Source organism: Polypterus senegalus, chromosome 2 (genome assembly GCF_016835505.1).
Source record: "Polypterus senegalus isolate Bchr_013 chromosome 2, ASM1683550v1, whole genome shotgun sequence".
In the NCBI taxonomy this organism is placed as follows: Eukaryota; Metazoa; Chordata; class Cladistia; order Polypteriformes; family Polypteridae; genus Polypterus; species Polypterus senegalus.
The window spans coordinates 300,489,215-300,777,572 of record NC_053155.1 but is presented as its reverse complement, the minus strand read 5'-3'; the positions used below and the strand labels follow the sequence as shown (position 1 = coordinate 300,777,572).

Here is a 288,358-nt window from a genome sequence, read left to right as displayed (position 1 = left end):
GTACATGGTTCAATCATTTCTCATTTGTGCAAATGCTATTGTCAAGACACAGTTCATGTAGAGAGAAAGAAACGATATTCACTCATGGGCAGTTATACGTTGCATTGTCACGATGTAATTTCAAACATGGAATCAAAATTCATTGCAATATTGACAAAAAGGTAAAAGCAAAACGAGATCAAATATATGGACATGGGTGATATGAAAGTATGTAGATATTGTTTGGCTTTAAAAATTAAGTCGGAGACTTGTGGATTGTTTAATTCACGTTGCCATCAGGGAAAAGTAGCGTTTCTTCCCAATGAAGAAGCCTATCCACGAGAATCAAAAGTTTTGTTGTTTGGTGAAAGTGAAATCCACATACGCGAATGGCAGAGATGCGAAGTTGCAGCTGCGTATCGCAGGCAGGGGGGTTGGTGAGCGAAGCGAGCAGTATAATTATATGATATATATAATTCACTAAGGCAAGACAACCATGGAAAGCACACCGGAAGAGGCGTGGATTCACTAAGCTGCCGACAAATGAGACACCTATGGCGCTCGCAGGAAAGAGCCACGCCCACCAACTCCAAGACCATTGGATACGATGACACCTCGCAGGGCCATACCCACCAACTCGGACGCGACGACACAGAAAAAATGGCGTCATTTATATTCGTCTGTCGTAGAGGCCACTTGCAGTGCAGGTCAGGTTAATGTCATGTGCATGTCATGCACCTCCGAGCTACGTTGACTGTTCGTAGAGGCATGTTTCTCGCGGAGGTGAATCGCCATATGCAGCGTGTGAAACGGTTTTCGAGGGGTATCCCATGGGATCCTTAAAACAATCCTTTACAACTGAGGTTGAAGCACAATGAAGTAAGCAGTCTTTAAAAAGCGAGTTTTCGGTTACGACGCGCGATCGCGTGCACCATAGCAAACTGTTTTACACGCTACATACAGCTATTTGCTTCCACGACAAACATGCGTCTTCTTAGATGCTCCTGCAGGAACACGGAAGACGTTTTCCTGCCCACCAATGCTCCTTTTTCACCAGCTGTTGTCTACCCTCGCTCTCTACGCATTCACACTGCCTGCCCATTTGCCCGGACGCAAAAACTCACCGACCACCCAGTTAGTCCCTTTCGTCTGTGGTAAGAGTCCGCATGCACGTCTGAGCCACGTGGCGTTTGTTATGCCGCGGGTTCACTATTGTGTTGTATTTTGTTCTCTCCAGAGTTCCATCTTTTCATTCACTTACTGTTGTATTCTCACACCAACCTGTTTTAGACATCCGTGTCTTTCCAGAAGTGTTTAGCATTCAATAAATAAATATGCATGACATTGACCGTGTGTCTACCCGGTGCAGAGAGGCGTGGGTAAGCCGTTGAACCCCATTCGGGCTGCAAGCCGTGGAATTCCCACTAAATGTGACTCATACGCTCCCACTCATTACGTCCCTACCCTTTGTGCACACCCCCTCCTACCGTGGTCGGGTATCTTGGTGGATTATATATTGAAAAGCAGCCAAAACCGAGGGGTATCCCATGGGGTCCTTAAAACATTCCTTTACAACTGAGGTTAAAACAGAATGAAGTAAGCAGTCTTTAAAAAAAAGAGTTTTCGGTTACAACGCACGCCTGCGTGCACCATAGCAAACTGTTTTACACGCTACATGCAGCAATTCGCTTCAGCAACAAACATGCGTCTTTTTAGATGCTCCTGCACTTTATACACACCGCCCTGCCACCTCGCTACTACCGTGATCGGGTGTCTTGGTGGATTATATATAGAAAGGCAGCCAAAACCGCACAGAGCAATGAAAAGTCTAGAGTTCCATTTTTTTCATTCTCATTCTGTTGTATCCTCAAACCCTCCCTTTTTAGACAACTGTGTCTTTCCAGAAGTGTTCAACCATCATTAAATAATTATGTGGCGTTTGTTATGCCGCGGGTTCACTATTTTGTTGTATTTTGATCTCTCCAAAGTTCCATCTTTTCATTCGCTTACTGTTGTATTCTCACACCAACCCGTTTTAGACAACCGTGTCTTTCCAGAAGTGTTTAGCATTCAATAAATAGTTATGCATGACATTGAGCGTGTGTCGACCCGGCGTGGGTAAGCCGTTGAACCCCATTCAGGCTGCAAACTAAGTCCCACTAAGTGCGACTCATATGCTTCCACTGGTTGCGTCCCAACCTTTTGTACACACCCCCCTCCCACCTCGCTACTACCGTGGTCGGGTGTCTTGGTGGAATATATATAGAATAGCAGCCAAAACCGCACAGAGCAATGAAAAGTCTACGTCAGTCACAGGTACATCTGGACTGTGTAAAGACGGCGACTCAAGTGGTGAGTTGGAGGTGGGCACATGAGCGGGCAGTGCATACTGAATAAGAAATCAGCAGACTAGCATGATGGACGGAGCTCAATGGACGTCATTCTCCTTTTCTCCCGTTCCACACTCCGCGCCGTGCACCCCCATCCCTCCGTCTGGCAGGAGAAGGCGCGAGGACGGTGCGCCAGTTTTCAGTCACTTCAGACGATTGTGTGTTGGTTCGTTCCGTGCATTGTTACAATGTTGCTTTTCTTGATGATTTATTACATTACCGATTTTTCAAATGTTAATTTTCTCCCTCCCTTTAAAAATCATTAAAAAACCGGCCTGATTATGCGGCGTATGGTACACCGCGGGTTGGCTAGTTATATGATATTTATCTCCACATTCACTTTTTGAACAAAATATGAAGAGATGCATGTTCAATACTTAATACACTGAGGCACATGCAAAGCCACACTTGCTCAAATAGGGTCAATTTTAGCAGTGATAGTCATCTTAACAGCAGACACTCAAAAAATTGAGTCTCAGAGAACACCCATGACAACAGAGGGAAACCATGCAAAAGCCAAACAAAGAATTCCAGCAAGGAATAGAGGTCCAAGAACTATGAGGGCTCCAGTGGTACCTGCGAAATTTCCCAATTATGTTATATTGTTGTCTTAATAAATGTCAGTAAGCACAAGTCAACACTAGTTTTCTGTCCTGTGTACACAGTTCAATGAACGTCTTACAAAAATAAATGTAAAAATTCACAAAGAAATAAATAAATAAAGCTTATCCATAACATACAACATACAGTTGTGGTCAGAAATTTTCATACACTCATCATGAACATGAATGTAATGATAATTGTGGGCTTTCAATGATTCCTTAAAACTGCTCCTTTTCTGGGGTGGAATGATTGTACAACATACATCTATAATAATAAAAGGCAAAGCCCTCACTGACTGACTGACTGACTCACTCACTCACTGACTTATCACTAATTCTCCAACTTCCCATGTAGGTAGAAGGCTGTAATTTGGCAGGCTTATTCCTTACAGCTTACTTACAAAAGTTAAACAGGTTTCATTTTGAAATGCTACACGTAATGGTCATAATGGTCAACAACGTCCGCCATGTTAAACTTTCTTATTTATGGCCCCATCTTCTTGAAATTTGGTAGGCGGCTTCCCTGAACTAACCGAAACCAATGCACGTACTTGTTTCGGTGGTATGATGCCACTGTCGGCCACCATATTGAACTTTTCAACAGTCTTTGTTACTTATGGGTCCATCTTCAAGAAATTTGGTACACGGGTTGCCAACGCTAACTGAATCCTACTTACGTACATATATACGTCCATAGCCTGCACCTCGGTCACCGTGTGAGGTGGCATTGGGTCCCCCATCCCAACGCCTCCCACATTGTTGGCTGCCTGCCTATATAAGACCGTCCGTCGCTCCAGTCTCTACATTCCCTTCCTTGCTTTGCCACAGGATTCACGTCTCCTTGCTGATAACTACAGCCTTTTTGTCTCCTTCCCAGCAACCGTGTCCTCCTCTACTCTGGCCCCTGAGTGGTGCTCGCTGGCTCCCTTTATTGTTCACCCGGAAGTGCTCCAGGTACTTGATCCCTGATTTCCGGCTGCACTTCGGAGTATGACAAATTGGTTGCCCACACGGCCTCGGGAGTCCCAAATACAGCGCCCCTGGCGGTATCTGCGGGACCCAACAAGGCTGCACCCAACTCCAATTCCCAGGATGCCCTGCGGGAACCTGACGCACTGTTCCACCCCAGGGAGGCGGCCAACTAGCGTTCAGGGGGAGGTATTGCAATGTCCATGGCTGCTCCCCCTGAATATAGTGTGTAGGGGCATCCCAGCTGGGTAATGACGCCAAGCGCCTGTCACAACATACAGGCTCAAATATATACATACACCCCAACTAATATTTGGTTGAATGTCACTTAGCAAGTTGCACCTTGACTAGATGCTTTTGGTAGCCATGAACATGCTTCTGGCATAATTTACACTGGATATTTGACCTCTCTTCTTGGCAGAATTGGTGGAGTTCCTTTAAATTTGTTAATTTCCTGTCACGGCTTTTAAGCACAGTCCACAAATTTTCATTACGTTTGAGGTCTGTGCTTTAGGAAGGCCATTCCAAAAGCTTAATGTTAGCCTGCTTTGTCCATTTCGCAGGCTGTTTTATTGTATGTGTGGGATCATTGTCCTGTTGGAACACCCAATTGTGTCCAAGTTGCAACAGTCTAGCTGTTGATTTCAGGTGATGTTAAAGAATTTGGATGTAGTCCTCCTTCTTCATTATTTCATCTGCTTTGTGCAATGTACCAGTACCACTGGCAGCAAAACAGCCTTGGAGTATGATGCTTCCTCTATCATGATTCACAGCTGGCACAAAGTTATTGGGATTGAAAGCCTTCCCTTTATTCAACCAAACATACATCTTGTCATTATGGCCAGACCATAAAACATTCCTCCAGAAGGCTTTTTGCTTGTCTATGTGGAGAGCTACGAATTTCACTCGAGCTTGAAGGTGTTGATTTTGAAGAAGAGGCTTCTATCTTCGAAGGCACCCTCTCGGTCCATGGCATTGTAAAACTTGCTTGACTGTAGACCAATTCATAGCAGGCATGGGCCTTGGTAGTTCCTAGGTTGTCCCTGAACATCCCAACCAATTTCCTCTCAGCTGATGGTGACATTTTGGGATTTCTTCCAGACCTTGGCAAAGTGGGGACATCTCCCAGTAACTTGTACTTGTGTACAGTTGTTTGAATTGATGATCTTGGAATCTGCAGTTGTTTAGAAATGGCCCCAAGAGACATTCCTAACTTGTGTAAATCTGCAATTCTCTTTGTTGGATCTTCATTGAGCTCCATGGACTTCCCCATTGTTTAGAGTGTTGGTCAATCTAATGAGTACTGTCAAACAAACCCTTTCTATGCTGGCACAGAGTAGCTACCAGCTTTAGTCAGTTATGATCACTAATGAGAATTTAATAGGCCTTGACTCTGTCAAGTTAAAACCTTCAGTACCACTTATTTAAAAATGTAAGTGGGTGCAATCATATATTTGAACCTGTATGTTGTAAGAAAGAAAGAAAGACAAACCGAGAAAAGGTTTGGGGATCCACCCTGTATATTGTAAAAACAATTGCTTAAATTAAAAACAAAAAACGGAAGAATAGTGTCTGGTGTAGAGTCCAAAATGGGACTGACTACCAAAGTGAGGTGTTTCGGTTTTATAGGCCAGGCAAGTCAAACTCACTACCATTGGTGGGCCGCTTCGACTGCCATACGTGTGTCAGCGGGCTGCACTGTAACAAATACTATTATACAAAGTTACTGTAGCTTTCTTTCCAATACTGAAAACTTTAAAAAATGTAACACTTAAAGTTTAAAGAAAAGCAATTTATTTCTATGCACTCTCCGTACAACAGTGTACAATTAGAGTCAGCCCCTTAGCTAAGTCCTTATATTATTATATTATATTCATTATATTATACTCATTGCTTATATAGGAGTCTTACAGTGTGAGATTTATTTCTTTTGTCCCGACACTTGGCATCTCTTGTTAGTAACCAGTTCGTCAATATCAGGCTTGAAATCTTGTGCAGCTGCAACTTTTATGAGGGATGAAAGGTGCTCGACAGTAAGTCTTGAGCAATGTGGGGTTTTGGTAGCTTTCATTAACAAAAACAATTGCTAACAAAGGTAAGTGCTTCCAAACATAGACAGATGCCAACTGATGGATCTGCACATACGAGGGTGGCAGGTAAGCATACAAGCCAGGCACACCAACTTCGTTGTATTTTGTCATCAGAATAGAATCTGACTGCAGTTCATTCAACTCCATTTGGATATTCTCAGTCGCATTCTCAACGTTGTAAGAGTATGGTGACGTAAACACCACAAAGTCCTGTTTGTGTGAACTGAAATCGCGAAAACGCTCACTGAATTCATTGCTTAGTAAAACAAGTTGGAAAGCAAATCCTCCAAAAATCTAATTTTACTTTACTAAGTTTACTTCAGAGTTTATATTGTCAAATAAGCCGATATGCAAAAAGCCCCCTGACCTACACTAATTATACAAACTCAAAATCACAAAAATCTGTTAATAAACAACTCACCAACTTCTCGCGTCCACTTCAGATCTTCAGCTGTAGTCTGCACTAACTGTTCGTTACAATACTAGCACAAAATTACATAACACTAGAGCAAAAAAACGTGAAAATATGTGAGCTATTATGATGGTCAGTTCTGCCCAGTGACAAGTCTCGGCAGCCCAGCCAGTAGTGTAGCCCAGTGGTCCACAACCTTTTTGACACCAAGGACCGCTTTATTAGAAGCAAATTTTTCCAGGGACCGGTGGGTTGTTGGAGGTTGGAGTTTGTGGGGTGATTATGGGCGGGTTCGTAGGGCAGTTTTATACACAATTTACATTACATTTCTATTATTATTAAGTTATAATTTAGTAATAGAAACTGTACAGCTTACCATAATGCAGAATCGGTGAGAGCCCTGGGCTTGTTTTCCTGCAACCAGATGATCCCATCTGGGGACGATGGAAGACAGTGACACGCGAAGTGTGTTGCTTATGTTCAGTCTACTCCGTAATCTCGTTTTGGTTGCTGTCACTGCAGAAAACATGCATCACAAAGATTGGATGTTGGAAATGGAATCAGCTTCAATAGCTTCTTTCGCGTTATTTTAATCTTCTCCTGTCTACAAGTTATGCTGACGAGAATTTTTCTCAGCATTTCCTTGCGATAATACACTTTCAGGGTGCGAATGATTCCCAAATCCAATGGCTGAAGCACTGCCATGCAATTGGGTGAGAAGAATTCAACGTGAACATTATCTAAATGCAGAAGCATGTTGTGGTCATCACAGTTATCAATCAGAAGCCAAATCATCCTTTTCTTCTTCTTCACATTGTGAGGTTTCTGAACTCTTTTGGGATCTGGGATTCCAACCCCCGCGCCCCACCCCCCACCCCTCAACGGGAACGACATGCTGTTTTTTTAGAGTCATTAACCATGTATGTAGTACAATCATTCCACCCCAGAAAAGGAACAGTTCAAAGAAATCATTGAATGCCCACAATTGCCATCGCATATAACCATGATGAGTGTATGGAAACTTCTGACCACAACTGTATATATGCGATATTTGAATTGTCTTGATTGACAGTTCAACAACCTTATGATTTGTGGGTAGAAGCTGTCCCTCAATCTACTGTTGTGAGTGCCACTAGCCTTGTACCATTTTTCAAAATGGAGAAGTAAGAAAAGTGTTTGTGGGATGTCTGAGGTCTGTAATTATATTGTTGTCTTTCTAAGGCAGCGTGTGTTGTATATGTCTTGAAGAAAGGGCAACTGGTGCCGGTAGTATTCTGTGTTGCCTTCACTGCCCTACATTGTTGAGCATACCAGAATGTGACACTTGTAGTGAGGATGGACTTCACTGTGCACCTTTAGAAGTTTATGAGACGAGCCAGGTGTCCTCAGAAGACCTATGTGCCTTTTTGACAAGAGTCTGAATGTGTTGTACTCACCTCAGTTTGTCAGATATAGTTACTCCAAGGACTTTTAAAGCTGACCATTCTTTTAGTAGCATCTCCTCTGATTTAGATGGAAGTGCAGTCTGTCCTCTGTTTTTTGAAGTCAACAATCAGTTCTTTGGTTTTGCTGACATTAGCCATGAGGTTGTTGTCCTGGCACCAGTGTGTCGGCAGATAAACATCTCAGTAACCTGTCTGATCATTCTTGGTGATCGGGCCTGTAAAGATGGAGATGGGAGCTACTGCATGTCTTGCTACATAGTTGAAGTGAACAAGAAGTACAGAAGTGGGCTTAGCATACTACTTTGTGGAGTGCCTGTGCTGAGGGTCAGTGTGTAGGATATGATACTGCCAGTCACACATTCTGAGGTCTGTTGGTTAGGATGTCTAAAATCCAGTAGCAGAAGGTGTCACTAGGTGCTAAATTGAGGATTTTGGTGGTCAGCTATGATGGTAAAACAATTTTAAATCCTGAGCTGTACTCTATGAACAGGACTCTTGCATAACAGTTTTTATTATGTAGATGTTTCAGGATGGTATGAAGTGCAAGGGATATGGCATTCTCTGTGGACAGACTGTGACGAATTGCAAACTGCAGATGATCATGACTGTCTGAAATATGAAGTTCAGTGCATTCCAGCACCAGGCTGTCAAAGTTATTAAACTAGTCACATAGCAATAGACTATAAAACACATTTAGAATGTATTAGAATTATAATTAATGGTAAGTAAATCTTTAATCCAGTTAAACACCTTATAAAACACTCTGATCCATTTTTAAACTCTTTATTTATTTCAAAGTTTCAGGGGGTCGGTGCCTATCTGAACACCACTTGGATGGGGTGCAAGTTCATTGTAGGGCAAACTTTCACATGCAAACTGTCACTCATTCAGTCAGTCGCACCAAGGCAGATGTAGAGATGCCAATTAATTTAATGGTATGCAGGCAGAAGAGCCATGGAGTGTATGATCACCTTCCACACAGGCTGCTTATAAAAGGTAATTCTAAAATGTTATTGAGATCGGGTGCCATTTTGTAGTGGCACTTTGGCAACAGTGATTACAAGACCATACATTCTATGGCTGCCTCTTCCCTGCAGTTTTAATTTTGTGAATTAGTGGTATCATTCCTAGTGCTCTTTTTGCTTCATCAAAGGTTTCCTGCATCAGCTGTTTGCTGCTGATAAGAATCCTGCTTTTCTTCTTGTGTTTATCTGAGGAAGTTCCTGTTAGATGTGTGTGTGTGTGTATGTATGTGTGTGTCTTTTGTTCCCTGGATCCTCTGGTGTCAGGATACTGGATTAGAAAACAAGAGAAACAGCTCTGTATGTGTTTTTAATTGCTTTGGTTGGAAATTTTCATTAACCACATGTGTGTTGATTTGTAGGATGTGTTGGGTGTAACTCAAATTTAAAATAAGCCAGTGCTTCTTTCATTAAATATGGTTTTATGGAATTATATTAAAAGCATTCATATGCTAATAGGTGTGGCCATGGTGTTGGGCTGCCTTGAATTGCTGCTTAAACATGGTACAGTTGAAACTTTTTTCTAAAACCAAATGGTGACAAAGACTGCTTGTCACTGTAAAGATGAACCTTAACCACCTTTGAGATCCGTCAGACCCGTTCAGTTAATTGTGATTATTAACTTGTTTACAGTTCAAAAGGAAGTGAGCCATCTGACTTAGTTATTCTTAGGAGCACTTTAAAACATTTATTAGTTTGAATTTTTAACAAGTTAATATTCTTTTTGTTTGTTTGTTTCCTAATTCATAAAGTAGAATATTAAAAATGAACTCTGCCTTCAGAAGTAACAGGCAGGCATTAACTGCTGTAAAACTGAGGGCATCACCAAACCCTGAGCTTTTAAACTCCACAGATCATCACAGCTAATCTGGGATCAAGTGCAGCAGGTGTTACTGAACAGCTGTTGGCCTCATAATACTGAAACGTTTTTCAAACTTTATCAGATTCAGTTGCAGCCAGTCAGCTTTAAAGTAATTACTGTTGAGAAGACTGAACAAAACACTATTATGTTAGTATTCTTCGAATTCCAAGTTGCACGATTAATCCTGGAATAATTAAATTAAGTAGAATACATCTCCATTTTTTAAAATTTGAAAATTCTAAATTGAACTGAAGGTTTCGGATCTCTCCATCCAGTTATCTGTTATTCCAGACAATACTGTATGTTTTGAGCTTGAAGCATAGCCATGTTAAGCATCAAGCACATATCAGGTTCATGTTCTGAAGCTGTTGACTGGAGAGAGAGGGAAAGAGAGAGAGAGAGATAGAACTTTATTCATCCCCAGGGGAATATGGGTTTTTGCAGATGCTCTTTAAATAAATACATACCTACAAATATATATATATATACTGTGTGTGTATATATATATATATATATATATATATATATATATATATATATATACACACACATACATATACTCTTTGCAGTTCTGCCGCTCGTTTGTGGGAATGCGGATGTACAATTTAGAAAGATTGTTATTTTCATGGGAATTGTTACATATGCATAATAGAACTAACTATTTTACATTACAGCGAGTAATTAACCATATTAAAAAACAGTAAAACAATCATTTGAAAGTAAATTATGTTTCATGTTATGTTAGAGTTATTTGTTGCGTAATGCAATTTCATTCTGTTTGGCTTTGAAATTAACGCAAAAGCTTTTTAAACTTACAGTTTTACTGTAAAACTTCAGTAAAAACAATTTTTTGAATGACATTTTCGTCAATATCACATTGAATTTTGATTCTATGTTTGGACTTTCGTCGTGACAACGCAAAGTATAACTGCCCGTGATTGAATTTTGTTTCTTTCTCTCTATTAAATAAAATGACTTTTTCGGATGTTTGGCTCTGAGATTTATAAATTGTCATTGCAAAAGCTATTCTAATGGAAACTGTTAACATTTTAATATGAATGGCTTATCAAGATCTTCTTTGTTGTCTAATGTTATCCCCTGAAGCTGTACTACATTACCTTTCTTAGATAATTCCTTCTTTCTACAGTAATTTATGGAGAGGAAGACCGGACGATGTTAACGGTTGTAGATATTCTTCGGGATATTGTAAGTTGATGTTTTCATCTTCTGCACGATCACCACCAACTGTTTCAGCATAGTCTATTGATATGCATTTAACCAATTTGCCATGTAACTGATAGACATTTTTGGCGTTAATACATTTGACTTCATCATTTCTCGGTGCTAGGATTGCCCGTGTACTCATTTTTACTGTTGATAACCCTTCCTGATGAAATTCTTCAATAAGATTTGAACATAATACGTCTTCTTTAATTGGAAACTTAAAGTGAGGAAAACGTTAAAATTTATAAGAGCTGAGAGAGCAAGAACTGTGTCTGTCTAAAGCATTCACACGGATGAGAGGTGAGAGTACCTTGTACATGGTTGAATATGGTTGAGAGGAGGGTGTGACTTGAAAAAATCTCATGACCAAGTTCTCGTCTAGCGGGACTTGAAAAAATCTCTTCAAAAAAATCTTGTCTCATCGCAGGATTTTTTTATATAATAGCAGCATTTTATATATAACAGCATTGTTCATAGTGGCACTCAATTTTGTTGTAATCCTTTCCTTTGCTATGACCTCTAGGTGGCCAGAGTGTGTCCCATAACTGAGCCTGTCCTTTTAATAAGCTTATTGATTCGGTGGCCTCTTCAAATGATTTTACCAGTCTTTCAAAAGTCTGCATGATGTGAGATGTAAGTGCCACTGGTCTGTAGTCATTAGATGAAGAGGCACCTGTATTCTTTGGAGCAGGAACAATGTAGAATGTTTTCCACAGCAGCTGCACTTTCTGGAGCCTTAGGAAAGGACGGAACAGGTGGCAGAGGACACCACAAAGTTGGTGAGCACAGGCCTTTAGAACTTCAGGACTGGCTCCATCTGGTCAAGCAGCTTTTCCTATGTGTAGCTTCCACCATTGTCTCCTTACTTGGTCTAAATAATAATAATTCTTTACATTTATATAGCAATTTTCTCACTACTTCAATGCATTTCACATAGTGAGTGGGAAGCAACTTCAACCACCACTAATGTGTAGCATCCATTTGGGTGATGCAATGGCAGCCATTTTTGTGCCAGTTCACTCACCACACATTAGCTATTAGTTGGTGAAGTGATCAGAAAAATAGACAATTAGAGACAAGGGATTATTAGAGAGGCCAGAATGACCAGGCCATGGAGGACAGTTTAGCCTGCTCATTGGGATACACCCTACTCTTTACCAAGGATGCTCAGAAATCTTTTATGACCACAGAGAGTCAGGACCTTGATTTTAATTCTCTTTTGAAGGACGGCACCATTTTTACAGCACAGTGTCCTCATCACTGCACTGGATCTATTGGAATCCACATATAGACAACAGGGTAAGCGTCCCCTGCTGGCTTCACCAACATAATATAAGGATAATAATGAAAATATACTCACAAGTTTGAAAATTGTGTTGAACAGATGGAACAAGTACTTTGAGAGGTTAATGAATGAAGAGAATGAGACAGAGAGAAAGTTGGATGATGCAGAGATAGTGAAGTAGGAAGTTCAATGGATTAGCAAGGAGGAAGTAAGGACAGCTATGAAGAGGATGAAGAATGGAAAGGCTTTTGGTCCAGATGACATTCCTGTGGAAGCATGGAGGTGTTTAGGAGAGATGGTAGTGGCTTTTTTAACCAGATTGTTTAATGGAATCTTGGAAAGTGAGAGGATGCCTGAGGAGTGGAGAAGAAGTGTACTGGTACTGATTTCTAAGAATAAGGGTGATGTGCAGAACTATACTAACTACAGAGGGATAAAATTGATCAGCCACTGCATTAAGTTATAGAAAAGAGTAGTGGAAGCTAAGTTAAGAAGGAAAGTGATGATTAGTGAGCAGAAGTATGATTTCATACAAGGAAAAAACAGAATAGATGCAGTGTTTGCTCAGAGGGTGTTGATGGAGAAGTATAGAGATGGTCAAAAGTAGTTGCATTGTGTCATTGTGGACTTGGAGAAAGCATACAACAGGGTGCCTAGAGAGGAGTTTTGGTATTGTATTGAGGAAGCTGAGAGTGGCAGAGAGGTATGTAAGACTAGTACAGGATACGTACGAAGGAAGTGAGACAGTGGTAAGGTCTGCGGTAGGATAGACAGATGTGTTTAAGGTGGAGGTGGGATTACATTAGGGATCGGCTCTGAGCTCTTTCTTATTTGCAATGGTGATGAACAGGTTGGTAGAGGAGATTAGACAGGAGTCCCCATGGATTATGATGTTTGCTGATGACATTGTGTTCTGTAATGAGAGCAGAGAACAGGTTGAGGAGACCCTGGAGAGGTGGAGATATGCTTTAGAGACGAGAGGAATGAAGGTCTTTATGAATGTGTGTGAATGAGAGGCAGGTCAGAGGAATGGTGAGGATGAAGGTAGTAGAGCTGGTGAAGGTGGATGAGTTTAAATACTTGGGATCAACAGTACAGAGTAACGGGGAGTTTGGAAGAGACATGAGGAAGGGAGTGCAGGCAGGGTGGAATGGGTGGAGAAGAGTGTCAGGAGTAATTTGTGACGGACGGGTACCAGCAAGAGTGAAAGGGAAGGTCTACAAGATGGTAGTGAGACCAGCTATGTTTTATGGGTGGGAGACGTTAGCGCTGACCAATAAACAGGATACAGAGTTGGAGGTGGCAGAGTTAAAGATGTTAAGGTTTGCATTGGGTGTGACAAGGATGGACAGGATTAGAAATTAATACATTAGAGGATCTGCTCAGGTTGGATGCTTGGGAGACAAAGAAGACAAAGACAAGATTGCTTTGGTTTGGACTTGTGCAGAGGAGATTAGGTGTTTCCCTAATGTGCTATCCAGGCTGTTCTGCAGAAGCACAAACAAACAAGCAAGGCTGAGGACCAGAAACACAGTGGCCAACAACAGAAACTAATTGCAGCAAATGAAAAATGCATCAAGCTCACTTCCCTTTGAAATTCTGAATATCTGTAGCACTGCTGTTGGTGCAGACCTGGCACAATCCACTGGGACCTTTCTTCTACCATAGAAGGTGTGAGGTTGAATTATACAGTATATCTATGTAATGTGTAATAACAGAAGTTATTTGACAGCAAACAAATCCAATTACAGTAGAACCTCTGGGCACAAACTTTTCTGAACACGTACAAATTGGGTTATGATCAAAAAGTTTGCCAAAATTTCACATCTGTTCACAACTACACCCTCTGGTGGCAAACAAAAACTCTGGTGGCCAGTTTCCCTTCTGGTTCGTGAGCGCCAATGATTTCCCATTCTCCATTTCCCATTTTCTTTTGTTTGCGTATACAGGACCTAACAAAGACGACACACATGTTCACTCTCTCCCTGTACATCGTTCTTGGTTCATTCGCTGTAAACTCTTTGTGCTCTATTTCGTGGAGCTGGACTCTCCCTCAAAACTGTAACCTCCTCTCCACCCAACTTCCTCCTCACATCCTTCACGCCAGAACTCGACTCATCCAAGGTTAGTTTTCTTGGTTGTTTAGGGTTAGATTTTTTATAAATTAAGGATTTTTCAGACTTTAATTTTTTCCTTGTGCTTAAAACTCATGCAGAAATGTTTACAGCGAACAGTTCATAAGGATCTTGTACGAACAGTTCATAAGGGTCTAGGGCGAACTTGGTCTAACACAAACTCTTGCAATGTTAGTTTTCTCTGTTGTTCAAGGTTTTCTCAGTGTTATTCAATGTTTTTACATTTAGTTTGCTATTACACTGTGCATTCTATGGTATAATGAACTATTTTTGTTCTTATAAATATTAAAAAAAAATTTACATACAGTTTGTACAGTCTGGTATTTACGTTCGGATCGCGACCAAATTGAGTCGTGCCCAGAGTTTTGGAATGAATTATGGCCGTGACCAGAGGTACAGCTGTACAAGAACACAAGATTTGGAAATTAAGGGGACAATGTGTTTTATGCTTCTTTGGCAAGAATGCTGAAAGGTCTAATATATTATAATAATCTAATAATAATAACAACATTTGTTAGCACATTTTCACAAACAACATGTAGCTCAAAGTGCTGTTAAAGATATTAAAGACTAAAATGAAATGAAATGAGAATAAAACCGTATGTGCTTACTGAGTACAGATCAACAAGAAACAGTTAAAGTAAACTCCTTAATTATGGATTATATTGTTAAGTTATTATTTTTAAGTCTCTAATGATTATGCTATGATTGAATGGCCAGAGAGGACAAAAAATGAAAACTCCTCTGGCAAGATGTTGGGAGTTACAAAAACCAAAAGACCACCCAGACAACACTGGGCATTTTACCAAAGAAATGTGCCTAAGTAGTTCCATATTGTTTTTATGCTTCATCCTATAAGAATCAATGCAGTGGATCTTGTCGATAGTTGATGTGTCCACTTTCTAACATCACAGTTGGCTGCAGAGACATGCAGGTTGCAAAAACACCACCACAAAAAAGGAAAAACAGAACAAGAATAGTAGGGGTTAATAATGATTGCAAGCCTGTAACTTATAAAATTTGTAATCCACCGTAATAACACGATAAATGTCTGTGTGACTGTCTGGTTGTTGTGTCACTATCATTCCAACAGATGGCACATCACAAACATCAAAACTGCTTTTATGAATCCCATATAAAATGGCATGTAACAGACATATGAATTGCATTGTGCACTGCAAATGTTAAAGCTGAGGTCTATGTTGATCACTTAGATTTCAACCCATCTTAGGCTGGTAGTACAGCTAGTACATATACAGTGGCATGGAAAAGTGTGGGCACCCTTGCTTAAAATGTATATTACTGTGAATAGTTAAGTGAGCAAAACAAGAACTGATAAACTAGCTATGACTTGATCAATTAAATTCTTTACATTTGCTCTTGGCTAGTTTTGATCGCTACTAAACTTTTGACTTCATTGAGGTATTAGCTTTTGAACCTCAGTACCAGTTCCAAAACATTACGAAACAGCAGATAACTCACTTCTTTTCTCACAGCTGCTTAATTTCCCCAGCCCACAAAGATGCATGTCTCCCTGTTCTGATGCACAATAATGCCACTCTCCACTCCACTGAACTTATCAAATCATTTTTTCTTGGAGTCTCCAATGTTTTTATAAATATATTTGTAGAAAAAGTGGGTGGGGTTGGTTCAGGTTCCCTAAGAGTTCCGATTGTGCTAATAAACGATGGAGTTTGAGGTGCTTGAAAAGCACCATTTACTTCTGGTATGAAAATTAACCAAATGCTGGTGCCATAACATTTTAAAAATTGTTTTCTTGGTACATTTTCAATACTGATATACCATGCAATCCCACTATTGACACACTAAAAACCATTATCCATAGCCTGTGTCTCGCTGGAAAAACTAATCATATACTTAATGAGCAGTGATATTCCTTTCTTTGCATACATACATTTTTTCATTTTATTTATAAGGCACTTTACATTTGTAGTAAATCTCAAAGTGCTACATTAAAAAAAATTAATAAAGACAGAACAAGGTAAAAACTGAGATAAAACAACAATAATTAGTGTCATTCCTATTTTTAAAACAGCCCACAATCTGCTGTGTTCTCAGGTACTCTGATAGGGCATTCCAGAGCCATGGGGCAGCCACTGCAAAGGCTCGGTCACCCATTGTACGAAGTTTGGTCACAGAGGGGTGAAGGCGGTAGGCATTTGCAAAATGGAGGTTTCTTGTAGTGGATTATAATATAAGGAGTTCCTTAAGATATTGCGGAGCATTTTCATGAATACACTGATGAGTGAGCAAACATAGTTTGTACTCAATACGGAGGTGAATAGGGAGCCAATGAAGTGAATGAGAAGTTGGTGAAATATGTTCATATTCCCGCACCCTCATCAGGATCCTTGCAGCACTATTTTGAATTTTTTTGAGTTTTTGAGGGCTCTTGTTGGGTATCCTGATGAGGAGTGTATTACAATAGTCCAGCCTGGAGGAGACAAAAGCATGAACCAGCTTTTTGGCATCACAAAGGGAGAGGCAAGGACGGAGTTTGGCTATATTTTGGAGATGAAGGAATGCAATTTTACAGAGGTGATGGACATGTGTATCAAATGACAGATGGGAGTCTAATTTGACATATAATAAATAGCACTCATGGGTAAATGTCTAAAGGTAATTGTTACACTTTAATGTATTTTGTGATTATTACTAGTCTAGTCCATTTATCTAAGGCATCCAAATTGATAACTACCTGCTTGAAACTTTGTTCTTACCGCTATTCAATTTTCGTTTCACTCATGTGATAGAGGTTCAATCTTTTTAGGGAAATGTGAAATGCGGGGGGAAAAAAAAAGAAAGAATGCCTTTCTCATGTCCACAGGTTTCTATGTACAGATTTGGCAGTGATAAACATTTGTCATCATGAGCTGATGAATTTGCAGAGGTCCTGCACCATAACCAATTTGTAATCAGCATGTCAGCATGTACTATATTAGGAGACATCTGTGTGATGAATTATTTTATCAATTTCCCAGATTTTAGGATAGGTATCTGTACACATATAGGATTTACAGTACTTTCAGAATTAATTTGAACAGTCAAACAATAAAACAAACAAATATGAGTAACAATTCTGAATTGAATCACTTTCAACTGCAGTTTGAATGTTGCTTTAATAGCCTGGGGCAACATATAGACTCAAATGCAGCTAATATGGACTTTTGAAGCCATTTTTACCGTTGCATCATTTCTCAAGCATTACCCTCAACTTTAATATTGAGGGGCAGTTGCCTGTATGCCCCCCCAACAGACGGCTCCTATGCTTGGTGTGTGTTATATTTACTGTACTGTAAGTAGTCGGATGCTTTACTCCCAAAAGTTACTGCAGTGGGTTGAACTGTTTAGCTCATCTTTATTTTATTATCTTAGTTAAGACTACACAGCTCATCCTGGGTATTGCAGAAATTGGAATAACAAGGACCATATTTTGTCTGGGTTTAGTTACTAAGAGATTTTAACAGTGCTCACACAAATAAACTGAATTGCTTAAACATGTTCTTAAAAACTGTCATTTTGATTTTTTATGGTAAAATATTTTTTTTCTTTAGGCCTTTGAAGATCTTAGCAAGCTTATGGAGAAGGTAAGTCTGGTATTTTCTTAAAGGTTTCCAGCTTTCTGTAATGGAGCTGTGGAAACAAAATAGAACTCATTTTATTTACTGTACATCTTCACTTGCAAAAAAAGTAATTTATGTAACTCAAATTTCTAGGCAAAAGAAATGGTGGAATTATCGAAGTCAATAGCGAACAAAATCAAGGACAAGCAAGGTGACATCACAGAAGATGAGGCAAGTCTAGAAGGCATTCAGTGAAAAACATTTTGACTTTTGTTTAAGTGTATTTGTGTTTATTAAAAATCTCTTTGTCATACATGTACTGTTTGAGCAGATATTGACTGGCATAAGGGTGTTTTGTGTAAACAGTACAAATTGATTTAAAATAACATGAGATGAGAAGTTTGAGTCTATACTCTAAGTAATGAGTAAATCTGGGATTTTTAAATGCACTCTGTGTCTCAGTAACATTCAGTTCCATACAAAAGTTTGGACATGCCTGGCCAAATTGCTTATTATGTAGACATTTGAAGTAAAAAATAATAAATGTAACAAACAACATCATTTTAAAAATGCCATTGTTCTAGTTTAATATACGGTTGTGATTTATATGATGGAGTGAAAAAAATAAAAGTAAATACACTGTACAGCATTTAGAAAAGTTTGGGCACTCAACTATTTCAGCATTTAGTATTAACCCCTTTGTCAAAAATAACTTCTTGTTTTTGGAAATTTTTCCCTATTCTTCCTTTCTGAGCACTTCCAGCTCTCCGATATTCTCAGTGTGTCTGCCATGCTCAGCATGTTTAAGATCTACCTGCAGATTTTCAAATGATTTCATGTCTGGGGACTGCAAAGGCCATTCCAAAACCTTCACCTGGTGTTTCTTGAGGAATTTCATAGTTAATTTTGAAGTGTTTCTTGTTGTTGAAACCATCCATTTTTCAGCTTCAGTTTCCTCACTGACTGTCTGAAATTCTCCTGGAGGATTTGTTAATATTTAATGGAATCCGATCTTCTCTGTACACACAGTGTTTCTCTGCCACTAGGTGCCACACAACCTCAAAGTATATTAGATCCACCCTTGCACTTAATAGTTGGTAAGGTGTTCTTTTCCTCAAATGCTGATCCTTTTTGTCTCCAAACAGACCTTTTGTGGCTGTGTTTTAACATCGTCTGTAAATGGCATTGGTTCCAAAATGGTGTTTTGCATACTTATTTTTTTGTGATGAGATCACAAGTAAGGTTCTTTCCTGATGGCCCTTCCCTATGTAAGTAACGCTGCATATCAGAGCGGTGCACTGTAATAAGAATGTAAGTTTAATGTCACTGTGCTCTGTACAAAAATTATTTTATAAATCCACTCACATGTATAGGCCAGGCCAAAGTAAGCACACAGGGGCTCTCAGCATTTATAACTGCTTGGCAAGCATTTGAAGAGAGAAGGTACAACTACGAAAATGGGCATTGTACTATGTTAGAGTATGTTAGGGGTGAAATTGAATCCTCTCCTTTCCTTGTTTGGAACCTAAGTAAGGGCCTGCACATGGAGAAGACAGTATATAAAGATTTGGACAGCAGCCAAATACTTCAAAGCCGAAGGATGGATGGGTGATATCGTTGTCCGTCCTGAAAAGCCTTCCAACGCAGCGACAGAAAATGGCAGACTGTATAGATCAAGATTCCACCTTGGTATTGTAATGCTATGTGGCTTCCAATGCCGTATAAATCGTCAGTAAAGAAAGCTAAGTTATTTTCTCGTATGTGATTTTTACTGCCGTATCAATATGGTAGGGATATCGCCTTTTAATATCATATCTATATAGTTTTTGGTTACTTAAAACACCGCAATTACAAAAGAACTTATTCCAAATAGGGAGATTGTGACCCCTATCGGAAACATGCACCACCACTCCTTTTGCAACTAAGGGTGTACACACACTAGCAATTTGTTTTGCACATAAGCATGTTTGTCCATATGTAACCCTCCAAACTGTAGTTGATTTGACTAGTGTGATCACTCCGTGCAGGACCAACCGTACCATGCATTGGCCCTCTTGGAAGAGGTGGGCCCGAGAACAGTTCGGGAACAGTGTGATTGCTGAACATGTCGTAGAATGGAACACAGACATGATGTCAATGATGCAACGTCATTTCATTCGCTACCATTTGAGTTAAAAACAGCTTTTTATTCTCACCTTACAGGTGAACGTGAATTGTAATTGGCAAGAAAAGCTACAAATTCCTCCCTTAATATTATTGGTCTCCATAAAAATGTTCTCAACACGAATAACAGCAAAACACTGCACTGCACACTCAGTAAATCTGTAAGAGGCTAGAGTGTTATCGTTCCTACATGACTCCAAAAAAGAAAAAACACCACAAAATAAGCAAATCCATTTTGACATGCATGCTGCCACTCTGTGTTTCTTGGTTTGGCTTTACACAAAGTTGCATGCTGATGACGAAAGCATGCCTGGGCCTAGAACATTAAAGCGCAGTATGAGTACAGGCCTGCAGGGGAGTGGGGAGACAATCATGCCAAGTGTGTGAGTACACCCTAAACCAGCCTGAAGGTCACTTGCAGTCATATAGTAGTTTTGCTTTGCCTCTCTGCACATTATATGAGCTGTTCTACAGTATCTGTCAGTTTTCATGGTCTCTCAGATCTCCACAGTTCCTCTAAACTGACATTTCTTAATGACATTTCAGACTGTGGATATTGCTAGGTGGAAGCTCTTTGATGTTTTTATGGCCTTCCCCTGCTTTGAAGTCAGTTGCTTAGAAGAGTCCATGGTAGTTGAATGATGCACAATGTTTGAAGTGTCAAAGAGTTCATTAAGCTCTGGAACTGACATCATCTGATAATTCTTAATAATAATTCTTGACCAGAGTAGCACAGACTAACCGCCTAATAGGATCTGAGAATTTGCAACTGAAAGGGTGGCCAAACTTTTGCAAATACCACATTGACTCTTTTATTTATTTTTTTTTAATTTTTGAAGTTTATCAAATAAATAGTAACCTTACATTAACTTTTTCTTCAAAGTGCACATTTAGCTTGCTTGCTGTCCAATTTGTGTTCATAATTTTTTTTACTTCAAATGTCAACTACATATGTAATTTTGACAAGAATGTCCAAACCTTGGCATGGAACTGTATAAAATGGAAATTTACACCAAGAAAATGAATCCTAGCGCAGAGTGTAAAATATTTGCACAACACATCATACCTTAGAAGCAGCATTCTGCATTATGCTATGCAAGCAAATTAAAATGTTTCAGCAAGATGCTGGCATGATCTATTGGGTCATGTAAAAAATCGAAAATATTGCACAAGATGTAGATTGAGGACTTTAAACATAATTGTGAGTTTTGAATTAATGGAACTCCACTCCTTTATTTTCTGAGCGTGCCTATTTCGTTGCAGGATTTGGAGGCACTGGAGGTTTCTTCTGTAAGATCTGGTGGTGTTCAATGCATGAACAATTTATCACAGGACACACTTGCATGCACCTACTTGCACATGTGAACCCAGTGCCAATTTAGATTCCCCTCAGCCTTACCTGTACCTTTTCCAGTGTGCAAATGAATTGAATATGTTTTCTGTAATAGTTTTTACTGTTTTCTTTCCATTCACAGACAATTCGGTTCAAGTCATACCTTTTAAGCATGGGTATTGCTAACCCAGTCACTAGAGAGACGCATGGCTCCGGAACTCATTACCATTTGCAATTAGCCAAGCAACTGGCACAGATTTTACAGACTCCTCTTGAGGTAAGACAGTATAGAAAGAGAACATGTGACATTGTAACATAATAGAAAGACATTCTGTTATTTTGTTTTTTTATAACTTAATTCAAGCTCTGCATCCAGCACTATATAACATATATTTAATGACTTTTTAAAATCAAACATACCTTTAGTGACTCTATAAAAGTGTTTAAGTCAGAGCTGGGTGTTACAGTATGGCTTGAGCGGTGTGAGAAAAGCAGTGCTGTAATTGGTTTAAAATTTACAATTTCAGTTTCATCTTTCAATGTAGAACTAACAAATCTATAGTAGAGCTGTCAAATTAAGATTTGAACATTCGTTTAAAATAAGGATAGATTTGAAAGCAATGTAAATATTCTATGTATTGCTTATATATGTGCATTTTTACATTTATACGTATGAGTCTTACACAGTTGCCTAAATTAAGCAGATGAAAATCACAGAATTCAAATTACAAAAATAGGGTTCTGTGCCTACACGCAGTAACATGATCAAGAAAAAAGAAGAATGGGGTGCTTTTCAACCTGCCTTTCTGTACTTAGACAATAATATTTCTTGTGATTTCTTAAACATGTAAAACACTTTTCCACCAAAAAAGAAAACACATCTGGAGGTTATAGATTAACTATGTGGGATCGAACCTGACTTGATAGTTAGCAGCGCAGGACGTCAGTTTTGTGCTGTGGGTAGTAGATAGCGGTCAATGAATCACATACAGAAGTAAACAGAATTCAGTTTCTCTTTTTTCCTTTTACAGTTACAAAACATATAATACAGATCTTAATATTTATTTTCCATTACACTTTTGTTTTAGGTATTTTGTGTCATACCAGCCGCATCCTAAAGCCAATCAACAACAATTTAGATAATGTACACATGCGTAACATTCAGGTGCATTCGCCGACTAAGTTAACTGATATGAAAGTTGGATCATTTCACATTTTTTATTTGCTTCATCCAAGAGTCAGTTATTACATTTTTGTTTATTAAATAGTTTTGTAACAATGAGTCTTCTTCAAAACTTGTAGTGATAATAGAATGTGTGTTAGCAGACAACATTAAATATGTGCTTTTTAATGCACTTTTCAGTGGAGGTATAAACAGAGCACAAAGAGTCTTGTGGTGGTTCAGTGGCTTTCATACACAGCAGATTGCAATTCAAGTGATGTGAGAATGGCATCGACTAATGTGTGTAAGTGGCAGAAAGTGTGACTAATTATTGTTTAATTTTCCTAAACATAACATTTTTGAAATTGCATCAAATTAGTAGTATATGAAAAATATCTAGTAATACAAAATGACCAATACTACCTTAAATCAGTATCAATATTAGCTAACCTATGAAAGTAGAAAAGGAACTGAAATAAGTTCCTCATCTAGTCCTTAATATTATTTAAAACACAGTAATTCATTATCATCAATTATATAAATAAGTAAAACCTTGGAAAGGAACTGATTTATTGTATAAGAGGAGTACAAATAGAACAGTATGAGCAAGAAGAGCAAGGGCTCACTGCAATTGTTCATGTATATCTCAGACTGAAGGATCAGAGGCTTAAGCCACTGAAGTCTCCCACCTCACGACCCATTGTCTATTTCTGAACCTGTCTTATGTTTATATCAGTTAGGCTACCTGCACCTTTCCTGTGTTATAAATTAGTTCAAACGCCATTTAGCTTCAGGTTGATAACATTAGTTCTTTATAGTCATAATCGTCGGATATAATTGTTCAATCAATTCTGTCTTCTATATCTTCTATAATAATAAAAGGCAAAGCCCTCACTCACTCACTCACTCACTCACTCACTCACTCACTCACTCACTCACTCACTCACTCACTCACTCACTCACTCACTCATCACTAATTCTCCAACTTCCCAAGTAGGTAGAAGGCTGAAATTTGGCAGGCTTATTCCTTACAGCTTACTTACAAAAGTTAAGCAGGTTTCATTTTGAAATTCTACACGTAACGGTCAATAACGGTCGACAAAGCCCGCGATGTTGAATTTTCTTATTTATACCCCCATCTTCACGAAATTTGGTAGGTGACTTCCCTGCGCTAACTGAAACTGATGTACGTACTTATTTCGATGGTATGACGCCACTGTCAGCAGCCATATTGACCTTTCCAACGACACTAATTCTCCAACTTCCCGTGTAGGTAGAAGGCTGAAATTTGGCAGGCTCATTCCTTACAGCTTACTTACAAAAGTTAAGCAGGTTTCATTTTGAAATTCTATGCGTAACAGTCATAACAGTTGACAATGTTTGCCATGTTGAACTTTCTTATTTATGGCCCCATCTTCACGAAATTTGGTAGGTGGTTTCCCTGCGCTAACCGATACCAATGTACGTACTTATTTCGGTGGTATGATGCCACTGTCGGCCGCCACATTGAACTTTTCAACGGTCTTTGTTACTTATGGGCCCATCTTCAAGAAAATTGGTACGCAGGTTCCCAACGCTAACTAAATCCCACTTACGTACATATATACGTCCATAGCCTGCAGCTCGGTCACCGTGTGAGGCGCCGTTGGGTCCCCCATCCTCACGCCTCCCACGTTGTTGGGTGCCTGCCTATATAAGGCAGTCCGTCCGCTCCGGTCTCTACATTCCCTTCCTTGCTTCGCCACGGGATTCACGTCTCCCTGCTGATAACTGCAGCCTTTTTATTTAATCCACGGCTTCTCCGCTGTTTTATTGTTCGTTTATTATGATTATAGTTATTGTGTAGGTATTTTAGACTTACTTTACATTGTTCAGGTACCCATTTCCTTTATCGTTCCAACCGTAATCCAATTAACATGTCTATCGAGGTGATCACCATCGATCAAAGAACTGTCACTTACCGAGTGGTTTCCATGCCCGGAGATGGCGCCTGCCTTTTCTATTCTCTTTGTTACATATTGTACGGTCATATCAGGCACACTCTTAATATCCGGAGGAACATTGTGTCTTATGTATTGAATGACTGGGACCGGTTCAAGGTGTGGACTGATGATGGTACAGGAGATAATTATACTACACAGGAGCACTATAAGAATGAAATGCTTAAGCCCTTCACCTATGGTTCTGCATGTGAGTTGATGGCTGCTGCTGAATTGTTCGGTTGTCACTTTCAAGTGTACCAAAATGGCCAAATATTTTATACCTTTGGACAACCGCCAATGCCTCTTAAACATCTTAGATTCACAGGTGACGATTTGAGTAGTGGACACTTTGATGTTTATGAATGTTTAAACTCTCAAAAGCTGGATGTGAAGTTATCGATGAAACCGGTTGTATGCTTACAATGCTTGACAGAAGCCGAATGTCACTTCAACACAACAAGTCCTGCAAATACTAACGTAATTAAAACAAACCATGAAACTCAAACCGATTATGATAGCAGTAATCCAAGCTGTGAGATTTGAAACAAGATTACTGTTCACATGGTCAACTGTACGTTGCATGCTCAAGAGTAAGCTCAGCGCACAGCTTGGTCATATTACAACTGGAGGGCCGTACTGACAATGTGGTATAGAAAGAGATCCTTAACAAATAATTATTGGTATATTTTCCCTCAGTATAAAAAGTTTTAATTTTCTTCTTAATAAAAATTTTAAGGCAGTACTTTGCCGCTCCGAAGCGCGCGTATTTTGCTAGTGTTATATATAATTGCTTGGATAGCATACGGGCTTGGGCAGATTTGTGGCAGATGAAATTTAATGTCAGTAAATGTAAAGTATTACACAAAGGATGCAAAAATTAAGTTTAAATACACAATGGGTGGTTGGAAAATTGAGAGTACACCTTATGAGAAGGATTTAGGAGTCATAGTGGACTCTAAGCTATTGATTTCCTGACAGTCTTCAGAAACCATTAAGAAGGCTAACAGAATGAACAGGTTATATAGCACCTTGATATGTGGAGTACAAGTCCAAGGAGGTTATGCTCAACCTTTATAATGCACTGGTGAGGCCTCATCTGGAGTACTGTGTGCAGTTATGGTCTCCAGGCTACAAAAAGGACATAACAGTGCTAGAAAAGGTCCTGAGAAGAGCGACTAGTCTGATTCCAGGGCTACAGTGGTTGAATTATGAGGAAAGATTAAAAGAACTGAGACTTTACAGTTTAAAAAAAAGAAGATTAAGAGGTGACATGATTGAAGTGTTTAAAATTATGAAGGCAATTAGTCCAGTGGATTGAGACTGTTATTTTAAAATGAGTTCATCAAGAACATGTGGACACAGTTGGAAACTTGTTAAGGATAAATTTTGCACAAACATTAAGAAGTTTTTCTTTACACAAATAATGAGAGACACTTGGAATAAGCTACCAAGTAGTGTGGTGGACAGTAAGACTTTAGGTTTAGGGATTTTCAAAACTCGACTTGATGTTTTTTTAGATGTTGTTTTGGATAGGACTGGCGCGCTTTGTTGGGCTGAATGGCCTGTTCTTGTCTAGAGTGTTCTAATGCTTTCCCCTTCCGATTATTTCCAGAGAAGTGACTTTTTCTGTACTGTATTAATTAACTTACCTAAAGCAGCAGGAGGAGGCGCTGCCTTATGAACAGTTACCAAGCATTTGTGTTCAACCTGGCATTTGACTCATTTGCATTGGATTGGTGGCTGTTGGACAAGTAAAAGAGGAAAATATGCAAAATAGTTCAAGCAACCATTTTGAAATTGAAGTAAAAGAGTAAACTTAACTCCTAATTGAAGTTGCACAGAAACTTTCTCTGTTTTAAGGTTGACGAGTTCATAAGGTTGTCAATGCTTTTCAATGGGAAATTTTGAAATGTTAAAACATTGAACGAAAATTGAACAGTTTCAACAAATTTCATTGAAGAATAAGTGTGCTGCATCTCAGCAAAATTGTTCCACAGGGGCCGAGTTGTTTCATGATGATGGACAGACAGATCAACATGGACTTTCACAATAGGTGCTTTGCACATTATATGCGAACGCACCTAACTACAATAAAATGTATTTATATAGCATATTTTCACACAGTGGATGTACTGTAGCTCAAGGTCCTTTACAAGATGACAAAAAAAAAAAAAAATTTGGACGCGAGTGTCAGTAGGTTTTGCTCCCTAGTAAACAAGTTACCCAAACTATTGTATAAAATTTCAGTAATTATTTACCACTCTGATGCTGATCTTTCTGATCATAAAATAGGTCATTACAATAGCAATTGACGAAAAGATTTCATAATTAATTGCAGAATTATGGTATTTGCATAATTCTTTTTTTTTTTATTTTATTGATTTTATTGAAATCACAAAACATTCCATACAAATAGATCAATTTTACAAGAATAGGATTGAAAACAAATCAACCTCCACCCCTGAGAAAGAGAGCATGGGCAGCAGAATAAAACTTAAACCTAGTAAAAATAAGTAAATAGATAAATTGATAAGTGAATAAAGATAAATGGAGAAGAAAAAGGAAAAAAAGCAATAGGGAGAGAATCTGCTTCCTCCGTGCATTAAAAGCTTATTCTAAAATGTTATTGATTAGATCCTGCCAGGGTTTGAAAATCTCTGCACAGACCCTGTAAGTGAGAATCTGATTTTTTCCAATTTCATATAGTATATAACATCAACTACCACTGACTTAAAAGGGGAGAGTTAGTATTCTTCCAGTTTAGCAAGATAAGTCTGTTCCAGTAGTGTAGTAAAGGCAATTAGTTTGTTTGTCCTTCTCCACTTTAAGCCCATCTGGAAGAACACCAAACACAGCTGTTAATGGGTAGGAGGGATTGTTACACCAAGGGTGTCTGAAAGGCATTTAAAAATTTTTGTCCAGGATGATGTAAATTTGGTGCAGGCCCAAAACATGTGACCCAGTGAAGCTGGAACTTGATTGCAGCGTTCACAGGTTGGAAATATTTTGGACAATTTTAAGCGAGACAGTTGTGCTCGATATATAATTGTGAGTTGAATAATTGTATGCTTTGCACATACGGAGCTCGAGTGAATTCTCTGCATTGCTACCTTCCACTCCTTTTCTGAGATAATGAGTGAGAGATCCTTTTCCCATTGTCCTCTTGGATCTTTGAAAGGAAAGGACTGTAAAATGGTTTTATATATTTCAGAGATGCTGTCTTAAGTCATTGAAACTGAACAATATTTTTTCTAGCATAGAGGGAGGTGGGAGATGAGGAAAATTGGGCAGGTTCTGTTTAACAAAGTTTCTTAATGGAGTCTTTATTTTGTTTTTAAGTCTCTAAAGGTAAGTTGAATGGTATGGTCAGATGACTAGAGAGGATATAAAAAAAACAGATAAGTTGAAGCAAAAAAAAAGAAACACAAAATCTGTAGGAGTTCCCAGGCTAAAAGACTGACCAGCCCTCACTGAGCATGCCATGGTCCATGAGGGTGTCAGAAAGACAAGACTCTCCTGTGAGCTCTTAAGCTTCATCTTCTCATCATATTAGGTGGCTGCAGCATATTCGGACCAAAGGATAGTGGTGCAGTGTCACCACAGAGTACCGGATAAAAATAAAACACGATCATGTCCAGTCTATAAAACTGCAAATAGATTTAAATTTACTGATAAAAACTGTTTTCCTCCCTCCCTTAGTATGAAGTACTAGTATCAGCCATGCTAGTTAATTTAAGTGATCAAGTAAAAGCCAGAATAAAGAGGTGTGTTTTTATAGTTATTTTGAAGTGTTCAATCATACTGGCCTGGCATATTTCTAATGGCAAAGTATTCCCAATTTTTGGTGCGTAGAAACATAAAGCTGGCTCTCCACCTCTTTTATGCTTTACTCTCAGAATACTGGGCAAACTGGTTTTAGTGGATTTAAGGTTACAATTACGAGTTTAGGGGGACAAGCAGTCCAAGGTATAAGAAGGTGCTAGATTGTTTAAAACCTTACTTAGTGTACAATTAAAAGCATATTAAGCACAACTTTTAGGTGGAGGTGATGTCAAACTTAGCAATTGCTGGATTTCAAATCTTACTGAAGAATTTCATCACGAAGGGTTATCAACAGAAAAAATGAGTACATTGGCAATCCTAGCACAGAGAAACTATGACGTCAAACGAATTAATGGCAAAAATGTCAGTCGGTTACACGGCCAATTGGTTAAATGTGTATCAATAGACTATGCTGAAACAGTTGGTTGTGATCGTGCAGAAGATGAAAACAACTTACAATATCACAAAGAGCATCTACAGCTGTGAACACTGTTTGGTCTTCCACCGCACAAATCACTGTAGAAAGAAGGATGTATCCAAGAAAGGTAATGTAGAACATCTTCAGGGGATAACATCATACATCAAAGAAGATCTTGATATGCCATTTGTATTAAAACTAACATTTTCTCATTAGAATAGCTTTTTGAAACATTTGAAAAAGTAGTTTTATGTAATAGAGAGAAAGAAACGAAATTCAATCACGGGCAGTTATACATTGTGTTGGCACAATGATATGTAGCAATTCCCATGAAAATAAAAATCTGTTTAAATTGTACATCCTCATCCCCATATGTGAGCGACAGAACCGCAAAGAGGCTAGCACATAGTTAGTTCATAGTTGCTGAAACACAAAAAAAGTTTAGAAATACTTGATGAGCAAATGATTGCTAGGTTGTCTCACATTTGACCTAACAATAAATATATGTGTTAAACTCGCAAGTCGTCGGAGTTGCAAATTATTGAAAAATCTTTCATTTTAAAATGTGTTTGGCTTTCTTCTGTACTCCTCTGCTAAAATATAACAACATTTTAAACTACTAGGGCTTATTATGCTGGGATGTCAAGCAGGAATTTGTAAGACCTAAGGGGTTCACCATGGAAAATTTTGAAAAGCATTTGTTTATTAATATGCCTCACACAAATCAGAAGTGAGTATCCCAAAAGTGTAAGGAATGTTGTATAGAGCTAGTGAGTCCATTTTAAGGCATGCTTACTCATAACGGTCCAATTTACAATTAATGCAGTGTGAATGTGTGTTTTATCTGTAATATATGGAAAAAATCATATGATCAGAAAGAATTTGTGAACAGCATACAGAAATTGACAAGACATAATAATAATAATAATACAGGTCCTTATAAGCTGTGAGGCAGCAATTTAGACCACTGGGCCAACATAATGCACTGTACATAGTTGTATAAAATATTATTTATAGCAGTAACAATAATAATGTATTGTTATGGTATACCTCAGTACAGGAAATGTCTCACGACTAGTGATTAAGCTATTGTATATAAGCTTCTAATCAGCCAAGAATTCACTAAAAAACCATTTCACAGACACAGTTTCTCTGATCTATGATCTAAAACATAACAATGACAGCCTCTGGATTATACTTGTCAGCACAGTAGCTTTTGGAAGTAAAATATTTAAGTAGGATGTAAACCTCAGCATGAAAATATGACCTTCCTTACTCAGTACTTGACACTAAGCAACAACAGGAAGTTTCTAATCTTCTAAGTTTGGAGCCTGCTGCCCGTGAGTGTTACTGAATTAACTGCACCACGTGTTTTAACGGCAAAAAATGCAAACTGATTTCAAAGAGTTTGATGAGCCGAGTGTATGCATTTCCCGTGAACTCCAAAAGAATTTTTAATGACTAAATTTGGTTTAATTATTTGTTTCCAATCAGGAAAGAGGAGGCATGATGGCTCTGACAGAAGTGTATTGCCTTGTCAATCGGGCTCGTGGAATGGAGGTGAGGAAACATTATATTCCTTGTTCATTTTGAATAAGTATTCTAAGATGAAGTTAAATTTAAGTTATTGTTGAATAATATAAAAAAGAAAAGCAGCCCTAAATCTTATTCTGTAAATATCACTCAGGGATTGACTTTGTTTATGATTCAGATAAGGGGCAGCAAACACATTTTTGGTGCCATTTCTGTTGAGGTAAGACAGGTTTGTGAGAATTTTGGTTTATAGATGGATAGATACATAGATAGAAAATGTATTCATTTAAAAGGAAATTACAGTGTTACAGTAGGAGACATAAAAAGGTACAAATATACATAAAACAAGAATTATAATCTTAAATATGTTAATAAGGTACAAATAAATATATAGCAGAAATTATCTGTAGGTATTTAACGAAGAGTTGGTAATTCACTAAATGTAAAGTGAGGTTAGAATTGCTCATATTTACAGTATCAGCTACAATTTGATAGTGCAGGACCTCAGTCATTGGCACAGTATCCTGCACATACCATCATTGTCTGCTAGACCAGCTCAGTACACATGGAACAAGGCCACCTCGGCTGTGTGGTGACTCATGATGGCTGATGCCTAAAGGTACAAACCACCTCACGTAGCACTCCTTGCTGCAATACAGTTGTCTCAGTCTATTACTGATGGTGAGAGTCATTGTCCAGAATAGTAAACAGCTTCCCGAGTGCCCTTTGTTCTACCACTTCCTGCAGCGAGTGCTGCCTGACTCCCAAGACTGAACCAGCCTTTTTAATCAGTTTGTTTTGTCTGCTGCCATGCTGCCATCACCTGCGGTAATGCAATTTTCCCAGAACACTGCCACAGAGAAAATTACACTGCCCATTACAAACTGGTTGAAAACATGAAAAAGTGGCCTTCATATAGCAAATGACCTAAACCTGCTCAGGAAATAGGGGCAACTCTGACCCCTCTTGTGTACAGCCTCCGTGTTGGTACTCCACTCAAGCTTGTCATTCAGATGCACTCTAATTTACCCACAGTTTAGGTGCTCTGGACAGGTGGAAGAAATACAGAGTGAGTCCAGAAAAGTACCGGTAGATAGGTGTCTCTGCGGCTAAGGATCTGCACTGGTATCTGGAAGGTTGCTGGTTCAAATCCTGCTAATGCCAGATAGGATTCCGATCTATTTGGACTTTTGAGCAGTGTCCTTAACCTGAAAATTGCTCCATTGGTGCTGTACAATGGCTGACCCTGTGCTCTGACCTTACCCCCACCATAAAGTCATGTGAAAAGAGAGTCAAAATTGAAAATCAACAGATCTAAGTAATAGGATGCTAGTCTGGTTGCCCCCTCTAACCTCTTAGCAAGTTTAAACAAAACAAGCACACGAGGGCACAAACAAACAGATTAAAAGCAGCCTTCTTAGCAGCAAAAGCTATGGGCTCGTGAGAGCGGATCAGGATCGCGGAACTCCTTACTCTGTCAAGTTCAGGTCCAACTGAGACGTCTCAGTATGGGGACATTATATATTTATTGGTATTCAACTGGAAGGGCGGAGTCAGTTGACCTTAAGAAGCATTTTCTTAATGCTGTGGGGTAGAAAAGAGATTATAATGTTGGCGACAGTGCCCTTTCCTCACCCCGGTGGGGTGTTGCTTACCTTACAACAACAACAACATTTATTTATATAGTGCATTTTCATACAAAAAATGTAGCTCAAAGTGCTTTTCATGATGAAGAATGAGAAAAAAAGACAAAATAAATAATTAAAATTAGGGAACACTAATTAACATAGAATAAAAGTAAGGTCCGATGGCCAAGGAGGACAGAAAAAACAAAAAAAAACTCCAGATGGCTGGAGAAAAAAATAAAATTTGCAGGGGTTCTACCTAACATAAATTACCAATCAATCCTCATTGTATTCAGGGTTCTCATGGAAGAACTTGATGATGACGGTCATGTGGACTTCTGGCCTTTAATCCATCAATTTAGGGACATCACAGTGCGAAAACCGTAAAAAGAACAGAAGAGAAAGTAGGGGTTAGTATGGATTTTGGAGCCACCATGAAAAATAATGATAATTAATTGAATATATAGAGCATCAGGATTAAACTAAGATGAAGCTATGAGAAAGCCATGTTAAAGTAATGAGTTTTTAGCAGTTTTTAAAGTGCTCCACTGTATTAGCCTGACGAATTCCTATTGGCAGGCTATTCCAGATTTTAGGTGCATAACAGCAGAAGGCTGTCTCACCACTTCTTTTAAGTTTAGCTCTCAAAATAATAAGCAGACACTCATTTGAAGATCTAAGGTTACAATTTGGAGTGTAAGACATTCCGAAATATAAGATGGAGCGAGATTATTTAAGGCTTTGTAAACCATAATCAGTATTTTAAAGTCAATTCTAAATGACACGGGTAACCAATGTAGTGACATCAAAACTGGAGAAATGTGCTTGGATTTTCTTTTCCTAGTTAAGATTCTAGCAGCTCCATTCTGCACTCGTTGCAGTCGATTTATGTCTTTTTTTGGGTGGTCCTGTGAGGAGTGCGTTACAGTAAACTAATCAAATGAAAACAAAAGTGTGAACTAATTTCTCAGCATCTTGCAATGTTATAAGAGGTCAAACTTTTGTTATATTTCTTAATTGAAAAAAAAAACGCTGCCCTAGTAATCTGATTAATATCTGATTTAAAATTCAGGTCAGAGCCAATAGTTACCCCTATATTCTTTAACTCTGTCTTGACTTTTAATCCTTATGCATCAAGTTTATTTCTAATAACCTTATTATATCCATTATTGCCAATCACTAAAATTTCTGTTTTCTCCTTATTTAGACTAATTACTAGTCATCCATTCTGAAACAGAAGTAAGACATTCTATCAGTGAATCACGAGTGTCAGGGTCGTCAGGTGCTATTGATAAATACAGTTGTGTGACACCTTAGATGAGCCAGGAAAGGTGCTCCTATGATGTGCATGTGTGACAGTCCCCGCCATCTCTGCATCTTCATCATCATTGAATACTGGAAGTAGGGTGGGTTTGAATTTCCTGAAGTCTACAATATTTTCCTTTGTCTTATTGAGTTGAGCTGCAGGTGATTCAGTTTGCACCACTGAACAAAGTCCTTCACTACTGTCCAGTATTTATTCCCCTGCCCACCATCAATACACCCGACTATGCCTGTGTCATTAGAATATTTCTAGAAACTCCAGTTCAGTATTGTACCTAAACTCTGAAGTGCACCAGGTAAACAGGAAAGAAACCAGTACAAGTACCATGGAACATCTGTGCTACTCATACCATCTCCGATATGTAATACTTAAGCCACACAAACATTTAGGCAGCCCATTTTCCAGGATACTGATAGCATCAGCCCTCATCGACTGGAGCTTTTCCACAAACAGTTTAGACTGTATGGTGCTGGATGCGCTAGTGAAGTCTAAAAAAGAATATCCTCACCCTACTACCCCATTTCTCCAGATGGGGGTATGGCTCTGTTCAGCAGAAAGATGACAGCACCTTCTAGTGCATCTAGTGCTGTTCTGAACTGGAGCTGCAAGTGAACCAAATGTTTCTAAAGTCTTCATAACGCAATATATGAAGTCAGAGCCACCACCCCATAGTCATTTAAGACTGGTCAAAGTTTAACCACCATTATGCTTAAAGCTAAATGTTTTGTTAAAGGTAGAAGGTGTAAATGATTTCATATTAATTTTAATCCACTGCCATTATGTGGCAAGTATATAAAATTATGATCTACTTATATTCCAGGTTTAATTTTCTTATTCTGCATGACTTTTTGCTGCAGTAACTACCATATCAACTCATGCAGCTGTCAGTCAACTTTTGTGCCAGCTTGCTAACAGGTGTCTTCAGACAGAGCTGCTTAATGTGAAAATGCAGGTTTGAGTTACTGAAGCAAGTGATCACTGCAAGAGTTGTAATCAAAACCTTGTTGGTTTTAAATACAGCTTTGCAGTGAGACCCATTTACTAAAGGAAGATCAGTGACTGATAAATCACAGATTAGCAGTTCAACTGTAGTTAATAAGAATTAGCACCCTGTTGACCCACTTCCGGTGTTTTCTCATATTTTTTTTTATAAGAGGTACAAGAATTATCTTTTTTGTGCCTGATACTGAAATGGGCACTGAGAGCATTTTAAGAACCCAGTGATTTCACGCCTTTTCAAGTACCAGCTTCACTTCAGGCTGCATGTTTTTTTTCCGTTTTCTAATGTGCAAAGGTGCCTCTTTTTTGTGTTTTAATTTATTCAGTAAAGGCTGTACTTTATCATACTTATTTTTGGAATGCTAGATTAAAAACTGTGAATACCATTCTCTGCTTTTACTTTAGGACAGTTATAATTTTCAACTTGATGACCTTTTTAGACAGTGGTTCCTAAACTTTTTATTTCTCGTGACCCAATTTGGCCTATTGCTTGGCTTTGCGCCTCATAACTGGCCAATCATCAAGCCGCTTCGTATAACTTAGTTATTTGGGGGTTTCCTTTTGGAGAATCACTTTGCCCTTGTAAAGTCGCTACTGATCGTTGTCCGGGGTAATTGGCCCTTGGCCAATTACCAGGGCTTGGAGGGGTGGTCCCCCTTGGAGAATCACCTTGGCATGTAGTCCAGGGGGGGTTTGTTTCAGCCCTACAAGTAGCGACCCATCGCAGGGCTTTCTGCAAACCATTCGTGACCTATAGTTTAAGAAACACTGTTTTTAGGTGTTAATCATTTTAGGTTTTAGTGTCTTCTTACACTAGCAAACTAAATTTCATATTGTCTGATCTAGGACAGATTAAGTTGTGTGCAACCCACTCTACAACAAAACAATTTGTGTAGTAGGCAGGATCTGAACTATACAGAGGTGAACTCTATGGCCTGTTGGTGATCCACAAAAGATTTTGGGGACTGAGTGAGAGCAAGCTCAGCTGACATCACTAGGAATCACTCCATTTGTGTTTAGAAGCTGTCCCTGCTTCCAGGAGTGCAGGAGTTCCCCTATTGCGTAAAGGAGCTGATTCTGGGGTGTCTTTGAAATCCTGATCTTAACAGTACTCTCTCTTTTTCTTCCTATATAAGTAATGTTTCTCGGATTGCCTTCTTTCATCTCCGAAACATTTCTAGACTTCGTCCTGTTCTTACCCAACACAGTACTGAAGTATTAGTTAATGCCGTAGTCACCTCACGTATAGATTACTGTAATGCTATTCTATCTGGCATCGCACAAAAACTTATCCATTGCTTAAAACTTATTCAAAATTCTGCTGATAGGATAATAACCTGTTCTAAATCCACTGAACATATTATACCTATTCTCTCTCAACTTCACTGGCTCCCTGTTAACTACAGAATACAATACTAAATACCGCTCTTAACATTTAAGATCTCCACAACCTCACTGATCTCCTACAGACTTACACTCCTCTCGCTCACTCAGATCCTCATCTGCAGCTCTACTTTCTGTACCACACATCAAACTCTGTGCTATGGGAGCTCGAGCGTCCTCTCGTAGTGCTCCTCAACTCGAGAATTCTCTTCTCTCTCATATTCGTCAGCTTGATTCAATAACACATTTTAAAACTGCCCTCAAAACTTATCTTTTCAAATTGGCATACCAATTCTGAATTTTGAACTGTTACTTTACTGTATTTTATCTTTGTTTGTTTGCTAATTATTGCTTTTTAATTTATCATTTTTTTTTGTTTTTATTTTACTAATGTTGTTTAATTTCATTGTAAGGTGACCTTGAGTGCTAAGAAAGGCGCCTATTAAATAAAATGTATTATTATTATTATTATTATGTTGTGGGTATGCAGCTGCCAACTAGTATTTACCATTAGTGCAAATGTCTCAAAAGAGACTAGCCATAGTGTGTGTGACCACTCCATGACAAAATACTAGATTTGTACTCTGGAGTAGCCAGACAAAATAAACTGTATGAATTTGACATGTGGTAGGAATCTGGAATAGTTGGGTAAAATTCATATAGACATGGGGAGTGTTGCGATTTTCCTGGCCCACAGAAACTCAAAATGGCATTAAGCCTCAAATCAAAAGTCAGAGTTGTACTCCTACTCACAAATTCAATCCTGCAAATAATGGTGAGAAGAGGAGGGAAGGAAATTGTTGCCTGTATTTTGATTAATAAATGTAACTTTTTATTCGGTTTACAAGAATATTTCACTTGTGAGAATGCTGCCTTACATGCTGTAGTGTGGATGAACAGAAAGCAGCTTAAGCCAAAAATAAGGTGTTCCCTTGATTTTTAACTGCATTCCTGATTATTTCTGTTTTAGAACCTTGCTGCACTGCAGCACTGACATTTATCCTGTTTTAACCTGATACCTTAGTAATTAGATTGTTGGTTTAACCTTATGAAACATTGGCTAAGGACTGAGATACCACTAAATTCAATGCAACATACTTTTGTATCTCATTTAGAGAGTCATGGGTTTAAATTGGAGATCAAAGTGACCTGGATAATTGGATGTGACTTTGATCCATCTTGGAACTGGTATAAACAACTTGGGAGTTAAGCTACTACCACCAGCTGCTGGTGATGTCTTCTTCATGTTACTTTTACAGGAGGATACATTTCTTACTTGAGAATGTCTTCTGAGAATCCATTTTTCTTGAGTAATTGTTTTCGCGTAAAAACATAGTACAGTTTGTTTGCAGAGCTGCCCAGTCATGCAATATTATTCTATAGAGAAGGTAAAATTAATTTAAAAAGATAGGAATGAGATAATGTGTCTTAATTGTATCCATTACACACCTGGAAATTCCAGCAGTAAGAATACCAAATTTAATATGCAGGTAATAATGAGTTAATTTACTAAATGTTATTTTGCCTCTTTTTTTATCAGTTTCTTTGTATTGCTGTTCTATTTGTTTGATATATTTGCCTAAAACACCTTAGAAAGTCAGGATATGTTACAATTGTTTATTTTTAATTAATCTGAACACACTGAATCATGGGTATAGTTTGAACTGGAATCCTTACTGTTTAAAGTTAAGTGCCCCTAGCCACCAAACCACTCCACACCACACTATCTGCCGGTTTAATAATTTGTGTTGACTTTATTTTAGCTCCTTTCACCTGAAGATCTCGTCAATGCCTGCAAGTTGTTTGAAAACTTAAAGCTACCACTAAGGTAACCAGTGTTTCCAATAGTTGATTAAAACAGTCATTTGCTTAATGCATTGGTGTGGCAAGAATTCTTAGAGGACTGCCCATCCTGCATCCTGTTTTGATGAAAGCTTTTGCATTCCATTTCCTTTGCTATTAATCAAAAAAGGAAAAAATAGAGAATTGGCATTATAGTTTTATTTTAATAGTGTGGTTAATAGGAAAGTTTTGTAGTACTTCAAATTAAATCTGAGTTTTGAATGTTTTGAAAGATTTGTTCTGTATAACCCTTTTATGGTAACTTAACTACAATGCAAGTAAAAAAAGTGTTCACCCCCCCTTGGACATTTTATGAATTTTTGAATCTCAATGGACTTAATTTGTCTTTTTGGACACTGATTGAAAGAAAAAAATAATATCAAAGTGATCTAAATAAATTACAAATATAAAACACGCAATAACTGATCACATAAGTGTTCACCCCCTTTAACAGGACACGTCTACAGTAAATCATCTCTGGTGCAGCCAATTTGTCTTTGAAGTCACATGATTAGTTTAGTGGACATCACCTATCTGCGGTTTTAAATTGGCTGTAGTCTAAACAGACTTGAAGGTGGAAGTGCCAACCTCTGGTGAGTCAGTATGGTGGGATAGCCTACACAGTAAAGACAAAAGAGCACCAAGTAAATTCCAGTGATTTCCATCTCTGCTTTTTGAAGATGATGATGTACTCTTGGCTTCGTAGGGTGACGACCTCAGGTGTGCACTGGGACACTTTGTGGCTAAGTGAGAAACGGTCAAGACAAGGATCAGCACCTCCAAGCTTGAGGTCATGGTTCTCAGCTGGAAAAGGGCTCAGGTTTTGGAGGAGATGCTACCTGCAGCGAAGGAAGAAGGGGACAAGTTTGGAGCGATGTTAGCAGTTATGTGGATGTTGTACTGGTCTGTCGTTGTGAAGAGAGAGCGCTGAGCTTTCGATTTACCGGTCAATCTACATTCCTACCGTCACCAATGGCCTTGAGTTTTATGTAGTGACCGTAAGAACTAGATTGTTGATCAAACAACGGTAATGAGTTTCCTTTGCAGGATATCTAGACTCACCCTTAGAGACAGAGTGAGGAGCTTAAAGTAGAGCTGGTGCTCCTCCACATCGAAAGGAGCCAGTTGAGTGTTTCAGGCCTGTGATTAGGATGCTTCATAATGGAGGTGTTTCAGGCCTGTCTAAATGGGAGAACACATTAGAGCAGATGAAGGACAAATTGGAGAGATTATATTGTCTCAGTGCTTGCCACTGGGACAAGCAGTAAATAATGGATGGTTGGACGTTTTGACTTGCGGTGCTACCCTTGCAACAAAAAATATGCTTTTTAATTAAAAACTGTAACAATTTTTATAGACCGATATCCCACCTATTTTTAAGGTTGAGAATATTTGACAGTGGTGTTATGGTGGTTCAACTACAGTCGCACAATGAACAAGAAATGATTACTTCAGCAGTTGATAACGTAAGTTATTTATGATTTTTTTCTAATTTATTCAAATTGCACACCTCACATTAAAGGAATTGTGAAAATAGTTTATGTATATTTGAGACTACAAGCCCTTTATTTTAATTTCACAATTTTTATAAGGCATTTTTTCCTAGAATATGTCAAAAAAAAACTTTTGGCTAATTCAAAACAAACTGTTTTTGAATATGAAACTAAAGTTCCTTTCTTTAAGAAAATATGTAAATATCTCAATTCAATGTCATGTCTTTATATGTCTCATGGTGAGCACCACTTACAGGCGTATTTGGATTCCACTCAAGTAAAGTGAAGTATGCCGGTGGTGATCTTCAGTCACAGAAAGTTGCTACAAGTTCTTATAATTTTGTTAATGAAGTACGCAACTGTTATACTTTCTGAAAACTCACGTTTTCCTCACACTCTAAAATCCACAAATGCATGCCCGTATTTGTCTTTAACGTTAAACCAAAACTACCCTTTTATTTTAGCATTAACAATGTTTTACACATAATGCCTTGTGAAGAAAATCCTACAGTGGTTAATACTTTTAAAGCCAGGTGTTAGGTTCACCCCTTTCAATCCAAAGATTAGTAAAGTCGACATTCACAGCTTTGTGAACTGACGCTGCTATCTAACTTAATTAATGGAGTCGGTCACTCCAGGAATGCCACTGTGCAACTAATAAAGCACATCAGCAACCACTAGTGTTGTGAAGGTAAGGAGAGTTTTTAATGTTCTTATGCCAATATCATTGCTACGTATCTCGGATTTGCCTCCGTATGAAGCACTGAAATCGTCATTTTTTTATGTGGTATACACACACATTCTTACATTTGTTTTTCTAGATTAAGGGATCCAGGGTGTGGTCAAGTAAAAACAATGATAAAGCACTTAAGTATTATTATGCTGCATTTACCAGGCAATTATCTTGGTAATAGTAGTTCTAACTGAATTCAATTCATTTCGTTCCAACTATGCATGCAGGTGTCAGATAAGGGGTCTCTTACAGCGGAGGAACTTGCAAAACTTCTTGGCATCTCTGTCCTGTTGTCAAAAGAAAGGTATGTGAAACACTTTGATTTAACTCAATGGTTTACCGCTCATGAGTATTGATTACAAAAGAAAGCACCTGTTTTTTTGATGAGCATAAACTCTTTCAAATATATAAGAATGGATTTGAATTTCTAATTCGGATTTACATCAATATAATTGAGAAAGGACAACACAGTTATAGACCTTTTAAAGGTGTGGATGGCAACACTGATAACAAAATAGTACATACTGTATATACTCGCGTAACCCAAAAAATCAATCACATAAGCAGACCTGATTTATACGTCCATTTAAAAATGTGACTCTTAATTATTTTTTTTTTTTACATCTTCTTGCTTCTCTTTAATCTCAGATCAGTTTCACAGACACATCGAATTTTGTTGCAGCAACACAGTTACCAGTTTCTTTCACCACTTCAACGATTTTTAATTTAAAACTAGCTTCATATTTTCTTCTGATCAAATGCTTCATCGTAGATAAGGGATGCTCTTATGATAAAGGTGTATTTAGGGTAGGAGAAACAAAAAACACAAATTAGTGCAAATGTCGCTTCGGAATACTTCAGGTATTACCGTGTGGTCACGTAGTCACAATACATAGAAAAAAAAGGCAGTGTGCTCCATGGTTACTCTCTCAGGTGGGTGTTAGTATATCATAACTTCTTGGACCAATAGCATGTGTTTTCTGCATTATACGACCAACATTATAAAATACCAGAAATTATACGGTTATATCAAGCCCTGACTTATCCGCGGAGAACTTAAACACGAGTACAGGGTAGTCCAGATCTAATTATGCAGATCCAGAACATCTGGATGACTTTGATTTATGCAGGGACGATTCCAGTTTGGTGCGAAGACGATTCTTCATGTTGTCAGTTCGCACACTTCTCGATGGTCCAGGATTTTTCGGGTTATTTTCTATATAATAAACTTAATAAGTTATAACGTAATGAAAACTGCATAATTATATATACACAGTATATATATATATATATATATATATATATATATGTATATATGTATATATATATATATATATATATATATATATATATATATATATATATATATATGGTAACTGCTTTTATTTTTTCTTTGTTTAGCAATTTATATCTCACAAAGCTAACCTGTCAGCGACGCTGCACATATTATTACAATTTATCATTGTAGCTAGGCAATTAATGTGAGAAAATTCCAATTCACGTCGCAAAAAACTTGTACAGCACCTTCACTCAGTCCAAAAAGTGTGTCAGTAATAATAATAATTAATTACATTTATATAGTGCTTTACACAGACAGAGGGAAACCGATTCAACCACCACCAGTGTGTAGCACCCAAATGGATGATGCAACAGCAGCCATTGTTGCACCAATACCCAACCACACATTAGCTATTAGGTGGTGAACGGGTGAGAGATAGTCAGCCAATTAGAAACAGGGGATAATTAAGGGTTCAGAATGGACAAGGCCATAGTGGGCAATTTAGCCAGGACATCGAGATACTCCGCTATCCCTTTCGAAAAATGGCCAGGGATCTTTGATTACAACAGAGAGTAAGAACCTCAGTTTTACATCCCATCCAAAGGACGCTGCCATATTTACAGTACAGTGTCCCCATTGCTGAACTGGAGCATTGGGATCCACACTCAGACCACAGGGTAAGCATCCCCTGCTGGCCTCACCAACACCTCGCCCAGCAGCAACTTTAGCTTTTCCTAGATGGTCTCCAATCCAAGTACAAGCTGGGAAAGAACTCGCTTAGCTTCAGGTGGAGGACCTGTTCTGAAATGCAGGTGGCATGGCTGTGGCATCTTAGTTTACTGTATGTTCTTATAGTATGGCCTTAGAATAAAGTTAAATTAAAATGAATTCAAGATGTTAATAAAAGCTGTTTAAACGTTTTAACAGTTTAATGATGAATGCAGCTTAGGTAAAAAAAGAAAACCGTGCATAAGCCTTAGCCCCTTTCTCTGTACTCCCAATCATAATGCACTATAGAATACATAAGAAATTTGACAAATGAGAGAAAACTATTCAGTCCATCAAGCCTGTTTGTGTAGCTAACAACTAAGCTGTCCCAATATCTCATACATGGTCTTCATAAAGATTGTCAAGGCTTCTGCTTCAACTCCATGTCTCAGTAATGTGTTCCAGAGTCCCACAACTCCTTGCATAAAGAATTGCTTCCTTACTTCAGTTTTAAATGCACTTCTCCATAATTTCCACTGATTCCACTGAATATGTGATTCACCCTTAAGCAAAAACAATGGTGCTGAATCTGCTTTATCAATGATTTTGAGGATTTCAAATACCTGGATTAGATCCTCATGCAGTCTCTTGTGCTCAAGACAAAGCAGGTTTAATTCACCAAGTCTATCAGAGTAGGACATGCCCTTAAGTCCTAAGATGCACTTGATAAGTACATAACAAAACTCAACCACATACAGTTCCAAGTTCAATTAAACAGTGATTTATTAACATGGATGTTTTGTAAGGCTTTAACCCGCAAACACTGATCAAATTATCTTCCATCTCCTTCCCATCCACCTCTTCTTCCATTGTCTCACTCCTTCCCAACTCTGGCAACCTAATTCAGTGAAACGGCTTCCATTTATCTTGAACCCAGAAGTGCTTCTGGGATTGAGACGTTAACCTGCGAAAGCACTTCCAGGTCATATTGAAGAAACAAGCTCCCTTTCCATAGTGGCCTCTGAAAGCACCAAAGGACCCCTATAGGTCTGTCCCTCCAGACTCTAACTTCCAAGTTAGTGTTTGAGTTTTGAGCCTGTCAGAGGCACACTGCCATCTCTCATGCTGAAGGATGAATCATCCACAAAAATCCATTTCTCCCAATTCCTTTTGTTACTCATCCCTAATACCAAAAGGGGCTCCGCTCGGCCGGGCTGCGTCTCCACTCCAGTGGTCCTTCCATTACATCAACCATTCATCAACCATACAGTGGGTACGGAAAGTATTCAGACCCCCTTCAATTTTTCACTCTTTGTTATATTGCAGCCATTTGTTAAAATCATTTAAATTAATTTTTCCCTCATTAATGTACACACAGCACCCCATATTGACAGACAAAAAAAAGAATTTTTGAAATTGTTGCAGATTTATTAAAAAAGAAAAACTGAAATATCACATGGTCCTAAGTATTCAGACCCTATGCTCAGTATTTAGTAGAAGCACCCTTTTGAGCTAATACAGCCATGAGTCTTCTTGGGAAAGATGCAACAAGTTTTTCACACCTGGATTTGGGGATCCTCTGCCATTCCTCCTTGCAGATCCTCTCCAGTTCTTTCAGGTTGGATGGTAAACGTTGGTGGACAGCCATTTTTAGGTCTCTCCAGAGATGCTCAATTGGGTTTAAGTCAGGGCTCTGGCTGGGCCATTCAAGAACAGTCACAGAGTTGTTGTGAAGCCACTCCTTCTTTATTTTAGCTGTGTCTTAGGGTCATTGTCTTGTTGGAAGGTAAACCTTCGGCCCAGTCTGAGGTCCTTAGCACTCTGGAGAAGGGTTTTGTTCAGGATATCCCTGTACTTGGCCGCATTCATCTTTCCCTCGATTGCAACCAGTTGTCCTGTCCCTGCAGCTGAAAAACCCCCCCACAGCATGATGCTGCCACCGCCATGCTTCACTGTGGGGACTGTATTGGACAAGTGATGAGCAGTGCCTGGTAGTCTCCACACATACCGCTTAGAATTAAGGCCAAAAAGTTATATCTTGGTCTCATCAGACCAGAGAATCTTATTTCTCACCATCTCAGAGTCCTTCAGGTGTCTTTTAGCAAACTCCATGCGGGCTGTCATGTGTCTTGCCTCTCCTCAGTGTGTGGAGACAACCGAAAAAATTATTTTTTTTGTCTGTCAATATGGGGTGCTGTGTGTACATTAATGAGGAAAAAAATTAATTTAAATGATTTTAGCAAATGGCTGCAATATACCAAAGAGTGAAAAATTGAAGGGGGTCTGAATACTTTCCGTACCCACTGTGTATGTATATATATATATATATATATATATATATATATATATATATATATATATATATATATATATATATATATAACACTGACATCTGTGAAGTTAATAGCTTGTTAAAAATGCAATTGAGAAGCACCAACGCTTGGCAGCAGCATCTTTTCAAATTAATTTATAAATACTTTCAAAACTGTATTGGAACAAGCCAGAGAGCAAATCTTAACACTATTAATAAAAAGCATTAATAATTCTAAAATATAATTGTAAAAAAGTAACCGAGAGAGAGTGCTTCTGTAAAGGCTTCTGCATGGTGTGACATATCTTCTGAATTTAAATGTTCAGTATATTTAAACTTCATTTTGTGATTTGTTTAATTGGTGGGTAAAAAATCCATTATATATTGCCACAAACTGGATGGACCAAAGATCAAAAGTTGGGGTACCACCCAAGTAGACCCCATGTAATGCTGGTCAAAGTGAAAGTGAAAAATAACAAAAAAAAAACACCATTGCTATTGTGTTTGTGTTGAGTACAGGACCTGCTGTATGCCTTTCTTGCTGCTGGTCCCATGATGAACAGTCACTTCCATTGAGTGGATCATTTAATTAGCGCTCACCCTGTAATGGGTGGGGCCACCAGAAGTGCTTGGGAGGTGTGGTCAGGTGTCCTCCTGGTTCTGCACTTAACAGTTGCGGATGGATTAAAAAATGAGGTTAGCAAAAGCATCCTCTCTCCTCCTGGGGTGGAAGTTCTTACCTGTCAGGGGCCTTAAAGGTTGTCCCATAAGCACACATGAATGACAACATATAATATCTCTGTGTAGGACAGTATTATAAATGCCTTTTTTTGACCAAGATCTAAAACACAGAATTTTAGTTAACCAAGTTATCAGTATCATGTAGTCTCGAGTGACTGTGATTGACCGAATCCATCAGAGGAGTTAAGAAAACAACTTGCACATTTTCTGTTTCACTGGCAAAGGTTTAACATTCTAGCGACATCCAGAACCACAAATCATTGTGAGTGCAAGGAAATATACAAATAATAATGTTTTGGGGAAGTTGATTAATTTGATGGTTCCATGACCATGAACTAGATTACATGAGCTCAGAAAATTCAGGCTTGGACCTCAACATAGCAAATTTACATTGAAAATCAATCACTAATATATTGTTACTTTCAACATTTCAAAAATATTAAACAGCAGGTAATGTCCATAAATTCTTCAATACTGTAAAGGAAAAGAAAACCTCAGGCTGTTGCTGTTGTTTACAAGGATTATTTCAGCCACGGCAAAGAGATGGTGGGAGTTTGTAAGTTATGTTAGACAGATTTTCATGTTCAGTGGATCTGTGTGGGCAGGGGGGAGACGGCATAAGATGGACATTCAGGGGATATAAAACAAAGTGGTTTGGAGTATCAACAGGACTCACTGAACAAACGTCACGATTGGGGACATTTCTGATACATTCTTATTTTTGTGTGCTTCTCTGTTTTTAGGTTGCTTCTTGCAGAAAAGATGGGGAACCTTTGCAGGGATGATTCAGTAGAGGGCCTTCGGTTTTATCCCAACTTGTTTTGACACAGAAGCAAAAAACTTTTTTTTTTCTTCTCATTTTTTCTTTTTTTTTCCTGCTGAGCTTTATGGAAACAGAAATCTCAAAAACCCCTGACTCTGAACTGTGATGTACTTCTTGGCTTCAAGTGTCTGTGGTCACATATTGCTAGAAATCGTACCAGCCGAGTATAACAAACACACCTTATTCCAGCTTCAGATATTGTCTTTAACTCTAACTTTAAACGTAATTTAATTATGGTGCTTATGTTGAGAAAATGGAAGCACTGTGGATTAAAATCATTGACTGCTGGAATATCGATAGCTACTGTACTTAATAAATTTAGTGAAAAGCGTCCTTCCTTAACCGTAACGAATACTTCAATGATGTGTCACACTGACAAAAAAAAAAAAAAAAAAATACAAAAGTGCAAGACTGTTAAAGGATGTGCGTCTTCTCCCTCAAGTCTTTTGGGAATGAAGAATTTGTTATAAAGTTATATATTGATAAAAGAATTTTGGAATAAATATTGTTATGTTGAAATTCTCAAAAATGTCACACTCTGTTTCTTCTTATAGATTCCTCCTATATAGAAGTATAACCACTGGGACTTTTGGCACCTTAAAGATTTAATGAGATTAAAATATTTGTGCAGTTCCTAAAAAAAAAAAAAAAAACCCACATATATATATATATATATATATATATATATATATATATATATATATATATATATATATATATATATATATATATATATAGTATAATACACTACCATGGCTGTTTGCTTGTCTGTCCAGGATTGGATTTTAAATCACCTGTCGCTCGCAAACCGTTTGAAATATTGACCTGAAATTTGGTACACATATACTACGTGATGTCTACTATCTGCTTTCGGGGTGATGATTGACCTCTAAGGTTATTCCATTTCCTTAGCGTGTGTTCAGCCCGCTATATATATATATATATATATATATATATATATATATATATATATATATATATATATATATATATATATATATATAAAATATACAGTGATCCCTCGCTATATTGCGCCTCGACTTTCGCAGCTTTACTCCATCGCGGATTTTAAATGTAAGCATATCTAAATATATATCATGGATTTTTTGCTGGTTCGCGGATTTCTGCGGACAGTGTGTCTTTTAATCTATGCTACATGCTTCCTCAGTTGGTTTGCCCAGTTGATTTCATACAAGGGACGCTATTCGCGGATGGCTTAGAAGCTACCCAATCAGAGCACGTATTACATATTAACTAAAACTCCTCAATGATAAACGATGTGCTTCCCACATGGTGCTTTGATTGTTTGCTTTTCTTTGTCTCTCTCACTCTCTCTGCCTGACGGAGGGGGTGTGAGCAGAGGGGCTGTTTGCACAGAGGCTGTTTGTCTAGGGGATACGGACACTCCTCTAAAAAAATGGCGCTTTATTGCGGTGCTTCTGCATACTTAAAAGCACGTATTGATTTTTTGATTGTTTGCTTTTCTCTCGCGCTCTCTCTCTCTGACATTATCTGCTCCTGACGGCACTCCTTTGAAGAGGAAGATATATTTGCATTCTTTTAATTGTGAGAAAGAGCTGTCATCTCTGTCTTGTCATGGAGCACAGTTTAAACCTTTGACTAAAGAATGTTATTTCATGTCTAAATGGCTCTAATAATGTTAACAGTGTGGGAGAGTTTATAAGGGCTTAAAATATATAAAAATAACCATACAAACACAAACATATGGTTTCTACTTCGCGGATTTTCATCTATCACGGGGGGTTCTGCAACGCAACCCCCGCGATCGAGGAGGGATTACTTTGTGTGTGTGTGTCTGTATATATATATATATATATATATATATATATATATATATATATATATATATATATACACACACAGTGCCCTCCATGTTTGGGATAAACACACATTTTATCTTCTGCTCCACAGTTTAAAATTACAAATCAATTAATTTAGATGTGATTAAAGTGCACATGGCAGACTTTCATTTAGGAGGATTTGCAAACATTTAGTTCACAACATTTAGAAATGACAACAATTTGTCTACATGGTTCCCCCATTTCAGCGCACCATAATGTTTGTAACAATTGGGTATCACAGGTGTTTGTGATTACTCAGGTGTGTTTCAAGGTCTTGTAAGATACCTTGGCTTGTTTCTACCCTTTGGAGTCTGTAGTTGCCATTGCTCAACATTAGGACAAGAGCTGTGTCAATTAAAATCAAAGAAACCATTATGAGGCAGAAAAACAAGAATGAAACCGAGACATCAGTAAAACCTTAGGATGACTTAAATCAACTGTCTGGAATATCATGAATAAGAAAAAACACACTGGTGTCCTCAGGAATCGAAACAGGATTGGTAGGCCAAGGAAGACCTCCACTGCTAATGACAGAAAACTCCTCACTATGGTCAATGAAAAAGCCTCAAACGCCTGTCCAACAGATCAGAAACAGTCTTCAGGAGGCCGATGTGTGTGTCAGAGATGACTATCAGCGGAAGACTTCATGAACAGAAACACAGAGGACACACTGCAAGATGAACACCACTAGTTAGCCATAAAACAGGATGGCCAGATTCCAGTTTGTGCAATAGGACTTAAAAGAGCCTGCTGAATTCTGGGAAAAGGTCTTGTGGACAGACGAGATAAAAATGAACCTGCTGTATAAGAGTGATGACAAGTACAAAGTGTGGATATGAAAATGAAGTGCCCGAGATCCAATGCAGACCACCTTATCTGTTAAACATGGTGGCGGGGGTGTTATGTTTTGGGTATATATGGCTGCCACAGGTCCTGGCACACTTCTCTTCATTGATGATGGAGTTACTGATGTCAGCGGCACAATGAATTTTCAGGTGTGTAGAAACATCTGATCTGCTCAAGTTCCAGTAAATGCCTCCAAACTCATTGGATGACACTTCATCCTACAACAAGATGATGATCCAAACATACTGCTGAGGCAACACATGAGTTTCTCAAAGGTAAATAAATGGAAAATTCTTGAATAGCCAAGGGAGTCACCTGATTTTAAATCCAATTGCACAGGGTTAGGGTTAGGGGTTTTGGGGACAAACCTTAGAAACAAGCAGGAGCTGAAGATGGCTGCATTTGAGGGTTGGCTGAGTATCACCAGATGTGATGTGTGTGTGTGTGTGTATATACTATGAGTGTGTATAGCTCTACACACACACACACACACAAACACATATAACACATACAGTGGAACCTCGGTTCACGACCATAATTCGTTCCAAAACTCTGGTCATAAACCGATTTGGTCGTGAACCGAAGTAATTTCCCCCATAGGATTGTATGTAAATATAATCAATCCGTTCCAGACCGTACGAACTGTATGTAAATATATTTTTTTAAAGATTTTTAAGCACAGATATAGTTAATAATACCATAGAATGCACAGCGTAATAGTAAACTAAATGTAAAAACATTGAATAACACTGAGAAAACCTTGAACAACAGAGAAAACTAACACTGCAAGAGTTCGCGCTATAGCGCTACGAACCGCTCGCTAAAAACACTTTTTTAATGAGTTTTAAGCACAGGAAAAAAAATGAACATTTGAAAAATCCGTAATTTAATAAACAACCAAGAAAAGCAACATTGCAACAATGCACGCTACGAATCGATCGCTGTAAACAGAAGTGAAGTGGAGGTTAAAATCCAATAGAAAAATGTCTTCATTAAATACGAGGTTAAAACAATGCAGGAAGCAGTCTCTTTAAAAACAAGCCAGGTACATTCTTTAACTGTTTTCTCAGCCTTATGCATCCAGCCATCTCTCTCTCTCTCTCTTGCTCATATATATATACATATACACACACACACACACACACACACCAGGGGGTCCCCCTGCTTACTTCGCTCACCAGCCACTTCGCGTCTCTGCCGCTCACATTGTGAAGAGGGAGGCTGAACGCATCCCAAGGATATGCAGTCGCTCCTCCGAAACCCCGTCTTAAATGGTGATACAATGGGGAAACAAATACAGTTTTTTTTTTTTTAAACTTCCTCTTTGATCATTCAGCTGCTGGCTTGCTGCTGTGCCGCATGATCTTCATCTCGTATGGCACTTCGCACATATAAAAGCCTGTACAGCAGCTGTCCTAATCTTTGTCTTGTCTGGTTAAATCTCTTGGCACAAAGTCTCGTCTTGCAGGACATGAGTTCTTGATATTTTAGTTTATTATTTAAAAACGGAATAAGAATCTGAAAATCTAACAACATCACATGAAAGTTCAATAAATTCTGAAAAGAATGATACCAAATATATATATGTTTTATGTTGGACAAGTTGGACATGTATTGGACAAGTGATGAGCAGTGCCTGGTTGTCTCCACACATACCACTAAGAATTAAGGCCAAAATGTTCTATCTTGGTGCTCATCAGACCAGAGAATCTTATTTCTTACCATCTCAGAGTCCTTCAGGTGTCTTTTAGCAAACTCCATGCGGGCTGTCATGTGTCTTGCCTCTCCTCAGTGTGTGGAGACAACCAGGCACTGCTCATCACTTGTCCAATACAGTCCCCACAGTGAAGCATGGTCGGTGGCAGCATCATGCTGTGGGGGTGTTTTTCAGCTGCAGGGACAGGATGACTGGTTGCAATCGAGGGAAAGATGAATACTTACCCTCAAATACTTAGGACCATGTGATATTTCAGTTTTTGTTTTTTAATAAATCTGCAACAATTTCAAAATTCTTTTTTTTGTCTGTCAATATAGGGTGCTGTGTGTACATTAATGAGGAAAAAAATTAATTTAAATGATTTTAGCAAATGGCTGCAATATAACAAGGAGTGAAAAATTGAAGGGGAACTGAATACTTTCTGTACCCACTGTGTGTGTGTGTGTGTGTGTATATATATATATATATATATATATATATATATATATATATATATATATATATATATATATATATATAGATATATATATATATATATATATATATATATATATATATATATAGATATAGATATAGATATAGATATATAGATATAGATATAGATATAGATATATATAGATATATATATAGAGAGAGAGAGACGGGCAAGTCACATCATACTTAAAACCTTTGCAAGCAAGTCCCGTAATACACATGCAGAGCAGGTTATAGATAATGGAAGTAGGAAAATTTTCAAAAAAATGAGAGTAAAGATCGCATTACCACAAACAAACGGAAAATATTACTTGGTGAAATAATGGAACGGCGAAAAGAGATAGAATAGTGTTTGAGGATGTCTGGGGGAGAAGAGAGACAAAATGCAGATCACGCGTCACAGCAGAAGCAGCAATCCAGCAGCTGATCGAGCAAAGAGGAGGTAAAAAAAACAACTGTTATTTGTTTATCATTGTATCACCATTTAAGAGGGGGTTTTGGAGGAGTGACCGCATCTCCTTGGGGTACATTCAGCACCCCTCTTCACAACGGCGTGTAGTGCTGGGGTCGTTGGTGGGGGGGATTGGGGGGTGGTGTTAGGCGAGCGAAGTGCAGATCACGCACCAAGCTGTGCGATGATCATTTAAAAGCTTGTACAGCAGCTGTCCTTTTGTCTCACTGCTTTGTCTCCCAGGACATTAAAGTGTCTCCTAGAAATTGTTTGTAATTAGGGTGCGAGACTTCAAAGTGTCTTCCCGAGATGATCACGTCTCGACCCAAAAATTTTTTATATAATAGATATATATTTTTATATAAATACATACATAGAGGGAGATAGTTAACTATGATATTTGTCTTAGATGGGTATTTTATGTCTTCTAGATAGAAAAGAGCGTTTTTTTGGTTTTCAAAGGCTCTTTGTGCAAAAAGCGACGCATCACAGTAAGATATTAGATTTTCCTGAAAGAAAGAAACCAACAAACAACAAAGTGATGCAGCACTTTACCTCCATTTAAAAAATTTGAGATCTTGATGCTCACACTTTGGCAAGCCATTTTAACATTTATTTAGCCTTTTTTGGATGTGAAAGTTCACAAGGCAAATTTGATATGAAACAAGGTGATTAAATGCTAAAAGGCTTTCCTTAGCATACAGGCCAATGCTTGATTAAGGCACTTATGATAAATGACTTTATATGTTGTTTGAACCAAAGTGATGAACTGAAGTAGAAACAGCTGTGTGGTGGCAATAATGCAGAGCATGGGAGAAGCAGACTGAAGAAGGTGAGGCTGTGGTAGATTTGATGGTTTAACCTTCAGATCTTGAGGTGTGGGACAAGACGCAGGGTGCTTATCCTTCATCGTCAACGACTCTCCCAAGCAGATGGGGGTTTCCCGGTGAGCCGTCCAGCCCTTCTACAGAAGCACAAACACTCAAGTAAGGTTGAAGACGGAGACACATAGTTTGACCACTGAGGGCAGCAAATGAGAAATTTGGCAGGCTTGCTTCCTTTTTGAAATTGGAGGATGTCCAGCAGCACTATCAGCTAAGAACTGGCAGAGACCTTTGGGACCCTTGTACACCTCTTTACAATCCAGAAAAGTCTAATTAAAAGTGGTGTTCATGGAAGAGTTATGACCAAAGAGCCATTTGTGCGCTGTGGAAGTAAAGCCAAACAATTGACAAGTGCTGAGGTGCAGGAAAATGGTAGCAGGTTTTCTGGCCAGATGAGTCAAAAGGTGTTTACCTACCACAGGAACTTTGTTTTCGGTAACCGATAAGTTGCTGAATGAAGTAAACCCTGGGCCACTTATGGTCCGTGGCCACTTGTGTATGTTATGTTCCCACTGCACAACAGGAACTATCCAGACCTTGTTGATTTTCTCTTTTCTATGAGCACTGGTAAAATGTTTTGTGGACCTGAGAAGACCAGCATTCCTGAGACCTCCATCTTTATTTTCAGATATTGTATGATGGACGCAGTTTGCTGTTCCTGTTTTGGCTCATTTTGTATCTCATTATTATTTGGCAGCTAATTACTGAAAAAGAAACCGTTAAGGGGTCTGAATCTTCAAGAACTGGTCAAATAAAATTAATTCAAAAGAAGTAAATCAGCAGCAAAAACAGGTCACTAATTAAGAAAAGGGTTAGAATGAAAACCTGCAGCCACTGCGGCCTTCCAGGACCAAAGTTGGGGACCCCTGTGATAGACAAATAGACAGACAGATATGAAAGGCACTATATAATAGATAGATAGACAGATAGATATCCATCCATCCATCCATCCATTTTCTAACCCGCTGAATCCGAACACAAGGTCACGAGGGTCTGCTGGAGCCAATCCCAGCCAACACAGGGCACAAGACAGGAACCAATCCTGGGCAGGGTGCCAACCCACTGCAGGACACACACAAACACCCCAAGCACACACTAGGGCCAATTCAGAATCGCCAATTCACCTAACCTGCATGTCTTTGGATTGTGGGAGGAAACCGGAGCGCCCGGAGGAAACCCACGCAGACACGGGGAGAACATGCAAACTCCACGAGGGAGGACCCGGGAAGCGAACCCGGGTCTCCTAACTGCGAGTCAGCAGCACTACCACTGCGCCACCGTGCTGCCACAGATAGATATGTAAGGTGCTATATAATAGATAGATGGATAGATATGTAAGGTACTATATAATAGATATGAAAGGCACTATATAATAAATAGATAGACAGACAGAAAGATATGTAAGGCACTATATAATAGATACTGTATGTAAGGTACTATACAATAGATATGTAAGGTACTATATAATAGATAGATAGACAGATAGATATGTGAGGTACTATATAATAGATATGAAATGCACTATATAATAGATAGATAGATAGAAATGTATTTGTCCCCAGGGGGAAATTTGCTCCTCAGACATTTCCCATTTTCAAATCTCAGTAAACAATGGCATACAAATTCTCTTGGAGAACATGCAGCCACCCCAGCATGGCAGTGGATCAGTTACCCAGGGCCGGGAGGTAGCAGCACTTTCTGAGGTGCCATCATGCCACTTTAATGTGACTCCATATGAAACTCAAATTATATTTTGAATGATCTCATGTATTACTCAGCATGCTAGTAATAAATTTAGTGGGATGTTTTTTTCATTCCAATGTTGCTCAACAGATGTCTGTGTCTGCAAGTAGTTTAGTTGTGGCAGACATTAAAACATTAAAATAAAAACACATTTACGTGTTATGCCAGAAATATTCATTGTCTTTTTTAAATTAAATTTATAACATATTCAGTGCAACTGTTTGGAGAGCTTTACATTTCCAAATGGCTGGTTAAAAGAGAAATATGGAGCAGTATGTTTAAAAAATGAGTGTCCAAACCGTCAGACCTAAAATCATGAGTGCGCTTTGAACACCCTTGAGATTCCATGTTAATTAGCCATTTTCAAAAAGACCCCTGAAACAAGCACGAGCTGAAGATGGCTGCATTAGAGGCTTGCAGAGCATCACCAGAGATGGTCCTCAGCACTCGGTGATGTCTATGAATCGCAGACTTCAAGCAGTCTTTGCCTACAAGGGACATGTGACAAAGTCCTAAATGTGACAGCTTTAATAGACCTTCCATTGCTGTGTCCCCTGAAATGGGGGGTCTGTGTAGATGAAGGTTTGTCACTTCTACATGCTGTGACTGAAATGTTAGCAGATACCCTTAAATGAAAGTCTGCAGTGTGCAGTTTAATCACATCTGGATTGTTTGATTTGTAGTTTTAAACTGTGGAGCAGAGTTATTTGTATTATTTGTCTTATTGTGCTTGTTATATCAATTTTGTTTCTCTGTGTTTAGATTTGCTGTCTGATGTCCCTTGTGTTTTGTCGATGGTTTCCTGTGAGGCAGGGCCACCTGTCTATCACCGTTGAGTTTGGTGGGGCAGTACATCGACTTTTTATAGTCTATCAATTTATTTTCAAATATGATACAGGATTTAACTGTACTGTTTATACAGAGCTACTTTAATGCATTAAAATACAGAATTTGTTTCTGTGAAATGGATTCTGTAAAGCTGTGCCAACGTGTTCTCTCAATTAAGAAGGTTCTCAATGCAGAATGGGATGTGCCCAGTGCCAGTGTTAGCTTATTTTGTGCCCTAGGCCAAACTTATTGGTGTGCCAACCGACTGTTTCGTAGCTAACTAATGTGGCTGGGTGCCCCGCTTATGATCTGCTTCCTAGGCACATGCCTAATTAACTTTAATGGTGGCACCGGTCCTAGACATGCCTAAACATGGCTCTGTCTCTAATTCATAAATGTCATGGGTTTGGATTCCCAAAAAACGTGTAAGTCTTAAAAGCGCTTCCAAAAATACCCGCTAGAGGGGGAAATCCCATCAAAAACCCTGGCTAGATACAAAATTGGCCTTGTAGATTTTTTTTATAAAATAAAAGATTTATTCTTCACAAAATAATGCTCTTCAATAACAATGAAGCTCTGTGGAGCACAAAGGCCATAGTATTTGACCAAAACATTAAGATAATGCAATACAACCAAAATTCCCAATATGAAATTCCAAGATTAGTTGAAGTACAGAGCAAAATTTCAAAAATCCTGTCAATCATTAAGCACATTAAATTCACAAAAACCTCAAGAACTGACCACTCCTGAGAGCATCTGAGTATGAACTGTGGAAGGCTGTCTGGGTTTATATGGTGGGGGCAGTTCCAGCTGGTGATTGGCAGGTGGCCCCGCCTCTTTGGGAACCACCCGTTAAACGCATGGAACATAACCGGGACTGCTTACATACATAAAACAATATCCACCTATTAACTACATGTGGCTGTTTAAGACTGAAGAATTTATTTTTGTGTTATAATTGAAATCTTTGTATATTCTCATAATGGTGGTCATATTTGTGTTGTTATATTTGGAGGACACTAATACAAGCATCAGTTTGGCTGAAAGATATCACCTGTGTGAAACAATAACCTGCTTCACTAGCCGTTGTTGCTTACATACTGTGGGCACCAGGGGGCGCTCCAGCTCCCCAAATACCCAACACAAACATGGATATAGACACAAATGAAAAGGCCCATAGAATCTTTTATTGTGGGAAACTCTTTGAATCAAGTGTTTTCCACCACAGCCACAAGTACAACAAGTACAGTAGAACACAATAACTCATTCCTCCCTTCTCTCTCTCAATCCCTCTTCCACTGCCTCCTCCAATTACCCTTGCAAGCTTTGCCCACCTTCCACACGACTCTGGCTCTTCCATCTGAAGTAGGCAGCTACTTTTATCTTCCACCCAGGATTACTTCCAATCTTCTGTACGTGTGGTCCGAAAGCACCTCAGGGTGAGACAGAAACACCCATGAAGTAGGGCTCCCTGGTCCCTGCAGCAGCCCTTGGTGCCACATACACAGAACCCAACAGCTCTGAGTCGAAGAACTCAATGCCCCATAATGGGAATCTGAGGCGCCGCTGCAACCCAGTGGGGCTGCCACCTACTGCCCGGGGGGAGATAATGGCCTGTGCATGCTCATCCTTCCATCTCATTGGGGTCCAGGCCAGGTAAATCTGCTGGCCATCCCTTAAGTCATAAGTCGTACTTTCAATTTTCAGACCTCCCATTGTGTATTGAAACCTCACAGTTTTACTTCTTTACATTTACTGACATTAAGCTTCATCTGCCACAAATCTGCCCAAGCCTGTATGCTGTCCAAGTCCCACTGTGATGATTCAACAGATTTGAGATTATCTGACAATCTTGGTATCATCTACAAACTTGTCCAGCTTGTTATTTATATTCCTGTCTAAATCATTTATAGATATTAAAAATAGCAGCGGCCCCAGCACTGACCCCTACCTGACACCACTCTGTTAAGGTTCCTCACACCATCACCCTCTGCTTCCTGTGTCTGTGCCAATTCTGCACCCATCTACACGCATCACCCTGAACTGCCACTCCTTGTAGTTTGTTGCTCAACCTCTCATTGGCACCTTATCAAATGCTTTCTGAAAGTCCAGATTATGATAAATAGCATCATAAGCTTCACTTTTACTTTCTCGTCTACAAAGCATAGAGAAACTATTGTAATTGTCCAAAGATTTAATGTCGAGATTTTGATGAACCTCGACGTTTTAGACCTCCCTCACTTTCTTGTATATGAAATAGAGGGAAAGTACTGGAATCCTCCAAAAATTCGATGTGATTTTGATCTCAACGTTTTAGGGCTCATTTACAGTATACTTCACACTCAGAACAGGTACGCACACACAGCATGGCTGCCATGCGCTCCCAGCGTTCATTTGACAGGTCCTCTGAGCAGGTCCACAGAAATTAACATGACGTGTGCGCAAGTTGCATTACCAGCAAAAACTTGGGGGGCTGCGTGATAAAAGTCGGAATGTGACGTCAGAGTCTCTGTCTACTATCTACATGTGACAGAAAGCAGCTTTGTAGATGCTCCGGGATCGATGTGCGCGCTTCGATGTTTGATGAATGGTTCCTGCCTTGCACCCTGTGTTGGCTGGGATTGGCTCCAGCCGGCCCCCCGTGCCCTGTGCTAGGATACAGCAGATTGGAAAATGACTGATTGACTGACTGAATGGTTTGATGTGGTGAAGCAAAATGTCGACATACAGATGCATTAGTTTTACTTTTATATTGAAGCGTCGCATATTCCCAATCGTAATGACACGATACATTTTAAAAGACTCACATACCATCTTCTGCGCCGTCTTTTTTTTGTTTTTTTCACAACAGCATCAGAATGTATTGCAGAGTATTTGAGCCACAGAGAAAAAATTAGAGACACAATGAAAAAGTCTGTTTTGTGATTAAAGTGGAAATTTCGGCTTTAATCACAAAATGTACACATGTACATGTACACACCCCCGTGACCCTGTAGTAGGATATAATGGGCTGGATAATGGATAGATGGGTTCTTTAATGTACATCTCTCTATTATAAAAAAAAATCTTGGAAGGAGACGATACGTGATTTTCTCAGAGACACTTTAATGTCCCGCGAGGCTGCTGCACAGGCTTTTAAATGATCGTCGCGCAGCGTGACCAGCAGAACACGCAGCAGCAGCAGCAAGCCAGCAGCTGATCCGACCGCATCTCCTTAGTGTGCGTTCAGCCCCACCCCCTTCACAACGTGAAGTGGCTGGCGCATAGCGTGCCCCCGGGGGGGCGGGTGGTCGAGGGCAGAGGGGGTGGTCGAGTGAAGCCCCCTAGTGATATAAAAATATAGTGATTGTCGTGCGGTTTACTCCTCAAATATCCATCCCCATATATGAGTACACGAGAAAGTCGAGGGGAGACCAGTCCCGATTTTTTGAACTGCTAGAGTGCGCTAAAGTCATTTCCATCAAGCTTGTCAAAATCAAGGTTTCAATTATGTGATTCATTTGGAGCGACAACTTATGGATTTTTTTTTCTAGAATATTCTCCACCACAATCACCCCTCTGGGGTTTCAGTGGATTGTCACCGAACTGCACCTGAAACTTAGAGAACCAGCTTGTGTGGAGTCAGTATGGTGGACTAACCAACATAATGAGGGCAAAAGAAAACTCCAAGAGAAACAGTGATTGAAAAGCGCAAGTCGGGAAATGGAGATAAGACAGCCTCCAAGTCACTAAACATCCAGTTCAATCAGTCCTGAAGAAATGGAAAGAGTATGGCACAGCCTGGAAATCTGCTCCACTAAAACTGAGTGATCGTGTAAGAAGATGAGTGAAGGAGGACATCAAGAGACCTCAGAGAACTCAGGAGGAGTTACACGTTACAGTCGCTCAGACTGGACAGAATAAGCAGACAACAATGCTTTATGGGAGAAAAACCACGCAGGACATCTCGGCAGAAGGCACATGGGAGACTCTGAAGTCAGCTGCGAGAAAGTTCTGTGGTGTGATGAGACCAAAATGGAGTTCCTTGGTCATTGGAGTGAACCCCGTGTCACACTGCACGTTATCACTGTGAAGCAGGGTGGTGGCAGCATCAGGCCGTGGGGATGCTGCAGTGTCCTGCAGTGGCCGAGTCAGAGCGCATATCTCAGTCCAATTGGGAATTTCAACAGTTTGGCAAAGAAGGAGGGGCAGAAATGTCAGGGTGCAGAAATACAAAGCTGATCACAATAGACCTGAGCACGCAGACTGAAGGCCGTCATGGCTGCCAAAACTGCATCCACTAAATCCAGACCTGAAGGGGGTGAATACTTAAAGGATCCATTACTTTGTGTTTTCGATTTGTCATTAATTTAGACCACTTTCCACAGATCACTTTTCACTTTGATATTAAAGACCACAGTGTCAAAAAAAGCCAAATTAAATACGCTGTGATCAAATGTGTAACAATAAAGGGGGCAAATACTTTTATAGGCTCTATATACTGTGTGTAGTCATAATTAACAGTTACATTAACGCGTGGTCCTAGTCTTTCTAGAGTAGGTCCATACAAACTCTTCAGGTATTAATTTAACACTAGTGCACACCTCACTTTAGATGTTGGCTGGGAAGGTGGCACAGTGGTTAGGGCTGATGCTGCCCACATTTGAATGCTTTACCTGAGTGTACACTGCATGTTTTCCCAATTCGTGCAGCCATTTGATCACGGTGTCTCATCCAGTCTTTGCATCAAATTAACTGGCAGTTCCAGATTGGCATCTGCAAAGACTGCACCCCGACCCTGGCGCTCTTCTGCCTTGATACTGCTAGCAAATGCAGCTTTGAGGATTTTATGTTAAAACTCTAAAAACGTTAATAAGTAGAGGATGACCATCATAGTCAAATTGAAATGATCCGTCTTTTCTTCTATTTTCTGGTTCCGATCTCCCCCTGCAAAATTCAACTCAGGATCGAAGTCCGCAATGGACGGACGCTGTTTAATGGATTTTGTAAATGCAGCTAAATTATTATTAGCATTTCTGCGTAAGTGTAACTATTGTACAAAAACATAAATAAGAGTGGAATCAATTAACACTAAACGAAGTAGAAGCACAGCGCTACACAACTGCGAAGGGTTTGGCGCGGCAGGAAAAGGAAAGGGGCGGGGCGGAGGTGTGCTGTGCTGCGCTGTGCTGCGCTGCGCTGCCCCCCGCGCCCGTCAGGCGGCGCTTCTCCGGAGACTCTGAGGTGAGACGAGGCGGCTTCGCAGATCTGCTGACATTCTTGCGTTGTCAAGTCACCCAAGTGAGAGAAAGAACTGCGTCGGAGCCCGCGCATCGGAGTTCGGCCGTCACCGCCGCTCGCCGAGCCGCAGTAAGTAGCACGACACACGAGGGAGGGAGAGAGGAAGGCAGGGGACCACCGAAGCGGACTGTCAGAAAGTGACACAGGCTTGTAGTCAGTCTTTCTCCAGCGCCGCTTCATTAAGTCCGGAGAAAGCCTCCGTGTTTGTTACTTTAACCCTAATTTAACAAGGCAGGATACTCACAAGATTTCCGAGAAGATGCCAGTCGTTAAACCGCTCGCATCTCAGTGTCCCGTCTGACGGCCGGGCTGACGAGTAGACTGGCAGGACATCGACGGGCGGGACAGGGCACCGCAGTCGAGGGGCGAGGGAGCTTCGTGTTCGCGCTTACCTGCTTATATGGTGCCTTTCATATTGAGCAATACATTATGTAGCATACCAACTTTCTTTCTTTCCCTCTTCCCTGTTTTTCTTGCTTTCTTTATATATTTTTTTCTTTCTCATATGGTGTCTTTCATACTGAGCTATATATTTTAGTTTCTTTCTTTCGTTCTTTCGTTCTTGAAATAACAGTAATCGGGATGAATGTAAGATTGGAAATCGGTCATCGGACAGGCCAAGCTGACCTTTTATAAATTAAGAAAAGAAAAAGTTAAATCAAGTAGGCAATGTGACATGATGGGGATATTTCATGGACTTGTAAAAGCCAGAGTCTACTTAGAATATAAAGTCTACAAAATTACTTTAAATCAGAATTCTTTTGTGAAAGGATGGTGTGTTAATAAGGCAGTCGATAAACTTCAGGATTAATAATTGATGTTTCTTATTTAAAATGTGAATTATTTGTGTTTCTTTTCCTTGGGGTGAGTGTTGTTTTTTACTTATGATTATGTCAATTATTTATTGACAATTGATTAATAAAGTCCAATTCAAAACTCAAAACATTCTTTCTTTCTTATATGATGCTTTTCATACTAATAATACAAATAATTCAAATGAAAATCTTATGCCTTTCATACTGAGCTTTACAGTTTGGTCTCCCTTTCTTTCTTATATAGTGCCTTTCATACTAATAATACAAATAATTTAAGTGAAAATCTTATATGGTGCCTTTCATACTGAGATATATAATTTAGTTTTCTTTCTTTCTTTCTTTCTTTCTTTCTTATATGGTGCCTTTAATACTGAGCTATATAGTTTAGTTTTCTTTCTTTCTTATATAGTGCCTTTCATATTAATAATACAAATAATTTAAGTGAAAATCTTATATGGTGCCTTTCAAACTGAGCTATATAGTTTATTAGTTTTCTTTCTTTCTTTCTTTCTTTCTTTCTTATATGGTGCCTTTCATACTGAGCTATATAGTTTAGTTTTCTTTCTTTCTTATATGGTGCCTTTCATATTAATAATACAAATAATTTAAGTGAAAATCTTATATGGTGCCTTTCAAACTGAGCTATATAGTTTATTAGTTTTCTTTCTTTCTTTCTTTTATGGTGCCTTTCATAGTGAGCAGTGATGTGACACACACATATAAAAAGTGTAAATTGCAGTAAACGAGTGCCCCCTCGCCTTTTCGGAGGGTCCGGACACGGCAGACTGGCTTTGCTCTGTTCAAATCTGAGTGATTGCTGCCCAAGTCCCCTAATCATTCATGTGTTGTGTTTGCTAATTCATTTTTACTTTAAACAAGGTGCATTTTTAATGTTTTTATTTCCCTTATTCTCTTTTTTTTTTTGGTTGACAGTTTTTTGAGTACCCATCGGTTTTTGTTCGGTTTGCTTTTTCTCCCGTCAGACAAATAACTTTTTGGATCCTCTTCAGAAAATGATGTCACCAAATGTCGAGATGTCACCGTGCCAGATCTTGTTTATTAAGTTGGATCTGCATCATGTAATAAAATGCAGTGCAGATTCGATTTGCATTTTGATTTTTCTTGTTTCCCATCAGCCACTGACCAGAGCACACAGGCCCGGCCCGGCCCGGCTCAGACTGTTCATTTTTATCAGGTATAATTAACAAATTAAAACAAGTGCTCTCCTCCCATGCAGACGACCCCCTTGTCCTGCCTTGTGTGGGGGGGTGCAGTTTGTTTGCCAGGCCACTGAAGACACACACGCCGCCCGCGCACACAGAGCCCTTTTCATAACCACTGAAGACGGTTTGGTGACATACAATGACTTGACTTTTCTCTGACGTGGTACAAATGCATGGCGTACCCCAAAACTCTCTTTTAATATCTTTACAAAAACCGGCAAACCCCCAATAATGCTAATTAACTAAACTTATGAAATTGAGATATTTTTGCCAAGGAAGATAACTGAAAAACTTCACAAAGATTCCCAGAAGAATCCCAAATGGCCGCCGTCTTTGGTAAATGCTGAAAAAAAAAAACAAATGAAGCTGATGAGCGGGAGGTCATAGCAACGGGCCGTGGGGACGTATTGTGGGGACGGTGACGCTGCGCCAGTCAGCTTCATGTGCTTTGTTTAAACATAAACGGAGTGCGTTATTATGACATCCAACAGAGTGACGTCCACTGTGTTAGAAAAGAGATACGTAAACTGTGGGTGCTTGTTTCATTTAAACCAACTTCAGCTTGCTGGGTTTGACAGACGTTTAAAGTTTAAAAACGTGTGCAGTTTGAGTTCAGTCAGTCTAATGTAATCGGGGAATTGCTGTACAGCACTTCTGTGATTTGGTGCAGATAATTAAAATAATGAAATTCGTTTATGTTGCTTCTAAATAAATTATATGTCTAGCTCAGGGAATTTAATTCAGTTGTACTGGACAAGAATATGCTTCTTCCTCTTCATCTTGTCCCACTTCAACGTGGGGTTGTTGTGCCTCATCAACCTTCTCCAAACTGCTTGGTCCTGCACCTCATCTCCAGTCAAGGCCTTCTTCTTCATAGGCATGGAAGTGTCTGTCTGTCTGTCTGTCTGTCTGTCCAGTGACAGTGAGAGGTGGAGTCGGGGTCAGGGCTCCGCCTCCGAGGAAACAGAAAACTCGCTTAGCTGCTAATAACACAAATGAGGCGAGCACATCGGCAAAACAAAACCTCAGACGAAAGACAAAGCCGCTTAGCCGCTAACATCGGCAACACGGTATCTCCCGCCACTAATACACAAACGAGGTCAGCACGTCAGCAAAAGGAAACCTCCGAAGAAAGACAGTCGCTTAGCTGCTAATGCACAAGTGATTCGAACACGTCTGCAAAACGAAACCTCTGAGGAGCAAGACGCCCAGAATGGTTCCTTTCAATTACCTGACATCTATATGTTTCAATTTTTTAATTACAATTTCAATAGTTTCTAGGACCCTGGGCTTTTTACAGCATGGGCTTACACATCTAGTATGTATATATCTATCTGTATCTTCTTCTTCATCTGTTCCCACTTCTACGTGGTGTTGATGTTCCTGATCAGCCTTCTCCACACCGCTCAGTCCTGCACCCTCCTCCTTGTCCTTCAGATCTTCTTTTAATTTATCCATTCCCCTTTGCTTTGGTCCTCCCTCACTTTCTCCTTCCTGTACTTCCATGCCTGTCACTCTTTTGCCCACATATTCCTTGTCTCTCCTCGTCACACGTCCAGTCTCCTTTCCGGTACTTTCTTAGCCATCTCTCCCACATTTTGTTGTACCTCTGATTGCCTCGTTTCTTATTCTATCCTTTTTTGTGACTCCACACATCCATTTCAACATTCTCATGTCTGCCACATCCAACTTCTTCTCCTGCTGTGCCCCCTTTACTGTCCATGTCTCAGCTCCTAACATCGTTGCCGGTCTTACACTGTCATAAAAACCTGACCTTTAACCTTTGCCTAAATTCTTTGATCACACAATACCCTGATGCCTTTTCTCCCATTATGTATTTTTATCCCCTCTTTTCACTAGCTCTTCCTGTAGGCTACCCTCTCAATCCTAATCTTCATTGAACCTCAGACATTCTGTCTTCTTCTTCCTGTTTATCTTCAGCCCTCTATCTTCCAAAGGTGTTCTTCATTCTTCCAACATCCTCTGCACTCCCTCTTTCCTGGCGTTACACAACACAATGTCGTCATCAAAGAGTAGACACGAGGGGGACTGGATTTTTATCCCATAACTCAACACCTCCATTACCACATCAAAGAGGCAGGGGTGTCAAGGAGACCCCTGGTAGCTTGTTGAAAACCCAAATCTGTGGACCACAAATGGCATCTCCAGTGGTCAGGGTGGGGGGGCGTGGGGACTGGGGTTCACAGACATCTCTGTATTATTACAGGAGAGTGCAGCCATGGTGGTATTTGACAATAGTATGAGGAGGACTCAAGGCTGATTCATTCAACATTGATTTACAAATCACAACGCTGTAGTCACATCAAAGCCTAACATTATAAGTGCCTCGTCATGAAATGGACTTAGTCAAGTGGCTTCATTGTCTTACCATCCATCCATCCATTATCCAACCCGCTATATCTTATCTACAGGATCACGGGGTCTGCTGGAGCCAATCCCAGCCAACACAGGGCGCAAGGCAGGAAACAAACCACGGGCAGAGTGCCAGCCCACCGCAGGGCTACCATCCATACACCGTATTGCAACATACAGTGGCAAAAAATAACGTTTATCAGGACTGCAGTGCAACATCTACATAAGCACAGGACGAGTTCAAAACAGGTAAAGAACTATACTATACTATACTATACTATACTATACTATACTATACAGCACTGTATTATACCATACTACACTATACTATGATATGCTATATTATACAGCGCTGTATTATACCATACTACACTATACTGTACTATACTATGATATACTATACAGCGCTGTATTATACCATACTACTCTAAACTGTATTATACTATGATATACTATACTATTCTGTACTACACTGTAGTATACCATACTATCCTATGCTGTACTATACTATGCCATACTATACTATGCTATATTATATTACACTGTACTACAGTATACCATACTATATTGTACTGTACTAGACTGTGCTATACTATACTATGCCATAATATAGTATACTATACTATTCTGTACTATACTGTACCATGCCATACTATGCCATACTATACTATGCTGTACTATATCATACTATACTGCACTATGCTATACTATACTATACTATACTATACAAATAAATAAGTAATTGAATAGATGGCAATAGTTTGAAATAGTAATACATTCATTAATAATAACAACTAATAGTAAAAGACAACAGTAGTAACAAGTGTAACAAATGTACTGCATCTAAATATGCTGCCGGTTGCAGCACAGAGTTCAGAGTCTGGACAGCCAAGGGGTAGACGCTGTTAAAGAAGCTGACAGAACTCATTCAGAACCTTCTGTTGGATGGAAATGGGATAAAGAGACCATGAAGAAACAGTAAAAGGTACTAATGCCACCCTCAGTTGTTGTCTTTCTACCATTTTATGAACAGTGGCTCAGAAATCCCTAAAGAATCAACATTTCATTCTGTTTCAATGTGGCTTATCTTTATTGCAGTTAGTACCGATTAGTGTTAACTATGCTGTACTCGCTGGTGACCTTGTTCTTCAAATTTTTTCCTGGAAATTTACTGTGCGGTGAACATCTTTTTCTGGGAACCCCATGATGCTTTGTGAGGCTACCCTGACGTCACAGAGCTGTCACAGCCACTCACTGAACTTTCACATGTGCACACTGTAAGATTGCTGCCCGACCTGATTAGCGCTGCCTGGTGTCACGACCCGCTCTCTACTCAAGCTGGATTTTCACCCTGCAGGTTTAAAAAAAAAACTTGCAGTATTTTCATTTGATGGGTACATAAGCTGACCATACTGAGAATACTAGGAGTACTGCCACCAGATATATAACACTGATCCCTGTGTACTGGCTCCGTGCCACATGGCTAATTATGCATGCTTGTTTAGCCATGTGCTGCAGCTACCAGTCAAGCTTTAAAGTAGCCCACCTCTCCACCTCCCCAAGTCAGAAAACACAAGACCCTGTGAAATAATAATAATCACGGCACATTTATTAGTGTTTACAAGGGGTTTCCATTGTCTTGATGAAAAGTGCAAAGCATCTACACAGATAGATGAGACACAAAAAAAGATGTGCCAGCTGTGCCTGGAATGAGTCAGGCCCATGCCACTACTTCGTGGCATAGCCAATGTGTGCCCCAAGACGGGATCTTTTATAATATACTGTATATATATAGTTTTTTTTTACACTTATTGCTAGTTTGTGGCCGTTAGTTATATTTGTGGTTATTCCCCTGTCTACATCTTTTGTTGTTCGAGGCACTGCTTCACAGCTCAACCATGACGATTGCAGTTTCTGATCTTGTTGGTTGAAGATGTCGGATAACACCACTAGGTTATCACAGGGGATGGCTAATGAGATGACACCATGTAATGTGACAGAGCATTTGATTGCAATGTTAGAAATTTCACATTTGTGCTTTTATTGTGTTTATTTACACAAATGTAACTATATATATATATATATACTGTGTGTATATATATATATATATATATATATATATATATATATATATATACTGTGCATATAGCTAGCCAGCCATTTTCCAAACTACTATATCCTAACTACAGGGTCACGGGGGTCGCATGGCGCAAAGCAGGAACAAACCCTGGGCAGGGTGCCAGCCCACCGCAGGGCACACACACACACACCCACACAACAAGCACACACTAGGGACAATTTAGGATCGGCAATGCACCTAACCTGCATGTCTTTGGACTGTGGGAGGAAACCCACGCAGATACGGGGAGAACATGCAAACCGGGAAGCAAACCCAGGACATGTGTGTGTGTGTGTGTATATATATATATATATATATATATATATATATATATATAGTGGTGGACGCCCCCTTGACACTGGATCTGGGGGAGCAGCCATGGAATGCACACTACATCCCCCGAAACACTTGGTGGCAGCCCCTGGGTTGCATCGGGGCCACAATAGTGGAACACCGGAGCTCATCCCTGTTGGGCTCCGTGGCCACCACCAGGGGGAGCTGTGCGGGTTAGTGAGCCCATGTGGGCTGGAATGCAGCCTGAATTAGGTTAATTATCACCTGAAGCACTTCTGGGTGGGCTATAAAAAGAGCCTGTGACCACTACTCAGCACGCCACAGTCGGAACGAGGAGGATGAAGCTGCCTGGGAGGAGTAGTGGAAGAAGAAGAGTGTGTTTTTGGGTGTTTTTTGCTTAGTGTGGTTATGGGACTGTGTAAGGCCTGTGGGACGCAGGGAAGATGTGCTCCACGGTTGAAATATATACATATGTATATGTATATAAATCTAAAATGTTAAGGGTTTTGTCTGTCATACAATTACTTGAGAATCACTGGGGCCAGGACCTTGATCTTGGTCTGATCTTAATTGAAAGCTTCTGATGTGAGGCATACTGGTGAAGCAAAAAATGTGGCTAGCGATGATCTCCATGAAGTTATGGGGGTTCATGTTTTTCCTGTGGCAAACTGCATAGGTAAACTGATTGAGAAGGTGACATGGCATTAAGAAAAAGAAGAGCATCAACATCTGCTGAGCGTGAAGCAAATTGCAGAAGCTGATTATGCCATAGGAAGAAGAAGAGCGACATCTCTGACACCCGCTGTGAATTAAGCACATTCGGCATGGCAATCTGCTGCTACTCACAAACTACTGGATCTGGACCTTTGATCTTGATAGGACTACAGGCACATATGTTTTTAGTGAATACATAATTTGAGGATTTGCTATTTCAAGACCAGTGAGGTGGCACCATAGTTTATGTCCTAGACTTACATTCTGTGACTGGTCATTGCTTGTGTGTTCCTCCCATGAGGTCCACATGAGGTTTTTCTCCAGATTTTCTCCCACGTTCCTAGTGACATGTATGTCGAGATAACTGGGGACTCCAAATTGGTTTATTGACTGGACTGGCATGCTGTCTGCGATGGGCCCTGCCTTACATCTAATTTAGCAGGACTGGCTTCAGCCCTCCACAGGCTTAGGAAAGGGATGGACTGTTGTGTCATGGAGACAACACGACCTCCAGTTTTATTTTAGTCCATATGCAGATTTTGTTTGTTTGAAACGCTGGTCACCAAATGCTGGATCGGAAAATGGACGTATGTTTTCTTGTTCTGTTTGTTAACAATTAAAACAAGATGACTAAAAATAATTCCAAAATATCATAATTTAAGAAACCTGCTTCTCCTACAAGCACAATGAAACAATCGAGTGCCTTATTCCTGGAGAATTGTGGCAAAGTCCACTTCCTCCAGGATGAGAATCGGACATATTGTGTTACAGAAATAACAGAGCCAAGGGGAAGCCAAAGACTGGCATGACATCACAGTCGGGGTGTAGTGACTTGAAACAATGGGACTGGCTGGGCGTATCTTATGAACTGAACATGCAAAGCGTAGAATTAAAACCAAATATTGGCACAGTTTGTATGTGAGGACTGGAAACACAGCCCACCGCCCCTCTCCCATTATACGTATTTACTCAAATTAAAAGCGTGTTTGGCCGACAGATGATTATGTGCATAGACCTTTGTGCTGCTGCATTTTAATTCAGTGTTTCTGCTACATCAGGCCTGCCATGGGAAATCTGGGCCTTGGGCACCCAGCACTGCCATGGGAGATGCCAGCTGCCCACAGCCCTAAACTGGATAAGCTGAGTAGAAAATGGAGGAATCTTAAAAGGGCCTTCTTTAAGGGCTTCAACAGTTCAGGGTCCCCCAGCATAACTGCTAGTCATCAAAAAACAGTCTTTATGTTATATAGCGCCTTTCTGTACTGCGTGGCACCCCCAGTTCTGAGGTACAGTTCTCATGGCTACCTACAATTTTGGTACTTGTACTGGTCTTATACTGGTCTTGTAGGGGGCTTATACTGATCCTCGTCCTGTAGTGGTCTTGCACTGGTTTTATACTGGTCTTGTTCTGGGCATATACTGGTCTTGTAGTGAGCTTATACTGATACTGGTCTTGTAGTGGTCTTACACTGGTTTTATTCTGGTCTTGTTCTGGGCTTATACTGGTCTTGTAGTGGTCTTGCACTGGTTTCATACTGGTCTTGTAGTGAGCTTATACTGATACTGGTCTTGTAGTGGTCTTGCACTGGTTTCATACTGGTCTTGTAATGAGCTTATTCTGATACTGGTCTTGTAGTGGTCTTGCACTGGTTTTATACTGATCTCATAGTGGTCTTGTACTGAGCTTATACTGGTCTTGTAGGGCTTATACTAATACTGGTCTTGTAGTGGTCTTGTCATGGGCTTATACTGGTCTTGTATAATATATTTTGGTCTTATGCTGGTCTTGTAATGGTCTTGTATAATATACTGTTTATTGGTCTTGCACTGGTCTTAAACTAGACTTGTAGTGGTCTTGTACTAAGCTTATACTGGTCTCGTATAATATATTTTGGCCTTGTACTTGTACTGGTCTTATACTGGCTTTGTAGTGGGTTTGTTCTGGGTTTATGCTGGTCTTGTAAAATATATTTTGGTCTTGTACTGCTCAAGTAGTGCATAGTTTCTTAGGGTTGCTGGCTTTTGGGTTGCGTACGATTTTCCGAAGTGTGTCACGATGGTTTGCTGCGAGGATTTGCAGCAGCTGATGTTGGTCGGCTATGACAGTCGTTGACGATTCTCCAAGGGGCACAACCCGCTTCCCAGTCTGATAGTCAATCTGATTGGCAGAGCAGCGCTGTGGAGGTCTGCCAGCTCCGAAATTTCAATCGCATATTTTAATGGAGAATAGGAATAACGAGGTTTCTGATACAGTGGATCACAACAAAGAATTTACGACGTCAATGCAAAAAATCTCCCGTTGAATGTCAGGTCATCAAGTTGTATGCCAACAACAGGCGAAACACATGCATTTTTAGCTATAATATCGTTAAATTAATAAAGTTTTTGATAGAATGGCACACATTGGTAACCAACTTGGAAAAACAGCAAACGATATCAAAAATATCCATGAAAAGATCTCATGTTACTTGTGTTGCATAATCCACGTGTCAGTTGTGGCTTAGTCACGCCTTTGATTGGTAGATTTTTATGGAGTCTTCCACAAAGGCAAAATGGTGTGAGGACTCCAAAAGCTGTTACTTAAGCAGGCCAAGGTCTTCACTGGTCTGTGCGGCAGAGCCTCACCTTAACCCATCTAGGCCCCAAATCCCACCTGCTGGGTTCAGCTGTAGCAGGTTCAAACATGGGGGGGGGCTAACAACACAACTAGAAATATACAAACATATAACAATAACTCCACAAGAGAAGGGATGACCGTAAACCTTTGGCTTGTATAAACAGAACATCTTTATAAATCTAGGATTTATTTAATGAAAATAGAAAAATACAAAGAACGTGGCAAAAAGAGGCACAGAAGTTACCTAAAAGGCAATCCTAAATAAACGAGTCTCCAAAATATAATCAAATAAACAGAATCCTTAAAGCAAAGCTCAATAAATTGAGAAACACAATACTCACTCGCCTCCACAATAAACGAATGATCTCCCACACCCAAGCCTCCTCTGCTTACTTATACAGCCAACATGAAGGGAGGAGTCATGGTATCAGGGTGGCCCCGCCCCCTGGAGCGCCAAGGAGCAGCAGAATATTTAAAGAGAAAAACAGAATTAGAGAATTACAAATGAAACCAATAGAAATAGCAAAAAGAAATGAAAATAATACCTGAACATTAAGAAAAACAATACAACAGGGGTGTCCAACTCTGGTCCTGGTGGGCCGCAGTGGCTGCAGGTTTTCATTCTAACCCTTTTCCTAATCAATTTTCACTGCTAATTAACTCCTTTTCCCTTCATTTTACTTGTTTTTAAGGATTCAGCCCTCTGAATTGATTCGTTTCTTCATTAAATGGCAGCCAAACAGAAATGAGACGTGAAACGCGCCAACAGATGACCAGCTAAACTGGAATGTCAAACTCCAGCCAATTTCACTCCAACCAGTTTCTTAATGAGAAGCCAATTCTTGCTGTTAATTAAAGCCGTTATTGAATGTCAGGACTTGTTGCTGCTCTCGTTCTGCCACTGCTGATTTTCTGGTTTTTTAAGACCACCGTCAAGATGTTTTGGTGACCTGATCAGACCAACATGACCGAGACCTTCACCTTTCTTTATTTTTAGATTAGCTGGTCATGTGGCAGCTTGTTTGGTGTCTCGTTGTTGTTTGGCTGCTCATTAAAGAAAACGAAACAACTACTGTAAGGGGTCAGAGTCACGTCAATTAAAACTGAGGCAAAACAAGTGAATCAGCAGCAAAAACAGCAGCTTACTAATTAAGAAGATGGTTAGAATGAAAACCTCCAGCCACTGCGCCCCACCAAGACTGGAGTTGGATACCCCTACAATAGAACATAAGCATAAATTCAGGGTGGTACATAACACAAATAAAATGTGCCAACATTTAAGTGCCGACTTGCTGTCGTATTGCATGCGAATGCAAGGCAGAGTGTCGAGTAGAGGCCTTCCACTGGCCTTCAGTGAGGAATTGTGAATTTCCTGAGCCCAGCCAGTGAATCGGCCCAAACTGTGCGTTAACCACCTCTGTTCTGTACACTTTATTTTGACAGGCTTCCAAGCGGCCATTGTGTCGGTTAACAATTCATCTGTTGTAACATGCTGTGCGTTCATCTGAGCCGACTACTCCGCTGCCAGGACCATCCCGGAGGAGCCGCGGTGCCTTTAAGGACATGACGTGTGACGGCACCTCCAGACGTGTCAGTCGGAATGCAGCAGACCTTCCTGGATGTCAGATCAGCACTGCTGCGGGTGATCCTCTACGGCTGTGGTGAGTTGGGAAAGACGGGGGGCACAGCTGGAGCAGTTTGAGCAGAAACAGACTTGTGGCTTCACATCAGAGATTTCCCTTGCAGGGTTAGGGCAGGAGCACAGCAGGGAGAAGTGAGGCGACTTCTTTAATTTATCTTTGTAAGCCGACAGCCCAGTGTGGTTTGTTTTACTCGCCTATCATGGAGGAGAGCTACACAACATCAACGTCAACCACAACAACAATGACATCAACAACATCGTCAACAACTGCAGCACATTTTCATGCAAAGGATGTAGCTCAAAGTGCTTTACAAGGTGACAAAGAAATGGATAAACAGGAGAATTAAAACATTACATACCAAAAAAATGAGACCAGAATAAATGAGTACATATTTTGTGACCCGACATTTGCGCGATAGACATATGCGCGCCGACAAAATAGCACCGATTAAAACGTGCCGTCAAAATCATCCCGACAAAATCGAGAAAGTTTCATTAAATATGAATTACTAGTTTAAAGCACATATACTGTAATAATGTTTATTTTAGAAGTCAATATTATGAGACGCGGCATGCCATCAGCACGGCACGCAGATAGTCCTTAAGATCACGCCCTGCATATGTAGGAAGAATTGCAGCAAGGGCGTCCCACTCTCTTGGCCTCTCTCGCGATTTTGTCAGGGCGCATTTGTCCGTCTCGGTTTTGTCGGGGCGCATATGTCTATCGCGCTTTTGTCGGTGAACCACATATTTACATAGCGTGGACTGGCAAGTATTAGAAAAAAAAATAGATTCCTTTTTTTGTTTTCAAGTGTCTAAAGATATGTTTGAAGGACACATGGCTGGAGAGTGCAGTGGGCTTGGGCCCTGCGTGAGGTTTGTTTCCTGCCTTGCAGCCTGTGTTGGCTGGGATTGGCTCCAGCAGACCCCTGTGACCCTGTAGTTAGGATATAGCGGGTTGGATAATGGATGGATGGATGGATGGCCGGAGAGGATGAAAAGGAAAAAGAAACTGTAGATAAGCAGGAGAAATAAAAAAAAAAATCTACAGGGGTTTCCTGGTCAAAAGACCACCCAGGCCCGCGGGTATGCTACAGTTGAGGAATATGTCACAACTGGAGGATACTCTTGGGGCATATAAGGCCAGGGGGGACGTGGTGTGTGGCACCACCATAGACTACCAGAAAAAAGAAAATGCACAGCAGTAGTGATAAGAGAGCCACCTATAAAACACTTTTAGATTAGATTAGACAGAATTTGATTTGGGTTTTTTCAGAACCTCTTTAAATAAATAAATAAATAAATATGTAAACAGGTAGATAAATAAGTAAGTAAATACACACACATATACACTCTGGTCTGGACACACACCAGAATGACTATAAAGCAAGAAAAATAAACAGAAAGAAAACTTCAAACTTGGCAGTCCCAGTCCCTGTCCCAGTGAGGCTCTATACAGGTGTATTGCTGCTGGTTTAGAAGCCCCCATGTTGCATTTCTTGACACACTTCTGCTGAATGATTCATTGGCTGAAAGTCCTCAGTGTTGTTGTGTCACAGAGAGGATGTGCAGCATTGTTCATAATGGCACTCAGTTTTGTTTTAATTCTCTCCTTTGCTACGACCTGCGGGGAGTCCTGAGTGTGTACCGTAACTGAGGCTGTACTTTTAGTTAGCTTGTTGATTCGCTGGGCCTCTCTTGAAGTTTTGTTACCAGCGCACCACAGAACAGAAAATCCCACTGGCCATCCCAGAGTTGGAGAAGATGTGAAGGTATGTCACTACCACTAAATGCAGTCTTCTAAGGATGAAGAGCTTGCTGTGCCCTTTCTTCTATAGTTCCTCTGTGTTCTGAGATCAGTCCAACCTGTCACTGATGTGGACCCCCAAGTACTTGTAAGAGTGGACCACCTTTACATCCACTCATTGAATTAATGACCAGACATAAGCGCTTTGGTCCGGTGAAGGTCAATCACCAGTTCCTTGGTTTTACAGATGTTCAGATGAATACAATTCTCTTTGCACCACTAAACAAACTTCTCTACCAGACTCTTCTATATCTGTCTCATCATCTCACGTGATGACAAAGAAGCCATTTCCTTCTTGTACTTGTTTTCATGATATTAGTAACTCAAGTTCTCATCATCATGTAAAGCGCTTTGAGTTACATCATTTGTATGAAAATGTGCTATAGAAATAAATGTTGTTGTTGTTAAGTGGCCAAGAGAAGGCCAGATTAGAGAAGTGAGTTTTCAGCAGTTCTGTGAAGTATTAAATTGTATTGCCGTTATCCCTAATGGTAAAGTATCCCAGATTTTTGTTGCTACCTTGCCAGTTTTTTTTTATGCTTCACTCTCAGAATAGAACATTTGAACACTCTGGATGAGAACAGACCATTCAGCCCAACAAAGCTCCCCGGTCCTATCCACTTATTTCTTCTAAAATAACATCAAGTCGAGTTTTGAAAGTCGCTAACGTCTTACTGTCTACCACACTACTTGGTAGCTTATTCCAAGAGTCTAATGGCGCTTTTCCACTGCATAGTACGGCACGACACGGTTCAGTTCAGCTCACTTTTGGGGGGTTTTCCACTGGGAACAGTACCTGGTACCTGGTCGTTTTTTTAGTACCACCTCAGCCGAGGTTCCAAGCGTGCCGAACCATTACCAAAACGTGACGTGTAAACTCTGCTGGTCACTGGTTGGCCGGAGAAAATCGTCATTACTGTGTCACTGAACTTGCGACACGAGACACAACAGACCCGCTAGATTTTTAGCATAGCCAGCGAAGGTTCGGACGCACCATTTTGTTTTAACCAAAAATGGCTGTTTCGTGGTCTATTGAGGAAGTACAGACGTTCCTCTCGTTGGTAGCCGAGGAGCGGATCCAGCGAGAGCTGGATGGGGCGATGCGGAATGAAAAAGTTTTTCAGGAGGTCACTAAGCTCTTGGGCGCACACGGCTCCATTGTTGTGTTTGTTTGTGGCGCGTTTACGATGATGTCACGGCAGTAGAGGCGGCGCAACTATAACGACACGTGAATAATCCCGCCCACTCTAAGGCGGTGCTAAACTGCAGTCGAAACGCAAACCGAGCCGAACCAAGGTGAGCTGTACTGAACCGTGCTGTGCCGTACTATGCAGTGGAAAAGCGCCATATTGTTCTTTGTGTAAAGAAAAACTTCCTAATGTTTGTGCAAAATTTCCCCTTAACAAATTTCCAACTGTGTCCCCGTGTTCTTGATGAACTTATTTTAAAATCACAGTCTCGATCCACTGGACTAATTCCCTTCATAATTAAAAAAAAAAACCAACTCAATCATGTCTTTTCTTAGCTCTTTTAGGGCGGATGTCGACTTTTGTCGACAGGATGGGTTGAGGGCGCATGTCGACTAATGTCGACATCCAGGGATAGAGGGCGATAATCAGATGTTAATGGTGACAAATCTCACTGTCACTCACAGGCATTCCCTCTGTGCTTGGAGGAATGCTAGACTCGTTGACTTGGCAACTAATCCTAGCGTGTGCGCGAGTTGCAAAATGTAAACAATGGCAAGATGGCATCGCCATGTGACAAGGGAGCGAAGTGAGTGCAGGAAAGAAAACACTCGGCAGACAATGTTTTGCGTATTATTGCGGAGTCGGACTCCTGTTTTATTGACAGTGATCAGGAGATCGAGCAAGAGAGTGAGAAGCCGGCATCAGCTGATCAAACACCAGCCGATGCCGCGCCAGCGGATCTGCTGCCAGTTGAGCGCTTTGCGCAGCCGATGCATCTACGGCAAGGTTTGCGTGGGATAAATATGAGGTGAAAAGAGGTGACAATACGGTTTTCATGCGGGCAGAAAACTTGGTGGCAGTGGAATGGCACGATGGCAAAAGGGTGACTTGTCTCTTAACAGTACACACTAACAATATATGTGAGAAAGTGCAGCAACAGACAATTGAAAAGTAGGCACCAAAGCAACACGTATTGTAAGCAGTGCAATGTGGCAATGACTGAAATTGGCTGCTTTGAGCGAGATCAGACTGCGCAGGACTTTGCTGTGTAAAATGTATGTGATATGTACGTGAAATCATAGAGTATGCAGGCTCATACAACATGCAAGACAGTAACATTTGTCAAAAGTAAATATTTTTTGTTGATTTGATATGTTAAACAATTGCTTTGTGTTTTTTTTTAAAAAATGTTAGTTTTTGGAAAAATATTCAGCCCTGGGAGATAAGAAACAAACAAAAAAAAAAATTAGCCCTAAAAGAGTTAATTTCGTGAATCATGTTTGAATTTAACCAAGGTGTACCCCATTGGGTCACAAAAAAACTTACATGGAAAAATGTGGGTCACAATTCCAAAACGGTTGAGAAATGCTTGTGACGATGCGGGTTCGCTCCACGCTCCCATCCATCTATCCGGGAGCCCTTGAACCCTGCACCGTCAGTAATGTTACCGATGAGCTAGGCAGTGAGGCACAACAAAGCAAGGGGATGGTGCAAAAGTGGAAAGTGCTTTAATTAAAAACAATCAACAAAAACAAAGTGTTCAAATACAAACCGGATTCCAAAAAAGTTGGGACACTAAACAAATTGTGAATAAAAACTGAATGCAATGATGTGGAGATGGCAAATGTCAATATTTTATTTGTAATAGAATGTATGACAGATCAAACGTTTAATCCGAGTAAATGTATCATTTTAAAGGAAAAATATGTTGATTCAAAATTTCACGGTGTCAACAAATCCCAAAAAAGTTGGGACAAGTAGCAATAAGAGGCTGGAAAAAGTCAATTTGAGCATAACAAAGAGCTGGAAGACCAATAAACACTAATTAGGTCAATTGGCAACATGATTGGGTATAAAAGAGCTTCTCAGAGTGGCAGTGTCTCTCAGAGGCCAAGATGGGTAAAGGATCACCAATTCCCACAATGTTGCGCAGAAAGATAGTGGAGCAATATCAGAAAGGTGTTACCCAGCGAAAAATTGCAAAGACTTTGCATCTATCATCATCAACTGTGCATAACATCATCCGAAGATTCAGAGAATCTGGAACAATCTCTGTGCGTAAGGGTCAAGGCCGTAAAACCATACTGGATGCCCGTGATCTCCGGGCCCTTAAACGACACTGCACCACAAACAGGAATGCTACTGTAAAGGAAATCACAGAATGGGCTCAGGAATACTTCCAGAAACCATTGTCAGTGAACACAATCCACCGTGCCATCCGCCGTTGCCAGCTGAAACTCTACAGTGCAAAGAAGAAGCCATTTCTAAGCAAGATCCACAAGCTCAGGCGTTGTCACTGGGCCAGGGATCATTTAAAATGGAGTGTGGCAAAATGGAAGACTGTTCTGTGGTCAGACGAGTCACGATTCAAGTTCTTTTGGAAATCTGGGACGCCATGTCATCCGGACCAAAGAGGACAAGGACAACCCAAGTTGTTATCAACGCTCAGTTCAGAAGCCTGCATCTCTGATGGTATGGGGTTGCATGAGTGCGTATGGCATGGGCAGCTTGCATGTCTGGAAAGGCCCCATCAATGCAGAAAAATATATTCAGGTTCTAGAACAACATATGCTCCCATCCAGACGTCATCTCTTTCAGGGAAGACCCTGCATTTTTCAACAAGATAACGCCAGACCACATTCTGCATCAATCACAACATCATGGCTGCGTAGGAGAAGGATCCGGGTACTGAAATGGCCAGTCTGCAGTCCAGATCTTTCACCTATAGAGAACATTTGGCGCATCATAAAGAGGAAGGTGCGACAAAGAAGGCCCAAGACGATTGAACAGTTAGAGGCCTGTATTAGACAAGAATGGGAGAGCATTCCTATTTCTAAACTTGAGAAACTGGTCTCCTCGGTCCCCAGACGTCTGTTGAGCGTTTTAAGAAGAAGGGGAGATGCCACACAGTGGTCAAAATGGCCTTGTCCCAACTTTTTTGGGATTTGTTGACACCATGAAATTCTGAATCAACATATTTTTCCCTTAAAATGATACATTTTCTCAGTTTAAACTTTTGTTCCGTGATTTATGTTCTATTCTGAATAAAATATTAGAAGTTGGCACCTCCACATCATTGCATTCAGTTTTTATTCACGATTTGTATAGTGTGCCAGCTTTTTTGGAATTCGGTTTGTAAATAAGTGCAGTGCTTCAAAAGTCATGAAGTAAATAATCCATTAAAACAGAAGTGAAGTGGAGGTTAAAAATAATAAATCCTTTAAAATGACGAGGTTAAAACAATGGCATGAAGCGGTCTCCTTTACAATATCCAAAGCACGGTGTCTTCATGCTGTCTTTTCTACTTGGTGGCTCCCCTGCTTCTCCCATAGGGCTTCACAACAGGAGAGTCGCCTACCTGCAGGAACAGCTGCCTTTCACTCCGATCCCTGGCTACGCCGGGCTCCAGACCGGACCAAGACTTGGGTTATTTCCCCAGCGGCCAAGGCGCTCACGCTGGGGCTAAACCAGCCCAAAGTCTCCTCGACTCCCGCTATCTTCCATGGCCAGTCGTCGTCCTTGCCGGTCACTCCAGCTCCTTGATCGCTCAGCTGGAGCGACCGCTTCCTTCAGCCCCACCTATTGTCGGCCTAACACTCTTTCTCGGGGCTCTCCTTCCAGTTGCCTCTGCTACATCGAGCCTGCACTTGCTCGCGCGTTCGCTCTCCTTCTCCCTCACACCGGCTCTCTCTCCTCGCTGCTTCTTGCCTCCTTCTGCAACCTCCCGTTCTTTCCTGTTGTCTTTCTTTTTTTTTTCTTCCCCTTTAGCCGACTCGTGCTTCTTATTTATGAAGAGGAGGCGGTAGTCGTGGCAATCAGCAGCTCCTGGGAACAATTACGGATGCGGACCGTTTCTCATCTGTGCACTTGGGTGAGAAACGCCCACATCACAAACTCCCCAGGAAGTGCTTCGGCCTCACACCACCTCGCCCCCTCGCTAAGCCACAAGTGTGGTGAGTATTTATTTAAAAGTGGCCTTTTTGATGGGAGCTGTGGACCCGCTATGCCACAATGCTGTATCACAGTTTCTCTTGATTGCTTAGACACGCTTCTTGAAATTAAACTTCATTTCCAAACTCTAAACACAATATTGTAATTGCACACTCAACTCCCCAAAGTTCAGTTCTTTTAATCTTTCTTCATAATTTATCCTCTGTAACCCCTGAATCAGCCTAGTCGCTCTTCTCTGGACCTTTTCTAGTGCTGTTATGTCCTTTTAGTAGCCTGGAGACCCAAACTGCACCCAGTACTCCAGATGAAGCCTCACCAGTGTGTTATAAAGCTTCAGCATCACCTCCTTGGACTTGTGCTCCACACATCAGGGTGCTATATATAACCTGACATTCATCTTGCACTTATGAAACAAGTGAACTGTGATGATGAAGAAAGAAAAGATATGAATAAGAATGAGGACGAGAGAAGGGAATGACAGTTGAGATTGTAGTGTGAGGGAACCGCGGGACCAGTTTGAAATGTCAAAATTAAATGAACTGATGGGGCGAGTGAATACGATTGGGGTATGTTGTATACTAAAAGCAGTTTCAGTGGCCATGGTTAATAGCTGATGATGTGCTCGCCATTCCGGTGTACATCCATCCATCTATTATCCAACCCACTATATCCTAACTACAGGGTCACGGGGGTCTGCTGGAGCCAATCCCAGCCAACACAGGGCGCAAGGCAGGAAACAAACCCCGGGCAGGGTGCCAGCCCACCACAGGGCACAGACACACACACACCAAGCACAATTTAGGATCGCCAATCCACCTAACCTGCATGTCTTTGGACTGTGGGAGGAAACCCACGCAGACACGGGGAGAACATACAAACTCCACGCAGGGAGGACCCAGGAAGTGAACCCAGGTCTCCGAACTGCGAGGCAACAGCGCTACCCCTTAGCCACCGTGCCACCCCTTCAGGTGTACATTGAATCAAAATCTGGTAGAGGTCATGTCATGTCAATTTTCTAATCTGTTCTTATACGACCTGTTGCGAGGGGGAGCTGGAGCCTATGACATAGGGCACAAGACAAGAAAAAAACCCTGGATAAGGTGCAAGTCCATTGCAGGGCGAACACTCACATCTTCACACACATACCCTCACACACACACACACACACGCTATGGTCAATTTAGTGTCACCAATTCACATAACTTGCATGTCTTTGGACTTTGGGAGGAAACCCACGCAAACACGAGTAGAACATTCAAACATGCAAGGAGGAACCGGAAGGCAAACCCTGGTCTCCTTACTACAAAGAAGCGGCACTAACACTTCGCCACCATGCCACCCTGCAGAAGAGGTGCAAGGAAGATGCTTCATCAGGTTTAAGGTGCTTTGGTGACTCTCATCACACTATATGAAAGGGCCAGCATAAATTTCAATCTACTGGTAGTGTGGAGGACATGTTTGGACCACTGAGAACTGTAAGAGTACCAGAAAATATCAAAATGTTGAGGAGAGACGTAGTCATGCAGCACGATGCCAGTCAGCAGAATTAAATATTTAGAAGGGGGTCATTCTGGCCCCCTAATTATCCCCTGTCTCTAATTGGCTAACTATCGCCTAACCCCTTCACCACCTAACAGCTAATGTGTGGTGAGCATTACTGAAGCCTGAAGTGACTCCCCATTCACTTTAAAGAGTGAGAACAGTGCTATATCGATATGAAGAATTATTATTTCTCTCTATTATAAAAAAAATCTTGGAAGGAGATGAGACGTGATTTTCTCAGAGAGACACTTGTACGTCCCGCGAGAAAGAGATTTAACCAGGCCCAGGCCGGAAATAAAGGACAAAGATTAGATGACAAAGTAGAACATCATAAAGAATATCAAAAATGTTGGCGCGATACACATGCAGAGCAGGTTAGAGATAATGGAAGTACTAAAATTCGAAAGTCTCAAATAAAGGATAGGAAAGATTGTATTAGTGCAAACAAATGGAAATTATTACTCGGTGAAATGACGGAAGAGCGAAAAGAGATCAAATATATTGTTCAGATTTAAACCTCAAGTCAGAGACTTGTAGATTGTCTAATTCGTTTTGCCAGTGAGAATTAAAAGATTCCAAAAACACTAACACAGTATGAAGTCCTGTGAGACGGGGACTTTTAACATGAGATTCTTTCAAGTCACGCCCTACTTACAACTGTTTTCAAACAACACCACGGACATCTAACCTCAGTCGTGTGAATGCTTTTGTCAGATACACTTCCTGCGCTCTCAGCTCTCTATAAATTTTATCAGGACAATAATTTTATACGTTCTAGATGACACGTCGACGACAAAGCGAAGAAAGAGCATGGACCAACATTTGAGAAAGTCATTTTATTTATTAGAGAGAAAGAAACGATATTCACTCACAGGCATTTATACGTTGCGTTGTCACGATGTAAGTCCAAACATGGAATCAAAATTCACTGTGATCTTGAAGAAAAGTTAATTCCAAATGTTGTTTTTACTATTGTTTTAAAGTAAAAGTGAAAACAATACATATGTAACAATTCCCATGAAAATAGCGATCTCCTTCAAATGTATATCCGGTTAACCAAACCCAGGGGTGGGCAAGCCCCCTAGTTTATTATTTTATACGACAGGTTGGTTGGCCTGCCATCCCGACTCACCACAAGTCGGCCCTTTCACAATGAGGTGCATTTATACTACAGTCCATTGACCAACACAGACAGACTCGCAGTTCCCACACCATCAGGTAGACCCCCAGACATCGAGGCTTTATCTGTAGCCTCTGTGCTGTCAGCACATAAACCAAAAGTACCGTTTTTTAAAGTAATCTTCCTTAAGGCTTCGTCTTTAAGCCCCTCAAGTATTCTCAACAACTATGGAAAAACCTTGTATGTCTCATCTTGAGAAAATGATGTCGCCCCCCTATAATTAACAATTTCTAGATTTCATTTTTCCTGAGCTTCACGTACACAATATTGTTTTTACACGAATCAACAACACCTGCCATTTAAATCACACAGTTGCGGCATTTAAATCACGTGATCGTAATCTGACGTTTTTATTGGTAGGCGGTCTTTTCTCATCGGTCAGTGGTGTTGCCAGGTTTTTATCTTGCAGTTTGTATAATCCTGTGTACCTTGTAGCTTCTTCCATCATGCTATGACCGGAATGAAGACATATTTGGCCATCGCCACCACCTTATAACATCAGGAGTAACTCCAAAAACTAAAAAACTCAATTTTGAAAATAATAACAGTGATTTGGTTTTTCCTTTGCACGTGAGTATTGTTCCGCTGATCTGATTGCTGTCCTGTAGCCAGCACTATTTTAGATGTGTCAAATCTTTCTCTGAATCTTTCTGATTCTCTTCTGGCCATCTTGACTGTAACTACACGGCACAACAGATAAGAAAGGCAGTAAAGCCAGCATTAGCTCACCTTCGCTTTAGGCCATGTCTGCTTCTTTCGCTCTTCTCCAGTCAGAGGTTAAGATGTTTCCTTTGACCCTCTGAACCCAGATTAGCCCCCTTAAATCCTTCAAGTATTCCGCTTTGCAGGCTAATTGGCTTCATGAAGTTAAACATCTGACTGCTACAGCATTTGCTGATTTGGCTGTCACTCTTCACTTCCCCTGCAGCACATGTACTGTTGCTAGCGCCTATAAAATGTCTTCACCCCCTTGGAAGTTCTCACATTTTATTGTTATACAAGATTGAATTCCAGCAGACTGAATCTGGAATTTCTGACAACGATCAACAGAAAAAGTTTCTTTAATGTCGAAGTGAAAACAGATTTCTCCAAAGTGGTCAAAATTAATGAAAGAAATAAGCAAGAAAGTTTATCTGTCCCGATGTTCATCACAATGCAATTACCAAATGAGAAGAAGAGCAAATATTGAAAAGCTAAAAAAATATAAATGTCTCAGAATGATTAAAAAAATTAAGGAAAACTCTTAAACGGTAACTTCTAATTTAACTTGGAAACAAAATTCTATAGCGAGGTTGTGAGAAATGTGGCAGCACTGTCACGTCATCCACACGTGATTGAGGCCACTATTCTAACCAGAATCGGAAAGGGAGAGGATGTTTTCATTCCACATATAGCTCTGATTTCACGTATAACTCCCCTTTTGAATTCAAGCGACTTCAATTTCCAGTACGTCTTGCATTTGCGACGTCCAAACATACTGTAAAGCACAAGGACCATCACTTAAAGTTACTGGAGTTTACCTCAAAGAACTGCGCTGTTCACACGGCCAGCTACTGTATATGTCGCCTGTTCCAGAGTAGGATCAGAAAAGAATTTATACATTCTTGCTCCTAATGGCGAAACGAGAACGTTGTGTGTGAAAAGGCACTCTTAATCTGTTATTCATTAATAATGGCAGTTTGATATTTGAACAATATTCAAATAATAAATGAATTGCCAAATAATACATGGAAACTGTTTCAGCTTTTTCCTGACAGCTGGGCATCCCTGCTAGTTAGAATATAAAGCACAAAATAATCGACCGTATAAGTATTCAAGTCAGTGTTTACTAGATGCCCCTTTAGGATCTTTTCTACTTCTGCGCCGAGCCTACGCCATTGCTATGCATGTAGCCTACACCATCGAAAAGCATCCATCGCACCGCCTGAACCTGAACACTAGTTGGCGGTTTTTGTCACATGCAAGGAAAGCGAATGACCCGTTAAAATTTAGGCAGACTCACCGCTCTTCTTGCTACACATTTTCTTCAATAGACGAATGCGTTTGTCCCTCACATTTTTCCACTTTTTCATACTTTGGACCCGAGCACAAACAGGCCGGCACAGAATGTTCCAAAACGCATGAGTTTTACTTCTGTTATCCACAATGCACACACAATACAGTGCCAAACCCACCCTCAGGTCAGTCTCTATTTCTTTGGACTTTCTTCTGCCGCCTCTACTCCTCCTGTCACAATCTCCGTCCTCTTCCACCCGACTCCGGCTCCTTGAATGGAGTGAGGCGGCCTCTTTTATAGTTCACCCGGATGTGCTTCAGGTGCTTCCTGATGATCTTCCTGGCAGCACTTCCTGGTTTGGCAGAAGTGCTGCCTTCCAGGGCTCCTGGTGGTGGCCACGGGCCCCAACAGGGATGAGCTTCCAAGCCCTCATGCAGACCAGGACAGCTGCCCTCTTATGGCCCAGGGGAGGTACGTCCCTCTCCCGGTCCTTCCAGGCGTCCACAATACATTCACCGACTTCCTCTCGCTCCAAATTGGGCATAATCTGATTGTCTTTGACACTGTAATTTGTTGAGGAATCAAACCAATGTATTTATTTTCTAACATCTCCGACAAGTCTTTTCTCAATCTGCTTCATCTTTTCTTCAGAGTAGCAGAAGATGTACTGAAACGCATTCTAGGACATACATAGTTACCAAAACTGGCCTATCAGAGTCGTATGGGTCAGTGTCGGGTCAACATTGAGGTGACATGTAGTTTTAATGAAGGTGTGGGTCAGGCTATACTGTTGCTACTATGTGGGTTACACGGGCTTTACGCGTAGCTACAGCTTAGGCTTGATGCAGAAATATAAATCCGCATTTAACAGCCATGACATGTCTCGAGTCTGTGTCCACAGGTCTCTCTTTGCACAGCTCCACACTGCAATGGTGGTGCAGTGGTAGCCCTGTTACCTCACAATAAGGGTTCATGTCCCAGGTCCTCCCTGTGTGGAGTTTGCATGTTCTTTCAGTGTCTGCATGAGTTTCCTTTGGATGCTCTGATTTCCTCCCACAATCCATGAAGGTTAGGCAGTATGGCCCTAGTATGTGTTTTTGATGTGTGTGTGTGTATGTTCACCCTGCGATGCACTGGTGCCCTGTCCAGGGTTTGTTCCTGCCTTGCACCCTATACTGACTGGGACAGGCTCCAACAGACCCCTGCAACAGTGTTTAGGACTAAGCGGGTTAGAAAAGGTTTGATATTTTCTCCATAAACTGCTCAAGTTCTGTCAGGTTGCATGTTAAATGAGAGTGAACGGGACTTGTCAAGTCCATCCACAAATTCTCTGACACGGCCACTCCAGGACGTTCACATTGTTGTTTTGAAGCCATTCTTGTGGAGTTTTAGCTTTATGCTTCAGGTTGTTGTCTTACTTCTCCCAAGTTGCAGGTTCCTTCCATAGGACATTAGGTTTTCCTCCCGGATTTCCTTGTAATGTGCTGCATTCATTTCACCCTCACAAGTGTTCCAGGGCCTGCTGCAGAAAAGCATCTCCACAGCCTGATACTGCCCCCAGCATGTGTCACGTTGGAGATGGTGCTTTTGATAATGTGCCGTGTTCAAACATGACATTTTCATTTGTCGGGCAAAAAAAGTCAGTTTAGCTCTCATCCGATCATAGAATTTTCTTTCAGCTGATTTCAGAGTCTGCCAAGTGCCTTCTAATGAGACGTCCTCTGCCTTTTTCCCTTTCCCATCTCTCCCTATCATAAAGCTATGACTGGTGAAGCACCTGCCCAACCGTTGTTGTCTCGGTGGCATCTCTCACTGGTCGTCTTCTTGAACGATTTGGTTTTCCTTTCAGTACATTGGCTTTGGTTGATAAATAGGATTTTCTTGGTGGACGACTTTTGGGAGTTTTTTCTTGTCTTCTTAGCAAGTCAGATCTGGGGGACTGTCGAAAATGATGCCTGTTAAAGCCCATTGAGGCATTCCTTGTGTGATTTTGGGCTATACAAGAAATACATTGTTGCTGTTGACTTTGGCAATCAGGGTTAAGTACTCTGGTTAGAAAAACACATTTTTTATACTCTGATTACCGTATATACTCACGTATAAGTTGGGTTTTGAAACCCGAGAAAATTTATCATAAAATCAGGCCCCGATTTATACGCTCGTTCAAAAATGCGACACTTAATTTTTTTTTTTAGTCTTGCCTCCTCCAATCTCGCATCAGTTTCTCAGACACATCGAATTTTGTTGCAGCAGCACAGTTACCAGTTTCTTTCGCCAATTCAATGACGTTTAATTTATAACTAACTTCATATTTTCTTCTGCTCGAACGCTCCATCGTAGATAAGGGGTGCTCTTACGATAAAGGTGTATGAGGGTGTGAGAAACAAAAAACACGAAACAGTGCAAACATCACATAGATCGGGTATTACCGTGTGGTCATGTAGGCACAATAGAGAGAGAGAGAGGGAGAGGTTAGGAGCACACGCTGATACAGCGCATTGCCGCACTCACATAGAAAATAAAGGCCATGTGCTCCGTGGATCCTCTCTCAGGTGTACGTCAGCATATCATAATCTCTTGGACCAATAGTATGAGTTTTCCTCATTCAACTTATATGACCGACATTATAAAATATCAGAAATTATACGATAAAATCAAGTCCCGACTTATCCGCAGGAGAACTTGTCCACAAGTATATACGGTAGTTTATCTTTTGTTTTGGAGTTTATTTCTCAGTCTTTGGGAATAATGCATCTTTTTTGTTTTGCTTCTGAATTAAGCACAAATCTCCCAATCACCTTCATAAAACACCATACCGATGGGCTGTCAGTGTGGGAAAGAAGATGGGCAAAAAGAAAACAGGCAGCACATGTTCACAGTGTGAATGTCCTGACTGTTTTGTATTTTATTTGACTGGCGTAACACAGTGAACACTTAACTGCACCTGCAAGCACTTCATAAATGCTTCTGCACTCTTCAAGTCCATTATTCGGGATACATGGCTGACGGGGAGTCTTCTTAATGATCATAAACGAGATCATCTCACAGAGCTGAAGAAAGTGAGGCAGACACTGTTGTTTCTAATCCCAGCTGAGGTGCGACGAGCAGCCGACAGAGTGACATGCAGGTGGTGAATGAGAGCACGTGAAGTCACATGGCCAGAGCTGTGCAAAATCAGGGCAATAGCAATGGCTTTGAAGGGTGGCCAAGGAAGGAGACTGCAGACAGTCTCAGCCCAGCGACACTCGGAACACCCGAGTTGATATTGTACGTATTTGTATTTTCGCTACATTAAATCCACCTCCGGTAACAAAGTTTCTTATAATGAACTAAAATTGCAGAACGCATCTACTTCATTAATTGTGGTATTACTGCATACTGTATATTTAGACAACTTGTGTTAATTTATTCATTCATTTATAGGTTTAACTCCTGTGTTATTATCTGACATGCCACATTCATCCCATGAAGAATACCTTTACTGACACTGGAGTGGAGTCACTCTGTACATGGAACGATATGACTGACTTACAGACGGTGGTAACACTTCTTAAACACACTTCGTCAATTACAGAAGTACGTGATTAGTTTCACATCTCATGTCCTTGCTAGTTATTGATAAACAGGACCCTTGGAGTCAGGATTCTCCTAAACTAGATTATACTGCTTCTCTTATCAGTGCTTAACCTTGTGCTAAAGTAACAGCGGGACTGGGTCACAAATCAGAAGGCGTTAATTAAAATGCTTTCTAAGAGTGCTAAAGGCAAAAGCTAACACTTAACAAAGGCAGAAGTCATTCAATATAATCAGTGTATAATCAATTTGTGAGTATCATATTTGTCAATAATAATCAACTCTAACACACATTTTATACACATCAAGTGTGAAAACCGTCTCTGTAAGTAACAGTCAAAGGCCATTTGAAATCATTGTCCATTCATCGATCGCACTTTATCATCTTTTATTCATTCATTCAGCTTCTGCACATGCTTTTTGTTGGCATAGTTTCATTAAAACCTCTTATTCTTTACTTAATAGTTCTCCAACCGCACTGTTTGCATTCCCCCGTATTAATGAACTCTTATGCTGTCGCCCACTTAACTGCTTTACTTCCGGGTTACTAAGAACAGTTCAATCTAAAATAACTAAATAAAAGAATTGCTTATCAGAGAGGAAGGAAACCCAGAAGGTCTTTATAAAACACACACACACTCACACACACATAGAGGACTACATTACAACAATAACATCAACATTTATTTATTTAGCACATTTTCATAAAAATAATGTAGCTCAAAGTGCTTTACATGATAAAGAAAAGAGAAATAAAAGACAAAGTAAGAATTAGAATAAGACAGCACTAATTAACATAGAATAAGAGTAAGATCCCATGGCCAGGGAGGACAGAAAAAACAAAAAAAACTCCAGACGACTGGAGAGAAAAAATAAAATCTGCAGGAGTTCAGAGGCCACGAGACCACCCAGCCCTCTCTGGGCATTACCACTCAGGTCACGACTTTGGACCCCTTTGGACTTTACAGAGGAAATCAGAATATCTATTCTGCAGTGCTTTCCATCCTAATGATAGCCATTATCTGTGAACTCTTTTATTTATTACATATTTCTGAAATTTTGTGTTCCCCCGGTAATTTGTAATTTTTGTTTTTTTTAGCCTTTGCAGAAATCCATGTACGAAGCACACAGCATGTTGCTCTAAGCAACCACAGCATCTTTGTGGACTTCTTGTCAGCAAGCAACAAGTCATCCATCAGGCGAACTGTCATCCTAGTGGACGTCGATCTGCATAAAACAATAGGCCTCAAACCTGTGCCAATGAACCAATCGGAGGGGACTGTGGAATTTGACTGCTCCTTCTTCCGGTATGCGGGAAGTTTTCAGTTTCGTCTGCAAGAAGAGGATAATGCAGAGGATTATAATAATACTGACCGAACTCAGAGTGGTGGTCCATGGTTGAGCGAGGTACTACACGTGCGCTGGCCCAATTTTCACATTGGGGTGGAGAGGACCAGCAACAGCACTTGGAGGTCATTTCGCATCAGGATTTCTTCTGAAGAATCTTTTTGTCCGGGTTCTGTTACCTCATCGAAAGTTTATCTGGAGGTCGCTTTTCTGGAATACAATCAAGTGAGGTCAATTGAATTTGACAAGGTCAAGCAAATGGTAAAGAAGGAGATTGCACTGTTGATGTCACAGTGGGTGGAGCTCAGTTGTGCATATTCTATGACGGATGGTGATTTTATTAAAGTATCCCTTCGATCCAATTTTTCCGATGTGGAGATTAAATCTTCAGGACACCTGTCTCTTTCTCAGATTTTTGGGTACAAGCTGGTAGCTGATGAGAGCTCCTTGAAAAACTGTGAGACATCCTTGAAAGTCCACCTGATCCCACCTCCATGTGCATCCACTCATGGGAAAATAATACTCGTACAAGATGGCTTTGGCACCGCCGATATCCAGAGGTTTCTCGAAGAGGGCGAGACAAAGGTCAATTTCAACTGCTCACTTTTTAAGTTCGGAAAAAATAATTACTGTTTTCAGTTTGTTTCAGAATGGAGTAACTCGCCTCGAGGCTCTCAGCACTGCAGTGTTATATCACGACTCATAGGTTTGTCTTGGTTTTTAATTTACTTTGCTTTTATTACTGTTTTCTACTTAATAAACACTTTACACGCAGTATTAAAATTAAATGGTGCTCCTAGGAAAGATAGATTAACATTTTATTAAAATACTAGCTGTGCTAGTCATCTGAGATAGGTGGAAATCTAAGTAATCAACGTAGACCTCAGTGATAAAGTTGGCAGTGTACCATGCAATTCATATGTCATTTGGTATGGGATTTGTAAAGGTTAATGTTTGTGATGCAACAACAACATTTATTTATATAGCACATTTTCATACAAACAGTAGCTCAAAGTGCTTTACATATTAAAGAATAGAAAAATGAAAGACACAATTATAAAACAAAATAAATCAACATTAATTAACATGAATAAGAGTAAGGTTCAATGGCCAGGGGACAGAAAAACAAAAACTCCAGACGGCTGGAGAAAAATAAAATCTGTAGTGTTTCCAGTCCATGAGACCTCCCAGTCCCCTCTGGGCATTCTACCTAACATAAATGAAACAGTCCTCTTTGGATTTAGGGTTCTCATGGAAGGGCTTTATGATGCTGATGGTCACGTAGAGTTCTGCCTTTAAATCCATCCATCATTGTTGGAGCATCATGAAGCTTTGAGTAGGTGGAGGTGGCAGGCCACCACCACAAAGAAACCGGAAAAAGAAACAGAAAAGAGAGTAGGGGTCAGTACGATTTTAGAGCCACCATGAATAGTTATTATGATGAATTGAACATACAGAGTATCAGGATTAAGTTAAAATGAAGTTATAAAAGGCCATGTTAAAGTAATGTGTTTTCAGCAGTGTTTTAAAGTGCTCTACTGTATCAGCCTGGCGAATTCCTATTGGCAGGCTATTCCAGATTTTAGGTGCATAACAGCAGAAGGCCGCCTCACCACTTCTTTTAAGTTTTGTTCTTGGAATTCTAAGGAGACACTCATTTGAGGATCTGAGGTTACGATTTGGAATATAAGGTGTCAGACATTCCGATATATAAGATGGGCGAGATTATTTAAGGCTTTATAAACCATAAGCAGAATTTTAAAGTCAATCCTGAATGACACAGGTAACCAGTGTAGTGACATCAAAACTGGAGAAATGTGTTCGATTTTCTTTTCCTAGTTAGGATTCTAGCAGCTGCATTCTGCACTAGTTGCAAACGATTTATATCTTTTTGGGTAGTCCTGAGAGGAGTGCGTTACAGTAATCTAGTCGACTGAAAACAAACGCGTGAATTAATTTCTCAGCATCTTTCAGTGATATAAGAGGTCTAACTTAAAAAATGCTGTCCTAATGATCTGATTAATATGTGATTTAAAATTCAGATTACAGTCAACTGTTACCCCTAAGCTTTTTACCTCCGTCTTGACTTTTAATCCTAGTGTATCCAGTTTATTTCTAATAGCCTCATTGTATCCATTATTGCTGATCACTAAAATTTCAGTTTTCTTTATTTAACTTGAGAAAATTACTATTCATCCATTCTGAGATACAAGTCAGACATTGTGTTAGTGAATCAATAGAATCAGGGTCATCAGGTGCTATTGATAAGTACAGCTGTGTGTCATCAGCATAGCTGTGGTAGCTCACGTTGTGCCCTGAGATAATCTGACCTAACGGAAGCATGTAGATTGAGAATAACAGCGACCCAGGATAGAGCCTTGTGGAACACCATATTGGATATCATGTGTCTTCGAGTTGTAATTCCCACAACTAACAAAGAATTTTCTCCCTGTCAGGTAGGATTCAAACCAATTTAAGACACTGCCAGAGAGGCCCACCCATTGACTAAGGCGATTTCTAAGAATGTTGTGATCAATGGTGTCAAATGCAGCACTCAGATCTAAGAGGATGAGAACAGATAAATGGCCTCTGTCTGCATTTCACCGCAAATCATTTACTACTTTAACAAGTGCAGTTTCTGTGCTGTGATTTGTTCTAAAACCGACTGAAATTTATCAAGAATAGCATGTTTATTTAGGTGGTCATTTAACTGCATAATGACTGCCTTCTCTAGAACTTTACTTAAGAAGGCAGGTTAGAGATGGGTCTAAAATTTTCAAGAGCTGAGGGTCAAGATTATGTTTCTTAAGTAGGGGTTTAACTACAGCAGTCTTAAGACAGTCTGGGAAGACCCCAGTATCTAGTGACGAATTTACTATGTCAGAACATTATCAATTAGCACGCCTGATACTTCTTTGAAAAACCTTGTTGGTATCGGGTCAAGGACGAGGTGGAGGGTTTTAATTGAGAGATTATTTTTGTAAATCAGGTAAATCTATCCTAGTGAAAGAGTTTAATTTGTTTATAACAGGATGCTGGGGTTTAGGAGGATCCTTAGTGTTGGGGAGATATACTATGTTATTTCTAATATCATTAATTTTTGATTGAAAATACAGCGACAGCCTCACAGGTTTCACTGGAAGCACTTAGGAGGCATTCCTTTGAGCTACCTGGGTTTAGTAGGCGATCAATTGTTGAAAATAAGACTCTGGGATTACTAGCATTGTTATTTATAATCTTAGAGAAATAGCAGCGTCTCTCAAGACGGACAGTGTTATTGTATTCTGTTATTTTGACTTTTAATATTTCATGGTGGATAGTAAGTTTAGTCTTCCTCCATTGACGCTCAGCTCTACGGCATGTTCTCTTTAAATCAGACACTCTTTGGGTCTTCCATGGTATAACAATGCTAGAAGATTTTTTCACTGTCTTTTCAGGTGCAACTATGTCAACAGCAGCTCTCACTTTAGAATTAAATCTTTCCACCTTACTATTTACATTATCCTCGCTATTATAGCTGGCACTATAAACGGACTGATTGCTTAAAATGTTTGTAAGTTTTAAAGCTGCTGCCGAGTCAAAGAAGCGTTTTTTAACAATATGCTTCTCATGAGTGTTTTTTATCATTATTTCTATATTAAAAGTAGAAGAAAATGGTCTGATTGACCAATATCAATGATCTGTTTTATATCAACTTTCAGTCCTTTAGTAATCACTAAGTCTAATGTATGACCTGCTTTATGTGTAGGCTGATTTATGAGTTGTCTCAAATCAAAAGAATCCAGGAGGTTCATAAATTCTTTTACTTTTAGATCACACTGATTATCTATATGAAAATTAAAGTCGCCAACTATTAGGAGTGTGTCATAGTTAGTAATTAAAATTGACATTAAGTCAGAGAATTCCTCAAAAAAGACGCGTTATATTTAGGAGGTCTATACACGGATAGTACTAGAACTTGAGAATCTCCATGAATAACAACGGCGAGATACTCAAAGGACTTGAACTTACCAAAACTGACATCTTTACATTTTAATCGTCTCGAGTAAATGTTAGCCAATCCGCCCCTTTTCCTGGCGGTTTGCATGAGTAAAACTGTAATCCGGAGGCAGATTCGATTAAAACTGCGCGCATCTGAATTCAAGCCATGTTTCATTTAGTGCAATAAGATCTATTTTTATCACTAATAAGATCGTTGATAAAAACGTTTTGTTAGTTAAAGCTCTAACATTTAATAGTGCCATATTTAATGTTTCGAGGTGCAGAGATGAGTACTATGTGCTTATTGATATTTGGAATAGGAACTAAATTATTTTATTAGCCGCTCTGTGTGTATTTTTGTTTAATCTGTGATCTGTTTTATAGTTTTAATACATTGTTCCTCTAAAATAGTAATTTTAATTAGATTATTGGAGTTTATGCCGTATTTCCTAGATTTTCTACGTGCATTGAGATTGCTTATTACAGTATTAATGTGTGCACTTTAACGGAAGACTCTATTAAACACTCATCATGTCCTAGCACAACAGTATCATTTCGGAAGGGGTTAAGAGCAGAGATAGATAGTCAAGATAAACGAATTACCTTCGATATGTTTTCGGAGAGGACCTGGGCGCGGCCTTTCCAAAAATAGATTCCAATTGTTGATGAAACCGACATCCTTCTTCTTGCAGAAACCCTGTAGCCAGTTGTTCAACCCTAGCAGACGACTGTAGTACTCGTTGGATAGTCTGACGAGAGGCAGTGGACCCGAAACGAAGATTTTTGCCGATGGGGTCCTCTCCTTCGTGTCTTTAATCAAAGCTGCGAAGTCAGCCTTCAGGATTTCTGATTGTCGGTGCCTTATATCGTTTACGCCGGCATGCAAAACGATTGCTCCAACTGCCCTCTCCTTGTGTTTCTCGTAGACTGCTGGCACACGTCTCATCACATCTCGGACATGAGCACCGGGAAAACAAGAAACAAACGATTTTGCATTAGGGCATGTGACATTAAGGTTTCTAACGATAGAATCACCTACCACTAATATATCACCAGGGGCTGAAGGCGAACTGGGGACGTGGAGAGGGTCAAACCGGTTCTTAGATAGGATGCTTGCCTGTGCCGATGGAGGTGCTCTGACCTTGAACCCCCGCCAGCATAGCTGAAATCCACCGAGGTCATCAGCGATGTCGCTCTTACGAGACGCGGGGGTGAGGTCGGCACAATGCGGGGTTGATGTTTCGCCGGTTACAGATGGCGAGGACGGTTTATCCAGCAGCCGGGCCTTCAGATCTCTAAGGTATCTCCGTCGGGACAGGAGTTTCTGAATCTGTTCGTCGAGTGCCTGGAGTTCTTCAACTACGAGTTCAATGCAAGTTACCCCACCGTCGGCCATTTTCTGCTTCTGCTTCGTGCCCTAGGAGGAATGAGAGAGAGAGAGGTTAACTGCCATCTGCCAATCCTCCTAGCTTCAGTTTGCATCCATCTGTTGGAATGACAAATGCAAAGCATGTCAGTTATATGCCATTTGGTGTGGGATTGGTAAAAGTGGTGTTAATGTTTGTGATGCGTCACCTGTTGGAATTGCAAATGCAACGCATATGTTAGAACATTAGAACAATCTAGATGAGAACAGGCCTTAATTCTTCTAAAAAAAATATCAAGTCGAGTTTTGAAAGTCCCTAAAGTCTTACTGTCTACCACACTACTTGGTATCTTATTCCAAGTGACTATGGTTCTCTGTGTAAAGAAAAACTTTCTAATGTTTGTGCGAAATTTACCATTAACAAGTTTCCAACTGTGTCCCCGTGTTCTTGATGATCTCATTTTAAAGTCACAGTCTTGATCCACTGGACTAATTCTCTTCATAATTTTAAACACTTCAGTCTTGTCTCCTCTTAATCTTCTTTTACGTAAACTGAGAAGGCTCTGCTCTTTTCATCTTTCCTCCTAATTCCTCTCATTTAGGCGCGGACTCTTCTCTGGACTTTTCCTTGTGCTGCTATGTCCTTTTGTAGCCTGGAGACCAAAACTGCACACAGAACTCAAGATGAGGCCTCACTGGTGTATTATAAAGCTTCAGCATCACCTCCTGTGACTTGTACTCCACACATCAAGGCGCTATATAACCTGATGTTCTGTTAGTCTTCTTAATGGGTTCTGAACACTGTCTGGCAGTTGATGGTCTCAAGTCCACTACAACTCCTAAATCCTTCTCTTAAGCTGTAATTTTGATTTTCCAACCACCCATTTTGTATTTAAACCTAATATTTTTACTTCCTATGTGTAATACTCTACATTTACTGACATTAAGCTTCATCTGCCACAAATCTGCCCAAGCCTGTATGCTATCCAAGTCCTCGGTGAAGATTTAAAAGATTCCAGATTATCTGCCAATCCACCTGTATTGGTATCATCTGCAAACTTAACCAGCTTGTTACTTACATTCTTAACTAAATCATTTATATATATTAAAAATAGCAGCGGCCCCAGCACTGACCCCTGCTGGTCACCACTCTTAACGTCAGCCAATTCTGATGAGGCTCCTCGCACCATCACCCTCTGCTTCCTGTGTCTGAGCCAGTTCTGCACCCATCTACACATAACACCCTGAACTGCCACTTCTTTTAACTTGATGCCCAACCTCTCATGTGGCACCTTATCAAATGCTTTCTGAAAGTCCAGATAAATAATATCATAAGCTCCACTTTGATCGTATGCTTTTGCTGCCTCCTCATAGAATTCCCATATGTTAGTACAACATGATTTCCCTCTTCTGAACCCATGCTGACTGTTCAGATAAACTCCTGTCCTTGCCATATGTTGCTCAATCTTATCCTTAATAATTTTTTTCATTAATTTACCTGTGATGCATGTTAAGCTTACTGGCCTATAGTCCTTCGTAATCTGCACCCACCACACAACAAACCACCTGAATTGAGACCGAGTGCAGCCGTGCATTGGGTGACACCTCATAATCACATTGGAACAGTGTGAGGTGACTTCCTAAAACATATGCATCAAAGGTTTATATCTGTACTCACTAGCCTCCTTAAGAACTCGAAGGTAAATATTTTCTGGTCCTGGAGATTTGTTCGACTTCAGCCTATTTCTTCTGAGCAGCACTTCTCTCTCTACAATTTCCAAATCCTTCAGAACCCCCTTTGTAGTCCTGTTTACCTCTGGGGGGTTAATCCACTTGCTCATTTGTGAAAACCTTTGAACAATGCAAGTTTAGGGCATCCACTATTTCACTGTCTGTATCTTTTAATTCCCCTTTACTATTCCTGATGCACTTCACTTCCTCCTTGACTGTTCTTCCATCCATCCATCCATTATCCAACCCACTATATCCTAACTACAGGGTCACATGGTCTGCTGGAGCCAATCCCAGCCAACACAGGGCACAAGGCAGGAAACAAACCCCAGGCAGGGCGCCAGCCCACCGGAGCCTTGACCGTTCTTTTACTACTAAAATACTGAAAGACTCTCTTGGGGTCTTCTTCTGCCTTATCTGCTATATTCCTCTCCAGCTGTCTTTTAGCCTCCCTGATATCCTTCTTAACGCTTGCCCTCATGGTCCTCATACACAATACACTTCCCATTAGAGTTATTAGCCTTTTATGACTTGTCTGTTTTTTCCTTTACAGATTCTTTTTTAACTCTTTATTGTGTTTTTAAATTTCCTATTAATTCCAAATGTAGGTATGTATCTGTCCTGCATTACATGTAAAACATTTTTAAACCTGTTCCACTGCTCCTCGACTGTCTCCACACTTAAAAGCTTATCCCAGTGTATTCTCCTTAGACTTTGCCACATCTGTTCAAAATTTGCCCTACCAAAGTTCAACTTACAAAATACAGAGAATTGTATTACATTATGGTCACTTGACTCTAGTGGTTCAATCACCTCTACACCCTCAATTCTATCCTGATTATTACAGAATACTAAATCCAGATAGGCTTCACCCCGTGTTGGTGCTTTAACATGCTGTGTTAAAAAACAGTCGCTGATTACTTCTAAAAACTCCTGCTCTTGTGCTCCGCCATTTGTAAGGCTATCCCAGTTAATATTTGGATAATTAAAGTCCCCCATAACTATAATATCTCCCTGTAAACTTGCCTTTTTGATATTACTAAAAAGATTTGTGTTGAAATTCTTGTCTGCATTGGGTGGTCTATAACACACTTCTAAAATAAGACCTCTTTCCCTAATGCTTTTCAGGTGAAGCCATGCGTCCTCACTAAGATGGGGCTCATCATCCAACTGAAGATAACTTACATTTAACTTCTATTTGACATAAACAGCAACCCCACCTCCTTTTCTGTTCTGTCTGTCCTTCCTAAAAATGTGTATCCCTCTATGTTACACTCATCCCCATCTTTAGCCAGGTTTCCGTTATTGCTATAATATCATAATTATGCTCCTCTACATACAACTCCAACTCACTTGCCTTATTTTTGATACTTCTAGCATTAAGGCTAGCTATTTTTACATTTAAATGTTAGCTTAGAGTTTACATTGCTACACTTTTTTTATTTTTACACCATTGTTTGTTCTTCCATTTATAGATTTAAACCTGGCTTGTCCTAAACTCCCTGCCCCACATTCCCTAGTTTAAACAATCCTCGATTGTCCTACACATACGCCTCCCCAATACATTGGTGCCCCTCCATTTCAGATGTAACCCGTCACGACAGAACAGGTCCCATCTGTTCCAAAAGGTGTCCCAATGCCCCATAAACCTATACCCTTCTGTCCAGCACCAAGATTTGAGCCATGCGTTAAGCCTTCTAATCTCCTCAATCTTACCTGGACTGACGCGTGGCACAGGCAGAATTTCAGAGAAGACTACCTTGTCAGTTCTGCTCCTCAGCCTGGCACCAGACTCTCTGAATTTGGATCACAGAACTGACAGACTACCCTTATGTATGTCATTTGCTCCAACACGGACAATGACAACTGGATCCACCCCGGCTCTGGCCAGGAGCCCATCCACCCTTCCAGGGAAGTCTCCCCACCTGCACACACAGAAGGCAACACACCGTGCTAGACTCTATGTCTCTGGAGCAAACCTGTGCTTCAGTCCCCCTAATGATCAAGTCCCCAACTATCACTACCTCTCTCTTTCTGGGAAATGGTTTTGGGGTGGCTCGTTGCGGCTCTTCATCCCTGTCCACCTCCTCAAAATCATCAAAGACATCATCCAGCACCACAAGGACCTGAAAGTGGTTTGACACTTTCAGTTCTGGGGTTGATGCCCCTGGACAGTGTGCACTCATTATCTTGCACCTTGTGACTGTGACCTATCTATCTGTACATGTCTGGTCTGGAATCATCTTCTGTGCCACCTTAGGGGGGGTGCACACTATCTCACTAAAAGACACTTGGGCCAGGCGTGCCAATTCTCTACTACAGTGCAGGCCAGCCAACTCCTCTTCCAGTTCAGCAACCCTGAGCTCAAGGTGCTGGATTAGCTGGCATCTCCTGCAGATGTGGCCCTCAAAAATGACTGGCTTCTCCAAGCTGTCATCTAAAAAATCCAACAGGACTTACGGTACACTGGCCTCATTATTAAAATTTGATTTAGGATTACTAAAACTGCCTGAGCTTTTTCTTTTTTTAAATTGAAATGAATTAAAACTAAACTTTAAACTAAACTTTAACTAAAAAAAAAATAAGCCCATGAAATTAGATTAAGGACTGCGACAGAAATTTTACACCTGCTGGCCCCTTAGGCTCCAGTAATATTCTCCATCTCAACTGCCTGCTATTTGTCCTTCTATGAGGTTAACTTTACTTTTCTCTGTCTGTTCTCCTAACTTTGCGCTCCTTTTACTTATAAGTTCTCCACTCGCACTGTTTGTATGCCCCCATATTAATGAACCCTTATGCTGTCGCCCACTTAACTGCTCTACTTCCAGATTACTGCAAACAGTTCAATCTAAAATAAATAAATAAATAAAACTTGCTTGTCAGAGAAGAATTGTGGAAATGTTGGCGGCATCAATCCCGCGGAAGATTTCTTGGTCCTCAACAACCCTCTGTTGTATCTCCTGTAAGCACATCATGTTGTTGGCTAGAACCAACAACAACAACATTTATTTATATAGCACATTTTCATACAAAAGAAATGTAGCTCAAAGTGCTTTACAAAATGAAGAATAGAAAATTAGATAAAAAATAAAAATAAGTCAACATTAATTAACATGGAATAACTAAAGTCCGATGGCCAGGGTGGACAGAAAAAACAAACAAAAAAAAAAACTCCAGACGGCGGGAGAAAAAAAAAAATAAAATCTGTAGGGATTCCAGACCACGAGACTGCCCAGTCCCCTCTGGGCAATCTACCTAACATAAATCAAACAATCCTCTTTGTATTTAGGGTTCTCATGGAGGGACTTGATGATGATGGTCACGTAGACTTCTGGCTTTCAGTCCATCAAATATTTTATATATATATATATATATATATATATATTTTTTTTTAAAACATATTGATCATCATTGGGTTCTTCTGCCTCCTTTTGTCTCTCGGAACTGTAAAACAAAATACTGCAAGTACTAAGCGTACATTTTACAATATGAACATACAGTAACTATATGAAATGGTGCGGTAATTCAATGCATTTCAGACAGCTTACCCTCCAATAGAGCCAACGGTACGTGTAGGTGTTGTACGTAAACAGTGTACAGTGCTCCAAAGTTATATTAGAGAGCATTATATACATGACCTACCCGTTTTCCTCTCTGAAGGTGGGTATTATAGAAGTTACTGTGAAGCGGCTCAGCTTTGGTTGCGCTCTTTGATGACCTTCTGCCATCAACATCGCATGTACAAGGACACAGTCAACAAGAGTGGCACGAATCTCATTTGACACCATTTGTCTCTTTGCTCTTATTCTTCCTCGCCCTCTTCCACCTCCCCTCCTGTGTCCTCTTTCTCTTTCTTCCTGTGGTGGTCGGTCCATTGCTCCAAAACAAGTGAACTGACCTACGGCCCTTTTATTGCTCTCTCTTAATGCTATGACTCGTGTGTGAATTTTGACTCCTAGTGTTTGCACCTGGGGAATTGTATGCTAAATTGTGTGCTGACTTGAGTTCATGACATCGAAAGCCAGTACTTTCTAAAATTGTGAAACCAATGATACATGAAGGGATGTGTGTGTCAAGTTTTGCACAAAAAGAGAAATGAATCTGAATCATGTGTCGAGGTGGGGGAATAGTGTTTATAGTTTCGGGAAATGAGATTGTAGTTTGGTAGAGAGTGGTACGGCTTGGGATTTTTAGTTAATATGTTTAGTAAAAGTGTGTAAGCGAACAAGAAAAACTGTAAAACATCTTGTGATGAGTAGGGTGACTCACATGAAATTCAGTTTTCGGTAAAAGTTAGATTTTGTGAAACTACGGTGTTTCGCAGACCCGTGAAATTTGCCAATAAAAAATAAAAAGGTGTTTACATCCTGTCTGAGAACTTACACACTGGGTGATACCCAAAGTCCATCCTATTAGCCAGTCATCAGGTGTGAAGTGGATATGGCCACTCCCCCTTTCAGGCGATGTCACTTGACGTCTTCTGATTAGCTGTTGGGAGAGATTATGTGTTAGGCTAGGAGAGTGTGTTGTGTGTTGTGCTGTGCTGTGTTTTTCAGTGTTTATTGTCTGTGACCTGTTGGGTGCATTCTAAACCTCAGACAGAATCAACCACTGATTTTTAGTGATAATAATAATACAGTGAAACCTTGGATTGCGAGTAACTTGCTCTGTGAGTGTTTCGCAAGACGAGCTAAAATTGTTTAATAAATTTTAACTTGATAAATGAGCGAGGTCTTGCAATACGAGTAGTACGTATACACTTTGTCCGCCGAGCATCACGTGGGGATTGTGGGTAATCGTCTCCCTTTCTCGGTCTCAGTCGGCGTGCCTCACTCATATAGTCAACATCCGTACGAGCGTATACTGTTTACTATAGCATTGTGACCACGTGTGTGTCTGCCTGGACTTGTGAGTCCCTGTCATGCACCCCAAAACACGAAGCTGAGCCTCAGTACTTTAGCAAAACCAGCGTTTATTCAGCTTGAAACATGAACAGCACGGTTATTTATTGTAGCGGGATCTACCGCTCTCCTATAAACAGACACAGCAATCAGGCAGGGTCATGGCCAGGTTCATGGTCAAGTAATCCTGTGCCCTGCATTTATAATGTTCCTTGTATCACCCATCGATGGCAGGTGCTTATAGCTTGATGGCAATCTTTTCTGATTCTCTTTTATGGCGAACTGCTACAGCGCTGGGAGCCTGCGGTTGCTTCGGGACGCTCTTCCACGTGTCATCCTGTTGGGGGGGAATCCCAAAAGAGTTTAGAAACCTTACAGTGCGTAAAGCATTTTTTTTAATTTTGTGTCCAAGTGTAGTGACTCTTCAGGTAAAAGCAACTGTCATTGGGTAGGTTTCCTTGTTAAAGTCGCAAAAAAAGAAGAAGATTCCAGTGAGCGAACAGGTAGCAGGGATTCCGATAGTCAGAGTGAAAGTCGTCCTGCACAATAACCGTCCTCCTCTTCCTCCTCCTCTCCTCTCTCTCGTCTCCCTCACAGGTTAATTTCTCTTATGTATTTTTACTTTATATTTTGTGCTAATCATTTTTATATAAATATTTTTGGGTTGTAGGACGAATCATCTGAGTTTCCTTTATTTCTCATGAGGAAATTTGCTTTGATATACGAGTGCTTTGGATTACAAGCACGTTTCCAGAACGAATTACGCTCGCAAACCAAGGCACCACTGTAATAACACATTTTATTCATATAGTAATGGTTGTTTCTGATGGTTGTCACTTTCAGAGCTGCTCAAACATCACTAAGCAGTCCATGAGTGCAATTCCATTATGAAGAGAGGCCACAAAATAAAAAAAAAAGTTATGGTTTACCCGAGACCACTGGCGCTAGCAACAACAACATTTATTTATGTAGCACATTTTCATGCAAATAATGTAGCACAAAGTGCTTTATATGATGAAGAAAAGAGAAATAAAAGACAAAGTAAGAATAAAAATAAGACAAAACTAATTAACATAGAATAAGAGTAAGGTCCGATGGCCAGGGAGGACAGAAAAAAACAAAAAAACTCCAGATGGCTGGAGAGAAAAAATAAAATCTGCAGGGGTTCTGAGGCCACGGGACCACCCAGCCCCCTCTGGGCATTCTACCTAACATAAACGAAATAGTCCACTTTGTATTTAGGGTTCTCATGGAAGAACTTGATGATGACGGTCATGTAGACTTCTGGCTTTTAATCCATCAATGTAGGAACATCACAGTGCTTTGAGTAGGGGTCAGTATGGATTTTAGAGCCACCATGAATAGTTATGATAATACATTGAATATACAGAGTATCAGGATTAAATTAAGGTGAAGTTATGAGAAGGCCATATTAAACTAACAAGGAACCCAAGCAGTTACTCAAATCCAAGATGATGGAGGCGAGCATGCAAGGAGAAGAAGTGACTGTATGGCCAGTTCTTCAACAATCTGGATGGCCTAAAAGTTGACAATGACCTGACACTTGCATTGCTTCAAAATGCAGGTCTCAAGGTGGAAACCGCAAGCCTCATCACAGGCCAGGCCTTGAACACCCGGTTCCACCAGAAGTTTATCATAGGCACCCCAATCAACAGCAGATGCCGTCTGTGTGGTTGAGGAGACCATCAGCCATATAGTGTCTGCAGGCCGTGTACTAGCCCCAAAGGAATACCTTCAACGTCAAAAAAAGGTCGATATGTTACTGCCCTGGTCTGTGTGTCAATTGCTGGGTGTTCTGATGGTGGACAAGTGATACGAGCATATGCCAGACAAGGTTGTTGACACCACAGACTGGGTCATCATGTGGGACAAGACCATTCCTGCAGACTGTTTCGTCACCACCAACAGGCTGGACATCCTTTTCCACGAAAAGAAGAACAAGTTGTGTGTTTTCATTGATGGGACGATCCCAGATGACAACAACATCCTGAGCAAGGAGGCAGAGAAGATTGTGAGAAGTATAAAAACCTTGAGATCAAAGTCAGATGCAGGCAGAACACAAGGACAAGAGTGGCTCCAGTAGTCATAGGCGCACTGGGAACCATCGAGAGAAGGGTTCCAAGAGCAGCTGGACAAAATCCTGTGTAGAGTCAGCTTGATAAGATCCATAAGATCACTCTCCTCAGCACGGCCCGCGTTCTTAGATGAGTCCTCAGCTGAATAGAACGCTGAGTTTAAAGCCTGAGAGGTCTGGTTGACCTCTGGTGAATGCACCAGATATCTTACTATCTTAATTAGGTACTTTGAGGCAAATGCACAATTAAAAATATATGAATCTGAAAGGGTGCAATAGCGCTGCTACCTTGCAGTAAGGAGACCAGGTTTCACATCCAGAATCCTACTTGCTTTGAGTTGCATGTTCTCCCCGTGTCTGTCTGGGTTTCATCTGGGTGCTCCGGTTTCCACCCACAGTCCAAAGACATGCAGTTTAGGTGGATTGGTGACGCCAAATTGACCCTGTTGAGTGTGTATATATATATGTGTGTGTGTGTGTGTGTGATGGACTGGTTCAGTGTTCAGGGTTTTCTCCTGCCTTGTGCCCTGTGTTTGCTGGGATATGCTCAAGCTACCCTGTGACCCTGCTCAGGATGATGTGGATTAGAAAATGGATGGATCAATGAATCATCTTCTTCTTTCAAATGTAAGAATGATAGAACACCATTATATAAAAATTATCTAGCATTTCCACACACATTCCGGTGCAGCCTGGACACATCATCAGTGATGTTATTTGTGGTCATTGGGTGTTTCCGTTGTTTTGAACACCACACAACCTCGCCAGGGTGACCCAACCAGAGCTGATCAATCTTCAGCTTGTGTCTAGGTAGCCTGCATGATCCAAGGATCCCCACCTCTTAATCCAAAGCCATTGTGGTGCCTTCTCTGCAGCTTCCATGATGTTCTTGATGGCCTTCCTATTATGCAACATTGTAATCCCAAGGATCTTGAGGGTCCAGTATAGGGACTGGCCTGTAAAACCTATGGCATCGAGCCCTCCCTCCACAACTCCGACACTTGCCCAGCAGCCCTTCATATTTGGCCTTCTTCCTCTCAAAGTCCTGTTTCATATGATCTTCCAAGGGAACAGTTCATTCTAGCAGGACCACTTGTTTTGTTGACTCAAACCACAGTACCAAATCTGGCCCGAGTTTGGTTACCACTATGTTGCTTGGAAATTTAAGATGGCTCCCTAGGTCAGCCTTCAGCTGCCAGTCCCATGCCAATTTGAGCAGCCCACTTCAGGTGTTCTGTTGTGGCTGTGACTTCTCCTCCGCCTTGTTTCACTGGGACTTGCTTCTTACTGTATATATTTATATTGTAAGAAGTACAAGAAAACAAAGATGAAGAGCTGGAGGGAGCACCTCAAAGGCGAACTCCATATAATTGGATGGAAAAAGTTAAAAAATCAACAAAAGAACAATGGTGTCCTTTCAGACTAGTGTCTAGAAACCAACTGACTTAAAGATGGCGGGACTGCCCCTTAAGAGGAAGTCAGACTGGTAGGAGCGGGGCCAGGAGACGGTAACCCAGAAGTGATGTCACTGAGACTGGCGGTTATTCCATTTGTAGGAGAGAAAGGAGGAGAAGTGTTAGGCAACAGTGCCAACCCTTGTCTCGGGGTGGAACTATTAGATAAGCGTTCAAGTTGTCTCTTAAGCACATGTGTGTGAGAATACATCTAAAAGAGAATGCCAGCCTGCTCCCCATACATCCTAAATCCTTTCATCAAGCTGGACCAAATTTTGCAGAGTTGCTCTCTAGGCCCATACAGACCTAGAACCTAAAACTTTGACCCTTGGTGTCCCAGTGTGTTTTTTTTCAGATTGCTACAGTTTGCACACCAGTGCCACCTATAGACTGAGAGCAAGTGAAACATCCAAAAAGACTGTAATCAGTACCCTTTAATGTGCTGGCGTCCCATCCAGGGCTGATTTCAACCTTCATTTTCTCTCAATGTGACCAAAGTGCACTCATACGGAAGGCTCAGGGAAATGGCTGGGTAGGTGGGACACTAAAACATGAAGAACATTTTAAAAGGCAGGATCATATAAATAAGTTTATTCAGCATGTAGCAGATTCTTCACATTCAATTATATTACACACGTCATGAACGTGCAGATCCAGGACAGTCAGTTTTCTGAAAGCCAGTACAGTGTGTGTGTTTTGAGATGCACGTCTTTCCCAGCAGCCCTTTGCTATCAACACACACACATACTGAACCAATTCAGAGCCGCCAGCCCAGTCTGAACGCCTTTCAGGTTTGGTCAGCTCTGCAGCCTCGTCTCTCCTGATTTCTGGACTCTAATCTTGACTCGCACTTGCACTCTGTGAACTTTCTTTGCTTTCTCCCCTCTTTCAAAAGCAGCTCCTTAACCTGACTGGTGACTTTACACCAAACTCTTTGTGAATGCGTGTGTGTGTGTGTGTGTTCAGCAATACCTGCTGTCCTTCACATAGGATTGTATAAAGCAAGTGAATAAAATAAACGACTGAGTTAATGACGCCACAAGATGCTTCATTAAATCAGTGACCGACACCCCGGCTTGTGTGTAATAATTATAAACCATTGTACTGATCTGAACACTTCCCTGATGAGTCGCTTAACACAGACGTGATGACGAAATGAAGCACAAAGTCATACATATGACGTAGCTAGCTGTACCCCGTGGCTTCGCCCACATTGTAATGAAACAGGAAAAACTTTAAAAATCACTAGACGCTGGCACTGTATCTGATCGTGTTCAGCTCTGACGGGAGAGAAAAGCACATGGCTGTGATATCTCTGGTAATCAGTAGCTACCCTCTAAAACACACGGAGCCCTGATCTCTCCCTCTCCAAAACATCAAACGTTACTCCTTTACAATCTGTAGATGATAATGTCTGTTGAACAAACAGGTGTCGCTAGCTAAGCGGAGGCAGGGTGCACTCCAACACGTGGCAAGACGTAGACCGACTCGAACAGAGGCTGGCGAGTGAATGAGGAAGGCAGCTCTCAGCCCACAGCCACTCTGTTGGATTTGCATAAGTACATCAGAACCACAGGTGAACTCTGGTACTTAGCACGATAAGAGAGGCAGAGGTTAGGAGCGCGCACTGATACAGCGCATTGCTGCACCCACCACACAACAAACCACCTCAGGATCCAGATTAGGACCCGAGTGCGGTCATGCAACAAATTGACACCTCAGCCACAACACTAGTTCAGATGGAGTGGAACGGTGTGAGGTTATTTTATGGTAGCTGGAGTGCCAATTCTGCCACCAACCCCCAGGATTTTCCCTGCAGGGTAGAAGACCTACATGCAGGGATGGATGCAGATTAATGTCATACCCAGGCGCGATGGGAGAAGTCACAAAATCAACCGGAAAGTTCAAGCAAATTATAGAAAACAAGTAATTCTCTCGTGAAAAGCGGACAGACATACAGTCAGAATGTGCTTGGACCACGAAATTTCAAAAATCGTTTCTTAGTGAGCACCTACAGGCCAAGGGTAACCTTCATTCCAAAATTTCAAGTCCCAAGTCCTCATGGTTTGGTAGATTTCGTGATGAGTGAGTCAGTGGTATTTGACTTTTATATATATGGACTAGCAAAATACCCGCGCTTTGCAGCGGCGAAGTACCTCCTTAAAATTTTTATTAAGAAGAAAATTAAACCATTTTAAACTGAGGGAAAATATACCAATAATTATTTGTTAAGGATCTCTTTGTATACCATGTTGTCAGTTCGGCCCTCCGGTTGTAACATGACCAAGCTATAGCTGTGCGCTGAGCTTACTCTTGAGCATGCAACTTACAGTTGGCCATGTGAACAGTAATCTTGTCTCAAATCTCACAGCTTCGATTGCTGCTGTCATAATCGGTTTGAGTTTCATGGTTCGTTTCAATTACGACAGTATTTGTAGGACTCGTGTTGAAGTGACATTCAGCATCTGTCAAGTGTTGTATACAACCGGTTTCATTGATAACTTCACATCCAGCTTTTGAGAGTTTAAACATTCATAAACATCAAAGTGTCCACTACTGAAATCGTCATCTGTGAATCTAAGATGTTTAAGAGGCATTGGCGGTTGTCCAAAGGTGTAAAATATGTGGCCATTTCGGCACACTTGAAAGCGACAACCGAACAATTCTTTTTATTTATTTATTTTTTTTTATTAATTTTATTACAATCCATACAAAGCAATCAAGTTTTTACAAAAAGAAGAATTGAGTTAAGAACAGATCGATCCCCACCCCTGAGAGAGAGAGCAAGCCAAATGGCGTGAAATTTAAGGCTTGTAAAAATACCTAAATTAATAAATTCTCTGTGCTTTATAAACTTATTTTAAAATATTACTGATTAGATCCTGCCATGTTTTGAAAAAAGTCTGTACGGATCCTCTAACTGAGTATTTGATTTTTCCAATTTCAAATAATATAACACATCAGTTTCCCACTGACTTAAAAGAGGAGAGTTTGGGTTCTTCCAGTTTATCAGAATGAGTCTGCGTGCCAACAGTGTAGTAAATGCAATCACAATTTGTTTGTCCTTCTCCACTTTAAGCCCCTCTGGAAGAACCCCAAACACAGCTGTTAATGGGTTAGGAGGGATTGTGAGTCCAAGGCTGTCTGAGAGGTAATTAAAAATTTTTGTCCAGAATAATGTTAATTTGGTGCAGGCCCAGAACATGTGACCCAGTGAGGCTGGAACTTGGTTGCAACGTTCGCAGGTTGGATCATGCCCTGGAAACATTTTGGAGAGTTTTAGTCGAGACAGATGTGCTCGATATATAATTTTGAGTTGTATAATTGTATGCTTTGCGCATATGGAGCTTGAATGAATTCTCTCCATTGCTACTTTCCACTCCTTTTCTGATATATTAATTGAGAGATCTTTTTCCCAGTGCCCTCTTTGAAAGGATCTTTGAAAGGGAGGGATTGTAAAAGGATTTTATATATTGTAGAGATGGAGTTTAAGTCCTAGAGATTGAGCAATATTTTTTCCAGCGTGGATGAGGGTGCAAGATGAGGAAAATATGGAAGGTTCTGTTTAACAAAGTTCCTGATTTGAAGATAGTGAAAGAAATTTGTAGCTGGAATGTTACATTTGGAATGTAATTGTTCATAGGATGCAAAGACGTTGTCTATATAAAGATCTCTAAGCAAGTTCATTCCAAATTTTTTCCAGATATTAAAAATTGCATATGTTTGTGAGGGTTGAAAGAGGTGGTTCTTTTGCAGGGGTGCCACAGATAGAAGCTTCTCCGTCTTAAAATGCTTTCTACATTGGTTCCAGATTCTAAGTGAGTGGAGCACAATTAGGTTATTAGTGTATTGCTGATAACGTGTGTTTATTGGAGCGCAGAGCAGGGAATACAAAGAAGTACTGCAGGATTTTACTTCTATTGTGGTCCAAGCCTGTATATGTTCTTCTATTTGTGTCCAGGTTCTTATCGCCTGTATATTTGCCGCCCAGTAATAAAACTGGAAGTTAGGTAGAGCCATGCCACCTTCTGCCTTTTGTCTTTGTAGGGTCGCTCTTTTGATGCGTGGATGTTTAGAATTCCAAATAAATGAGGTTATTGTTGAATCTAATTGCTTAAAGAACGATTTATTAATGTATATTGGGATGTTTTGAAATAAAAAACGGAGCTTAGGAAGAATATTCATCTTAACAGTGTTAATTCTTCCAGCTAGTGTGAGATGAAGGGTTGACCATCTATGCAAGTCTTGTTTAATTTTTTCCATGCAGACGGCGAAATTTTGTTGATATAAAGCTTTATGTTTACTTGTGATGTTTACAGCTTGGATTGCTGCTGTTATAATCGGTTTGAGTTTCATGGTTTGTTTCAATTACGACAGTATTTGCAGGATTTGTTGTATTGAAGTGACATTCGGCATCTGTCAAGTGTTGTAAATATACAACCAGTTTCAGCGATAAAATCAAATCCAGCTTTTGAGAGTTTAAACATTCATAAACATCAAAGTGTCCACCACTGAAATCGTCACCTGTGAATCTAAGATGTTTAAGAGGCATTGGCGGTTGTCGAAAGGTGTAAAATATTTGGCCATTTCGGTACACTTGAAAGCGACAACTGAACAATTCAGCGGCAGCCATCAACTCACATGCAGAACCATAGGTGAAGGGCTTAAGCATTTCACTCTTCTAGTGCTCCTGTGTAGTCTAATTATCTCCTGTACCGTCATCAGTCCACTTCTTGAACCTGTCCCAGTCATTCAATACATAAGACACAATGTTCCTCCGGATATGAAGAGTGAGCCTGATATGGCCATGCAATATGTAACACAGAGAATGGAAAAGGCAGGTGCCATCTCCGGGCATGGAAACCACTCGGTAAGTGACAGCTCTTTGATCGATGGTGATCACCTCGATAGACATGTTAATGGGGGTACGGTGGGAATTATAAAGGAAATGGGTACCTGAACAATGTAAAGTAAGTCTAAAATACCTACAGAATAACTATAATCGTAATAAATGAACAATAAAACAGCGGAGAAGCCGTGGATTAAATAAAAAGGCTGTAGTTATCAGCAGGGAGACGTGAATCTCATGGCGAAGCAAGGAAGGGAATGTAGAGACCGGAGCGACGGATGGCCTTATATAAGCAGGCAGCCAACAACGTGGGAGGCGTGGGGATGGGGGACCCAACGCCGCCTCACACGGTGACCGAGCTGCAGGCTATGGGCGTATATATATGTACGTAAGTAGGATTCAGTTAGCGTTGGGAACCCGCGTATCAAATTTCTTGAAGATGGGCCCATAAGTAACAAAGACCGTTGAAAAGTTCAATATGGCGGCCGACAGTGGCATCATACCACTGAAATAAGTACGCATACATTGGTTTGGTTAGTGCAGGGAAGCCGCCTACCAAATTTCGTGAAGATGGGGCCATAAATAAGAAAGTTCAACATGGCGGACATTGTCGACCGTTATGACCGTTATGCGTAGAATTTCGAAATGAAACCCGCTTGATTTTTGTAAGTAAGCTGTAAGGAATAATCCTGCCAAATTTCAGCCTTCGACCTACACGGGAAGTTGGAGAATTAGTGATGCGTCAGTGAGTCAGTCAGTGAGGGCTTTGCCTTTTATTAGTACAGATAGATTACATAAAGTAAAAAGAATAAAATACAATTAAAATAAAATATGTAAAGTCATGACCTTTACGCGCGGCATAATTAACTAACCCTGAACCGCACTTTTCTCATTTTTCAGTATCAATGTACCTCGTATGTAAGAGTCTTTATGTCGTTCAGTACGAATAGTATGATCTTGTACGTACGAGAAAGTTTCATATATTTCTAAGATATTATGTCGTATGTACAAGATAGGAAGCTCCCATAATTTTCTTCACCTGCCAGTTTCGGGGGTCCATAGTTTAGGGCTTCCATAATTCTCAATTTGCTTTCTTATGGTTATTTTCTAATTTTTCGAGCAAAAATTTTTTTTTCTATTCTTAAGACTTGAATTTTTGGGTTAACATTCCTATTTTCTGACAATCGGTTGGCAGTTCCTATGGTACTGACCTCTGCTTGTTTTCTGACCGTTTTCAAATGTTCACTCCTTTGCTTTGAGCCAGTACAGTTATGATCCATCTGAAGAGAAAAATGTCCGCATCCCATGGACGTTTCTTTTTCTGTTACTTTCTGTGAGTCTTTATATTGTGTTCATAGGAATTACGCGAATGCTTTAAAATCAATTACATTTTTTTTTTTTTTTTTTGCTCGGCTTCTCCTGAGTCACTGGTATGAGGACCTCGATATCCGATGTATCGATTGACTCGACTTGATGTCTTGTTATGCAGAATGTTGAGTTTTTAGCCCCCCCAGCCCATTTATCGACCCTCCGAAAAAGCCTAATTTTAGGCCATTTTTGGACCATATTTTGTGCAGTAATTTACACCCTTATGATAAAGAGTAAACCAACAGGTGTCTTCAGCAAAAATCTTCAGAAGAACTCCAGGGCTTCACCCAGTAATGGGGGATCAAAGTTACTCCGTTTTACAAAACTTAAAAAAAAAAAAAATGTAATATAGGCTTGTGGAGTTGCTATTTTATGATTTTGCATGGTTGATGCTCATGAATATGATAAACTTATTGATATTTGATTCTTTACTGGTGTTCCTAGCCCACTAAGGGACACTCCCAGAACGCTAAAAATGACAGATAACAAAATTAAACTTGTAAAGGAATCGTATTAGGTTTTATCAGGGGTCTCTAACACGTCGAGCTACCGGTAGCTCACAACCCCTTTCCAAGACGCTCGTCAAAGGGTTAATGAATCCTACATCAATTTAAAAACTTGATTAGTCAAATTAAGGTGGGCGATCTTTCCAAAAAATCATATCACGATCCTTTTAACACAAAATCACGATCCACAATCTGAATTGCAATCAGAAGGTTGTTGGTTCGAATTCCATAAACACCAAAAGTGACTCCACTTCATTGGGCCCTTAACCTACAATTTCTCTGTCCTGGATATGATGCTAATCTGCATACAGGCCCTCCAACCTGCAGGGAAAATCCTGGGGGTTGGTGGCAGAATTGTCACTCCAGCCACCATAAAAAACCTCACACCGTTCCACTCCATCTGAACTAGTGTGGTGCTGGGGTATCACCCGACGCATGGCTGCACTCGGGTCCTAATCTGGGGTCCTGAGTTGGTTTATCATGTGGTGGGAGTGGCAATGCGCTGTACCAGTGTGTCCTCCTAACCTCTTCTCTTTCTCTCTAGCCCTCTATAAACCTCTATCAGATGGTGAAAATGATAAATGTCTATCACAAGCGAGAATATATAGACTTTAAACATTTAAATTGAAGCACACATTTTAATATTTCAAATATCTGAGGCAACTATTCTTTATTATGTACATCTGCTTCTTGGAGTAAATCATTACACATCTTATGAACACCCCCTGGGTGGCTTATTCTAAAACAGACTTTTTAAAAATATTTTTTACTAATGGGTTACCCAGTGGAATAAACTGCAGGTGCACTAAGGAAATTCCACAGGGGAAAAAGTTTTGGAAACCCCTTTGTGCGGCTTAGTAACTTTGACTACCTGTGCCAAGTCCCAGAAATGCCTCCTGGGGGTGCTGCTGTAGTTAAACACCGGAATGCTGGGATGAAACATAGATAGATAGATATGTAAGGCACAATATAATAGATAGATAGATATGTAAGGCACTATATAATAGATAGATAGATAGATAGATATATAAGGTACTATATAATAGATAGATAGATAGATATGTAAGGCACTATATAATACATAGATAGATATGTAAGGCACTATATAATAGATAGATAGATAGATATGTAAGGCACTATATAATACATAGATATGTAAGGCACTATATAATAGATAGATAGATATGTAAGGCACTATATAATAGATAGATAGATAGATATGTGAGTTACTGTATAATAGATAGATAGATAGATAGATAGATAGATAGCCGTGGAGCAAGTGTAAATTATTCCGGCGAGCAGGTGAGTGCCCTCCAGTGTGGTGGTCTGGTGCCCTATGGATGACCTGAGAATATGTGCTGGAAAAACTGATTTAGAAAACGGACGGATGGAGAGTTAAATGTTCTCTTACTTTTTCAACTCTGCAGACATTTGGACCCCTTGGCAATCTTGGAGTTCTTGCAGTGTGACTTGTGGAGATGGCAAAAGAGAAAGGCATCGGATGTGTGTGTCTGTGTCTTCAGGGAAATCAGACTGTCCTGGTGCATCACAGGAAACCTCCATATGTTCGCTCGAGGATTGCAGAGGTACAAATAATAAATGTTTTAAGATGTAAAGTGGGCTTCATTATCCCTACTTGTGTGTTGAATTAGAATGCTGGGAGGGCGATCTGTAAGGCCACTGTGCAAAAACAATTAGGACATTAAATAAATGTTTCATTACAAAATGTAAAAACCCCAATCAATGAGTCTTTAAACTATAAAGTGCCCTTCACAGTGGACAGCATCACTAAGCACTTTACAAAGCAAACAAAAATAACTCCACAGTTGCGCTTAGTCAGTAACAATGGAAGTCTGAACTCCCAGACTGTCGCCATTACGTTCATTACAGACGTCACGTAGCCAGCATTTGAGTTGAAAGGCAGGAAAAAGAGATGCAGAACGGCAGTAAAAGGAAACAGGCCCTGAAATGGACCCGGAAATGGTGTGCCTTCCCTTATCTCCCTCTCATTTCCACCAACACTTCTTTCAGGTTGTTGCTTTAAAGAATCCACGTAACACTCAAGGGATGTGTAACTGGGATGGCTTTTTCACGACCAGTGACTTGTCACTTCTGTTCCGGACTGTATCCTCTGCATAGGCAGCGGTATTAGCCATTGCTGCAGTCACCGAGTCATCTTTCAGCAAATCAGCACTCTACTTCATTTTGCATTTTTACGTGTCTTATCTGTACAACATGATTTGCTGCCATCTTCATGTACATTTATTTGCTTAGCAGACTCTTGTATTCAAAGCGACGTACAAAACAGGTAAACTATAACAAGTTCATCAATCGGGGGACTGTTGGGAACAAGTGTAATAGGACAAGGGGGCAAAACTGATCATCACAAGCAAAGAGTTCAGCGCAAAATACAAGCGAGTTACAAGCCCCAGCTTTCCAAAACCTACTAGCTAATATCAGACAGACATTCAACATACAAGAGGGTCTTTAAACACTTCTTAAACACATTGAGGGAGTTTTGAATGGAGATGGGCAGCTCGTTCCACCAGTGAGCAGCCACACATGAAAAGAGCCTAGATTGAGATGGCATCTCCAAACCATATTCATTAGCAAATGAGTGGTTGTGAAGGAGCATAGGCCCCCATAAGTGCCTCCACATGTAGGTGAAGCTAGTGTAACGTTCTGAAGAGAGGAATGACATGTGCCCATCGGCTGGATGAACACCAGACATGCCACTACATTTTGAATCATCTGCAGTGTCTTGGTGACAAATGCCAGCACTCCTGCCAGCAGAGAATCGCAGTAGTCCAGCCGTGACAAGGCCAGAGCCTGGACCAGGAGTCATGCTCCATACTCTGTCAGATAAGGTCTGATCTTGTGGGTGCTATGCAGAGTGAATTTGCAAGACTGAGACCATAGCAACATGGACCTTGAAAGGATATCTGGTCATCAAGGTTGCATACCAACCTGGCAGGTGTTCGTGATAATGAACCAAGATAATGGAGGTAGGGTGCTGAACAGATGGATAAGCTGGGAGAACAAGAAGGTCCATCTTTACAGGATTGAGCTGGGGATGGTGTTCCTTTATAGAGAGATAGATAAAACTTTACATGTCCCCAGAGGTAAATTTGTTTTTGTGTCTTTGTGATGTTTCTTCAATATCAGTGAGACATCTGGAGATTCTAGCTGATATCACAAGGTCCTATGGAGGGGACGAAAGGTATAGCTGTGTACCATCACAATGTCAAAATAGCTGCGTATCATCAAAACGACAAACATCAGAGAAGGGGGTTGTCCACTTGATGACCTCAATGACGTAGTCCAGCCGTGACAAGACCAGAGCCTGGACCAGGAGTCATGCTGCATACTCTGTCAGATGAGGTCTGATCTTGTGGGTGCTATACAGAGTGGATTTGCAAGACTGAGACCATAGCAACATGGACCTTGAAGGATGTCTGGTCATCAAGGTTGCATACCAACCTGGCAGGTTTTAGTGATAATGAACCAAGCTGAACAGAGATGGGGTGCTGAATAGACAGATGAGCTGGGATAACAAGAAGGTCCATCTTTGCAAGGGTGAGCTGGAGATGGTATTTATCGATTTTGGTGAGACCTGTAGAAATTCTAGCTGATACTGTGTGGTCATCTGACAGGTGTAGCTGAGTATCATCAAAACGAAAACCTTAAGGAAAAGGGTTGCCCACCTGATGACCTCAATGATGCATCTACACTCGCTGTCACCACTCCAAGCCTACTGCCAACATGGACAGGGACTGAAACCTCAAGTCCTATTAGCTCTATGGTGGTGACGGCGTCATGTATTGTACACCATGTGGCCTACTTGTATTTATCTTGTTGTGTGCATGGAAATAGAAACTTCTTGCAACTGTGTTGCCAACCAATAAAGTTCCAAGTTTTCATTTTCTACATGTTTCTGGCACAAAAGCCAAATAATGAAGTTGATACCAAGTATGAGTGGTGGTACTGGCCTGGTAAGAGAATGAACAAGTGGTATCAGTGTGTCCATACTTTTATGTATTCATGTTTTTCTTTCTCCTTTTCCAACAAAGCCATACAGACCACATCCTTGGTCCCGATTATGCCTGAGACGACGAACACAAGCAGTATCGTGACAGTGGCTGGCATCTCCATCTGCCTGTTTATAATTATCTTCACGGTTCTTGTCACCGTTTGGAGAAAGGTTTGCCAAGCACACAAGTGCAGCTCAGCTATGAAGCACAACTCAAGGCATCTGTCCACCTTCAGGAAGAATTCGGATGAGGTCAATATCTACCGGCAGAACCAGCAACGTGAAAGTTTTTGTGAAAGCAGTGTGGTAGGTGCCGATGCTGCTGAAAATAATGATATGGATGCTTCGGTTTACCAAGTGAACCAGCAGCTTCATCCAGAACATGGTGTTGTAGCCACTGAAGACCCTCTGCCAAGTGCCCAAAAGATTATTCCACCCATTTTTGGGTACCGCCTTGCACATCAGCAGCTAAAAGAAATGAAGAAGAAAGGCCTGAAGGAGGCAACCCAGATATATCACGTCTCCCAGAATCACCTCAGCGATACCGTTTTAGATACCTCCGTAGTGACCTCCACAGATAAAGAAAGTGAAGAAGATACCAGTCAGAACAAATTCCGCCTCATATCCCCTTTTGTGGACACCACTGTGGCACAGCCTACCCTGCCAGCAGCCAGAAGTAATCCCAAAGCTGGATTTATCTTCCCTCAAACCAACCAAGGTTTTCCAGCTCATTACGGTGCATCACGAAGCAACCATAAATACACAGAGGATTGGGTGGAAATGATTGACTGTGGGTATCTTAGAAACCCTCAGTGCAAGAGAACTTTCAGTTTCCATGAAACGAAGCAGCCTAAGCCCTTCAGAGAAAGAAGCATGTCGAGCTGTACGACGCGACAGCTGTCCAGCTACAACGCTAGAAACAGGACCCTAGATCCTACAAGGGGAAGAGGTGTAGTCCGTCCCAAATCACGGTTAGAAGATTCGATGACTGAGAGGAACGTGCCTTGGGACTGTACCGTATCACCTCCTGGGTTGCCTGCTTATTACGGGAAGGGCAGTCATCTGGACACAGGATTCAATAAAACAGACCTCTTCAACGAGCGCCAGACTGGAGTTTGGCCGACAGACTCAGAAAAAATGGAGGCCAATAAAAACCGAAGGGGATCTTCACCTCTTCATCGGAATATCTTGGCTAGGAAGATGAAAGAACCTAAATGTTCTGCTACATATAGCGCCCAGACAAATGTTGCCATGAGTCCCTCACAGTACAGGAAGAGCAAATGCAAGAGCCTGCCGTTAGATCCGGAATGTACATTATACGGTAGATCGCATTTTGGCCTCACCGAGTCAGAGCTTAGCATGATCGACTTGTCTGAGTACTTTGGAACCAGAGCTGAGAAGGACAAAATACCGACACCTGGAACTGCCAAACCCATGCAATAAAAATGAGAGATGCCAGAAAGTGAAGCAAAACTATAATATTTGGAGAAATCCGAGATATAAAAATGAATTTTCAAGATTTAAATTGCGATGTACTGAAACCTAACATGAACCATCAATAGCAAACTGTGAGAACGGCTGAGAATATCTGTATATAATATAAGGCATGTTTTAATATGTGATCGCTCAGTACATAAAGTCCTAACATTTTATACTATTTCTGTGTCTCTGACTTTGCTACCCTTTGTTTGTCGTGTAGCCTAAGCTTCAGTTATGACCACCTCCTTTCCACCCCTGTCTTTGGTGGTCCCAATGCCTCCTTGAGCCGGCAAAGTAGAGTGGTGGAGTTGGACTGAAAACAGCAAAGCACACCCCTGACTCCTTGCATTTTGGAAAACATCACATACTGCTACACCATATGGCCACAAAAGTATGTGGACAGGCCTCCAAACGACTGACCTCAGGCTTTTCATTGTTCACAGGTACATAAGATGAGCACACAGCCAAGCAATCTCCTTAGACAGACATTATCAGCTCACACTGAAGAGCTCAATGACTCTTGAATGTGGCACTGTCATAGGATGACACCATTACCACACGTCTGTATGTGAGGCTGGACCAGGAGTTGTGTGCATACTCTTGTCAGAGATGGTCTGATCTTGTGGATATTGTACTGAGTGAATCTGCCAGACTGAGAGACTGTAGCAACAGGGTCGGTGAAAGACATCTAGTTATCAATCACCACCCCAAGGTTACGTACCAACCTGGCAGGTGTTTGTGATAATAAAGCAAGATGAATGGAGGTAGGGGGCTGAACAGCTGGGAGAAGAAGAAGGTCCATCTTTGCAAGTTTGAGCTGGGGATAGTGTTCATAGATAGATAGATAGATAGAACTTAACGTGTCCTCAGGGGTAAATTTGGTTTTGTGTCTTTGTGATGTTTCTTCAACAATATCAGTGAGACATCTGGAGATTCTAGCTGATACCACAAAGTCCTGTGGAGGGGACGAATGGTATAGCTGTGTACCATCACAATGTCAAAATAGCTGCATATCATCAAAACGACAAACATCAGAGAAGGGGGTTGTCCACTTGATGACCTCAATGACGTAGTCCAACTGTGACAAGACCAGAGCCTGGACCAGGAGTCATGCTGTATACTCTGTCAGATGAGGTCTGATCTTGTGGGTGCAATACAGAGTGGATTTGCTGGGGATGGTGTTCCTTTATAGATAGATAGATAGATAGATAGAACTTTACTTGTCCCCAGGAGTAAATTTGTTTTTGTGTCTTTGTGATGTTTCTTCATCAATATCCTGTGGAGGGGACGAAAGGTATAGCTGTGTACCATCACAATGTCAAAATAGCCGCGTATCATCAAAACGACAAACATCAGAGAAGGGGGTTGTCCACTTGATGGCCTCAATAATGTACCTACCCTCGCTGTCACCACTCCAACTGCCAAAATCGACAGGGACTGAAACATCAAGTCCTATTAGCTCTGTTGTTGTGATGGCGTCATGTATTGTACATTTTCTACTTGTATTTACTTTGTTATGTGTATGGATGGAACATCAAGAGAAATTAATTGCACCTATGTTGCTGGGCAATAAAACCCAAAATTAAGTTCTCATTTCCTACCCATTTTTGGCACGAAAGCCATATAATGAAGTTGATACCATGTATGAGGGGTGGCACTGGTCAGGTAAGAATGAACAAGTCTTATTTCTTTCCCTTCCTTTATATCACACTCTCAATGACCGAGTTCAGGTGTTTCATTGTTAACGGGTGCATAAAATCAGCAATTAGCCCAGCAATCTCCTTAGACAAATATTATCAGGCCATACTGAAGAGCTCGATGACTTTAAACGTGACACTGTTGAAGAACAGCTCAGCTATGAAGTGTTAGACCATGCAGAATCACAGACCAGGGCCTGGGAAATGTTGAACCACCTGGCACATACAAGTTGTCTTTCCACTGTGGCATCTCTCACAACAGAGCCCCAGAAGAAACATCTGCACTAGAACTGTGTATCGGGAGCTTCATGAGATGGGCTTCCATAGATGAAACCGTTATGAGGTACAAAAAGAGGACATCTTATGGAAAATGTGCCTTTATTTACATTCATCTTATATATCTATCTGTCTTTCAATATATATATGGTTGAATAGTATTACTGTCAAATAATGCAAAGAGTAAGTGACACGTGTTTCGCCCTAATTCTGGTCTCATCAGCTGTACACACTCACTGCACCCCCTCTCAGGGAATTGAACCTTAGACATCAGCATAAGAGGCGAAGCGCCACGGCGTGTAGTTCGTTTATTTGACAGTATGTAGATCGGGGTAATTACATTCATAATCACAATCTGATTGTATGGGTGGTTACCTACCAGGTAACGCTTGTGGTTGGTAAGCAAGTTGGCAAACATCTGCCATGGTGCCCTCTTCAGTTGTGAGAAGCAGATCACAGATATATATATATATATATATATATATATATATATATATATACATATATATATGTGTGTATATAGTGCCTTTCATATCTATCTATTATATAGTGCCTTACATACAGTATCCATCTATCTATCATATAGTGCCTTACATATCTACAGTGGTGTGAAAAACTATTTGCCCCCTTCCTGATTTCTTATTCTTTTGCATGTTTGTCACACAAAATGTTTCTGATCATCAAACACATTTAACCATTAGTCAAATATAACACAAGTAAACACAAAATGCAGTTTTTAAATGATGGTTTTATTATTTAGGAAAAAAAATCCAAACCTACATGGCCCTGTGTGAAAAAGTAATTGCCCCCTTGTTAAAAAATAACCACAGTGAGAGCCATTATCCACAAATGGCAAAAACATGGAACAGTGGTGAACCTTCCCAGGAGTGGCCGGCCGACCAAAATTACCCCAAGAGCGTAGAGACGACTCATCCGAGAGGTCACAAAAGACCCCAGGACAACGTCTAAAGAACTGCAGGCCTCACTTGCCTCAATTAAGGTCAGTGTTCACGACTCCACCATAAGAAAGAGACTGGGCAAAAACGGCCTGCATGGCAGATTTCCAAGATGAAAACCACTGTTAAGCAAAAAGAACATTAGGGCTCGTCTCAATTTTGCTAAGAAACATCTCAATGATTGCCAAGACTTTTGGGAAAATACCTTGTGGACTGATGAGACAAAAGTTGAACTTTTTGGAAGGCAAATGTCTCGTTACATCTGGCGTAAAAGGAACACAGCATTTTAGAAAAAGAACATCATACCAACAGTATAATATGGTGGTGGTAGTGTGATGGTCTGGGGTTGTTTTGCTGCTTCAGGACCTGGAAGGCTTGCTGTGATAGATGGAACTATGAATTCTACTGCCTACCAAAAAATCCTGAAGGAGAATGTCTGGCCATCTGTTCGTCAACTCAAGCTGAAGCGATCTTGGGTGCTGCAACAGGACAACGACCCAAAACACACCATCAAATCCACCTCTGAATGGCTGAAGAAAAACAAAATGAAGACTTTGGAGTGGCCTAGTCAAAGTCCTGACCTGAATCCAATTGAGATGCTATGGCATGACCTTAAAAAGGCGGTTCATGCTAGAAAACCCTCAAATAAAGCTGAATTACAACAATTCTGCAAAGATGAGTGGGCCAAAATTCCTCCAGAGCGCTGTAAAAGACTCATTGCAAGTTATCGCAAACGCTTGATTGCAGTTATTGCTGCTAAGGGTGGCCCAACCAGTTATTAGGTTCAGGGGGCAATTACTTTTTCACACAGGGCCATGTAGGTTTGGATTTTTTCTCCCTAAATAATAAAAACCATCATTTAAAAACTGCATTTTGTGTTTACTTGTGTTATATGTGACTAATGGTTAAATGTGTTTGATGATCAGAAACATTTTGTGTGACAAACATGCAAAAGAATACAAAATCAGGAAGGGGGCAAATAGTTTTTCACACCACTGTATTATATAGTGCCTTACATATCTATCTATCTGTTCTATTGTATAGTGCCTTATCTATCTATCTATCTATCTATCTACCATATAGTACCTTACATATCTGTATCTATTATATAGTGCCTTACATATCTATCTATCTATCTATCTATTATATAGTGATAGTGTTTATCTATTATATATCTATAAATATCTTCGATTGCACTTTCATATCATGTCTATCAATTTATTACATAGTGTTTTATATATCTATCAATCCATTACATAGTACCTTATATATCTATTATATAGTGCCTTTTATATCTATCTACCTATTATATAGTGTCTTACATATCTATCTATCTATCTATCTATCAATCATATTGTGCCTATCTATCTATCTATCTATCTATCTATCTATCTATCTATCTATCATACAGTGCCCATCACATCTATCATTTATATAGTGCCTCTCATAGAGTCACTCGATCAACTTCCTTTTTTCTGTTTATACCACAGTTTAAACCAACAAATAGTACTTTTTTCTTTGCCTCCACTTGGTATTCCCTGAAATTCTTCTATTTTCCCCCATGCCTTTTCCCAGAACGCTGAGCTTAAGGGGCTGTTTATACTGATTTGCATGTGCACGTGCGTTACTTTTCACGCTGACCAGGATTTATGAGGCGGAAGAACGTAGAAGCTGGCATTTGCACAGATTTATGCATCTGGATTTTTTTTTATGCATACGCACATTTCTGCTTTTGTCCTTAAGCCATGTTTTAGTGTGAATTCTATGCACACTGCTATGCATGAAGCCCCAGAACTTGCAAGATTTAATTTACTTTAATTGTTGTAGAACATGTATAGTTTGGAAGCTATTAGTTGTTCCCCAAAGAAGGCCAATTTGTATATTCTAATATTTCCTTTCTTCAGTTTTTGCTCACCTAAACTTCAAATTTAAACCTCTGGCAGTTTACTGCTGACCGTTTCACCATTTTAGGTCATTCATTGCTTTTCAACTGATTAAATCTGAAGAAAAACTGGAAAAAAGTTCCCTTTGACCAGGAGTGTAGATGGATATGTAAGACAGTATAAGATAGATAGATAGAATCACTATATAATAGATAGATACTTTATGTAAGGTACTAAATAGATAGATATGCTATATAATAGACAACAAGGTTAATAGATAGAACTAAATATAAGGCACAATAAAGATGGAATACTACAACACATAGATATATGAGGCACTATATAATGCAGAGATAGATTTGCATTTCAATCACTCCTCTGTCCCAGTTCAGCGCGTGACCACCTACTTCAACGGACCTTTTTGAGTGTCTGCTGCCCTCTGGTGATCATAGTAAGTAACTCCATTATAAATACTTAATTTACATGCAATTCTCAGACCCTCTTAATCCAAATGAAGACTTACAGTCAAGTCAAATCAAGTGCAGTTTCCTGCCAAATGCAATCGGTGCCTTGAAATGTGTTCTTGCATGATTCCTCAGAACAGTTTACAAAAATACAGCAAATAAATAAATAGCTTGAAACACATGCTGTATATAGAGTAGTTATATTCCACATACTATACATTTTGTGATTTGTAAGTATTATACAGTATATCTAAACACACTGATTGCTATGTTAAATTATCTGAGTTCCTATCATTGCTCAGCATCCTGATGGTCTGAGTGTAGAAGCTGCCACTGAATGTGCTGGTGAGCGAGGAACGCAGCAGTGCATGATGGGTGAGGTGTTCAGTACTCCAGTGTGCCTTTCTAAGGCAGTGAGTGTTGTGTGTCCTGAAGAGAAGGCAGATGAGTGTTGCTAATATTCTAAGCCATCTTCACCACCCTCTGCAGTGCTTTATGTTCTTGAGCTGAGCAGGCGCCTTACCAGGATGTGATAAAGATGGTGAGGATGGACTCCACTGTGCACCAGTAGAGCTCCTGAGCACAGATGGAGACATGTTGGCTGTGCTGAGATGTTTCCTAGAGGTGCGGGTGCGCCATTTTTACAGGAGACAAAATGTGTTGAGCCCATCTCAGTTCATCAGTGATAGTGAATCCAAGAAATTTAAAGCTGCTCACTTTTTGAACAGCACCCCCTCCGATGTGGATGTCAGCGTGGTCTACCTTGGCTTTGCGAGGTCTCTGACGAGCTCCTTGGTTCTGCTGACATTAAGGGTGAGATCGTTGTTCTGGCACCAGTCAGTCAGCAGGTGGACCTTTTCTTCGTTCTTCGTGAGCTGTCTCATCACTGTTGGTGATCAGGCCAATAACGGTGGGGATGTCATCAGCAAACTTAATGCTGTAAATGGAGCCATGTCTGGCCACACAACAACAACAACATTTATTTATATACAGTAGCACATTTTCATACAAACAGTAGCTCAACGTGCTTTACATAATAAAGTATAGAAAAATAAAAGACACAATAAGAAAATAAAATAAGTCAACATTAATTAACATAGAATAAGAGTAAGGTCCAATGGCCAGGGGGGACAGAAAAAACAAAACAAAACTCCAGACGGCTGGAGAAACAAAAATAAAATCTGTAGGGATTCCAGACCATGAGACCTCCCAGTCCCCTCTGGGCATTCTACCTCACATAAATGAAACAGTCCTCTTTGGATTTAGGGTTCTGACGGAAGGACTTGATGATGAAACACAATCATGAGTGAACAAGAAGGGGGCTCAGTGCAGTAGTCTGTGGAGTTTGTGTGTTTATTGTCAGCATGGAGGTTGTGATGCTGCTATTCTGCACATGCTGAAGTCCAATGGTTAACAAGTCCAAAATCCAGTGGCAGAGGGGGGTGCTTGAGTACTAAACAGGGACGTGCGGTCAGGGGAGGCGCCTCACCTGTCATCATGAAAAGGAAAACAACTAATAACCAGTCAGTCAGTCAGTCAGTCATTATCCAACCCGCTATATCCTAACACAGGGTCTGCTGGAGCCAACCCCAGCCAGCACAGGGCGTAAGGCAGGAACAAATCCCTGGGGAGGGCGCCAGCCCACTGCTGACAACTAATAATGATAACATAAAATAAATGTGTCCATTGGACTGTGTCCATTTCTGTATGAAAAATCACTGAATTGGCGCATTTCCTGATCAAATACAGAGGAGAAACACGAGGCACGGTAGCAACGAGCCTCACTTCACCTCACCTCGCACTGCTCTCTCCCTCACATACGGGGTTGATGCATGCAATTGTCGCGTGCCTGTTGCTGTCTCTCTGTATGTCGCCAGTATCATGTTTGCAGACACGTTTATTATACACTCTGACTTTCCACTGTCTGGCTAATATCTTTAATGAATGTGTGTGAAATATTTAGTCTTGCTGATCGGACATAAAACCGCAGTGAAAATGTACAAGGTGAGGCAGACAGTACCGTCTCGTCCTGAAGGGGGGCGCATGTGAGCCCAACAGGTGCTTGTTGCTGCTGCTCTTCTACGCAGAGGCGCCAATAAGTCAGCGACATCAGAAAGTCAAGTGCACTGCAGCGGTCCGTTTATTTTTATTTTTTGTTCCGAGTGCCTGCCAAAATGGAAGATTAAGATTTTTAAAACTAGAGGAAAATAAGGAGGACTTTTACAAGACAGTGACGGAGATTTTCATGGAGAAGGAGAGGCGCATGCACTTCATTTATAAATAAAGGTAAGACAATAAACGGTTTTCAGTTTTACAAACAGTTTACAGATACAATTCAGTTTTACAGACTGAGAAAAAAAACAATCCAATATTTACAGTAAAAACTAAATTCATCCATCCATCCATCCATTATCCAACCCGCTATATCCTAACTACAGGGACACGGAGGTCTGCTGGATCCAATCCCAGCCAGCACAGGGCGCAAGGCAGGAAACAAACCCTGGACAGGGTGCCAGCCCACCGCAGGGCACACACACACCAAGCACACACCAGGGACAATTTAGGATCGCCAATGCACCTAACCTGGATGTCTTTGGAGCGTGGGAGGAAACCCACGCAGATATGGGAAGAACATGCAAACGCCATGCAGGGAGGACCTGGGAAGTGAACCTCAGGTCTCCTAACTGAGAGGCAGCAGCGCTACCCACTGTGCCAACCTAAAAACTAAATTTTGACCTTAAATAAAATATTAATGTTTTTTGTGTTATCCTTTTGTTGATCAGTCTGTATTAAAATTGATTAAAGCATCAGAATTAAAAGCTTTTAAAAACAACTAAATATTTCAATTAAGGTCAAAATTGTAATCGTTTTTTTTTGTACACCACTCAATACTTTCATTTGTATTGAATGAGTATGAATTGTGGAATTGCAACGGCAAATTTAAAACACATGGAGGGTGAGGAGCAAATGCGCTGTCTCTCGCCGCTATAAATGTAACGTTCCTTCTTAGCCAAATATGTGCCTTACATGTGTGTGTCTGTGTGTGCGTGTGTCTGTGTGTGTGTGTGTGTAAAGCAGGGGTCCTCAATTACGGTCCTGGAGGGCCGCAGTGGCTGCAGGTTTTTGCCCCAACCCAATTGCTTAATAAGAAGCACTTATTGCTCAAGTAACACTTCTGCTTCACTTTAGTTTTCTCGCTCGTTAAGATTTTGAATCCTTATCACTTATTTTAGTCTTAAACAGCTGTAGTCTCGGTTTTAATGGCTCCTTATTAGCAATTAAATGAAAATGACAAAAGAAAGCAGCATTTCTCCATTTAGCTTGTTACTATTTACACCCCTGTGTATTTATCATGCACTATTGGGTTTAATTAAATACTTGGAAGGGAAGTGAAGAGAAAAAAGTGAAGGACTGAGAATAACTCATCTGTTTTAGACTTCAAATCATTTGGATGAGATCCTTAGAAAGGGGAAGAAAATCTAAGATATGACAACGACTTGACATTGCAGAGTTAAAGCAACTAACTAAATGCCATTTGATGTGGGATTTTTAAAAGGAGTGTTAATGTCTCTGATTGGCATGACAGACACATAGCATTCAGTCACACACACACAGACACACATTCGTATTTTTCCTGACTTCTCTCCAGCAACAGCTATTAAACGCGCAGCCTTCTACAACATTAAACAGCGGTTACGGCAAGCCAGCGTCAAATACAGCCTCTTGTATCCGGCAAAACTGAAAGTGGAAGGGCAAGGTCATTTCTATGTCTTCGCTAGCAAGGAAGAAGCAGAGAAAGAATTAAGAAAGCTGATCCCGGGACTATTCTGATACATAATAGTGAGTCATGGCGGTAAATGATAAAGCTAGGATTAATAATCTACTGTCTGATCTATTCGTTTTAAAATACGAGTTTTTTTTATCAGCATATATTCTCATATATTCTCATTATTACTTAGTATTACTAGGGCGCTATCTGTTTATGTTTGATTGTGCTTAATTACTTTTCTTTTTTTTTTTTTCTTTTTTCTAATTACTTCATCTCTACCCTAAACGAGACTGTTCAATATCATACCCTTGGTTTATTGTTATTGCTATTACTGCATTAAGACTTGTTATGCTTATTTTGGACATATCTTTAACACCATCACCCGGGTTTATTATCTGGGTGTATCATCTTAATGCACTAAAATTGCTGAAGACTATACAGTATATATATATTAAGTGCAAAATTCTTTTTTTTTTTTTCTTTTAAAGACTATATTGGTAACAGATATCTCTATCTTTTAACCTAAAGCGCCACTGCATGGGGCTTGATGTGCTTTGGACGTGCTCTGTCTCTGGGTATGTCAGAGGACTGGGACTGCGTGAAGTGGGTTTTAGCCTCACCTGGGGAGGCAAAAGGGAGGGTGGGGGTTAAGGGGAAGAGAAAGAGAGCAGGCTTGATCTATACCTAATCTATCATCTCAATCTTTATAATTATAACTATCAACGTAATAATAAGCTGCATGGCAACAACTCTTGGGGAAATAGGAAATTAAGACCTAAACTATTTCACTTCCAGTTAAGACTATAAAATGACATCAAAAACTCAGAATCAGTGTCTCCATGATGGGACAGTTAACCGTAAGCTGGAATGTTAAAGGCCTGAATCACGAATTAAAGAGAAAGAAAGTACTTTCTCACCTAACAGGTCTAAATGCTAAAATAGTATTTTTACAGGAAACCCACTTACTAAGTAAGGATCAGTTCCGGCTGCAAAAGACTGGACTGGCCAAATGTTCCATTCTAGTTTTACAAAGAAAACTAGAGGGTGGGAATTCTCATACATAGAACAGTACCATTTGTAGCATCAGATGTAGTATTGGATCCTGAAGGGAGATATGTGATGGTCATGGGAGACTTATCTAACTGTAAAATGATTTTGATAAATGTTTATGCACCTAATGTTGATGATAAGGAATTTATACAAAATTTATTTGCATCCATTCCCAATCTGAACACTCATAAAGTTATAATGGCTGGGGACTTTAATTGTGTTCTAAATCCACTTTTAGATAAGACTTCCTCCACAGGGGGAACGGCAACTAACACCGCAAAGATAATTACAAAGTTTATAACTGATCACAACTTATCAGATCCCTGGAGGTTTTTAAACCCAAATTCAAGAACATATTCTTTCTACTCACCAGTACATCATTGCTACTCAAGGATTGATTACTTCTTTATAGACAATAACTTCTTGCCTAAGATTAAATCTTGTAAATACGATGCTATTGTTATTTCAGACCATGCACCTATGATCTTGGAGCTGAAATTACTAAGCCCCATACACTCACCCGCAGATGGCCTCAACCGCTTCTATTAGCTGACGAGAATTGTACTGAATTTATATCCAAACAAATCAAATTCTTTCTAGAGACAAATACATCCCCGAGATCTCTGCAGGAATACTCTGGGAAACTCTTAAGGCCTTCTTAAGAGGACAGATTATCTCATATCTTTCCCACAGAAATAAATCCGAAGCCAAGAAAGTAGCAGAGATAAAAGCGAAATTACTAAAATAGATGAAGAACATGCCAGACTACCAAGCGAGACTCTACATAGGAGGAGGCAGGCTCTACATTCAGAATTAAACCTCTTGACAACTAAAGAAACTGAACAACTAATTTACAAATCCAGACATCATTATTATGAACATGGAGAAAGCTAATAAGCTTTTAGCTCAACAAATTCACAAGCAAGAAGTGCATAGCGCAATCTCGGTAATCACTAACACGAACGGAGATAAAATCATGAACACAAAAATATAATGCACACTTTCAGAGACTACTATAAATCCCTATATACTACTGAGTTTAAAGAAGACAATATACAATCTAATGCATTTCTGGATACATTACAGATACCACAAATAGACGCTTTTAGTGTGGAGGAACTTGATAAACCTCTGGCATTATCAGAATTACTAGATGCTATAAAGTCACTCCAAGGTGGAAAAGCAGCAGGCCCTGATGGCTACCCTGCAGAGTTTTACAAGAAATTCTCCGCTCAGCTAGCTCCCTCCTATTAGCAACATTTACAGAAGCCAGAGATAACCAATCTCTTCCACAAACCTTTGCCAAGCACTAATCACTGTCTTTCCAAAACAAAATAAGGACTTATTACAATGTGCATCATACAGACCAATTTCACTTCTGAATAACGACGTTAAAATACTCTCTAAAATCATAGCTAGAAGGATGGAGAAAGTGCTCCCCTCGTAATATCACAAGACCAAACTGGATTTATTAGGGGCCGACACTTATCTTCAAATCTTGACGCCTGTTTAATGTAATATACTCACCAACTAAATCAAACACCCCAGAAATATTATTATCATTGGATGCAGAAAAAGCATTCGACATGATTGAATGGAAATACCTTTTACTACATTGGAGAAGTTTGGGTTTGGCCCGAACATTTGTGCATGGATTAAATTACTGTATACTAACCCAGAAGCTTCAGTTTGCATCAATAACATTTGCTCAGACTACTTTAAACTAGAGCGTGGCACAAGACAAGGATGCCCTTGTCACCACTGCTGTTTGCAATTGCCATTGAACCACTGGCAATACATTGTCGAAATACTGATCAGATAAAGGGGATTAGCAGAGAAGGACTGGAACAGAAAATCTCATTATATGCAGATGACATGGTACTGTATATATCGGACCCAGAAAATTCTGTGCCTGCAGTCTTAGCAGCACTCACAGAATTTCAAAAGATCTCTGGTCTCAGAATTAATCTGAATAAAAGTGTACTCTTTCCAGTGAATTCTCAAGCATATAATATTAGATTAGACACCCTACCTTTTATCATTGCAGAACAGTTTAAATACCTAGGGGTAAACATCACAAGTAAACATAAAGCTCTTTATCAACAAAATTTACGTCTGCATGGAAAAAATTAAACAAGACTTGCATAGATGGTCAACCCTTCATCTCACACTAGCTGGAAGAATTAACACTGTTAAGATGAATATTCTTCCTAAGCTCCTTTTTATTTCAAAACATCCAATATACATTAATAAATCATTCTTTAAGCAATTAGATTCAACAATAACCTCATTTATTTGGAATTCAAAACATCCACGCATCAAAAGAGCGACCCTACAAAGACAAAAGGCAGAAGGCGGCATGGCTCTACCTAACTTCCAGTTTTATTACTGGGCAGCAAATATACAGGCGATAAGAACCTGGACACAAATAGAAGAACATACACAGGCTTGGACCACAATAGAAGTAAAATCCTGCAGTACTTCTTTGTATTCCTTGCTCTGTGCTCCAATAAACACGTTATCGGCAATACACTAATAACCCAATTGTGCTCCACTCACTTAGAATCTGGAACCAATGTAGAAAGCATTTTAAGACGGAGAAGCTTCTATCTGTGGCACCCTGCAAAGAACCACCTCTTTCAACCTTCACAAACATATGCAGTTTTAATATCTGGAAAAATTTGGAATTAACTTGCTTAGAGATCTTTATATAGATAACGTCTTTGCATCCTATGAACAATTACATTCCAAATTTAACATTCCAGCTACACATTTCTTTCACTATCTTCAAATCAGGAACTTTGTTAAACAGAACCTTCCAGATTTTCCTCATCTTGCACCCTCATCCATGCTGGAAAAAATATTGCTCAATTTCAAGGACTTAGACTCCATCTCTACAATATATAAAATCATTTTACAATCCCTTCCTTTCAAAGATCCAAGAGGACACTGGGAAAAATCTCTCAATTAATATATCAGAAAAGGAGTGGAAAGTAGCAATGCAGAGAATTCACTCGAGCTCCATATGCAAAGCATACAATTATACAACTCAAAATTATATATCGAGCACATCTGTCTCGACTAAAACTCTCAAAATGTTTCCAGGGCATGATCCAACCTGCGAGCGTTGCAACCAAGCCCCAGCCTCACTGGGTCACATGTTCTGGGCCTGCACCAAATTAACATTATTCTGGACAAAATTTTTAATTACCTCTCAGACAGCCTTGGACTCACAATCCCTCCTAACCCATTAACAGCTGTGTTTGGGGTTCTTCCAGAGGGCTTAAAGTGGAGAAAGACAAACAAATTGTGATTGCATTCACTACACTGTTGGCACGCAGACTTATTCTGATAAACTGGAAGAACCCAAACTCTCCTCTTTAAGTCAGTGGGAAACTGATGTGTTATATTATTTGAAATTGGAAAAAATCAAATACTCAGTTAGAGGATCTGTACAGACTTTTTTCAAAACATGGCAGGATCTAATCAGTAATATTTTAAAATAAGTTCATAAAGCACAGAGAATTTATTAATTTAGGTATTTTACAAGCCTTAAATTTTACACGTTTGGCTTGCTCTCTCTCTCAGGGTGGGGATCGATCTGTTCTTAACTCATTTTTTTTTTGTAAAAACTTGATTGCTTTGTATGGATTGTAATAAAATTAATAAAAATAAATTAAAAAAATGTCAAGGAAACCTTCTCCTGGTCTTTTCTGTTACTCCCAATCATCTATGGAAACATCACATGACACTTGACAGGCTGAATAATGTCCTTGTAAAAATACTATGTACCATAGTTTTTTTAGTTTATTTTATTTCCTCACGTTTATTAAATTGGGCTTAATGGCTAGTCTGTCTGTTTCGATTTTATTGTGCATTTGTGAACTTAAGATGCCTTATTTCCCTTTTTCTTTTTTATTGGATATTGTAGCCCTTTACATTCCCCCATTCCTTATGCTTCTTGTTGCCTTCCAGCCCTGGTTTGGATGACAAAACACACAGACATATGGCTCTTCATACGGTTTAAAATGTTATGCTGACTATTTGCCTTTGATAATAGGACATTTCCGCCCTCTTGTGGTAGTCCTATGACATTATGCCCAAACTGCGGCATGGATGTTGAATGGACGGACACATCGCTTTATATATATATTGAACATTCCTAGTTTTCCTACTCTCTCTCTGCACATTTAGCATTTGTTTGTTCAGAGGGTGATGCGCTTGCTGCTTCCCGAGCAGCTCTTCTTTTCTCCACTCTAGCCGCCCGCTTCTTCTCTTCCTTCGTCGGCATCTTTTCGCGTTAAAATTGATTAAGTCAGTGTTTGTGTTGCAATTACTTAGTACGTTTTCTTTAATTTTTTACTTAAGCTGGCACTTAAGTCTTTAATCTGCCTCAAGAATTATTTAAGATATGAAGGGCTAGGGAAAGTGACGGTGAAGGCGGGAGGTAATGAGAACATTGATCGAAGGTGGGAGGTAATGAGAACGATGACCGTACGCATGCGCCGCATGGCTGATTCTACAATAAAATAAAATAAAAATAAAAAGAGGAATAACCTTGGAGGTCAATCATCACCCAGAAAGCGGATAGTAGATGTCACGTAGTATATGTGTCCCAAATTTCAAGGCAATAGTTCAAACAGTTTGCGAGCGACAGGTGATTTAAAATTCAGACAAACGAACAGCCACGGTAGCGTATTATGTATAAAGAAGATAAATATATATAAAAAAATGCTTTTTGAAGAGATAATTTCAAGTCCTACAAGACGAGACTTTGGCCATGAGATTTATTTCAAGTCACGCCCTCCTCTCAACCATATTCAACCACGCACACGGTCCTCTCACCTCTCATTCGTGTGAATGCTTTTGTCAGACACAGTTCCTGCTGTCCCAGCTGTTAAAAACTTTAATGTTTTCTTCACTTTAAGTTCCCAATTAAAGAAGACGTATTATATGCAAGTCTTATTGAAGAATTTCTTCACAAAGGGTTATCAACAGAAAAAATGAGTACACTGGCTATCCAACACCAAGAAACGAGGAAGTCAAACAATTTAATGAGAAAATGTTGATCAGTTACATGGCAAATTGGTTAAATGTGTATCAATAGACTAGGCTGAAACAGTTGGTGGTGATCCTGCAGAACATGAAAACATCAACTTACAATATCACAAAAAATATCTACAAGCGTTAACACCATCCTGTCTCCCTCTGCATGAATTACTGTAGAAAGAAGGATGTATCCAAGAAAGGTAATGTAGTACACCTCCAGGGGGATAACATTAGACAACAAAGGAGATCGTAATATACGCCATTCATAATAAAACATTAACGGTTTTCCATTAGAATAGCTTTTGGAAAGACAATTAACAAATCTCAGAGCCAAACATTTGAAAAAGTCATTTTATTTAATAGAGAGAAAGAAACGAAATTCAATCACGGGCAGTTATACGTTGTGTTGTCAATCGTATAACGCAACGAATAATTCTAACGTAACATGAAACATAATTTAGTTTCAGATTATTATGTTTTACTATTTGTTAATATGGCTAATTACTCGCTGTAAAATATAGTTCTATTATGTATATGTAACAATTCTTATGTAAATAACAATCTGTTTAAATTGTACATTGTACATCCCCATACGTGAGCGGCACAAACACAAAGTGGCTAGCGCAGGGGTCCTCAATCCCAGTCCTGGAGAGCCGCAGTGGCTGCAGGTTTTTGTTCTGACCTGGTTGCTTAATTAGAAAGCAATTCTTGCCAATAAAGCACTAACAAGCTATGAAATTAAATTAACCCTGCTCTGTCAGGTCATTCTCATATCCTAGATTTTTTTTCCCTTTCTATCATGCAAATGATTTGAAGGCTAAAATGGACGAGTAATTCTCAGTCCTTCACTTTTTTCTCTTCATTTTTCTTCCAAGTATTTAATTAAACCCAATAGTGCAGATAAATACACACAGGTGTAAATGTAAATAAGCTGAATGGAGAAATGCTGCTCTCTCTTGTCATTTGCATGTTGTTGATAATAAGGAGCAATTAAAATAGCTGTTTAAGACAAAATTAAGCAATAAGGGCTCAAAATCACTAAAGTGAAGCAGAAGTGTTTTTATTAAGCAACTGGGTTGGAGCAAAAACCTGCAGCCACTGTGGCTCTCCAGGACCGTGATTGAGGACCCCTGGGCTAGCGTGTAGCACCAGCCTGGGGGCAAGCAGGGGGCAAAGCCTCCTAGTATATATATATATATATAGGTATATATAGATATAGATATATATATTTAAATGTATATATACAGTACACACACACAAAGTATATACTATATATAAATACTGTACGTATTACTATATTATTAATGTTAATACATTCTTGTTTATCATGGAGACTGGTTGAACATGTATGTAAGAATAAAAATATTTACTATTTCTTGCCATATGTGTGCTCTGTACATATGACGATATGATGGCTACTGCTACTACTACTACTACTACTAAATTTATGGCGCACACTATTTGATTATATTGCCTTGGCTTTGTTACTTTTTCTGGTTTATAAACAGTAAAGCTGTTGACCGTGCCATTTTAGCTACTCTGCATCCCAAAAAGACAGCACTCTCTGAACTTCTCACAGCTTCTTTCTATTTACCAGAATCTCAGCAAATGTTATTTACAACAGCCTCCCATTACCACTTCCAAGATCATCCAAAAATGCCTGTTGTCGGACTTTGATGCTCGAGGATTTAAGGGAATACCACCAGCCATGCCACGTGAACCAGATAAGGCCATTATCATTCTTTCCTGTGTACGATCCTCTCCTGTAGTATTTCCCATTGAGATTTGCTGCATGGCACCTACAGAAAAATGGAAAATAAAAATATGTGATGAACTGTATACCAGCTATTAGTGTCATAAACAAGGGCTTTACGTGACACTGCACCAGTCTTCCAACTTGTGGCTCTACGGTTGAAGCAATGAACTCTCACAGCCCTGCTTGCTCACTATATTAGTCATTTTCCTTCTCTGTGTTTGTTTGTTTATCAGAATCATGGATTATAAAACATCTGAGCAAAAAATGGCAATCATATTACCAAAGGTGCCATCATAATAAAGTTCAAAGTTAAGAAACAGCTGTGCTTGTTGCCTTCTGAATAAAACTCAGGAAAAAATGCAGACATTTAGCTATTTGTCCAAAAAAAGGAGACGTTCTGTTATGTAGGTTATCTTATATTATAAATTAAATTATAGATTTAGGTGTGCTCAATCTATTTCTGATATGAGAATTTCTCTCCCACAAACCATTTTCGTGAGATATCATATTGGGTGAAAAAATGTCATTTTGGAAAAAAATCTGATATGATTTCACGCTCATAATATTATTTAAACTGTATTTTAAGGGGAAGAATGGCAGTCTTCATCATTCTTAATGTCAGTTGAGGTGGAAACAACCAAAAATCAAGTATTTGATACTCATATTTGTGCTCTTAATTGGTACTTTTTCCTCTCTTTTCATTCCTTTTGTTCAGAAATTTCTATTTAGTAGGTTAGAGAGACGTCTTTTTATTGTCCAGAAGAGAGAACATTTTTGTTTAAATGGTTTTTACAGGAATATGCAAGGTCAAGTTGATCCATCCATTATCTTAACCAGATAACTTAGCAAACTAAACCCTGCCTTTCACTCCCGCGGTTCACTAGCACCTCAGCTGTCTGACAGTGATGGCTGGTTTATTTTTAAAGTCGTGCTTTTGTGTCAGTGAAATACGTTACCTGCTTTCACAAACAACCCCAACAATTTTTCTTACATTTGTGGGGAATTCACCACTGTAACAGAGCAAAAGTTAGTTACACCCTTTGGGTTGCAGAGTTTGTAAAGTTTGGGCTCCTATATTTTAAAAATGTTTTTTTAATTTTTTTTATAAACCTTCATCTTTCAAGAACTGGACATGATAAAGCAATTTTTACAGGGAGTGAATATATATATATATATATATATATATATATATATATATCTTCATATCTTATATACTACGCATGGAAGTGTGTGTGTCTGTCTGTCCGGCCTGGAAGTGCGAGACTACAGCATGAAGCTCAAAGAAAGCGACTCTGTTTCAAAGTGAAACTCGCTTAGCCACTGATACACAAGTGAGGCGAGCACATTGGTAAAACGAAACCTCCGAGGAGAGAGAAAGTCGCTTAGCCACTGATAGACAACAAAGGCGAGCGTGTCGGCAAAATGAAACCACTGAGGAAAGAGAACCTCGCTTAGCCACTAATGTACAACTGATATGATTGATTGACTGAAGTGCCAGAATCCACAATTATATATACGGTATATGCTGAAAAAAAATTAAAGGAACACTTTGAAAACACATCAGATCTCAAAGGGAAAAACAATTCTTGCTGGATATCTCTACTGAAATGGACTGGTATGGTAATGTGTTAGGAACGAAAGGATGCCACATCATTTTATAGAAATGAAAACAATCAACCTACAGAGGGCTGAATTCAAAGACACCCTGAAAATCAAAGTGAAAACATGATGTGGCAGGCGAGTCCATTTTGTTGAAATCTCATTGCATCAACTCCAAATTGTACTCAGTAGTTTGTATGGCCTCCACAAGCTTGTGTGCATGACTGACAACATGTGTGTGGGATGGAGCATGTTCCTAATGAGATGACGGATGGTGTCCTGGGGGATCTCCTCCCAGATCTGGACCAGGGCATCACTGAGCTCCTGGACAGTCTGAAGTCTAAGCTGGCTGCGTCAGATAGATTGTCACATAATCATATAATGTCACACCCAGAGGCATTTTATTGGATTGAGGTCAGGTAAGCCTGGGGGCCAGTCAATGGTATAATGTTTTCATCCTGTAGGAACTGCCGGCATACTCTCGCCACATGAGGCTGGGCATTGTCGTGCACCAGGAGGAACCCAGGACCCACTGCACCAGCATTGGGTCTGACAATGGGTCCAAGGATTTCATCCTGATACCTAATGGCAGTCAAGGTGCCGTTGTCTTGCCTGCAGAGTTCTGTGGGTCCCTCCATGGATATGCCTCTCCTGACCATCGCTGACCCATCAACAAAATGGTCATGCTGAACAATGTTACCGGCAGCATAACGTTATCCACGGCTTCTCTAGACCCTTTCACGTCTGCCACATGTGCTCAAGGTGGACCTGCTCTCACCTGTGAGACGCACAGGGTGCCAGTGGTAGACCTGCCAATTCTGGTATTCTGTGGCAAATGCCAATCGAACTGCACGGTGCTGGGCAGTGAGCACAGGGCCCACTAGATAAAGATAAAGGGTCCAGGCCTGTGGAGGTAAACTCAGAAAAATAACAGTATATATATTCACACAAACAAAATACCTGTTAAACCACCATCCGCCTTTGTTTTCCTTGGCGCAGTTGCCATGTAGATATCGATCATGATCTTGATCTGCTGTGCTAAACTGCATGCCATTGTGGGAAACTGACCACTGCTCTTCAACATTGCCACCACCTGAAAGGGCATCACCCGCGGTTCCACTGTAGATTCCAAACTGCAGTCTATAGTTATCCTGTAATAAACATATAGATAAAAGACATAACTCTTTGGGGACATCAGAATAATAACAAGTTAGACAATGTGTGCACTGATTTGAAAGCATCTCACATTTTTTTATTTAGTTCATTCAAGAGCCAGTTAACACAGTTTTGTTTATTTCATATTTTTGTAGGCGCCCTGCCCGGGGTTTGTTCCTGCCTTGCACCCTATGTTGGCTGGACCCTGTAGTTAGGATATAGCGGGTTGGATAATGGATGGATGGATATTAAAAACTAATAGCGATAATAGAATGCAATTACACATGTTAGTAAACAACATTAAATATGTGCGTTTTACAGCAATTTACAATGACATTAAAAACATGAGCACAAAGAGGTCTGCAGTGGCTCAATGGCTTTCATGCAAAGATGTGAAAATACAATCGACTGATGAGTGTTAGTGGTGGAGGGTCTATGACTAACTCTTATTCAATTTTCTTAAACAAGACGTTTTTGAAAGGATACCCAGTAGAGTAGTATTCAGTAATTAGTAATGAAAAATATCAATTAATGCAATGAATCATGAATACTAGCCTAAAATCAGTATCATGGCTCAGTATCAGGAGAAAAGCAACTGAATTTAAGAGTCAGTTTTCCATCTGGCTATTAATGCTAATTAAAACACAGTAATTTGTTTAAATTATATTAATAAGTAAAAGGTGGGAAAGAAATTGATTTATTATATAACATGAATACAAAAGATTATGATTATCTTAAAGGTTTTTATTCTGGTCTAAAGATACAAGGAAGCAAAATGATCTCTTCCAGTGCGTTAGTCTGTTTTACATTATACCGCTAAAGTGTAATCCTGCCCTGCTATTAGAGGCCGGTGTGGTCTTTGTTGCATGCCCAGTGGATCCCATTTACCCACACATAAACTGCATTTCCATTTCTAAACCTCTCCTATGTTTATATCGTTTATGCCAGCTGTGTTTTCATATGTAATCAATTAGTTCAAACATCATTTAGCTGCAGGTTGATAATGCCAGTTCTTTTCAGTAATAATCCAGATATAACATTAGTTCAATCAATTCAGTCACATATGTGCTTACATATTTGATTTCCCCTTCCATTATTTTATAAAGAAGTGATGTCTACTGGGAAACACTTTTTAACAAAGGTGCTGTGTGTTGGAACAACTCGCCAACAAGATGATGAAACTCTAAAATGGTGGAGTAATGCTCTTAAAATTAAACAACAAAAAATGAATATCTTTCTCAAAGCAAAGAATTAATCAAAGCACACATTAGAACTTTAGGACAATTTTGATGAGAACAGGCCATTCAACTCAACAAACCTTACCAGTCCTATCCACTTAATTCTTCTAAATGAACATAAATTTTAGTTTTGAAAGACCCTAAAGTCTTACTGTCTAACACACTATTTGGTCACTTATTCCATGTGTTTGTGGTTCTCTGTGTAAAGAAAAACTTCCTAATGTTTGCGTGAAATTTCCCCTTAACAGGTTTCCAACTGTGTCCCCGTGTTCTTGATGAACTCATTTTAAAATAACAGTCTCGATCCACTGGACTAATTCCCTTCATAATGTTGAACACTTCAATCATGTCTCCTCCTCTTGTTTAACCTGAACAGGCTTAACTCTTTCAGTCTGTTCTCATAATTCATCCCCTGTAGCCCCTGAATCAGCCCAGCTGCTCTTCCCAGGACCTACTCTTATGCTGCTATGTTCTTTTTGTAGCCTGGAGACCACAACTGCACCCAGTACCCCAGATGAGGTCTCACCAGTGTGTTATAAAACTTCAGCAGTACCTCCTATGACTTGTACTCCACACATCAAGGCGCTATATAACCTGACATTGTGTTTGCCTTCTTAATGGTTTCTGAACACTGACTGGCAGTTGATAGCGTGGAGTCCACTGTGACTCCTAAATCCTTCTTATACTGTAAAGTGTAGTTTCAGTATTCAGACCTCCCATTGTGTATTCATACCTAACATTTTTACTTCCTACGTGTAATACTTTTCATTTACTTACATTAAATTTCACATTAGGGAAAGTTACTTGAAAAGAAAAAGCTTTAAGAACATTCAAGACAAGCAAACAGAAACAACAGGTCTAAGAAAAAAAGCTCAGCTTTGTGAGTGAGATGTCTGAGGTTTACTGTGGCTTATATAAAGTCATACTAATCACATCATGACTTCCAGGAAACCAAGAGTAGCGTCCTGACATTGGACAGAAAACAGAGGCATCCTGAAAAATCCAAGAAGGCATCTTCGGAAAAGCAAAATATGATGATAAAAAAAGTAATAATAAACCTTACAACAAATTTGTGTAGGCCCATTAGCTACAAAGACTTTCTTAGCTTCTCAATGGAAATCTGATGCTTCTGACTTCTTTGTATCTTGGCAAGCCTCATTTTTTAATCTTACTTTCCTAGAACTGGTGGTGATCAATGGGTCATCCGCTTCATAGGCTGCAAAATGGTGTGATCTTGGGGAAATTCTGCAGAGAGTGCATGTCAACATCCATTAAAAATTGGTTCCGACGTGTACTTGTTTAATTTCTGTATGAATAAAAAAAATCTGTGCGAATATCTATATTTCTGGAGTGAAGGATGCTGGCCAAATGAGAGTCTATGTAAGTTCTTGATCATTTGGCAAACAGGTGACCTAAGGGGGCCATTTAATTGGTTGCTTTCAGATTTTTCCAGGGATGCAGCTCTGTGTGCCATGGACATTTCCACATTTATTGGCATTTAATGGATGAAACGATACAAACTGCAACAAATTTCTGTCACTTTTTAACTCAGGTCGATTAATCACTAGTTTTAATGAATCAACATGCAACTTAAGTGTTATCTTTGTCACTAGAATGCCATTTAAAATGCACATTACAAAACTATGCAACCATGTTTTTTAAAAGAGTTGATGAATTAAAGTATTTCCTAAATATGAAGAGTACTGAAAACTTCATTCAAGCATTTGTTTCTAGTTGAACTGACTACTGAAATGTGTTCTTCACAGGTTCATCAAATTATACTTAATGCAGTTTTCAGTACATTCAAAATTCTGTGGCAAGAACCATTACAAGAACTAGAAAGTACAACCACATAACCTCTGTTCTGAAGTGTAGTTTAGATACTGCAAAAATGCATCTATCACTCTTTTACTCTTATGTAGCAAGACCTTCAGTACAGGAAAGGTGCTATGTAAATAAATGCATTATTATTATTATTACTATTACTTTAACACAGACTTGTTTGGGTCGTCATAACACTTACAGAGCATCAGTAAAGTGTTTATTCATCTCTGCAATGTGACCAACTAACAAAACCACATTGGAGTGGTCTGAGGTGGCTTAGCTGAGGCATTTCTCTTGATATTACATATTTAGTATAAGAACTGTGAATCCTTCTTATTAACAAGTATTTTATCATCACGTCAATATGCCATGCTGTACAGACGTGAATAAATGATCTACTGTCGTTTTACAACTGATATAAAGACAAAAAGTAGTTCTATTACATAACAGTAAATGAGTAATGCATGCATTTTTGTAGTACCTAAACCAAAATGTTACCCAAGTCTTTACAATGGCTCCAGTTAAGCTTAGGGCTGATGTCAAAATTCTCCTTTTAACTTATAAAGCCTTAAAATGGCCACGTCCCTCCTAATTTTCTGAACTTATTATTACTTAACAAACCAGAGTGCACATTAAGATCTTAAGATGCTGGCCTACTAAAGATTCCAAGCGTTAATAAAACAGAATTTTGAGGTCAAGTTTTTCGGAATCTGAATCAGGATCAGAATCACTTTTATTCAGTACTTAATGTACAGGAATTTGACTTAGCAGATTTGGAGCTGCCTATAACAGAACACAACATCACATACAAATAGCATAAATAGCATACGTTAAAAAGAAAAACTTTACACAAGTTTGCAGAATAGTACAATTATAAAGGAGATGGGGTGGCACGGTGGTACAGTGAGTAACGCTGCTGCCTCGCAGTTAGGAGACCTGGGTTTGCTGCCCGGGTCCTCCCTTTTGGGAGTTTGCATGTTCTCCCCATGTCTGCGTGTGTTTCCTCCGGGTGCTCCAGTTTCCTCCCACAGTCCAAAGATATGCATTGGCGATCCTAAATTGTCCCTAGTGTTTGCTTGGTGTGTGGGTGTGTGTGTGTGTCCTGTGGTGGGCTGGTGCCCTGCCCAGGGTTTGTTTCCTCCTCCTGTGTTGGCTGGGATTGGCTCCAGCAGACCCTTGTGACCCTGTAGCTAATATATAGCGGGTTGGATAATGGATGGATGTTTGGATAAAGGAGATGTGCCAATGAATGTGTGAGTGTTTAGTATGAATACACACACACACACATACATGTACACATTCTGAACACACACACACGTTTATGAATATACAAAGATGTCAGGCTAGGTTACTAGTTTGATAGGGCTATGGCTCTGGGAAATAAACTATTGAGGTGTCTGTTAGTTTTAGTTTTATTTGATGTGAAGCGTTTACCAGAAGGTAAGAGTTTACGGAATAAGTGATGAGCAGGGTGAGATGAGTCAGTGGTGATCCGTGATTGTATACAGGTCTGCAACAGATGGAAGGGTACGGCCAATTATTTTCTCAGCAGACCTCACAACACACTGTAATTTATTTTTGGAGTGTGTTGTTGCTGAAGCAAACCAGACAACAATGGAGAATGTGATTACACTTTCAATTGTGGCTTTGTAAAATTGAACTAGGATTGGCTGGGAAATATTTCATTTCTTCAGTTGGCATAAGAAGTCCAATCGCTACTGTGCCTTTTTAGTGATGTAGGTAGTGTTAAGGTCCCAGCTGAGAGTGTTTGAGATAGTTGTCCCCAAAAAAATTTGAAGGATTCCACCCATAAATTGTGAAACGATCTGCTGTCAAAAATGTTTTGAGTATCGGTTTTGTTGTTTCTGAGGCCAATTAATCTAGAGGTTTTATTTTCTTTATTGGGTGTGACTGCTTTACTGCCAAACAGTTCTCCTGCCCAAGTAAAAGACACCTGAGATACTGAAAGCCTTGAAAACAACGGATATAAAGTCATCACATGAGTCAGCACAGACACTAGTGTGAATAGATAGATAGATAGATAGATAGATAGATAGATAGAGGGTGGTCCAGATCTAATTATGTAATTTCCATTAAGTTATAACTTATTAAGTTTATTACTCCGAGCCTATATCCAACTGAATGGAGGACAATTGGGACATTACATAGAAAATCAGTGAATTAATTCAATGTAAGTCCATTTTCGTTTATTACAAGATATTTCGAACAATTCTTTTGTCTTGTATTGTTTTCCTGCATTGCATTAAAAGTTGCATAGATCTGGACAACCCTATAGATGGATGCTTTTTACAGAAGCACTTTAAATAAACAGATAAATATATGCTGTATATACACACACTATAGTTTGAGCACACAAGAGAATAACTAATAAGGAAGAATATTCAAAAGAAAAGAAAAATGTCTGCCTTGGCAGTCCCAGATCCAGTAAAGTTTTAAGCAGGCATACTGTGTTGCTGTTGGGATAAAGGACCCCCTGTTGTGTTTCTTGACGCACTTCTGCTGACGGATTCATTATCTGAAGGTCCTCAGTGTTGTTGTGTAAAAAGCATCCATCTATCTATCTATCTATCTATCTATCTATCTATCTATCTATCTATCTATCTATCTATCTATCTATCTATCTATCTATCTATCTATCTATCAGTGATGTCACACCAATTTGTTTTTTGAGATGGGTGCTGCCATTTTAGGACCCCCATTACCTGGATGTGGCTCCTGGTTGCTAAGGTGCGTGGGTGTCACAACACACAACATTTTCAATACCGTCACATTAATTCCCTTTCCATTTGTGATTGTATATAACCTAAAACTTTTAGTGTCTGCGACTATAGTGAATTCTGACTTTATAAACCTTAGTAATTCTTTTTTGAGTTTGATTTTGGTTATAGTCAGGCTTTGATAAAAGTTGAATTGACTTTCCAGTTTTGGTTTGCCAGTTATGTTTATTTTTATGACCCTTTTGGACAAATTTTTCACAATTTTGTTTTCTTAAAAATTATTTTTACTGCTTGATAATGCAAATCAGTTGTTAATTTTTTTATGTTTTCCTTTTGCAGCTCTGCCTGTGTCAGACTATCAGATGTCATCTTATTTAAGAATGAGGGGATACAGAAATCCTCCATTTGTCCATCCATCCATCCATTTTCTAACCCGCTGAATCTGAATACAGGGTCACGGGGGTCTGCTGGAGCCAATCCCAGCCAACACAGGACACAAGGCAGGAATCAATCCTGGGCAGGGTGCCAACCCACCGCAGGACACACACAAACACACCCACACACCAAGCACACACTAGGGCCAATTTAGAATCGCCAATGCACCTAACCTGCATGTCTTTGGATTGTGGGAGGAAACCCACGCAGACACGGGCAGGACATGCAAACTCCACGCAGGTCCTCCATTTGTACTTTATATAAAAATAAAGCAAATACTCTCTCCATCTAAGAGTTAGAAGTTATTTTGTTTAGCACCTCTGTTATTAATTCATTATTTCCTTGACATCAATTTCTAGTTATGCTCACTATAATAGAGTTTGTCTGATTTGATCTGCACTTCCCTATCTTATGATTATATTTTCATTGTTTGGACTTTTATCTCTGTCCTTTGTAAAATAAAAATATAAATTAAAACAATGTCAGCAGTTATCTCATTCTTGTTCAACACAGTGAATGAGTGTGCCCAGTAATGGACTGATGCCTTCTCCCGGGCTTGACGCCTGATGCTGGCATATGGAGTGTTCCTTGTGACCCTGAGCTGTATAAGAGAGCTATGAAATGGGCAGTTAATTGATCATGTGATCCAAATTCAAGCTTTCGGTAGGAAAAAATTCACATTGATTAAAGTGCAAACAATAAATTTAATGTCAACATATCATATGATGGGGCAGCACTGCTGCCTTGTAGTAAGGAGACCAGGGTTAACGTCCAGGGTCCTTCCTGTGTGCAGTTTGCATGCTCTCCCCGTGTCTGAATGGGTTTTCTCCGGGTGCTCCGGTTTCCTCCCACCATCCAAGGACATGCACCCTGGATGAATTGGCAACATTATATTGACCCTGCTGTGCGTTTGGCATATGTTCGCCCTGTCATGGACTGGCACCCTGTCCAGTGTTTGTCTGCCTTGTATCCTATGCTAGATTAGATGGGAGAAGCTCCAAGGGGTCAGGATTATGTGGGTTAGAAAATGACATGACACATATCAAGTGATTCCAAATGGTGGTTGGATTTTCTTCTGTTCTCTACCATTGCAACATTTTACAATGACTGTCTCATAAAAAACACCCATAGTTCATGGATAAGAGCAGTTTTAATGGCGTTCTATACTTAACAACAGTCTCAGTTGAAGTTTTATTTGACTGCTACTGCAAAAACTCGCACACAAAATGACTCAGCAGTTTTCCCACATACAATTGTGTGTGAGTAGGCCAAAAAAGCCTAACTGTCAAACAGCAACCAAAAACAAAAACTAAATCATTGTTCATTTCCCTTCTGAAAATGGCCTAAACATTAGGGGCTTGGGCTGCTTTGAAATGACTGCACCTTATTCTGATTTCAACACTACTGTGATCTAAGGAGAGTCAGTCGGCTCAGAGGTAAACACACACTTACCTTTTCATCTGCCACTTTCACATTTTCATAGATGGCATAAGCAGTTTTCTCTTTCCAGTCTGTAAGGTCTATCTGCATCAGGTTGCCATCTAAAATAAAAGAGAAGATACATTCAGTATACTGTACTGTTCGGTGAAAACGATGCCCTCTTCAAGTTTGAGCAGACGTGCCTAGGGTTAAATAAGTAGTCCTCTTGAGTATGGCCTGCAAATACCGTCAACACTAAAGGCAGAAACCATAAACATATATCAGCCAAGATCATTCACAAAATAACAACAGCAACCTGATATGCAGATGTTTTGGAAAGAGTCCTGCTTTGTGTAATCTACTGAGCTTAAATGTTAAAAACATCTTTAAAGAAAGAATAACAATAACAAAGACATGACATTGAAATTGAACAGCTTACCATACATTTTATTTTGCATCTCTCTGGTAGTTTAAGTAGTTCAAGGTAAGGAATACGTAGAATATGTATTTAATATACTCCACAAAATGTCTGCTGTCTGTGACATGGCTGCTATCATCTTCTTATACGATACGCTACCATGGCTGCTTGTTTGTCTGTCCAGGATTTTAAATCACCTGTCGCTCACAAGCCGTTTGACCTATTGACCTGAAATTTGGTACACATATACTACGTGACCTTTATGTCCACTTTCAGGGTGAAGACTGACCTCCAAGGTAATTTCTCTTTTTATTTTTACTTTATTTTATTGTAGAATCAACTCTCGGCAGTGGCCAGCAGGGTGGCCGCACAGGCGCCATTCTCATCCCTACCACCTTCACAGTCACTTCCCCTGCCTCTTCATATCTTAAATCATTCTTGAGGCAGATTGAAGACTTAAGTGCCAGCTTAAGTGAAACATTAAGGAAAACGTACTAAGTAATTGCAACACAAACACTGACTTAATCCGTTTTAACGTGAAAAGATGCCAACGAAAGAAGAGAAGAAGCGGGCGGCTAGAGTAGAGAAAAGAAGAGCTGCTCAGGAAGCAGCAAGCGCATCAACCTCTGAGCAAACGAAAGATAAATGTACAGAGAAAGAGGATGAAAATGATGAATGCTCAAGTCAAGTGTATTTACTGCATGTTATCGTTTAGTACGCTGTTACTATAAAACATGAGATAAAACATGTCAGCAGTATGTATGAGACAGCATTGTGTCACATCTCCTTTCTTATATTTGTGTCAGATTCTGCTTGTTCTTCAGGTATTTTGGGTGTTATACAATATTTATGCTTTTCCATAGTATAGGTTCATAAAAAGTCAATTTTGTTCAAATATTTGCTAGTCTATTGATACACATTTAACCAATTTGCCATGTAACTGATCAACATTTTTGCATTTAATTGTTCGACTTCCTCGTTTCTTGGTGCTGGATAGCCAGTGTACTCATTTTTTCTGTTGATAACCGTTTGTGATGAAATTCTTCAATAAGACTTGCATATAATACGTCTTCTTTAATTGGGAACTTAAAGTTTTTAACAGCTGGGAGAGCAGGAACTGTGTCTGACAAAAGCATTCACACGAATGAGAGGTGAGAGGACCGTGTGCGTGGTTGAATATGGTTGAGAGGAGGGCGTGACTTGAAAATAATCTCATGGCCAAAGTCTCGTCTTGTAGGACTTGAAATTATCTCTTCAAAAAACATTTTTTAATATATATTTATCTTCTTTATACATAATACGCTGTTCGTTTGTCTGTCCAGAATTTTAAATCACCTGTCGCTCACAAACTGTTTGAATTATTGCCTTGAAATTTGGTACACATATACTACGTGACATCTACTATCCGCTTTCTGGGTGATGATTGACCTTCAAGGTTATTCCTCTTTTTATTTTTATTTTATTTTATTGTAGAATCAGCCATGCGGTGCATGCGTACGGTCATCGTTCTCATTACCTCCCTCCTTTGGTCAGCGTTCTCATTACCTCCCACCTTCACCGTCACTTTCCCTAGCTCTTCATATCTTAAATCATTCTTGAGGCAGATTGAAGACTTAAGTGCCAGCTTAAGTGAAACATTAAGGAAAACGTACTAAGTAATTGCAACACAAACACTGACTTAATCCGTTTTAACGTGAAAAGATGCCAACGAAAGAAGAGAAGAAGCGGGCGGCTAGAGTAGAGAAAAGAAGAGCTGCTCAGGAAGCAGCAAGCGCATCAACCTCTGAGCAAACGAAAGATAAATGTACAGAGAAAGAGGATGAAAATGATGAATGCTCAAGTCAAGTGTATTCACTGCATGTTATCGTTTAGTACGCTGTTACTATAAAACACGAGATAAAACATGTCAGCAGTATGTATGAGACAGCATTGTGTCACATCTCCTTTCTTATATTTGTGTCAGATTCTGCTTGTTCTTCAGGTATTTTGGGTGTTATACAATATTTATGCTTTTCCATAGTATAGGTTCATAAAAAGTCAATTTTGTTCAAATATTTGCTTTTGTTTTTCTTTTTTTTCAGATTAGTTAAGAAGCACACCTCCACAATTGCCTGGTGTTCTTTCCACATGCATCATCTTGTGACATAAAGCTATTTTATAGCAGCACAGGAGTTAAACCAGATGGTAACCAGATGTCCAATATTGTTTCCAATTCACCGTAGATGTCCTGACTTACCAAAACCTTTCTCTTGTACTTGCAATGTGAGTTACATAACCACAAGGGGGAGTCTGTGAACCAGTCCTGAACCTTGAATGAACGCAATGAGTGAAACGTATCCAAAAGGAGCAACTTACAATATTAATAACATAATAACACAAAGAAGAGAAAAAATGTTGGAAGATAAAACGGAGAAGACAAATCAACAAACAGAATAGAAAACAAGCGTTGTTGTCAGAAGTTGAAGTATAAAAATGAGTCACTGGTCCAGTGGTTGCTTAATTAACTAACACAGTGAATTAGTTTGACTGATTGATCCAAAGTTAGGATGCTAACTGCTGTGTGCCAATATTTTATATTTAAATTTACATTTACGGACGTGGAAAAATCTATTGGTACCCTGACAGCCCTTAAATCTCATATCAATCTAAAGGCACTCCTCATCTTTCCTATGTGATCAATCTTAATGGTGGTTAATGCTGACTCGTTCTCCGTTCCATATACAAGCACAGAATCTGTGAATGGGCCCACTCTTTCCTTTAAAATTATTCTTAAAAAACATACACTGTGGACTCTTTCTCAAATACGTCTGCCCAAAAAGGATTGGATTAAGATAAATTACACCTCAAATGCCATTTGATATAGAAAACTGAACTGTAATTATTTAAACAGGTAGGAATCAAGCCACCAGACATTCAACAACGAAATGGGCAAAAGTAAACAAGTGGAGGTTTTTAACAGGTTTTATTCTTTGGTCAAGAAGCAAAGAGTCCTTCCTTTCTTATGTAAATGTTCAGATGGGTAACTAGGGAGACCACATTGGACAGTACGTGGAAGAAGGTGATGGTCAAGGTTTGATGCTCATCAGAAAATCTTTGACTGTTCTGTCTGGGTCTTGTGTTCTTGAGGTGTGGTGGCACAGTGGTTAGCACTGCTGCCTCACAGCTCAGGTCACATGTCAGGCCACAATACTCAGTCCAGCATAACTGTCAGATGCTTACTTAGCAGTCAAAGTCCAATGCTCCATTATAATCCACTCAAAACTAATTCAGTTCCTCCTTCCCCTTTCACTTCAATACATTTTGTGGAGTTCGGGTAAGTTCCCAAACATTTCCGTGATTTCACTAAACTCACAGGAAAACAAACTCTGCACAGTTTGCTTATCGGTAGTCTTCACAGCAGCTTCCTGGTCACCCATTCCCCTAAACTAGCAACACTGCATACTGTGCCCTTTAATGGCTGTGCAGAGGATACTAGGGCTCTTGTCTGTCCTCTCTGACGTCATTCTTAATTGGACATGTTAGACATAGAATTTCCAGCTGGAGGGTAAGCTCTGTTACCTGATGGCAAGCATATCTTATGGCCTTTAGACAGTTCTCTATGGACTTTCTCTCTATAGAAAGCATAAGACCTCCACCATCTGGCCTCTAATGTCCTGCAGGAATCTTCTCACTCTTAGACTACTGCCACTGCCCATTTCTTTTCTTGCCCACAATACATGCCAAGGTGCACTGCTCACTACAGTAGTACCTCCTGCCTTTCTTGGTACTTCTTGTCATGGGTGGACACCCTTCATGTGAATCTTTTATGTGTGAGGCACCCGGCCGGGGCAGGAGCCCGGCAGGGGCGCCCAGGAGGACCAGAGGAGGGCTTGTACCTCCTCCAGACCGCGAGGGGTGTCCATCCTGGTTACGCTGGTGGCCTCGGGTAGAGGGCATGGAAGCCCAGCCCTGTAGGGGCCCGTGGTCACCGCCAGGCGGCGCCCCACTTCCAGACCATCATCTGCCACATCCGGCCGAGGCAGGAGCCCAGCCGGGACGCCCAGGAGGACCGGAGGAGGGCCTGTACCTCCACCAGACCACGAGGGGGTGTCCACCCTGGTTATGTTGGTGGCCTCGGATAAGGGGCATGGAAGCCCAGCCCTGTAGGGGCCCGTGGCCACCGCCAGGCGGCGCCCCGCTGCCTGAACAGCCCTGGAGCCCAGCACTTCCGCCACACCAGATGGAGGAGGAGTGCCGGGAAGCAGCTGGAGCCCATCCGGGTTCCCATAAAAGGGGCCGCCTCCCTCCAGTCATTGGCGAGAGTCGGGAGGAAGGAAGACGGAGCTGGAGTGAGGACTGGAGGCGGCCAGGAGAGAAAGACAAAAGGACTGTGTGGCCTGGACTTTGGGGGATCGGTGCAGGAGGCACTGGGGTTGGTAGTGCACAAAGTTTGTAAATATTGTATATAATAAAGGGTGTGTGGTGAAACTATGTTGTCCATCTGCCTGTGTCCGGGCCAGCGTTCACAGTGTTAACTTCCCTCTGCCTTGTGCTACCTTTGTAGTTTACTTGTCTCTGCCATCAATTTGCCAACTGGTCAGCCCATTATGCAAAGTGGCAACAGAATAAAAGAATAACTCACTATAATGAGAATAATTATGACTAAAGGATGTGAGTTGCAATACATTACACATGGACAGATCTAAATGCCGAATCACCAAAGCCATAGCTTACCATTCAGGAGGAGTGAGTGAATGTATTCATTTCCAAGCCAATATTCATCATTCTTCTTTTTAAAATGACCAAACCCATTTTTATAATCACTCCAGCTCCTGAAAAATAAGAAAATAATAAAAAAAATAATTGTATATTAAAAGCCCCTTAATATGTCTTTTAATTGTGACAGCTCCAAGTGTAATTTGATTTATTTGAAGAAGACATCAAGGGACAAGTAATGCCCTTTGTGGCAGATATTGATAGCACTGAGCCTCTCTTGCCCTCTATCTTCCCACTGTTTGCTTAAACTGAAAATTGTACAAACATACATGTGAAAAAGTAAATATACCCTTTCAAGAATTTGCTTTTAAATACAGTGGAACCTTGGATTGCGAGCATAATTCATTCCGGAAACAAGCTTGTAATCCAAAGCACTTGTATATCAAAGCAAATTTACCAATAAGAAATAATGGAAACTCGGATGATTCATCGATCCATCCATTATCCAACCCGCTATATCCTAACACAGGGTCACGGGGGTCTGCTGGAGCCAGTCCCAGCCAACACAGGGTGCAAGGCAGGAACAAATCCCCAGGCAGGGCGCCAGCCCACCACAGGGCATACGCACACACACACTAAGCACAATTTAGGATCGCCAATACACCTATCCTGCATGTCTTTGGACTGTGGGAGGAAACCCACGCAGACAACATGCAAACTCCACGCAGGGTGGACCCAGGAAGTGAACCCAGGTCTCCTGACTGCGAGGCACCAGCGCTACCACTGCGCCACCGTGCCACCCTAGACGATTCATTCCGCAACCCAAAACTATTCATATAAAAATGATTAATACAAAATATAAAGTAAAAATAAAAGAATCATGGCTGGTGTGAGGGAGACGAGAGAGAGGAGGAGGAGGGTTATTGTGCAGGACAACTTTCACTCTGACTAACAGAATCCCTGCTACCTGTTGTCTCACTGGAATCTTCTTCTTTTGTGACTTTACCTATCCAATGACATTTGCTTTTGCCTGAAGAGTCACTACACTTGGACACAAAATAAAAATAATGTTTTACGCACTGTAAGGTTTCTAAGCTCTTTTGGGATTCCACTCAACGGGACGACACGCGGAAGAGCGTCCCGAAGCAACCGCAGGCTCCCAGCGCTGTAGCAGTTCGCCGTAACAGCAAATCCGAAAAGTGGCAAATCTAAATAAAATGAAGACACATTTGCAATAAAAAATTTACCTATCAAATTTCACTTTTCCGTTAGTCCGTCTCTGAATAACTGTCCAACCGGTGCCATCTGACATGTCACAATACACAAGGAAAGGTTCGGCTATGCTCTGTGGCTTGATTCGATAGAATCCACTGGAAACCTTCCTCCTGTTATAGATCATTGAACAATCTGCATAAGGAGAAATACATATGGTGTACTTAACAAATAACATTTTTTAAAATAAATAATCCTGCCCATATCAAAGTTTCAGTGTGACTAAAAGATGAAGTGTCACCTTGAAGCAAGCTAACATCATTAGTTAGTGCGAAGGGGCTTGTAGTCAATGGCTGAAGAACATATCCTTGCCCTATTGGGTTAAGATAGCAGTAGAGAACTTTAAATGTAATTTGTGTAAAAGTTGCGTGAATTAGTCAAATGAAGCCCTAAGACACATAATTTAAAAATAACCAATCATTCAGTAGGTGATCTATATTAAATTTAAAGGTAACTGTGATAAGTACTCACAGGCAAGATTTTTAGGAACAAAAGGCTTGTCAAAAACAACAGGAATGTTTGAATACATACATTAAGGACTTAATAGTCTTAGGCTGTGTCCACAATGTCATGTTTTGTTTAAGAAATGCAGACATTAGTCTCCAATTTCACCTTTCATTCACATTACACTGGCATTTTTTTCCTCACAAAAATGGAGCCCTTTGAAAAGTTTCTCTGAAGCCGAATATTTCTGAAAACACCAGCTTGGAGTTGTAATGTAATGTTAATTTCACTTTAACCTAGAAGTACAGTACAGGCCAAAAGTTTGGACACACCTCCTCATTCAATGTGTTTTCTTTATTTTCATGACCATTTACAGCACTCCATCACTCTCCTTCTTGGTCAAATAGCCCTTACACAGCCTTGAGGTGTGTTTGGGGTCATTGTCCTGTTGAAAAATAAATGATCGTCCAAGTAACCTGACTTCTGCACAACACAACTGCGGTCCCAACCCCATTGATAAAGCAAGAAATTCCACTAAATAACCCTGATAAGGCACACCTGTGAAGTGAAAACCATTTCAGGTGACTACCTGTTGAAGCTCATCGAGAGAATGCCAGGAGTGTGCAAACAGTAATCAGAGCAAAGGGTGGCTATTTTGAAGAAACTAGAATATAAAACATGTTTTCAGTTATTTCACCTTTTTTTGTTAAGTACGTAACTCCACATGTGTTCATTCATAGTTTTGATGCCTTCAGTGAGAATCTACCAATGTAAATGGTCATGAAAATAAAGAAAACACATTGAAAGAGGAGGTGTGTCCAAACTTTTGGCCTGTACTGTACTTGGTAGTCACGAGGACGGAAGCCCCAAAGTACTTCCGGGCTGACTGAAAGATTTAGAATTCTCCAGTTGACCCGGAAGTGCTGGCAAGTCACATCGGAGGAAGAACAGAAGCACTTCCAGGTCAAGGACTATTTAAAGGACTGCTGGAAACCTGCAAAGGGGCGCCAGAGTTGGGAGGAGGAGAACAACGCTTGTTGGGAGGTGTGGAGGAGAGCGTTGTGATTATTTTAATTGATTTATTTGTGTTTACTGTGGCCGTGGTGCTTGGAGGCACTGAAAAGGAGGAGAAAATAATTAAAGATCTTCTTGGGGCTTTTAACCTGTGTCCAGTGCATCTGTCTGTTGGGTTTAAAGGGGCAACAGCGCCACCTAGCATCTTACAACAGACTCTAATCACAATCTGATTTGTTTGTACTTATTATGTGGCCTGTCCTTAACTTGATCCTACTTATTAAAACGTCTCATTCTCTGATTGATCATCCAGCCACATTCTCACATAGCGGATATACAGGAATTACTTTCCATGTTGCTTGTTGTGTTGCATCTAAATTGCATTTTATAGAATTTGTACGCTGCATATGCAGTGTATGCAGAAGGCAAATTATTTACTGTTTGCTACCATTCTGTGTGACCAGTAATGTTACCATCTCTTCAAGGATTTTTTTAGTTGATGATGCAAATGCCCACTACAGACAAATAGCTATATCATGTGTTTATGGTCATTTTAGTGTGAACAGAAACACTTTCGTAAATAATGTGAAGATACTAATGTAGATGGAGACTGCTTTTTTTTACCGTATATACTCACGTATAAGTCGGGTTTTGAAACCTGAAAAATCGATCATAAAAATCAGGCTTGAGTTATATTCAAAAATACAACACTTAATTTTTTTTTTTGAACATCTTCTTGCCTCCTCCAATCTCAGATCAGTTTCTCAGACGCATCGAATTTTGATGTAGCAGTGCAGTTACCAATTTCTTTCGCCACTTCAACGACGTTTAATTTAAAACCATCTTCATATTTTCTTCTGATTGAACGTTCCATCGTAGATAAGGGATGCTCTTACAATAAAGGTGTATGAGGGTGTGAGGTACAAAAAACACAAATCAGTGCAAACATGGCTTCGGAATAGTTCAGGTATTACCGTGTGGTCACATAGGCACAATAGAGAGACAGAGAGAGAGGTTAGGAGCACACGCTGATAAAGCACATTGCCGCATCCACATAGAAAAACAAGGCAGTGTGCTCCGTGGTTACTCTCTCAGGTGGGCGTTAGCATATCATAATCTCTTGGACCAAGAGTGTGAGTTTTCCACATTCAACTTATACAACCGACATTTTAAAATACCAGAAATTATACGGTAAAATCAAGTCTCGACTTATCCACGGGAGAACTTATCGTCAAGTATATACGGTAAATGAAAACATAATAGTGTGGATGTTGCCTTAATGTAATTCTATGCAAAGTTCCTCTCAGGTCCATTATTTCCTTAATGGAATAGTTGACAATAAAATGTCCCCATTATGAAGTGTCTGATCTAATGTGTCAGTAAGTGACAAATTTCAATACTTACCATGATCATAAACTATTAGGTTCCCACTGGTCGATGGAAATGAAGACTTGTACTGAGAATTTTCCTTCTTGAGGTTTTTGGAGTAAACGAGACTGTTCTCCCAGTTGTAGCTACTGTCTTTCAGATCTTTCAACTGCCACTGACCCAAAGCATACTGGTTCTCCAGGTTTCTAATGACATTCCGGAGTTCAGAGACTTCTAACCAACAAGATTCATTCTCCTGTGGGGAAGATATTTTTGTATGAGACATAAATCCAGTTGAAAGATTCGCAAAGACACATCTAATATTGACTGAACTGTGAATCTACATTGATTATTTTTAAAAGTGCATTCACTCAGTTTAAGGAAGCAATTGGTGCATCTCAGAATTTCATCCTGAAAGCATTCTCGATGTTTTTATCTTGCTTTTCTAGGTACAGATTAGCACACATACAGTATCATGTTGTCATTTTCGGTCACTGGTTCAAATGCCAGTTGCTGTGAGAATTAAATTTGTTTTTAATTTGTTATTGCTAACTCTTTCCCTCTATCTTTTGCTTCCTGATGTCCATAACAGAAGAACTAGAAAAGAAAGGACAGAGCAGGCTCTTTTGCTTAGGAGACTGTATTCCTTTAATGTGGGAAGTGATATCTCAACTCTGTGATGGCCAGTGCAATTTTCTACACTGTAGTGAGCTAGGCTGGTAATATCACTTCAAGAGAGACCCACAGGATGATCAAATTAATGAAAAGGGCAGGCTCACTTATGGGACACACTCTGGACCCCCTGAAGGTAGTAGCTGAAGAGAGAATGAAAACAAAACTGAAAGCCATTATGAACAATGCTGCACATCCTCTCCCTGACATACTAACACTGAGAACCTTCAGCCAATGCATTATTCCAATAGACTCTAGCTGTAGACCCCCAGAGCTCCACTCCATTGAGGAGGTCCTCACTTTATATCATGTGTCACTAATAACGCTTAGTTACACTATGGTTAAGATAAGGAAAGGGTGAGGGTTATCTGACTCAAGTCTAGTAAACCAAGTGACAAAAACCTGCAGTCTAATTAGCTGTCCAGCGGAGCTACTAAATCGTGGAGCTGCGGAGGTCTGCAGCTGGACTCATCTCAACTATTCAGCAAAAGTGTGTTATGAAAAACCAACAGGAATATGGCCATATAATGTCTCACTTGGACTGAGACTGTCAAGACAGAAGTTTTCTTTCTTTTTAATTTACTTCCTTTTTAGTCATTCTGGTGTGTGTGTGTATGTGTAAATATATATTTATTATGTATGTATGTGTGAATGTATTTATTTAAAGAGCTTCTGTAGAAAGCCAGATTTCGCCTGGGGAACAAATAAAGTTCTCCCTATCTGCCTATGATTGTACCTGGTCTATATTATGCAGATCTGCATTATGAATGCATTGTAACATGTTTGCCTTTATTTGCCGAAGGACTTGTCTTTTTGTTATAGCTGATCGAGGTGAGTTGATATTTAGACATACAAGCCACCCTGGAAATATTAGGGGTGTGCAAATCATTTTGAACCTCAACTTTGAAGGGTTATTCTGTGGCACTGATTCTATAAGTAGCCAAAAATGACCCTCTTTGTACAAAAACAGGTGAATTACAAGTGCCTAGCATTTGTGATTTATAGTGTATGCATCATGCCCAAGTAACAAGTCAACATGGATGCTGAAAACTGCACAATTAAACTTCATGCAATTATTGAATTGCTAGTCTTAGATAACGATATGGCTTTGGACATTCATTCTTGCCAGCCAACAAGCATCAGGCCAAGCAGCTTCGTATGTCGATGATAGCATAATATTTGATTTTGCAATTTTTCGTCATCATTCTCTCCTTGGATCTGTGTGGCTCTTCCTCTGGGTACTGTTGTTGTGTTATGTTATTTGCAGATTTTAAACTGGGCTCATGTGGATTTGTATATGAGACCCTGTGATGGGCTGACCCGTGTTATACATACGTTCTGCTGGGAATGGCCCTAGCAACCACGATCCTGAATTAGATTAAATAGGAATGAACAACGTATGTGTATGTGTTATTTATTATCAGATTTCTACACAAAAATAGAGTTGATCTGAAGGAAAAATGCAGGTGAAACTAATAAAAAACAAAAAGAAATTTCAAAGAAGCCACTTACTGGTAGCCTGTGTAGGGTCTGAACCTGAGGCACAAACAGGATGAGAAGAATCAATGCCTTGTCAGCCATGATATGCCGCCCTAAAAGATAAATCCATTTCACAGTAAACTGGATGGCCATTCGAGGTAAATATTGCAAATAAGTAATCTTAATTGTTTTAAGATAGGTAAATTTAGCTTTATATTCAGTTAAACATGTCATATTCCACATCATTGAAATAAAGTAAATATAGTTAAAACAATACAGCATCCAAACATCAATGAATTAATTACTTAGTAAGTAGTTTGTAGAAACAACAAAATGTCTAATGTCATGTTTCATGGAGAATGAACATAACAATGTTTCTGATAGGAACAGACCCCCATAATGACTAGATAGATAGATAGATAAAAAGAACAATATTAAATTAAAGAGTGATAAGAAATCAGGTATAACAGACAATAACTTTGAATAATTTTGAATAATGTTAACATTTACGCCCCAAGGTGGAATTGAAGAGACGCATAGTGTGGGGTCTCCTCAGTCTGTCAGTGGAGCAGGACGGTGACAGCAGTCTGTCGCTGAAGCTGCTCCTCTGTCTGGAGATGATCCTGTTCAGTGGATGCAGTGGATTCTCCATGATTGACAGGAGCCTGCTCAGTGCCCGTCGCTCTGCCATGGATGTCAAACTGTCCAGCTCTGTGCCTACAATACACCCTGCCTACCTCACCAGCTTGTCCAGGCGTGAGGCGTCCCTCTTCTTTATGCTGCCTCCCCAGCATACCACCGTGTAGAAGAGGGTGCTCACCACAACCGTCTGATAGTACATCTGCAGCATCTTATTGCAGATGTTGAAAGACGCCAGCCTTCTAAGGAAGTAGAGCATCAGTATTGGCAGTCCAGTCCAATTTATCATCCAGCTGCACTTCCAAGTATTTATAGGTGTGGACCCTCTGCACACAGAATCGTTGTGTGTTCACCCTGCGTTGGTCTGGTGCCCTTTCTTTGGTTTGTTCTAATTTGAATCCTATGCTGGCTTGGTTGGGTTCTGGCACCCCTTGTTTCCCTCCTGAGGACTAATGCTGCAAAGCCCCGCCCGCCTAGCGTTCTGAAAAGTGTCCTTTTTGCTGTAGCCCTTCACTAAGTGAGTCTTGCGTCCCGGCTGTCAGAGATACAGTACCTCAGACTTTTTTCCAATTTGTTCTAAACTTTTTTCTGCTGTATTTCTGCTGTGGTTGAAATTAGAAAGAAACATCCTCTAACAGGACAATTCATTAGTCAGGCAGGAGAAAAGCTGTTCATGGTATCTTTTAATTACTCCTTGGCAAAATGCCTTGGATGGAGCATTTTTCAAAGGCAGTCGTATTACTGCATGGGCAGAATGATCAGAAAAACAAAGAATAGAATTTTATAAACTACTGAATTTACATACAGTGTCAATCAATACATACATTTTACTCTGGTTGGTTTGTTGGTTTACGCCCAAATGATTTACCTATACTAATAAAAGGCAAAGCCCTCACTCATCACTAATTCTCCAACTTCCTGTGTAGGTAGAAGGCTGAAATTTGGCAGGCTCATTCCTTACAGCTTACTTACAAAAGTTAAGCAGGTTTCATTTTGAAATTCTACGCGTAACGGTCATAGCGGTCGACAACGTCCGCCATGTTGATCTTTCTTATTTATGGCCCCATCTTCACGAAATTCGGTAGGCGGCTTTCCTGCGCTAACCAAAACCGATGTACGTACTTATCTCGGTGGTATAATACCACTGTCGGCCACCATATTGAACTTTCAGACAGTCTTTGTTACTTATGGACCCATCTTTAAGAAATTTGGTATGCGGGTTCCCAACGCTAATTGAATCCTACTTACGTACATATAGATAGATAGATAGATAGATACTGCAGCTCGGTTGCAGTGTAAAGCGCCGTTGGATCCCCCATCCCCACGCCTCCCACGTTGTTGGCTGCCTGCCTATATAAGGCTGTCCGTCGCTCTGGTCTCTTCATTCCCTTCCTTGCTTCGCCACGGGATTCACGTCTCCCTGAAGATAACTGCAGCCTTTCTATTTAATCCACGGCTTCTCTGCTGTTTTATTGTTAATTTATTACGATTATAGTTATTGTGTAGGTATTTTAGACTTACTTTACATTGTTCAGGTACCCATTTCCTTTATCGTTCCAACCGTACCCCCATTAACATGTCTATCGAGGTGATCACCATCAATCAAAGAACTGTCACTTACCAAGTGGTTTCCATTCCCGGAGATGGCACCTACCTTTTCCATTCTCTGTGTTACATATTGTACGGCCATATCAGACTCATTCTTGATATCCGGAGGAACATTGTGTCTTATGTATTGAATGACTGGGACAGGTTCAAGGTGTGGACTGATGACGGTACAGGAGATGATTATACTACACAGGAGCACGAGAAGAGTAAAATGCTTAAGCCCTTCACCTATGGTTCTGCATGTGAGTTGATGGCTGCCGCTGAATTGTTCAGTTGTCGCTTTCAAGTGTACCGAAATGGCCAAATATTTTACACCTTTGGACAACCGCTAATTCCTCTTAAACATCTTAGATTGACAGGTGACGATTTCAGTAGTGGACACTTTGATGTTTATGAATGTTTAAACTCTCAAAAGTTGGATGCAAAGTTATCGATGAAACCGGTTGTATGCTTACAACGCTTGATAGATGCTGAATGTCACTTCAACACAAGTCCTACAAATACTAGCGTAATTGAAACAAACCATGAAACTCAAACCGATTATGACAGCAGCAATCCAAGCTGTGAGATTTGAGGGAAGATTGCTTTTCACATGACCAACTGTACGTTACGTGCTGAAGAGTAAGCTCAGCGCACAGCTTGGTCATATTACAATCAGAGGGACAAACTGACAACATGGTATACAAAGAGATCCTTAACAAATAATTATTGGTATATTTTCCCTCAGTTTAAAAAGGTTTACTTTTCTTCGTAATAAAGATTTTAACAACAACAACAACAACATTTATTTATATAGCACATTTTCATACAAACAGTAGCTCAAAGTGCTTTACATATTAAAGAATAGAAAAATGAAAGACATAATTATAAAAAATAAATCAACAATAACATCGAATAAGAGTAAGGTTCAATGGCCAGGGGGGACAGAAAAAACAAAAAAAACTCCAGACGGCTGGAGAAAAAATAAAATCTGTAGGGATTCCAGACTATGAGACCGCCCAGTCCCCTCTGGGCATTCTACCTAACATAAATGAAACAGTCCTCTTTGGATTTAGGGTTCTCACGGAAGGGCTTGATGAGGATGATGGTCACGTAGACTTCTTCCTTTTAATCCGTCCATCATTGTTGGAGCATCATGAAGCTTTGAGTAGGTGGTGGTGGCAGGCCACCACCACAAAGAAACCGGAAAAGAAACAGAAAAGAGAGTTGGGGTCAGTACCGATTTTAGAGCCACCATGAATAGTTGTTATGATGAATTGAACATACAGAGTATCAGGATTAAGTTAAATTACGATTAAAATGAAGTTATAGAAAGGCCATGTTAAAGTAATGTGTTTTCAGCAGTTTTTTAAAGTGCTCCACTGTATCAGCCTGGCGAATTCCTATTGGCAGGCTATTCCAGATTTTAGGTGCATAACAGCAGAAGGCCGCCTCACCACTTCTTTTAAGTTTTGTTCTTGGAATTCTAAGGAGACACTCATTTGAGGATCTGAGGTTACGATTTGGAATATAAGGCGTCAGACATTCCGATATATAAGATGGGGCGAGATTATTTAAGGCTTTATAAACCATAAGCAGAATTTTAAAGTCAATTCTGAATGACACAGGTAACCAGTGTAGTGACATCAAAACTGGTGTAATGTGTTCTGATTTTCTTTTCCTAGTTAGGATTCTAAGGCAGTACTTCGCTGCTGCGAAGCGCGGGTATTTTGCTAGTATAAGATAAAAGTCTGTAATATTATATTCTGGTTCTTCTTATACCTTTGAGTTGTGCCACGACCCTTGAAATGTCTGTGCATATAACAACTGTCCATTCTCGTTGCTTATAGTACATCTGCTGATGTCTTAGTCATCCTTCAGTACATTTTGTATATTACATCAATCTACTTGACCATCTCAGTATTTGTCCTAAACCAGTTCTTATATTTCAGTGTACATTTTGTTGTTCACTTGACCTTTATTTGGTTTCTCACATTTATTAACTCTTTATGCTGTTTCTTTAAGATGAATGCTATGTTACCCTAAAATTATTCGTCCACACTGCTAAACTGTTTTTTTTTTAATTTACTAGAAAGTTCTGTGGCATTATTTGTGTTTGTGTGTTCATTTTAAATTATATTCAAAAGTGAACATGGGACAGGTACCATATAAATAACATGTATAATGATCATTATTACTTATAGAGACATTGGTGTACCATCAAAAAAATCCTCTTTCTACCTGACCATTCACTTTCCTTCTAATCTAGGGGTTCACAACCTTTCTTGTCCCATTTACCCCGTGGCAACTTTCAAAAGTAAATTTACATCCGCCCTGTTTTGTCCAATAATATGAGTTGTCACACATGTGTGCCTTGGGGACAGCTTAAAGGCTCTGGTGGTAGTTAATGTTCTCTGAACAACAGGGTGGCGCTGTATCCTAATGCTCTTCTCTTCCTTCCCTTTCATACCGGATGACTGACAACCTTGACACATCTGACGTTATTTCAGGTGTCTGTCCACTTGGACCTGCCTCTCCTGTCTAGCCTGCATTTAACCGGAAGTGTCACCATCTTGAATTGTCTAATCTGAGACTTATGACTTTATGAGATTTTTTTTGCCTTTACAATATACTAGGTTGCAGTGTAGCTCCAAATCTTTATCTTTACCCTGTCCTATTTTACACAGTTTATACTTCTACCATAATAAAGTAGTCAACAAAGGGGAAATTTTTAAGATACAGTGGACCCTTGACTTACGAACTCAATTCGTTCGCAAGGGCTGAGTGTAACTCAAGTTGGTTGTAAGTCAAGACTATTTTTCCCATAAGAAATAATGGAAATACCCATAATGCACTCCGAATCTCCCACAGCAACACTTACTTAACCTTTTCATAATAAAAAAGGGTTGTATAATGTGCATAATTTACCAAAACACCAATACTTTTCCTAATGTACTAACCAAAAAGTTATAAAAAGTGCATAGCCTACCAGAAACAATAATTTCATACTGTACTCACCATTTAATTTGACATCTTTGGGCTGCAGGAAGGGAGGAGGAGGAGGAGAATGAAACGAATGGTGGTTATTGTTTAGAAGGAGCCTCCTTATGCAGATCTTTTCTTTGTAAATTTGTCGAGATGGTGGATTTCGACATGCTGTACATACTAGCGAGATCGGTCACACGAACACCACTCTCATATTTCAGCACAATTTCTTTCTTCGTTTCGATTGTGATCGCTGTTTCTCAAGTTAATAATGACAGTAGTCGAGCACTCATTTCAAAGCTGGGCGTGTTGTGAACTGCTCCAAAGCAAGCCGGTGCTGACTCAGCCTGATGACATTATCATGTGCTGCGCCAGCCTGCTAGCTAACATCCCTTAACAATCGCTTTCTTTACCTTTGTTACCTTCTCTTCCTTCCTTAGCAATTATGCTTCTTGCTTGCCATGGTCTTAGTGAATTATATATATAGATAAATCACTGCACTGACCGAAATTACGTCCACAAACACGTGTATCTGGGCTCCAACTGACGCTTACGAACACTCTCGGCTGTTTGTTTACAATTGCATAAGCGGATACACGTGAACGCATTCGGGTCGTAATGCAAGATGTTGGTCGTAAATCAAGTTGTTCGCATGTCAGGCCAGTCGTATGTCAAGGGTCGACTGTACTGTTTTTGACATTTTCATTTTAAGTTCAAATAACAATAATAATGGCACAAAATAATGCTATTTCACTTATTTAAAAACAACTACTGATGAGAAGCTACCGGTATATCAGAACTAAGGAGAGTGAGTCTATCAGAACACATCAATCAGTGAGATGCTTGTTCTTGTTTTTCATCTACGATTTTGGATATTCTTGATGCAGTTGTTGAAAGAGAAAGTCTCATGTTATCTTTGGAAACTAATCAAGATCTTTGCGACTTCAGCTTCTTTAAGCAATTTTACCCTGAGTAGGTGAAATTTACCCTCTGGAGGTTGGAAACCCCTGTTCTAATGCCATATTTATTAACCATTACCTTTCTGCTATTGCTGTTTTCCCTTATTGCTCCTTTGCTATATCTTGGTGCAGTGCTCCCTCATTTTTCTTACTGGTGCTCTGTATATTCTTTCCTCCAAAATATTAAAGTTTGAGCTGTTCTTTGGGGTTAACAGGCTTAAAGGACCAAGTGTGCAGTTCCCTTTGTTAAGAATTTAAGGCTTAAATCATATAAGGCAAAAAGACAATAACTGTTGACTGTACCTTTAATTATACAGAAATGCCCTTTGCCCCATGGTATAAACTCTGAAGTAACACCTTACTGGGTCATAGCCTGCTTCTCAGACACTCCACAGGTCACCCACAGTTTGCCCAGTATTTTAACTTCTTGATTAGTTTTCTACTCCATTTGTTTTCCATTAGAGCTTCTCAGTATCCTCACCACTCTAATTTGTGGTACTATGTTAAGCTTTCATAATTTGACCATTTTTTGAGTATGAATAGGCTTAATTTCACATACTGTAGCTGGTCATTGACTATTTCATCTGCCTTAATAATTTATTTAAACTTGTCTGATTACAGAGTGGTATTGTAGTTAGAACTGTAGTTTCACATCTTCACAAAGCTCAGTTCAAATCCTGGACTGCTTGCTGGCTGTGTAGCATTTGCTTCTTCTCCAACTGTCTGTATGGATTCCTGTCCAGTTACTTACTCTACATCAATCATGTGAAAATTAGGTTAATTAGTATCCCTAAGTTGGCCTGAAATGAGTAATTTTGGACTTCTAATGCAATGTATGCTATCATAATAAAGCCTGTCACATTAGATGATTTTCCCAGCAATTTTCAGTCATAGTCATCGATTGACATATTTTTTTCCATTTGGCTTACAAATCACATACAAATATGAAAAAACAATGACAATACAAAAATGCTAGAAAGTACTGCAATTAAATAACACATATCTCAAACATTAATTTTTTAATACACTCAACTGCATTGTGACTTCCACTCTGGAAATCAGTTAATTGACCAGTTAAATGATGTGGTGAACTGTCTGCTTTGCAGCATGGCAGTCGCATTGTGGAGATTAGTTTGTTCCCCGTTTGTTGAGAAAGTCCAAACGTCTACCATGATTGGCTCTAATGCTACTGATGCTAGACCACATTCGTCAAGGCTGATCAAAACCAGATATTATTTTCAGATAAACAAGGTAAAATGTGAGCATGGGCTCGTGACTTCTCACTCTCTTCTCCAAGATTTTGTAAGTTAAAATTGGTTTCATACAAACTTGTAGCATTTGCAAGTGGTAGAACCCTGGACCAAAGTCTGTTAATACTTACATCCTCAGAAAAAGAGTGAATGGGAAGTTGCACATTTTTTTTGGATTTTCTGATATTCAGGGTGGAGTGGTGCCCCTTAGGATAGGGACCTACGCCGGCAATCGGAAGGAGGCCGGTTTAATTCCTGCAAATGCCAGATATGACTCTATTCCATTGGGCCCTTGAGCAAGGCCCTTAACCTGCAATTGCTCTGTCCTGGGTATGACATCAATCTGCATCCAGCCCTGCAAGCAGGTCCTCCAACTTACAGGGAAAACTTGAGGGATTGTCACTACAGCCATCGTGCTGAGGTGTCATCCACTGCACTTGGGTCCCAATCCAGGTGGTTTGGCGTGTGGTGGGCGCAGCAATACGCTCTCAGCACGTGCTCCCAACCTTTCTCTCCTCTGATATTTCATGACAAGTGTGTTTCCTCTACGTTTAGAGGGGTGGATGACTATGACTTTATACAGGCAGCCAGTACATGTAAAGCTAGTTAGTACACCTCCTTGTGGTACATCCCAGATAGCGCTAACTGAACTACAATATTTGATTGGAGAACAGAAACCCCTATGGCCTCATTTATAAAGCTTGCATATTCACAAAAATGGATTTGCATATACAATTTCCCAGGCAAACATCTGGATTTATAAAAGAAAACTTGATGGGGGAATGTGCATATATTTATGGTAGCTCTGAACCAAGTGTATGCAACATTTTGGAGAAAGTGGGATATAACGACACCCTTGATCAAGTAGGGAAATGCAGCCAAACCAGCTAAATGATGAGACACATGCATAATAGTTAATAACACTAATCCGTTGTTATTATGTGTGTTGATGTGACAAAGATACAGTTAGGTTCACAAGTATTTAGACAGTGATAAAAGTTTCATAATTTTGGCTCTGTGTGCCACCACAATGGATTTCAAATGTAGCAAGATAATGTGACAAAAGTGTAGACTTGCAGTTTTAATATTATGTCTTTAACAAAAACATTGTATGAGCCATTTAGGAATGACAGTCATTTTTATACATGGACCCCCTATTTTCAGGGGCTCAAAAGTATTAGGACAAACTAACATCATCATGAATATAATATTTGGTTGAAAATCATTTGCAGTCAGTGACTGCTTTAAGTGTGGAACCCTTGGCCATCTCCAACTGCTGAGTTTCCACCCTAATGATGCTTTGACAGGCCTTTACTGCAGCTGTCTTCAGTTGCTGCTTGTTCATTGGACTTTCTGCCTTCAGTTTTGTCTTCAGCAAGTTTGAGGTCAGTTGACTGACTTGGCCTTGAAAGAATATTCTACTTTTTTTGCCATAAAAAGCACTTGGTTTGGTACATTTTGGCTCATTGTCCATCTGTATTTTGATGCATTGTCCTATCGGTTTTGCAGTATTTGTCTGGATATGAGCAGATAGTAGAGCCTTATACACTTCAGAAATCATCCTGCAACTTTTATCAGCATCCAAATCATCAATAAACACTAGTGACCGACTTCCATTGGCAGTCACGCATGCCCAAGACATAACACTGCCTCCATCTTCTTTCACATATTCTTCTCTATGCATCATTCGGGTACATATTGATCTTAATTCCATTTGTACAAAGAAAACTGTTCCAAAACTGTACTGTTTTGAAATATATGTTCTGTATAGTGTAATCTGTCCTTCCTAAACTTGAAGTTTGCCAGTAGTTTGCACTTTGTGGTAAACCCATGTCACGCACGTGCGCATAGGGAGCTGCGTAAAGACCCGAGGTGCATCGCGAAAACTAATGCCAAAAGGGAAAAGCCGGACACTAACCTTTCTCTCCTTTTTTCCTGCAGAAAGAAAGAAGCCGCGCCACCATGAATGTACTCAGACTCTTTAATTCCCCTTTGACACTTCTGCATTATTTCCCTTCCTTCCGTCTATCTCAGATGACGTCATGGTTCCCATCATCCACTACACTTCCTTCCCAGCATTCAGTCTGTGTCAATTCCGGTCCCACTCCATAAACGTTCCCCTATCCACCATTACAAGCTGTCTGTTGTTGTATTCCTGCATGAATATCACTGACCTACAAAGCAAACTTTAGAGTATACGGGGCCGGACAACCCCAAACCTTTATGCTGTGTTTGTTCTTTATTTCTACACCCTCTAACTTTACTTTCATGAAGTCTTCTTCTGATTGTAGACTTTGGCAATGATAGTTCTACCATCCAGAGTGTTCTTGGTCATGAATTGTTTTTTCTTCACCAAGGAAAGAACTATGCGCTCATCTAGCAGAGCTTTCTTTCATACTGTAGTTGTCCAGGCCTTCTGGTGTTGCTCAGCTCAACAGTATGTTCATTCTTTTTAATAATCTTTAATAAACTTTTGAGCCCCTGAAAAAGCGGGGACCAGATCTAAAATGTTTTCACTGGGTGACATGCAAGGTTAATGTATAGCTGGAGCTGTTAAGCATTCTGTTTAAAGGAGTGGTGTCTAATATTCATTAACAATTCAAGGCAGAGTATAAATTAAAAAAAATACCCCCACTCAATATATCCACTCACCTTCTTCCTAAATATACACTAAGAAAATGTTGAACATGGAAATAAAAAACTGAAATAACTGCAGAATTGTTACTCCGCACAGTGGGTAGAGGGAACCAGGTTTGGTTTTCATGGTCAATTGTTGCCCATGTGTAGTCAGCATGTTCTACCTATGTTTGTGTAGGTTCTCCTCAAGCTACTCTGTCTTTCCTCTCACATCTGAAAAGATTTGTTTCTTAGGGTGTTTAGTAATTCCAAATTAGCCTTGTATAGATGAATACATGTGTGTGTGCTGGCCCTGCGACTGATTGGCACTGTGTTCAATGCTATTTTCTGCATTGCCTCCTTTTGCTGCTTGGATAGGCACCATCATTATGTGATCCACAATTGGATTAAGCAAATTGGATTATATTATCTTAAATCCTAGTTCCCCTTTTGCCAGCAAAACTAACTTTCACAACTCTTACTGCCTCGATGATTTTGCTGGCTCGAATGCAAGTAGTGCTAAAGATCTTTGCCAGCCTCCCGCCTACAATCAGGAGAAAGTAATTAGCAGGAAATGATTAACCAAGGAACAGGAGTGTTGGTATTGTCTTGATTGACCAATGATAAAACCATCATGAAAAGAGATACACTATTCTGAAGACCATTAAAAGATAAGACCCATTGCTCCATATAAACAGTCTTCAAAAATAAGGCCGTTTAGAAATAAAACCTGCAATAACTAAATGCAACATAACTGCATTATTGTTCCAAAACAACTTGATGAAATTCTACTTCTTAATAATTAGCTGACTTCTATTTAATTAACCTTTTTTTACAATTTCAAATATATATATATATATATATATATATATATATATATATATATACATACAGTATACACTCACCTAAAGGATTATTAGGAACACCATACTAATACGGTGTTTGACCCCCTTTCGCCTTCAGAACTGCCTTAATTCTACGTGGCATTGATTCAACAAGGTGCTGAAAGCATTCTTTAGAAATGTTGGCCCATATTGATAGGATAGCATCTTGCAGTTGATGGAGATTTGTGGGATGCACATCCAGGGCACGAAGCTCCCGTTCCACCACATCCCAAAGATGCTCTATTGGGTTGAGATCTGGTGACTGTGGGGCCATTTTAGTACAGTGAACTCATTGTCATGTTCAAGAAACCAATTTGAAGTGATTCGAGCTTTGTGACATGGTGCATTATCCTGCTGGAAGAAGCCATCAGAGGATGGGTACATGGTGGTCATGAAGGGATGGACATGGTCAGAAACAATGCTCAGGTAGCCCGTGGCATTTAAACGATGCCCAATTGGCACTAAGGGGCCTAAAGTGTGCCAAGAAAACATCCCCACACCATTACACCACCACCACCAGCCTGCACAGTGGTAACAAGGCATGATGGATCCATGTTCTCATTCTGTTTACGCCAAAGTCTGACTCTACCATTTGAATGTCTCAACAGAAATCGAGACTCATCAGACCAGGCAACATTTTTCCAGTCTTCAACTGTCCAATTTTGGTGAGATCGTGCAAATTGTAGCCTCTTTTTCCTATTTGTAGTGGAGATGAGTGGTACCCGGTGGGGTCTTCTGCTGTTGTAGCCCATCCGCCTCAAGGTTGTGCATGTTGTGGCTTCACAAATGCTTTGCTGCATACCTCGATTGTAACGAGTGGTTATTTCAGTCAAAGTTGCTCTTCTATCAGCTTGAATCAGTCGGCCCATTCTCCTCTGACCTCTAGCATCAACGAGGCATTTTCGGCCACAGGACTGCCGCATACTGGATGTTTTTCCCTTTTCACACCATTCTTTGTAAACCCTAGAAATGGTTGTGCGTGAAAATCCCAGTAACGGAGCAGATTGTGAAATACTCATACCGGCCCGTCTGGCACCAACAACCATGCCACGCTCACAATTGCTTAAATCACCTTTCTTTCCCATTCTGACATTCAGTTTGGAGTTCAGGAGATTGTCTTGACCAGGACCACACCCCTAAATGCATTGAAGCAACTGCCATGTGATTGGTTGATTAGATAATTGCATTAATGAGAAATTGAACAGGTGTTCTTAATAATCCTTTAGGCGAGTGTATATATATATATATATATATATATATATATATACTCCTTGAATAAGTTCTCCTGCAGATAAGTCGGGACATGATTTTACCGTATAATTTCTGGTATTTTATAATGTCGGTTGTATAAGTCAAATGTGGAAAACTCATGCTATTGGTCAAAGAGATTATGATATGCTAATGTCCACCTGAGAGAGTAACCACAGAGCACAGTGCCTTTGTTTTCTATGTATTGTGCCTATGTGACCACACAGTAATACCCAAACTATTCCGAAGCAATGTTTGCACTGATTTGTGTTTTTTTGTATGACACACCCTCATACAGAGGTGGGTAGAGTAGCCAAAAATTGTACTCAAGTAAGAGTAGTGTTACTTCAAAATAATATTACTCAAGTAGAAGTAAAAAGTAGTCGTCCAAAAAATTACTCAAGTAAGAGTAAAAAAGTATTTGGTGATTAAACTATTCAAGTACTGAGTAACTGTTTTATTATAATAAATTATTTAATTTTTAGAAATGTTGTAGTAAGACAGACAAAAATATAAAATAATGTGCAAATTCTGCTATTTCCAAATAATAAAAAAGTGAGTAACAATAAATAACATCTTTACAAAAGAAAGATGCACAAATAACACAAAGTTCCAAATCTCAGTTTTTCACAACAAAGCTTTTGAAGCCGATACCTACAGTAGGTAACGTGTATGTTTGAACAGTGCAGACTACTTACAGTGACGAGATGTACTGTACACTACTGCATATTCACGTGTCCTCCAAATAGCACAGCGGATAGAAAATAACATCAGAACAAGGCAGCTTGTGCCGTACAAGAAGTCTCACTTCACCTTGACTGTCTGTGTCTGTGCATATTTGGTTAAAACGCGTTTGTTCTTCACTCAGTGAAGTTATGGTTAAGCTTCAGCAGGAGTTAGCTCTCATTTTCATGTATTCTTTCTTTCCCTGTCCGCTGTCTGTGAGGAGTTTGTGTCGTAATGCCGCCACAGTTTGTGTGTGGTCATGTGACTGCATGGCTATGTCTGATTTGTGAAACAGAGTCTTATGATTATTGTTGCTACGTCCGATTTGATGAAACAATCATGCAGTAGATCCACTAGCGGCTTCTTCTGTAGCGGAGTGAGAGTAGTGTTTCTTCTTCACAAATGTACTCAAGTAAAAGTAAAAAGTATGGTGCAGTAAAACTACTCCTATAGAACATTTTTTTTAAAAAGTTACTCAAGTAAATGTAACAGAGTAAATGTAACTTGTTACTACCCACTTGTGCCGTTATACACCTTTATCATAAGAGCATCCCTTATCTAAGATAGAGCTTTCGATCAGAAGAAAATATGAAGCTGGTTTTAAATTAAGCGTCGCTGAATAGCGAAAGAAATTGGTAACTGCGCTGCTGCAACACAATTTGATGCGTCTGAGAAACTGATGTGAGATCGGAGGAGGCAAGAACATGTAAAACAAAAAAATTTAAGTGTCACATTTTTGAACAAGCGTATAAGTCGGGGTCTGATTTTATGATCGATTTTTTGGGTTTCAAGACCTGACTTACACGTGAATATATATGGTTTATATGGTGCATATATATATGTGACTGTATTCTGCTCTGTGGTGAAAAGCCATGTTCACAGTGAGCTGCTGAAATAGGCACAACAAGCATGATCTCAACAATATGTAGAATATTGTGGAAAACTGACAATATTGCACAGAAAGACTACCAACAAACTGTTATAAGTCCATCCACCCATCCATTATCCAACCCACTATATCCTAACTACAGGGCCACGGAGGTTTGCTGAAGCCAATCCCAGCCAACATAGGGCGCAAGGCAGGAAACAAACCTCGGGCAGGGCGCCAGCCCACCACAGGGCACACACACACACACACACACCAAGCACACACTAGGGACAATTTAGAATCGCCAATGCACCTAATCTGCATGTCTTTGGACTGTTGGAGGAAACTGTAGCACCCGGAGGAAACACGGGCCGACATGGGGAGAACATGGAAACTCCACGCAGGGATGACCCCGGATGCAGCAGTGCTACCCACTGCGCCACTGTGCTGCCCCTATACATATACATACATATTATATATTATATTATACTGTATATATACTATAAATGTCATCGTGACATATCCTTTAGAAAACAATTTTAGTTCCATTGGCCTTTAATCTGAATATTGACTCCATACAAAATAATACTATCCAATTTTCTGCAATACCAATTAAGCACGATATACAGTACTGTATATATTTCCATACAAAGCTGCATACAGCTTCCTAAGAAATGGCACAACAGTTGGGGAAATGACATGTAAAGTGCTCTAACAAATAGGAATAATTATGAGTTGTGAGATATCCCAGAATGTCCCTTCATCACAGTGAAAGTCTCAAAAAAGTACCTCTCAGATGTGTAAAATGCTTAAAATGTGAACACATGCAGAATAATTCCCTTCTACAGATTAGGGCAGTTAAATCCGTCCTGAGACACAATATTTTTTATAATTCTGTACATGGTTCAGCTGCAAATGTGCTCAAAAATACAATGAAAGCAGGATCTTTTGACACACAAAATACAGGCTTCATGAATGTCAGGATAAATGGCTAAAGCAGCCATAGCAAGGGAGACTGTTTTAAATTATTGAAACCATCCGTGATAACTACAGTTGCAAGGCTGGGGCAGCCACACGTACTTTAAAGAGATCTGTAAAAGGCACTTGCAAACCAAGAATTACTTATTGGGGCTACCTTAAGCATTCCGGGCTTTGTCATTTTAACAAGAAGTTAAGAGTGAATTTAGTGCAGATGCAAACATGCGAAAGACAACAGCAATTTCTTGAATTGTGAAATATACTCACTGAGTTTCTCTCAAATGTCACTAAAATTAAAGTGTTTTAACGGCTTAGATAGATAGATAGATAGATAGATAGATAGATAGATAGATAGATAGATAGATAGATAGATAGATATGATACAATGTTGTTTCAGAATCAAAAGTCACAATATATTCCTGGTAAGTATACTGTACATTCATTAATTTTATTTAACCGCTTATCTAGATGAAGCCTGCAAGCAGCAAATGTGGAAAAACAGAAGCTCACAAATAAAGTAAAAATTAATTCCGTATTATAAAGAACAAATCTGCCTTGCTAGTACATGCACAGCCATTTTTTCTTTTCATTTATTAATATGAAATTAACATTGTCCTTTTCCACTTTGAACATTAACATCATAATCCGTCATATGCTGATGACCACCTGCTCTAACTACATAAAGTGTATACACACACATATATATATATACAATATATTTATATATATGCAGTATACAAAAATAAAAAGAGGTATGTTGCACAATTTTAAAGAACATATAAACAAATATTACCTTAGTGTGGTATCCACAACTTCCAAGACGGACTATGTCGCAATAAAAGCTTCTGCTACTCGACTTACTACATATATCCCATTCTTCCAGATGGTCCTGATTAAAAGGGTAAGATACTCTGTTGCGTCATTCCATTCCATCTTGGAATGTTGAACAAACACCAGATTCACACAACTTGAAGAAGTCCAAAAATATTTGAAGCATATTTCTTCTGACAAACTGAATAGTTACCACAGTTAATCTGTTAAATGCTTTTCAGAGAGCCAAAAGAAAAAGAAAAAAACAAAACAGTGAAGCATGGAAAATTCACCTGATTTCCAGATGTTACTGCAGCTCAGCCAAAGTCAGGTATGGGGTTTTAAATGGTTTGCCTTTTATATTCTGGCTGTATAACAAGAGCAAGTTAATAGAGGCTTTGACCTAGTAATGACATTTAGATTACATTTTATTGTAATATGACAGAACATTGTGACCTCTGATCATCTTAAGTGAATTCAGGAAAGGGGTGACCAAAGCTCATCCTGACAGCAAACAGTCCTGGACAGGGCATTGGACCATCTCAGTGCCCACTTACTCACACATCCATCCATCCACACCATTCTGAATCACTAGTTAACCTAACCTGCACATCTTTGGGGATGTGGTAGAAAAATTAAAGGATCAAGATGAAAACCCATGCAGACACAGGGAGAACTTGCAAACACCATGTCTGAATATGAGATCAAAGGTTCATCCAATTCTGCTATGAATCAGGAGACATCCGCAACACAAAAGACAGCATCGAGGTAGGCAGCCACTCATTGATGTCCCTTTCCCTTCCTTTTTCTTTCTATCCTGTGTTACTGACTAGGCCACTGTGCCTCTCCGCTCTCCTGGGACTATCCTGACAACGTGCTTCTTTTGCTTTGGACCATTTTTTACAAGGCTTAGGCAGGTTTAAGGGGTGAACTCTGGTTTTAGGTCTTTTCGTTTTGTATGTTTTATATTTACCTATCAACCCCTCTTTCTCTCTCTCTCTCTCTCTCTTTTTGCAGTTTTCACTTTTCATTTCTTGTATTTACTCCATTCAATTAAAAAATCATTTTTTTATTTTTCTTGGTGCTCAACTTTATTTCAAAACAATATAGTAAAAATGTGTGTTACATTTACAAACACTCTTTATGTCAGCGAGGGCCCTTACAACAGTCACCAGAAACCTAAATGGAAAATCAGAAAACAGAACTTCAAATATCCAGACATAACAGAGTCTAGTATACTCCTTAAGCCCAAAAAACTTCACTGTGGTGCATTGTTCAACAATCATGCAATCCTGCAGTGGACTGTCCATGTTTATTTGACAATGGCTTAAACTAGACTAACAGCAGAGAGCTGCACTGTTCGTGCCCAAATTACCCATAAGCCATTGCAAACATCTTGTACTGTACTAGTTCTTATCCATTGTGATTGCTGCTTAATTTTCAGATTGCCTTCACTTTTTGATTTACCCTCGTATGTTACCTGCTTTATCCTCAGTTATACATCTGATAAAGTCTATATAGCTTAAATGTTTGTTTTTTACCTACTTTCCTTTTCAGAGTTGAAATAACCTTTAAACTTTTCTTCCAGATAGATAGATGCACTTAAAAATTAACCTTCCACTGAAGTTGTTAGTGATTACGTCTCTCAGACCTGTATAAAAATTAAGCAGAAAGAAAAATTGGGTCAAAGTCAGTGGACAGCAAAGAGGTTAACTAAAATATGCTCTGTTGGTTACTTGTTCATGAATCATCAGCCCATCATCAAAGCCCATCAGAGAATATTCTTTTCACATCATCTGCGGAAATTCAATCTCCCTCAAGCATTACTGATCCAATTGTACACAGCCCTCATCAAATCCATTCTGACCGCATCTACTGTATAAATGTCTGGTGTGATGCTCCCTCTGTTCAGGCTAAGGCTAATCTGCAATGTATTATCAAGGCCTGTGAAAGGATCAACTGTTGTAACTGCACATTCAAGACCTATATGAGTTCAGGGTAAGGAAGAGGACCACAAAGATCAATCCTGATCCAGCTCAACCAGGGCATTATCTGTTCCAAAGACATCCTCCCAGCAAACATCTTAATGTAGTCAAAGCATAAACAACTACGTCACCTAAATATTTTTTTCCACATGCAGTTATTCTTATTAATCAGGTCTGAGCTTCTACTCAATATCTATGTTCATATAAATAAACACTAGACTGCCTGGACGGTTAAATTCTTCTATCTCTTTATTTATTTTTTTTGTATTGCCTTTGTATGCTGCATCATATTTTATCACTTTATATTTTATCTTCTTACATTTATCTTTTGTATTTTGTATTTCCCTTGTATGTTACAACAATACTATCAAGATAAATTCCTAGTACACATTAGTGTACCTGGCCAATAAAGTGAAGCCTTAAATGGCCAAGGTCAGATTTACTTGTCTGAACTTATCATGACTTACAAACCAGAGCGCCCATTAAGATCTCAAATGCTGGTCTGCTTATGATTCCAAGAATTAATAAAATAACAGTGGGAGGTCGAGCTTTTAGTTACAGGGCCCCTAAACTGTGGAATGGTCTCCCTGCTACTGTAAGAGATGCCCCTTCGGTCTCAGCTTTCAGCTGAAGACTCACTACTTCAGTTTAGCACACCCTGACTAGAGCTGCTGATTAACTGTACAGACTGCTTCTCTGTTGTTAGTCATTAGCACTAAAACATACGTAACATGATAGTTATAATTTGTTACTAACCCTCACCTATTCTGTTTCTCTTCTCGGTACTCAAATGTGGCATTTGGCGCCACAGCCCACCTGCCAAGTTGTTTTGCCTGCCTAAGGTAAACAACAACATTTATTTATATAGCACATTTTCATACAAAAAAATGTAGTTCAAAGTGCTTGGTAAGGTAAAGTCATCTCTGATGAAGGATTGCAGGAATCGTCGGGTAGATGGGTCCTTTCATTGGATTGGCTGGCCGAGTGCCGTCTCAGCTGTAAAATGGCCAATAGGGGGAGGCAGCTTGATGGCTGAGGCAAGGTTATTATAGTTTTGACTTTTTATATTAGTTTTTATTTCTATATTTTTTCTGACCTTACTTGGAAGTTCAGTTTACTTTTAGTTTTCTTTCATCGTATATTTTTAGTTTTAGTTTAGTTTTTATTTCACAAAGACATTTTTGTTTTATTTTTACATCTATTAGTTTCAGTTTTGGTTTTAGTAATTAAGGCAGCTCCTACAGAGTTTAGTTTTGTGTCATAATCAGACAGAACTGTACACTTAACAGATTTGGATACAAGTTTAATGTTAATGGAAGCTAACTACACTACATGGTTTACTATCTGGTTTTGTTTTTGTCTGATAAAAACAAGCATAATCAAAACTAGATACTGAATATGAACAATTTTACACAATTTTATAATTTTTAAAATATTTTCTCATGAAAATCACGGGTGCTTAGGAAGAACAGGGCTCTTAGAATTGAATCAGTGTGCAGACCCCTCTTAGTGGCATTGAGGGAAACAAAGAAAAAAAACATGTAGCAATATCAGGTATTTTGAGTTGTGAATATGAACTAAAAAAGATAAATTAAAAAATATTAGATAAATACAAAAACCCATTAGTATGTTTAGTTTATCATCACTTTGCAGACTCTCTTTGCCTACCTACCTTTGTTTGTGTTGCTTCACGGTTAAACAATGTTTTTAAAGCAAAGGTGATTGGTCAGCAACAATATGCTGATCTTGTATGATGACCTAGTCAGTCTCTTGATCAGTGCCGTTTTATTTTCAAACACCAGGAGTGGTCTCCCCTAGACTTTCTTGTATACTCAGATATGGGGATTGATATTTAAGGAGTAAACCAGCAAGACAATGATTATATTTTTATATTATGTACATTAGGGAACCATCAACAACAAATCAAATCAAATTAATAATATATTGAACATTATAAAAGTAAAGTTGAATAAATCAGACTCTGCAGCTGCATGAATAAAAAAATAAAGTATGTGTTCAGGTAAAGTACCACTTCCGGGTGATGTATTTGGTCCAAAAGTTAATACAGATCTACAATTGTGGTGTAACAACCACTTGCCGAATTTCATCCATCTATCTAGTTGCGTTTTTGAGTTATCGTGTTTACACACACACGCGCACACACACACACAATTCCAAAAAACTGTATTTTTGGACTCTGGGAGGTCTATAACGTCAACATTTATCAAAATATCAAGGTTGGATTTTTTCATGATTACTATATCTTCTCTATACTTCGTATATGAGAAAGTAAAACTGATTTCTCCTGTGCGAAGTGGCAGGTAAATTGCTGTCAACAAAAAGCAGTCACCCGAGAAATAAACTGAAACGTTACTCACTCATGATTTTTCTGTCCATTCTGTTTTCAGCCGTTTGAATTACATCTTGATATGCAACAAGCACAAAGAAAGGCAGCACGTAAATCGCTTTCTATTTCACACGCTTTATGTGCCTGCATTCAGCTTGCTCTGTCACCGCAAATGCTGTGTGAAAACCCGCCCCCCATCACCAGCTGCTGCTCACTGGATGAATATGTGCGGGAGGCTCGTGCTGGATGGCTTTCTGTTTTAGAGGTAAAACTTACAAGGGTTAAAGACTAACGGCAAGAATATTCATTCAAAAATGAAAACTAAAAATACTTTAGTAAATTATTATTTTATTTCAGTTAATCTTTACAGACTACTTTAATAGTTTAGCTTTAGTTTTTCATTTTGGTTTTGTTAATTATATTATTTCAGTTTATGAAAATGTTCTTTTTATAATAGTTTCAGTTGTGATTTTAATTTTTGTTAACTATAATAACCTTGGGCCAAGGTCTCCAGGACTCTGAACAAATCCAAATCATATTATGTGATATCATATACTGTTAAATTCCGCTCCGTATTTGTAATATTTTTATTTTTATACTGTAGTGAGGATTCTTGTGTTCTGTGTATTGTATTGTATTGACCCCCTTCTTTTTGACACCCACTGCACGGTGCTGGTCTGTGGGTTGACTCTGACTGTTCTCACCATTCGTCACTTCTGTCTATCCGAAATCTTTCTTGGTCTGCCACTTCGAGCCTTAACTTGAACTGAGTCTGTGGTCTTCCATTTCCTCAATATGTTCCTAACTGTGGAAACAGACAGCTTAAATCTCTGGGACAGCTTTCTGTATCCTTCCCCTAAACCATGATGGTGAACAATCTTTGTCTTCAGGTCATTTGAGAGTTGTTATGTGACCCCATGTTGCTACTCTTCAGAGAAAATTAAAGGAGGAGGGAAACTTACAATTGACCCCCTTAAATACTCTCTCATTATAGGATTCACCTATGTATGTAGGTCAGGGGTCACTGAGCTTACCAAGCCAATTTGAGCTCCAATAATTAATTCTAAAAGTTTTGGAATCAATAAAATGACAACGGTGCCCAAATTCATGCACCTGCCTGATTTTGTTTGAACAATTATTGCACACTTTCTGTAAATCCAATAAACTTCATTTCACTTGTCAAATATCACTGTGTGTGTCTCCTATATGATATATTTAACTGACATTTTTTATCGTAACAACCAACGATTTATACAGGAAAATAATGACTATTAACAAGGTTGCCCAAACTTTTGCATCCCACTGTAAGAGTAATCAGTAGTTATAATAAAAAAGCTTATAGAGAACAGGTTAAACAACTATTGGACTGGAGTATGAACAATAACCTGACTCTGAATGTTGATAAAACAAAACACTGTCAACTTCAGGAACACACCACCCACCTTCCTCCCACTGTGGAGTCAGTCAGGAGCACAAAGTCCCTGATACTAGAGACAACAAATTCTCCCTCCTGGACTCAATACACCCCCGCCACAGTCAAAGGGGAGGAGAAAAGAGACTGCACTTCCTGCAGCACATCAGAATAGCTTACCTCCCTGTCTCAACCTCATCACTTTATACAAAGGCAGCATACACAGTGTATTGACCATCTGAATCTCTGTCTGGTGTTGGGACTGACCAGATATCACTGCAGACAGTGGTAAGAGCAGCTGAGAATGTCACTGGGATGTCTCACCCTTCCATTGAGATACTCTTCAGCAAACACTGCAAAAACAGGGCCACCAACATTATCAGAGACCATAACAGCCCCACACTGCTCTATTTTCCCCTCTGCCTTCTAGCAAGAGTTATCAAAGTATGTGATGCAGAACTGCCAGATTTCATAAAAGTCTCATTCCACAAACCACTAGACTCTTAAATAATAATTGGTCTGCAAATACAGTGTTAGTCTGTCAATACGGTGCAGAATAAGCTTGTAATGTACCTGTGCAATATTAACTTATGTTATTGTCTGTAAAGCTAAATGTATGTATGTGGTGGATATTTGACATTTATATTTACATGTATTTGCTTAGCAGATGCTTTCATCCAAAGTGACTTACAAAACAAGTGACCAATATGGAGTAATCTCCTTTCTCCTTCCTATATTTTTGAGTGCCTGTCTCCCTACATTCCAAGATATAACTTTAGATTTTCTAATAGCAATCTGCTTATTATTCCAAGAGCAAAGCATAAAAGAAGTGGTGAAGGCAGCCTTTTGCTGTCATGCATCAAAAATCTGAAACACTTTACAATTAAGATTTGTCAGGCTAACACTATAGATCATTTTTAAAAAACTCCTAAAAACCCACTTTTCAATTTGGCTTTTTCATAACTACAATTTAGTTCTACCCTTAATAAACTAAATATGCACACTGTTCAATGAAGCTGCAATCTTTATTAATCTTTTCTTTGTTTTCTTTCCTGGTTCCTCTGTGGTGGCGTTCTGCGCCTCCACCACCTGATCAAAGTCCTATTCAGCTGCCTGCGATGTTGGAATGAAAGCGGATACCACAATTAGTCACAAGACCGACTGCATTGAATCCTCTAAGATACAGTAGGTGGTGAGCAACATCAGTTCTGGAGGGCTGTAGGGGCTGCAGGTTTTTGTTCCAACCCAGTTGTTTAATTAGACACCAAGGAGGTGTCACCCATTGCATAACTGCACTTGGGTCTTAATTTGGAATCCTGAGGTGGTTTGTTGTGTGGTGGGTGCTGTATCAGTGCATGCTCTCAACCTCTCTCATTCTCTCTCTCTCTCTCCTAATTAGAGATATTATTTAATTTCATGGCTTGATTGGGTTTTAACTATGTAATGTCCCTTTCCAATGATAGCTTTCAGATTATTTCGAGCCTAAAACAGACGAGTTATTCTTAGTCCTTCACATTTTTTCTTCTTAGTTTCCTTTCAAATATTTAATTAAACTAGATAATTGACGATGAATACACACAAGTGTAAATAGCAGCAAGTTAGATGGAGACCTGCCAGTTCTTTCCTCATTTGCATCTTAGTTTAGGCAGCTGTTTAAGACTAAAAGAAGTGAGTCAAGTAAAAGAAAGTATAAAAATGTTGCTTGAGCAATAATCTCTTCATCATCAATAATTGGTTTCTCATTAAGAAACTGGGATGGAGCAAAAAATGTGTCTCTCCAGGACTAATGTTGCTCACCACTGCTCTAAGATGAAGCCTAAAAACACCAACAAAGAACCACTTAAGGATATTTGTGTTAGGTAGAATACCCAAGGTGTGCTGGGTGGTATTTTGGCTTGGAAACCTTACAGATTTTGTTTTTTTTTTTTCTCCTGCCACACCACATGCACTTCAAAAGCGGCCATCCACTAGAAGCTAAGCATCTTCTTGGATGGGAGACCATCTAGGAAAAAGCTTTGGGTTGCTGCTGGAAGAGGTGTTGGTGAGGTCAGCAAAGGGAGGTTAACCTATGGTCTGAACATTAATCCCAATGCCCAAGCGCAGTGACAGGGACACTGTACTGTAAAAATATCACTGTCCTTCGGATGAAACGTAAAACCAAGGTCTCGACTCTCAGTGGTCATAAAAGATCCCTGGGCATCCTTTGTAAAGACTAGGGTGTATCTTGATGTCCTGGGTAAATTGGCCACCACTGCCTAGTCATTCTGGCCCCCTAATCATCCCTGTCTCTAATTGGCTAACTGTCCCTCACCACTTCACACATAACAGCTAACGTGTGGTCAGCATATTGGCACAAAACTGGATGCTGTAACATCATTCAGATGGAAGCTACACATTAGTAGAGATTAAAGAGGCTACCCATTCACTATGAAAAGCACTTTGAGTAGTGAGAAAAGTGCTATATAAATGTAAAGAATTATTATACACTTATTTTTTTTTTTAATCCATGCAGGCCACCTGACCTTATCCTCAGACACAGATTTAGAGACTTCTATATTTAAAGACTATACTTCCCTTCAATACATATCTATCATATGTACGTGTGCATTATTTATTTTTGTATACTATTTATTCATTATTATTCTTATTTCATTTAAACTTTTTTTTCATTTCTTGTAACTTTCTCTTTGACATCTTGTAAAGCACTTTGAGCTTGTAAGAAAATGTACTATAGAAATAAATGTTATTGTTGCCACCCACAAAATGGGCATGAGATTTGCACTCTAAACCAGGGATTCTTAACCTGAAGTCAGTGGAACCCTAGGGGGACCATGGATGAGTTTAAAGGGGTCCGTGAGGGTCAGATAAACATTAACATTTATATTTACTGCTTATGGTTTACAAAGCCTTAAATAATCTCACTCAAATCCTATATTACAGAATACCTGTTACCTTTCACTCCAAATCGTAACCTTAGATCTTCAAATGAGCGTCTGCTTATATTTCCAAGAGCTAAACTTAAAAGATGTGATGAGGCGGCCTTCTGCTGTTATGCACCTAAAATCTGGAATAATTTACCGATAGAAATTCAGTAGTCTAATACAGTGAAGCACTTTAAAAAAACTGCTAAAAACCCATTATTTTAACATGGCTTTCTCATAGCTCCATTTTAGTGTAACCTTGATATTCTGTATATGCATTTAATTACCGTATATACTTGCGTATAAGTCGGGACTTGAAACCCGAAGAATCAACCATAAAATCAGACCCCGACTTATACACCCGTTCAAAAATACTACACTTATTATTATTTTTTTTTTACATTGTCTTGTTTCCTCCAATCACAGACCAGTTTCTCAGACACATCGGATTTTGTTGCAGCAGCGCAGTTACCAATTTCTTTCGCCACTTCAACGACTTTTAATTAAAAACCAGCTTCATATTTTCTTCTGATCGAACGCTCCATTGTAGATGCTCTTATGATCAAGGTGTATGAGGGTGTGAGATACAAACAACACTAAACAGTTCAAACATTGTTTTGGGATAGTTTGGGTATTACTGTGTGGTCCCGTAGGCACAATGCATAGAAAAAAAAGCAGTGTGCTCCATGGTTACCCTCTCAGTTGGGCGTTAGCATTTCATAATCTCTTGGATCAATAGTGTACGTTTTCCACATTTGACTTATACGATGACATTACAAAACATGGGAGATTATATAGTAAAATCAAGTCCCGACTTACCTGCAGGAGAACTTAAACGCGAGTATATATGGTATCATATTTTTTCATGGCTCCGAAATCCGTACTAACCCCTACTTTCTCTGCTGTTCTTTTTCCAGTTTTCTGTCCACCACCTGATCAAAGAACCGTGCAGAACTTACATTGATGGATTGAAGGCCAGATGTCCACGTGACCATCATCGTCTAATTCTTCCACGTGAAGCCTGAAAACAATGAGGACTGATTTTGATCATTAATGTTAGGTAGAATACCTAGTGGGGGACGGATGGTCTCGTGGCCTCAGAACCCCTGCAGATTTCATTTTTTTCTTTAGCCCTCTGAAGTTTTTTTTTCTGTTTTTTCTGTCCTTCCTGGCCATACTTTACTCTTTTTTCTTTTTTAGTATTGCCTAATTTAAGTTTTATATTTTTTCTTTCTTCATCTTGTAAAGCCATTTGAGCTACATCATTTGTATGAAAACGTGCTATATACCGTATATACTCACAGATAAGTTCTCTCGCGGATAAGTCGGGACTTGATTTTATCGTATAATTTCTGGTGTTTTATAATGTCAGTCATATAAGTCAAATACGGAAAACTAACGAAACTGGTCCAGGAGATTATGATATGCTAACGCCAACCACGGAACACACAGCCTTTTTTTTCTATGTGGGTTCGGCAATGCGCTGTATCAGCGTGTGCTCCTAACCTCTCTCTCTCTCTCTGTTGTGCCTACGTGACCACACGGTAATACCCGAACTATACCGAAGCAACGTTTGCACGTTTTTTTGTATCTCACACCCTCATACACCTTTATCATAAGAGCATTCCTTATCTACAATAGAGCGTTTGATCAGAGGAAAATATGAAGCTGGTTTTAAATTAAACGTCGTTGAAGTAGCAAAAGAAATTGGTAACTGCGCTGCTGCAACAAAATTCGATGCTTCTGAGAAACTGGTGTGGCATTGGAGGAGGCAAGAAGATGTAAAAAAAAAACAATTTAAGGGTTGTATTTTTGAACGGGCGTATAAGTCGGGGTCTGATTTTATGATAGATTTTTTGGGTTTCAAAACCCGACTTATATGTGAGTATATACGGTATATGTTGTTCACTATACAACCCGGTACGGTTGAGAGTAGATGTAATAGTAATAGTAATCCATCCATCCATTATCCAACCCACTATATCCTAACTACAGGGTCATGGGGGGTCTGCTGGAGCCATTCCCAGCCAACACAGGGCGCAAGGCAGGAAACAAACCCCGGGCAGGGTGCGCACACACAATTTAGTTTACATGACAGCACTTTTAGGTCGTATTTGGTCAAATGCACATGCAGATTCATTCATTTTAAGGACAATTTCACTACAACAATGTACTGTACAACTGATAAGCTGTGCTTTGTTATTTTTTTAAAATCACAGAGACTTTTTAATTCCCCTCTAGCCATTGACCCCTGAATGACATCACAAGGTTGAGCAGACACAGATGGGGGTCTGCCACTGGAGGTCTGGGTTTTATACTTCCATCCATCATCAAAACTACAGGGTCACGGGGGTCTGCTGGAGCCAATCCCAGCTAACACAGGGCGCAAGGCAAGAAACAAACCCTGGGCAGGGCGCCAGCCCACCGCAGGGCACACACACACACCCAGGACAATTTAGAATCGCTAATGTGCCTAACTTGCATGTCTTTGGAGTGAACCCCATGCCAACATGAGAACATGAAAACTTCATGTAGCAAGGACCCAGGAAGTGAACCCAGGTCTCCTAACTGTGAGGCAGCAACACTACCCACTGTGCCACCGTGCCACCCAGTAGTAGTAATGGTAGTAGAAAACGTAGTAGTATTCATCTGTCTTAATTTGCACAAGGGGATTGTATTTCATAATTATAACGAGTGACCATTACTTTTTGCATAAAAAAGGAGTGGTTTTTTTTTAGATTGTTTACTTTAAAGTTTAATAATACTTTGTTTATGATCTACGGCTGGCGTCCTGCCCGGAGTTTGTTTCCTGCCTTGCGCCCTGTGTTGGCTGGGATTGGCTCCAGCAGACCCCCGTGACCCTGTAGTTAGGATATAGCGGTTTGGATAATGGCTGGATGGATATATGTATGACACAAACAAATCCAGATAAATAAAATTCATTATATTAATTGCATGCAAAGTTGTGTATATGTTAATATTTTTGGGGAAGGGGGGTCCATAGCCTTCATCCGATTCTTAAAGGGGTCCGTGATGAAAAAAAAAAGGTTAAGGATCACTGCGCTAAACGATACGGCTGCTTGACAACAGTGATAACCACTTTGCCAATAATAGAGGCAGGCAAAAATATATGGCTATTGTTTAAAAAGTACTCAGAAGTTACATTAATAAAGACAAGAAGGAAGCCACCAGTGGCCTCGTTATTTCACAGATACATAAACAAGCAGGAGGTTACTCGGCACATGACGATTGTGTATATCCACAGCGTCTCACCTTCCAAAACTGTCAACAAAACGAAGAACGTTTGCACAAGCAGGTTTTTGTTGTGTATGTTTTTCCTGCTGGAAGCACACAGGATGGCTTAGCAGCGCAGAAGAGGAGGAGTAGGAGGAAAAAGAGAAGCCGCCGAGCGGGGTGCAGGAAGAGAAAAAAACCGCTACGTCTGCAAAACGACGAAGAGCCAGTGGGAAAAAAGTGCAAGCGTCGTCAACCCGTGGGGCTGACTTGTGAGGACAACCTTTGAACCCCCCGCATGCCGAACGCTTCCCGCCCGGTGTCACGAGACGCGGCGCACAAGGCTATGGTCTGTCGGCTCAACTCGGCAAAGCGTCCTGACTGAAAGAGGAGAAAAAGTTCAACTCCTGGACCTAGACGCTTGTGGTTTATTTTTTGGAGGCACAGGGTGAGTGTGAGAATATTAATTTACACTGTAAACATTATTATAACTCTTTCGTGCTTGGAAGGTTTTCACGATTTGCGAGAAATTATTATGTGATCGGCATGTTCAGCGATCCTACACTAGAACCCGGTGCCGCCTGTTCCTCTTCATTGTGTAACCTGTAATTCATCGTCGTGGTAATCTTTTTGGATGTACATTCAAGAGTTGGCGCTGTCAGCCCTTAATGCTCGAGCTTCAGCTGCGATTTCGTGGAATACTTTGTTACCGGTCGCTAATTTCACTGTTTATTTTTTAATAGATAGCTGCCTCGCCGGTAGATTAAGTAAGTCGTTTAAGAATTGCTGCACCATCTCCGTCGGTGTGAAGTTTGTGCGTTCTCCTCCTTCATGTGTATGTTTTCTCAGGAACCTCCGGTTTCGTCCCACGTCCCATGAGCAATACTAGATCGGTATGAGGGACTCTGTCAGCAGATGAAGTGACACTCCTTCTAGGGTTCGTTAGGGCTCGAAAAGCGGATAAATCGTTTCGCTTAAATGGATGAATGGATTCGTATACAGAATCGCGCCCAGCGAGTGACGCTTTTCAAGCCAATGCAATTGGAAATACAGTTTCATTGATTTAAAAAATGAACAGCTTTTGTCTCCTTGTACCTTTTTATAGCACGTACAATAACCGAGATCGAGCTCTGGACATTCGTTAATTGCCAGCCTCGCGATCTGGTAATAAAACGTTTAACCGGCCGCGCTACAGCAGAACTGAAATGCGTTGCTCTCAGTTAGGCACGTTTTGCAATCTGGGCACCGCATCTATCGGTTTATATTGTACGATAATGACATTCAAATAGCGGCTAACGGCACTGTTTGTCACTACCTATCAATGATTGGCCCCCAATTCTCAACCTCTACTGGGAATTCTTTTGGATTTTCCTTCCACCCGTTTCCTGTCCCAGTAGAAATCATGGATTTCAAACTAATTACTTGAAGTGTCTCCAGATTTTCATCCTAGTCACGTTCTCCAATAACCGATTACTGTCTCAAATGTTACATTTCTTGCATTGACTGACATTTTAAGGTATATAAATCATCCATCCATATCCAGCAACCTTCTTAATCTGCTCATTCAGGGCAGGGTGGCAGAGCTTCTGGAGCCTTTCCCAGCAAGGCACCAGATATTGAAATCTGCACTGTTTATTTGTTTCTTAGCCAACTACTATTTAACAATAAGTACAGAGATGCTCCAGGACAAAGACTTGAACTCCCAGTTAAATACTTGTGCAGGAGCAAGTCCAGATATGTGAGCTGGAAGTTTTGAACTCCTAGCTAAATACATGTGCAAATCCTGGTCAAGCTTAATACCAGTGCAAGTCAGATATGTGAACAAATAAAGAACAGTGCATTATACGTAGAGCCGGTAATGGTTCAGATGTCTTATGAGAACTGGTAATGTAATACATTTTAAAATCAAAATACAGAAGATAGCAGTGGAAAATTAAATAAAATCAAAATGTCTTTTGCTTCCATGCAAAAAATATTATAAATGCTAAATACAGAGGAAGCAGATAGAAGTAAAGTCTTCAACTTTTCCCATTTTTATGTGGGATTGATGTACCTGATCAACCTCCTTCATACAGCTCGGAGCTGCACCTCCTCCCAAGTCAGACACCTTGCCCTTCAAATCTTCTTTTATTTTATCTATCCACCTCCATCTTTGGCTTTCCTCACTTTCTCTTCCACTGTACTTCCATTCCTGTCACTGTTTTGTCCACATATTCCTTGTTTCTTGTAATCATATATCCATGCCACTTCAATCTATTTTCCTGCACTTTCTTAGGTATCTCTTCCACTTTTGTTGTACCTCTGATCGGCACATTTCTTAAGTTGTCCTTTTCTTGTAACTCTAGGATGGAAGTAAAGACTGAAATGGGAATATCTTAAAATTTTTAGAATAATTTGGGAGAGTTTGTTTATATAATGAGAGAGAATTTTAAATTATAAACAATCAAGTTTTGAATTTTTGGTTTTACTCAAACAGTGGTAGTAATTGTTGTTCAGCATACATTTTTGTATACAAAACTAGGAACCTGTTGCTCCCAGCACCGATAGCTTTTAAATGGTAATCTTTTGGGATGTATATTTCAGAACTAGCTGACTGTGTGTGCACTTTATGCTTTAGTTTGAACTATGATCTCATTAAATACTTTGTGATAGGTATCACTAGCTAATTTTGGTGTTTTATTTTTTATTGTCACTGCTGCCTCACAGATTAATTAAGGGGATATTTTACGAATTGCCGGCCAGCCCGAGTGAGGGTTGCTTGTCCTCCCTATGCATCCGTATGTTGTTTGGGGCTCTCGAGGTTTGTCTTAAGAGTGTGTTGTGCAACATGGCTGGAAGTGATTGGCCAGACCTCAATCTCCATTATAGTAGGCACTATAAAAGGTAAAATAAACATCCATTACTCATCTTCTGCACATTTGAATGGAGAGAAGTCACTTTTTATAAATTAAATTGAATTTCCAATTGTATTGATTTGAAAGCTGTTCCTCGATATTAGCAACACTATATATGAATCCATCCATCTGTTTAATTAAATGCTAATAATCCAATTTTGTAGTCTGAATGATCCCCCAAAAGAGTGTTATTTAGCCTGTAGATAGTTTCAATCATTTCAACTGATTAAGTGCCACCACTTAATCTAAGAACAGTGATGCAGTGCTGTCCCTGCTCCAGGGAAACCATATATATTTATATTTATGAAACCCCAATACAGGAGATGGCACTATCGGGCAATGTTTCACAGTACCTGGACCACAATGCAATTCATAACTTCTACTTGGAATTTCTTGGGTTTCATTTCTTTGATTTCCTGTAACAGTATAGAGTTACAGGGGCGTCCGATTCTGATCCAGGAGGGCTGCAGTGGCTGTGGGTGGGAATTTTAACTATTGTATTAATTAGCAACACATTTTTGCTATTTATTAACTTCTTTTGACTCAATTTTAATTGGTGGAGGCTTTGTAGCATCCTTAACGTTATATTTACCCCTGGAGAAAGTCAATTACATTCATATATTTTCTACAAGAAAAAAAAATTTTATTTGTAAGATAAACATGTAAATATGAAAACATCAACACAGATACAGTAGGAAAGGTATGTCTAGCGTCCATTGCATAACTGATGCAGATTTAGAACAAGTCCTTTGTGTGATTTTTTTTTTTTTTATAATATCTGTCACCAGTGCACAGTCCAACCTTGCAATTGGGACAGTAGAAGTGTGTTTCTTTGCACACTTTTATGATCTGATAATATTTTTTTTTGCTTTTGCATGAGAGGGTAGAATGTCTGGGTTTGCAGTCGGTGTACCCCTTGTGTTAGTGTAGGCTACTACAGCATAAGACTTAGTGACTTCCACATTTCCCCTGGCATAAACATTGACAGTTGCTGCATTCTGAACAGCATTTAGGTTACTGTTGATTTTCTGCTTGATTGCCATCTTTTCGCCTTTTTGCCACACACCAATTTACACCATGGTGAACCTTAAGACAACCTATTTCACGGCCATATGTATTAGTTTCACAATTTGTGTCAACATCTGATGACCATATTTCATCATTATCGTTTGATTCAACTAATAGCTCGGTTTTGGTTGTTGGAAAACTCAACTAACACATCCCATTGTGTCTTGTTTAAAGGATATGCCCCATTCATGAATATTAATGAGTTACATTAGAGTGGCAAATTCATTTAAATATTCAGGATTTTTTTTTGCAGTGTAGTGTTATTTTATCCACTAGATAGCAGCAGAATACCATCTGAAGAGTTATTTAGGCTTAACACTGTAAAAGTAGATCATTACCACCACGCTGAATCTGACCTGGGCTTAACCGTAATTACATAGAATTCTAAGCCTGAGTCATGTTCGGGGTTAATGCAGGGAAGTTAAGACTTAGACCCTTTAATTGTTTCTTTTTTCCCTTAATTAGTAGCCAACCAATAATGAGATGCAAAATGAGCAAACACAAGCTAACCTGTGTCCATTATATATCTGAAAATAAAGAAAAGTGAAATTCTCGGTAATATTGATCTGCTCAGGTCCACAAAACATTTTGATGGTGCTTTTAGAAAAAAAAAGAACAGCAACAGTTTTGAAAATGTTACCTGTGGAAGAATGAGAACACCAATTAGCCATGGAATTAAATGGGTTTAATTAACAAGTGTTAGCCCCTAATTAAGAAACTGTTAAGAGTGAAATTGGTTGGAGTTTGTGGTCCCAACTTAACTTGTTCTCTGTTGGTTCACTTGACATCTTTTTTTTTTTTTGGAGTTTAAATCTCATTTTTGTTTGGCTGCCATTTAAGGCAAAACAAAGCAGTTCAATGGACAGAGTTTAATAAAACAAGGCAATTAGGGAAAATTAGTCAATTAAAAGGCAGAAATGGATCACTGATTAAGAAAGTAGCAGGAAGGAAAACTTGCAGCCACTGTGGCCCTCCACAAGCAGAGTTGGACACCCCAGTAACCATGGATATCAAGCCTGAAGTGACTCCAGGTTTTCATCTCAACCACTTTTTCCAGTAGCCAATTACTTCCTCCAATGGAACATTTGTTGCCTTATTTTTAATTGACTCCCATTTTTAGATATTAAAACCATCCATCCATAAATCTATACTAATAAAGGCAAAGCCCTCACTGACTGACTGACTGACTGACTCACTCACTCACTGACTCATCACCAATTCTCCAAGTTCCTGTGTAGGTAGAAGGCTGAAATTTGGCAGGCTCATTCCTTACAGCTTACTTACAAAAGTTAAGCAGGTTTCATTTTGAAATTCTACGCGTAGTGGTCATAACTGGAAGCTATTTTTTCGTCCATATACTATAATAGACTTCTGCTCGATAGCCTTTGCTTATATGGGCAGGCACTAAATTACGTGGGAGGCGTAACTCCGCCTCCCACGTAATTTAGTGCCTGCCCATATAAGGCAGTCCGTCAGCGGCAATCCAATAGAAACACTGCCGCTAAATATTCACGGTGAAGGACTGTGCTTATGCAGATGAAGATGAGATGGTCAGGGTGGTGTTTGGCACAAACTCAGCGAAACTGCGAGAGAAAGTTTTAACTGCCGGGTCTTAGCTAACATTAAATACAGCTGTGGACATTGCACAAGATGGCACCAGCACAGCTGGGAACCTTCGATGCATGTACACCGAGCGGCTCACGTGAACTGACGCAGTGCACAGACAAAAAGCAACAGTTCCAAAGAGTGCTGAACAAAAACCGAATTACACAATTGAGAAGGCAGCAAAAAAATATGAAGCGTCTGATACATACAATCATATTCATAAGTGCAGCTACTGCGGAAACAAAGCACACGGTGGAAAAAGTGAATGTCCCGCTAAAGGAAGACAGTGTAAAAAAAACCTGTGCATGCAGTGTGTCACATCTCAGATAAAGAAGAAGACGACGAGCTGTTTATTGATGCAGTAAGAAAAGAATCGATGAATGAAACCTGTCATCTTTACAACGATTGGCAAACACGGAATGTAACTTGAACACAACACATCCTACAAAAATGAACCTGATTGAAAGAAATAATGATAATCAAATCCTTCATGACAGCAACACTCATAACACTCACAAAACAATTATTGTATATTGACAATCATGTTACGTTATTTTTAAAATGTTCCCTTTTCTTTTTCATAACTTCTTTAACACACTACTTCTCGCTCCGCGGGTATATATATATATATATATATATATATATATATATATATATATATATATATATATATATATATATATATATATATATATATATATATACCCGGATCTACATACTCTCAAATAGACAAACCACACACTGTGGTGCAATGGAAGAGGCTACGTCTCTAGCGCCGAGGTTCGATTCCCGAGAGGGGGAGCACTGAGTATGTACGCCTGATGACCCCAAAATTAGGGCAAAACACGTGTTGCGTACTCTTTGCATTATTTCACAGTAAAACTATTTCAATATATATACATACATATATATACACACACATTCATATATATCAGCGTTTCCCGATTCATTTTACCCTCGCATCCCCTTGGTTTGAGACGTATGAAAAATATGCGGTTAACGCAGAAAGACAGATCACCAATTGAAGCTTTATGAATAATGAATACTTTATTCGCCATCAATGATTGTTTTGGTAAAGCCATACTCAGTGTAATCATTAGATGAATGGTAAAAAAGTAAGAGCGAGGGGAGGGTGACTTATTGAGGCACACAGGCGAAACCACAATAGCACGCGGCCTCGATGTAGTGCACGTCAACTCGATCTGAATTGCGCGATCACATTCTAAAAAATATATCTTTTCAAGTTCTATTTAGTCGACACAAATACTGTATCTTTGGTTGGAATGTAAGGCAAATTTACTCTTTACATTTCTATATTGAAGAAAAATGTATGCAATGATGCCTACATTTAACTTACATTCCTACCAAAGATATTTCTGTCGACTAAATAAAAATTCCTTCTATTTAAAATTTAAATAGAACTTGAACAGATACGATAGTTCATAATATCCACGCAGACTTGCACGTAAGAGTGGGAGTCATCCGTTTTAACAAGCAGCGTATTGCACTGATACGAAATAGCCTGCCCATTTAATTATTTAGGAATGGATAAATAAATTAAGATTTTGTACAAATAATGTTTTTCATTTTTCTTCCTTGATGGATTCTGGCACCCCCAGCAACAGCTGCTCGCACCCCAAAGAGTGTGTGTGTGTATATATATATATATATATATATATATATATATATATATATATATGTATATATATATATATATATATATATATATATATATATATATATATATATGTGTATATATATATATATATATATATATATATGTGTGTGTGTGTATATATATATATATATATATATATATATATATATATATATATATATATATATATATATATATATATATATATATATATGTGTGTGTGTGTATATATATATATATATATATATATATATATGTGTGTGTGTGTATATATATTGTGAAACCTGGCCCCGGCACAGACAGACGGACATCGTTGTTTCACCACACACCATTTATTATATACAATATTTACAAAGTTTTTCCTCACTGCACCCCAGTGCCTTCTCGACCGATCTCCCAAGTCCAGGCCCACAGTCTTTTGTGCCTTCCTGGCGCCTCCGTCCTCTCTCTCCAGTTCCGTCCTGTCTCCTCCCGACTTCCACCAATGACTGGAGGGAGGCGGCCCCTTAAATAAGGCTCCCGGATGAGCCCCAGGTGTTCCGTCTCTAGCCACGCCCAAGCGTGGCGGAAGTGTCGGCTGTCTTCCTGGCAGCTCTCCGGGTGCCACACAAAGTCTTCCCCCCGGCACTTCCTGGTGTGGCGGAAGTGCCGGGCTCCCGGGATAATTAGGCACCGGGCGCCGCCTGGCGGTGGCCACGGGTCCCTACAGGGCTGGGCTTCAAAGCCCTGTACCCAGGCCCCTGCCTAACCAGGACGGACGCCCCACTCTGTCTGGAGGAGGCACTCGCCTCCTCCGGTCCTCCAAGCGTCCGCCGGGCTCCTGCCCCGACCGGCAACCGCCGGGATAAACCGGCATCGGGCGCCGCCTGGCGGTGACCACGGGCCCCTACAGGGAAGGGCTTCCATGCCCTCAACCCGTGGCCCCCAACAGAACCAGGACGGACGCCCCCTCGCGGTGTGGAGGAGGCACAAGCCCTCCTCTCGTCCTCCAAGCGCCCCGGCCGGGCTCCAGCTCCGCCGGCGACTGCTATGGGATCAACCGCCGGCATCGGGCCGCCTGGCGCGCAACCACGGCCCCTACAGGGTAGGGCTTCCATGCCCTCGACCGTGGCTCCCAATAGAACCAGGACGGACGCCCCTCGCGGTCTGGAGGAGGCACAAGCCCTCCTCATGTCCTCCTGGGCCCCGCGGGCTCCAGCCCGGCCGGGGCCACAGTGCCCCACCGCTAGCGAGGACACGTGGGTCAGCGGCACAACCCGAAGGGCAGCACGCCCCCAGCGAGGGTCCTACTATGTCCCCAGGGTCCAACACGGCACCCTGGGACATCTGTCTTCGCACCCTCGCCGCAACGTCCCCTGTGGTCTGCGCGCCACGCCCCGCTGTTCCCCCCAGCGGGTCACTGTAGGCCTCCCGGCGTGGAGCACTCCCGAGGCCCCGCTTCAGGCGGGCAGGTCCCCGTCGACGCCGGCCTCAGCGCTCGCCGGGCTTGGGCCTGTAAAATAAAGGAAAAGAGGGCCAGAAGCACAGCCAGGACACTCATCCCGAGCGCCCGTCGGTCTCCGTATCGACCGTGCTCCTGCCCCCCGACAGCCCCAACTTGCCTGCTGAAGTCCTCCGCCGCAGGTTCCATGCCCGCCCGCTGCCGGCCTCGGCACCGCTCGCAGGCAGCTCGCCCATCCGCCCAGGATCTCCTCTGCCCGCACAGGGCGGCCCTTCTCCGACGCGCGCACCAGCGCCCGTCCTCTCTATCGGAGGAACCGGCATTCACCCTTCGGTTCCTCCTTCTTTTCTTGACGCTGGCGGTCTGGGTCTGAGTACAGCGAAAGCTCAAATCCAGCCCCGTCTGCGTCCAGGCAGAGCGACAGGAGACAGCTGCAGGCTTTGGGCGCAGGGCGCTAGGACCCAGGGCACTCAGCAGCCCGATCCTACCAGCCCCTGCATATTCAAGCTCCTCGCCGCGCTAGCTGTCTGCGCCGCCGCATCCGCTGTTGGGAAGTTGCCTACTCGGAGCCGCTCGTCCCGTAATCGGTCACGCCATGTTCGCGAACCCCCACTTGCTCTACGGGAACGGCAACACTCACCACTCCCGCCGTGTTCTGCCTGCCTCCGGTTCCAGCGCGCGCCCGATCCTCCGTCTCACTCGGTGGCTTTCTCGACGCCGACCGCCATCTCCATCAGCTGCTCACACTGGCGGCGAACACGTAGCAGTTCCTCTAAAGCGGCTTGGCGGGCCGAAGGGACTCCTCCGACACACGCCGAGCCGCTGGTGGAGAGAGAGAGACAGACGTCGGTGGGCTTACCTGTTCATCAGCTCCACGCGACGCCTGCCTCCTCTGGGCCACTCCCTCTGGCCCAATCGGGTTCTTCTCTGACACGAGACTGGCATTCCTTGGGCCCGCCTCTATCCAATCATCGGCGGGCACACAAGACACACCGCCAATCCCGTGCCTGTCAGCGGGCGGGACCTCCGGCCCGCGGCCATCTTGTCTCCCCTGTTCTGGCTGCGAAGACGTGCCTCTTCGCCGCACCGCAGCTGCGGCTTCGATTTCGTGGCCTCCTCAGCGGCCGTCGCCGCGCTGCCGACAGCCCGGGCCCGGCGTGCTCCTGCCACAGACGCTGATCCGGTTCGCCTCCCTGCGAGAACAAGGTACATCCAACCCGCAGGGCAGGGTACTCACCTCCCGATCCCGTGGTGCGAGGCCCCTGCCTCGGTTTGGCCTTCAGCGAAGCAACGCCGGCCTGGCTGTACATCTCACCAGCGCGTCTCTCGGAGCCCGCTGCGCTCCAGCGAGGCCCGCTCCTCCTCCGCACCCGGGGATGGCCTCTCTTCAGTCCGGCGGCGGTTTCCGGGTAAACGCTCCTGCGTGCATGGGCGCTCGGCCAGTGTGTGGGGTCCGCTGCTGCGCCGGGCCGTTCACAGACATTTTTGATACAGGTCCCCGCCTTGCACCAGGCGGAGCATCCTGCCGACTACGCCACTGTGAACGCTGGCCCCGGCACAGACAGACGGACATCGTTGTTTCACCACACACCATTTATTATATACAATATTTACAAAGTTTTTCCTCACGCACCCCAGTGCCTTCTCGCACCGATCTCCCCAAGTCCAGGCCCACAGTCTTTTGTGCCTTCCTGGCCGCCTCCCCGCCCTCTCTCCAGTTCCGCCTGTCTCCTCCGACTTCCACCAATGACTGGAGGGAGGCGGCCCCTTAAATAAGGCTCCCGGATGAGCCCCAGGTGTTCCGTCTCTAGCCACGCCCTAAGCGTGGCGGAAGTGTCGGCTGTCTTCCTGGCAGCTCTCCGGGTGCCACACAAAGTCTTCCCCCCGGCACTTCCTGGTGTGGCGGAAGTGCCGGGCTCCCGGGATAATTAGGCACCGGGGCGCCGCCTGGCGGTGGCCACGGGTCCCTACAGGGCTGGGCTTCAAAGCCCTGTACCAGGCCCCTGCCTAACCAGGACGGACGCGCCCACTCTGTCTGGAGGAGGCACTCGCCCTCCTCCGGTCCTCCAAGGCGTCCCGGCCGGGCTCCTGCCCGACCGGCAACCGCGACGGATAAACCGGCATCGGGCGCCGCCTGGCGGTGACCACGGGCCCTACAGGGAAGGGCTTCCATGCCCTCAACCCGTGGCCCCAACAGAACCAGGACGGACGCCTCGCGGTGTGGAGGAGGCACAAGCCCTCCTCTCGTCCTCCAAGCGTCCCGGCCGGGCTCCAGCTCCGCCGGCGACTCATGGATCAACCGGCATCGGGCGCCGCCTGGCGGCAACCACGGGCCCCTACAGGGTAGGGCTTCCATGCCCTCGACCCGTGGCTCCCAATAGAACCAGGACGGACGCCTCGCGGTCTGGAGGAGGCACAAGCCCTCCTCATGTCCTCCTGCGTCCGGCGGGCTCCAGCCCGCCGGGGCCACATATATATATATATATATGTATATGTATATATATATATGTATATGTATATGTATATATATATATATGTATTTGTGTGTATATATGTGTGTGTATGTATGTATGTGTGTATGTATATATATATGTATATATGTATATATGTGGATGTGTGTGTGTGTGTATATATATATATATATATATATATATTTATATTTATACAGTATATGACAGCAACACTCATCACTTACAACAGTGACAAAACAATTACATTGACAATCATGTTACGTTATTTTTAAAATGTTTCCTTTTCTTTTTCATTACTTCTTTAACACACTACTTCTCCGCTGCGAAGCTCGGGTATTTTGCTAGTAAAGTATATAAAGTAAATACAATCAAGATTAAAAAGTGCACAGAAGCAATTGTACATGTGGCCATCTGCACTCTTTGGCTATTTTCCAACTATTAAATGCTAAACATCATTGTGGGTTTCTCCATTTTTTCATTGTTAAACTATCTTTTTGGTGAAGCTGGATTTTCCTAGGGATCTTGGCCATCTGGCTGAGCAATTGATTCTGGGACATGTAGCTTTATATACAGTATGTAGATATGGCTTGTCAGTGCAGAATATGTTCCTTTAGCGAGAGCTATTGGTTACTATTGAAGAAAGTGGTTGGAATAAAATCTGTAGCCACTGCTCCCTTTCAGGAACTGAACTTGAGACCTCTGGTAAAGGAATGTCCCAGCTGAGAGTATAGTTGTGCTCAGAAATTTGAAGTGTTCCACTATGGTGACTACAGAATCCTAAATTTCTAGCGGAGAGGTTGTAACTGCTGTTTCGAAAGCTATTGTCTATTTCCAGGTTTGGTGGTAGTGAGGACCAGGTTATTGGTAGCACACCAGTACACAAGGCAGACACCTCCTTTCTGTAAGCTGTTTCATTACGTTTAGTAATTAGACCAATAATGTTGGTGTCATCAGTGAAATTAATGATTATTACTAAAGGATCAGTGGACATATAGTCATTGGTGTACAGGGAATACATAAGGGGAAGAACACAGCCTTGAGGGGGGCGCTTTTGGTAATAGGGAGACATTTTGAGAGGTGGGAGCCCACACAAATATATTGCTTTTGGTTTGACAGAAAACTATAAATCTATTTGCAGATGGAAGGATTCAGTTCAATCTAGTCTGTAGAGTTCAGTTAACAACAGTTCAGGGACAATGGTGGTAAAAGCTGAACTGAAGTCTACAAATAGTATTTTGGCATAGGTTTCTTTACAGTCCAAAGCGAAGGCCCCTGTTAATGAAATTGTTCACAGATCTATTTGCTTACTATGCAAACTGAAGAGGGTCAAGATCAGCAGCAATAACAGACTTCAGATGGGTTAGAACAAGCCATTCAAATACTGTAATTAGAACTGATGTAAGAGCAAGAGGTCATTAATTATTGAGGTAGCTTATTTTATCATTTTTGGGAACAGGAACAATAACAGAAAATTTAAAGCAATCTGGTATGGTAGACTCTGCAAGAGACTGGTTAAAGATGTCTGTGAAGAGAGAGGAGCGAGCTGCCTAGCACAGTGTTTGATTGTAGCAGATGAGACAGAATCAGGACCGACTGACTACCTTTTGCAGTTCTGTGTTGCAGACAGCTTCCAGACGTTCTGTTCCTTGATAGAAAATGAAGAAGAGGGGTGAGGCTTTTGTGACAAAATCTGCCATGAAACTTAAATTTATCAGGGAGGGGGAGCACTGAGTATGTACGCCTGATGACCCCAAAATTAGGGCAAAACACGTGTTGCGTACTCTTTGCATTATTTCACAGTAAAACTATTTCAATATATATACATACATATATATACACACACATTCATATATATCAGCGTTTCCCGATTCATTTTACCCTCGCATCCCCTTGGTTTGAGACGTATGAAAAAATATGCGGTTAACGCAGAAAGACAGATCACCAATTGAAGCTTTATGAATAATGAATACTTTATTCGCCATCAATGATTGTTTTGGTAAAGCCATACTCAGTGTAATCATTAGATGAATGGTAAAAAAGTAAGAGCGAGGGGAGGGTGACTTATTGAGGCACACAGGCGAAACCACAATAGCGCGGCCTCGATGTAGTGCACGTCAACTCGATCTGAATTGCGATCACATTCTAAAAATATATCTTTTCAAGTTCTATTTAGTCGACACAAATACTGTATCTTTGGTTGGAATGTAAGGCAAATTTACTCTTTACATTTCTATATTGAAGAAAAATGTATGCAATGATGCCTACATTTAACTTACATTCGTACCAAAGATATTTCTGTCGACTAAATAAAAATTCCTTCTATTTAAAATTTAAATAGAACTTGAACAGATACGATAGTTCATAATATCCACGCAGACTTGCGTAAGAGTGGGAGTCATCCGTTTTAACAAGCAGCGTATTGCACTGATACGAAATAGCCTGCCCATTTAATTATTTAGGAATGGATAAATAAATTAAGATTTTGTACAAATAATGTTTTTCATTTTTCTTCCTTGATGGATTCTGGCACCCCAGCAACAGCTGCTACCCCAAAGAGTGTGTGTGTATATATATATATATATATATATATATATATATATATATATATATATATATATATATATATATATATATATATATATATATATATATATGTATGTATATATATATATATATATATGTATATATGTGTGTGTGTGTGTGTGTGTATATATATATATGTGTGTGTGTACATTTATAGGGGTTTTCTTTTACCTGATGTAAATTCCTTAAATTGGTGAAACATGACTTTCCATTGTTGTAAATCACAATAATTTTGCTGGGAATGCAAACCCCTTCACAGAATCTGAAATAAGATGTAACAGTGTCAGTCAGCTCATGAATGTTTTCACAAGCATTTTTAAAAAAAATCCCAATCAGTACAGTTGAAACAACTTCAAGAACATACAGATTTTCTTTCTGGTTTAGCTAATTTTAGCCTTTATTTATAAGTGGGTAGCAACTGTAGCATAACATGATCAGAATTGCCCAGTAAGCGTCCTTTATAGCATTGTAGCAGTGATCCAATGTCTTCCCATCCAAGGTGGGGCATTTTGTTTGTAGCTGTTTGTAACTGGGAAGCTCGATGGTTGGGTTTGCGTTATTAAAGCCGCCCATCACTGTAATTAGGGAGTTCACCTACTGTTCTTCACATTAGTGATGTAATCTACCAACTGCTGCTGCGCTTCACTCTCTCCAGATGGGATGTAAACTCATTATTGAAGAAAATTCTCTAGGTGAATAGAATAATTTACAGTTAATAGCAAATAGTTCTAGATTGCTAAAGCAGTGCTTCAATAATACGGAAACAACACTCCACCAATTTTTATTAATACAAAAACAGACTTCACCGCCTTTTGACTTGTTACAATGATGAGCATCTCTATCTGCCCTGTAAAGCAGAAACCCAAGGAGTTCTAATGCAGAGTTGAGAACTAATGCCTGAAGCCATGTCTCCACAAAGCAGTACACTGAAGAGAGAAAATAATCAAGAAGAAGATTAAGTTTGTCTGTTTTGTTCCTTGGTGATCCATCCATCCATTATCCAACCTGCTACATCCCAACCACAGGGCCACGGGGGTCCACTGGAGCCAGTCCCAGCCAACACAGGGCGCAAGGCAGGAAACAAACCCCAGGCAGGGCGCCAGCCCACCGCAGGGCTCACACACACACACACACACACACACACACACACACACACACACAAGCACACACTAGGGACAATTTAGGATCGCCAATGCACCAAACCTGCATGTCTTTGGACTGTGGGAGGAATACCGGAGCACCCAGAGGAAACCCAAGCAGACACGGGGAGAACATGCAAACTCCCTTGGTGATCTGACATTAGATAAAACTAGACCGGGATGAGTTGCTCAAAATGCACGACTCCTGACCGGACGAGAGACCCTGCACACTTCCTCCTTCACTGCTTCAGGTGCAAGTTACCTGGCTGAGAGTCAGAGTTTTCAGTCGGAGGTTCATAAGTAGTAAATCCGTATGCACAGTAAACATCTTGGATTGGTTGAGAATGAATGAAGTCCAGTCTCAGTAGATAGGAGCTGATTTCGTATGCAAGTAATCCATATTTTTATTACAAAAGGCAGAGTTAACATACAAAAACAACACATTTAGGCAGCAACCAAACAAAAATGGCTGCCCTGATCGGTGTTGCCCTGAGTATCTATGCTGGGTGCAGAGTTACCATGGTTTTGTGGTTATACAGGCATATGAAAAGCATACAATATTAGAGGTTTGTTTGCTGCAGTTTTATAAAAAAATAATTTTTCTGGTATGTGTGGCATGAATTAAGATGAATACTATATTTAATTATGTTTTTGAACTTTTAATTAAGAGTTTGATTTGCCGTTTTGTTTTTGGTTGATAGGATTAAACAAAGTGAATTTTGAAATTAAGGATATTTATAGACCTAAGATTGGGGTAATGTTCAGGAATCTGTACCACTCTAAAACGTGTGGGCTAGTAATCACTATTCACTGGCATGGTGTTTGTGCCTGAAGCATTTTTTCAGACGTATTGACATGAGGACAGTTTTGGTTGTTGTATGCAAGTTTTCAAAGACAACTCTTTGCATTCCACTTAAAACATTAGACACACAGGTATTTAGTATTATTTTATTTTTAAAACAAGGACCACTGGATTGCGTAACAGTACTTATTTATCCACATGCTGCAAGATACACAACCTTAACATCTTGATCTTAAGATTGTATAAAGTGTTTTTGTTAAATTTGTTGCTTATGGGCTATTGGGAAATGACAATTACTGCTCCATTTTTTTGTATCAGTGTTTTATTTGTATAAATTTCAGCAAATCAAATTCTATGCAACTGACACTGTTAAATTATATAATTACTAAATACCACTGATTCCCTGCGTCGGTGTACCCAACTTGAGAACTTCTTTTTGTGTCTTATTTTTGGAATCGCTTTTTTGTCTTCATGCTGGTATTTCAGTTAGTCCCACATTTGTTTTTTTTTTCTTGAAGGTAAAGGACAAACAGAAAAAACGAGTCAAGGTTTGACATAATCAATACTCTGCTGGGTGACACAGTGGTTAGTACTGGTACCCCACAGCTGCATATTCTGGCCAGACACTCTCAGTAAGGAGTTTGTACATTCTTGCATTATTGCCCTCAAAGACATGTGAATATGTGTATGAATGAGCATTGTTATGGGCTGGCATCCCATGTAAAATTAGTTCTTGAGTTGTACACCATAATGGCAGGAACTGGATTCCCCTCTTTTTGACTTTAACATTGCACTAGTGAGATCAGTAATGGGAAACCCCCACCTCCTCTGGTCTTACATTCACTCTTGATTCAACAAGTGGAGCCCAAACCCAAATTCCCCCCCGAATGTGGGTTGTGAATTTACTTTAAAAGGTAAAACTGGGTCGTGAGACAATAGACATATCTAGAGCTATGGTTCTTAGTCTTGTTTCTTGAAGAGCCAGTAGGTTTGCTTTCAAACCAATTTCATAATCAGAGTTATATTTCAGGGTTTAACTAGATTTGTATTGTAATTAAAAGGAACAAATGTTTTCAAAGTTCTGCTCTTATTTTCTAAGTTACAAATACCCTACTGGGTGACTTTTAAAAACAAAGCAACTAAGATTTTATTTTGATACATTTTTTTAAATTATCACTGGGAACTAATCAAATAAAAAATGTCAGGTGCTCATGAAAAATCCACTCTTTCAATTCCAATTGTGACTTTCCTTAGTCTCATGTCAGTTTTAAATGAATTTATATAGTAATGGGGCAGTGTGTTGGCATAGTAAATAGTATTTAATTCTAAAGACTAGAACAGCAAGGCCAATGCTATGTTGAAATGGAGAGGGACAACAGAAAAACAGGAAGTCCAGCTGGTGAGATCCTGGAGAAAACAAACCTACATTTGTGCAATTGCCAAAGACTGCTCCACCTCCACTGGACAATCTTTTAAATATAAATACTACTGGTCAAAAGTTTTAGAATGGCCCATTTTTCCAGTTTTTATTAAAATTTAAGTGAGTAACCTGAAATGGTTCAAAGGTAAGCAGCAAAATGTCAGAGGTTTAAAAAAAAAATTTGGATGCTAAAAAATAAAAATGTCATTTTTAGAGTCCTACAAAAAGGAACTTTTCAGGCAACAAGTAATAGGATAACAACTTAAAGCTTTTATGCAACAATAGAAGTCAATTACACATTTTTTAAAACTGATGCAAACAATTCCTGAAGGTATCCCAACTTTTGTTGATTACTTGCACATACTCTGTATATAAAAAGCAGTACTGTATTGGAGCAAACAGTATTGATGCACCCTCTGAAGCATTATGCAGACAATATTGCACTGTATATTGCTTTCATAATGGTGATAAAAATCCAATTAATAAAGGAAAACAGACAGACTGAAACTGAAACAAGTTCTTATGAACCAATAAATCTTTCAGGATTTTTATATATATTTATATCTCATCAAGTAAACGTAAGGATGGTTCCTCAGTATTTAATACCAACTGACAAACATGAAAACGTAAACGTAATGGTTAAGGGCTATGCTTTAATTTCAGAGTACATTGAGACATTAAACTGTATTCATTTCATTGAAAACTGAGGTGTGCCAAAATTAAGCATATATGTGCAATTATTTGACTGCCCATATTATTTTTCATTGACATTCTGTTTGTCTTCTGAAGTCATTTATCTCTTTCACAGACTGTAGTTTATTTTAAAATTACCAGCATTAAACTGTTTATTTTATGGGTGGAGAAGAAGATGGCATAGCTGGGAATCCCTAACACATTTAGTCATACTACCATTCAGTTAAAGATTATCCCTTTCTGACCAAAGTACCCGAGGAGTGGAAACTTGCAAATATGACCAATCTTCAAGAAGGCAGACAGAATGGATTATGGGAATTACAGACCAATAAGTCTCACTTCTGTACTATGCAAAATTATGGAAACTATTATAAGAAATAAATTAGAAAAGTGAGTAGGTTACAATGACATGCTAAATAACAACCAGCATGGCTGACAAGCCAATCCTTTAGGTTTTTTGAGCAGGATACTGCTATTGCTGACACACTTAAAATATACAACATCTTTTACTTAGACTTTCAAAAATCCTTTGATATAGTCAAGAACTGATGAGTAATTCTAAAATTAGAAACTGTAGGCATCAGAGGTACCCTACAAAATTGTATCTCAAGGTCCCTAATCCTAACCCTAACCCTATCTAAGAGGAGTCTCTCAGGGGTCTGTTCTTGGACCATTACTTTTTCTGATTTATATTAATGACATTGATCCTGGTATAAATATATAAAGTTTCATATGACACCGAAATTGAGTTTGGTAACAAAAACAATTCAGAAAGACCTGGAAAAACTTCTCATTTGGGTGGACACTTGGAAACTGCAGTTTAATGTAGAAAAGTTCAAAGTGCCACATGTGGGCAAAAGGAACATCAGTTATAAAAGCAAGGTGTTAGACTCTGTCCTGCGGGAAACAACCTCTGACAAGGATTTTATGGGCTTATGTTGACACAACATTTTCATCACGTAAACAATGTTCTGAAATGATTAAAAAGTAAAGAAAAAAAGTTAAGTTTTTTATAATTCACACTGTTAAATATTAATCATTAGACATTATGCTCAGACAATATAATACACTGGTGAGACTGAACTAAAGTAGTGTGTGCAGTTCTTGTCACCATGGTACAAGAAAGACAAGGTAGCATTTGAAACTGTGCAGAGGAGAGCAACCAAGTGCATCCCAGGACTTACAGACATGTCCTTCTACAGTGCATCCAGAAAGTATTGACAGCGCATCACTTTTTCCACATTTTGTTATGTCACAGCCTTATTCCAAAATGGATTAAATTATTTTTTTTCCTCAGAATTCTACACACAACACCCCATAATGACAACTTGAAAAAAGTTTACTTGAGGTTTTTTCAAATTTATTAAAAATAAAAAACTGAGAAATCACATGTACATAAGTATTCACAGCCTTTGCCATGAAGCTCAAAATTGAGCTCAGGTGCATCCTGTTTCCCCTGATCATCCTTGAGATGTTTCTGCAGCTTAATTGGAGTCTACTTGTGGTAAATTCAGTTGATTGGACATGATTTTGAAAGGCACACACCTGTCTATATAAAGTCCCACATTTGACAGTTCATGTCAGAGCACAAACCAAGCATGAAGTCAAAGGAATTGTCTGTAGACCTCCGAGACAGGATTGTCTCGAGGCCCAAATCTGGGGAACGTTACAGAAAAATGTCTGCTGCTTTGAAGGTCCCAATGAGCACAGTGGCCTCCATCATCCGTAAGTGGAAGAAGTTCGAAACCACCAGGACTCTTCCTAGAGCTGGCCGGCCATCTAAACTGAGCAATCGGGGGAGAAGGACCTTAATCAGGGAGGTGACCAAGAACCCGATGGTCACTCTGTCAGAGCACCAGAGGTCCTCTGTGGAGAGAGGAGAACCTTCCAGAAGGACAACCATCTCTGCAGCAATCCACCAATCAGGCCTGTATGGTAGAGTGGCCAGACGGAAGCCACTCCTTAGTAAAAGGCACATGGCAGCCCACCTGGAGTTTGCCAAAAGGCACCTGAAGGACTGTCAGACCATGAGAAACACAATTCTCTGGTCTGATGAGACAAAGATTGAACTCTTTGGTGTGAATGCCAGGTGTCACGTTTGGAGGAAACCAGGCACCGCTCATCACCAGGCCAATACCATCCCTACAGTGAAGCATGGTGGTGGCAGCAACATGCTGTGGGGATGTTTTTCAGCAGCAGGAACTGGGAGACTAGTCAGGATAAAGGGAAAGATGACTGCAGAAATGTACAGAGACATCCTGGATGAAAACCTGCTCCAGAGCGCTCTTGACCTCAGACTGGGGCGACGGTTCATCTGTCAGCAGAACAACGATCCTAAGCACACAGCCAAGATATCAAAGGAGTGGCTTCAGGACAACTCTGTGAATGTCCTTGAGTGACCCAGCCAGAGCCCAGACTTGAATCCGATTGAACATCTCTGGAGAGATCTTAAAATGGCTGTGCACCGACGCTTCCCATCCAACCTAGTGGAGCTTGAGAGGTGCTGCGAAGAGGAATGGGTGAAACTGGCCAAGGATAGGTGTGCCAAGCTTGTGGCATCATATTCAAAAAGACTTGAGGCTGTAATTGCTGCCAAAGGTGCATCAACAAAGTATTGAGCAGAGGCTGTGAATAATTATGTACATGTGATTTCTCAGTTTTTTTATTTTTAATAAATTTGAAAAAACCTCAAGTAAACTTTTTTCACATTGTCATTATGGGGTGTTGTGTGTAGAATTCTGAGGGAAAAAAATAATTTAATCCATTTTGGAATAAGGCTGTGACATAACAAAATGTGGAAAAAGTGATGCGCTGTGAATACTTTCCGGATGCACTGTATGTCAGACTCAGATAATTAAACCTATTTAGTCTCAAGCAGAAGATACTGCATGGGGACCACAGGTTTTCAAAAGGCGTTGATAAAGTAGATTCAGCAGAATTCTTTCAGCTTAATGGTGAATCATGTACTGTAGGACCCCAGCTGAAATTCAGAGGAAGTGCATTTAGGACCGAAGCCAGAAAGCACCACTATACACAAAGAGTTTAGGAATCTGGAAGAAACTGCCAAGCTGTGTAGTTGAAAGAGAAACCTTGACAACCTTTAAGATGTATATGGGTGAGATATTGAGACAGCTTAGCTATTAGCTAATCAAATGAGTGTGATGGACTGAATGGTCTCCTCTTGCTTGGCAAAGTTATGTTTTTATGTAAAATCTTCCTGGGGACACCTTGGTATATATGCATGAAAATTAATGATATTTTATCACATCATCAAGTTTTTTTTTAAACTTTATGATTCAGTATAAATTTTGCTTTCCATTCATGTCAGTTATGAATGGCACTTTATAAATATAAATTTAATATAAAATTACAAAAAACTGTGCAAACAGACACAAATGGAAACATTTGTATTGTAAATACAACAAAAAAACACATAAAATATGTTTGGACGTTGTCTTTGTTTTATTACATTTTAAATTTGTGTATTTTTACCCTGTTCCCTTATTTGTGGTCTGTTTATTTTTATTTTAATGTTTGTAGTTTTGTCCCAATTTAAACTTTCAGGTATTACCTACAGAATCCTATGCATTCCTCCTGTTTGCCTCGATTCTCTGTTAAGACATTAGTTACTCTGCCTTTCTTGTTTGGCTTCCTTGTTTTTGAAATCTTGCTGTTGTATGGTGATTTGGGAGGTTGGTGTGGTTAAGCCTAGAAGGTTATTACATTAGATTTTGATTTTCATATTGAGTCCTTTTTGTGTTATTTTAATAATTATTTACATTTTCTTTAGATACTTTGACATTTGTAGACATTCTTATTTAAGACTTTTAATGGTGGGCCAGTGATTTGACAGTTCCCCTTAATTAATTTTTGTTTGCCTTCTTTTTTTTTGAGGGTGTAGGCCTTAAGGCTATTTTAAAGTATTCTGGCTTTTTTAATGTTGTGTAACTGATTTATAACTAAAAAGAATGCAAATAAATGAAAAACAAAAGAAAACAAAATATTTTGTGAACTGAAAAAAGTTACAGTAAGTCTATATCATCTTGTTTACAAGTGTATGCCCACTTTTTACAGCTACCAAAGTGGCATTTTGTTTTTTTGGACCCAGGGGCATAGCCTTGTCTTTCACTGCAAAATAGCATTTAATGATATTATCATCAAGAGCTATATGCGCTGTGATTCAGTACATATGCAGCTTTCCATTCATGTCAGACAAGGGTGCAAAAGTATACTAGGCCATATTGACACTACTATAATATATAATAGTAGAATTGCACTAATTGGATTTTCTAGGCCAATTTTTATTGATGGTTTATTTATTTATTTTTATGAATATTGCTTCATTTTGTGGACGCCCATTCCTTGTTAGGGTTGTCACATTACCCAAAAATAACATTTTGAATAATCATATAAGAAAATAAAAGCTAAATATTTGAATGTTGGTTAAAAGTTCTAGGTGCTACATGTTCATTTATTGTTATCATTGGTATTTTTACTTTTTTGCCCACAGTGTATCTGCAGAGAATGAAGTGCTCATGACTTGTGTTAATGATGTTGGGTGAGACTCTATAGATATTTGGCCAGGTTTGTTTTGGTGGCCTCTAGTGCAGATCTAACCTTGGGGGGGATCCAGCTCTTTATATCCACATGGGCAGTCCAGTTTCTCAACTTGTTTTGAAGATTTGTGGATAAGATGATTGATCCCTGCAAACTTTCTTTTTTCAGATTAATATAATTCATTGTTATCATACCTTGCAGGGCAATAAAATGTATTTGTTAATAATTCATTGGATGTGAAAACATTGTATGCAGCTACAATGCAGTAAAAATAATTATAAAAGTATATAATGGCATTAAATATCAGTAAATGTGCAGTTTAAGTAACTTAAATAAAATAAGCTCAGTAATAGCAAATAATATGTGCAAAATAGGTGCTTCCTCCGATGGCGTTGTAGTCCATTATATCAGGTGAAACAGACCTGAAGGTTCTGTGAAATGGCATATAATATGACAATATTGATTGCTATAGTGGGAAGGGGAAAACCCCTTTCCAGTTTCTTACTGGGTCATGTACTGCTTGAGATGATGGAAAAGGCTTCCTTCATGCATCTTGTTATAAATGTCCTGTAGTGAATGAGGGCTTGGTAGAAGTTATGAGCTGAGAAAATTTGAATTACCTACTGTTGGACATAACAGTCTGTTACAATATATAGTAGTATACTAGGATGTATTGCAGCATGTCTGTATGGACCTGACTGTGCATCTGTTAAAGTTACTTGGAGAAAAGAGGAATAGACTGAATTTCTTTAGCTTCCTTAAAAAGTGAAGTTCCTATTGATGGTCTGTCAGTGTGTGTGATTGACTGTGCTCAGCCCACTGAACTCGGGGTAGGCTCTAGCCCTCCCAGACTCAGAATTGGATTACGAGGGCTTGCAAAATGAATGAATTGATAAATAAAACATAATGTTTGAGAGATTAAGGTGAGTGAAATGCAAAAGAGTGAGAATCTGAAACAAACTAACAAGACATGCTGTAGAAAAACACCCTTCTTTTATTTTAAGAATCAACTGGATGAGGTGTCAAATGTATCTAATCCCATGATTCAAATTGAGTGAACTATTTGTAAATTTTTTAAGTTCTCAGTTTTGCTCATGCCTAGTTGTAAAATCTAGCAATGCAAACAAATATCAACTTGCTATAAACAGGTTCATTAAAAAATTCTAGTGCTCATGGAAAAATGTGGTCCATTCCAGAGGACATTTATATAAAAATAAAACACACCACCAAAGCAAAGTAAAATCAGAAAAGGCCATAGTCATGTTGATAGTGTAAACATTTTGAAATGTAAGCTTTTGTTTGGAAATCATTTCCTTGTTTTCTTTATCAGCTAAAGGCTTGGAGTTTGCTTTATTGACAGTAATAGAAACATATGATCTGCTTTCCTTTTGCATTTACTATATTAGTGTGAACTTCCAAATTGTATTAATTGATTATATGCAGTTGTTCAATGCATGTCTACATTTGCTTTCTTTTTCAAGAAGATGTCTGTCTATCTGTCTATCAGTCTGATCAGTGATCATTATTTATTTATGAATTCTTTACTTTTGTATTTTATTAATTTTAACTAGCAAAGTGAAAGCATATACTATATACCGGTATGTTCATTTTGAAAATTCCTATTTATGAATAATTAATATAAACATTAAAATGCTTTAATGATAACACATGATTCAGACTAAATAAATGCATTGACATTTCCTTTTCACCTAATCTTTACAGAATACCTTCAAGTAGAAATCTGAAGGTTCTCGAAGTAACCATTACTAAAATTTTATTTTGTCGATATAAATGCTGAAAATGAGACACATTAGGTTTGTTTTTCAATTTAAATAAGATGTTGTAACCAATGAAACAAATGGATCATTTTTGTTTTTCAAAATAGTTAAAAGTAAAAAAGAAAAACCAAAAACTGCATGTTTGTGCATACCTTTTAAATAACTATAAAAATAATTGACCCTTTTCTTTACATACAGCATTAATTCTGCTGGAATAGGCCAAGCTTCTGATGGAGCTATTCCAGGATATTGATCTTGCTTTTTTTAATCCATTCGCTGTTTGAGTTAATTGTGTACTTCTTATGCCATATTTAAAGACAAACACATACATAGTATTATCTGTGTCACAATGATCAAATGCTTTTATAGTTTCCACATCAGATTTTACCATATTAATGAATAGTGTTAGGGGGAATGTACTTACATAGCCAGATTACTTTTCAAAGTAATGAGTAATGAAACTCAGTACTTATTTTCTTGTATTAAAAATATCTGTGTTACTTTAAAAAATTGATGGATTACAATGGCAGATTATTTCTGGCCACTCTGGGGAAAAAAAAACAATTAGTACATTATTTTGCAAGAGTATTCACTTTCTTCACAAAAAAGTTGCCTGCTGCTGTCAAATCAAAACCTGGTTTATACTAGGCGCATCCATGCAGATCATGAGAGCTGCACAGCAAAAAAGTGGTCATTGCAGTAGCACGGGGTGAATGGAAGGCAAGAAGCTGTTGGGCTTTAGCAGCAGTTTGTACAGTAAGTACATATATGTATATTGTGGTATATGGCCGGTTTGTCATCCCGGCCAATACCCCCAGGCCGCCAGATGGAGCCCTCCCTGCAGTATGGAGGTGCCCCAAAGACCAGCAGGGAGTCATGGACTTTGTAGTTTTTATTCTCAGCCCTGCTGGATACCACAGGGGCTGCAAGAGGGAGCTGCAGGGAGGACCGAAGATTCCTTTGTGCCCTATAACCCGGAAGTGCGTCAGAGGAAAAGCAACGTTCTTCCGGGGTGAAGGTAAACGACTGGTGCCTGACCCGGAAGTGATACAAGATCATATGGACTGGGGATTGGGAACACTTCCGGGTCAGGGAGTATAAAAGGACTGTGAGAGCTCCTACACGGCGAACTGAGCTGGGTGGAAGGGTGGCAACGCGTCTGGGAGTTGGAGGATTGATTTATTGTATTTGTAATTGTGTTTGTATGAGTATAGTGGAGGAGAAGGTGCTTTGTACACTGTGGCAATTAAATAAAGTCAACTTGTAGACTTTTACCTGGTGTCTGGAGTCGTGGACAGGGGTTCAAGGGAGCGATGCGGTCCCAATCTGTCACAATATATACTGTATGTATATATATGTGTAATTATATATGTATGTATATGTGTATGTATGTATATGTGTATGTATGTGTATGTATGTGTATGTATGTATGTGTATATATATATATATATATATATATACAGTATGTTTATATACAGTATAATACTAAATTCATACGAGATGTCAGGTAATTTAAAGGAACTACACTGGGTATCTCTCTACTAGAAGGTTTCATTTTGCTAATGTGTTTGCATCGTTTGTGCATTACTGGCTAAGCGATTGTCTTTCTTTGGAGGTTTTGCTTTGCTGACGTGGTCACCTCGTTTACATATTAGTGGTGGGAGGAAAATTAAAAGGTATACTGTTTTACCAATGTGCTCACCTTGCTTCTGTATTAGCCGCTAAGCGAGTGACTCTTTCTTCGGAGGTTTCATTTTGCCGGCGTGCTGGCCTCGCTTGTGTATCTTTGGAGGTGAAGCCCTTATCCAGACTCTACCTCTCACTTCCAGGACGGACAGACACACACACACACTTCCATGTGCAGACATTTATATATAAGATATGTATATATATATATATATGGCCCTGGTATTAATGTATGCGAATGTGTAGGTGCATACATGTGTGCTCTGTTCATAGTAGTTTCCAATCTTGCACTCTGTGCTGTTGAAGCTGTGACCCTCAATGACCCTAAAGTTGGATTGTGAATGTATAATCTATAATATGTATATGTATGTATACACAGCCATACATTCACTTTAAATATATATTTATATGTAGAGGATGAAATCCAAATATCAGTGAAATTCCCCAATAGAGACCTACAATGAAAAGACTATGCAAAGAGAATTTAAAAGAGCTATGAGTGAGAGCAAAGACATTATTAAGAAAACTGTGTATTTTATTTCAAAAGAATATATTCCTAATTTAAAGTACAAATCTTTTTTAGATATCATGATTTTTAAAAGGGTGGAGAACCTAAACACCTCAGCTGGCACCAAGTTTTTGTAAAAATGTTCTGTTGTTCTGAAATAATTTTTTTGGTGGTTTAGATGCTGAAAGTAAAAACATGCACATTTTAGAGAGGGTAAAAATGTTTAATTTTGGCAAGAAACCCATCATACAGAAATCTAAAATTAATGAGTTACTATAATAGGATTAAAAGGAAGAAACTTCTGTTGGAAAGCTACATAGTTTTTCCCAAGAAAACGTTTCTGTGTCTCTCTTAAGTACTGTATGGGAAGCACCTGTGTCTTTAGGACCACCTGTACTGTAGCTGCTTTAGGGGCCATAGCACATAGCATAGGTTGATTTTTGCCATTTTCTGTAATGAAGCACCTGCCTGACACCCTTTCAGGTGACATATTGCACAAACGTTGTGTTTTACTCCTTGTTTCCACATTGGCATATTCAGAACATCTCCTGCTACCTCTTGTCTTTCTTCTACAGGGATTCCAGCTGCCTTGTGCAAAACTGGTGATGAAGTTTCAGTAGAGAATCTCTTGGCTGTTAGGCATCCCTTTAGACAGGTTAAAAAGAATTTCAGTACCTGCCTTCTTATATAATGGTAGGTATTATACAACTCAAAAACTGTATAAATAAATATCAGAACTGGCTGTGACTGTAAATGTTTTGCTTCTGCTAGTAAAATGCTGGCATGACTTGCTTTCTCTGACTTTGTTATGGATATTTGACAAGGGCTGGTGCTGGCACAAATCACCTTTTAAAATCAAATCAAGCAAAAACAAAAGGAAACACAATTGCTATTAAGTAGTATGTAAAAGATTTTTAGCAAACTGGATATTTTAAATAAAACCTTAATACCGTTTAACAGTCCAACTAATGAAAGTTAAATACAGATACAGTGTATTATTTTAAAGACTGTCAGTAACTTCTAAAATGATGACATGCTCTGAGAACAATGGGGAACTTCTGCTATTGGGCTATAGGTATCTTCTTTGTGTAGTTTGCTTCAATATGGGTACCATTATAGCTGCAGTTAGTAGCGAACTCGAAGACGTCCAATACATTTTCACGTCTTGCCTTGTTATCTTTGATCTTTATTTCTACCTCTTCATGATTGCACATAACACAAGTTAGATTTTAAAAAAATGCAATGCAATTAATTTTATTTATTAACAGTTTTGAGCAAAACACTATACAATAATAAAACATGAGGAAATGAAAGGCAAAATAGATAACACAAAATGTAACAAAAACCAAGAAAAAAGTGGACGCCTTCATGAAAAATCCCCTTCATCCATCCAGGAGGTGCTCTCGTGGAGCACTTTTAGCCACACGCTCATTCCACCATGGTGTGCTAAGAAGCATCTCTGTTGGTCTTTTCTGCCCACTGCTATCAGGCAATTCAGTGCTTCCACCCTGTATGCATTTTAATTTTCTAATCTAATCTAATTAAGTTTATCTAGAAATATACAATGTAGTTTCAAATTCTTACTGTTTTTGGTCGAAAGAGGATAATTTCATAGGCAAATGTAGACAATTTAATTTGAATTAAAGATGTTTGAAAGCAGATACTTTTCAGACAACAGTGCTTTCATTCCAAAACAGACCAGGTGCCACAATGAACACCAAGAACAATATCTTATTTCATTCTCAAACCAGCTTAATCAAATCCAGGGTCATAGGCTCAACTGGAACAAATCCTGTCACCACAGAGTACAAGACAGAAATCAGCCCTATCACAGGATCCACTCATAGATAAACCTTTGTGATGAAGTTCATCAATAAGATTTGAACATAATACGTCTTCTTTAATTGGGAAATTAAAGTGAGGAAAACATTAAAAATTCATAAGAACCAAAAGAGCAGGAAATGTGTCTGTCAAAAGCATTCACACGGATGAGATGTGAGTGGACCGTGTTCTTGTTTGAAAATGGTTGTTAGGAGGGCGTGACCTGAAATAATCTCATGTTAAAAGTCTCAACTCGCAGGACTTGAAAAAATCTCTTCAAAAAAGTCTTGTCTTGTCCCAGGATTTTTTTTTTTATATAATAGAGAGAAATGTTAGTGATCTGTTTTTCATGTTATGTGAAATGATCAGAGCCATTCATTCACTTTTATATGTGAATTTAAAAGCAAATTCCTTTCATCATTATAAATGCTGTAACAACTCATAATACAGATTTAATTTACTGGGCTTTTATCAGTCCTGAATCTTCCAACATATGCAGGAATGAAGAACACTCATATTTTGGCCATGTTTGTAAAAGTTTACCTTAATCTCTTTTATAGTTTTCTGAGAAGTGCTGGTTTATTTTTACTGCCGCATAGGACTTCACGGCTAGATAGTCTAAGTTGTGATGTCTTCTGGGCTTCTTGAACTATTTTTGCTTTCAGTACACAGTTGAAAGATGAGCTGTCTAGTCAGATGACATTTAAGCTGTATTGATTCTAGTGAATGTGATTATAGTTATAGGTGCCAGGTAGTACAGTAGTGTCCTGCTTAGAACTGACTGTTGCTTTTTTACTTGAAGTCTGTTTTCTTCAGTTTAGGATCGTTGGTTATGGAGCCCACAAGCAACAGGCACAAGGCAAAGCATCAACCAATTTTAGGGCACACATATACACATCCACAGTCATTCACACCAGGCCAGTTCTAACTAAGTGGACCTATTGAGTGTACTCATTATGACAGCAAACGTCATCTGCTGAATTAATAAGGCAACATTCAACAAAGCAGTGTCATGTGCCCACAAATAACATTTCACCTGAAACTGTTTACACTGTATTTAAACTGGTATAGTTCAGGTTAAGAGTTGGTTTTCAGTAAGCGCATTGCTCTGTTTATGGTTCTTGTGTAGATTATGGTATACAAAATAGTGATGTTTTTTCTAAAACAAAAAATGGGTGTGGATTGTGAGATATTGTGAAAGTAAACAAAGCATAAACCTTCCCTTTCTTTCTTTCTTTCTTTCTTTCTTTCTTTCTTGACAATTTAAGTAAAACAGACTGCTTAAGTGTCTTTTTAAGTACTGGTGCACTATATTAGAACATGGTGAACTTTATGCTAAACACCTTTTATCAGTATATTGTGTATATTTGTTTTTGTGCTATTTTGTGAATTTGAATTTTTAATCAGTAAGGTGATGAAAAATCCTTTTTATTATCAAAATCATTATTTTCATAGAAGATGTCTTAAAAAAAAAACTGAAACATATGAAAAAATGAATAAAAAAACATTAATAGATTGTGAGTAGAATTAGCTTGTCAGGGAGGTATGTCCATTGCTTGGCTGGCAAGTTTTACAGATCTACATTCTTTATTAATTTGCCTTGATTAAGCATTGTTTCAGTGCATCCCAGTTCACTTTGTCCCGGTATGATCCCTTTTCCTTCTCCTTTCCATTTGCTTTTGTTTTTAAAAGGCGCTGCAGTTGCCCTCAGTATGTCACTACTACTTGTTCCTGATTGTAAACAAACCAGTACAATCCTCTAAAGACAGCATCCATATCCCGGAGTGCATTGCTTGAAACCTTTATCCGTAACAAGAACAGGAGGGCAAAGGAAACAGCAGCACACATTCAGCCAGAAAATGTGTCATTTTTACTCATTTAGTTGAATACCAAATACACCATTTTTTTGCTGTTTTTGGGTGAGTATTTTCATTGGCTAAAAACTGAAACCCTGCTTTGAAGTGGTTGTGCAAGGTTTAGGGATTCAATGGGTTCAACAGTTGTCACTGTGACTTGGCGTCAAAGACTTTACAGGGCCATCTATCTATCTCAGAGGTAATCAAGGAGTTAGTTTAAATTCACCTGAAGCCAGAAATCATATGCATCTAGAGCTGGACAATGCCATAACTGTTGTGATCTTTTAATTTAAGTGAAATGATTAAAAACCCTGCCAGTCATGTTAAAAGTAAACTAGGTGTCTTTTAAGGGAGAATGCAAAATCTGCTCACACTATATTCTATACACTGATTAGGCAAACTATAGGCAACTAAAACAAAAGTCAAAAATCAATCTCCAAATCAGTAAGCAAGCAAAAAATCAAAAACAAAACCAAAAGTAAATCACTCAAGAGAAATGTTTTTTCCATCGGACCAGTCTTTCCTAGTAAAACCAAACAGCAGAATCTTTGCCAGCATAAGACTTGGTTTTTTGAAGGTGGCAGTAATGACCATGTGACCACACACATAGGCCAGAGTCCATAGTGATGCAGCGTGCCATAGCAACCTGCTCCAAGATGGCAGTGCATGAGGATGTCAGAATATATAGCTAAAGAAATGTGGGAAACAAAAGAGCAAGTAATAAAATGTATACATGGCATGATATTCAGGTGCTTTCTGGTTATTAGTGAAATGATTTCAAAGTTGAATCATTTCAAATTTTGTTTTCTACTTTATCAAAGAGTCAGTAATTACTTTTCTGTTTATTAAATATTTTTGTAACGTTAAGTCATATTCAAAGATAACAGTGATAATATAATGCAGTTATATACTTTAGTAAAATACATGAAATACATTTTTTAACAGTACTTTATAAATTTATGTGGTTAAAAATAGGCTAGTGGTAACTCAATTGCTTTTATAAACAGCAAATCCAATTCAAAAGATGTGAAAATAGCACCGATTGAAGTCTTTTTGTTAGTTCTGGGTTGCGTAGGGACTGTGTCTAACTGAAATTTAAATTTCTTAAGTGTAGCTCTTTTGAACAACATACCCGATAGATAGTTAATCTTTCTTGAGCCTCAAGGTAAAATGATAAAAAGCAGATCTGGAACTTTATTGATAAATTATAGTGTAAGTAGAGAAATTCTAAATTTATTATAATCTGCAGATAATGAGGCAGCCATGAAGTTGTTTTTACTGTAACTGAGAGTACATAGTTGTTCACTCTGAGTGGTGCTTACTTAGTTCCTTTCCTCTTATGCTCATTTCTAGCCGACTTGTTTTATTTTTTTTAATACCTTTATGGGTTAACTTACTTTCCCAACAGAAGAAGTGAGCTGCTGTACTTGTAGCTTGTGTGTGCACCTGTCTTGGCATTTGACTAATTTGTTTCAGGATCTGTTTTATTGTCAGGATCGGCTATCAGACAAGCAAAAGATGAAAATATACAAAATAAAACAAGTTGAAGTAACCCGTCTTAAGGTAAATTTAAAAGAAATAAAGTAATCTATAAATGAAGTTGCACAGAATGTTTCTCTTTTTTAAAAATAAGTGAGTTTCCACATTCACTATTGCTTCTCAGTGGGAAATTTAGAAATTTCATCATGTCAAGAAAATCAAAGATAGCAGTTGGGAACCCATGCAGTTGTTTTTCTTATTACAGCTGTGCATACAGAGTGAACTTGATGCTTGCTTTTGATAAAATTAGAGAAAAAATTAACAGAAGTGATGTAAACCTTTACAAATAGATATGTGTCTAATATATACATGAGTACTCTATTCAAAGTTGCCAATGTCTCTTAAGCCAAAGGCAATTATAACATAGAGTTAGGCAACAACTCATTCTTTAACAATCGTTATATATTCGACATTCACTGACCGTTCCCTTAGGTTACAAATTTAATAGATATAAATGACCAATTTTGTGTACATTAAATACAAAAAGAAATTAGTTAGATTTATTTGTGCCCAGGTTCTAAGCTGAAATAAAGCTTTGATATCTGTATTGTCAGGCTGTTCAAATTGTCTGAATTCTAATTTTGCTGTTCTGGTTTTATCTTTTCTCTTTTCTTTGCCTTTTGCGCTCTAGCATCCTGGAGGAATCTCTTCCTTTTCCATGGTTCTACCCCTCCCTGTCTTTCTCTTCTTCCTCTTGCTACGGTGCATATGAAGGTTTCTGTTTAAGGGCACCAAACATGACTTGACATACTGTGTTGTAGTGCCTATTGTCTTAATATATTTTTCAATGCTTTATCACATAATTCTGCGTTTCTCACTTTTATTTGAGTATTTTTTGTAGGATTATTCAGTGCTCTGTGCCATGTTGGTGTAGTCATTGACCCTCATTATAGATAGATGTGAAACGAGCTATATAAACAGCAGGCTGACAGATAAATGCAGTATATATGAAAGGTGCTATAGGATAGATATGGTAGGCACTCTATGATAGATAATATTTTTCATAATAAAGAGTTTATCATGGCTCATCAATTCCTGTGTATCTAATAATTTCACTATAATGTTACGTTTTACTTTAAACTAACAGCTAGTAAGATACTTCTATGGTATCTCATTAAAGTCTGTTTGCATGAATAATTTCCTTACCAATTTCCTTGCAGCTTATTATACTCCTGCAGTAAGACTATTTCCACCTAAATGAATGTTTTCAAAATCCGTTACATTCTTGGATTTTTTTTTTTCCAGCTGTAGCATTTCAAATGTATTGTACAGCTTAACATCTGTTTACTTGAATTGTACTAGGAAAATGCAGTTTGTCATTTTGACTTGAATTTATGAAACCTTGTCTGTTTCCTAGTTGTAGTCATGTGAGTAAAGTTTTTATTTCACTTTGGATTTTGCCCTTTAGTTTTTTGCCTTGTACATGTGGAGGGTGCTTAGATATGAAGATATGATTTCTAAACAAGACTTAAAAATAAGAAAACATGTAAAAACTCATTTGTGTATATAATGCAACATTCTGAAAGTAAAAGGGTGTTCTGTACAATGGTGCCATTTTTGTTTCCCAAATTTGGAGCACACTTGTACTTCTACAGTAATCCCTCCTTGCGTTCCAGAGCCCCCCGCGATAGGTGAAAATCCGCGAAGTAGAAACCATATGTTTCTATGGTTATTTTTATAGATTTTAAGCCCTTATAAACTCTCCCACACTGTTTTTAAATATTCCCCGCACAGTTATACAGCATAAACCCTTTGTATTCTCTTAGATATTAGGTAAGATTCATTGAAATTATGTATGTAAACACACTGTTTATATACAGTAAAACCTAAATATTATTTTAAAGATATCGAGTGTCTCCGATATCACATATGTTACAGCCATTACGATAGACAGGCCACCAGCAATAAATACGTACAATGCAAGAAAAATTGTATACAGTAAATGTGTGTACAGTGACACTAAACGTACATACATGTACTAAGTACTGTAAGTAGAAAATTAATTATGGTTACTCACCAACAATGACACGATGACTTGTCCGATAACAATGAGTTTAGTTTTACTGCACAACAAAGGAGAGCGTTACAGCCCTTCTAAAGGAGCCACTTCAGGCGACTGTGTAGCACCGCCGTTGTTCTTCTTCCGGCAGTCTTCAATCCAAATCCCTAAAGCAGATTCCATCCTGACCACTGCCTTATTACATCCACTTACAACTCATTTTGCACCCTGTTTAAAAGGACACTGCAGCCATAGATCTTATATTCCTTTCCTTCTTTTTAAATAAAAAGAATCGTAGCCTCATTGATGCCGTAATGGCGTAATACAGCGGTGTAGCTTTTCCCTTCCTTCAAAATATCCAAAATGTTTACCTTTTCGGCAATCGTTAACATCTTCCGTTGGCGCTTGGGCACGGCCCCTGAAGCGGTAGCAGAAGCAGATTGTTATGGAGCCATAATGAATGGCTTGACTATGCACAAAGATAAACACAAAAGTGGACTCTTTACACAGCGAAACACGTTGATGCTGAATGAGTGAGACGAGACTTCCTGGTTAACACCACGGAATCGAATTCGGCGCTCCGTCATTGAGTCAATCAGGAACTTAACTGCGTGCTCTGATTGGTTAGCTTCTCAGCCATCCGCCAATAGCGTCCCTTGTATGAAATCAACTGGGAAAACCAACTGAGGAAGCATGTACCATAAATTAAACGACCCATTGTCTGCAGAAATCCGCGACGCAGCGAAAAATCCGCGTTATATATTTAGATCTACTTACATATAAAATCTGCGAGTGAAGCCGTGAAAGTCGAAGCTCGATATAGCAAGGGATTAATGTATATTTTATAATCTAATCACAGATTAGCAATAATCATTCTTTAAATTTTATTTGTTTAAGGTTTGAGTTTAAATATTTTGTTTAACATATTTTTCTTTCAAAATTAAGTTGAAGGGATTGTAAATAAGAAGCTGACAAGTTCCTGTTTCCAACATGTCTACTGTGAGGTTTGATCCTGGGAACCATTCCAAAGGAGTTAATGGGTAAGTCTGTAACTTCAGTGATTTTTAGTACAGTTCTCAAGGATACGTAGATCAAACTAACAGGGATCTTACCAATACAATCTAACAGAGGTTGCAATAGTCAGTTAATATTATAGCTTTCTGAATACGTCCTGTAATGCATTGTCATGCTACTACATATAAAATATGGTTGGACTTTGAAACATATACGGCACAAGTATTACTTAGTTATATAATTTAATTGATAGATAAATATGAAAGACACAACATGATATATAGATAAAATTAAGTTTTATAGATTATATTAAAGTTTAAAAAAATAGTCTTGATTATTAGGTGTACACAAATTTATGTTATTTATTGGGTGGTGCAATGGGTGGTACTGCTACATTACAGATCCAGAGTTCTGGGAACAAATCAGATGTTATTTGGTTGAGATTTCAAGTTTCCCTGTGTCTGCATATGTTTTCTCACGGTTCAGTTTTGATGCTCAAATGCCCTTTGAAGGCACTTTTGGCTGTGGAGAGGTGGTGAGCATGGGCAGTCTGACCATCTGCAGGTATGCAGCCCCATATGCAGCAAGCTGTGATTTACTGTGGATTCTGAAACCTTTCTCTCATGTTCGCAACCTACAAATATCAATGAGCCTTGGGCGCCCAAGAACCTGTTGCCTGTTGTCCTTTCTTGGACCATTTTGGTAGGTACTAACTACAGCACACAGTGACAGGACCTGCACACCCGACAAGAGCTACCATTTTGGATATACTCTGACCCATTCACCTTGGCCTCACAATTTTGCCCTTATCAGAGTTTCTCAGATCCTTATACATGCCCATTGTCCTGCTTCCAACACATCACCTTCAAGAACTGACTGTTCACTTGCTACCTAATATATCCTACCTCAGTGACAGTTGCCATTATAAGAGATAATCAATGTTATTCACTTCACCTGTCAGTGGTTTTAATATTGCGGCTGATCATTGGGCATATTTAAAGATTTTTTTTTTTCCTGTGAAAACAAACTGTACAGCAAGAAACTGAAACAGCAGCTTTGAGCTCCTGTTTTACAGATACTGCATTATGAATTTACCTCCTTGGCTTTTGCCTGCATCCACTGCCTTCCCCCCCATCTGTAAGACAAGCATCTTAGGTTAATTGGTAAATCTATATGGGACAGTTTGAATAAGAGTGGGTGGGTCTGTGTCTGGGCTGTCTGCAAAGCTGGTCCCTGCCTTGTACTTAATGCTACTGGAATAGGCTTCTCTTGTTATGACACTTAATTGGATTAAGTGAAAATGAAAATAATGTGTTCTGTGTTATGCATTTGTTGCTGTTATATAAGTCACTGGTTGAATTTCTCATTCAAGTTTCAGAATTTTTGTGATGCACTTCATCAAAGTCCTGTGCATTCAAAGTTCTTCTGGATATTGTAGTGGTTTACCTGCCTAGTTTACCAAGATACTGGCATTCAAACTAAATAAAATGAATCTTTTTGAGATTATGCCTTTAATTTTTGACATTTACTTGTTTCTTGATTTTTTTTTCTTTCTTTTTAGCGTCACCGGTGAAGAAGCAGATGAAGCAAATGTTCATATTGATGATGGAAAATCACAGGATGGTGAACCAGACACAATATATGAGTAAGTATATAATTCTAGATGCATTTAATGTAATTTAAAATTTTTATTGTATTGACTTTGGGCGATTTCAGCTTAGGGTGTATAAATAATGAAATTATCATCGTGGACTACCTGATTTATCTTAAAAGGTACATGTGCTAAGTTTACACTCTTACACCTTCTGTCTGTTAACCAAAAAAGAAACAGTGCTTAAAACAAATATTAAAAATTCTAACATCATTATATCATTACCATGTGAATTAGTGAATACCAAAATAATTCAGGATATTTTCACTTTTAAAACAGTACACTTTTACATGCCATTTGTTAGAAAAGTAAATTTTATTGGAAATGTCAAATTAACTCAAATTTGAAATGTTACAAACTCGTCCCAGATGTTTCCCATGTTTTTGTAGATATTTTGCAACTTTAAGGGTGCATTTCTGGCGTGTCAAATTAAGATTATCATTATTTCAGAATTCCTGTAAAAAGTTTTTGTTCTGTTGTTGTCAAGTGACCACAAATAAGTGATCAGACTTTGCTTATTCCTGTGTACTAATCCAGAATTTGCAGTAAAATTCACTGCCTTACCATCCTAATATATGTTATTTGTGCTATAGCCATGCTTGGCACTTTTTAGTTTATTAGTAATGAACATTAGCTTGATTTCAAAAGCACAATGAATGACCTACATGTAGTGTTTGCCATTTCAGTTTCAGCAATTACGTATTCTGTTTTAACAGTCATGTTAGTTGCATTTCTCTGTGGTTGTGCACTTCCTTCAATGCCTTACACATCATATTGTTAGAGATTTGCCTTGTGCTTCATGACATGAGCCACACCAACAACACTGGACATTTTGAAACACTAATCAAATAAATTTCATTTTGTAATGACCATATAGAGTAACTCCATCTGTAACCAGTGTAGACAAACATGTGGAAGAGTGGCATCCTATCCAACAGTACCTGCCTAGTGCCTTTTGCGTCTGTAATAAGCTTCAGCTCTAAAAAAAAAAAGCCCTTAAGTTTGTTGCTTATAAGATAGAGTTTCAGGAGAGGGGACGCTGGCATATGCATTTTGCTGCCACTCCTCCCTGTTAATAACACTTTTCGTTAAAATTTGCGTTAACCTTGCACTTTTTGCACTTCTTCATTTCTTTTACTGAATGTATAGTTAATGGATGCAGTCGACTTGAATTGTATTGATTCTGGACCTACTTTTATGGACTTTGCATATACTGGGTTTGCAGCCTCGGGGACAACTGAATGTTTCTGTGGACAAGACTGCCTGATGCACCATGGAGATATAGGAGCTGTGGATGTTCTGTTTCCTTGATTATAATGAATATGCTGGATTGCTCTCAATTCCTTCGATACGTGCTTTGATTGGGAATAACTGAGAAGTGACCAGTTTGCAGCCACCTGGCTTGCAACTCTGGTGTGATCATATCTGTAAATACTGCAAATTGGCACTAAGGCACAACTTAAGAAAATGAGCTCCTTTTCAGTTACTCTTGATGGTGACCTCATCAGACCTTCTTCTAATGCAAGGAATCTTGCTGTCATTTTTGATTCCTCCTTTTTTTATTCTGCCCACATAAACCACATTAAGAAACTTTCTTACTTACACCTCTGTAACATATCCGGTATTCGCCTATTCCTGTCCTTTTCTAATGCTGATAAACTTGTCCATGCTTTTATCACATATTATTATAAAAAGGATGGGTGGTTGGATGCACAACTTTGTAGCCATGTTCATAAATAAATAAGAGAGAGAATGTGAAGCATCTGTTTATTTATCAGGGCTATATATTGTGCTGTACCAAAAGGCAATTAATCTGGTCATCATTTCAACTCCCTTACTCAAATGTGCCACTGCAAGTGCAAATAACTGCAACAGACAGCTGATTAATCACATCATTATCTAATCATAAATTAGGTATTTTTTTATATCTGGATCAATTCAATAAAAAAATAAAAGTGTTTATAATGAAATCTGTTTTGCCTTGGAAATGCAGCAGAATTTGTATGCTTCTTGAGGTGTAACTGCAACACCCTTCCTCACACTCTTTTGCAACAGTGGTGATCTCTCTCTATCAACTTACTCTGTTTCTGTGTGTCTCTCTTATATTTCCATATCCCACAGAGGTGTCTGTTTCCTTGAAAATTACTTTGTATACTTTGATCCACATATATTACATATATTGATTGTATGAAATTGAAATATCTACTTAATTAAATTTTACTTTATAATCCATTGGGCCTTAGGTATTTATAGCATTGGTTGCATTGTGTAGATTGACTTTTTTCTGTATTGCTCATACAGAACATAGTTCCAGTGACAAGTTATGTATGCAGTATACTTTCTTGTTTTCATTCAAATTTAAAAGGGAGATGGGCAAAATAAGATTTTTGTTTAGTTTTTCAAATACTTTTAGCATAACTTTAGAAGTTGTATTTTTACAGCTAGAGTACTAGTTTGATTAGTTCTGTGTTATATTTAGGATAATTCAAAAGTATCTCAATGTAAGATTTATTACATTTATTTATTTTTGTATGAACATATTTATTTTTAATTTCTTTTTTTAACTGTGAGTAAATACTATGTCAATGTAATATACCAGTGTTTTCTGTTTACAATGTTTTAAACCAATATTAATGTCAGCTTTTTTAAAATTATCATTCCTATAAAGTGTGTTTCAATGTTGCACTTTATTTTTAATGGACTATTCTTTCTTCTCTCACTTTAGGAAGATCAGAAAGGCCATTGCCCCATTTGTAATGTCCTTTGGTTTTCGGTAAGTGATGAGTTTTATTTTTTCACTTTTTTGCCAGTAACCTAAAATAAAGTTATGTTTTTTTTAATAAGTGAAAAATACCTCACCAGACACATTTTTTTCATCCATATTCTAACTTGCTTATCCACCTGGAACTTTACTTTTTTAATGATGTAAGTATTAAATACAGAATGATTTCTTTTTTTGTAACATTTTGTTTTGAAGTTTAATTTAATAAAACTACTTTATTATGTGCTTCTAGTAGTTAGTTTTTATTTGTAAAATGTCATTAAATTATTTGTTAACAAATACATTTGTTTATTTAACCCATCAGTAGTTGTAGGAAATTGAGTAAGCTTGAGAACCAAAATCATTATATGCAGAGCTGAGTTGTTAACCTTAGATACCGACGCACATATTGGCTGCACAGAATAACACTGGCAGGAGGTGTCTATGGAGGAATATTTTGGACAAAATTAAATAAATATATAAATGCACAAATAAATAAACGTACTGTGAAATGTGAGCATAACTAAATAAATGTGTCATGAAATGAGAGCCTAAATAAATAATTTTTCATGAAATGAGAGCATAAATAAATAAATGTGTCACAAAATATATTTTTTGTTGCTTATTTATTTATTTAATTCCGTAACATTCCTCCAAACCATCATGAAATACGACTTGAAATAAAACTGTCACTTTCACTCGTCAAAGTTGAGAGGGTGGGCTCTAACACACCCCCTAGTTACTGATTGGTGAATCAATAGCACAAGAATTAATTAGAAAAATGTTTACTACTGCCGATGAAATGGATTCTGCCAAAGATATTACGTATTTCAGAGAGAGAATTTAAGATTTGTCGGAAGAAATTACAATGTTGGCGGCCCTTTTAGATTAAACTATTTTTGAAATTATCGAAGAACAGGTGGAACAGACTCGACTACACTCCAGTTCAGGTGACGCAGTTCCCTGCTCTGGACGTCCATCCTTTGACATTCCAGCTGAGTCAACACCTTCTGTTATGCGGTTTAAAACTACGACAGATTGTAGATCTATATGGTGTATAGGGGAAGACGATCACAAGGTGAATGAGCCAGTTCGATTTACGGTAAGCTGCAATGGCTGTATTAGTTTAGGTACTTTGACATGGAATGCCCAAAGCAGCACCAACTAATATTCTGTACTGAGTATTTGATTGTTTGAAAAAGTAGCTGCGAATATGCACCTGACTTTGTACTCGTAAAACAAAGGTCCCTCTGACCATAGATTAGTCTGTTTGTGACCCGTCTTCCCGTAGGTAAGACATGGAAAGTACGTGATTTCAAACCATGCCTTAACGTGCTCATTTGTATGTGCAGAGCCATGGGTTGGGAATGTACTTAATGTGACGTAGAGAAATAACTCATCCTTAAGTATGGAAACAATTGAATTATAACAAGAAGAAACATTTTTCCTTTTTTTGCCGTTTATTTTACATGTGTAACAACTTTTCTCTATTCTTGTGTGGACTGTTTTTCTATGAATTTTCACTAAACATTTTTAAAACAAACTTGTTTTGGACTGAGAGATTTCTTTTGGTATGCATTTGACTCTGCTTGATCCTGCCCTACTTACTATCAGCTACACTAAAAAAGTTGAAACCTGTCTGTTTAAGCCTGACGTCGGTCTGTGATGGAAGACAGCAGCAGCAATATTAAAGACTTGAAAGGTACTTTAACCTTTGAAAGAACTGTAAGCACTCCTTGTGTGACTTTATAAGCTAAGATAAAAGAACTTAAATATCTTAAGAGGTGCCCTTCCTGGTGCATGGCTGAAATGCTGTCTCGATGCAGAAGCCCGAGTGGCCATTCTGGCGACTGTGACGCAACAGAGGGGGAGTATCTCCATGACAACAGCAATTAGCTGACAGTAGCAGCGCAGCCCAGGTTAATTACTGGACTTATGTTAATGTTAGACACTTTAGAATAATGTGTCGATCCTCAGTCGGAAAATAGATGAAAAATGTGGACAGTTGTCCAGCTTGATGAAGTACGTAAAAGGCTTAAAGAAGAATGAATTTAACTGTGAGAAAATAAGCACAGTTATTGAAAAAGACTTTTATGTTTTCTTGATGAAATATATAAAGTTAAATAATTGTTTAATATCTGTTAAAGTGATAAAGACAAACAAAAGAATCCACATAAAAGATTTGATGCTAAACTGAAGTCTTTAAATGCATTTCTTGAAGACATGATGCACTGTTCTAGGGAAACATCCATCCATCCATCCATTATCTAACCCGCTATATCCTAACTACAGGGTCACGGAGGTCTGCTGGAGCCAATCCCAGCCAACACAGGGCACAAGGCAGGAAACAAACCCCGGGCAGGGCACCAGCCCACCGCAGACTAGGGAAACACGTCAAAGTAAATGTCTCTCCAAGCCACCTTCCAGTTCTGCAAGCCAAATGCTATTAGATCAGTTTAAGGGGTACAGATTTATCGACGACGCCACTCCTGCCGACAGTGTCTCTCAAGTTTCTGTAAAAACTAAAAAGTTGATCAAGTTCAGAAGCTATCTCACTTAGTGTCCTCAGGACTTAAGAGGCAGCACATGCAGTGCTGCTAGACAGAGTGGCGGCTCAGAAAAAGCACCGAGCTCTAGATTTAAAGGAGGCACAGTTGAGAGCCAAAGAAGCACAACTAAAGACTAAAAGAGATCAGCTGGCAGTATAGGCTGCAATCGCAGAATCCAATGCAAAATTGAGAGTTCTTAAAGGATGCACTCACAGTCAAAGTAAACCAAACCCTTATAGTGTCTTTGAAAAACCAGATTAGAAGAATGAAGGTCATGTGGTACAAGTATTTGTAGCTATTTGTATAGAAATGAAAATAAATATAAACCTCGCCAAGAACATTATGAACTGTAAAATAAGGCAGAAGTACCTTATGTACCCCATAGAAAGGTACCAGTATTTGATGGCAGCCCAATAGACTATGTGAACTTTGTCTAGGCAATTGGCCGCGCTGTTGATGAGGTGGTGAAGAACCCCTGAGATAAATTAGAATTCTTAGCTCAATTTACCAAAGGTCCACCCTGTGAAATTGTTGAAGGCTGTACATACATGCCACCGGCGGAATGCTACAGAAGGGCCAGGCAGAAGCTTGAGACCTTTTATGGAAACCAGCTGCAAATGGTCAATGCATACATGAAGAAAGCCAAGAAGTGGCTGCAAATAGAATTGGACGATGGAGCAGGTCTGAGGGAATACGCAATCTTTCTTTGTAGCTGTATGAACGTTATGTCCAGCGAGAAGAATGGAAATAAGTTTCACAACAGTGCAGATCTTGTTAATATTATAACCTCAAAGCATCCCCAAGAACTGCGAGGACATTGACAATGTACAGCTTGGGAGATCAAAAGTAAAGAAAATCGAGGCCTACGTCTCACTGACCTAGTTGACTTTCTGGAACAACAGACTACAATAGCCATGCATCCTGTGTACGGCACCGTCTATCAAAATCATACTTTCAAGAAAGAAAGGGAAAAGACTGATCAAAGGAAGTTTCAACTCAAATGTGACCAGAGAAAAAGTAGTTCTGCTACAAATTTTGCTGTTGCTGCTGAAAAGTGGATTACAGATACCTCGGTCAAAAAGACAGTCTGTGCATTTGGTAAGCCTTGACTATTTTGCAATAAAAGTCATGCTCTTGTTGAATGCAGTATATTCCAGTGACTAAAGTATGAAAATAGAATTGACTTTTTGAAATCTAAAAGCTTATGCTTTAAGTGCCTTAAGCAAGGTCATCTTAGTAAATATATGTTCTCAGTCACACCCAGTCATTTTGCACATGAATAAAGAAATGGGTGCCGGCAATAAAGCCACGCCCAGTAAAAAAGAGTACACTGAGTCGGAAAAGAAGAATATTTCTTCATATGTTTCTGTGAAACTATTAGAGACGTACACTACTACTGGGTTTGGTAAAGAGTTGAGTGTCCTAGCTGTGGCCCCAGTTAAAGTTAAGTCTAAAATGGGTGAAAGATGTGTAGAAACGTATGCTGTAATGGACGCTGGCAGTACAGCTACATTCTGCACAGAAAGCTTGCAAGAACAATTAAATCTATCTGGAAGAAAAGCTGAAGTCCACATCAGCACTGTAGAAAGGAACAACGTCAATAAACAGAAAGTAGTAAAATGTTCCGTTTTATTGGATTTACAAGTTTGTAGGGTAGAGTTTTATTGAATTGCCAGAGGTTTACACACTGAACTTTATACCAGTGAAAAGGGAGAACATCCAAATGAAAGAGGATATCACAAGAAGGTCATACCTCAAGGATGTGCAGCTACCTCAGATAAAGGCAGAAGTGGGCCTGTTAATAAGTACAAATGTCCCTAAAGCCATGGAGCCATGGCATGACATACACAGTAGAGGTGAGGGTACTTACGCTGTGAAGATGGCCCTCAGATGGATTGTTAATGGCCTAATAAAAGAGACCGACAATGAAAGACTGCAGCCTTACACATTCAATCGTGTGTCAATAATGGAAATAGAACAAATGTTACTCCAGAAATTCAATACAGACTTTCCAGAGCGCAGCTGTGAGGAGAAAGAAGAAATGTCACAGAAGGACTTTAAAATAATGCTCATAGTCCCAGAGTCAGCAAGGTTAGTGGATGGACACTATAGCATTAATCTGCCTTTTAAAGACGAGACACTTAAAATGCTAAACAATCATTGCAGAACAGTGTGCTATTGGTCCCAAGAGAAAACTTAAAAGGAGTACAACATTTCATGAGGATTACACAATTTTCATTAAAGACATTTTAGATAAGAGATATGCCATTAAAGTACCCACAAAACAGTTGTCACTCAAGGAAGAAAGAGTGTGGTACATCACTCACCTTGGAGTATATCATCCAAAGAAAAATAACATTAGAGTGGTTTTTGACTGTACAGCCAATTTCCAAGGTGTTATGGTGTACATTTTGGTTTCCATTATATTTTGTTCAAGACAAGACAACAGATGAACTAAGACAAATTAAAGCAGATTTTCTTCCCTTACACCTTACTTTTTGTTCATAGCTTAGTGCTAATTTGGTTTACAGCCTGGGAAAGAATGCTAAGCTGATACCTCAGGCTATTGATTACTTCATGGATGGACATCTGGAACAATAGTTTGGTTTACAGCCCAGGACAGGAAGAACTACTGATACCTCAGAGTACATCAAAGGTTTTGTTGTTTAGGAGAACGGACAGTGAATGAATTCATCAATCATTTTGACAGCCAGCCAATCAGGTGCATGTGTTGTGAAACCAAGGCATGACATTTCATAATAAATATGCCTTGGTTTAAGAGAAGCAAAGAGGAGAAACAAAGAAGAAGAAGAAGGAGAAGAAGAAGAAGAAGAGGAAGAACGGACGAAGACGGCACTGGTCATCAGAAAGGCATCATGAACATCAATTGCTAAATCAAACGCCTCCCTGGGACATTTATCCTTGTCATCTGTAACTTTTTCGTAAGCTTTTTCTAAAGACTATATATTCAGACTTTCCTATCAGTACCTATTTTTCTAGTATTCTTTGTTCTTGTGGTATTATTATTATTCTTGTAAGAAATACCATGCTGCTTTTAACTTTCGATGCTTTGTCTTAATGTCTAGAGTGATTGAAGTAATAAGTTAGATTTCTTTGAGCACCTGGTGACAGCCGGATTTTTGCCATTATTTCTGTGCTGCGAGGTTTATAAGGCTGAGAGTGAGAGCGCTACTCAATAGGAGGGACAATACGATAAAGAAGGTTTTCTTGGCTGATAAATGGCCTATAGTCAAGAGTGCTGAGTCTTTGTATGTTTAAATGTATTCTTGTAGACCAAAAGTAATATTTAGGTCTGAGATATCACTAAAACAATATATGTTGTTCGTGCCAAAAATAAGTAAGTCTCTTGAAGTGCTGAATGACAGGCTGTTATTCCTATAGCACTTGTGTGGTTCAAAGTGCTAAAGGTTAATCAGCGTATGTGTGTCATTAATAGGGCACTGTTGTGGTTAGGGTCTTTGTGTGTGTGTTTATCTATGTGTGTGTGTGTTCATCTTAAAGCGCAACAGTAGACCAACCCGATAACGAACTTGACGAGAACATTTACCCCTGAGAAAACAGGTAAAGGGTAAGTAGAGGGAAACACTACAATAATACACAAGGGTTCTCACTGAACGAACAGTTGCTGAAAGGACCTGACTTAACTAACACTCTCATTGGAGTTCTTACAAAATTCAGTGAACAGCCAATTGCACTAATGGGGGATATCAAATCAATGTTCTACCAAGTACAAGTCCTAGATGAATATTCTGATCATTTTCATTTCCTGTGGTGGTCTGAAGGTAATCTAAAAGATGGACTAGAGGAATACAAAATGACAGTACATCTTTTGGGTGCTACTTCTTCACCCGGTTATACTTCTTACACCTCACGAAGAACAGCTGAGGATGCAAGAAGCACAGCTTCTACAGAAGCAATTAACACTGTGCTTCACAATTTCTATGTTGATGACTGTCTAAAGTCAGTTGCTGCAGAAGAACAAGCCATAAAATTGACCAAAGATCTTCAAGCTTTGTGTTTCAAGGGAGGATTTCACCTGACAAAATGGGTGAGTAACAACCGAACAGTCTTAAATTGTCCATACCTGAACAAGACCAGGCTATTGAATAGACTTATGCCATGATTTTTTACCAGCTGAGAGCCCTAGGCGTTCAATGGTGCACACAAACTGACAATTTCAAGTTCCAGGTAAAGCTGCAAGATAGGCCCGCTACAAGACGTGGTATTCTGTCAGTGGTCAGTTTAGTATATGATCCACTTGGAATTTTAGCACCGGTTATATTGTCAGCTAAACTTATTTTGAGGAAACTGTGTAAAGAGAAATATTGATGGGATGAAGAATTGGAAGTTAAGTATGTCCAGCAATGGAAAAAATGGATGGATGATTTGCAGCTACTTGTGGATTACAATGTAAGCAGTTGCATCAAACCAACTAGGTTTGGTCACATAATGTCTTCACAAATGCATCATTTTGGAGATGCTTCTGAAGATGGATATGGCACTGCTTGTTAACTGTCTCTTAACTGATAAAGAACATAAGAGACATTGTTCATTCTAAGGGGGAAGTCGATTGGCACCACTGAAACCTGTCACTATATCAGGGTTAGAATTAACTGCAGCTGTGGTAGCAGTCAAAATAGATAAATGCTAACGCCCAAACTGCAACATCCACTGCAAGAGTCAACCTTTTGGACTGACAGCACCATTGTATTAAGGTACATTGTAAATGAAAGTGCTTGCTACAAAATATTTGTCACCAACAGAGTTACAGTGATAAGGAAGCACTCACAGCCATCAGAATGGAGATATGTCACATCTGCTCTAAATTCAGCAGACAAAGCACCAAGAGGATCAACCATAGAAAGTTGTATCAAAAGAAAGAAAGGATTCAAGCCCTAAACTTCCTGTTAAAGCCAGAACACGAATGGACAAAAAGACCTTATGAAGAGAACTTGCTTATTAATGATGATTCAGAAATAAAAGGCTGTGTAGTAAGCTCAACAAGTGCAGGAGAGAAAACCGAAACAATAAAAGAACCTATAGACTACTACTCAGATTGGCTAACTCTGAAGAAAGCAGTAGCGTGGTTCCCTAAATTCAAGGAAGTGCTATTGCATCTGAAAGATCAAAGAAAGGTGTTCCAATATATGGTCAGCCAATATGAACACAGCCCAGAAAGACAATAGACACTAATCACAGAACACATGAAGGAATATAAGTCAACAATTTAAAAGACTTGTCTAAAGCAGAGAAGGAGCTTATCTGCCTCAGTCAATTACAAGCTCATCCAGAAGAGATTAAAGTCTTATACAAAAGTTACCACATCAAGAAAAGTAATCAGATTTACAAACTTGACCCAGTACTGCAAAGCGGAATCGTAAATGTTGGAGGCAGACTCAGCAAAGCTGCTAAGCTAGATGAGGCTAAGCACCCCGCAATTCTTCACAAGAATTTACATGTTGCCTCCGTTATTTTGCAACACATCCATAAAGAACATGGACATTGTGAACGTAACTACATGCTAGTACAGTTGCGTCAGAAATTTTGGATCCCTCAAGCTAATTTAGCTATCAGAATAGTTATTTCAAAGTGTACGACTTGCAGAAAATACAGTGCCAAAATGGGAGAGCAAAAAATGGCAGAGTTAACAGAAGATTGTCTACTTCTGGACCAGCCACACGCTTTACCAACTTTGGAGTCAATTATTTTAGACCTTATCAAGTAAAAAAAGGATGAAGCTTAGTCAAGAGGTATGGAGTAATTTTCACTTGCCTAACAACAAGAGCTGTACATACTGAAATTGCACAAAGCTTGAACACTGATTCTTGTATCAGTGCCATATGTTGATTAATTTGCAGAATAGGGCAAGTTAAAATTATGCACTCAATTAATGGAACAAACTTTATTGAAGCAGAAATAGATCTACAAGAAGCAACTAAAAGCCTTGACCAAGAAAAAATCTGTAATGCCACGATGAAGAAAAAAGTCAATTGGATTTTTAATCCATGATTGGCCTCCCATTAAGGTGGTGTGTAACAGAAGTCTTCAAACAGTGATGTGTGAAGCTGAATCCATCATCAACAACAGAACCCTTACAAAAGTATCAGTTGATCTGAAAGACTTGGAGGCACTGACACCCAATCACTTGCTGTTACTCAAGACTCACCCCAGCATACCCCGAGGACTTTCTTCTAAAAATGACCAGTATACCCGAAGATGATGGAAACAAGTACAGTACCTTGCTGATTTGTTTTGGAAAAGATGGACTAAAGAGTATTTACCAATACTTCAAGAATATCAAAATTGGCTTTCACCAAGAAGAAACTTTGAACCAGGTGACATTGTTCTCATTGTAGATGAAACTGCACCTTGTAACTCTTGGGCATTGGAACGAGTCATCAAGGCAATGCCAGATGCCAAAGGGGCAGTCAGTCCACTGGACAGCACACTGCACAGACCTGTAAACAAACTGTGCCTGCTCCAAGAAACAGCAATTAGTTGAAATTATTAATCTTAAATTTTGCATGCTTAAATTGAGTTTGTGCTTTTATACTTGAATTTAAGTTTATATTTAAGCTAAGATTTGGAGTTCAGTTTCCTAAGTTTGGTTTAAGTTCATTGAATAGTTAAGACTCTTACTAAGAAATCCTAAAGTAATCGAATTTACCCTTAGCATAAACAATTAGGGGTTGGACGTATAAAAGCCATTTGCGAGTTATTTAGGTCATTTTAAGCTGATAGAAGTGTTTTCCTAGTTATATTAAATATTTGCCTTTAAATTAGTGCATAGCATATGGGAAGTTCATATAACCCCAACAAGCTGAATTGAATTGGTATATTCTATTTCTTGTCCCTTTGACCATAGATTAATCTCAGTTAGTGACCTGCCTTGCTGTATGTAAGGCACGGAAGGCATACGGTTTCAAACCGTAACCTTAACGTGCTCATTTGTATGTGCAGAGCCGTACATTTATGTTTACGTTTTACTAAATGTGAAAGCATAGAGAAATAACTCATCCTTAAGTATAGAAACAAAGTTTAACAAGAAGAAACATTTTTCATTTTTTTTATATGTGTAACAACTTTTCTCTATTCTTATGTGGGCTGTTTGTTTTGAATTTTCACTAAACTTTTTTAAAACAAACCTTTTTTGGACTGAGAGATTTCTTTGTTATGCATCTGACCCATGCTTGATCCTGCCTTATTTACCAGCAGCTACACATGGGGACATAGTTGGAAACTTGATAAAGGCAAATTTTCTACAAATAATGTTTCTTAATTTCTTTCAAGTAAAAAACTTATGTTTTCACAAAGGGCTTATACATTATAATTGAAAATGTATCTATATATGCTCTGTATATATAATGGAGAAATTATTATTGAAGGAAAGTGCAGTTACTATCAGCATGCATTTGTCTGCGCCCTTATTTTTCCTCTACACATTGTCACCACACATATTTGAAAAATTGCACCACCGACTACAGAAAACCTGATACTGGACACACCTATGGTACTTCTAAATTCAAATGTTTTAGGACAAGCGTTTACAAATTTAGTTCTGGAGGGCTGCAGTGGATACAAGTTTTTGTCTCAGCTCAATTGTTTGTTCAGAAGTTGATGCGTATCGATAATTGAACTTGATATTTACTTTATTACTTGTCAGTGTTGTCACTCTTCCACCTCCTTTCTAAGAATCTCATTTAAATGATTTCTGACACAGAGCAGATTAATAGCTATCAGTCCTTAATTTTTTTCTCTTTAATGTAATTCTGAATATTTTAGCAAAACAGACACTTTATGACAAACATAAAGGTGGAAATGTGACCAAGTTACATAGTAAATGTCTGCCACCCTTCTCAATTGCATCTTGTTGTTAACTTGCACCTGGTTAGGGAAACAAGAAGCAATTAGAAACAGAATGCTGTTGTTTAAGACTATGTAATTTAAGGTTCGAAATCTTAAAAAGTGAGCTACCTAAAGTAAAGCACAAAAATGTTGTTTACTTATGAGTAGGCAAATTACCAGTTGATCCAGTACACCAGATTAAATTCTTCTTGCAAATTTGTACACACCAATGGAAATGAGAAATATAATTTTCTGTTATTGTATTAGGGCTTTAAAGGTAATTTCTTTCTGTGTGACTATATATGTTAAATATGTACAATAAGTGAGCCTACCCCTTTAAGTACATCACCCAGAGTGCTGTGAGGTAACCTGATTGGTGAACTATTGCAGACAGGAAGTTAGGACAGCAGCAGTGGCATCTTGAGCAAAATACTAAATTCCTGTACATTTATCATATCAACAGAAGTGAATACCTATTACTACTATCAAATCTACCTGAATAGAAGAATATTAACAAGCATTGTAATGCATAAGTGGCATGCTAGTGTACACAGTTAATAAACAATACATTTTTATTTGTTAAGAAATATGTTTCACTCTGAAAAAGATATACAAATACTGTACATTATACCAGAATCTACCAAAACCATCACAACGTTTAATTATACTGTTATGTGGATTTTTGGCCAAGTAGTGCGCTCCAAGCTTGAGCCATAAATACTTAAGCAGCAATAATTTGTTTCTAATTTCTAATTAACAAACTGGACAGGAACAAAAACCTGCAGTTCCTGCTCCGCCCCAGGATTAAACATCTAAATCACTTGTTTTGAAAATTCTGTATATTTCAAAAAGGAAGCTGTGGTGAGCAAAGTTTTTAGTTAGGTGAAAGCTTCCTGAACTTTCTCAAAGCAAAGAGATTTCTTTGTTAATGCTGTTATTGCTTGAAGTAAAAAAGTGTAAGGTAGCTTCCATAATAGTTTGCAGAAAGTACTGTACAACATTTAGTACTTACTAATGGAGATGGCAACTTTCCAGTTCAGCTTGAAACTTAGCTTAATTCCATTATTAGTCTTAATCAAAATATCTTACATCGCAAGTATATCATTGATGTTTGGTAGAATTCACTCTTCTGTAATAATACGATTAAATGATTCTTCTAATAAAATTTATTTAACATGAAGGATATGTTACTTGATATTAGAGAAAAAAATTACAATATTTAAGATGTTTGCTAATATGTAAATTACAAGAATGTCTTTAAAATATCATATTCCGGTATTAACCAAGCCGTAGGGCTTCACTAAATACTCATAATTTCCTGTAGTGGTGTTGAAGGCAGTTCCCACTCATGCCCTTCTTTCATTTGTATTAAATGATGTGCATTCTTATGATCTAGTTTAGTTAAAAGAATTGATCTTGTTACCTGAATTAGCATAGATAATATGATGAGAAGGGGGTAATTGTTTTTAATTATATTCTTGTTTTTTTCACAATAATTGAGATATGGTCTCTTCAAAAAGAAGCCTCTCTAATTGGACTACTGAGCAGTCTAATATATCTAACTTTTATGTTGTTATCCATCCATCCAGCCATTATCCAACCTACTATATCTTAGCTACAGGGTCATGGGGGTCTGCTGGAGCCAATCCCAGCCAACACAGGGCGCAAGGCAGGAAACAAAACCTGGGCAGAGCACCAGCCCACCAGAGTATGTTGTTATTAATGTTGTATATCATTTTTTTAGGCTTAAGTTTAGAAAGATGGTAAATCTTACCCTTATGCTGGATTTAGAAATCATGGTCAAGTAACTGAGTGGCAGAGTAATTACTCATATATGTTTTTCAACTATAGGGTGGTCCAGATCTAATTATGCAATTTTCATTACACTATAATTTATTAAGTTTATTACATAGAGAATTCACAAAAAATTATTTTTGTTGCCGATAGATGGCAGCACCTGCCCTGCATTCCAAAATGGCGGGGTGACGGTTGTGAGTCGAACAGCGGGTGCGATGTGTTCGCCTTTTCATAATTGCATAATTAGATTTGGACCACCCTGTATATGAGCATGTTCAGTCCAATTGATACGCTACGATGTAGGTGTTCAGACTATACGTGTACATGACACTGACGGACAGGTTTACCTTTTGACATTTTGCAATAAAGCTTTAACCATTCAGAAATGTGGCTACTTTGTATGCTATATCCATTTATTGATGTATCCTGTTAATTTGTTTTTACTTAGTAATAAATTTATCACAAAAAAAATACAGCCACAGGTTTCTCAAATAACAAAAAAGAAAGAACCATGTTGCTGACTGTGTTCTGAAACTACAAAGAAAAGAAAAAGGTGTAACTGTACATGGGATAATTGGTGAAGGCCTGGACAAGATAGTCTATATTTTACAGAGGGAATTGCAGTCCCAATTTTTTGGGTTCTTCCAATATATGTTTTCTAAGGTATTTCTGTCATTTGCCATTTAGTTGTATGTGTGTTGCTTTATGATGGTTACCTTTTTAAAATCAAAAGGTGAAAATGAACATGACAATGGCTGTACCCAATGTACAATTGCTGCAGCTTTTGCAAAATAAATTGATACGCCAATACAAAATTGTCACATGAGACTGCTCACGCTACAAGACAGCCAACTGAAATTTCAGACATGACAGAAATTCTTCCAATTGTTTGACTGCCCAGTCGTAAGATGCAATCAAGACTCACAACCCCTCTTATACTGCATATGAAGTGATGATTGATAAATCTGAAATTTGGACTGGCTCAAAAATCAGTTGCTGACTATAAATAAGGCTTAAAATTGTGCTTAAAATCACACAATATGTGCCTGATGTCAAGTAACAGAGCCCCTGGAAATAAATTTAAAATGCATCAAGAAGACCTATGCTGTTCCATGTTTGCTAAACACATAAACATAACTACAATATTCTAAGGGTAAAGTTTTTAGCAATGAAACAACTAACTGGTAGTAGTACAGCTTTTCATAAATAAAAAAGAATGAAAGCGTTCTTCCCAGGTTTCTGTCTCTTCAGTATCTCAATTTAAATGCAGAGTTTGTGATGGATAACTCAGATTTGTTATAGTATGATCAAGTGGCAGATGGAAGGCAATGGAAATAGTGTTTAGAATATAGCAGAATAAATTTGTAGTCAGGGAACAAGCCAGATTCCAAGTAACCAAAACAAACTGTCAAATGGTACACCAAAACCAAAATGCTAAGACAAACTTTTCATTAATCTATATATTGCAAAATGTCCTTACGCTAGATTGATTACTATAGTACTTCACAATTTCTAAAGATTTGTCTGAGATAGGCAAACCTAAGTATCAAAATTGCTTCACAAGTTTTTCTCTTGAGATATGTACATTATTTCACCGCCTTGTTGCTCAGTCTGTAATGCTGTATAGTTCATATTGTTTCAGAACAAATTAATTGACAATAGCTCCTTAACAGCCAACATATTTTATGAAGAGAAATCTATTAAGAAACTGTTAGTGTTTTTTAATACATATCTTATCAAACTGTTAGCAAACATTTAGCAGGTGATACCTTCTGATACATTCTATTCTGTCTGGGCACATCATGTTTGGAATAAAAACATTTTAATTTTAAACTTAACATATTTTGAATCCTTAGGTGTCACACTCTGAATAAGATCTGCCTTCTTCATTTAGGTACAAATATATCCTAGACAAGACAGATAAGTTAATTCATTATGCATACTGTAATTTTAACACAATTCAGTTTACAAATTTAGAGAGCTGTTCAAAATTTAAAATTAAGCCTAAAACATCATAAATGAACAAATGCTAAAACAGAGCAAATTAACTTCAGAGATTATACATTTTATGCCTATATAAGAGATACATAATGTTCTTTTGTTATAAATTAGATTTTTAAAGCTCCTAAATACTACTAGTAAATGGTAAAATACAGATAAGCAAAGTTTAGCCAGTAACAGTAGAGAGAGAAAACGAGAATTTAGCATACTACTTCACATGATGCTTTTCAGTAGCAATCCGTATAAAACAGAGAAATATTGTGTGAAGAGTTGCCTGGTACTCGTATCACTTAGTTTGGCAAACAAAATCACATACAGTATTTCTCCTGATTAGGCATAGAGTTTGTAGTTCCCACCTCATTTCAGCCCCAGGGTGGGTTGGATTGTAGATGATGCAGTTCAAATGTTAGAATGAACAGCTGTCAGATAAGGCATAGTTAAAGCATTAATTAAGCAGCACTAACTATTACACACATAGTGTTTCTCATCTGAATTTCAGCCAAAATTTACGTTTAGGAGGAGTAGACTGCATTAAAGGAATACTTTACCCAAAAATATATATTTTTTTCAAATATGTTACTTACCCCTTGTATGTTGTAGTTGTTGCTAGGGAACATTTTAATCTCATGTTTTTGTTACTGAGTAGAGAAAAAAAAAATGTATCATCTAATAAAAGCCAATAGTGACTAATACAGTGGAACAGTATATTATATTTCCGGAATAATCAATGCACATAAATATAACACATGAACAGGAAACTAAAACATTAATGGTAGTCATGTTTTGAACTGACGACCGGACTCTTGACCAATGATTGCGAGAGATGGGTGAGTCGTCAATTCAAAATGTATTTTCCTTTGCCTGTTCCATAGTTGCTAACCTTTTATTTTTTGTTTAATTCTTTACATTATAGGATGTTTGGTATATTGCTCATATTTCTGGATGTTGCTATGGTAATTGCTGACCTCATAAATCCAGTGAATGGCATTGAAGGAATTTCATTCACTATATCTTTCTTTTTCTTGATTGATGTGATTCTTCGAATTTATGTTGAAGGGTGAGTAATATTTTATGGTACACAATATAATATGTTAATGTTTTGTATGGTATGCATGTTAAATAATTACTTTAAAAAGTTTAGTATGCTGTTTTTTCTGGAAAGTTTTATTGAAAAAAGGGTGCTATTTTACATTTATGAGCTGGAATTACAGTACATGAAGGAAAAGGTAATCAGTTAAGAAAATGCAACATTCCAAACAAAACCAGCTCTTAATGTTGTACATGCATTCATTTTCTAAAGTTTAATATTATAGTACAGTAGAGGTACCCAATTTTGTTTTGCAGATTTTGACTCCAACTAGTTTTTAAACTTGATGTTAATTCCTGCTTTCTAGTTGACTTGATTACTTTTAGTCAAAAAATTTGGTGTGCCAACAAATGCTATAGCCAAGTCAGGCAATTTTCTTTGTTTTAAATAATTCTAATGTGTATTTATTTGTTTGTTTCTTTATTTTTGTATTGAGTTTCTGTAAAATGCTAAATTTCCCACTTGGTATAACTAAAGTTTAATCAATCTCTCTATTCTTTGTGAAATTGAAAAGAATTGCTCCGTACTATTAATCCAAATGTCTATTCAGGCTTGCTATTTTTGTTTCACTTGAGAATTCCTGAATTTTTTTTAACAACCTGATAATAAGTAACAGTGTGACACAAATAACAAGGTATCCAACAAGGTATGCCAACTTGATATCATTTGCATGTTTATGTGTTGATCAGTAAAATATATGGTGGAATTAACAGTATATCTTCAAATTTAGGGACTGGTGGCCACTGCAGCCCAGGACCAGTATAGGGCACCTTTAGGTTGTTGGGATGGAGTTGGTTTTGGGTGGAAGAGGTAAAACCTGTTATGCCTACAGAAGGTGCAAGGCAGTGTCTAGTCTTAGATTGGTGGGAGGTCTGTCACAGGGCACATTCACAGATATGGACAGTTTTGGAGTCATAAGTCAATCAAACCAGTGCCCTGGTGCTGTAAAGCAGCAGAGTTCACCACTATGCTATCACAGTGTTTACACAGTTAAATATAATTTAAAAAAGCAGGTAAAATAGTTTAAAATGAGTCAGAGTCCTATCTTACATCTCTTTCCTTGGGTTTCTGGGAGGGCAAAACCTATGCTGCCCTGTCTTACTTTCTGATTTTACAACAACAACATTTATATATAGCACATTTTCATACAAACAATGTAGGTCAAAGTGCTTTACGAGATGAAATAAAAATGTTATAGCTAAAACAACTCTTGATAGATAACTAACAGGAGAGGTGTTGGCAGATATCTTTGATAAACTCTTTAATAAAGTCCTATGGGATTAGTCAGATGTCTATTTACTAGCAGTCGTTATGTTGCAAGACATCCTCCTGCTCTTCTGAGAAGTGGTCCCTTGCCATATTCCTGGCTTGGTTACATTAGTGCCTCTACTTTTATATGATGTGTAGCACAGTGGTGCAAGTTTTAGCACTGCTTCATTTCAGATTCAGCATCATGGCTTGAAATCCTATGCCAAATCCTTGTCTGTACAAAGTTCATATATCCCCATATGAGTATGAGTTATTCTTGCAGTACTTTTATCTCCCACAAACCTAAAGACATTACATTAATTGTCAGTTTCACAGAGAAAGTTGGTGTTAGTTATTTTTTGGATTGGTGTTCTATCCAGATTTATTTCTGCCATTGCCTTGCCACCATAGACATTATCTCAGTGACATTCATTTTAATCAAGTGAGTTTGTGAGTGCTATTTTGTTAGAGGTAATCAGGATATAGGATAAGGCTGTTAAACACTTTGTATCTCATTGACTGAAAGATATGTTAAAAATGTAGTAGGATTTACTGTAACTGGTTGTAACTGGATGTATGTTATTTATAAGAATGTCTCTTTAGAATAAACCACCTATTCTATTTTTTTTTATAACTTCCAAATAATTCCAAGGATAAATACTAATCTTTAATTACTGCTAGATCTATAAAAGGCTTAGCACCATTCATGCTGATATGATGCAGTGGAGTTATTAATTTTTAATTTATTATCTGAAGCTGTTGAAAAAATGTTCTTTGGGTGCTTACTGTTGTGGAAATCCTAACATATTGTCCAAGAATGTTTGATGGACTACAAATAACACTGGGAGCATGAACTGGTGTTCTTTTTGTTTCCTTTTCAGATTCTTGGTATATTTCAGTTCCAAGCTCAATATTTTAGATGGCTTAATTGTCACTGTCACATTAGTTATCACCATGATCTATGTTTTTCCAGACTTCACAGGAGCAACGTCAATTCCAAGGTATGGTATAATCATTATGAATCATCATGAATTGCCAGCTTATTTTTGTTTTATCTTAATGCATTGTAAAATTTCAAGTCCTCATAAAACATTAAGGGACAGCCGTGGTTGCCACAAAGTATAATGGAATGGCACAAGGCTTGAGCAGGAGTCATTTGCTGACATTTCATTTGTGTGCAGATCCCAGAACAATTTGCCCTGATTCATGCTAAAAGCAATGAGAAAATAATTGTAGTCATATTAGAATGCTATGAAGTAGAGCACTCTGCTGTGAGACCAAACCTAGCTGATTAATTTAGTAGTGCTTTGGTTTAAATTTAATCTAATCAACATGGAAGCACAATGACCTCATTCACACATTGTGTTCTGATCATTTATGGACGGCTCTAAGGTGCGTTAAACCTTTTATATGTAACAAAGTTCCTAACAGGTAAGAAACTTGGAAAACATCATCTTTGGGTCAAAACAAAATGGATTCCTCACTAGATTTATTGTAATGTATGTGTTTCTTGTTGGTGAGAGCATTACATAATTTTGCAGGGCCATTATACATATACATATGCACACAACTGTGACTGAATTTGGTTTAAATGTGGATAGGAATTATTGGATGGTTCATTGAGTGTGACATTTCTAAACCAATCCGATGCCTGATGAAGGTGGCACTATCTCAAAGTAGGGGTAATAATTTAAATAATAAAGAGCAATTATGTTATTGTGTTATCAACCCTGTGATTACAATGAATAAAAAAATCTATGGCTGAAGTGTTTCCCAAAACATTAAAAATAAACATAACATGTTGCAAAGGAAAAAACATTTTTTAAATCTAGAGTATTCTTTGGCATTCAAAGAAATCACTGGACTAGTGGTAAAAGTAATCATTGCTACTGCTTTATATAGTCTCAGGCGCTCACAGTTAGAACGATACAGTGAGAAAAAATGTGAGTTTGAAAGAATTGGCAGCTAGATCCATGATGTGCATGTATGCTGCATATGCTGTACAGCAGTGCTCCACATCCTCTTTCCACTCTAGGCACACCTAAGCCCTTCCCAGAATTCCACGGCACACCACAAGCAAGAATATACAAAAAATATAGGAGTTACAAAGTGCAAACAAAGAAATTATATTTATCTATTGTTTTTTATTTGATAAATTTAACATCACAGCTAACCTCATTTTTTAAACTTGTATTAACTAATATCAACTTTTAACTATAATTAATCTGATACCTGTGCTTATTTTAATGAACACAATAGTATTATTTGGCCCAGTATCTGACAGAGCAACTCAAAGTTTTTGGTCAAGGTCCTTCAAGTACGACAGCTTATCATTTTTTTATTACAACTGCAGTTGAAAATTTTTGTTTGCATAGATATGTTGTAGAAAATGGGAGCAGAACTGCAATACATGCAAAGTCCACGCAGGGAGGACCAGGGACGCAAACCCAGTCCTTCTTACTGTGAGGCAGCAGCGCGCCCAACTGTGCCGCCCCAAGACATATCCAATGCAGACGAGCTCTGATGAACAAGCAGACATAGGACAGCACGTACATCTGGATGGGAACTAGTGTGAATGTCACATGTTTAGTGGTCACAATTAAGCTAAGATTCACCCATTCTGAAGATGATGATTTGTTCGTTTTATTTTTGGGGACCCAGGAGCATAGCCTTGACCTGGCACATACACACACACTCACACACAGAGACACTATTATTTGCACAATTAATAGATAAGTAATGATGAAGTATACAGTATTAATCAAATAGTAAAAAACGAACACCAAATACAATCCATCCATGCATTATCCAACCCGCTAAATCCTAACTACAGGGTCACGGGGGTCCGCTGGAGCCAATCCCAACCAACACAGGGCACAAGGCAGGAAACAAACCCTGGGCAGGGCGCCAACCCACCACAGCCAAATACAATCAAAACCACTTATTCAAAACACAACCCCCCTTGATCCCGGATGGTTATAATATATTTCAACACAGCACAACAAACAATAAACACTAATGACAATGTCCAACACAGTCTAGTATACCAGGGGCTGTTGATGGTGCATGAGTGAAAGAAATACTTTGTGAACAGCTCTTTGAAAGGAATGTAAAATTTTGTCCTACCAGTTCCTGATGCGCATTGAGGGGATTGAGTTCACTCCAGAGGCAAAGACATCTCCAATTCAGATGAACTCACATGGACAAGCAGGAACAGGACTGTACATACATCCAGATGGGAACTGTAATCCATATTATAAATTGTAATCCAACTGAACGCGAGAGGCGTATAAAGACACAGATAGAAGATCATGATCTTCTTGGTGTCTTTAAGGTACTTTTTTTGAAACATCCTGCTTGTTAAATCATCTTCCCATCAGCCCATGCACCCTTCAAAGCAGTCTGACTACCAGGAAATGTAGTAAATTAAGTATTGCTGCTACACATCTATGCAGTACTGAGTACATTCATGAGAGTCACCTGGTGATATTAGTAACACACATGTGCCCACCATAAACCTTGTGCTTTTCTCCTCTTGGAGGCACTGTGCCATGGCACACTTAGCATTGTCTTGCGGCACACTGGTTGCAGAGCACTGCTGTACAGATAGGAATACTATACAGTGTTGGTTTCTACCCGGTCTGCTTTGACATGTTTGAGACTGTCATTCCCTTGATAAATATTTTATTTAATTTGTAGCATCAGGTAAAAACAAGAAATCCTCCCAGGACTAAAAATGCCTTTAAAGTTCTACATTTATTTAATTGAAAATTAAATCAAAAATAACAGAACCAAAGAGAAAAATAATTACTATGTAACAAAAACCAAGAATAATAAATGAACCCTTTCAGCCCTAACATCCTATTACTAGTATATATATGCAGCCATTTTTGTAAAGCACAGGTACGTTTGCAGCCGTTGGAACCAGGCGTGTTACTATTAGTGCAGACTGGAGAGAGGTGACAGTTGCTTTGGGTGCTGACTGGTGGCATACAGTCTGTGAAACACAGAAGTGAAAATGGACGCTTCTGTGCACCACATGTGTGCACCACATAGTAAGTAGCTGCACTTTCAATTTTATTTCCTCAAGAAGATGGAAGTATTTGGCAGCTATCTTATATATAAACGTCTGTGCGTGGAAGTGTGTGTTTCTGTCTGTCCAACCTGGAGGAGCCGGCAAGGTGGCCCAGAAGTGCAAGGCTACAGCATGAAGCTCAAAGAGCCGGCAAGGTGGCCCCAAGTTAACGAGTTGAAGGAAGAAAGAAGTATGAGGCTACAACATGAAACTGAAAGAAAGCGAATCCATCACCAAAGTGAAATCGCCGAGGAAAAACAAACGAGAAAGAAACTTGCTTACCTGCTGATAGACATGGGGGGCGAGCACGTCCTCTAAACGAAACTGCCGAGTCTGCATTTCAGTTTTTTTTTTTAACGATTCCAATAGTTCCTGGGAGCCTGGGCTTTTTACAGTAACAGGCTTATACAGCTAGTTGTATAATAATAGTGATTTTTTTTTTTTTTCATTTTTGAGCTTCCTAAACACCCCAAAGGTAGACTATCTAACAAAATGATTTTTCTAATAAAAACAGAAAATACAGGGCAGAAAGGGTTAAGTAATGAAGAAAAGAAAAAATTAAACAAACAACAACAAAAAAGGCACCCAATTTACAAAAGCCTTACTAAAACAAAATCCAACAAAGGCATCAATTCAAAATAACAAGATGATCCATGACAAAAAGTCTCTTAGAAAGACAAGCTGTACAAAGCCATAGCTATAACAAGAAAAATCCGAAAAACTGCAAGCAGAAAAAGGGGACAAAGAACACAGTAACACAATCCAAACCAATGACACTTGAAAGAGGTTTTTGAAATACCCTTCAGTTGCCCTAATGATCACAGAGCTATAAATTACTTATTTAATTTAATCAAGCAACACAAGACAGAAAAACAAAATTCAAAATTTAGCTAATATTAAAACCCACATTTCTAAATAAATGTCAAATGTTATTAGAATGTTTCTCTAATCTAAATTTAAGAATATTTGTTTGAGAAACATATGTTTATATAGTCATTATGACCATAATTACTGTATTAGCCTCCTTCCTGGACCAAAAGCATACATGTCAAATATCATTATTTGGCAGGGATAGACATTTAATCCAATCTGTGCGGAATAAATTATTCAAAACATAAGATGTAAAATGTAAGCAAACATTAATATTGTGCCAGTATTGCACAAATAATTATTTGGCTTCGTTTAATTATTATTTTTATTGTTGTTTCAGTGGCATCATATTGCCATTTTATGCATTTATTTCTTTGTAGGTGCTGCCATTTTAGACTGTTTGGTTGATAGGCATGTGGTGCACTTGCCATGTAACCTTTGGCATTATGGCAGCCATATTATAAAAGATGACCATGAGCATAAAAACTGCATCCAAACATTATAGAAATACAGGTATAAAGGAAAGACAGCTACAAGTAAACTTTGTCATCTTGTTAGGGGAATTTTGATTTCATCTGTACTGTGAAATTAGTGCTGCCCTAAATTTGAAGATTGATTCATGAGCAAAAAATGCTGCCATTAAGAATGTATCCACTACCACAAAAACGGGGTCAAATCAGTAGAGTAGTGAGCCCATGGACATTTCTGGACAGGTAGAGGACACAGCAAATATGCTGAATTTGGTCTTTTGTGTTTCTCTGCTTTTGTATAATTATCAATGTCTTAATTGATAGTGGATAACAAAAAAAAACATACTGTATATTGACCGATTCCTTATTTGTAAAACACAGTTGTCCTGCAACTAAGCAATTGCCTTTTCTGACCTCAGGAAAAGCTGCTTCTATGGAAAGAAAACTAACCCACTGAAAACTCTGACCTGGTGTTCAGGAAAACTTGGTTTATGAGTAGTTTGCCATTGCCATGAAAGGGTGTTTTATATTTTATCATGTGGGGAAAAAAGTAATGACAAAACTGAACCACTAAAAACAAATGAGTGACCCCTGAGCTTTCCTTAGATTCAGGTGCCTAGCCATTTTTGAAGTAAGAGAAATTTCTAAAGGTTGACAAACATGTTTCATGCCAATGTTACCACTTTCTTGCAGTCATTTCAGTCAAGACAGCATTCATACTTACTGTACATTAAGACATATCTATTTTAACTAGATTGTAACAAAGGGTCAGCATGTCTAAACTTTATTTATGTTAAGGTATGTTGTCTATTTGACAGATATGTCTTTTTCTTTCTTGCCTTGAACACTAGTTTCTCCATTAAGTCCTACTACTATTCCAGTTATTTCTGGAATGTGAAACAAAAACAAAACTCGGCAAGTAATCTACTACTACACATTTTCTTTTCCACACATAACATAAAGCTCACTTAATTTACTTGTGTTTTCCACAGGTTTGTATCATTCTTCAGGCCTTTGAGAATTATCATCCTGATCAGGATTTTCCGTCTTGCCTCCCAAAAACGGCACCTTGAAAAGGCCACCAGACGAATGGTGAGTATCTATTACTCCTGCAACAAATCAACTAAGTAATTTATGTGTGTGCTTGGCACAAATTAGTTTGTTCCAGCAAATACATTTTTACAGAGAAAACAAACTAAATACCTAAATATTTATTTAGGAATTTAAGTTTACTTGTTCAAAAGTAAAATAACTATTATTTTATGTTTGACTGGTTTAACTTTATTCAAGGTGACATACAACTTCAGGAAACATTCTGCTGTTTACTTATATTTTTTACAGTTGAAGAACAGGAAGGTTAAGTGACTTGCTAAGAGTTGCTCAGTGAGGCAGTGGCAAGAATTGAACTGCCAGGTCTGGGTTTAAAGTCCAATACATTAACCACTACATCTTCCCACTAATATAATTGATAACAGAGTCTATACCCCTACATAAACCACCATATTTTATTTTCTTGAAAAATCAACTTGTCTAAATATATTCATACTTTCTTGCTTGTAAGTATTTATGAGTGATAAAAAATATTTGTGATGGAGTATTGCAATGGGTATTGTATATGAATTGAAGGTAGCTCGGTGCTGGTAATATTATGTGCTACTTTCACCACCTCCTGTAGATCTTTATGACACTGAGCTAAGTAGATGCCCCACCAGAATGTGATGCGGCCAGTGAGGATGAACTCTACTTTTGCACCTGTAGTAGTTTGTAAGAACAAATTGAGAAATCAAATACGTGATGACATATCAGGCCATCACAAGGTACACATAGACACCCCCACAAATTTTCTCACAAAATAATTTAACTAGCATACTCACCTTTGATATTTGAGATATTTGTGTGCCACCCCATAATCCACAACACTACAAATTCTATTTTATATGCAGAACTACAATGATATACTATTTTTAAAAATGTAAATAAGGTGAATAAAGTTCAAGTTCAAATTCTTACCTGTACAGAATACAGTGAAATTCTAGAATGCCTGACCAGCTTGCAGCACACTGCAACTCATTCACATCATGATCTGCAAGTTTTACCAGTCCAGCATGGACCATACCTCAGGCCAGAAACCAAAAAGTTTGTTAGCATGTCAAACCCATTAATGTACTTCCAGGTACTATCAACAGGAGAAAGATTCTGCTTACAGCAAAAGTATGACACAGTTTTAAACTGAGCTCATTTATGAAAATTCCTAGCAATAAATTACAAAAGAATTGGAGTCTTATAAAGAGTCCAAATGTCAAAGAGTGATTAAGAGGAAGAATCATAACATTATTTGTATAGTTACAATAGTGTACTTCTTTCCTTGTGCTCTAGTTCATTTATCATTTTGTCAAGCCAAGATTCACAACAGTGAGGGTATCTTTCTTCTTCTTTAGATGAAGACCTGATAAATTGCCTCTAGTTACAAAAAAAACTTCATAACATTTATAATATCTATCTATATTAATTATGAATAATTATTATTTTTCTCAGGACAGAACGGTGGTGCAGTGGTAGCACTGCTGCCTCGCAGTAAGGAGATCTGGGTTTGCTTCCCAGGTCCTCCCTGTGTGGAGTTTGCATGTTCTCCCCGTGTCTACGTGGGTTTCCTGCAAGTGCTCTGGTTTCCTCCCACAGTTCAAAGACATGCAGGTTAGGTGCATTGGCAATCCTACATTGTCCCTAGTGTGTGCTTGGTGTGTGTGTCCTGCGGTTTAGCAACAACAATTTACCTAACCTGCATGTCTTTGGACTATGTGAAGAAACTTGCGTGGACACAGGGAGAAAACACAAGAGCAGTTAATTACAGTGTGCATATTATTAAGTTCAACATTAACATATTATGTTGTGTTTCTTTGCATAGCTGTTATACTGTAAGGGATATGTAATACTGTACTGTATATCAATCAAATCTTGTTCTTATAGGTCTCTGAAAACAAAAGACGTTACCAGAAAGATGGCTTTGATCTTGATCTTACATATATTACAGGTACGTGGAAACAATTACATTTTTATACACAAATACAGCACTTCAAACTTTGAATTATTCAATAATTGTTTTTTCCTTTCAGACCGTATTATTGCCATGTCCTTTCCATCTTCTGGGAAGCAGTCTTTTTATCGAAATCCTATTGGGGTAGGTGATTTTCCCATTAATATTTTGGTTCGTTTTGTTAGACCTCCACATTTCTCACTTATGATTTTGAGTATACTGTTGGTGTAATTATTCATATACAGTGTACTCAGAAAGTATTCATACCCTTCGCTTTCTGCACAATTTTTATTGTGGTGTAGATTTAGTTTTAAATGGATAAATTTGCCATTATAGTCCATCACAATGTACACTAGATAATCCATAATGACAATGTGAAAACATGTTTTCAGAAAGGTTTGCGAATTTATTAAAAATCAAAAACTGAAAGCTTTCTTTTGTATAAGTATTCAAACCATTTGCTGTGGCACTCCAAATTGTGGTGTTGTGAATCTTGTTTGCTTTAATTCTTCTTGATGTGTCTAGAACTTGATTGGAGTCCATGTTTGGCAAATGTAATTGATTTCGATATCGTTTAGAAAGGTACATGTGCATCTGTGTATAGAAGGGCCCACAATTCATACTCCAAGTCAGAACAAAAAAGCAAGCCACAAAGTCCAAGGAACTCTCTTTATAATTCTGCGATGAAATTGTGGTGTGGCATAACAACAACAACATTTATTTATATAGCACATTTTCATACAAACAATGTATGAACTCTACAAGAGTTGGCTGTCAGACCAAACTGATTAACCTGGGAAGAATGGTCTAGGTCAGGGTGGTGACCAAAAACCCAGTGGTCACTTTAACAGAACTTCAGAATGTCCTCTGCTGAGATAGGAGAACCTGTTGAAAGAACCACAATCTCAGCAGAACTCCCCCAATCAGTCATTTATGGCAGAGTGGCTAACCTGCTTGGAGTTTGTCAAGTTTTAATTAAAAGAAGTCTGAGAGCATGAGGAAAATGATTCCCTGGTTTGACGAGACAAAAAGTAAACTCTTTGCACAGAACTCTAAGCACTTTGTTTGAGTGAGGCCAGGCACTGCTCCTCACCTATCTAATACCGTCCCTACAGTGAAGCATAGTGGTAGCACCATCATGCTATGGGGTACCTCTCTGCAGGAGTAGAAACAGGGAGAATGATCAGAATTAAAGGAAAGAACGGATGTAGTTAAATGCAGAGAATTCCTTAAACAAAGTCTGCTCCAGTGTACAAGCAACCTCAGGGGTAATTGGTCACTTTTCATCATGACAATAACATGAATTTACAACTAAGACAATGCTGGAGTGACCTGTAGATTAGGATCCTGAACAGAGATAAGAGAAACAAGACTATGCAAGATGGCTGATGTGTTTAATAATACTATTTGGCTTACTAAGATGTCATGTATTGTAAATGTCCATAACAAAAGGCAATTGTTTATTAGTAATATTCTGTACTATCTAACACCCTCTGTGGTGCTTTTCAATCCTGATCTGAACAGGTGTCATGCATGTAGATTTCCTGTCTTGCACCCAATTCTGGCTGAATAGTCCCTTGACCATAAATTATACAATTTTGAAAATGTATCTATGTATACATGGTGGTATTCTTTTCATACATTAGTTAAGAAAAAAAGAAAATAAACAACTGATCCATACATTCTTAATTGCCAATACCATATGAATACTATTATTTCTATATGGATGTTGTTTTGTTAGACAATGAAAAGTAGTTCTATGTTATAACAGGGAAGGACCTAGTAGTAGTGAAGATGACTTAAGGGAACTGTTGCATATTGTTCTTCTTTGAGTCTGTGAGGAGAAAATGGATATGAATTTATATTTATTATTAATGAGATGCGACTGATTTTCTATGTTGCATGGTGCTCTCTTGTCATTGTCAAGAAGTGTGTAAAGAACACTACTCTGTGTTTTTTTTTTTTGTTATACCAATGGCAATACACTTTTGTAATGACTCATTGTGGTCATGGGTGCTCTTCTTATCTCGATATCACAAGCCAATTCAAATATTTTAGTTTTTGTTTTTTAGTTTTCTATCTTTTAAGTCATTCTGGTGTGTATTTGTAATATTTTACTGTGTATTTATTCTGCTTCTGTAAAGAGTCAAATTAATTTTTTATCTATCTATCTATCTATCTATCTATCTATCTATCTATCTATCTATCTATCTATCTATCTATTAAATGATCATTGTAATGAGTTAATAAACATGGGCTGAACGGTTTTGGTCTGTAAAACTAGATATGAATAGGCATACACCAGTTAACTACTCTTCAGTCAATAAAAGTAAGCAAACACACATTTCATTCAAAAACATGTAGTATTGCAAACAAATATTAAATGCTGCATAGCCTGTTATGTCTTTAGCTGCACTCACTGCATCCACTAAGCTCATGGGTAGTAAAAATAATGGGAGTCCAAAATGCTGCCCTCAAGTAGGGAGACATGTTAATTATTTCGGGAACATATTGACAAATAAAATGATACTGAGAAATAGTTAATGACTACTCACAATTGAGTGAATAGTACCAGCAGTTAAAATTAAAATGTGCCCTTATGAATGGAAATAGTTTTATGATTAAGTACTTTACTATTCTTATGTAAAAGTTGTGAATTTGCATTAGTGCACTAAGCCTGTACTTGGCAAAAAAAGGCAAAAAAGATAAGTGAGTGAACAGCTTAGCAATGTGGATTGTCTTAATCGCTGTTTTAAATAAGATCATTTTATAAGCATTTTGCATCCAAGGTACATGAAGACAGAATGGGGACTTTCTTCTTTATCACCTATTTGTACTGCAAGGAGAACCACATCTGTCTAAAAATTTTATACAGTTGTTTGTTTTTTTTTTTATATAAAGAATTCAAATGATTGTTACGATAATGTCAACTAAGCTCTGGTCTCTAATACTGTATATTGTAAATAGCCATTTCATTCATCAATCATTATTATTTCCCCTTAGGGTATGGCTTAAAACTATTCCTGTTTGTACTTTCCTAGAAAGATTACAGTGGAAAATAATTCAATAGCTAAAGAACAGATGATTAGTTGAAATATATTAGAAACAGTACAGGTGAACAACAATTTACTAAGACATATTTACAGTATATAGCGGTCTGATGTTTTGGAAACTTATTTTTATTACGTCAAAATCAATTGGCAAAATAATATTTTGTTGTATGTAATGTGCTAAATATGTCTTGGGGGAAAAAAATTGTTTAAATTGAATTTAAAGGCACTTGTCATGCATATCATTTTAGTGCATTTTTAATTAAGAAACAACATAGTTTAACTTGACTTGAGAAAAAAGTGTAATGTATGTGAATTTTTCTTTTCCTGTTATCAGGAAGTTGCAAGATTTCTGGATACAAAGCATATAGATCACTACAAAGTTTATAACCTGTGCAGTAAGTGTTTTTATTTAATTAAAAATTTTGGTTTGTGTGTTTTTTGTTGATTGTATGCTTTATTACTTTATCATATAGACAATCTATAACCTTGATGTGCTATATTTGTTTTTGGAATATTTTTGTACATTTTGATGTTTTTAAAATAATTGTATCATTAAAACCACCTGCCTGCATAAGTACATTTAAAGAGACATATATTTTTTGTTTAATAATGTATATGATCACAGTTGTGGGGAGCTGTTAAGGCACATAAGACATTTCCACTATCCCAGGGTTAGAACAAATACAAAGATAAGTGACTTAAGTGAAATGTCTCAAGGCAAGCACACAAGTTACCTTATTCCCACACCAGTTCATACATATATGGACAGTACACTGGTTAGAGTTGGACAGATTGTGCACGTGCAGTGTTTTCCTGTAGATGGAAACACTGAGATGAGGTGTGCAGTGGGACCTACTGTCTAAGGTAAGAATGTGAAAGTTCTTTAAAACGTGATCAACCGGCTTTTTCTGTGTAAGCAAAGAGTTGAGCAAACAAATACTGGCTGAGTCACCTGCCGTCTAGCATCCTGTAGTAATATCACTTGCTGATACCCTGGGCCACATGTCACTCTCTATATACTAAATATCTCTGTCCTTTGCTCTGGAGAAATCTATATACTTACAAGCCATATTTTGCAGCCTTCCCACTAATGCCCTGACAAGACAATGTTTAATCCCTGGCAGTGAATTATTCCCTTTTACTTCTTGTAGCTTTCTTGTTCCCTTCCCTGTCTCTGTGCCACATTTTCGTACCTACGATTCTACAGTTGCTTGGGCCTCCCAACACTGTATCCAACTGTATGTGGTTTTATTTATCGTTACAAATTTGAGGTTTTACTGTATTTCAAGACAAATACTACCTAATGTGTTCTCTATGACTGCCCCTCAGAGTGACTAAACTGCTCAAAATGACATTGTTATCGACTGCTGTTAAATTAAATGTGGCTTTACCTATTAACAAAATGTTTTATTTTAAAACAGGTGAGAAAGGATATGATCCCAAGTATTTTCATTACAGAGTGGAAAGGTTCTTCATTGATGATCACAATGTTCCTGCACTTGAGTAAGTACAAAGTAAACTATTATGTGTGTTTGAATGCTAAACATTCTATACAAGTTTAGGTTTTTATTGTCACATGTATGGAATACATGAAAATAAAATTTACACGCCTGACCAATGTGCATTATGTCACTACTCTCCAATGTAACTATCAGCTTTCCTTTGTTTTGATTGGCTGTTCTAGAGGTTATTCTGGAAAATTAACATGTTAATTACCACTCTTTCTTGTGGAGGTGTCCTTGGAGAAAAATTCCACGGAGAACAGGCATCCTTTACATTAACTACTGTCTGGGTGATATGCTGGTAATTTGTCTTGATAGTTTTGTAATTTGGCTTTATTGTCTGCTCTCCTTGAAGTACTATATGTCCAGTGAAACTCCACTGAAGGACATCATAACCCCACCTCTGATCCCTCTTTAACCATAACACTTCTGTCTAAAGGTTACATGTTTTTTATCCATCCACCCATCCATTATCCAACCCGCTATATCCTAACTACAGGGTCACAGGGGTCTGCTGGGTGAGCAGTAAAAATGTTTTTTAAGAATATTTTTGTACAAGACATGCTCTTAAGTCATTAAACTTTTAGCAGTGACAGGAAGGAAAAATGCAGAAAACAACTTGTGGTAAAAAGAATCCCTCACAGGCCCCATCACTTGTCAGGAAAAAAGGTAAATAGCAGTACTATGTAAAGCCTGAAGGAGCTTACTTCACCTGTACACTTCAGGTCAGTTTAGCTTTTTTTTTTTCTGAATGACGCTTTTCACTGATTGTGCAAGTTCAGAACACTTGTACTGTAGTTGTAATGCATCATTTACATATATGAACACACAAATTAGCTTAACCATAAGCAGTAAAACAGAGCATTTTGAGTTATGCAGTCAGTATCCTCCTCTGCCTACTGAACACCACACTGCTGTAAAAAATAGAGAAGAAACTGCCTTAAACAAGCAAATAAAAACACGAAAAATCAATATGCTAAAAAATCCAAAAAAGATGATGTACCATTGGAAAAATGTTCTTTAAGAAATTTAGTAGATTACAAGACAGTTGAGGAAATTTCAAAAAAAGAGCGAAAGGGGAGTCTATACGACTGTGTTTCAAGTCTTTATATAATATGTTAAAAAGGCTGCTAAGACCTGTGCTCATGCTCATAACATATCTTGACACTGCCCAGTGATGTCACAACATGCTAGCCATCTTGGATCCCTAGAAATGATAACAGAGCATTAACAAACAAAATAAAAAAGGCAGCTATAGAAGATAAAATTGTAAAAAAACAAAAAAAACAAACAAAAAAGGGCTTATTACCCGTCTGTGGGATATGACATTCACTTAAAACCTAATTCCACACTTAAACTGTATTTCTGTTGTCCACAAACCTCTGATTATTATACTGTATAATAAGTTGAAGACAGCTAACATATCTCTTTTCCTTTCAAGAGACCCATTGAAAGCACATGGGATTTTTGCTTTTGATGAAGTTAGAATTAATGTCTCTAAATATGGAGTGGCACAGTGTGTAGTAGTTAATAGTAACTCCTCATGTAGTCCAAATTCTGGATTTGAACTCCATATCCAGTAGTTCCTAGCATGGAGGTTGTACATTCTACACATGTCTGTGTGGGTGTTTCTCCAACATCCTCAAATATGTATATGTGGGGTTAATTTAAAATTCTGTGTTTTCCATGGGTGAATGTGAGTGTGGGTGGGTATGTAAGTAGAATTAGATCAAGTGACTGCTCAGTTCGGTTTTCAGCCTCTCAAAACACTACATACTTATTCAGTTTTTGGACATTAGTACAGATTTGGCATCTGCAATTATTTCCTTGTAGAAGATGCTGAAAGTGCACCCATCCCACATCGACTTTGCAAGCTTAAGTCATGTGGCCATCATTGACAAGTTCTCCTAGAATTACTCACTTTCTTTGTGGGATGTGTCCCAGATTTCTTAAGAGTATTTTTAAGGTCTGGAGAACTGTGGCAAGCAGCTGTAGTCTGAACAAGTGATTAAGTAACATGATGTTTATGCGCTGCAGAAGTCTTTTCTCTTTCCTATTACTTTGGGCTTTAGATGATGTGTTTATTTGTCAGAGACAAATTCTTGCATTTCTTCATACATTCTGTGGTGGTTTTCTTGGAAAAAAGAAAGGCTATCCATGTATGCTTAGTCTGAACACTGACTTAATATCAAACATGGACATGTATCAACTCCACAAGTTTAGTACCAGGTATATTTTTTAAAGTGTCCTCAGGTTTGTCTCTTTGAGCAATATGTCCCTGAATTTTGCAGTTTAGCACTGCACATGGAGTGCTTGAACCCTCTTTGATTTCCTAATGACTGGCCTTCATAATCTCTCCTACTGCTTATGTAATTCATCAGTTATTGGCAGTCTAAGTGTACTGTCCATACTGTATATTACAGCTACATTTTCTATAATTTGGTTAGTAGTGAGAAGTCAAGCAAAAGGACACCTTTTATTGGCTAACCAAAAAGATTACAATATCCAAGCTTTTGAGGCAACCCAGGCCCCTTCTTCAGGTACATCTTGACTTGCCTTCTCACTACATTCATAATGGCTAACAAGGTACAACACCTTAGTACTATAATTTGGTTGTACATTTTAAAATGTATGTTAGTTTAAAAATCAGTGCAAGATAAAATTTCTTTACGGAGTACTTTTCTATGCTGGATAATATTCCCAAACAAATGAAGATATACAGTATAATACACAAAGAAATAAAAGAAGCTGGGACTTCAGCCATAAATCTTATCTACTATGCCCCACTGACCTGTCTAGGCTGTTACTTTGTTTTAGCTCTGGCAGGATGTCTCTAAAAATCTCACTTTTAACATTGTACAAGTTTGTAGTACTTTGTTCATGTAGGATGATGTATGATAAGAATGTGTTTCACAGGCTTTGCTTTTTTGTTTATCTACTAGTGATGATTAAACTGCACATTTGTGATGTTAATGATTAACATAAATGCAGCTGTGTATGTGTTGAAATGAATTTCTATTTGCAGAGATATGCTGAAATTCACAGCAAACATTAGAGAATGGATGGCTGCAGATCCTCAAAATATCATAGCCATCCATTGCAAAGGGGGAAAAGGTAAGACTTAATTCATTTTTATGTACTATAGTGAATTCACCTTTTTTAATTTGTTTCTATTTTTAACAAATATTTACATGTAAAAGTTCTATAGTCACACTTTATAAGTTTTGTACAACACATTTGTACTTTGTCTTTTTAAATATGCCTTCTCAAATGTATGTTATTCACAGTCATAAAATCTTCCAAAACGCAAATTTTACTGCATTCTTTGGTTTAGTACATGCTAATGTTTTCATATTTTATATATTTTTTGGAAATTACATTACCATACTTTAGACACAAACAAATCTAGGGCACATTCAGTCAAAATATTTCTGTACATCCCATACATTTGTTTCCTAACTCAACCCACACACAACCCAGTTAGGAGAATTATATGATCTGAGAGCCTAATATACTGTATAGTAATCCTTCATACAAATCAAAAGGGTTAACAGTGGCCTTTAATGTAGAATATTACTAAAAGGTTCATGTCAAAGTTTTAGACTGTATCATGTAGGAGTACATTAATATTTCTTTTTACCTTTATGTATGTTATGGAGCATGGATTAGGATTATGTGCAAAAAAAGAATCAGAATCACTTTATTGCTAGCATGTGAAACATAACAGCATTGACTTGGTTAGGTGCAAAAACATGGAATACAAGAAAATAGCAACTTGAGACAACAGAATTTCTACCCACCATTAATCTGACACTGTGCAAACAACTATACAAATACAAGTTTCTTGAACAAAAACATTTACAAACTTAAATAGTACCTTCAAATAAATAGAAAAACTATACAAAATAATATAGATATCAAATATCATATAGTACGAATAGACAAACAGCACAGTTACCAGTTATATGTTGTAAAAACAGTTAGGAGTAGGTATATGCAAATTTATTTAGGGTTTGAATACTTTGAGGAAAGAAGCGGCGTAGATGCCAAGTAGTTCGGATCGCGATAGACTGGTACCTCCTCTGCGATGGCAATTTAATGTACAGATGGCTGCTGGGGTGGGTGGAGTCAGCTGCTATTTTTCCTGCTGTCTTTTTTGCTTTGGAGATGAACAGATCTTTTAATGCTGGGAGACAACAGCCAATGATTTTCTCTGCTGAACAAATCACCCACTGAGTAATGAACAATGTAATGTAAAATATGTTCTTGGAATTTTGATGAGTGTGGTTGAATTTGTGTTACTCTGAATAATGTTGTTAGAGAACTGGGGAGATTGTGAAGGCTGTCTGACATTTTTCCACTATGATATCAGTACAAGATATTCTAATTCCCTGGAAATATTTTGGATAATCTTAAGTGATCTACAACCTTTAGGTGAATTACACCATACATACACAAATTGATGGAGTATGTCAATGGCTGAATTTCATTCATTATCTGAGATGCTAATAAAACATTCCTTTATTTTATATCTACAGAATATAACTACAGGATATATCTGCCCTATATCTACATTATTTCTGTATAGTATAGCATCAACATAGATATTGAGGCAAGTTGGACAGGTTTCCTTTAACAAAGATTGTAACTTGAATGTCATAAAAATGTGTTACTGGAAGATTGTTTTTTTGGAATAATTGTTCAAATTAAACATATTGTAAATATAGAGATCTTTGAATGCCATGTGACTTCCATCAATTAAATACGTCATATATTAGGCATGGCCAGAATAAGGTATTGTCATACATTGGAAAAACTGACACCAAAATCTAGGTTTGAAATGTCTGCTGCATTGACACCATATTTTGAGGGAGTGATAAATCACCACATTGCTAGTTAAATGGCAATAATTAGTAATGGCAGGTGCATAGAGCAAAGCATACAGTTGTTATTCTTTTTTGAAAAATAGTAATTGACACTTGCTACAGTGTTTTTAGTAGTATGTTTTCTTCTGTTAATATAGCTAGTATTGACAGAGCTAATTTAACAGCTTTTTATAGAAATCTTTTGGATAGCATTATAGCCTTCTCCTTTTATGCTTAATAAGTATTTAAAAGCATCATACATTTCAGATTTTTTCCTGCTCCTCTATGCATGGTTTATGGAGCAGTGAAACTGGTGTTTTACCAAACAAATCCTTGGTATGAGCCTTACTTTCATTGTATTCTAATGTTGATAAATTTCAAATTTTCATATTGTTTAAATATGTTACTCTTTATTTGTGTTGTAATTTCGGCTTCTGTAACAGTCTTGTGTCTGGATTTTTGTGGCATGTAGCCTGTGAGTGGTTTCTAGTCTAGATTTTTGTAACAGCACACCTTCAGGTTATTGTACGATTGTGAGATTTACCCTTTGGTTCTGCCTTGATTAATTTCAGCACGTGTACTCATAGTAGTGAAGGTCATTTGGTTTTCGACTCATAGCAATTCTTCCCTCGACTCCACTAAGACTAATGTATCTAGTTCTAGTGACAGCACATTTTTTGAGTTTTGACTTGACAGTGGTTCACCTTTCGACATTGTGGTCATTTTTATGTTTAGGTTTAGTGATATGTATTTTTGTAATCAACTCCTGCCAGTTAACATTTAGCTGCAGTTCAAAAAATTGTGCCCAGATAAAACATCACAGGCTTAAACATACATTATGATGTGATGGATGTAACCCAGATATTCCCATTGGCTCTCCTATAATATTCTCTGTATATCCAATTGCTGAGCAATCTTTATCAGTTTCAGAGATACTGGAAGCCTTATTATTCATACATACGCTTTGTTTGGAGAATGGAATTTAGACTAAATATACAAGAGAGTGAGGAAAATTATTTTAACAATTAATGCTTGCCCAGCGACCTTATTCAACCTCCACTATTTCACTAATATGCCAGCTTTGCTCAACTGGAGTGAACTGTTAACTGTGATATTATATTCACTTAAGAAAGAAAAAAGTAAAAGCATTGATTGGAAATACTGTACTTCCAGAAGGAATCTGAACAAATTACTGTACATACATTGTGGATTTTTCCTCATAGTTCTTTCCAAAAATAAAACAGAACACAGTTTCATTCATTATCCACATTAAAGTAATACTGAACGTTTTTATTTGCAGGAAGAACAGGAACAATGGTCTGCATTTGGCTTATTGACAATGACCAGTTTGAAAGTGCAAAGGTGAGATATGAAAACTACAAGCTTTTTCCCAATAATCTGAAACCAAATTGTTAATTCCATCAAGCACAACTTTTGGGGAGTCTGATAATTATATTTCGTTTTAGCTTTATTATATTTCTTTGTAGCTTTATGAAAAAAGTATTTAAAGACAATAAGAAGGTAAGAAAGTTTAGAATGTAAGAACAATAAGAATGTTTAAACTATTGTTTATGTCCTTTCTTTTTATTTATTCCTTATGTGAACTGTTACTCTTGGTTACAGTAGTTCATCTTAACCAAACAAAGCACAAAATGTTACTAGAGAAGGCAAGCTAGCAAAGAAGAATCCATCCACAGAAAAAGGACACTCTAGCAAAATGTAAAATGAGATGGAATGAGATGTAAATGAAATGGAAGTTGGAAGAAGAGTGAGACTGCAAAGAGCAGAGGCAGACGAATTTAAATACTTGGGTTCAACAGTCCAAAGCAAAGGAAAGTGTGGCAGCGTGGTGAAGGTGTGCATGCAGGGTTGGCTGGGTGTTAGGAGTGATTTGTGATAGAAGAGTACCCGCAAGAGTGAAAGGGAAGGTCTATAAAATGGAAATGAGACCAACTATGTTATGTGGTTTGGAGACTCTGACACTGACGAAAAGACAGGAGGCAGAGCTAGAAGAGGAAGTGTTGAAGATGCTATGATTTTTGCTTGGAGTAATGAGGGTAGACAGCAGTAGGAATGAGTATATTAGAGGGACAACACACGTATGACAGTTTGGTGGCCAAGTGAGAGAGGCTAGATTGAGATGGTTTGGGCACATGCAGAGGAGAGATGAGTGGTACCTCAGAAAAAGAGTGTTGAGGATGGAACCACCAGGCAAAAGGAAAGGACGAATGTCAAAGAGCAGGTTTATGGATGTGGTGAGGGAGGACATTAAGGCAGTCGATGTAACAGAAAATGATGTAAAAGACAGGGAGAGATGGAGACAGATGAGTCACTTTGGTGACCCCAATACAGTATGGGAGCAGCGGAAAGTTTCCTGATTCTGCCGTATCTCACTTGGCATCACATAGGTCCTGAAACCTTTTCTCAGACTATACAGGCCTATGGTGTTAGGTGTCCCAAAATTATCATCCTTTGCAATTTTCTGAAGAAAGTGGTCTATAAGATAGGAAATAAGAAGCAATTTGCTAGTGTGCAACCTTAGAGGTTCATCACATTGAAATAACAAATCATTATTGTATTTCTGCTATTATTTCAATATTTTTAACATTTCAAAATGTAATCAGTACAGGAGAGAGAGTATTGTGTTTCTGGACAAACAGGAAAGCTATCCAACTAATGGCCTTTGTGTCCACTTTACGTGAATGAAGGCTTTAATGGGTATAGTTTTCTATGGTTTTGTGAATTTTGAGTTCTTTTTCACTAGAACTATTTTAATAAGGCTGTATAAAAGGATCTCTTTTTTTCTTTTCTTTTTTTTACCGAAAAGTAGAACATTACAATGGTATACTACTCTAATCAAACAATTAATAATAATGTAATTTACTTCAAAATCTATCCAGTGAAAGCAAAAGAAAAATACAGAGGAAAAAAAATAATACAAGATTTAAAGGATGTCTTTCTGTCAGGTTATGGTTTAAAAGGCACTTGGACTGCTCTCCAGAAGTTTTTTTATTTGTTACAGGAAAGCTTGGACTATTTTGGAGAGAGAAGAACAGATACAAGCGTGAGTTCCAAATTCCAAGGAGTTGAAACTCCCTCACAGGTACTGTAATGCAAAAACTGAGCCTTCACTTGTAGTGGTTAGTGCTACAAAAGAAATATGTAGCATTTACCAAATTCAAATTATAAACTTACAAGCCTTTGGGTAAATGGGAGGAAAAGTGGAGTATCCAGTGGAAAATCCACACAGACATAGTGTGCGGGATTCTAATCATTTATAAATCTTTTATAAATGTTGTAATGATATCGAACACTGGATCAATGAGGCAGAAACATTAAGCACTGCACTGCAATGCCTCCTAGTCTCCTAGAGACCTGAACATTAATTGTTTAGTTAAAGAGTTTCATGTCACTAACTGCAAGTAGGGTCAATTAGTAGCAGTGTTAGTTTGTAAATTATTTGTAATTTGTTTATAAATAATTCCTATTGAATTTCTATTCTAATGAGTTCAGTTCCTAGCCTGAGCACTACTTACATGAGTTTTCTGTGGGTATCTGTTTTTTCTACCACATCAAAATATGCATAGGTTATGTTAACTGTTAACAGTAAAGTAATCCAACGAGAGTGAGTATGAGTGTCCCTAGAGATGCCAGGACAGACTCTGGCTCGCCATGACACTCAACTGGATTCAGCAGGTTAAAAAATTGGGTTTAAGAAAGGGGTGAATGGCTGGATGAATATTTTTCTTCCTTTTAAACATGCATGTAACGTGGAATATTTTCTGTATTGGTAAATAAGAAATATTTTCCGACAAAAAACTCAAAATATTCTTGTATTTTTCTTTCAGAGCAGGTATGTTGCATATTATGAAATAATGAAAACAAAGTACAACAGACAGTTGCCTCCACAGAAGAATATGAAAATAAAGAGCTTTAGGGTATATTCTATTTTTGGTGAGTATATGCACATTTGCGTTGTGCTTATAATTTTAAAATTTTAGCATTGTGCCCTTCAAAAGCTTTGTTTTATTTTACTGAATCTGGAGACTGCATCATTTTGTTCATAGTAAACTGGTTGGCGTCATCTTATTTTATTTTTTTTGCAGCAACATGTAGCTTTATTTTTTGTTTTTAAAATCACTATCTACAGTCCTCTAAGCTGTTTAAAATTTATTTTTTAAAGGTGTTGGAAGAAGCAATGGCAGTGATCTCAGACTAAAGATAATTGTGAAAAAACAAGTTATGTTCACATGTATTTGTGCTACGCAGGAGAACTGTAAGGTATGACTTTAGTGAAATGTTTTGATAATTATACATTAATATTTATGAACTATCCCAGTGGAAAATGACAATACAGTAGTAAAAATAAAGATTTGTAATATCACATGAAGTAGTGATATTTTGTATGATTCAATACAATATGTTTTTGTTATGTATAGCCACAAAATTCTTATGTTTTCAGTTTGTTCATCATTCATCCATTTTCTAAACAGCAAATCCACTTCAGGTTGTAAAGAACCAGTGCCTGTCCTAGCAGAATTAGTGCAAGGCTGGAGCCAGCCCTGAATGGAGATAACAGCCAATCACTAGACATACACCCACATTGTTATGCATCAGGGCTATTTAGTTGGTGTGGGAGAAAAAACGCACACATAAGGTGTCTGAAACAGAGGTCTGAAATGGAGATTTAATCAATTGCCTCTGTGCCACCCTTTAAGGATCAATCCAAATAGAGCAGCACTAGAAGGTGTTTTGAAAACTTTATAAGTCAATTAGATTGATTCTTCCTTGATGGCTTCCAATAAAGCTGTACTGACTGTGGTCCACTAGGAAGTAATTATTATGCAGATGAAACATACTTTAGAGGGATTATACAATTCACATGGTCTGGGATTTCCTAAATAGATATATGTACAGTATATTCTGGAGAAGATATATCTTGATTTGAAAAAGATACTCAATTCAATTAATTTATTTATTACAGTTCAATGAGTACAGACTCAGAGTTCTTGCATCTATTTACAGATAAAACGGTTTAACAGTAAATTGCTACATCACACAGCATTATATACATAAACATATGCACAAAGGTTGTTAGATGCGCTGATGGAACTGAACACATTTTATTGATTAATGTAAACAATTTAAGATAATATAAAGTCAGCAAACATTATTTCTGAGACACAACCAGCTGTTGATGGAGTAAAGGAAGACAAACACTCCAGGTAACATCGTTACTAGAGAAAACGAATCCCTGAGGGGCCTCCAGTCAATTATAATCATATGAAAAGTCACAATTCTGAAGACCAGAGCTTAACTGGCTGCCATCTTCCTCTTGGGTATTCTATAACATCTAAATACTTGGGAGCACAGAATTAATAGGGCAATAGACTGTTCTAAATACAATGTCCTTAGGTTTGGTAAATGAAAGCGGGGAAGGGGGTAAGTTTAGAGTTGGGAGAGATACAGTATATGAGACTGGAGATGAAAAGGGGTGTGTTTTTTGGGAACACTGCAGATGGACAAGTGAACGGATTAACCAATTAACTACATAGTTAGTGATACCTTTACCAGTTTCTCCCACTTTATGAAGTAAATCTATTCTTGAAAACCCTTTTGTAAGTTGAATTTTCATAAAACAAACAAAATGTGGGAAATAAGGTAAATAATATAAAAGTGATGAAAGATGAGGTAGAACATTGCCTGGTTGCAAAAACCGACTACCGTTTTTTCTTAAATATTACTAAAATACATGAAAATTTAGCAGAATTAGTTTAATATTAGCCATGAAAAAACTCAATATGACATTCCCCTTTGCTAAATGCTGTCCAATAAGACTATTTACACATTATCACTGCAAGTTGAAAACTTACAAGAAAATGGCCTTTTGGTCTTTCTCAAGCGTATCAACTCTTCTGTGATTGTTTTGTGGTTAAAATAATTGAAGAAGACATCTGAGTAACACATCTGAAATTCACTAAACCACAGCATGTGAACACAGCATCAGTTATGAGAATGACTACTGCTGTATTTGTGCATCACAAACCTCCAGGCCGGCCTCAAACGTCCATCCATGTCCCAAAAATGAAGCCCCACTCTGTTCTGCAGGCTACAGTGATGTGTATATGCAAAGATAATGGCGTGCTACCACCACCAAGTGAAGGCTTCAAAAGACTTTGTCTTTCTGCTTCTTCTTTTGGCTGCTCCCATTAGGGGTCGCCACAGCGGATCATCTTCTTCCATATCATTCTGTCCTCTGTATCTTGATCTGTGACACCCATCACCTGCATGTCCTCTCTCACCACATCCATAAACCTTCGCTTAGGCCTTCTTCTTTTTCTCTTGCCTGGCAGCTCTATCCTTACCATCCTTCTCCCAATATACCCAGCATCTCTCCTCTGCACATGTCCAAACCAACGCAATCTCGCCTCTCTGACTTTGTCTCCCAACCGTCCAACTTGAGCTGACCATCTAACGCCCTCATTTCTAATCCTATCCATCCTTGTGACACCCAATGCAAATCTTAGCATCTTTAACTCTGCTACCTCCAGCTCTGTCTCCTATTTTCTGGTCAGTGCCACTATTGCTTAACTACACTTTCCCCTGCCACCACTTTGCAGTCTTCAATCTCCTTCAGATTGACTCTTCTGCATAGGATGTAATCTACCTATGTGATTCTTCCTTCACTCTCGTACGTAACCTTATGTTCCTCCCTCTTCTTAAAATATGTATTCACCACAGCCATATCCATCCTTTTGGCAAAATCCACTATCCTACCTTCTTCATTCCTCTCCTTGACACCATACCTACCCATCATCTCCTCATCTTCTCTGTTCCCTTCACCAGCATGCCCATTGAAATCTGCTCCAATCACCACTTTCTGTTCCTTGGGTACACTGTTCATCGCTTCATCCAACTCACTCCAAAAATCTTCTTTCTCATTCATTGCACACCCAACTTGAGGTGCATATGCACTAACAACATTCATCATCACATCTCCAATTTCCAGCTTCATATTCATTACTCTGCATGACACTCTTTTCACCTCCAAAACACTCTTGACATACTGTTCCTTCAGAATAACCCCTACTCCATTTCTCCTCCTATCCACACCATGATAGAACAATTTGAATCCACCTCCAATCCACCTGGCCTTTCTCCCCTTCCATTTAGTCTCTTGCACGCACAATATATCAACCCTCCTTCTCTCCATCATATCTGCTAACTCTTTCCCCTTACCAGTCATACTGCCAACATTCAAAGTTCCTACTCTCAGTTCCACTCTCTTTATGTTCCTCTTCTCCTCCTGCCTCCGGACACGTCTTCCCCGCCTTCTTCTCCTTCTTTTTCTTCTTTGGCAAACAGTAGCCCAATTTCCACCAGCACCCTGTTGACTAACAGTACTGGTGGCGGTCGTTGTTAACCCGCAGCTCGAACAATCCGTTGTCTTTAAAACCATTAAATGTCAGCTTCATTGTGGTTTGTAAGATGAAAAAAGGATTGTAAGATTTTCTTTACCTACCCAAATTTTCATAAAACAGTTGTTCATAATGTGGGGTAATCCTGTATAGTTAGCCTCTGAGATGCATCAGATTTCTTTGTTGTATTTATTTGATTTTGTACTTTATTTACTCCCTTGTATTAAGTTATCCATTTGGTATAAACCATTTATTTTTGTATAGCCACCTTGATTTCTTTCTAAAAGAGCACCCTCTTGTGTTCATTAAGTATATAGATGTACAGTAGATCGGGCATTCATTGGGAGCATGAGGAGGTCAATGGACTGAAAATATAAAAGAGAGAAAACAACACTATATACTCACATTATTATAGTTTTTTTTGTACAGCTCTCTTCCCTGAGCACAAGGTTTGAGTAATTGGACATGCTGTATACAACAATGAAGTGCTAACAATAAATTATTTAGCCATATCACAGTCACATACAGTATATGCTGTAAACACGTAGTAAAACATAGCAGTCATAGTGATTGACATAAACAAATCTTGACAATATACTGGAAGTCTGTTAATACTGTAATTTAGATATAGCCAGTTGACGAAAGAATAAAGTAAAACTGAATATAGCATTGCTGGCTTAAACAGACAAACCTGCAGTTCTGATGATTAAGGCTAACCGGCTGTTATCTGTGTAGTGGGAATTGTACAATATCATAAGTACATGCTGGGTAGTATAATAGGCAGAGTAATCCTTTTTATTATTGAATTTCAGCTCTTATTACCTTACAATCTAGCAGCGCTGGCAGTTGGTTTGATGAATACAATATTTAAAAAATAAAATACAAGCTTTCTTTTGGAAGTGGGGAAATCTTTTATAAATGTTTTAATGAAATACTACTAGCACATACAATAAATATCGTATAAAATCATGTCACTGTAATTTTTTGTTCTGTGTTTAAATGTTTGGCTTCAGAACAATGTTGAATCTTTCAGGTCCCAAAAGTTTAACTATTCCCCGTATTGTTTTGTTATTTGGAAGAATTATTCCAAGGTGATACAGCCCCCCAAATACAAATGTATGCAATTCACCTGGCTCAGTGTCTTCTATACTAAAAATATACATTTCTATAGAAGGTAAACGAGCATTGAAAAAACAATGACGCATTTTATTGTTATTGAGTCTGCTTTTCTACAAAATGGTTGTAGGGAGTGTGTTGTTATAATTGTGACCTATATATAACAATGGAAAATTTGACACTTTTGGAGTTTGCAATGGTGATTTTTATTAACATGTTAATGTTCTGTTTTTACAGCTGTTTTTTGATGCTGGAGGTAATGTGGCCGTAATTACCTTACAGGAGAGCCCTGTGCTTTCTGGAGATGTCAAAGTTGTGTTTGAGTCCAGTGCAGTATGTATTTTCTTTTCTTTGATTTACTTCTATCCTTGTATTACTTTCAATCAACAACTGTACTTGTATGTGGCAGCAAATCATTTGATGGTGAGACAGACTCTGCTCTAACAATGTTTACTCAATTTGCTTCTATTACACTGATATGTACTGCAATATGTGAATAAGGAAATTCCCCTTCCAGAATAATGTTGTAATTGTTTGGGGAGTTTAAGTCTTTCTCATCACTCTTATCACACTATATGAACTTGTTGTTAATAATATCTTTGCTTGTTACCAATTTGATTTTAAGACAGAGTTTAATAGCCTTTAATATTTCTATCTAAATTTGTAAAAGATGACAAAGGTATTGGTTTGCATTTTGAAGCTTTGCAATTATCCCATTAGTATCTGGCAAAGATGATAGTTTGAGCACACTTCTTTTAAAGTGTACTGAGAAGCAAAGTATCTTCAGAGACAAAAAATAACACTTGTGTTCAAATATGTTGATTATTTTTAATATATAAAGATATTCCGTGCAAACCAAGACTCAGCACTGTATAATGTGGTTTTAAAACCAATCATATGCTTATGTGTATTCTTCACAGATAAATAGGGGAGCCAGTCCAATCCAGGAAAGTGAGAGGACTGCCCGATTTAGCAGAATTGTCTTTTAGAATGAAAGAATCTTACCAAAGACTGTGGATGGATCCTCCTGAGATTTGTATTCCTTCCCTCCAGAGTGCTTAAGCTAGCCTCTCAGGCAGAGTTTTGTGTACTTCATTGGATGATAGTGAACAGCCATCTCTCTAGCTCATGGTCCTGTACTTCCCTGTAGCAATGTGACCAGTAAAGACAATCCTCTCGCCTCCCCTGTGACCTCCCTGTGTAGGACTGGTCACCCCGTGTATCTGGTCCAACTGTTGGGCTATTTCTGGAATGACACACCTAATAGGCTTTAATGCATTTATAGTTCTCAATGGAGCTAACCATAACATCTGAAAAACATAAAAATATGCAATAACCAAAATGTACTAGACTGCTTGTTACACCACATATAGCTGATTATTTTTTATTAACCTAAGAATCTGTATTTTTAAATTATCAAACAACAGGATGGTTATTTTATTTTACTTTACTCAAAGCCTGCTTCAGTCATTAATTCTACACTATTATACTCATGACATGCTGTGTATGAAATAAAAGTGAAGACATAATATGATTAATCTTTTGTTTAAAATGGCATTGAAACAAATCTGCAAATGCTACTATTGTGTTATTTTATTAATAACTTTAGATGTTTATTTATTTTCCTGCATAAATTATATTTACCAAAACTAAAACAGCACTGTAAAATACTAGAAGACTTTTGATTTTGAGCAAAACATTCCAGTGGATTTTGCTTTCTGGAGATTAGGGGATTGTATTTGAGCTTCAAATGCAACAGAAACAAGATAATAAAAACACATAAAATCACAACCTTAATTATCAAAACAATATCAGTATTTTTTTTGTTTTGTTTTGAAATAGGGGCTTCCAAAAGGGTATGAAGACTGTCCATTCTATTTCTGGTTCAATACTTCTTTTGTTGAAAATAACAGGTGCGTATTTTTCATAATATCCAATACCCCCACACCCTAAAAGCTGGGAAATCCTTATTTTTCCATTTTGTTAGTCATTTTATATTAAGTGAAGCTAACTAGAACTGAAGTTTTTTTTTCAACTCTTAAGGTGGAAACACCAATCTTGGCAGCATACGACAATGTCTGGATTCTTCAAATTTTATTTTTTAATAACATTTAATTCATAAAGTGCCATTAGAATTAAATTTAACCTGGCCTCAGAAATATAAAATATAAAAACATTTGTATGTCTTTTTGCTTTTCACAATGTCTCTATATTATGGAAATATTTTAGTGGTATTTTGTTGGGTTGATGATACAAATCAAAACCAGAGCGCAAGTGTCCTGCCACCAGGAACTCATATAATGAATAATACAGTGGTATCAAAAGGTATTCAGACCACTATTTTCACATTGTTAAGTTGCAGCCTTGTGCTAAAATCATTTAAAGTCATATTTTCTTCCACATTAAGCAACACTAGAATGATAAGGTGATTTATTTTTTTTAGAAATGTTTGCAAATTTATTCAAAATAAAAAAATATATATATAACATTGAATGTTTAGGCCCTATGCTATAACACTTGAAATCTGGCTGAGATGCATCCCATTCTATTGGTCATCATTGAGATGTTTCTACTCTTTGTTTGGAGACCACCTGTGCTCAGTTCCAGTGATTGGACACGATTAGGAAAGGCACACACCTGGACATAGAAGGTCCCACACTGGCATTACCTGCATAACCTAGAGATAGGAATGTGTCCAGACACACAGATCTGGGGAAGGCTGCAGAAAGTCTTACAGCTTTGAAGGGTCCCAAGAACACAACTGATTTCATAATTCTTAAATGTGTGAAAACTGGAGCAACCATTACCAACCACTTGGCAATTGGGAAAGAAGAGCCTTGGTATGAGAGGTGACAAAAAACCTGATTGTCAATCAAGCTGAGCTCAAGAGAACCTGTGTAAAGATGGAAGAATCTTCCAGAAGGACAACCTCTACTGCAACACTCCTCCAATTTGGGCTTTATGATAGAATGGCCAGATGGAGGCCTCTCCTCAGTAAAAGACACATGGAAACTCACTTGGAGCATGAAAAAGGCACTTAAAGGACTCTCGGACTGTGAGAAACAAGATTCTTTGGTCTGATAAAAGCAATCAATCAATCAATCAACATTTATTTATATAGCATATATTCACACAAAAAATGTAGCTCAAAGTGCTTTACAAAATGAATAGAAAAATAGAAGACACAATAAAAAATAAACATAAGTCAACATTAATTAACATAGAATAAGTAAGGTCCGATGGCCAGGGTGGACAGAAAAACAAAAAAAAAACTCCAAAGCTGGAGAAAAAAATAAAATCTGTAGGGGTTCCAGACCAAGAGACCGCCCAGTCCCCTCTGGGCAATCTACCTAACATAAGTCAAAAAATCCTCTTTGTATTTAGGGTTTTCATGGAAGGACCTGATGATGATGGTCACGTAGACTTCTGGCTTTCAGTCCATCAATGTTGGTGCATCATGATGCTTTGAGTAGGTGGAGGTGGCACAGGCTGCCACCACAAAGAAACCGGAAAAAGAAACAGAAGAGAGAGTAGGGGTCAGTATGGATTCCCATCATATCTGAAGGACATCAGGCACTGCTCCTCACCTATGCAATACCATTCCAATGGCAATGTGTTGTGGGGTTGTCTTTGAGCAGCAGGGACTGGGAGATGAAGCTGGGTTGAGTACAGAGATATCCTTAATGAAAACCTGCTCCAGGCACTCTGGGTTAAAGATTCGCCATCCAACTGAATAATTACCCTAAGCACAAAGCAAAGATGGCACAGAAGTGGCTTACGGACAACTCTGGCTGCGTGACTCAAGGACATTACCAGAGTCAAGGGATGAACCCAATCATACACTTGTGAAAATAGCTGCCCATTGATGATCTCCTTTCAGCCAGGTGGTCGAAATTTGTTGTTTCAAAACTAAGAAGACTCCATGCTGGAATTGCTGCCAGTGATGCTCCATTAAATACTAAGTAATGGCTCTGAGTACTTGCGTCAATGTGATATATATTAATTTTTATTTTTAATAAATACTAAATTTTCAAAAAGCTTTGTTATTCTGAGGTATAGAGTATTGTTTCATGTGGGGAAAAAATGAATTTAAATGATTTTAGCTTAAGGCTGCAACATAATGACTGTAGAAAGTGAAAGGATCTGAATACTCTCTGAATCCATTGTAGGTGCTACAGTTGGCACATTTCTGCTGTCACTGACATAACTGCCAGTTTTACAAAGTCAAGGCTGGTGATGTCATCATGCATCTGTAAAATATCTATATTTGCAACTAGGGTGATTGGTTTTTATACATACATACATACATATACTGTATTCTCCAAGATATTTAAGCAGGGAGCTGGACTCTATTTCAATATCATAAGGAACAATGCAGGAATCAGCCATCGATGGGGTACCATTTCAAGCTTACAGTCACCAGTTTTGAATTGCCAGTTAGCTTAACAGATGTCTTTTGTGGATGTGGGAGGAAAATTCACACAGGCACAAGGAGAACATGCAAAGTCAGGCATGAGATTTGAATCCAGGATACTGAATCAACGAGGAAACCCCTTTACATGAAAACATACTAGGCAAGATTTTGTTTGAATGTTTCCAAGACATTATTTGTGACATAGTTCAGAGATGTTGTCATTTTGTAGTACTTAATCTAGTGTTTCAGTATGTTGTACCCGTTGACCTTGCTGTCAGTGTGCATGCTGCCATAGAGTTGTAAACATGGCCGATTGTCCATCAATAGGTAGCAATGTAAGAAATGTAAAGTATTCTGTAACTTCTCCAGGCAGAAGAAGGTTAAACAGCTGAAATTCACAACCATCGATGTGCTCAGTATACAGATAACTCAGTGCACTGTGAAATGTTAAAGAATAAAGAGGCAGGCAACTTGGGCTAAACAGAGAAGGAAGATCTTCAGAGGGTGTTGTGGCTGCAAAACATGATCATCCTTCAAAACAATGAGTGCCTTTAGAAAGTATTCATATTCTTCACTTTTGTCACACTTTGCTATGTTGCAAACTTATGCACAGATTTTTTTTTTCTCTCATTAACCTTCCTGTCATTAACCCTGAGCATTTGTCAGACTCAGAATTCTGTGTATTGATATACACAGAATTGAGATATTGAGCATTAAGCCCAAATGGTATTCTGCTGCCATCTTACAGATTAAAAAACATCACACTGCAAATAAAATCATGAATTTATCTATGAATACTGTCACTCAGTGTTAACTCATTAATATTTATGAGTGGGCTGGAGCGTTCAACAAAAAAATACGATGGCGTATAAAAGAAAACTTGTAAAGCCAGATTCAGAACAAATTGAAGCGGAACCATTAGCTGAATAAAGGTGATAGTGATGACAGTGTGACTTGGTCATCAGATGTTGACACAAATAATGAAACCAATGCATACGGTACTGTACAACTGAACTGCCATGATATGCCGGCTGAATTCAGTCCCGTGAAGGTTCATCTTGGTGCAAGTAGCTTCATGGCAAAAAAAAAAAAGGGAAAATGATTGCGATCAATTGGACGGACAAGAAAATCGTTAGCCCATCAGCACTGTTCATATTGCAGCACCTGTCAATGTTTGTTTCAAGGAAAATGTGGAAGTCACTAAGACTTGTGCTGTGGCAGCCTACAATAACGCGAAGTGTGTCATTAATCGTGTGGATCAGGCACTGACATTCTGCCCTCAATTACTCCAACAACAGAAGAAATATTATGAGAAAAGTGTGCAAAGAAGCACAATTGTACTCTCCTAATTACAACATTGGGCTGTATGTTGGTGTCTTGTTCAAAATATAACATACAGAAGATGAGTACTAAACCTGCATCAGTACAGCAGTGGACACTAGGCATACCCTTCCTGCTCTATTTATGTTGATGGTTAAGTATTTACACGTTTCTGTTAAACATAATAACATTTAATGTTGTTTGCTCTGAGGGTAAACATAACACTAAGGAGGTTAAGCAACACTTAATAGCCGCGAGTGACAAAACGAAACCAGGATTTTACGACTATGACAATACTTAGCTTTGGCAGCAGTTATGGCCAGGAGACTTCTTGGGTTTGAGCAACAAGCTTTACATTTGGATTTTGGGATTTTCCACCATTCTTCTCTGAAGATTCTCTCTGGCTTTGTCAGGCTGATATGAAGCCATCAGTGGACAACTATTTTCAGCATTTTAGCATAAGTCTGCAACATAACAAAATGTGAAGAAGCAAAGGAGTTTGAATACTTTCTGAATGCACTGTACAATTCAGCCTCGGGACCTTCCAGTTTTAATCTGTTTGGACCACACTCCCAAATGGCTGTGGTAAGAGGTCATCCGTTTTAAAAGGTGAAAGAAGTGGCACACAACAGGCTTCATGTTTACCTGAAAAAGAGCTTTCTGAAGGCATTTTGAAGTTTATACTGTGGGGTGTAATGTGTCTCCAAAAAAACATTCTTTAAAAAGTCTGGAAACTTTTGGAAGGGCTTATGCAGATTAAATTTCTGTGTCCCTGCTTTCCCTATAGGATGGCACAGTGTTCAGGTTGTTAGCACTGGGTTCAAATCCTGCACCCAGGGTGTTGTACTGTATATGCAGGGTCTCAACATTAGACTCATGTCTGTGTAGATGTTTCTCAAATATGCGCTTTTCTTTTTTTTTGTTATTTGCAAATTGAAAATCTGCCTTTTGTGAGTGTTATTGGGTCTTGAAATTGACTGATGTTGAGGTATACACAGTACAGTGGAACCTCGGGTCGTGACCCAAAGTAATTTCCCCCATAGGATTGTATGTAAATACAATGAATCCGTTCCAGACCATACAAGCTGTATGTAAATATATATATTTTTTTAAAGATTTTTAAGCACAAAAATAGTTCATTATACCATAGAATGCACAGTGTAATAGTAAACTAAATGAATAAACATTGAATTACACTGAGAAAATCTGGAACAGAGAAATCTAACATTGCAAGAGTTCACACTATAGCCTTACGAACTGCTCTCTGTAAACACTTTTTTAATGAGTTTTAAGCACAGGAACATTTGAAAAATCCATAATTTATACAAAAACTAACCATAAACAAACAAGAAAGCTAACCTTGCATAAGTCGAGTTCTGGCATGAAGGAAGGGAGGAGGAACTGGGTGGAGAGGAGATTACAGTTTTGAGGTAAAGTCTGTGAAGATGCGGGTTTGCTGTATGCTCCCATCTCGCTTCCAGGAGCCCTTAAACCCGTCACCATTGGTAATGTTACTGATGAGCATGACAGTTAGGTACTACAGCGGAGCAAAAAGTTATTAAAATCAACAAAACCACAATCAAAAACAAAGTCCAAATTAAATAAAGTGCAGTGCTTTCAGAATCCTTCAATAAATAAATGATCCAATAAAAACAGAAGTGAAGTGGAGGTTAAAATCCAATATAAAAAAGTCTTTATTAAATACAACAAGATTAAAACAATGCTCGAAGCAGTCTCTTTAAAAACAAGCCTGGTGCATTCTTTAACTGCCCTCTCGGCCTTACTGCCATCTTGCACTCTCTCTCTGTCTTGCTTACTCGCTGCACAGGCAATGCACAGAGAGAGACTGAACACGTGCGGAAATCATACGAACTGGAAGGGAAACTGGCTTGTTCGTCACCCAAGTGTGTGGTTGTGAACAGATGCAAAAGTTTGGTGAACATTTTGGTTGTAACCCAATTTGTACGTGGCCTGAGACGTTCGTGACCCGAGGTTCCACTGTACTGACTTTTCCGTTCCACTCCTGCCATAGTTTCATCCTACTCCTGACAAAATTCCATCCTGTTTCCAACCTGCTTTCTTCCATTTATGCACAAGGTTCCATTTCACTCCGCAACACATTTCTGGTTTCCCCTTTAATAGGTACTTGAATTGTGTGCACAGCCTAAGTGGATTCTTAAAACAAAAGAATCTGCAAGGTGGGAAAAAACATCACACAGAAGCAAGTACATCTGTTTATAACTGTTTTTTTTTTTTTTTTTACAATACAATCAGAGTTCATCTATTAATATCCTTTTCAGAAAATAACTGATGAATTGATATAGGGTGACCAGATGCCCTTTTTTGTCCTGTTTTTGAGACCTAAACCATTGGTCTGGCAGGTATTTATAACATCACTAAAATTGTCCAGGATCTTGTCTTGATTGTTGCTTAGACCGTGTAAACAAACAGCAGACTTTCAGATTTTGTCTTGTCCATGTACTACACATACTGTATATGTTTTGAAAGTGCAGCATAGACTTTGTTTAAAGATAAGCACACATGGCAGTTTGACTCGGGTGACAGAGCCGACAGAGGGAGTACTGGGCAGAGCCACCATACTATTCATTACCATTTATAAGTTCAAAACATGCCCATAAAGCAAAAATGTACATCTGCACAAAAGTAAAAAAAAAAAAATAATAATATGAATGAATAGACATAACCAGTAGAAACCCAAAATGTGCGACCAGGAGAGCTGGCATGTGCGACTTCACATTCTCTCTGAATAAACGGATCATTTTTAAAATCAATGGGGACTAATCCTAGGTTATAATCCACATAGTGGTCTTCATTTCTAATTTCGATGTTAAGACATAACTTCATTAAAAAAAGAATAATAATTTAGAATAATATGTCGTTGTGAGGCGGCACAGTGGCGCAGTGGTAGCGCTGCTGCCTCGCAGTAAGGAGACCTGGGTTTGCTTCCCAGTCCTCCCTGCAGATATCTAGGCTGGTGCCTCACCCAAGGTTGGATCCTGCCTTATTCCCAAAGCTGCCAAGTTTGGCACAGGCTTCCCATGACCCTGAATGGGTTAAGTAGATTTGAGAATATGTTATGCTTTTCGAATATAATGTAATTTTTCCATAATATTTTGGAAACAGTTAAATATTATTAACCTTTTTTTTTTTTATATACGGAGTAGAGCAATGTAACAGTTTGGTAAGTGGAGCGGTCAGTGTTCTGTGTAGTAGGCACTGGTGTTTTGCAGTTACATGACAAGCTCTTTCAAGTTAGCAAGTTCTTCCAATTTGGCCCAAAGCTTGACCCTTTGATAAATCTCAAAGACCGTTCACTTTTGATGGGTGCGTTTGATTAACTGGTATGCATAGAAGTCAGTTTTGCCATTTTTGCTGCCAAATGTGTTCCGAGCTCCACATTTCCAATAATAAAATAAAACATTATGGTATGAGTGAGTAGCTGGACCACACTGCTGTAGACACAGTAGGTAACCATGAATATGGACGTGGTCTTCAAATTCTCCTAGCTGGAAACGGTACACTTGAGAGAGAAAAATGAAACATGAAGGGGTATTTGAAATTTTGAAGAACTGCTTTTACTTCTGGTTTTTTTTTTTCAAACTTTTTCTTTAATACATATTGTGTTATCATGTTGTAATGTACAAATAATATTTTTATTGTAATAAAATGACATATCCAGTCTTATTTTTTCCACTTTGTAATGAGTCTAAATAGCTTTTTTGTGTCTTTTTTATAATACAAAAAAAAAAATCACTGACTGTCAATTGTACAAGCAATCATTATTTTTAATAAGAATATTCACTTTAAAGATGTCACCGTGTATATCTCATTCCTCCTCCAGGCTTTATTTATCCAGAGAAGAACTGGATAATCCTCACAAAGCTAAGACTGGGAATGTTTTCAAGGAAGACTTTGCAGTTGAATTAATTTTTCTCGACCCCTAACTCAACTTGATATATTAATATAAAATAATATATTAATAGCCACAACAGCTGAAGAAGTTGTGCAGGCTCTTTTCTCAATAAACATCTCTTTGTGAACTGTTGAACAAGCACGGATTCTGGTTTTGGATCCTAAGCAGTATGGTTTGGACTGGAACAACTTGAGCTGTACATTTGCAGAGTTGCTTTCAAATCAGCTGTCAAGGAGCACACATTTGCTATTGGAAGTCACCTTGACAGAGGATTTTCTAATATTTTCATACGCTCCAGGCCAAATGAAACAGCTGAACGTGCTTCAACCAAGTCTGATTAGCAGTATGGCGGGTTTGGGCAGTTTCCATACCTGAAGATCATTTTTTTTTTCTTATCCAAATTTTACCAGAAAGTTTGTTTATTGGAAAAATGCAGTGACTTTTTTTTGCCCATGATGGCTAAAGAAATGAAACTATTTGTATGTTTTTCCTGTCATTGTTCAAAACTGTCTAATTTTGTAAGTCTGAGTTCAGCTTTTGAAATTGTTTAAAATCATGTAGAAATCTTTAGGAAAGATAAATCTGATTTCTACCACTTTCTCAATGTAGTTTAAGAAATGTCATTTCTTTATTAATATAAAATATTTCTTGTACTTATATTTCTGGGTCATCCTTATGAAAAATGTTAAATATTTCCTTATCAAGTACACTGAGAAGAAACAAACTTTAGACCACAATTACTAAGCACACTTAATCTAGCTGTTTTATATATCTATATCTATTTCTTTACATATTGTACCCACTAGCCAGCACTCTTGGCTATTGCCAAACCCAAAACAGGACCAGAGAGGCCAAAGAAGTATGAAAAGGGAGATCCTATTACAAAATAGACATACTAGGGAAGGGAAACAATAAGAACTCAACAATAGCACAAATGTAGGGGGGAAGAAACAAACCTGACAGTCCCTTAATGGCCTACCCGTGCAGATTCGTTCCCTGACTACCACGTGGGGTCATTGAGATGCCTTAACCCACTTTAAGCCACAGACACTCCTTTAGTGTGCATCCTGTATATTTTTCACCATCTCTGGCTTCTGGCGGCACGGTGGCGCAGTGGTAGCGATGCTGCCTCGCAGTTAGGAGGCCCGGGTTTGCTTCCCGGGTCCTCCCTGCGTGGAGTTTGCATGTTCTCCCCGTGTCTGCGTGGGTTTCCTCCGGGCGCTCCGGTTTCCTCCCACAATCCAAAGACATGCAAGTTAGGTGGACTGGCGATTCTAAATTGGCCCTAGTGTGTGCTTGGTGTGTTTGTGTGTGTCCTGCGGTGGGTTGGCACCCTGCCCAGGATTGGTTCCTGCCTTGTGCCCTGTGTTGGCTGGGATTGGCTCCAGCAGACCCCCATGACCCTGTGTTCGGATTCAGCGGGTTGGAAAATGGATGGATGGATCTCTGGCTTCCATTCTTCTGACACCTTTAACGCAACTTCAACCCTAACGGCCATTTGGTCAGGCATTCCTTTAAAACTCCAGACAGTAAGCACTTTTGAGGATGTTTCCAGCCCCTTTGGAGTGACTAGCAGGCCAGGGCCATTGTGTTTTTGTTAGGTCAGAGCTCCATCCAAAGACGCCCGCTGTCAGTCCAGCCCGAGAGACACTTGTCCATAATCCGTAGCATTTGACTTGAAATGGTCACACAATCAATCAGCTCATATTTCTTTTAGGAATTTCCTGTCTTTGTTACATTCTGTAGGTTTTACATGCTGTTTGTAACCAGTACATTTCTTACTCAGATTGGTGCACTTAACAATAAAAAAGCAAAATATTGATTCATTGTATGATTGCAGAGCATAGAAAAGTAGCAGAGCCTACAGAATGTACAAAGATGTGCAATATGTAGTGCCAAGAGCATCTATGAAAAGATACCGTATGTGCTACTGCTGTGTCTGTCATTTGATTTTAATAAAAAAAAAAAACACTTATAAAGCACTCATGACCAACATTAGGGATTATCAATATTCATAGAAGTAACGCTAAATGCTTTTTGTTATTGTATTATTAGCAGTGACCAGAACTGAATCTTGAGAATATTACGTTTTAAAAATAGAGAACTACAAAAACTGAAAGTCATTTACGTAAGTGTGATAAGAAATATTATAGTTTATCCAAGGAACAAAAAGAATGAATTTACAAATACCATAAGTAACTCAAAACGTGTCCATTTTAAAAGTTTAAATATTTTTAAAAAATAACAACTGTGGTATAATAAGAAAAAGATGTAAATATTATTAAAGAAGAACTGTGCTACTTGCTTGGACTTTTTCTTGCTGCAAGTATAAAACCCGGGCGGCATGGTGGCACAGTGGGTAGCGCTGCTGCCTCATAGTAAGGAGACCCGGGTTCGCTTGTTCTCCCCATGTCTGCGTGGGTTTCCTCTCACAGTCCAAAGACATGCAGGTGAGGTGCATTGGCGATCCTAAATTGCCCTGCCGTGGGCTGGCGCCCTGCCCGGGGTTTGTCTCCTGCCTTGCACCCTGTGCTGGCAGGGATTGGCTCCAGCAGACCCCCCGTGACCCTGTAGTTAAGATATAGCGGGTTGGATAATGGATGGATGGAAGTATAAAACCCAGACCTCCAGTGGCAGACCCCCTTCTGTGTCTGCTCAACCTTGTGATGTCATTCAGGGGTCAATGGCTAGAGGTGAATTAAAAAGGCGATTTTGAAAATATGCTGTTTAATGGGTCCACAGGACTAAAACATCTGTTTAGTGGATGTAAAGGCAAAGTATAAACACGTGTGGCTTCATTTCTGCGCCAGCGTACAACTTCAATAACAAAGCACAGCTTATCAGTTGTACAGTACATTGTTGTAGTGAAATTGTCCTTAAAATGAATGAATCTGCATGTGCATTTGACCAAATACGACCTAAAAGCGCCGTCATGTAAACTAAATATAATGTTAAATATACGGTGATTTCTTCCGTGAGTCAATGTCACAATTTAATTCAGGTCCCTGGCATTGTCTCACATGTGTATTTAATGTGCATGACATGGTGTTTTAGATCCTCCTAATTATCTTGTCTAATATCCAGCGTTGTAGCAGTCAGCTGACTGTGCTGGATGTCTGATTGACACCCAGATCGATGGAGCACTGCATTCGACACGTTTTGGGAAGATCTGAGAACGCAAGTAGAGACTTTCAGATGAGAGACTAAATGCCAGCTCCATGCACTCATCTTGTGTTCGTTTGTAGACTGCAGGGAGAGCGCGTGATACTGAGAAGGATGTTAGGAGATTCCAGCCGTTCTACATGACGGGGAACAGCATGAGAGTAGCGACCCTTAACTATGTGGGATGTTAGGTTTCCTGAGTTACGGGGGGTGATTTTTTATTTTTTAAGTAAATGTGCCCATTGTTGGGCTTAACTGCTATGTGGTGTGTGTCTTAGTCTTTCCATCCTGCATTTTCATTGATAGTACATTTAGATATTGGCTGGTTAAACACAGATATAATAACAGTAGTTTTAAGGAGATTTCCGCCATTGTACAAAAGAACTCGTCAGCTGTCTTGTTTATTGAGAGTTGTTCATTTATGACATTAGTGAAATGCAGCTACACTTATTTATACTCTACAAGTTTTAGCCCATCGTTGGACCCAATGAACGGCACATTTTCAAGATAACCCTGTGCCAACACACCCCCAGCCTCAGGCCCTGAATGACATGATGGGGTCCTCTGACCGCAGCAGCCACAGAGGTACCAGCCGCCGGAGGTCTGCAGCTAGACGCTTCTCATAAAAACAGTAAATCCACTTTTATTGAGATTAAAGATAAAATGGAAGCATTTCACCATATAATATATTAAAATTATGACTATATAATACAATAAAAAAAAAATAAATTAGAGAAGACTTCTTGGTGCTCAACATTATACACATCCAGTTAGAAACTTAAATGACCTTTTATTAAATTATATTCACTACAGTATAATAAAACTGGACTTACAGTAATCCCACTGAGATTTACTATACTTAGTATCGAGACATTAAATGTAATTCGTCTCGGCAGAGAACGTTCAAACTTCAATTGGAATTCACTCTAAAGTTAGACACTGTGCCAATTGGCACAGCCGGCGCGTTCACTCCTGTTACTGTAATGTACAGTAAAGTGTGAACAATAACTCTGACTCTGAACTGGCAGGTGCAATCACGTGGAGCACGAGGAATCTGCGATCTGTTTGGAATCATCTTGTTGATGTGTGAAATATCAGGACTAACGTGCTTAATTTGCCATTTGTACCCAAATAATGAAACATTGGGTTTAGAATGGAGGCCTAGACTCGATCACCCAATTGACAGCACGGCAAAGAGCAGAGCGAAATCTCAGAGGACAGAAAGTGGTGCCTGTTGTAGATGTGTAGCCAGCACTATTGGCTTTAATGGCGGTTCTCTACTTCCTGTATATATTTCATGTAGTGTTACAGGGGCATTAGGACTACATTAGTTTGTAGTTAAAACACACAAGCATAGTCGTCATATAATGATATCCATAAAAATAGGATAACAATTCGGGACCAAACATAAGGCCTAAAAGCACGATTATAACAAAGTCTTTCTGAACTTGATTACTGTATGGGATTTGTTTTGTTACTCATCTGTAAATATTTCAATAAAATTCTTATATAGTTTGTGTATGTTGTGTTTTTATTTACTAATGAAAATCAGAAAACGTCATACAATATAGTAGACCCACACTGCCATGCTGGGGTATTTCTGAACCTGCAGGACTATAAGCAGCAGCTGCTGGCGCTGTGCATTTGTGCTGTTATTGTATTTGTATTTGTAGTGGTTTATGTTTTATATTTGTTTGTATTGTTGTATCTTTTAAATATAATTTGTAGACAACATAAAAAATAGAATTTCAAGTGGCTTAATCAGGTGGAGGCAAAGTACAGATTAGAGAGAATCCACCACATGTGACGCACCTCAGGGGTCTGCTGCCAACTGTTACTAATGTCCTGTATGTTAATGACATTCGTTAGAGTCGGGGATCATTTTGGTAACTTCTGGTGATTTTTAGATGACACTAAAATTTGACAGATAGTTCATGCAGTGAAACCAGCAAAAAATGAACACGTTTCTAAAACCTGTTATTATTGAGGGGAGTCACAAACTAGTTGGACTGAATCGCTGGGCATGTGGGACTTGACAGAAGTGCGCCGTCGACTGCCACCGATTTGATTAATAACAGAAATGAAGGCTACAGCTGAGTGTTGCTGGAAAGGCTGTGTAATGTGACATGGCCCCTAGTGTGTCTAGTGATGTGCCCTGTCCCCTTAAGACAGAGGTTCACGGATGGAGCCACCGTGACATCATGACAGACAGTCTATATTTTGCTGCCAGGGTTAGTCAAGTCCTCGAGACAGAGAGTTGTTTGTGGAGGTTCACCATTTGTGAGTACTTTTCTATTTTTTTTCCTGCTCCATGTCTTATGGATTCTGACTTCTCGATTTTGGCTTTGTTTTCTTCTGCATTGAATTTTGAATGTTGTGTTGTAAGAGGATGGGCCAGGAGATAAATGAGGGTCAAAACCAAGCAAACCAGAAGATTTAGACAAAAATGGAATCCTGACACACCACATGAAAATAAAGAGACCAGAAATACGATACTGAACTTTGTTAGCTTTTGAGCTTGTGGGAGATCCACAAACTCATACCTGGACACAAACTCCATCCCCTTTGACCCCTGATGTCACTTTGTTTGTGACCTCTGGTGAAGTCGCCAGCAACCGGATAGCAACCAGTAAACAACACCACACAAAATGGGGGGCACCTGTGAAAAATGAAATGGGCGTATAGGAGAACACCAGTAAATACATAAATACACTAAAACAACCTCAAATGGAAAAACTTGTGTCAGGAATGGCTACAATGACCTTAAAAAACGCGTATAGTTAAATAAATCCTGTGAAGAATGAAAAACAGCTCAATAATGACATACACACAATATGTTTGTGTGTTGTTATTTGCTTTGTAATACAGTAAATCTTCACTATTAAGAGCCATTATTAATGTGTGCTCCTCAAGATTATTGGGATTGTTTTGTTGTCTTTTTATATCTGTGGACACGGCCGCCTACTTCATTTGAGGGAAATCCCATTTTGGATGCTAGGCCTCAGCAAGCCAGGGCTTAGATTTTGGGAGGCTTGGCCTCAGTTTGGGTGTTTTCAGTGGCAGGTAACCAGAACAAATGATGGATGCTGCATTCCCGTGCTATCGAACAGTAAGTACCCTCATTCTAGTTATTACATACTGTTTTCTTTATTGATTACTTCATATGTCGGAGTTATTTTAATAAAGCTTCTTTTGCAGTCTGCTCTGCGCATACGGAGCCCTCCAGTGCGACTTAAGATGTATCTGATTCTTCAGTCGCTCTTTGGATAATGACTTTTTAAAGGGATGTGTGCTTGTTGATTATGGACTTGTTTAAGCTATGAAGTTTTTTGCTTGCTTGGCTGTTATGATTGGCAATTTTACTTTTTGTTGGGCATCACACAGATGAGCTTTTGAAGCCTAAGGAATTCATGTCTGATGTGTGTTTTAACAGTGTTAATAACTGGGTTATTTATTTATTTTTTGCATTGACTGTTGCTGTGGACGTGTGACGTCACTGGTGCAACACCACACATCTCCGGGTTGTCCAAGATTGTGGATATTTTGAAAACTGTTTGGCTTGCACTTTGTGTTTTTTGACTCTTTTTCCTGAATCTTTTTGACAATTTAAGGTAGTGTTTTGATTTTGTCACTTTGGCCGTTTGGGTTTTTCGATTACAAACCAAGCTCCTTTTTTCTCGATATTCTTTCTTGTGGTCCTGTTCAATGCTTTCTCTCTCTCTCAGCCTCTGTTATTCTTCACGCAGAGTACGTGGGTTCTCATTTTGGTAAAGCTTTCCCGATCATTTTCACTTTGTGTTTTTACTCCTTTCTTTGTATCTTTTTGTTTAAACGTAACACTGTTTTGTCATTGAAGACCAGGGGTTTTTACAGTTTTACTCCTATTCTGTACTTTGAATATTAAAAGTCTCCACCCTTTTTGTTGGGCCCGTGCAGACGGAGAAGCCTGCTGCTAGACTTTGGGGTAAGGCTGATTGTGGTAGGTAACCCTACTTTTGAACGTTTCTACAATTCTTTTTTTAAAGGAAGCCAGGCAGATCAAATCATGTTTGGTTTTTTTTTTTTTCCTCAGATCTCCAGTTCATCAATCATTGGCTGATGGTCTTTCACACATTACTTTAAAATGCATTGCATTGACTTTCGGGAGCTGTGCAAGTAGCAGCCTTTTTATAGATGTCTTGTTTCTGTAAAAAGCCATATTTCCTTCTTTGAACAAATAAACTATCTATTGTGAAAAGTGTAGAGGGCGTAGCAGCCACTCAACCCGTCACAGAACAACACAGGAGGCACACAAATGTTTTTTATTTTTCTGCACCTGGCGGGAAACACCTTCTCCGCTTCCCACAGGCACAACACAGTCCCACTAAGCACAGACACAATACTTTTCCTTTTCCTTCTCTTTTCTCCTCCACGGCAAGCTTTGTTTCCCTCCTCCTGACTCTGGCTCACCAGGTAGTGTCTGCTGGCCCCTTTTATAAGACCCCCGGCAGTGCTCCAGGTGCTTGATGATGGATTTCCAGCAGCACGTCTGGGTCTGGCAGAAGAACGGCCCATAAGAGTTCAGTGATTTGCTGCAGCACCCCCTGGCAGCGCCCACAGATTCCTAAAGGGCTGCACCAAACTACAACTCCCATGAAGCCCTATGGGAATCCTAGGAACTGCTGCATCTCGGGGGGGGGTTTGGACATTGCCATCTAGTGCTCTGGGGTAGGTAATGCTCTGGCCACACTTGCTGTTATATAGCGCCTTTCATATCTATCTATTATATAGTGCCTTTCATATCTATTTATCTATCTATTATATAGTGCCTTTCATATCTGTCTATTATATAGCGCCTTTCATATCTATCTATTATATAGCGCCTTTCATATCTATTATATAGCGCCTTTCATATCTATCTATCTATTATATAGTGCCTTTCATATCTGTCTATTATATAGCGCCTTTCATATCTATCTATCTATCTATCTATTATTTAGTGCCTTTCATATCTATTTATCTATCTATTATATAGCGCCTTTCATATCTATCTATTATATAGTGCCTTTCATATCTGTCTATTATATAGCGCCTTTCATATCTATCTATTATATAGTGCCTTACATATCTATTATATAGTGCCTTTCATATCTGTCTATTATATAGTGCCTTACATATCTATCTATTATATAGCGCCTTTCATATCTATCTATTATATAGTGCCTTTCATATCTATCTGTCTATCTATACAACTTGATTCCCCTAGGATTTGGAGTCAGAAATTGTGAACATGAAGTCTAGAACATATATATAAATAAATATATATAAATATAATTATATTTGTAATACTGCGGTAGGCTGGCGTCCTGCCCGGGGTTTGTTTCCTGCCTTGCGCCCTGTGTTGGCTGGGATTGGCTCCAGCTGACCCCCGTGACCCTGTAGTTAGGATATAGTGGGTTGGATAATGGATGGATGGAATTTGAAATCAGTGTGGCTCTGTGTACCTCACATTACAGGAATATTTGAAGAAGTTAACAGTTTAAGACCGGCCTGACAGTCAGATAGCCTCAGCCATTGTTGGAAGGGTTGACTGTGACCGAGACTCAGGCCAGTTGTCTTGTAATGCAGATGTAGCGTAACAGTGCATCACATACAGTATATAACTTGAAGGCCATCATTCTCATTTCACGTGTCTACCATAGGAATGAAACATATTTACTGGAAGTAGTTTGTAGTGTTGATTAATATTTAAAATTCTGATAATTGTTTGTAAATTGTCATTTAAGATATTTAAAAGAAAGTAAGATTTTGTAACTCCCCCAGAGTTTTAGGAATTTGACTATTAATAAGAAGAGCACCTTCTGTGAGAATTGTTAAGTCCAATTTTAAAGAAGCCTTTAAATGTAAACTACTGGTATCTTTGGGCAGATCTGACCACAGCCTGATTCATCTTATTCCCAGCTAAAAACCTGTCATTAGACGGCAATCTGTTACCTCCAGAGTCTTAAGGAAGTGGAGCCTGAAGGCTGAAGTGGCTCTGAATGTCTGCTTCCAACTGGCAGACTGGGAAATGATGTGCGAGTCTAGGGCTCTGTCTCTGCCTCACAGACTGCATGTGTCGACTATATGTTGTAGTAGCCTCAAAACAGTACATTGCCCTCCAAACAATACGCCCTGAGTTACTAAAGAGGCAAGGGGTCTCCTGAATGAGAACAAGAGAAGAGCATTCAAATCCAGCGACAGAAAGGCTCTGAAGGACACACAGCAAGTGCGACTGGACATCATTACTAGACTCAAACAATCCAGGGCTCAGGTGCCAGAAGGGGAATGTGGACAAAGCTAACACCATGAAACAATTTTTTAATAGATCTTCCCTCCCACTGCCACCTTCTTCCAATGACCAGTCTCTACCCACCATCCCTACAACATCAACAATTCCTACCACGTCAACTGGAATGGCCAGTGACCATCAGTGTTGCCCGTCCATAAGTGACCACCAAGAAAGGAGACATCTGAGGAAGCTACACACATTAAAAGCTGCTGGACCAGATGGAGGCCATCCTCGAGTGCTTAAGGCCTATGCCAACCAACTTTGTGGTGTCCTTTGTCACCTGCTCAGTCTATCCCTAAGGCTACAGGAAGTACCGCTGCAGTGGAAAACATCCTGTTTTGTTCCTGTTCCAAAGAAGGGAGGATTCTGTTTTTTGATTTCTCCAGCACCTTCACTACCATCCAGCCATTGCTGTTAAGGGGTAAACTCAGAGATGTGTAGGTGGATGAGCCTGTGGTGTCCTGATAATGGGCTGTCTGTTGGGGAGACCAGAGTTTGTGAGACTCAAGGATTGTGTGAGAAACACAACACAAGGAACAGGCCTGTCTGCTCTGCTCTTCTCTTCACTCTGAACAACTCTGACTACAAATCTACCAGCAAGCCATGTCACTTGTAGAAATTCTCAGATGATTCTGCACTAATGGGGTTTATTGATAAGGGAGATGAGATGCAAAGAGAATTATCTGCATCTTAACATCAGCAAAACCAAAGAACTGGTGATTGACTTTCACCACACCAGAGAGCCTCCATGTCTGGTCACTGTTCAGGCAGTGGATATGGAGGGGCTCCACATCAATGACAGGTTGGACTGGTCTTGGAACACAAAGGAACAACATAAAGAAAGAGCAGAGCAGACTGTTCTTCCTTAGGAGACTGAGCTCCTTTAATGTCAGAAGAAACATCCCTCACATCTTCTACAACTCCCTAATGGCCAGGGTGATTTTCCATGCTGTGGTGGACTGGGCTGGTAACATCACTTAAGGAGAAGCCCACCGAATCAACAAGCTAATTAAAAGGGCAGGCTCAGTTATGGGACGCAGTCTGGACCCCCTAGAGGTCGTAGCATAGGAGAGAATGAAAACAAAACTGAGTGTCATTATGACCAATGCTGCACATCCTCTCTGTGACACAACAACACTGAGGACTTTCAGACAATTAATTATTCAGCATCAGGAAATGTGACAGGGGGTATTGTTGGGTGCTTCTTTATACCAACAGCAATACGCCTACATATATATTAGTGCAGGGCAATGATAAAAAATTTAAATCGCATGATTTTTATGTGTGTATGTATATACAGTGGTGTGAAAAACTATTTGCCCCCTTCCTGATTTTGTATTCTTTTGCATGTTTGTCACACAAAATGTTTCTGATCATCAAACACATTTAACCATTAGTCAAATATAACACAAGTAAACACAAAATGCAGTTTTTAAATGATGGTTTTATTATTTAGGGAGAAAAAAATCCAAACCTACATGGCCCTGTGTGAAAAAGTAATTGCCCCCTGAACCTAATAACTGGTTGGGCCACCCTTAGCAGCAATAACTGCAATCAAGCGTTTGCGATAACTTGCAATGAGTCTTTTACAGCGCTCTGGAGGAATTTTGGCCCACTCATCTTTGCAGAATTGTTGTAATTCAGCTTTATTTGAGGGTTTTCTAGCATGAACCGCCTTTTTAAGGTCATGCCATAGCATCTCAATTGGATTCAGGTCAGGACTTTGACTAGGCCACTCCAAAGTCTTCATTTTGTTTTTCTTCAGCCATTCAGAGGTGGATTTGCTGGTGTGTTTTGGGTCATTGTCCTGTTGCAGCACCCAAGATCGCTTCAGCTTGAGTTGACGAACAAATGGCGGACATTCTCCTTCAGGATTTTTTGGTAGACAGTAGAATTCATGGTTCCATCTATCACAGCAAGCCTTCCAGGTCCTGAAGCAGCAAAACAACCCCAGACCATCACACTACCACCACCATATTTTACTGTTGGTATGATGTTCTTTTTCTGAAATGCTGTGTTCCTTTTACGCCAGATGTAACGGGACATTTGCCTTCCAAAAGTTCAACTTTTGTCTCATCAGTCCACAAGGTATTTTCCCAAAAGTCTTGGCAATCATTGAGATGTTTCTTAGCAAAATTGAGACGAGCCCTAATGTTCTTTTGCTTAACAGTGGTTTGTGTCTTGGAAATCTGCCATGCAGGCCGTTTTTGCCCAGTCTCTTTCTTATGGTGGAGTCGTGAACACTGACCTTAATTGAGGCAAGTGAGGCCTGCAGTTCTTTAGACGTTGTCCTGGGGTCTTTTGTGACCTCTCGGATGAGTCGTCTCTGCGCTCTTGGGGTAATTTTGGTCGGCCGGCCACTCCTGGGAAGGTTCACCACTGTTCCATGTTTTTGCCATTTGTGGATAATGGCTCTCACTGTGGTTCGCTGGAGTCCCAAAGCTTTAGAAATGGCTTTATAACCTTTACCAGACTGATAGATCTCAATTACTTCTGTTCTCATTTGTTCCTGAATTTCTTTGGATCTTGGCATGATGTCTAGCTTTTGAGGTGCTTTTGGTCTACTTCTCTGTGTCAGGCAGATCCTATTTAAGTGATGTCTTGATTGAAACAGGTGTGGCAGTAATCAGGCCTGGGGTGGCTACGGAAATTGAACTCAGGTGTGATACACCACAGTTAGGTTATTTTTAACAAGGGGCAATTACTTTTTCACACAGGGCCATGTAGGTTTGGATTTTTTCTCCCTAAATAATAAAAACCATCATTTAAAAACTGCATTTTGTGTTTACTTGTGTTATATTTGACTAATGGTTAAATGTGTTTGATGATCTGAAACATTTTGTGTGACAAACTTGCAAAAGAAACAGAAATCAGGAAGGGGGCAAATAGTTTTTCACACCACTGTATATGTTTATATATTTATATAGTTAGATAATAGTACTAGGGTGTTGTACCGTGTTAGCCATTATGAATGTAGAGAAGAGCCAAGCAAAATGACACCGTTTATTGGCTAACTAAAAAGATGTCTTGCCTGAAGAAGGGGCCGGAGTTGCCTCAAAAGCTTGCATATTGTAATCTTTTTAGTTAGCCAATAAAAGGTGTCATTTTGCTTGGCTCTTCTCTACATAGTTAGATAATATAATATAACTAGCCAACCCGCGGTGTACCATATGCCGCATAATCAGGCCGGTTTTTTAATGATTTTTAAGCACAGAGAGAAAATTAACATTTGAAAAATCGGTAATGTAACAAATCAGCAAGAAAAGCAACATTGTAACAATGCATGGAACAAACCAACACACAATCGTCCGTGACTGAAAACTGGCGGACCACCCTCGCGCCTTCTCCTGCCAGACGGAGGGATGGGGGTGCATGGCGCGGAGTGTGGAACGGGAGGAGATGAGAAGGATGTCAATTCAGCTCCATCCGTCATGCTAGTCTGCTGATTTCTTATTCAGTATGCCCTGCCTGCTCATGTGCCCACCTCCAACTCGTCACTGGAGTCGTTGTCGTCTTTACACAGTCCAGATGTACCTGTGACTCACGTAGACGTTTCATTGTGCTGTGTGGTTTTGGCTGCTTTTCAATATATAATATAATGCACAAAGGGTAGGGACGTAATGAGTGGGAGCATATGAGTCGCACTTAGTGGGAATTCCACGGCTTGCAGCCCAAATGGGGTTCAACGGCTTACCCACGCCTCTCTGTGCCGGGAGGACCCACACTCAATCTCATGCATAATTATTTATTGAATGCTAAACACTTCTGGAAAGACACGGATGTCTAAAACGGGTTGGTGTGAGAATACAACAGTAAATGAATGAAAAGATGGAACTCTGGAGAGAGCAAAATACAACACAATAGTGAAGCCGCGGCATAACAAATGCCGCGTGGCTCAGACGTGCATGTGGACTCTTACCACAGACGAAAGGGACTAACTGGGTGGTCGGTGAGTTTTTGCGTCCGGGCAAATGGGCAGGCAGTGTGAATGCCTATAGAGCGGGGGTAGACGCCGGCCAGTGAAAAAGGAGCTTTGGTGTGCAGGAAAACGTCTAAGAAGACGCATGTTTGTCGCGGATGTGAATTGCTGTATGTATCGTGTAAAACAGTTTGCTATGGTGCATGCGGTTGTGCGTCGTAACCGAAAACTCGTTTTTTAAAGACTGCTTACTTCATTGTGCTTCAACCTCAGTTGTAAAGGATTGTTTTAAGGATCCCATGGGATACCCCTTGCAAACTGTTTTACATGCTGCATATGGCGATTCACCTCCGTGAGAAACATGCCTCTACGAACAGTCAACGTAGCTCGGAGGTACATGACATTAACCTGACCTGCACTGCATGTGGCCTCTACGACAGACGAATATAAATGACGTCATTTTTTCTGTGTCGTCGCGTCAGAGTTGGTGGGCGTGGCCCTGCGAGTTGTCGTATCCAATGGTCTTGGAGTTGGTGGGCGTGGCTCCTTCCTGTGTGCGCCATAGGTGTCTCGCTTGTCGGCGGCTTAGTGAATCCACGCCCCTTTCGTCGTGCTTTCCATGGTTGTCTTGCCTTAGTGAATTATATATAGAGATTTTAAGGGCTTTCTGTGAAAAAGTCAAATTTCCCCATAGCAACAAATAAAGTTCTGTGTAATCTAATTGACCGGAGTGGGTGTGATGCTGTGCAGACATGTTTACGCCCTAGTTACTTGTATATCCTTTCTTTCTTGTTTGTTCTAAACCAAATTTGTACGTCCTTTGAAACTGGAAACATGCTAACAGGAACAAAGCTATACTGGGAGATACTGCCTGTGCTGTTCCATTAGTGAGTTAAGGTCTATGGAGCCACAATAAGGAGAGGCTTGAATGCTGCGGATTTTGCCCCTGCCATTTTCCTTCCATGGAGGAGGAGGAGGCGGTGGCGGCCATGGTCATGGTCATTCCTATTCCTATCTCCATTTGAATGCCATGTGGGAGCAAACAGAGAGCTACTTGGCAGAAAGCATCTACTTAGACTGTAATGTTATTTTTGTCACACTTACTTTAACTTAAATAAAATGTTACTGTCTGTGTGGGTGTCTCTGTTTGTGTGTGTGTCCAGTCCTATTAAGCAATCTGATGGTCAGTTTTGCTTTGGTTGCTCAGTCAAACATGATCAGGGCAGGAAGCCCCGGGTAAGAGAGGATGACACACACACAAGGATACTGAGAAAAGGTGTCGGAGGAACGCCGAGTGACACCTTCAAACATGGGACCCCTTCACTGTTTTCACAGTGGGTAATGGGGCCGGACTACCATGGATGAAAGTCATTAATCGGAGAGGAG

The 288,358-nt window shown here is 39.2% G+C and overlaps 4 protein-coding genes across 8 annotated transcripts in view; 3 read left to right on the top strand and 1 right to left on the bottom strand.

Moving 5' to 3' along the window:
• Positions 1 to 46,082, top strand: part of vps36 (vacuolar protein sorting 36 homolog) — a 74,780-nt gene extending 28,698 nt beyond the window's left edge. For both annotated transcript variants that reach the window (XM_039745848.1, XM_039745849.1), the window contains exons 7-14: positions 17,991 to 18,023; positions 18,153 to 18,230; positions 21,638 to 21,772; positions 30,374 to 30,439; positions 37,507 to 37,571; positions 38,967 to 39,051; positions 40,039 to 40,115; positions 45,594 to 46,082. In XM_039745848.1, the coding sequence (XP_039601782.1) occupies positions 17,991 to 18,023; positions 18,153 to 18,230; positions 21,638 to 21,772; positions 30,374 to 30,439; positions 37,507 to 37,571; positions 38,967 to 39,051; positions 40,039 to 40,115; positions 45,594 to 45,675 (621 nt within the window). In that variant the 3' untranslated portion in view covers positions 45,676 to 46,082. The remainder of the gene's footprint in view (positions 1 to 17,990; positions 18,024 to 18,152; positions 18,231 to 21,637; positions 21,773 to 30,373; positions 30,440 to 37,506; positions 37,572 to 38,966; positions 39,052 to 40,038; positions 40,116 to 45,593) is intronic.
• Positions 46,083 to 59,642: 13,560 nt separating this feature from the next.
• LOC120524033 (thrombospondin type-1 domain-containing protein 1) lies at positions 59,643 to 116,079 on the top strand. 2 transcript variants are annotated; one of them, XM_039745845.1, is made up of 5 exons: positions 59,643 to 59,827; positions 71,357 to 71,574; positions 87,894 to 88,847; positions 111,820 to 111,978; positions 114,463 to 116,079. In XM_039745845.1, the coding sequence occupies exons 2-5, from the start codon at positions 71,514 to 71,516 to the stop codon at positions 115,863 to 115,865; spliced, it is 2,577 nt and encodes an 858-aa protein (XP_039601779.1). In that variant the 5' UTR covers positions 59,643 to 59,827; positions 71,357 to 71,513; the 3' UTR covers positions 115,866 to 116,079. The 2 variants fall into 2 exon arrangements, with proteins under 2 accessions (XP_039601779.1, XP_039601781.1); XM_039745847.1 differs by lacking the exon at positions 59,643 to 59,827 and adding an exon at positions 64,321 to 64,418.
• A 16,257-nt stretch (positions 116,080 to 132,336) lies between these two features.
• fgl1b (fibrinogen like 1B) lies at positions 132,337 to 170,152 on the bottom strand. Its single transcript, XM_039745844.1, has 8 exons — positions 170,105 to 170,152; positions 154,605 to 154,684; positions 152,457 to 152,676; positions 149,570 to 149,729; positions 148,341 to 148,438; positions 143,243 to 143,331; positions 135,361 to 135,551; positions 132,337 to 132,844 (listed from the first exon to the last, which is right to left on the bottom strand). Exons 2-8 carry the CDS (start codon positions 154,671 to 154,673, stop codon positions 132,661 to 132,663), a joined length of 1,011 nt encoding a protein of 336 aa, XP_039601778.1. The 5' UTR covers positions 154,674 to 154,684; positions 170,105 to 170,152; the 3' UTR covers positions 132,337 to 132,660.
• An 11,899-nt stretch (positions 170,153 to 182,051) lies between these two features.
• tpte (transmembrane phosphatase with tensin homology) lies at positions 182,052 to 274,749 on the top strand. Of its 3 annotated transcripts, XM_039745842.1 has the most exons (20): positions 182,052 to 182,467; positions 208,897 to 209,014; positions 216,482 to 216,576; positions 218,112 to 218,195; positions 220,927 to 220,974; positions 236,089 to 236,232; positions 238,392 to 238,511; positions 243,918 to 244,017; positions 245,893 to 245,956; positions 246,039 to 246,103; positions 249,347 to 249,407; positions 250,434 to 250,515; positions 253,540 to 253,628; positions 256,680 to 256,741; positions 258,402 to 258,482; positions 259,228 to 259,333; positions 259,563 to 259,660; positions 264,151 to 264,246; positions 265,756 to 265,826; positions 273,510 to 274,749. In XM_039745842.1, the coding sequence occupies exons 3-20, from the start codon at positions 216,527 to 216,529 to the stop codon at positions 273,610 to 273,612; spliced, it is 1,524 nt and encodes a 507-aa protein (XP_039601776.1). In that variant the 5' UTR covers positions 182,052 to 182,467; positions 208,897 to 209,014; positions 216,482 to 216,526; the 3' UTR covers positions 273,613 to 274,749. The 3 variants fall into 3 exon arrangements, with proteins under 3 accessions (XP_039601776.1, XP_039601775.1, XP_039601777.1); XM_039745841.1 differs by lacking the exon at positions 208,897 to 209,014; XM_039745843.1 differs by lacking the exons at positions 182,052 to 182,467; positions 208,897 to 209,014 and adding an exon at positions 213,545 to 213,561.
• Positions 274,750 to 288,358: the final 13,609 nt, after the last annotated feature.

Bases quoted from the DNA above. Each gene is read 5' to 3' on its own strand.
- LOC120524033 (XM_039745845.1), top strand. From the start codon at position 71,514: ATGCAGCAGACCTTCCTGGATGTCAGATCAGCACTGCTGCGGGTGATC. The intron at 71,575-87,893 runs GTGAGTTGGGAA...TGTTTTTTTTAG, and splicing joins GGTGATCCTCTACGGCTGTG to CCTTTGCAGAAATCCATGTA. The intron at 111,979-114,462 runs GTACAAATAATA...TTTCCAACAAAG, and splicing joins TTCGCTCGAGGATTGCAGAG to CCATACAGACCACATCCTTG.
- fgl1b (XM_039745844.1), bottom strand. From the start codon at position 154,673: ATGGCTGACAAGGCATTGATTCTTCTCATCCTGTTTGTGCCTCAGGTT. The intron at 148,439-149,569 runs GTAAATTTTTTA...CTTATTTTTCAG, and splicing joins GGAAAAGTGAAATTTGATAG to GAGCTGGAGTGATTATAAAA. The intron at 135,552-143,242 runs GTAAGTGTGTGT...TGTTTATTACAG, and splicing joins TGAAAGTGGCAGATGAAAAG to GATAACTATAGACTGCAGTT.
- tpte (XM_039745841.1), top strand. From the start codon at position 216,527: ATGTCTACTGTGAGGTTTGATCCTGGGAACCATTCCAAAGGAGTTAAT. The intron at 220,975-236,088 runs GTAAGTGATGAG...TTTACATTATAG, and splicing joins GTAATGTCCTTTGGTTTTCG to GATGTTTGGTATATTGCTCA. The intron at 265,827-273,509 runs GTGCGTATTTTT...TTCCTCCTCCAG, and splicing joins TCTTTTGTTGAAAATAACAG to GCTTTATTTATCCAGAGAAG.